Source organism: Rattus norvegicus, chromosome 19 (assembly GCF_036323735.1).
Source record: "Rattus norvegicus strain BN/NHsdMcwi chromosome 19, GRCr8, whole genome shotgun sequence".
NCBI lineage: Eukaryota > Metazoa > Chordata > Mammalia > Rodentia > Muridae > Rattus > Rattus norvegicus.
This window is the reverse complement of record NC_086037.1, coordinates 10,353,475-10,604,015: the sequence shown is the minus strand read 5'-3', so window position 1 is coordinate 10,604,015 and position 250,541 is coordinate 10,353,475. Positions and strand designations below refer to the sequence as shown.

The following is a 250,541-nucleotide window of genomic DNA, read 5'->3' as shown; positions in this document are numbered from 1 at the left end:
AAAGCTGATTCTGCCCTGAAGGCAGTCCTTACGCCTGGGCAACTAGAGGCAAAGACTGCCAGAAACCAAGCTCAGAGTCTCGTCTCACATGAGTTCTCTGGTGTTCTCTGGATGTGAGAGATGAGGCTGTGGTGGCAGAAATCCAAAGCGGGCTAGCCTGGAGTTCTTTTGGGCACCCACTAAGCAGAGATTCTGATTCAGTGCTCTGGTCACAAGGGATTAGGCAGGGCTCTATCTGGTTGACAAGAAATGGACCTAAAAGTCTCTACCAGAGGAAACAAATTCTGGGGCTGCCTTCGTATATTACAGGGTAATGGTCCCTAATGCTTCTGGAGTCTGCAGTGTTAGACGGGACTTTTCAAGTATCAATTCCTCATCAGAATGTGTCTATGATAAGGTCCCATGCCAGTGGTCCTCACCCCCTGCTAAATTCCTTTCTCAGTCTGCACCTAAGCCCTCATGCAAATTCCCTGTGACGAAGCACCCACTGACACGCTTCAAAGATAGCCCTGCATGACATGCAGGCAGCACCCAGAAAAGGACAGCTACTGGCACCCTATCCTCTCTCGCCCTCTCCCCACCACCCCCTATCATTCCAGAGAGATGGCGGTGGTATGTGTATGTATAGGGAGCTCTTTCTTGTGGGCATAACTTTAGGTAATGGAAGAGATAGCCAGAGCTGCCAGTGTATACTGATCAGACCTTGTTCATAATTACACTGCAGTGTATACTAATTACATTGTGGCATATGCCAATTCTGTACATGCTGGTCATGGGCTGAGGCTGGTGGTTTAGCTGGTTGGGCAAAGACACTGAAGAAACATGATTGAGAAGCTGGCGACAGGAGCTGTGGAAAGAAGCATGTATATCTGAACAGGCAGATATACCTTGGTATATGTCCTATGTAAATTCTCACTAAGGAAGAAGTGAGCTCCACAGAAAGACTTCTAGAAAGTGGACAGCGGGACTTATTTGTGGATACCAGCCAGCCTCCTTCCCTCACCCCTCCTCCACCGTTGTCCTACTTGCTCATGAACAAAGTATCAGGGTGACGGGGATGGAGGTCTTGCCTAGATTCAATAACATGAACTCTTCTACTAATGGTGAACCTACTCACGGCCACCACCGAGCGTTCAGTCTGCCGGTCACAAGATTGGTTATCAAGGCCTTTGTTTCTGCGTGTGGAGAGCGTTCTTCTCTCTGCGTGGCGTTTCCTGTCCATGCTGTACTGTCTTCAAGGTATCCTATGCAGCATCACTTCTGATAAGGGCCTCCTCATCAGCACATGCAGGGGGCAGTGGGTCGACACTCAGTGGGATTTGCTGCCTTATCCTGTTCACCACACTGGACCAAATAGTGTTCACTAAAACATACCCACACAGAGTCTGTGAAGGTGACCTATTCGGAAATGGAGCATAAACAGAGACAATCTAAGATGAAGTCATACTAGACAGCCTTCTAGGAGCCGGAAAATCTGTACACTGAGGGAGGACCGTCTTATGAAGACAAAGACTAGACTTACACTGCCAAGTATCACCGGTGCCATCAGAAGCCAGAAGAAGCAAGAAGTAATCTTCCATGGAGATTTCAAGCATGAAACGATTTCAGGCTATTTCACACTCGTCCCCTAAACTGTGAGGACAAGTGCCTATGTCGTATGGCAATGGCTCGTGATTGTTATGGAAGGCTGAAGAAACAGCCTGTATTCGGAATTAGCTGTGGAACGGCCTTCTGAGGACTCAGTTACAGCACCACCATGTGGCAATGCCTTGCAAAATGGGGACAGCATCCACTAAGGGATTGTTGTGTATGCAATCAGCCAGGATTGAGAGTGGCTCTGTCTTCCTAGTGAAACCTTTGCACCTTGACCCAACATCTAGAGGGCATAGGTCATGTGGAGTATATAAGATTCCTAGGACTCCCAAAGAACCTCAAAACCCAAACCAGTTGGCCTAAAGACATCCTTGAATTCGGGAGGCTTGGGGTCCGAAGGTGCTCCTAACTCGGGGTTCCGATGGAAAATCCATTCTGGACTTAGCAACCCAGTGCTCTCTGGCTAAGTAGCTATACCATTCCCCTTTCTAGCCGCACCGTCACCTGGCCCAATCCCTTCTTTCTGTGCCTCTGTACCTTCATATTGCCTTATAAGGATACCAACCATTGAATTTAAAATGGAAAATGCCGCATTTCCATAAAAGCACATTCTGAGGTTCTGGATGGACACAGATTGGTGGCTGATAGGTTCAGAGTCTGTTTTCCTCCTAATTTTCATGGTGAAAACGATCTCCAAATTCATATACTGATGGTCTTCCAGGGCAACGCCTTTGGGAAGTAGAATTAGCTGCGGTCATGAGAGTGGGGCTTTCTTGATGGGGTTCGTGGCTTTCGGGAGTAGACCTCAGTTTATAGCTCCCCAGTTCTGCCCATGTGAGGGTCCTCCTGATCAGGTGCTGGCACCTTGACATCGAGACCCCTCACTTGCTGAACTGTGAGCTACAAATCTCTCTGTTCTGCACAAACTCTCAGGCTGTAGCATTCCGTTATAGCAACAGAAACAGCCCACCACAGGAGCAATCTAATTAATCACAACAGAGAGTGGTTAACCTGAATGCCAAGCGGGACATGGCCTGGCTGCTTGGGGACCCCTGTGCCTCTGCAGTGACAAGAAGGAAGCTACCCCATTGACTGGAGTAGTCGATTCTGGTGATTGAGAGGGAGTTGGGCTGCTTGGCAGAAGTAGAAGGGAAGGTGAGATGCAGAAGCCATGTTTCAGTGCTGTCTCCCTTCCAAAGGGGCCATTGCATCTCAGTTCAGGCAGGACTGAGAAAGAAGTACCGGACCCCCTCAACAGTGAGTGAAGCCCCGATGGCCACGGTGCTCCTGCAGCACAATGGAAGGTGGAGGACAGAGATGAAAGTGCAGTCATGGGACCGGCTTCCTGTGAGCAACGCCGTTGCCAAGTGTACACCTTGTTTTGTTGTGAATAGCTGGTGGCAACTTGTGGGCAACACATCCACGTCTCTCTGTTCCCCTCCCGCTCCTACCCTTTATCATTTAACATAAGATACTAATTAATACTTGTGATTTATGTCCCGGAATCTAAGCTCCAGGGAACGAAGCAGCCGTTTCCAGGGACTTCGAGTGTCCTTCTGTGAAGAAGGTCTGTGTGTTTCCTCTGCGTAAGGAATAACTGTGGTTCTGATGGAAGCAGGATTCCCTCCCGCCCTGCCCCGGGAGGTTAAGGATGGCCTAAGCAGATGTGCATGGGTGTCCAGGTGACATAAGAGAACTGCACTGCTCCAACCCAGCCTGGCTAGCCCAGGTCTCCAAACACATAAACAGTGTGTTCTGGCTTGTACGCATAGAGTTCTTAGTGCCTTTGAATCAAGGGTGCCCACCCTCCCCAATCTGGGAAGGCCCATTCAATTAACTCATGGACGTGAGGTCTCCTCAGAGAAATTAGGCTGCAGCCTTAGCTCCTTCCTGAGGTCCCTTCATGGTAGACCTGCCCAGCCATGAGCACAAAAGCCCATGACAACAATGCGCACACATCCCAACTGCTTCCGCTTCTCTGGCAGTACCTGGACTGCTTGCTACAGAGTCTCAACTCCTTGTCCCTGTATGTCATGTTGGCCAACATGGGTTGCCTGGTAGGCTGGGACACTTGTTACATCAGGGGCTCTTCTGTTCCTTGCGTCTGAGAACAAAGTGTGTGTGTGTGTGTGTGTGTGTGTGTGTGTGTGTGTGTGTGTGTATGGGGGGGGTGTCTCCAGCAAAGACTGAGATTTCCCCATCTTGGTTGGAGTCTATAGGAAGAGACAGGCCTCAACCCAAAAGATTTAAGTGAATCAGAAGATTTAAATGGTGAAGAGACCTGGGGTATCAGGTTGGGCAGATGTTTCCACCTATTGTCTTGACTGGAGAGGAGGCATGCCAATCAGCCCGTGACAAGACAGCTAAGAAATTCAACTTACCAGCAGGATGTACGTTAGGAGGTTCAGACTACAGCTGCTTGGCTCTGTTGTCCCCAGGCCTATGGTGAGATGGAGCAGAATGACAGAGTCCAGTGAGCAGGGAGCAAGTTGGGGGAGGAAGAGAGTGGGAAAGGGGGTATTACTAGGAGGAAGGGAGGAGGGACGAATGAAGAGGTGGTGAGAGGGAGGGAGGAAGGCATAAGAGAAAAAGAAGAGAGAAGACTAAGAAAGATACCAAGGATAAAATATATCCAAACATCAAAGGGCTCACTGCTCTGGGACCAGCTTCCTCCAAGTAAGCCCACTCCTAAAGTTCACATCACCTTCCGGTAGCCTAGTAAGCTATGAATCAACCCACCGGTGGATTAGACCACCAGTAAGGACAGTGTCTGCATGATTCAGTTACTTCCCAAAGGCCCAACCTCTAAACACTGGGCACCAAGCCTTCAGTCTGGACCTTTGGTGAGGCACTTGGGAACCAATACATGAAGGTGTGTGTACCCGAGGCCAGAGGTGCTTACCGATATCAAGGTATGGAAGCCACAGCCAGAGCATAAGCATGTGCATGGTGTCGGCGGCCCTCGGGAGTCAGCGTTGGTAAACCCACGTGGGGTTCGCATCCTGGTAAGTCAGTAAAGATTGCACAAGGGTGTAAGAAGCTGTAGGATGTGGAAGGAAGAGGAATTGTGACTTAGTGAAGAGACGTTAGTGATTTGGTGGGGAGAAAGGGGAAACTAGACAGAGGTCCAGAAAGGCCCTAAGGAGACTGAGCAGATTGAAAAGCTGAAAATGCCCTGGGGCAGGAGACAGCTTGGCATGACACACATCTTGCATAATAGCATGTTCTTGAGGCTGAGCCAAAAGAAGTGATAGGAGATGAGATCCAGAAATGGACAGAACAGCTCATGTGAGACACTGTCCACTGTGGGCTGGAGAGGCGGCTCAGTGGTTAAGAGCACTGGCTGCTCTTCCAAAGGTCCTGAGTTCAATTCCCAGCAACCACAGGGTGGCTCACAACCATCTGTGATGCGATCCGACGCCCTCTTCTGGTGTCTGAAGACAGCTACAGTGCACTCATGCAAATAAATAAATCTTAAAAGTAGCTAAGGCAGGCTGGGACCCTTGAAAGAAGAGTGACTCGTGAAGTTTGATGGTGGAAGGAGCCCTGGAGATCACATGTGTGGATCCCGGACATTAAAACAAGAAGCTGTAAAATAGAAGTTGCCGTGGAGACCCCAAGATGCTTGAGATAGCAGAGCCATGGGTTATCTGCTGGGGAGAGATGCTACCAGGGAACGGAACCAGCCGAGGAGAAAGAAGTTTGTTGCAGTCAACAGAGATGAAAACGGAGCTGGAGTTCTGAAGACGGCTTTGACAGACCTGGAGATGCAGAGTTTGGAGTTTGCCCAGCTGGTTTCCTGTCTTGTTTTGGGGGTTACAGTTAAGTGATTGGATGAATCTCAGAAGAGACTTTGAACTTTGGACTTTTAACATTATTGAGACTGCTACAGACTGGGGGCTTTTGAAGTTGGACTAAATGTATTTTGCATTATGCTATGTTTAGGTATAACCCCACCCCCTCGCCCTAGACTTATGTTTGAATAAGCCTATGGGGGCCAGGGAGTGGAATGTGACGGTTTGTATATGCTAGGCTCAGGGAGTGGCACTTTCGTGGTATGGCGTAGGTGTGGCCTTGTGGGTGTGATCTCCTAGCTGACTGGAGCCAGTATCCTGCCAGCAGCCTTCAGAGGAAGATGTAGAACTCTCAGCTCCTCCTGCACCACACCTGTCTGGATGCTGCCATGTTCCTGCCTTGATGATAATGGACTGAACCTTGAAACCCATAAGCCAGCCCCAATTAAATGTTGTCCCTATAAAGAAAGAAAAGAAAAGAAGGAAGAGGGAAGATAAGCCAAGTGTGTGCAGTGACTGGTTAAAACACTTCTGCCACTTCCTCCTTCCACGGGTGGGTAGACAATGACAATCCCATAGATTGTATCAGCCAGCACCATAGCTCTTATGAGCATTCTTGTGTTTGCTTTTAAAAGAAAAACTTGAAAAATAATGTGTGTGTAAGGGGGGAGGCGGTGTTGTGAGCTTCCCGGTATGGGTGCTGGGAATCAAACTCAGGTCCTCTACAAGAGCAGGACACACACTTAACTGCTGAGCTGCCTCTCCAGCTGTTTCTCCTGTGTTCTTAATAGTCACCGAAGACCGCATCTCCTAGCACAGCTCCCTTATAGGCAGACAAAGGAGGTGCAAGATCAGACTTGCTGCATCCTCACGGAGGAGGGTACAGCAAAGCTACTCAGAGCCAGCTCATGGAGGGGGAGCAGACAAGGGGACAGCGGAGTGTGCTGACCAAATCTGATGGGCAGCATTGGGAACAGGGGCACTGTGACACACCTTGTACTAGTGGCAGAAGACAGTGGGAAGGCGGAGGGTTGTTCTGATGACAACTGGCTGGCTGGGACTGGCCTGGGATTGTTCCCATGGAAGGACAGAAGAGTTGACACAAGAGGGCCTGTTTGTATCCAGCAGGATGCCTAAGGGCAATCACATCACTTCCAACTCTTGCTTCCGCACAGATTGACGGTCTCTACATGAGACACCAGCTCTGCCAATACTGAGTTCCCAGGGCTCCAAGGAAGCCACGTGTGCCTTCTAAAGGTCTCCCTGGTGGCAGGGCAAGCCAGATGAAAGACAAGTTTGTTTACTGTGTTATTTTCTTAAGGTATTAAGTAAATGTATTCTTCATTTAAAGCAAGGACATACAGTTCTCCCTTTAGAATTCATTTAACTAAAAGAGCAAGTGAAACTTTTTCAAAAAACTAAGCAAACAGGAGCCAGTTGCATAAGCAGAAAAGGCAACTATCTGGGTGGTGGTTCCCTCAAGACTGACTGACAGGAGACACTTACTACCCCTTAAGATCTCTGTGGACACCATGATTATATGATGTGAATTCTAAAATGTGTGTACTGGGGTGTGTGCTATGGGACTGCATGTGTACTAATGGTGAGCGTGCCTCACAACCAGATTTCTCTGGGTGTCTGTATGTAGTTGGCATGTGAATATCTGCACATGAACATACTGTACACACAGGTGCACTAGGCTTCCTGCATACAAATGTCTGTCTGGGAAGGTATGTAGGCGGAGTGTATCAGGTGTGTCTATCATGGGTGGCTGCTGTTAACAGAGCTATGGAGGTAGCAAGTGGAGTAATTTTCTCCCAACATTCAGCATTATGGTAAGGGCTTTGGCTTGGCTGGAAACCAAGATGGTCAGCCACCAGTCACCAGAGGACAGCATATGTCTGGGTAGAAGCTGATTCAGCCAGTCCCAACTGTCCCATTTGCTTGGGTCTTTGGTGGGTAAGATCAGCTCTAAGCCTGACGCCAGGAGCCTTAGCATCTCTATGCCTCGTCTCCATTTCTCCTGACCTCCTTCAGCCTTATCCAGACCCCTGGCTGAACTTTCTGGAAGGCCCAGGGTTCAGAAAAAAACAAACTGGCTGTTCTAGGGTGGGTTAGGACCTTGAGGCAACTTTGGATCCTTTGGAATGCCAGGAAGGGTGGCCCTGGCCGGGCAGCTTGGATTCCTGAAGTGCAAATGCCAAGGAGCAGGGCTGGCTTAGCCCTTCTGTCTCCTCCACAGTTTGGGCTCTGTTGGGAGGTCCTGCACTGAGCACTATGGAGCTATCTGCCATTCCTTCTCAGACCCTGGGCCTGATCAGAACATTGCTAAGCCTTGGCCCTGGCTTGTGGTGTGGAATGTGGGGATTCATAGTAGGGACCATGCATCCACAGAAACACCCCAGATCATTTTGGTGGTGGCTGCAGTGATCAACGGGGAGCTCTGGTCCTCAAGTTTGCAGTTTACTGAACTTCTGCTCTGTGATGAACTAACTTTCCATGTTGGGCAGGTCATCTCCTGGAGGCCCTCAAGGCCTCACTGGAGCACAGACACTGGTTATCAAGTGCTTCTTCTAACCAGGGAGAACAGGGCAGAGATCTGTGGACTAGGCACTGTGCACGGTCCTCCCCTCTACCCACACAATAGCCTGTCTCGTCACTCTCTGTAGAGAGAATCTCTTATAGGCTTCACCTGTCAATAAAAAGGCGATAGCCAATGAGCTGAGGCAAGAAATAGGAGGTGAGACACCTGGCCGGGAGAGAGAGAATTCTGGGAAATTGGATGAGCGAGATTCCCTTGGGGAACACTGAGGAGATGGACGTAGCCAGCCACACAGCTAAACTCGGGTTAGAATAAGGGATATGTTCTCCCCAGAGTGCTGAGGAGACAGATGTAAGAAGAAAAGGAGAGGAAACCAGCCACGTAGCTGAACTCAGGTTAGAATAAAAGGGAAAAGAAATTAATAGCTGATCGGAGAACAAGCCAAAGCTATGTTATTAATAAATAATTAGTCACAGAGTCACTATTTATGGGAGTTAAGTGGCCAGGAGGGAAAACTAGATTTTACAATCCCTTTGAAAGAAAGACCCCGAGGTTTCGAGAAATTCCTTAGCTGTCAAGTATGCATCTTTTATGTGGCTAAAGCTGGGCTCCCACAAGACTCCGTGTCATCTGGTAATTCTGCCGTTTCTTTAGAGAGCCTTCAAGCTCATTACCTACTGTACCTTCACTCAAATGTGAAGAACTCGGCAGTCCTGTGGGTCTCAAGGGTGACAATAGCCCCACCCCAGTCTTTCAACTTAATAATTTAATGTCTGTCCTTCCAGAACATTCTCTATAGAGCAACATACACACACCCGGGGGCTGAACTATCTGGTTTATAGAAATGAGACTATGTCTTTACCCATGGCAGCCCAGAGTCAATAACCCGCAAACAAAAGACTGAGCTTGATTCCCAGAACTAATGTAAAACAAACAAACAAACAAACAAACAAACAGTCAAGACAAAGAACAAACCCAGGAACGACTGCTACTTGCCTGTAATCCCAACACTCAGAAGGCAGAGGCAAGAGGATCCTAGGGACTTGATGACTATTGAGTGAGTTCCAGGCTAGTGAGAGATCTTATCTCAAATAGTGGGGAGTGGGGAGGGGGGAGCCACCCCAGAGGTTGTCCCTCGGCCTCCACATACATATGCATACATGTGCATGTGTGCCTGCACACACAGGAACACTCATAAAGTTGCAGTCATGCTGACATGTTAGGTGAGGTTGCCCCCTCCCTGATGCCTGCTCTTTCTCCTCCCTGATGCTCACTCTTGCTCCTCCCTAATGCTCACTCTTGCTCCTCCCTAATGCTCACTCTTGTTCCTCCCTAATGCTCACTCTTGCTCCTCCCTGATGTTCACTCTTGCTCCTCCCTGATGCTCACTCTTGCTCCTCCCTGATGCTCACTCTTGCTCCTCCCTGATGCTCACTCTTGCTCCTCCCTGATGTTCACTCTTGCTCCTCCCTGATGCTCACTCTTGCTCCTCCCTGATGCTCACTCTTGCTCCTCCCTGATACTCACTCTTGCTCCTCCCTGATGTTCACTCTTGCTCCTCCCTGATGCTCACTCTTGCTCCTCCCTGATGCTTGCTCTTGCTCCTCCCTGATGCTCACTCTTGCTCCTCCCTGATGCTCACTCTTGCTCTTCCCTGATGCCTGCTCTTCCTCCTCCCTAATGCTCACTCTTGCTCCTCCCTGATGCTTACTCTTGCTCCTCCCTGATGCTCACTCTTGCTCCTCCCTGATGCTCACTCTTGCTCCTCCCTGATGCTCACTCTTGCTCCTCCCTGATGCTCACTCTTGCTCCTCCCTGATGCTTGCTCTTGCTCCTCCCTGATGCTTGCTCTTGCTCCTCCCTGATGTTCACTCTTGCTCCTCCCTGATGCTCACTCTTGCTCCTCCCTGATGCTCACTCTTGCTCCTCCCTGATGCTCACTCTTGCTCCTCCCTGATGCTTACTCTTGCTCCTCCCTGATGCTTACTCTTGCTCCTCCCTGATGCTCACTCTTGCTCCTCCCTGATGCTTGCTCTTGCTCCTCCCTGATGCTTGCTCTTGCTCCTCCCTGATGCTCACTCTTGCTCTTCCCTGATGCCTGCTCTTCCGCCTCCCTAATGCTCACTCTTGCTCCTCCCTGATGCTTACTCTTGCTCCTCCCTGATGCTCACTCTTGCTCCTCCCTGATGCTCACTCTTGCTCCTCCCTGATGCTCACTCTTGCTCCTCCCTGATGCTCACTCTTGCTCCTCCCTGATGCTCACTCTTGCTCCTCCCTGATGCCTGCTCTCCTCCCTGACACCCATATTACTAGCTTTCTTTTTCAAATTTATTTATTTTTAAATATTTATTTATATGAGTATACTGTCGCTGTCTGCAGACACACCAGAAGAGGGCATCGGATCCCAGTACAGACAGTTGTGAGCCGCCATGTGGTTGCTGGGAATTGAACTCAGGACCTCTGGAAGAGCAGTCAGTGCTCTTAACTACTGAGCCATCTCTCCAGCCCTCAAACTTATTTTTATTTCTTTATGTGTGGGTGTATGGAAGCACTTGGAGGTCAGAGGACAACCTTAGGTGTCATCTTAAGGAAGACCTTCTACCTCAAGGTCTCACCAAGCTCTGACTGGCCCAGAACTCACTGTGTAGACCAGGCTGGCCTTGAGGTCAAAGAAATCTGCTTGCTTCTACCGTTCAAGTGCTAGGGCTAAAGACAGTCACCACCACACCCGGTTCCGCAGTTTTTGAGACAGTCTTTTATCGGCCTGAAGTGTACCAATCAAAAGGCAGGGAGGGCAATCTTCTTGCTGGACAGATAACGAAACTGAGACTCACAGTGGCCACGCGGACGCTGTCATCGGTGCTGCTCCTCTCCCTTTCTCCAGTTTCAGACACTCATGGGGACTGTGCTGGGGAGAACGTGCCGCTATGTGGTCAACAGACACTTTGCTAGTGGTCACAGTCTTAGGGGTTTCTAGAAAGATCTCTCAGAGCAGTGGGGAGTTATCATTCAGCAACAATCACATGACCACCTAGGTCTAAGAGGTAGAAACAGGACCTCCATTGAATAAATGTGCAGAGGTGCTAAAGGCTTGCACACACACCCTATCAGATAAATTTGTTTTGGAGTGGAAAGACTGTTAGATGAGTTGATCTCTTTTTTAAAAAGAAGATTTATTAGTTTTAAATATGCGTGTGTGTGTGTGTGTGTGTCTAAGCATGTACAAGTGTGTTTCTATATGTCTAGGTATGAGCATGTGTTTGTGTTCACAGAAACTAGAGGTATTGGATTCCTTGGAGGGGATTTACATGTAGTTATGAGTAGATAGATAGATAGATAGATAGATAGATAGATAGATAGATAGATAGATACATAGATACATAGATACTTAGATAGATACATAGATATATAGATACATACATAGATACATAGATAGATACATAGACAGACAGGGTTTTGTGTTCCCTGACTGGTCCTAAACTTGTTATGCAACACACAAATAACCTTGACCTTCTAATCTCTAATCTTTCTGACTCCACCACACAGGTGACAAGCACGTGCCACCACACCTGCTCTTACGCAGTCCTGGGAATCAAACCCAGGTCCCTGAACTTGCTAGGCAAACATTCCACCATCTGAGCTACATTCCCAGGCTTCCATTCGTATTTTTTTTAAATATTTTATTTATTTAATGTATATGAGTAGCTGTCTTGAGATACACCAGGATCTGTTACAGATGGTTGTGAGCCACCATGTGGTTGCTGGGAATTGAACTCAGGACCTCTGGAAGAGCAGTCAGTGCTCTTAACCCCTGAGCCATCTCTCCAGCCCCCGTATTTTTAAAATAATATGATATATGTAAGAATTTTCAGAACCACTGGAACTCTTCCAAGGGGTACAATGCTGTGTCAAGTGACTGTCAAAGGACGTGGCCAGGGTGGGCTCTGACTATGGGAAACAGGCTGCAGTAGCTGAGGTCTGGGCACACCCAGCCTCCACTGAGGTTGGCAACTCCCACGATTATCCCAGAGCATAAGTGGGGCAGAGTTTAAGTGGGCAGGCAGACACTGAACCCGGGATCCCTGGCACATGTCCCGTGGAGTATGCACTCTGGAGCTCCAACTTCCACATTATGTTCCACTGGTGACAGAACTCCTTTGCCTCACAGGGCTTTTGGGGACTTCCAGGACAGTCAGCATGAGCCCGAGTGTGATATAGAGATAGAGACAGACAGACAGATGATATAGAGACAGATGATAGATACATAGATAGATTATATAGAGATAGATTTATAGACAGACAGACAGACAGACAGACAATCTTGTTCCTTGTCTGGTTATCTGGATCTAAGGACATAGAGACTTCATAACCCTAGTGATTCAGAAATCCAGAAAAGTTTGATTCCAAGAACTGTAACAGCAAGGAGATCTTGAGAGGGAAGCAGCATGGGAGCCTAAGGTATGCTCTAGCCCTCAGAGATGGGTAATGGGGGTTTTCAAAACTCTTACAGATGTAGACCCAAGACCTGAATGTGTAAAAGAGGCTGCCCCTAATTGCTCTGTGGCCTGTGCCAGCTCCCCTCCCTCTCCGGGCCTTATCTTCATCCTCAAGACAATAACGGTGTAAGGGACAGAGCTCAGTGCTCTCACTGGGGCACCCCAAAGTGCAGGCTGTGCAGGCAGCTGGGAAGGTGGTGTTGTGGGACTGAGGTACGTTTGAATGCTTCAGAGAGCCACAGTCAGGCTATCAGAGGTCTTTGCCTTTCAGAATACAATGGAGAGATTGGTATTCCGGTCCCTACCAGCCAAGACGCTCATCTGCCCCTTCGACATACAGCAGCAAACCCCCAGCTTAGGTCACTGTGGTCAGCAGGAAGCCGTTACCAACAGTCACTGTATTTTGACTTCTCTGTTTGTGGAAAACGAGAGATAAAGTTTAGCCGTGCTTATTTAAGGAGGGAGATACATTCAAGGAAGTGTACAATAGGAGGGTGCAGGCGATTTTGAGGGCCAATGAACATAGTGTGGGGCACTCTGATCATGTTTCCAACGCTGACCCCAGGAGGACGTGTTGGACAGGAAGGAGGTAGATCCTTGGGGACAGAAAACAAAAACAAAAAACAAAAACAACAGCAGCAACAACAAAAACCTGCTTCCCCAAAGAACCTCATGGGGGCTGGGAAATAGGAGCCCAGGCTGTCCAGCCAGGCCACCAGCCATGACTGTGGAGAGTCATGCTAGCTGTCACATTCCCCAGCCTGGCCCTGCCATGGAGCACCAATGCCTGCTCCAGCAGAACCATGTGAGAGGCAAGCATTGTGTGCTGCATCACCACCAAGTCTGCCGTTCTGGTGTGTAAGTACCCGCCTGTCTGCCCGGCTAGGCTTTCTTCAAGGACCTCTGCTGTGGTCAGAAGCTGCTACTGGAGCAGGTCTGCAGATCTTGGCAGCTTCGGGGGGCAAGAGCTGTGACAGTAGGGTGAGGGGCAGGGATCCCCTTTCTCCTCTGACTGCACATTCAAAGTTCATCGTTCCCTGCTAGATTTCGAATAGCCAAATGCATGGTTTGCTCAAGACCTTAGTCCATCTGTAATTCAGAAAACCTGGGGGGAATCAGGTTAGGGACGAAGGTGGTGATTATGTATCCTTGGCTATGGAGGCCAACCTCTGTCCAGTCAGGCATCAGTCGCCAACTGCTGTGTGACCTTAGCCTTCCTGCTCCCTCTGGGGGGTTAGCCTGACAAAGATATGGGGAGAGTACTTTGCATTATCCATACAGAACATTCCATATTAATCGTATTGGGAGCTAGGGGTCTGGGTACAGCTGAGGTTCATTGCAGCTGGAGCTCTGGGCTGCCATTTTGACTGGAATCACAAAGTTTCTAAGTGTCGGAAGTTATAGCCTGGAGTGTGAGCAGGATCTAGAGAAGAGGTTCTGAGTTTCCTGAGGACTGCCCCCTCACTCCCTCCCAGAGGCCTGATCCCTGCTGGGAGGCCTCATCCTAGAGAGCCTGAACAGTGGTTCAGGGTGGGCTGGTTGAAGGTGAGGCTTACCCAGCCCACAATCCCTCACTTAACGCTCCATCCAGTGAACCAGGAGACAGCCAAGGTCATCCAGACAGCCTTCCAGAGAAACACCTACCCAGACATCAAGGGTGAAAGGGCCATGATGCTCTTTGGCCATGTCAAGTAGGGTTTGCACAAGTGAGTGTCAGGGCCGAGGCTGAAGGGGAAGACCTTGGGACATACCATGGCCCCAGGGAGAAGGAACGGCAGAACTGAGGCACAGGACCTGACTGAAATGCTTCGCTCTGCTTCCAGTCTGTCCAAGTGTAAGTGACCCTGGAGTAACTTTCGTGTACCCTCTGAAGCAGCCACAGAAAGAGTCAGGCCTTTGAGGATCCCTTTTCTCTGTTCTAGGAAGATGAAGCAAAGAGAGGCCGTGTGCCGAGATTTCTCAACCAAATGGTTCTCCTGACTTTATTGGGATTATGGTCAGGATCAAGAGCAGGCCACGGGCCTCAGGACTTATAAGGTGTATTTTATTTTTTCATGATTGCGTCTCCCTAAAGGCCCACCTAAACAAATAAGAAAGGAAAGATTGAGGAGGCAAGGGTACTTGGGGGGTCATACAGTGAGGTTGGCACATCTGAGCTGTAAGTTCAGCTTCCGGGACCCAACTTTCTGTGTCTAAGACCCAAACCCAGGGAAGACACTGTTCTTGGACCTTTTTAAAAAAACAAACAAATAAACAATAAAACCAGCATCCTCTTCCCCAGATCCTTAAAACAGACCTGAGACAGTGTGACCAGCTGATTGTTGGAAAGGGAACCTGTCCCTCTTTACAGCCACTACCGTGCTGCACAGTGCTGGAAGCCACTCTGAGGACAGCCACAGATGGGGTGAGAGAAACATGTGTGGTCTCTGTGTGGCCTTGAGTGACAATTTCTCCCTCTGTATAATGAAAATAATGACATACTGATCCTACGTCACAACAGGCCAGAGGCTATAAAAGTGTCTTGGAAAGTGACTTTGTCAGGTGGGGCGTTGCTCAACTTTTTTTTTTTTTTTTTTGTTCTTTTTTTCGGAGCTGGGGACGAACCCAGGGCCTTGCGCTTGCTAGGTAAGCGCTCTACCACTGAGCTAAATCCCCAGCCCCGCTCAACTTTAATCCCAGCACCTGTGAGGCAGAAACAGGAGGATCTTCATGAGTTAAAGAGCAGTCTGGGGGTTGGGGATTTAGCTCAGTGGTAGAGCACTTGCCTAGGAAGTGTAAGGCCCTGGGTTCGGTCCCCAGCTCCGAAAAAAAAAGAACCAAAAAAAAAAAAAAAAAAAAAAAGAGCAGCCTGGTCTATACATACCAGGACAGCCTCCTTAGTCCTCCCAGTTCTTCTCTGCCCTGCCCTCTGGTCCTTTTTCTCAGACTCCCCCTGAGGCCCTTCTCTGACCACACGCAGGTCTTTCTCAGGTTCACCCAAAGCCTGGCTCCTCTCTATGTTCAGGGTGCTTCCAGGCCCGCTGAGGCCACCTTCCAAGCAGAGCTCCTCACTCCTCCCATCAATCACCTCTAAGAAGTGTCTGTGTTCATTTCCGGTTTGCCATCAAATGGAGAGATTTGGGTGAGTTTAAGCAGCGCATGCTTGTTATAGTTGTAGGACAAATGTCACTAGGATGCATTCAAGGTGCTGGCAGGGGACTCTTCTGAAGCCATTGGGGACAGGAGGTCCCCTACCTTGTGCACTTTCTAGAGGCAGGTGAAGACTTCTGACCCCTGTATCTCTGAGACTAGCAAGGCTGTATCTCTGCCCATTTACCCTGGTCACGTGTCTCCACTTGCTTTCTTTTGCCACTGTCCAACATTGGGCTTGTGATGAACTTACATCCACCCAGGTGACTTAGTTCCCTCCACCCCCACATACTATAATGTCCCACACCTTCATGGTCTCTTCTTTGGGTAGGAGGTGAACATTTCGAGTGGAGATGGCCACTGGCCAAGTACCTGAATTCCCACATGGCTGGTTGGCTCTCTCTCCTGCAGCTATCCTACCGCATCCTGGCGGCCCTCTGTCTCCTTTCCTCTGCATCCGAGCCCGCACAACTCTTAGGGTCCTGCCCCATGTCTCTTTTCCCAGTCATTGGCCACAGGCATCATTATGGATCAATCAAAAACCAACAGGGGACAGGGACCTTTAGCGTTTGGACACGCAGATTCCCGATTGAATCAAAGCGTTAGAACTGATCTCCAGCACTGGCCATGTGCATGGAAGGTAAAGAAAGATGTGTCGGGGCTGGGGATTTAGCTCAGTGGTAGAGCGCTTACCTAAGAAGCGCAAGGCCCTGGGTTCGGTCCCCAGCTCCGAAAAAAAGAACCAAAAAAAAAAAAAAAAAAAAAAAAAAAAAAAGAAAGAAAAAAAAGAAAGAAAGATGTGTCAGGAAGTGGGCGCTCCAGGAAAAGTCTAAGGTAGCAATGTGGTTAATGATTGGGTCCCGGGCATTCCCAGGTTCAGTCATCTCAGCTGGGACATGAGAGGGACAATATCTACTTCCTGAGATCTCTGAGGAATAATTCTGAATAATTCTGAGGGCAGAGCTCAGCATACAATAGGTACTCTATGCATGTACATGACCGCTCAGAGGTTTACCATGATGCTTGGTCCTCTCAGGCCTGGGTGGGTAAACAGATGTCCATAAACTTTGCTCCTTCACCTTGAAGCTGGTCCTGAAGGGACAGGTTACTGACTGGAAGGCTCTAGTAGGCTTTAGCTTGGCAAACATGACATAGGAAACTCTTGGATCCCACTCCAGCCCCCACCCCCACCCCAGCTCCATTCCTCTCCCTTCCTAAAGCCAGTCTCCAAGGTCTATTTTCTTATTTGGCCACAGACTTCATTCCTGAGACAAAACACCAAAGTCCAAAAATCAAAATTCATTATTTGGCTAACATGTCCAATCAGAATTTACTAACTCATCCTAGTGCAGACGCCCCCTTTTCTTCTTAAAATCCCACTCCTGCAAAAATCCACTTGCTTCATTGCTGCTGCTATTACTGCTTCTTTCTTTCTGCCTTTACAGGCCCTACACCCCACTTGCCCCTCCAAGGTAATAAATGTCCTTTATGCTGAGAATTTCTTCTCTGGGTGTGTCCTGTTCTGATTTCAAGGCCAGGTGTCCTGCCTTACAAGAGTCATGGAAGGCTTCCTTCTCTCTGGGCTCTTCCTTTCCTGTACTCCTTCCTTCCCAGTGGAGCCATCCAGACACAGCTGGACAGAGTTGCCAGCTGCCTCTGCCCTGTCCTCCTTGCATGGCTGATAAACAGCTTGAGCCCTCTACTCCAGGTCTGCAAGGAAAGCAACATCATCTCCAACATCATGGCTGACTTTGTCAGTAGAAGCGAGCGCTTGCGAGTTCTGTCTTCATGGTTTATTGTGTAACATTGAGGCAGCCACTCCCCTGTGTGGCTTTTGCTGACTTGAGAGTCATTTCCTCTTAGACACACAGTTGTAGAAGTTGACCTTGGGCAAGACATCAGACCTCTGAACCTTGGTTTCCTTGTTGGTAATCAGGAGGTGACAAAGCACCTTACTTACGCCTAAGGCACGGCTGTAAGTGTGTCTCAGGTAGCTAGTCATTACTTAGGCACTATTTTTCTTACTTATCTCTTTAACTTGCAGTGCTAAATATGGAGCCCAGATCCTTGTGCACGTTGAGCCAGCGCTCTCCCCCTGAGCTCCAAGCTTGGCCAGAGGTTTCTATTCTAATGTGAGTGATTTTGAGAACTATGTAACTCATTTTTGAATCTCTTATCTCTGCCCCTTCAGTGTCACCACCCCATTACAGCCCTCATTATTTAGTTGCTTTTAAATCTTACCTTGTCCTTTCTTTACGTTGTTCTCAAGTCATTGGTTGCTCACCCTCTCGACTGGTTGTTTTGGCTAGCCACCTCCAGGGGTGGCCTCCCTGTGTGGCTGTCATTCTTCTTTACTTCTGAAGTCTTCTCTGGTGGAATTTGGATCTTCTGTGGAAAGGTTCTGCTCCCCAGATTAACTAAATTTTCTAAGAAGAGGGTTTTGCATTTACTTGTGGCTGGGATAGTGAGACAGTCAGTGGCTGGGTGTGTTTTTGTGTTAAACATTCAGCTGGGGAAGCCCTGTACCATGTTGAACTCATTTATAAATACATCCTTCAGTCCTTGTGTTCACAGATTGTTTCTTGCTCACTTTAACATTGCTGCTATTGTTACTGCCCTTGTTCAGGGACGGGGCGTCCTTCACCCTATAGCTAATGCTAGCCTCAGATTCTATACATAGCCCAGGCTGCTCTTCAAACTGTGGGATTGCCAGTGTACACCATCATACCTGGGTCTGTCATCTATATCCCCCAACCCATCCCAAATCTCCTTGTGGCGTCCTGTGGTGAGGGTAGTTTTCAGTATGCTTTCCCCAGACAGGAAATGTCTTAGTTTCAGCTGTATACCTCCCTGGTTTCAGGGAACATCAAAGCACAGAGATGTGCGCCTCAGTGCCACATCCTCTCTAGTTTCTCAGAGGCTTGCTGCATTCAGTTTCACTTCTCAGCTGCTCAACAGACCCTAGCATTGTCCATTTCTTTGTTTTTAAGGCACTCATTGGCTGAGCGGTGCAGGTAGGAGAAGCTGCTGATCCAGTCCCACAGCTGTAGGTCCTGCAGCTGGGCCTAGTTGCCGTGTCACCTACATTCCTTGTGTGGCCTAGCTGACGTGTCACCTACATTCCTTGTGTAGGCTAAGCTCTGCCCACAGGGCCTTGGCTCACTCTGTTCTCTCCACCCGAAGTCTTCCCCCACCCTCTTCCCTATCTGACTCTTTTCCATCGATAGGTTAGACCTCTCCCACCTCCTAATCTATATCAGATCCCCTGCTAAGACTCTTGTGCTCTAGCCTAGTCTCTCTCTCCTTTCACATACTCTTTGGTTACAGTTGTGCATTTTGTTTGGGGGATTCTCTAACGGATGCTGAGTTTTGCTGGCAGAGACCATGTGGATTCTGCTGAATTCAGCTTCTGGACATAGTTGAAGTTAGCGACGTTCCACAAATACCATTAGAAACAACAGCAGGCTGTCAAAATCTCTGTCTCTGTCTGTCTGTCTCTGTTTCTGTTTCCGTCTCTGTCTGCCTCTCTGTCTACCACTCTCTGTCTCTCCCTGTCTCTCTCTGTCTCTCTGTCTCTGTGTCTCTCTGTCTCTGTCCCTGTCTCTGTCTGTCTCTGTCTCTCTGTCTCTCTTTGTCTCTCTGTCTCTCTCTTTGTCTCTGTTTCTCTGTCTCTCTCCTCTCTCTGTCTCTGTCTGTCTCTGTCTCTCTGTCTCTCTTTGTCTCTCTGTCTCTCTCTTTGTCTCTGTTTCTCTGTCTCTCTCCTCTCTGTCTCTGTCTCTCTCTGTCTCTCTGTCTCTGTCTCTGTCTCTGTCTCTCTGTCTCTGTCTCTCTCTCTCTCTCTGATGTGCCCATGCATGTGTGCATGTGTGTACGTGTGCATGTGTGTGTATTCATTTTTGTAGCCCTGGCTGTCCTGGAACTCGCTCTGTAGACCAGAATGGCCTTGAATGCAGAGACCTGCCTGCCTCTGCCTCCAAAGATTAAATGGTGTGGGAAGGATGGGTGCCACCGTGCACGGCTAAAACAATCCCTCTCCTCTTACACCACCTCTGCTGGGCCACCACAGAGTAGCACCAGCTCTCGGCTCTGCATGCAGGAGACCTCAGTTATTCCCACTTTTGTCACCCCAATTTCATAGACCAGGAAGTGAGACCCACAAAGCTAAGTGAATGTGTCCCTTCCATACCCCCAGAGATGGGCAGGAAAGCAACCGTTTTGCTGTCCCCCACACAAATGACAAAGCTGAGGGCCTGAAGGGGTAAGACTCTTAAATTCTTTATATGTTTATTTATTTTATGCATATAAGTGTTTTGCTTGCATGTTTGTATGTGCGACATATGTGTGCCTGATACCCATGGAGTTCAGGAAAGGGAGTCAAATCCCCTGAAACTGGAATTACAGACTATTGTAAACCACCATGCGGATGACAGGAATCAAGCTAGGGGCCTCTGGAAAGCCGGTACTCCTAACTGCTGAGCCGTCTCTTCAGCCCAAGCCCTAACTTCTGGCTGCACCACTGTTAAGTTAGTATTGGGTCACAGCCCAGAGCCTGAGCTGTAAACTGCTTCAAACTGCCTCCAAACTGCTTCTTACCCACCCAGGACTCTAGCCAGCCTGATCCCACCCATACCTGAGGGCAGTGGCCCTAGTCCTTCCAATGGCCTCACATGATCCCTGTCTCTCCACAGCTGTTGAGTGACTTCCTCAGCAGCCCAGGCTGGGTCACTGTCTACTCCTGAGGAGGCCTATAATCTCCTGCCAGAACAAGGTGTTGTGGTCGGTTCTCCTGCAGGGATGGAATTTCTCTTCCCACAAAGGGATGGGCAAGATCACCTTTGAAGAGGTAAGATGGGTACAGCTTTGGGGTACCAGAGGCTGTTGGGGTCTACCTGTTCTTTTCATCCCCTCTGCTGAGATTCACTGTTTCCTACCCATGGCTCCTGACCATTAAAATCATGGGATGTGATTCAGGAGACGGCCCACAGGATGCCCCAGCTTTGCTAATATCAGTGGAGCACAGGGACATATTTACCATTTATGTCCATGACACTGACCAAGACCCTCTGCCTCTGCCCACATCTACCATTTAGAGTCCCACTTTCCCCACACTGAGGGTTTTAGGAAAGCACATGTGCTGGACGTGTCACTGAGAATCCCACGTAGGGTCTGGGATGGCGCCTGCGATCAAGCGCACATTGACATCTCCTGTGTCAGTAGCCACATAAAGTGAGGCCATATTGGGTACCAAACGCCCTCTGGGTGGCTAGGTTTCATCAACTTAGAAACAGGAGCTAGTGTAGTTGTAAATAAGAAAGCGAGGGTCAGTCTGGCCTCCAAGGCCTTCAGGGTCTCCTTGATATTGTTTAATACAGTAAACTCTAAAGACAGTAGGCATGATGTCTGTGTCTATAATCTCAGTGTTGGGAGGCTAGGGAGGAGAATTGTAAGGTAAAAGGAAAGCAATCCTGGGCTAACTGACGGGATCCTGACTGAAAAAAACAAAAAAACAAAAAAACAAAAAAACAAAAAACCACACTCTTCCAAATCCTAAAGGCAAAAGTAATAAAAACCTGTCCTAGAAATGCTGACATTTGAAGGAGACAGTGCAGGGCCCAGTGGGCCTGGGGCCCAGGGCCACAGCCCCACCTCTCTGTGGAGCCTGGAATGGGCTTCCTTCTGGGAGTTCCCTTAAAAACAACAGCAAATCAACTCCTTAGTTTTACATGTTGTGATGATGCGTGGTGGTGGTGGTGGTGGTGGTGGTGGTGATGATGATGATGATGATATGGTGGTGATGATGATGATATGGTGGTGATGGTGGTGGTGATGGTGATGATGGTGATGGTGATGATGATGGTAATAATGATGGTGATGACGTTTTTTTGAGATAGGGTTTTTCTGTATAGCACTGGCTGTCCTGGAATTTGCTCTTTAGACCAAGTTGTCCTCATATTTGCAAAGAACCACCTGCCTCTGCCACCCAAGTGCTGGGCTTAAAGGTGTGTGTAATTTCTTAAAATTATTTTTATCAGGTCAGAGAGATAACTCAATTCAATTCCTGCGAGCCACATGGTGCAAGGAGAAAAGGATTTCCTGTAAGTTGTCCTCTGACCTGCACTCGTGCACACAGCATGCATGTGGATGGACACACACACACACACACACACACACACACACACACACACACACACACCATGTCCCACATCTGGAGGTCAGAGAACAACTCTTAGAGTTAATTCTTTTTCTACCATGGGGATCCCAGGGATTGAACTCAGGCGGTCAGGCTTGGAGAGAGATTCCTTTACACACTGATCCATCTTGCCAGCCCCAACTCCTTAATTTTTTTTCTAATAACTTTAGATTTGAATAAAAGTTGCAAAGACAGGACGAAATGCTCCACACCCACCATCCCGGTTTGTACGATATTAATCTTTCCACAAACAAGCTGTGTTTGTTATAAAGAACAGATCGCCACTGCTGAGCTCTTAGTGACTCCAGAGTTCATCTGAAAGTCACTCATTTTCCCCACCGATCTCCTTTTCTGCCAAGATCCAGACCATGGGACTTTCAGACATTTGAAAAGTCCTCAGGCTTTTGTCTTGTTCTGTTTTCTTAACCTTATTGTGTTTTTAAAAACCTGGGAAGTTCCTAGTATTTTATAGAAAAAAATATTCAGGGATGCTTGTTAATGCCAGGGGGCAGGGAGCATCTGTAAGGACAGGGGCCACTTCAGTGTCTTTCAGGAAGTGGGTAGGAGACAGTTACTGGGCTCAACTCCAAATAAAGTTTGGCCAAGCAGAAATTGGTACCTAAAGGGTAAGGGCAGGGAGTTGGGGAAGAGCCTGTTAGAACTGACCCAACGGTGTCCTTGCTGAAGGTGGCCAGCGTGGTTAGATATCACCCTCATAGGAGCAAGTGGAGGATGAGTCACCCTGGTCAGATAGGAGGGTGGGTGGCCTTATAGTGAGCATAAACGATGGTTCTAGAAGTTTTCCCTCAGTGACAGGTTCCAGTCCATCACTGAGGGAAGTCAAGGCAGGGGCTTGAGGCAGAAACCATGGAGGGATGTTGCTTACTAAGTAACTCAGGTTTGTGCTTAGGTAACCGTCTTATACAGCCCAGGAAATGGTGCTGCCCACACTGTGCTGTATGTATCACAACTTATACCATTTAACAATCAAGACATCCCCCTTACAGATATGCCCACCAGCTAATCTGATCTAAGCCATTCCTGGTTGAGATTTCTCTCAGAAAACTCTAGACCGTGTCAACCAGACAGCCACCCTGAAGTGTTTGGCAGCTACTAGGAAGCGGCTCTCTCCTGGTGTCTCAGGAGCGTAGCCTGCCTCTGTCTCCTGCAGGGCTTCCTGCCGCTGCAGATTGAATTGGTTTCCCGGAACTAGTGGACTTCCTGCAGAGCCCGCCATAGAAAGCTTTCAGAATAAAGGCCAGTGGAGCTGGATCCAAGGTGTGACCCCCAACTCACAGTGAAACAAGAGCATTGGAAGTGGGGCTCAGAGCGGGAGCCAAGAGATGGGGACCGACTTCCTGGTTCTCTGATTCCTGCTGCCATAAAACCTCTGTCCAAGATCTCAGAGTGTACTTCTTAGGAAGAGGACAAAGTGGACAGAGCGTGGGAGGAACACATCTCGCCCTTCCTGTCTACGTGTTGAACAAATCCATGGCATTGCCCCTCTGGAAGGTATCCTATTTGCAACCCCCAGGCCCCCTCCCCCAAAGTTAGATCTCGGCCACCTGCCGAAGCCTCTGTGGACATCCTCTAGCAACTGCCTTTCTAGCTCACAGGGTGCATGTGCAACCAACCGAGACCCCTGATTCAGCAGGAAGCTGTGAGAGACACCAAGAGGCCAAGACATATATAACACATCCATAAGTGTCCTTAGGAATAAGGCATATACTCTAATCTGGATGCAGAGTAGAAAAGGCAACATGCTAGGGGCTGTGAGTAGTTCAGAGGCTGGGTGAGCGTCACAGCGACATCCTGGGGTACCATCGAAGCAGCAGAGATCCCCTACCTGAGATGTCATCTGCTGCCCTAGGTCCAATTCTCCCCCAGGGTAGCCAGGCCTGTTGTGCAACCAGCCCAGACTGGTGAGAGGGAAGCTCAGCCAGGCGGGTGGTTGCAGGCAGGATCTTGGCCAGCAGTGAGTGTGCAAAGAACACACACGCGGGACAGCTTTGGAGAACTGGTTTAACTTACTAGGAAGCACAGGCTATTTAAACCTTTGCAAGGGGGTGGGTAGGGGTTTTCAGGATGAATGTACATCATTGGCAGGGACCAGGGTGCTGGGGATGCCTCATTTGCATGAGGAGGAAGTCTAGGAATTCTATTGTACTCTATTGTAGCCAGCAGAGGGTGGCTTGGATCTCTTTTTGAGTTTGATCCTTCTGTTGAATAATGTTAATGTGAGTAAAGACCAACTTGGAGGCAGGGACAAGCTGGTAAGAGATGTGTAGGTTGGCTATGTGGTACGGCATAAATGTAAGGGTAGAGCTTTCCTACAACTTCCATTCATCATCATTCATCCCAGGGATCGCCGATGGAAAGCTAAAAAATGAGTGTTAAGGTTGGTGAACATGGTGCCATGACTGGTGGCTTCAATTTGGCATCTCCGATATCTGCAACCTCTCTCTATAGAGAGGTCTCCTGGAGATGGTCACCTGTGTCATGGTGTCATGGTAAGGAAAGAAGAGAAAAGGGCTGGGGATGGAATTGGTGTGTTGAGGAATCTCAATCCTGGTCCAGCATCCTTCAAGTGGGCAGTCCTGGGTTCCTGTGATTTTGATGTGTCCGTTATAAGTCTCCCTGGCTAAGAATCTCCAGTGGTGGGTATTGGGAAGGTTGGGAAGAGGCTGGGCAGAGGTAGAATAAGAATAAAAAAAAAAAAAACCAGCCATAAGAACAGAGGACAGGGAAGCCTGTGGAGGTCACGTGGCCTAGATGGCTGCCACTAGGTCGTAAATGTCCTTTCAGGAGATCTTGTTGGTAGTTCTGCATTCTCTACACTGTCACGGTCTTCAGACACACCAGAAAAGGGCATCAGATCCCATTACAGATGGTTGTGAGCCACCCTGAGGTTGCTGGGGTTTGAACTCAGGACCTCTGGAAGAGCAGTCAGTGCTCTTAACCACTGAGCCATCTCTCCAGCCCACCTCCTCAGTTCTTGATCTGTCAGATGGTGGGCCATCTTTTTCAGTGGGGTGGTGTCCGACATTTCTGCCTGGAACCCAAATGGGCCTTGACTGGTCCTGTGGGAAGACACAAGCAAAAAGCCCTTCCCAGCTGTAAGGAGGGGGTTTGGTCCCTCCCAAATCCTGTCCAAGGGATAGCATCATCACACTCGCTGAGAGACGTTGGGTGAGTGCCAATGGAGGGAGATGGGAGAGTGTTTGGAGCTCTTGTAAGTATTAATTATATTTAGGGTAGTCAGAGCCATCATTAATTGTATATTGGGGGTAGGCATCTGCTTTTTGTCTTATAAGTTGGGCTTTATTTAGGGTTTGATGTGTTCTTTCTATCATTCCTAGGCCTTAGGAGTTATAAGGAATCCCTGTGTGGTGAGCAATTCCCATTGCAAGCAAAAGGTTTCGAATTGGGAGCTCGTAAAGGTAGGACCAGTATCAGTTTTTATCTGCTGATGGCTAAGGTGGAGAAGCACATGGAGAATTAACTTTTTTGAGTTTTCTCCTGTTTGGGCTATAGTCCATATGAAATTTAGGTATGTGTCAGCAGAAACAAAGACAAATTTTGGACAGCTGAATTGAGGAATGTGGGTGGCATCAACTTTCCAGAGGGCATTGGATTTGTTAGTGCCCATCGTTTGTAAGGCTGGGTAAGGGATACACAAGAGGAGCATGTTTTTATTATCCTCTGAAGCTGAGCAAGGGGGATGTAGGGAAAGCAGACATGAAGCCCTTTTATATATGTGTGTGTGTGTGTGTGTGTGTGTGTGTGTGTGTGTGTGTGTGTGTGTACTGAATTAACCTGCTTGTTCAACAGAGGTTCTGAACACTCTGATCAGTGAGGGCATTGATATCAGACCGGGCAGGGGATTGTGAGATCCGACATGCTGGATGTAGAAGGAAGTGGCCTTTTCCTGTAAGAGAATAGAAACATGGGTGAGCAGAGGTAATAGTGGGTTGGTGTCAGGTTTGACAAAGGATCTGGATAACCCAGGAAGCAGATTAATGGTGTATTCACTGTCTGAGAAAATATTAAAGAGCCCATTGACTTCTTTATGGCTAAATAGATAGCATATAGTTCCTTATATCGGGGTGGGGTAGCAGGTCAGCCCTCTGTATCGAATAGTGGGGAGTCCTTTCCTGGGGGAGCATCATATTACTGCTGCAGCTCCCCGTTCCCCTCCATCAGTAAGTATTGAGGGGGCTCCAGTGAGTGGTTCCTTTGCAAAGATCTGGGGGGAGAGGGGACAGCCACCACAACAGAGGGAAGCCCATCTTTCATTATGTAATGGTTATCAATTTGTCCTGGGAGTTCTATTAGGCTAATAGTCAAGCAGGAGTGACTTCTGAATAGCCATTGACTATCGGAAAGAGAGAAAGGGGTGACAGGGATACTGAGCTCTTCTCCTAAGGTTTGCGGGGTGCGATCCTTGACATTTCTAATCGTAAGAGTGAGTGTATCTATCTCACTTACAATTCTAGGTGCACTGCCCGCTGGTGTGGGTGGAGCCATTCTGGCCCTCCCGGGGCTGATGTGGGGCTCCTGTAAGTGTAGGGGAGAAATTAAAGATAAGAAGGTATACTGTATGGGCACCGTCAGGTCATATCTTTTAGGGCCACATTGACAAAATTTAGAGCTTGGTTGTCTCAGAGGAGTGTTCACGGGGAGGAGGGGCTTTTATTTCCTTTTAAGAGGTCAAGGAGAGGCTAGAGAGTGCTTGTGGGAAGGGGAGCCAGGGTCAAAGCCAGTTAAGGTTTCCCAAAACAACTTTGGAGGGAGGTGAAAGATTTGGAGGAAGGAAAGGGTTAGTTTAAGGGGGCGTATTGAAATGAGGGAAATTTCCATTCCCAAGAATTCAATGGATGGAATGAGCTGTATTTTGTGAGAATCTATTTTGAATCCTAGAGAAGACAGGCAAGGTACTAATTGATCCTTAAGTGGGTGGGGCAAAGTGGAAGACTCTTTCCACACCAGAACGGTATGGGGGAGACTCAGGATTTATAACTGGTCTAAGTAAGGTTTCAATGGAGTAACCATGGCCTCTTGGCAGAGGATGGGACTGTTAGCCATCCCCTAAGGAAGAACTGTCCATTCATACTGTAAGGCCAGCTCAGAATTGTTGACGGGGCTTCCTGAAAACACAAAGCAGAGGAATAGGAAGAGAGCAGCTTTGGTACCTGTTGCCACCAGAGGAACATTGGCGGGCGTGGCCGAGACACGGGGCAGCCCTTTGAGGAGATCCCTAGATTCACATGGTTTCATCAATTGCCCTTAAATCTTCAAACAGTCTCCATTATCCCTGAGCTCCTTTTTATAGGTGTGCCATGGACTTTGGGAAGGTCAAATATGTTGGAGCAGAAGCTGCTCTTTTGCTAGTTGTGTGAGGGTTTCAAGTTTCTCTCTTGATCTCTAAGGGCCACTGTTCAATGCCGACAGGCTTGTTAGAAAGCCAGTCAAGGGTAGGAGTATTAAATTTAACAGTGGACCTTAAAACTGGGAGTGATTCGTAGGAGGGTTAATAAGGCTTTGGGGGAGTAAAATTCTCCTTATGGGTACAATCATCTGTCCTGATGTGATTCCTTTCTGGTTGGCTAGCAAGCGCCACTTCTAGGGTCTCTAAGTTATCTCTCCTCAGAAGATAGATGGGTAGTGATATTAACTATTAGAGGGTGTAGACTGGTAGCTCCAGCTCGGTCTTCCCATCTGCAGGCCTCCTTAGTGATGAACACAGCGGGGCAGCCTCCTATTCCTGGAAGCTGAGGCCCAGGGATTGGTTGCCAATGGTGTGGGATCTCTTGTTGTCTCAAAATCATCTTGTCTGCCCCAGCTATCGATAAAGCATCTGAATGGCTTGCCATCTGTTTTTATGACGATTTTGGGGTGGAAGCCTTCTAAAGTGCTGGACACCCACACAGTCTCTACGGGAGCGGTGGAGTCCTGTAGAGTGCAGGGTTGGTGGGTGGGTGGCAGGGAGAGGGGCGGGCGGGGCTAAGGGTTTGTGGGGGCACTTTTCTCAGAGGGATTGTAGGGGGGTGGTAGGATATATGACTCTAATTTTCTGTTTTGTGGGCTGTAAGACCTGGAACAGGGCCATCTTTGGACCCTGATCCAGACTCACCTGACTGGGGAAATGCAGCATCCTCAGGAGGTCCTACGCATTGGTAGACCGCAGCCATTTGGTCAGGAAATATGGAGAGAGAGTTTTTCACTTCTTGGGTGTCTCTGCATCTGGGTGAGGTAACTGACTTTAGTCTATGAGTCAGGGATGTGAAGATCATCTGTGGCCATATGTGCTGCCATTTCAAGGACTTCCCTCCCAAAATGAGGAGGCCTGCCTTTTGGTGAGTTTTACTCCACTGGACTTTTTTTTTAAGGGCAAATATCGCCCCAATCTGAGGTTTCTTTTGATGTGATGAGGTATTTCCCAAGATTGAAAAAATAAAGTTTTGAAACACGGAGGTCAGCGAGGAACTTTGCCAGGAGCCACACAATACCTGGGAGGATTCTGCAAAGACCCAATCGTAGCTTTCCTGGAGTTGTGAGCGTTCCAGTGGCCACCCTAGTGGTGTTTACAGGTCACTGTGACCAGTTTTACCAACAGCCAAGCAGGCTGTTGGGGGTCCAAACAGAGGTTTAGGGGTCTTTTACCAAGGCCAAGGAGTCACCCTGGCCAGAAGACGTCAGTTGCCCTGTTAACGTGTGTGTGGACCCAACACAACCATACAGACTGAACACAAAGGAGAAAAGGATAGACCATCAGCCCTCAGTGTGAGAAAGTTTAGGGCCTTGGAGGTCATGGGGTGGCACAGGAAACCTCCATGTTTCCCACTTATACCAGTGTAACTTTAGATATTTTTTCAAAACCTGCTTTTAATAATGGTCATTACATTCTCCCTTCTAGCCTATCACCCACCAGCAGTAGTAGAAAAGGTTATTGGGATACAGGCGAAGTGGACCTGTTTAGAAATGGTTCACTGGAGCAAACCCCATCTGCGTCGTTAGGAAATCAGCGGTTCAGTTTGTGGGTCAGCTGCAGCAGCTCAGTTCACGAGTAGACCCAATACACCAGCCGTCCAGTTCCGTAGAGTTGGGATAGCAAACACAGAATCAGCAGTGGTGGCAAGACCTAGCAGAGATAGCCAGGAAGGCCTCAGGCTGAATTGGCGTGTGTCAGCAGGAGGAACTGAGGCCAGCAGGAACACCAGGAGAAGTTCTCTGCTGCATCATTGAAGCCTGGAGGCCAAGAAGTGTTTGTTGTAAAACTAGTTCTATTCGCAAGCCCCTCTCATAGTCCGCTGAGTTCTATTTATACTCTTACCAAACATCGTGTGTCCTCCATGGGTCTTGCCTCACCATGCGAGTCTGAGCTAGCAAAACGCGACATGAGTTTGTCTCAGGTGGCATCACTCTGTCAATTGGCCAAGTCTGCAGAAGCAGCAAGAAGCCACAGCATACCATCAAATGTTTTTTGGTGCATTTCTCTCTATGGAGCCACAGTAAATGGATCCCAGCTATGCAACGAAAGGCAGACCAATACATTCATGTCCTTAGCGTAGAATCCTTTACCCTATTGCATGCTTGAGAACTTTCATTGTGTTTGCTTTAGCAAAACGCCCCCTCACCCGTGTCTGCTTCAGTAAAATGTTCCTTCATGAGTCTTCTTAGCCAAACATCCTTCTACCTGTGTTTGCTTCAGGAAAGCAGTGTTTGCCCCCAGCAAAACATCATCTGAGGGGTTGGGGATTTAGCTCAGTGGTAAAGCGCTTGCCTAGGAAGCGCAAGGCCCTGGGTTCGATCCCAAGCTCCGAAAAAAAGAACAAAAAAAAAATCATCTGACATAGTGGCTTTCCAAAGAACCCTTAAATTTCCAGTTCACACCAGAGGACCTGAAACAACTAGGTTGGGCACCAGCTGCCGCCCTGTGTCTGCTTCTTCCCTCCCCCTGACCAAGCCAGGCCAGCTGATCAATCTGGCTGGAGGGAGGGAAGCTCCCTCAAGCAGGTGGATGCAGGCAGGAACTTGGGTGGCAGTGAGTGCCGCCCAAGGGCAAAAAAACGCATCCCTGAGAACAGCTTCAGAGAACTGGTTCAGTTCATTGGGGGTTGGGGGGTGGGGGAAACAAAATCTATTTAAACCATTGTGGGGTAAGGGCTATCAGAGTGAGTGTACCTGGCTAGCAGCTACTGTGATCTCTAGTGAGACAAAGGTTGTGGGCACAGGACTATGTGAACTGGGACAAACAGGCCAGGAACAGTGGGAGAGTGATCCTACTCCTAGCGATCTCCGAACAAGATTTCCAGGGTTTGGTGAAATCTAAATTCCTGGCTCTGAGTTACTTTGATGAACAGAAGGCTTTCGTACCAAGGAAGATCACCATCGGGGTGGAACACACATCTTTTGGTGGCCAGTGGTAGAGGGGCCACTTAAGCCACATTTGAAAGGCTGAGAGGGAATTAATTAAGTAGCCATGAGAAAAGGTGCTAGAGCCAGTGGTGGCCTGTGTAGGGTCCGGAAACATTCACTGACTCCCTGATTTGGTGACACAGTCATTTGTCATTCACTCACCTCATTATTCTCATTGTGCTGATTTCTCTGCAGAAGCCTAGATACCATCTCTAGGTTTCTGGGTACATCCCACCCTGAGAACAACCACGCCCTGTTCAGGCAAGAGCATCTCCAGTCCTGGTCTCTTCCTCACCCAAGCATGAGCATTGACAACCCTTCGTTCCCCACCCTGAAATCTCCCATCCCATCCTCTGACCAGCTTCCTTGCCTGAGTCCAAATGGAGCGTCTGACTCACCCGCTGTCCCAGGTGATTCCCAACGGCAGGGTCAGGGAGGCAGGAATGAGGTGGACGGGACAGTCTGAGGTGGGTAGGGAGCATAAGGGCCTTGTGGAGGTCTGGTTTCTCACAGAAGAGAAGAATGGGGTCTCCGAATAGACAAGTCAATTCAACTTTAATGCAGAAAGGAAGGTCCCATCAACTGACTTCAGGCTTCCTCATCCTCCCCATCCCTAGACTCCAGTGCAAAGGCTACTTCCAGTCCCGGAAGCTTTTGTCCGGGTGCGGGCCACTACGCCGGCCCAGTGGGATGGTTTGTTCTCACACCTCTCAGAACACACACTGCAGCAGTATTGAGAAACGGAGCCTTGAGAAGCAAGTGGGATTTCTGTTTTTTGGTTGTTGTTTGGTTTTTTTTTTTTTTTCCCCAGACATGTGAGCTCCTGATCAATCAGGAATGTATTAGTGACTCCCCGAGCAGACTGTTATAAAGCCAGGCCACCCCTTGACTTCTCCCCTTTCCACCTGTGCCCTCTCGCCTGTTTTTACTGGGAGTTGTAAGCAGTGAGATATCTTCTCTGATAACATGCTCGTAAGACTTTCCAGCCTCTAGAACAGGCTATTACATGTACTGTGAGACAAGTAAAGTTGCCTTTAAAAAAAAATGCATGTACAGCCAGGTGGTGGTGGCACATGCCTTTAAGCCCAGCACTTGGGAGGTAAAGACAGGCAGATCTTTGAGTTCGAGGCCAGCCTGGTTTATGGAGCGAGTTCCAGGATGGCCAGGACTATACAGAGAAACCCTGACTTGATAAAACAAACAAAAATGCATGTATGCATGCATTTATGAATATATGTGTGTGTGTGCACATGTGTATGTGTATGTGCATGTGTGTGCATGTGTGATGGTGTATGCGTATGTGTGTGTGCATGTGTGTATGTACATGTGTGTGTGCACGTATGTGTGTGTGCATGTGTGTGCATGTGTGTGTGTCTATATGTGTGTATGTGTGTGTATGTGTGAGTGCGTGTGTGTGCATGTGTGTGTGCATGTGTGTGTCTATATGTGTGTATGTGTGTGTATGTGTGAGTGCGTGTGTGTGCATGTGTGTGTGCGTGTGTGTGTGGATGTGTATGTGCATGTGTGTGTGTCTATATGTGTGTGTATGTATGTGTGTATGTGTGTGAATGTGTGTGTGCATTGTGTGTGTGCATGTGCGTGTGTGTGCATGTGTGTGCATGTGTGTGTGTTTATATGTGTGTGTATGTATGTGTGTGTGTGCATGTATGTGTGTATATATGTGTGTGTGTATGTGTATGTGTGTGTCTTTGTGCCTGCTTGGAGAGGTCAGAGGATAAACTCACTTGTCCACTGTCTACCTCTTCTAAGACCAGGACTCTCAGTGGCCTGGATCTCACCAAGTAAGCTATACTGGCCAGCGAGCTCTCTGTTCCCTTTTCACAGTCTGAGCTCCCCTATCCCTGCTGTCTTCTGCCTTTGGATCTCAGAGCATGAGTCTGATACTGGAAGCAGCCAGGAGTGTGGGGAGGGTTCTTGAAAGGCTCCCTGCAAAAATGTTTATTAGGGGCTGGAGAGATGGTTCAACAGTTAAGAGCATTTGCTCTTGCATAGGACCAAGGTTTGGCTCTAAGCACCTGCGTGGTAGCTCATAACTGCACCTAACTCCAGTTCCAGGAGGTCCAATGCCATCTTCTGTCCCTGAGGGCATCAGGTATGCACGTAGAATACACACAAAGAGGCAAAGCACTCATACATAAAATAAAAATAAATCTTAAAAAAAAAAAACAAGAATTCGCCAGCCCCAGATCTCTAATGGGAATTCCAGGCTCTGTGATTGCATCAAGGGCAGCAACACTGGTTAGAGGCTAAAGTGAGGGGCTGGAGAGATGGCTCAGCGGTTAAGAGCACTGACTGCTCTTCCAGAGATCCTGAATTCAAGTCCCGGCAACTAAATGGTGGCTCACAACCATCTGTAATGGGATCTGATGCCCTCTTCTGGTGTGTCTGAAGAGAGCTACAGTGAACGCATAAAAATAATAAATAAATCTTTTTTTTAAAAAAGAAGCTACAGTGGACCAAAACTTCCCCATTAAGGAGGATCTAAAGTCCAAGGCCTTCCCTTAATGCTACAAAGCAAACGCAGGGGAGTTTGCCATCCAGGCAGCCTCTATACCATGTCCAGAAACTCTTACGTCACTAAGGACATTCTGAGAAGTCCTTTAGAGTGTCACCCTTGAAACCCCCACACCCTGGCTGGGACCTTGGAATGCATCCTTATACCATAATGGGAAGCAGGTGCATCTCCCAGTATCCTTGTCTGTCATTGTAGAGCAGGTCTCCAGGTCTGTTCTGGGGAGCACTTACGGGTCACCCAAAGGTGCCCAGAGAGCATGTAGCAGGCAGGATCAATGGCAGCCCAGAGAGCAGAGACTTGTTACAATGGAACAGAAAGACCCTCTCTCAAACCTACTCCTTGCTGTTACCCCCACCCCCCACTCCAGAGGCTCTGCATTGGGTTGACCTCTAAGGACCAGGACGGCCTTGGCCCAGCCCAGACGCTGGCAGAACTGATTAGAATCCATTGCCTGGATGCTGTGCCTCTGCTCTTTCCAGACAGTAAACATTGCTTCCTCTAGCCAGGGCCCCAAGGAGTACATCTTCTCACCTGGCTGCTGGTCCCCAGGGTGAATTAGGGCTAGGCTTTAGGTAAAGGGAATTTAAGGGCCCTTTCTACCTCCTTGGGTTTGGGGATCCACCTGGCTTACAGTCACCTAATATTTTTATCTGTAAATGTAGAGTAAAAGGTCCGAGCCTACCAACCCCTGAGCTTGAAATCCCACCAATCCCTGGGCTTGACTTGAAATCGCCACCACCGAGACTGTATACACACACACACACACACACACACACACACACACACACACACACACACACACACACACATTTCCTGTTCAGTTCCCTGCTGCTTCTTACCTGAGCAATGGCAGATAGCCTCTTGTATGAGGTTTGTTACACAGTGGGACTTTGGTATTCCTTGGCTCCTAACGGCCAGGATATCTTTCCCTTAAGCTGCAACAGTTGCACGGGGGTGGGGGGGCATGCTCCCCCTCAGAGAATAGCTGTAACAATTCCATTGGAGAAGTCTTTCACTTCAAAGCTGTAACACAGTAAATCCCTAGTAAACTGTACTCTATCCAGGCCTGGGTCTGTTCACCTCTCTTCAATCATCTGCCACCTTAGGCCAGTTCTGACACACAGGGACCCAGCTCTGCAAAGTGGATAACCAGGCAAGCCACCAGAGAATAACCCTGTATGCTTTAGCCAAAGGAACCTGGTATTCATGATATTCAGACCATTGTTTGAACTGTTGTGAAAAGTCTTTCCCTGGGCAGATGTGGACAGCTTCTATACGCTCCTCCTAAAGTCCTAATTATAAACCGAACTCTTGTTTCCCCACAGTTCTCCCTGGGGAACCAGTGAGTTTATTGTACTTTCTAACTTACAGAGCACAGTGGCCCCAAAGCAGCTGCAATGGAAAGTCTCCACCCAGCATAGATGATGGCTTCCCCATTGCTGTATAGACGGAGTCTTCTCCTCTAGTCCTCCCCAGCTTATATACTCTTGCCCCTTCTAGAGACCTCATGCAACTAGGGTAGAATTGCACACAAGTCACTGGGAGGAGTGACCAGAAACTCAGGAGAGGGTCTCATGACCCTCCTGTCTATTCTTCTAATCTTATGAGCTCATAGGATACCTTATAACACAGATTGAACACAGGGTAACTCTGGGAAAATGGTTCTGCCAGAATCCTTACTGGCACGCCTGTTGCTATAACAGCAGGAATGGTACTGGGTTTAAGATCCCGTGTTTCTCATTGCCAGGTGACCTTGACATCGCTGGATCTCATTTCTTCTTTCGTCTAACGAGATGTTAACCTCTGTTTGGCCCCTTCGTGGGGCTGTGTGGGTTTAAGTACATCTAAATATGGCCCGTGCTTGTCTCTCTGGGTGGTGGCTACTTTCTGTGTTCACTGACATCCCTCTGTCAGCACGGAAGGGTGTAGGTCCAGCAACATGTAATGGTTGGGGGACTGTGAACTGAGCCTTAATGTTGGGCTGTAACTGTTCTCATACAAACAGCTGATGGCCCACCATGTACCCCAGGCTGGGGCTCCACCATCTGACAACAGGAAGCAGAGGCTGGCTAAAACCAAGACATTTATTTGTTAGAGGTGAACCAGGTAGGGATGGGAAAGCTAAGAGTCACACATAAGTAATCAGTGCAAAATAATAATTCCCTCCCTACTCTTTCCTGTCAAGAACTTTCTAGATTCCCCACTTGATTCTGGGAGGGAGGAGGATAGAGGGTCACAGGAATTCGAGACCCAAAGAAGGGAACTAACAGAAGGGCTTCTTAAGGGTTTCGGGCGCAAACCACATCTGTTCTAATTTCTGGTCTTCTATTCTTATGAAGGAATGGGAAGGTGCTACCTTTGTGGCCCTCAGGACAGATGCCAGAGCCAAAACTCAAGAGAATCATCTAGGGCAGTGTTTCTCAATCTATGGGTCACAATCTCTTGGGAGTCCAGTGATTTTTATTATGATTCATAATAGTAGCAAAATTATAGTTTCGAAGTAGCAACGGAAATAATTTTGTGGTTGGGGGTCTGCACAACATGAGGCTGCAGTATTAAAGGGTTCCACCATTAGGAAGGTTGAGAACCACTGGTCTAAGGCGATGTGGCCAGCACTTAAGAGGAGAATTTGAGCCTGAGGTTTTGGGGTCACGGGTGTGCTCCTGAGCCTACACTTCAATGCTAGTGCGTTGTCCTCGTCTCCTCCATTTCTCCCCCAGAGCATTCTGGGAGAGTTGCTTCACTGTGGGATGTCCTGGAAACCATCCTCCTGAGGAGGAGCCTGGCCTCCTGTTCTGGGACAAGGACAAGAGGCAGGGCAGGCTGTAGAACTTGGAACAGAGACAGGAACTTTCCAGGGCTGAGTCTGGCTCTTCTGCCAACCTCTTTCCATCCTCCCTGTCTCTGCGCCCAGCGTTCTTCTGTAGCCTAGGCAACCCTTGATCCCTCTGGCAGAGACACATCTGGAGACCGTGCCTTTCCAGGTCAGGTCTCAGGTGACAGCGGCTGTCGCGCACTGGAAGTCGGCAGTCAGGACCCTGGACCCAACTCCACTAAGTTTTGCTCAGCGGCTCCTCCTGCCTCCATCCAATATGTCCTCCGGGAAGTGTAGAAAGAAGGGTTGTGCGGGTCCGACGGCGCTCCGGCCCCACCCACCGCCTCGCAGATGCCCACCTTACCCTGTCTTGGTAGTAGGCAGAGAGGCAAGTCCTGCTGCGAGCTCCAAGCCGAGGCGGGTTCCGGGCACCCTTCTTGGGCGCCCTGGGGCTGGCACTTTGAATCCACGTGATTTCTCGGCAGCGGCAGCAGGTTCTATGAATTGGCGAACAGCGCTCTGTGGCCACTTTCAGTTTCGCACAGAGCGCGGTGGAGCCAGAGCTAAGCCCGTGAATTCCCTGCTCAGGTAGGGGCGCGGAGGGAGATTACGGGTTCGGATCTGCGCCTTGAGAGAGGAGGGGGGTGCCAGAGGCCAGGTGGATAGACAAATGGACCGAGGGGCTGGTGGGCACTGGTGGCTTAGCAAAATGCAGTCGGACACTCTGTATAGTTTGGGGACCACAGAATGTGGCAAATTGGGGAGTGACTCAGTTTGGGGAATTTTATATATGTCTGTGAGCCCCTCTCCTGGTACCACATTAGTCATTCCCTGGAGCCATACTTTCTTGCTCTTTTTTTTTCTTCTTTCTTTCTAACTTCCTTTGCTTTAATAGTAACCCAGAGTCACTGTTTGTTAAAAAAATTCCGAATTTTCAGGCAAACAACAACAAAACAAACAAACAAAACCCCTCTTTCACTAGCTGGTAGTAGTAGAAAGAATAGAGTTTGGCTGAACCTTAGCACCTTGCTGATCTATAGAAGGACGCTGTCATTTTCTAACAGTTGTCATTTTCTAACTCAAGTCGGTGGCTTCTGAGTATCAACTTTTTTTTTTATAGCATTGGCAATAGCCCCCCCCTTTTTTTTCCGGAGCTGGGGACCAAACCCAGGGCCTTGCTAGGCAAGCGCTCTACCACTGAGCTAAATCCCCAACCCCTCAACTTTTTTTTGTTGAAACAAATACCAGGTGTTAAACAGTATACAAAAAGACAGGGATCTTTAAAAAAAAAATCCAGAATATTGTGTTTTAAAAGAAAACGCTATTTCTTTAGTGTTGTCCATCACCTGTACTTCTATTGGTCATTGAAACAAGGATAAGTCTGGGCAGCCTTTTGTCCCTGGCCTGCCACAATGCTATGTGGGGTTCAAACCATTTTTTCATTCAGAAATAATGAGCTGGGAGTTGTGGGAGGTTCCTGGAGAGCTCTGGGTCTTCAGTACTATTGGTATGGATTGTTGGGGTTCCTCTGAAAAGGCGGGGTGCGGTGGGGGCTTCATACAGAAAAGGTATTTCGAAAAGTTGACCTTCATGATTGGGAAAAGGGTCAGAGAATGGCCAAAGATGGGTGTAGCTGGGCCATACCTGGAGCTTTCTCTTTCTGAGTCACTTTCTTGCAAGGAAAAAGAAACCCGGAAACCTACCGGCTTCCCTCTGGGGTGCAGCTCAGAGACAGGGCAGACCCTGCGTTGAGTACTCAGCGCCATAAAAATAAGGCACCGGGCCTGAGCTCCCACCAGAAAACAGCGTGGGCGAGAGCCGGTGGCTTGAAGTTCATAAGGCCCCCTGCCGTGTACATCCCACAGACCAGCTGCCCAGAAATTGTGCCTTGCTTGTCCTGTCTCCAGGACCAGCACCCACCTGTCCTGGAGTGGGGACCTCCTGGCACTCTCAGCACTGTGCACTGTGACCACAAGTTAGCGATTTCATCTCTTGGAAGCTTGTTCCCCCATCTATAGTGTAGACATAATGGATAGTTCAAAATGGATCTCGCAAATTGATTGAGACCAAACAGAAGTAGTGCTTGGTCACAAGAGTGAGGAGCCTGGGTATGCCGAAGTTTAGGGAATGCCGTAGTCTGCTTAGTCCTGCCTGCCCAGAAACCACAGGTCCACCTATCTCAGAAGCTGAGCATGCTCAGACCTAGTAAGCGCCTGAGTGGGAAAGCCTACTTAGACCGGTTCCTGGACCAGCCGGAGAGCCGCAGTACCTGGTCTATGTCCATGTGCCCCAGCACACCTCTCTTTCTCTCCCCTCTGGGAAGAACCCAACAAAACTCTGTAGATTCTTTCCTCCCATTTGTTGAGCTGTGTGTTGGGTCTCCTAAAGAAGACATTGCCACTGCCTCTGAATGCGTCCTTATTTGGACATTGGGTGGCTGCAGACTCTTAAGATGAGGTTGTAGGGTGGGCCCTGTAAGACTTCCGCCCCCTAATAGAGGCAATCAGCAGGTTAAAACAGATACCTCAGGGAAGGCAGCCATCTTGGGGAGGCAGAGACTGCAGCTTCAAGCTGAGAGTCAAAATTCCCAGGAACCAAACCACCCCAAATGGAAAGAGGAAGGTCCCTTTTCTTGTACCCTCAGAGAAGGCAGACTGCAGAGAATAAAAAAGCCATGGCTGCCAGCACTTGTTGGAATTTTCTTTTTTTAACTCATCTGATAACGTCATCCCAGCATCCCTCCTCTAGCACCAGCAGAGAATAGGGGCAAAGGAAGTTTAAACACTTAAATTTTAGGGGAGGATGTGGCTTAGGGGGCAAGAGCTCTGCCTAGCTCGCAGAAGATTCTTGGTTCTGTCCTTACTACAGGAGACAAGCAAAAACCTCTTTGTAGGTGTTCTCAAGACGCAGAACATCGCCTGTGTTCACCAAATATGTTTCTGTGAGTGTAGTTGATAGCCTAAACCTTTTTTTTCCGCTGGAATTAATTCTGCCGAAGAAACATGATTTGGAAGCAAAACAGAATAAATCCTGCCGCCTGCCGGCACAGGAGGTTCAGAGAGCAGGACCCCAGGCCTTTACAAAACCCGCGGGGAGTCCTGTGTAAAATCAGGCGGAAGCTGGAAGCAGGTGCCACTTATAGGACTCTGTCATGGTAGCTCCCATTTCTGGGTCCCTGAGGTGGGTAGAGTTGGCATGACCCCCATTCTTCTCTTTAGGAGAGCCCTGCGTCTTCCGTTCTGTGGACCTCGGAGATGCAGGTAGGGGGCTCTGTGATTCTGGTCACCCATGACTACAGATTCACCGTCTCAAATCATAGCATAGGCCTGCCCATTCCTCCAGACAGAGGTTTCTCACTCTCCCTGATGACAGCACACCAGGTGCTCCTCCTAACTCCTCCCAGGGGACTCTTCTCCAGGGGGGCGTTGGCCACCCTCTGTCTACTCACCTATGACTTTCACTGAAGGGTAATTACAAGGAGCTGATAGGCAGAGGCCCTCTAGCACTAACTCGGCCTTTCCATGTGTTTGTTACCATATTTTAATGAGCTCGGATATGATTAAATGTTTTCTCGTATTAAACTAAATAATATGTATGATGTTAACACCAGAGCCCAGGCATGGTCCGCACACCCAGGACTTAGGTGGCTGAGGCAACAAGAGGTGGAACAGCCTGACCTATGTAGTGAGACCCCATCTCCAGCATTTTTTGAATAAATAACTTAATTAACCGATACGTGCCAATAATAAAAATCTAGTCACTCAGATGCTATCTGTGAAGACAACCAGCATCACTGGGTTCCCGTGTCTTATTCCAGTGTCTAATTCAGCCTTTACAGACAAGGGTATCCAGTGTTTTCACCTACACAGTCAGTTTCAGCCTAATAAACTTTAGATCATATACATATATACACATACAAATATACAGATATACATATGTGCTTCCTTGACCTTATACACGCATATACATATGTGTATTCCCTCTCTCACGATGAGAGTGTACTGCATAGCACATGGATAGGTTTCTCTTTTCATTCAATGCAATAAATAATCTTTGTTTTCTCTTTTTTTCTCTCTCTATATTTATTATTTTGGTGCTGGGGTTCAAACATGGGGCTTGGGTATGTGCTTTTCCACTAAATCATGTCTTCAGCCCTCTTTATGGCTGTATACTCTGTGCATAGAAAGACCTATTTATGCAAGTATATCCTGTACTTTGACCATATGTGTGTGTGTGTTTGTGTGTGTGTGTGTAAATAATATATGTATTTTTTTTTCTGGAGCTGAGGACTTAACCCAGGGCCTTGTGCTTGCTAGGCAAGTGCTCTACCACTGAGCTAAATCCCCAACCCCCTAATATATGTATTTTATGCACCTATAGAACAATGTATTATTTTGTGCGTCTGTATAAAATCCAGGATCCACAAATGAAAGAAACACACTCAATGCTTGTTTTTCTGAGTCTGTCTGGTAATCGCTATCTGTGTCTATTTTCTTGTAAACATTATTTTTTTTATAGATGAACAGAATACCATTTGTGTGTGTGTGTGTGTGTGTGTGTGTGTGTGTGGACATGGGTGTGAGCGTGGGCGTGGCGTGTGGTGTGTGTGTATGTGTGTGTGTTTGTGTGTGTGTGTGTGTGTGGACATGGGTGTGAGCATGGGCGTGGGTGTGGCATGTGGTGTGTGGTGTATGTGTATGTGTGTGTGTTTGTGTGTCTATGCCATGTTTTCTTTATCTACTCCTCTCTTGGCAGTCACCCAGGCTGATCACACAACTTGGCTATTGTGAGTGGTGCTGCAATATCATGGGCAAATAGGCAAGGACCTGCACGTGTCTCTGGGTGCTTTGCTTGGAGTCCTTCAGCTGTGTAGGAAGTGGTGCAGCTGGATCATATTCTGTTTTTAACTTTATTTTTTAAGTACCTCTGTATTAATGTCTATGCTGGCTAAAATAATCTACAGTCCCAGTGAGTATACAGGCACACACACGCATACACGCAGACACACACAACAATATGTGTGTGTCTACATGTGTGTGTGTAATTTCCTATTCTTGAATCCTCAACAGGGTTTGTTGTTTCCAGAATCACAGTCATTCTGACTGGGTGAGATGGCATTCATTGTTTTTCAATTCGCATCCTCCTGATCACTTAGGAATTGAAACTTTTTATTTATTTATTCATTTTGTGTGTCTACTGGTCCTTTGTAGCTCAGTCTGTGGGGACCGTCTGCTCATTTCATTGGCCAATTTACTGACTGTGTTTGGGTTTCTAGTGTTTAGTTGTTTGAGTTCTTTATATAGTCTAGCTTTTTTTTTTTTTTTTTGGTTCTTTTTTTCAGAGCTGGGGACCGAACCCAGGGCCTTGCGCTTCCTAGGCAAGCGCTCTACCACTGAGCTAAATCCCCAACCCCTATAGTCTAGCTTTTGATCAGCTGTCACACGTATAGGTGCAGCAGCTTGTCCCCTCTTCTGTCAGTCGTCTATGTCTTCAGTGGCTCACAAGTCTTTACCTTGTATGAGCCCATCTTTCAGTTCCTAGGATTGTTTCCCGTGCTCTCTGAATCCTTTTTGGAAAGGCTTTGTCTAAACCTGAAATGTTTGGCTTGTGTTTTCCTCTGGTGATTTCAGAGTTCACGTCTTACATTAGAGACTTTGATCCATTTTTAATTGATTTTTTTGTGCAAGGGAAGATATAACTATCTAGTCTCATTCTTCTCTGTGTGGATATCTAGCACCATTTGTTCAAGACTGTTTTTATTCCAACATATGTTTAGCGTATTGTCTTAGTCAGGGTTTGTATTCCGTCATGACCAAGAAGCAAGTTGGGGAGGAAAGGGTTTATTCAGCTTACACTTCCACATTGCTGTTCATCACCAAATGGAGTCAGGACTAGAACTCAAGCAGGTCAGGAAGCAGGAGCTAATGCAGAGGCCATGGGGGGTGTTACTTACTGGCTTGCTTCCCCTGGCTTGCTGAGCTTGCTCTCTTATAGAACCCAGGATCACTAGCCCAGGGACAGCACCACCCACAATGGGCCCTCCCCACCTTGATCACTAATTGAGAAAATGCCTTACAGCTGAGTCTCATGGAGGCATTTCATCAAGGGAGGCTCCTTTTTTGTGATAACTCCAGCTTGTGTCAACTTGGCACACAAAACCAGCCAGAATTGAAAACCAGACAGCTGCTGTCAGGGTTGTGTGGGTTTGTTTCTTGGTCCTCCATATCACTCACTGATGTCTGTATTGCAGAAACATGCTGGTCTTGTCACTCTGACTCCATATTATATATTAAGTCAGGTACATGACACCGCTAGCTTGTCCCTTTTGCTCAAGGGGACTGCTTTGGCATCTTTTGAGATCTTTGCTTTGGGAATTTTCTGTACTTCTAAAATTTTTACAAATTTTTAGTTCTGTGAACTATGTTAGTGGAATTTTGATGAGGATTGCATTGAATCTATAGACTAATTCTCTGTAATACATCAATTTTCCTGTATTAATTCTACCAATCCATGAGAGTAGGAAGTCTTCCCATACCATAATACCTTTGATTTCTTTGTGTGGTGTTTTAAAATTACACTGATAAGTGTAGAAGTCTCGATCCCACTGTCTCAATTAGATTTATTCGAAAGTTTTATTTTTAAAGCGATTACGCATGGGATACTTTTTTAAATGTCCTTCTCAGCATGTTCATTATTGGATACAAAGTCTGCTCACTTCTGTGCCCTTTGCACCCTGCCTCTTTGCCCAGCACTTGTCTGATCTAAGAACTTTCCTATGCATTCGGGAGGGACTCTGTATGATATTCAAATTGGGATTATTTTCTTTCTTTTTTTTTTTTTTTTTTTGGTTCTTTTTTTCGGAGCTGGGGACCGAACCCAGGGCCTTGCGCTTCCTAGGTAAGTGCTCTACCACTGAGCTAAATCCCCAGCCCCGATTATTTTCTTTCTTATTTGCGTTCTTTTCCTCCTTTCTTTCTCTTGCCTTGTTGTTTTTCCTCAGACTTCTAGTACTATGTAGATTAGGAGAAAGTAGACACTCTTACCCTGTCCCTGATTTTAGCAGAAATATTTTGAATTTCTCATATAATGTTGACTATAGGTTTGTCATATAGTTTTATAAATTTGTATATATATTATGCTGAGATGTGTTCCTTCTATTCCTAATTTTTTCATAGTTTTTTTTTAATCACGAAGAGATAGATGTTGGATCTGTCAAAGGCTTTTTCTGTATCAATGGATGTGATCCTGCAATTTTGGTTGTTGAGACTGGGGGTGCATTAAATGTATTGACTGTATTTGTCGACTCACCACTGCATACTTAAGTAAAGACAACTTGATGGTGACGAATGTGCTTTTTTGTGATACTGACTTCGGTTTGCTAGCATTTGTTGAGAATTTTTATACCTATGCTCATTAGAGAGATTAGCCCCTAATTTTATTTTATTTTCTCTCTATCTCTTCTTTCTTTTCTTCCTTCCTTCCTTCCTTCCTTCTTTCCTTCGTGTCCCAGTGAGTTTCATTAGGGCGGGTTACAGGAGCATGTGTGAGTCTTTGTATACAGCAGTCACTCACCAGTGACTAAAATGTCTTCCCCAGTCTCATCTGCCATTAACTCAGGGAGGGGTGTGGCCCCATCAGCACCACTCCTCCACCTGCTGCTTCCTCTGATGCTTACATCTTTTCCACCTCTTCTTTCACAATCCTGCCTAAGCCTCCAAGTGCACACATAGATGTCCCAACTAAGGCTGGGCACCCAACAGCTGTTAATTTTATTCATTGTTTTTGGCCAGTGAGTCTTTGCAGCCACCACTGACCAAAGCTGACAGCAGCATTAATTGTGATTATTAATAACCATTAATCTGACTATGGGCTTTCATCAGGACTTTTGCATTCTTTCCCCAGCTTCTGCAATGTTTGATTTCCTTGATTTCTCATGCTCTTGGCTGCGTCTCCTCCTCTTCCTCCTCTGTCTTGTCCATGATTCACAAACTTGGTTTTTAAATACTGAAAGGCCCGGGGAAGTCTGCATTTGGGAGAAAGACTGGTTATAGCCTTCTCATAAGTGGCACGTGGATCGTTTGAGAGAGCGTTTGAGAGAGGAGAAGAAGGGAACAGTGACCCATGGTGACTGGAGGATGACAGGGGCAAAGCAAACGGCAAAGACGAGAAAGGGGAGGGGAGGGACGAGGAGAAGCATTGTTCAATGTTTGCTTTTGTGCTTCTACTGCGTGGATTTTTTGCATGTAATTTTACCAAGGAGTAGCACTCCTGGGCCATGGCTGGCAGTGTCACCACTCCTCCCCACAGTCCAGAGCCTCGAAGTGAGGCCACAGCGTCCTCTGAGTGGTGGTGCAGTGGGTGACATAGTGTCCCAGCTCATTTCCATCTCAGAAAAGGCAGATCCACCCTCAGACATCCAGGCATAGATGTGGTTGCAGTGAACATTCGCCAGCAGCCAGACCTCTCCTCGGTCTACTCACAGGATTGTTTCCTCTGAGCTGGTTCTGAAGGACTTCTCAAGGGAGAGGTTGGCCTTTGTCTTTAAAATGTTTGAAACTATGTTGCTAAATTCTGAACATTGTGTCAATGGATTGCTGCTGCGAGCAGCCCAGAGGCAGCCCTGTTCCCCGCTACCCATCTCACAGGCAGAAGGATGGAGCCATCCCCATCCCCATCAGCATTAGTGATCTCAGGGTCTTGTGTGAGCAAAGGAACCACTTGCTGTTTTGCATCCTCTCACTGAGGTGGACAGGTCAGTTTCTACGTAAGGACCTACCAAGAAGATGTTTGCAGAGCGAGCATAGGAGGTTTCGGGACCGTGCTTTGGGCTAGATCGAATCATAAAGCAAGAAAGTTGTTCTCTTTTCGGTTCTCGTGTCTCATGTCCTGATGAGTCATGGAGAAACTTCTCAGCCAGGGGTCTATGTAGCTCTGCTTTCAGAAGGATTAGCCCAGTCACAAGGGCAGTCCTTCCTTAGGTCAGGGCTGAGATCAGCAAACCCCCCACCCCCACCCCCACCCCCACCCCCACCGCCACCCCCACCCCCAGTTCAATAGCCTCATATCCTAGAAGGGTAGGTTGTGTGGAGCATCCTGCTACTTATTTCTGCAACTCATAGAACTTTCCAAATGATTGAGACTCTGCCTGGAAGCAGACAGTATTGTAAATCTGTTGAAGCGATCGTTTAGTTTTAAGGGAAGGGAATTTGTTGATGGCAGCATTGTGCTTACATTCGGGTGCAGCCTGGGGTTTGTCCTTCTTACGATGCTGGCGGTCGAGCCAGAGGCTGGTCAGCATGCCCGCAGATGGCATACTCCGTGTGTTTTCATACAGCATGGCTCGTTTGGGGGACATTCTCAAGATAAAGCTGTGTCCACCCGTAAGTATTGTCACTTTCACATTGGTACTGCCACAGCATGAGAAAGACTTTATTGTAGATGTCTGGGCTGTCCAAACATGGCTGCCGGGCTCTCCTTAGCCCAGAATCAGGTGCCCGAGTATACTTGGACTACTTCAACCAAGTTCCATAGCCCAGGTGGCTTATATGCCGCAAGAATGTACCACTGTCCAAGAGGCTAGAGCCTAAAGTCAGGATGCCAACATGGAGTCCCTCTTTTGGGCTGCAGACTGCCAGCCTTTTTTTTTTTTTTTTTTGTATGTATGCTTGTATGATGGAGGGAGTGCCATAGAGCATGCTGGGCACTTCAATCGGGAACAAATCCTATCTGCCAGACTCACTCTTGTGAAACTAATTGCCTCCCCCAAAGCCACCCCAAACCACTGGGGGCAGGGTTTCAACACAGAACTTGGGGGACGACATAAATACTGCATGCACAGCCCTGTGCACTGCAGCCATTTGGCACTGTCCTGCTCTCTGCCAGGTTGAACGGTGTGGTCCAAGAATGGACATGTTTAAGACTTAGAAGTCACAGTGTGCCCTGATGTTAAAAGCAACTGTGCAAATAAACCTGCACCTGGGTGTGTATCCCTCTTTCTCGAACATCTGAAACTTCCCCTGTTCCCTGCCTAGCCTCCCACAGCGGGGCTGGACTCCTCTGGTCAAGCTGACTTCCCCACCCAAAGGAAGCTGAGGAGGGGATTTCCAAACTCCAGTTTCATTTTCGTTTGTGTGGGACATTCTGGGTACTACCTGCAGGATAGAACTGGACAGAGCCACTCGTGAGATCCTGAGGTGTGAGGGAACAGCAGAGAGGCTAAGGTAGACATGGTCCTTACTGATACCCTTGGGGCCCTTACGTGATCATAGATGTCCAAAGGCCTTCTAGTCACTAGGGCCTTTGGGATCTCATGGAAGGGCAGCATAACCAGGACGTGGCTTTCTGGAGGAACAGTGCCAGATACAGGGACAAAGGGCCAATCTCCTCCCACCAGGAGTAGAGAACTGGTATCTTTGTGGTCAGACATGGTGATTTCCCAGGTGTGTAAGTGGAGCAGCTGCTCCAGAACCTTCCAGAAAAGCCAGTGACTGAACTCCACCCTCAATGATGGTTCACCGGACTTGGTAAAGGACACCCTGCCCCCGAGTAGGGCAAATGTGCAGCCAAGTTCTGATCTAACCAGGAGGTTACAGTACACAGAGACATGTGAGGGGCCTCTCGGGTTACCAGCTACTGCTTCTGAATGACGGACGCAGGAACCCAGGACTGAGCAGTAGAGACCAGGCCTCCCTGACTATCTGTTGTTCCAGCCAGGCTGGAGTCAGGACCCTGGTCCCAAAGAGGGGCTCATCTGGATTCCCTAGGGGCCTTGGGTGGGAATTGTCGAGTGCTGAGCTGGGACCCGACTCTGGCTTTTGTGATAGAAATGTGATGTTGCAGCTCAGGCCTAGGGTGAGGCAGAACCTCTCTCTCTCTCTCTCTCTCTCTCTCTCTCTCTCTCTCTCTCTCTCTCTCTCTCATTGACAACCACCACCAGAGGGTTTTACAGTGAGGATTGTGGCTCAGACTACCTGAGAGGCTCTCTTCTCTGAGGGATGGGGCTTCTCCTTACCTCATCTGTAAAGCACTGTGATCATATGGTTTAACCACAGGATCTTTTGGTTAGTTGGTTGATTTTGGTGTTTTGGTTTTATTCATATGGTGTATTATGAAGTTTGAGTTGTTCTCTGCCTCCCTCCTTTCCCCCCTCCCTTCCTCCTTCCCCCTCCCTCTTCCTCCCTTCCTTCTTTACCTCCCTCCCTCCGGCCTTCCCTCCTTCCCTTCCTATCTCTTTCCTTTCCTCTCAACCCTTAAAGACTGAATCCAAGGCCTTGTACATACTAGGCAAGCGCTGGATGGCAGCTACATCTCCAGCCCTGGCACCGAGCTCAGTTTTTGCCTCAGTCTGCTTGCCTGGCTCATGGTAGCTTTTCTAAAGGGAACCGTATGCAAACCTCATCATCACCCTACCAAACGGAATGCCACACCAAATGCACAGATCAAAGATGCTTCTTACCTGCTCCTCTTGCTTCCATGAACAAGGGGGAAAGGATTTCTGGGTTTCTGGCACACACACACACACACACACACACACACACACACACACACACACCAGGCACCCTTCACCACAGGGACCATGAAGGGAGGGAGAGCCTTGGACACCAGACCTGGCCCCATCTTGCCAAGAGTGCCTCCCCCTCTTAGGACCTCAGTTTTCCACCTGTGCACCTGACAGCCAGGACACTTCCAACCTTGTCTCTTTGATTCTCCAGAGCCCAAACAGCTTTAGCCATCCTAATGAAGGCAGAAATCCCAGGTTCTCTGCCTTTTCACTCTTTGTAGGCTGGGCTTGGTGTAGAGGGTTCTAAGGCTGGCCTCTGGCTTCCTAGACATGTAAGGACTTGTCTGCCCAATCTTGAGAAAGTAACATCAGCAACTCTTATTCCCCTGAGGACTTTCAGTCCAAGTGACTGCAGGTGTGACTAGAGGTAGCTTTCTGACTACCCCAGGTCCACATTCGTCTGGATTCCTAAGGTTAGCATTTGAGGGGCTTTTATTTTTGTCCTCCTTCTCACTGCCTGTTTGTGTGTCCTCTTTCCAGCAGGCACCACAGGGTCAGGGGTTTTCAACTTGACCTTTTAAAGAGCACCCCTAGCACAATAAAGGAAACACCCTTAATCAAGTGCAAGTACAAGCTTCTGTGTTTCCCACCCCACAGCTCAAGCCTGGGGCGAGAAAGAAAGAAAGAGGGTGATGCACACCGTACCCTTTCACGTCCCTCCCTTCCTTCCTCAAACCCAGCCCGGGACTGGGGTGGGTGACACAGGGGAATTACAATGCTAGCTAGCAGTGAGAATCATTAGCATGGGCAGCTAGCTACCCGTCTCACGGATACCAAGTCAGATTTGACATGCTTCACAGCAACCCGTCCTGGGGCCTGGAGTTCTGACTCAGTGGTAGATAACACTGCCTATGCCTGCCATATCCTTTCCACTGGGCTCCTGACTTCTGTGTTTGTCTCCAAAAGATGACGCCTAGCTGATGGTTCACCTCACTAGAGGTGCCTGACCTCTGCCTTCCCTTAATGAGGCCAGCCTGGAAACTGTGACTGACAGAGCCTGTGTCACCTGGAAAGGCCAGTTTTCCACATATTCATGTAAAGCCAGGCTTTCTCCCAGACCACTCTTTTACATAGCTTCTGTAGCTGCCCTATCCCGGTTGCCTGACCCTCTCAATAAACAACTTTCGTAAGGCTCTGTCTTGGGTTCTGCTCCTAGGAATCTGACCTAGAGTACTTTGTGGATGATGGCCTTGAGATTCCAAGAGGCTGAGTAACACATGAAGTCTCACAGCGGGCACCCAGCAGGCAGGAGTCCAGGTCAGTATCAAATGATCAAATTGTATACTACAACATGTATAATCAAAATTATAATCGAAAGATCGTTTTTTTTTTTTGTTTTTTGTTTTTTTATATCTGTAAGAAATAGCAAGTACCAGCACTCGGAAACTGTAAAGAGAAAAAAGCACAATAAAGTAAATTGCTTTAAACGGGAAGACTTGAAATGATTCTGACTTCCAGGAACAGGGTGTGGGGCACAGGCTTATGACCTCAGCTTAGGAAACTGAGGCAGGAAGATCTTGGATGTGAGGGTAGCCTGCAGTGGGTGCCAGTAATTGATCCTGGGTCCCCCAGAAGCGTACCCAGTGCTCTTAAGCACTGAACCACCTCTCCAGTCCCACAATGAGAAACATTTTAAAGTTATCAAGTTGGGTTTTCTTGCAAGCCGACTTATAACCCAAGTACTCGAGAGGCTAAGGCAAGAGAGTCGTGAGTTCAAGGAGATCCTGGCTCAAAAGTAAACTTTAAGAGGCTGACATGGCGGACTGGAAACCAGGCAGGGTGGCGCAGACATTCAGGTGAGGAATGGCGGTGCCAAGTGTAAGCAAAGGTCATGACGAAATGTACTTGGATAATTAAGCCACAAGGGCTGTGAGGCCTGGAAGCTTGCTGCTACCCTTTCCTGAACTGGAGAGAGGGGCGGGCTGGTGTAGAAGGGTGAGCGTGAGCTTAGTTTGGGACCTGGAAATATTGAAACCCTTACAAGGTATCCAAATGAATCTGAGGATTCTGTCTCTTTGCTGGCACAACTCCAGTGGTGATTCCATAACGCAGCTATTTTTTTTGTACAGTGTTTCAATAAATACAGAGATGCAACTGCCTCTGTGGTGTGTAGACTTAGCATCCATTGCATATGTGTGTGGGAGCACTATCACCTCCATACCCATACCACAGTTGCTGCATCACTCTGCACTCCCACCAGCAGTGCATTCTGCATCCCTGTTTCTGCTTGCTCTGTTGCCTGTTTCCCCAACAACAGCCAATAGAATTTCACTGTAGGTTTTCCTTCATTTGGTTATTCAAGACAGAGGTTTTTTGTGTAGCTCTGGCTGTCTTGGACCTAGCTCTGTAGACCAGGCTGGCCTTTAACTCAAAGATCTGCCTGCCCCATCCCCCACCCCGAATCCTGAGTTTAAAGGTAATTTTAACTAGCATGTCTCTGCTGGTGAAGGATGCGAAACAATGTTTCACATCCTTATAAGTCATCTGCACTTCATCTTTTCGTCAAAGGACATACAACAGAGACTCAAAACAAATTATCTTGATGAGAAATAAATAAATAATTTCTCATTTATTTATCTTATTTATGGACGTCGAGAATTAAAACAGGTAATCCCAAAGGGTGTTTGTCTGGCGTTCAGCCAGTATTCGCCATATTGTCATAGAATAAAGTATTTTCTCAATCGGTTTGAATTGCTTCTTGGCTTAAATATTCATTCCCAGTTGGGGCAAATCCCTATCTTCATTTTTGCTTCCATATTCCCACTTTAGGGCTTCAAAGGGGAATTTCATTTTTTATGAGCATCCACCCTGTGTTTGCATCATGAGCTTTCTTTATGCATTGAAGACCCTGATGTCTTAGTTTTTGTTTCCACGTGTTGTTTTGTTGGGTTTTTTTGTTTTGTTTTGTTTTGTTTTGGTTCTTTTTTTCGGAGCTGGGGACCGAACCCAGGGCCTTGCGCTTCCTAGGTAAGCGCTCTACCACTGAGCTAAATCCCCAGCCCCATTTTGTTGTTTTTTAAACAGTCTCACTATCTAGCCTTGGCTGTCCTGGAACTCACTCCGTAGATCAGGCCGTACTCAGACTCATAGAGATTTGCCTGCCTCTTCCTCCTGAGTCCTGGGATTAAAAGTGTGCTCCACCACTCCTGACTGATATTCTGGTTTTTTAATGTTGATGATTATGTGATTTTTAAAATCGAGCTGCACATAATAAAACAGGAGGGGGCTGTAAGAATGGCTCAGTAGCTAAGATCCCTTACTGCTCTTTTCAGAGGACTTGGGTTTGGTTCCCAGTGCCCAGATGGTGGCTCACAACTCCCACTTCAGGGGGATCTGATGCCCCTTCTGATCTCCATGGCCTCCTGCATGCATGTGGTACATGGACATACATTAAGGCACACAACCATACACATAAAGTTAAATAAACAAAATAAAAGAAAATTAATGGTACAAAGTGTCCAAAAGATGGTGTACACCTGGGAACTGAAGGCAAGATCTGGGGTTCAAGGTCACCCTCAACTACCCAGAGTGTTAGAGGCCAGCCTGTGCTACATGAGACCCTGTACAGCGCTGTCATTCAGGCTCCGCCTCCACACCCTGCCCCATAAAAGTATGACAGGCTGGAGATCCCAGCAGGTGGATCCAGAGAGAGAAGGGGAATCCAAACTGGAGCAGAAGAGAGCTCAGTTGACAGTGAGTACAGGAGACAGCTTCAATGAGACAGCTCATTTAATGATGGGAACTGAGTGTCTATCATTGGCCAGGGCCAGGGTGCTAGGGATGCCTCATTTGCATAAGAAGGCATTGCAGGTGGTACCACACATTCTCAGGGCCTGCACTCCTCCCTTCCCTGGCCCTACACAATGTAATAAAGACTCTCCTTCCTCTGTGGTCCTCAGGATCCATCCCCAGATATAATTTGTTACTAATTTTTGGTATAGCCTTCAAGACTCCATTTACACACACACACACACACACACACACACACACACACACACACACGTATTAAAAAATACAGTTGTTCGGTCCCCAGCTCCGAAAAAAAGAAAAAAAAATACAGTTGTTACTGAGTGGTGATGATGCATGCCTTTATTCCAAGCACACAGAAGGCAGAGGCAGGTGGATCTCTGAGTTCAAGGCCAGCCTGGTCTACAGAACAAGTTTTAGGATAGCCAGAACTACATAGAGAAACCCCAAGAAACAAAACAAAACAAACCAAAATACAGTTGTGCAACCTGTAGTCTGAGCACTTGGGAGGCAAGAATGGGTTATGAGTTCAAAGCTTACCAGGCAACACGAATTATTTAGGGAGATCCTATTTCAAGTCAACCAGTCAATTGTCAAAGAATTTTTTTTCTTCCAAAAATTTAAATTAAGTGTAATTACATTATTTTCCCTTCTGTCCTCTTGTCAATCTCAAGCCACCCCAGCCCCACTTGCTTCCTCTTAAATTTATGACCTCAATGGAAGTTGTGGTACACATACCTTTAATCCCAGCATTTGGCAGGCAAAGGCAGGTAGATCTCTGTGAATCTGAGGCTAGCCTGGTCTCCATAGCTGTTTTAATTTAGGGTTTTCATTGCTGTGAAGAAGAGACACCATGACCAAGGCAACTCTTATAAAGGACAACATTTAATTGTGGCTGGCTTACAGGATCAGAAGTTCAGTCCGTTATCATCAAGGCAGGAGCATGGCAGTGTCCAGGCAGGCATGGCGCTAAAGGAGCTGAGAGTTCCACACCTTGATCTGAAGACAGTCCAAAAGGAAACTGGCTTGTCAATGACGGGGGTGCGGAGGGTACCTGGAAGAGAATGGGGGACAAGAGACGTGAAGAAGGACGCCAGGACAAGAGTCTGATCAAGGCGACAATTTTATTTTTCCCCAAGGCTGAATTTATACCATAACATGGGTAACAGAGGGAGGGGGGACGTAAGAAACCTTTACGCAGGCCAAGGACACAGTATTTGTGTGGTCAGGGAATCGGCTGATGTTGACAGGATGTCAGAAAGGTCACAGGTTTGTCATATCTATTAGTCAGCAGGATGTTGGTTTTTCAGAAAGGTTACAGGTCATCACATTGGGTATCTTAATGTCAGACGTTATCATATGATTATTCATCTTGACCACCACATTTGTATTAGTCTTCTGCAGCTGGCTGGGGATTTTCCATGAGCCCAGTCATACTTAACGCTAACCATAATAATAACATCAATAATGGAGGGCTTCAAGGGCATCGCTCCCAACACTGGCTCTTCTAGGCATTGAGGAAGAGGGTCTCAGAGCCTACCCCCATAGTGACACACTTCCTGCAACAAGACCACACCTCCTAATAGCACCACTCTCTGGGCCAAGCATATTCAAATCACCACATTAGCCAAGGAGGATACATAGAAAGACAGTGACTCAAAAAAAAAAAAAAAGAAAGAAAGAAAGAAAGAAAGAAAGAAAGAAAAAGAAAGGAAAAGAAAAGAAAAGAAAAAGAAATCCATGTCCTTTAATTTTTTTGGTTTTTTGGTTTTTTGGTTTTTTGGTTTTTTGGTTTTTCCGGAGCTGAGGACCGAACCCAGGGCCTTGTGCTTGCTAGGCAAGCGCTCTACCACTGAGCTAAATCCCCAACCCCTCCTCTTTTCCTTTAATTATTATTGTTACACATATATGCATGAGTACATAAATACAACCTGTTTATTTAGTGTTACTTGTATGTATATGATTTCAGAGCTGATCATCTGGGATTGGGTAACTAGTTGCAGGGTTCATCCCCAATTCTCCCTGTCTTAGTTAGGGTTTTATTGCTGTGAAGAGACCCATGACCACAGCAACTCTTATAAAGGAAAACCCTGGCTTGAGCATTTGAAACCAGTATTGATCACTCTAACAGGCCCACACCTGCTCCAACAAGGTCACACCTCCTAATAGTGCCGCTCCCTATGACTCTATGGGGGTCACTTCTATTCAAACAACCACATTCCTCTCTGTCCTTCGTGGGCTTGTAGCCATATCATAAACGCAAAACTGCATTCAGTCCAACTTAAAAAGTCCCCATAGTCTGTCAGAGTCTCAACAGGTAAGTCTAAAGTTCAAAGTCTCTTCTGAGACTCACGGCATTCTCTTAACTTTAATCCCCCATAAAATTAAAGTCAAAGAGCAGATCACAGAGTTCTAACATACAACGGCACAGAATACACACAGCCATTCCACAGGGGAAAAAAGTGAGGAAATCCTGAACGAAAGCAAGACTGAAAACCAGCCGGGCAGACTCCAAGCTCTCTGCATCTCCATGTCTGATGTCAAAACACCCCTCAGCTCTCCAACTCCTTTCATCACTGTTGATGGCAACACACTTCCCTCTTGGGCTCGTTCTACCCTGATAGCAGCTTTCCTTGGCAGGCACCACAGAGCTCTGGCATCTTCCACATTTTGGGGTCTCCAAGGCAATCCATGCTTCACGGCTTCGTGCAGTGACCTCTCTAGGCCTCCATGCAGGGACACCCTTGCCCTCCATAGCTTCCCTTAGTCTAGAGGGTCATTCTGTAACCCCTTTCTTGTATCCTTGATGTGGCCCAAGCTGCCAGGTTCTGCTGTATGCTTGGGCTGGAACATGGCTTCCTCATTCAAACACATCTTCACCAGCTTTCTGCTTTTTGATGGTTTCCTTCACTGCTTATGCTTGGATGTCCTGGGACTCAATCTGTAGACCAGGCTGGCCTCCAATTCAAAATCTGCCTGCCGTTACAAACAGCCCTAAGCTTTTTAAAAATTCCTTTCACAGTTGGAAGCTTCGCTGGGTATGGTCTTGCCCTGAGGTCACCACTCCCTGTATTCCCTTTAGCATCCGGCATTTCTTTAATCTCCTGAGTAGAGGACTTATTTCCATTTCACTTCCTGGTACCTCTTTTCTCCTCAGACTGTACATTTCAATGTTGTCCTTGCTCAGCTTACTCCTTTTCATTATAGATCTCCATAAGCGTGGCCACTAATAACCAAGCAACACAGCCAATACTCGGCTGTCTGGAAATCTCCTCGCCAAACCTGCTAATCCATCACTTTCAATATAACTAACGTTCTTCTCCTCTGAAACCTCTTGAGCTGGGCACTCGCTGTTCAAATCATGATCAGCACCACTGCCTCCTATACCTCATTAAGTCCCGCTTGAAACACTCACCTGCTTTTCTAATCCAAAGTCCACATTCCTTCTAACAAAAGTATGGTCGGGTGGATCATACCAATGCTACAGTCCCTCGTCCCGACTTCTGTCTTAGTTGGGGTTTTATTGCTAGGAAAAGACACCATGACCATGGCAACTCTTACAAAGGAAAGTATTTAACTGAGGCTGGCTTTCAGTTCAAAAGTTTAGCCCATGATCATCATGGCAGGCAAACATGGTGTTAGAGAGATAGCTGAGAGTTTGACATCCGGATCCACAGGTAGCAAGAAGAGAAAGTGACACTGGGCTTGGCTTGAGTAATTGAAATCTCAAAGTCCACCTCCCGTGACACACATCCTCCAACAAGGCCACAACTACTAATAGCACCTCTCCCGGAAAGACTATGGGAGCCATTTTCATTCAAACTATGACAGTCTGTCTCTCAGCATTTCCTAATTGCCTGCAGGTGTCTATGGGTAAGTTCCCTGAGATTTCCCCTTTCATGCAGCCCCTCTATTGGTGTTGTAACTTGTTCAGGTCTTGTTTAATAGCCACACTATTGAGGTATCATGGGCGTAGCTTCCCTGTCATTTCTAGAAGACAGTCTCAGCAGACTTTCCGGTCCTCTGTCTCTTACAATCTTTCTTCCCCTCTTAGCTACTGACCTATTTATTACTGCAAAGAGGCACCAAGACCAAGGAAACTCTTATAAAAGAAAGCACTCTGAGATGGAAACTTGTGGGTTCTTTGGAAAGTCAGTTATGTCAAAGAATGTTTTGCTGACGTAGACACAGGTGAAAGGATATTTCACTGGGGCAGACCCTTGAAGGGACATTCATTGCTGAAGCACACACAGGTGGAAAGGATGTTTTGCTAAAGCAAGTACCTGAAAGGACTCAAGGATTCTTCACTAATGAGATGCATGTATTGTTTGCCTTGCAATGCATGGCTGAGCTGTTTGTTGTGACTCCGTAGAAAGAAAAGCACCGAAACAACTTCTGGTGGTGCTCTGTCGCCACTTCTGTGGACTCAGGCCGATTGGCAGAGTAATGTCAGCTGATACAAACTCCCATAGAATTTGCTAAGACAGACTCAGGTGCCCAGGCAAGACACATGGTGAGGTTAGACCCTTGGAGGACACGTGACGTTTGGAGGGAGTATAAATAGGACTCAGTAGACAGTGATAGGGTCTTGCTTACATAGCTAGCTCTATAATACTTTTTGGTCTTGTGTCTTCACTGAGAGAGACACAGCTGAGAACTTCTCCTGGTGTCCCTGCTGGTCCTGGTCCTCCTGCTGACTCGTGCTGATTCAGCTGAGGCCTGGCTGTTTCTTCTAGGTCATGTCACCACTGCTGATTCATATTTGCTCTCCCAATATTACCAAACCGGACTGCTGGTACATTCATAAAGAGTTTGCAAGTGGATCGAGCTGCCACCCCTGTGAACTGAACTGCTGATTTCCTGACAACACAGATGAGATTTGCTCCAAAGAACCATTTCTAAACAGGTCCACTTCCCCCATATCCTAATAACCTTTCTTTCCCACTACCTCTAGCAGTTGGTGGGCTAGAAGGGAGGCTAACATGTTTAAGAACCCATATTAAAAGAAGGACAATAAAAATTTAAAACTACAGTATTTAATTGGTGGGAGAGGGGCTTGCTAATAGATTTTGAAGATTAATTCATAATCATCAGGGTGAGGAGCAGACAAGCATGGTGCCGGTGCTGGCACTGGAACTGAAAGCTTTACATTCTGATCTGCAGGGAGAGATAATGAGGCAGAGGCAGAGGCAGAGGCAGAGGCAGAGGCAGGGGCAGAGGCAGGGGCAGGGGCAGGGGCAGGGGCAGGGGCAGGGGCAGGGGCAGGGGCAGGGGCAGGGGCAGGGGGAGGGGCAGGGGGAGGGGGAGAGAGAGAGAGAGAGAGAGAGAGAGAGAGAGAGAGAGAGAGAGAGAGAGAGAGAGAGAAACAGTCAGGCAGGCAAGCAGGCTGGGCTTGGCATGAGCTTTTTTTTTTTTTTTTTTTTTTTTTTTTAAGAACCATCTTTTATTGGGGGAGGGGTCATCAATCCTTCTTGGCCGCCGCCTTCCGCATGGCTGCCAGCACGTTGCTCAGCTCCTCCCTCTTTCTCTTGGCGCGGATGTGCGTGCCCACCCTCTTCTTGATAAACTTGAGTGCTCACTTGTCCTTGGACACCTTGAGCAGCTCCATGGCACGCCGCTCGTAGGGCGCGAAGCCGCACACCTCCCGGATCATATCTCGCACGAACTTGGTGTGCTTGGTGAGGCGCCCGCGGCGGCGGCTGTGTCTCGGCTTGCTGACGTTTTTCGTCACTTTGTGGCCTTTGTTGAGGCCCACGGCCATGGGGTAGCGCAGGGCCATGGCTGCAGCTTTCCGATGGCGGCCGGACCGGCATGAGCTTTTGAAACTCCAAAGCCCACCCTCAATGACACAATGCTCCAACAAGACTGTGCCTTATAATCCTTTCCAAACAGTTCCACTAACTAGTGACCAAGCATTCAAACACAAATATACAAGATGGGAAGCATTCTCATTCAAACCCCTGCATTCTTCTTTCACAATGTTCTCAGAACCTTAGGTGTGAGAGTTGTGTTATAGATGTATCAATTAGGTCTGGGGACCACACAGTCAGTTGTTCTATACATTTTGAACAGTCGTGTAATGATCACTATCTGCTGCAAAGATAACTTGTCTCTTTGATTGCCAGGGAAAGCTACATTCATCTATGGGTATACGGATATGTACTTAGAATGCAGTTAGAAATTACTCTGGCTTAGTAGAGCATCAGTACTGAAGTCTATGAGGTCAAAGCTTTTTAAAATTTATGTTTCTTTAGTAGCATGCCTGGAATACTGTCCATATCACGACTCATCTAGCCATTGTCTTTCTAGTAGCTGCATCCTATGTGTGCATCAATTCACCTCCTGTTGATGAGCGCGCGTGCACGTGCACACACACACACTTGCCCTAAGCTGCGGTAGCAAGAGATCAATCATCATTGTGTTTTATACTGGAATTCTGACAACCTGCATTCCAATCCCTTGAGTTTGGGCAAGCAAACTATTTAGCCCCTCTCTCTCCCTGCTCCCAGCTGAATGACACATTGTAAACATCTACCTTGAAGGCCAGCTCTTGAGCATTTCCTGTCTCTGTCCCCGAGAGTCCTGTTACTATGTGCCAAGGATACTTCAAACATTTTACAGAACAGCTTGGAGGCCCTTACCCTAAATACACATAAGGTCACTAACCGTGTTTTACTTTTTTATGTCACATATGCTACCGTATCTCACAGTGATCAGTGCCACAAAGCAGATGCTAAGTGGAAGGGCCTTTGGCTTATCTTCATTGCTGGATTCCTATTGTGGTTTGGATTCCTTCCTAAGCTAACCTGGAGACTAATGTAGCTCATTCATTTCGGAGGTGATCCTATGGGGACACACACTGTGAGGACAGAAAGTGGAGACAGGAGAGGCCAGGCATCCCAGGGGTGCATCACTTAGTAAGTACTGTGGGTCACGGGAGCCTGCCTAATGAGGAAGGAGTCGGATGTTTACACATCTACTCTCAGCGTCCCTTGGCTAAGGAGACAAATTAAGTCCTTGGCCTCCAGCCGAAGCATGTGTGTAGGTAGTCAGAAGTGAGCCAAGGAGGAGCTTTTATGACATCTTCCAAAAAAATGAAGAAGAAGAAGAAGAAGAAGAAGAAGAGGAAGAAGAAGAAGAAGAAGAAGAAGAAGAAGAAGAAGAAGAAGAAAAGAAGAAGAAGAAGAAGAAGAAGAAGAAGAAGAAGAAGAAGAAGAAGAAGAAGAAGAAGAAGAAGAAGAAAAAGAAGAAAAAGAAGAAGAAGAAGAAGAAAAGAAACCACAAGACTCACCCATCAATAGAGGACAGGAAAGTTTATTTCTCAGCCATTCGGGGAATATCAATAACTCCAGGGATCTGTGGCCATGTGACTTGGGGAGCACAGTAATTTACATATAATGACGCTTTGCTGAGCTTTTCTCTGGAGTACTCTTAATGCTCTCCTATCCATTAATATAAAGCACACATGTATTTGTCTTCCCCCTAAACCCTGTCATTGTGTGTTGTTTGCCATGTTTTCTGTGCAGTTGTAGTCTTTCCATGTTTTATTAGAACCATTGCTATACCAGAAAGATCAGCTGTCTCTCATATATAACACCTTTTCCAGTGTGTGGTTTTCATTTTATCATTGTCCTCCCCCCCCAAAAAAAATAGAAAAATTAGTGGATGGTAAGGAATGTTTTATTATAACACATTTGTTCATGTACATTGTTTCCAGTACATTTATTGAGGTGTGGAGCATCTAAGAATGAAAATGAACAATCCGGTCTGAACAGCCAGGGACCAGTTGGGTGTGGGCAGTGTTTTCATAGCTCTTGGGTCTAGACCTAGGAATGGCATAAGCGGCTTTTTGATAAACTTCCAAACTGGTTTCCGAAGTAGTTGTATCATTCCTGCCAGCTGTATAAGAGGGTTCCAGTTCCTCCAAATCCCTATCAACAGAGTCCATCTGTTTCCTTACAGCCAGTCTATATGGATATGAAATGCTATGTTTCCAGGATTTTAAGTTTCAAGCAATTTTAAAACTGTTTGCTTATTAGAGAGAGAGCATGCCATGAGAAAGATAGTGTGTGTGTGTGTGTGTGTGTGTGTGTGTGTGTGTGTGCGCGCACACACGTGTTTGATGTAAGAGTGTGGGTGCCATGTGGAGATCAGAGGACAACTTTGTAGGGTCACTTCTGTCCTTCCAGCTTTACATGGATTCTGGGAATCAACCCAAGGTTCGTGGCAAGCACCTTTGCATGCTGATCCATCTCTCCAGCCCTATGCAAAAATTAAAAAAAAAAACTCACTTAACTAAAAATAATTATTTAGGGGCTAGCAATGGCTCAGTGTTTAAAAACACTTGCTGCTCTTATAAAGGGTTTGAGTTAACTTTCCAAATCTCATGCCAGGGAATCTGATGCCCTCTTCTGACCTCCGAGAGTACCTCATAGACATGTGCATGTGCCCGTGCACAACACATAATTGCACACCACATACATACACAAATAAAAAGCAAAATAAAAGTTTAATAATAGTTCTTTAACTGGTGTGTTGGGAAATTCCATTGATTAGCTAATTTTATGTAATTGGAAGCTCATTTGGGTTCTATTCCATTCCTTTTGCTTGTTTTGTTTTTGTTTTTGTTTTCTATTTTAACCCAAGTTCCATACAGTGTTGGACACTCTATACTTTGGCTATATTTGGGAGCTTTCTCCACGTGCTAACATGTTGATAAAATTGCCTTCTGTCTTTCTGTCTTGTGTGTTCCTCTGGATTGAGCCCAGGATCCTGTGCTTGCTAAATCCATGCATACTCACTGTACACCAAGCTGCAGCCTGAGCCCTAATTCTCTGATTCTAACTGAGAATGGCTCACACTGTACTTACTATTCGCACCCTATTGCCACACATCCTGTTTGTTTGCTCATTTCTCCAAATGCCCATTCTCATCTCATCTCTGGGGTGTTTGGGTCCGTGGCAATGCCTTCTGCCTGGTTTTTTTTCTCCCTTCTACTTTCTGTGGTCACAAGCAGGTGTGTCTTAGTCACTTCAAACTGTTGTAACAGAATATCACAGTCTGGGCGTCACAGTCTCGGAAGCTGGAAAGCCCCAGATCTGGGTGCCAGTGCATCCAGGGAAGGTTCAGAGCAGCTTGCTATGTTTTCATGGGGGTAGAAAGAGACAGTGACTTCCTGTATCTTCTTATAGATACATTTGTGCCACCTTGAAGATCTACCTCACAACTCCGTTACTCCATTAAGTAGAAACATCTCTGAATCTCCTGGTGCTACACTTGCACTGTGGAGAACATTAACTTTGTATCACAGTAAGGTAGACTACCTCTCCGGCTTTACCCTACCCTTCTTCCTTTAGACTGGGTCTTATGTAGCCCAGGCTGACCTTGAACTCACTCTGTAACTGAAGATATTCTTGACTCTTCTGCTGTCATCTTGGAAGTGCTAGGATTATACACCACACACGCATCCCCTGCACTTTTTTGCTGATTAAAAACTTGAAAGTAAAGCTTTAAACTAACTATTAAGAAAGATGGCTTCGAATGTTGACCTCCTGGGGACTTTGTGGGAGAAGACAGAAGCTGGCATTTGTGGTGAGAATTTTGCCACTTTTGGGCAACTGAATGTGCTGGATCCTACTGTGGAATTATGACGCCCAGGCTCTTAGTTAAAGGAGGTAGGGGGCGTTCATCCTGTGTTCCTAGTTGGGCAGGATGGCAGCAGGATGGCTGGGCAGTGCCAACTCCAGGAACATATAGAACTTAGTTGGGAAGAACTCGAATGATGTTGGAAGATGAAGGACCTTTGCAGGTTAAGTGTCGTCTGAGTCAGGGACGGAGTCCTGGACACAGCATGGTTCCTCTTGGGTTTGGAAGAGGGGGAGAACACTCTGTTTTCTCTCCCTTTAGGACCTGAACTACAGAAACATCCTATAAACTAAGGGTCAGAAGACAAGGAACAGACACCCAGGAGACCCCGTATATGGGTATACCAGGCCATCTATCATGATCCAAGAAGCCAGGTAAGTGGGTTTTCCTCCCTCTCTCTTTTCCTTTTCTCTCCCATCTATTCCTTCCCTCTCATCCTGTGGCCAAGACTCCCAACCCCACTTCCCTGTGTCCCTGGTCAGCTGTACCCTTTTGTGCTATAGATGGAAACCAAGAGTGGACAAGGGATTCTGTTCTGTAGCTGGCATTTGCTAGTTTGTAGGTTCCTTTCTCTCTTCTGTCCTTTCCCACCCCTTTAATTCTTCCCTTTCAACCCCCTATCCCTAGACGGGAGAGAAGAGAGGATAGAGGGAAAGGGGGCGGTGTTATCATTAGACTACTTCCTGTTGATTAGGGGCATTGAGTTCCTTGGGGCAAGTTTGTTCTTCACCACCTCCTCCTCTCCCTCCCCTTCCCTCTCCTCCTCCCCCTCCCTCCTCCTCCTCCACTACTACTACTTCTTCTCCTCCTTCTCCTCCTCCTCCTCCTTCTCCTCTTTCTTCTTCCTCCCCCTCTTCCCCTCCCCTCCCCCCCTCCTCTTCCTCCTCCTCCTCTTCTTCCTCCTCCTCTCCCTCTCCCTCCCCCTCCTCCCCCTCTCCCCCTCTTCCCCCTCTTCTTGTTTCCTTTCTGCACAGAGCTACTTAACAAACTGCAACCAACAGCAGCCCTCCCTCTCAGGGCCCTGGCATTTATAAATCCTCTGAAGTCTCCAAATTCCCAATGTCACACACTCATACAAACTGTCTGCAGCTGGCAAAACCACGCCCCTGCCAAAGCGTGAGGTAATCATAGTCAGTTGCTGGGGAGCAGCCCCATATCCCACAGAATGATTACATATTAAACAAAAACGTATTCTGGGTTTTTTTGTTTTTGTTTTTGTGTGTGTGGGTTTTTTGAATATTTTTTATTTACATTTCAAATGTTATTCCCTTTCCCAGTTTCCTGACCATAAGCCCCCTATCCCATTCCCCTCCCCTTCTTCTATAGGGTGTTCCCCCTCCCCAACCACCCCCATTCCCACCTCCCACTCTGCACGGGGGGGGGAGTGGGGGGGTGTCCAGCCTTGGCAGGACCATGGGCTTCTCCTCCCATTGCTGCCCAACAAGGCCATCCTCTGCTTTTTACAAAAACTAAAATTACAAAATTCTTACGACAGAATTCTTCTAGTCCTAGCTCCTGGAGTGCCAAAGATCTGGGCAGGGCTGACAGATACATAGTTTACAGGTTCAGTCCCTGAGAACTACAGCCTTAGAAGCCAGAGACTTAGAGGTCTACATATCGGAGTAGAGGCTTTGGCTTTGCGCTTGGTTACTGGGTGCTAAGCAGCTTATGTAGCCCTTAGCCCTCTGCAGCAGCTGGGGGCAGATATGGTTGGTGTCCTCTCTGAACGTGTGAAACGCCTGGCTTTTACTAGTGTAAATCACTCTAGCCCTTGAGTATCCAGATACAACAACCTTGCCCTGGGCCACCATTCAGCATGAGAATGAAGGCATAGACTATCTCCAGGAGCTTCAGGCTTTGAATCTACCTATCTAAAATGGCTTGTTCTTACCTTTGAGTCAGCAGGGAGACACTATCTCACGCTGCCTTGGTGCTCAATGGAAGGCTTCTCTGGAGTGATCCTTTCTTGCCTACTGTGGTTATCCTCATTGGTAGAGAGGCCTGGGCTGGTGACACGGAAGCCAGGTGGCGGTGGAGGTGACGGCAGCTGCAGCCTTGGAGGAAGCAGTGGCTGCAGCAGGAGAGGCAGGAACACTGCTGAAGAGTTCCAGATGGAGGCTAGGGACAGAGATAGTGGAGAGCAGAGGCAGCAGAGATGACAAAGGACTGCAGAAGCAGCTGAAGCAGGGCCTCCTGGAGCAGGAGCCAGGCCTCTTACAACTGGCGGGCTCAACTGTCCTCCAGGCGGCTATGAAGTTTTCAAGCAACCATAATGGCAATCCTGTTGGTTGCCAAGAGAAGGGTGGCTCAGTGGTCAGGTTCCCACACAAAGCAATCAGGCACAAGGAAGGGTCTCACGGTCGAGGCTCCCCATACACTTAGCTTATTTGAAAGTAAACATGAAGTCCAAACGTTGACACTCCTTTTCCCCTCCTTTTTCAATTAATTTTTTTCATATAATCTGATCAGGTCCCGGGTTTAGATCCGAGCACCACATCAGATGGCTCAGAACTGCTTTGGAACTCCAGCTCCAGAGAGCCCAATGACCTCTTCTAGCCTGTGCAGGTGTCCACACACATGTGGTACACAGTCACACAGACCGCACATACGCATAAACAAAAAATAAAACTAAATCTTTAGAAAGAGACTAGCAGAGAAAGAGAGAGAGAGAGAGAGAGAGAGAGAGAGAGAGAGAGAGAGAGAGAGAGAGCAGATGTTTTGTGTTAGTTAAGACTTCAGTCCAGGGGTTGGAGATTTAGCTCAGTGGTAGAGCGCTTGCCTAGCAAGCGCAAGGCCCTGGGTTCGGTCCCCAGCTCCGAAAAAAAGAAGAAGAAAAAAAAAAAGACCTCAGTTCATTATAAGCAGAAATCCTTAAATGCATTTCAAACCAAATAGAAAAGTATTTCTCAGTCATATAATAGTAAGGTACAGTCATACATTCCAGGGAAGATAAGCGGCTTTACCCACACATTTCTCTTCACCGGCTTCTACCTCATGACCCAACATAGCTGCCCAAGGGCTAGCCATCCTGTTAACATTCTGGTTAACCAGGAAGAAGCAAAGGAAGGCAGATAACATTTTACCTGCATCTCACGGGCCAATCCCCACACAATGAGGCTGCATCTACCTGGGGATCAGGTCTATTCTGGGCGATCAGGGAAGAGTTGGGAGTTACAGTACTAACAGAGGAAGAAAGGACAGTATTAGGGGATGGCTAGATGACTTTGCCATGAAATTAACCCAGCCTGAAAGCAGCACCCGTGGTCCATGAGACCAGCATCCTTAGAGACCTGTGTACTTTGATGAGCTGAGAGTGAATTCTGCTTAGCCAGGGTATAGTTAAGGATTGGAAGCGGGTCCGTCTCTGAAGTTGATCATGAGCAGATGACATCAGCACACTGTGGAGAGGCCAAGTTATTTTTCTGTTGCTGTAATGGATGCACTGACAACAAAGAAAGGAGTCTTCTGTCCCACAGCTCACGGGTGGAGCCCATCACCTGGGAAGCCAATGTGGCCGAGGCTTGACGTTGCCGGTTACATTGAATCCATTGTCAGGAAGCAGAGTGTGATAGATGCTACGGCCCAGATCTCTTCCGTCACCTCATGTGGTCCAGGGAATTGTGCTATCCACAGCCAAAATGGACCTTTCCGCATCCATTATGCAGGGCAGGCAATCCTCTGCAAGTTCAGCCAGAGGCTCCTCTCCCCGATGATTCTAGATTCAGCTGGGTTGACAGCTAACATCACATAAATCCTCACAGGCCACTCACTCCAGCCCGCCTGCCCCCTACTCACCTACTCCCAGTTCATCTGCCTCCGTTCCTCTCCACAGGGCCAGCTTCTGATGGACGCCGAGAGCTATCGGCTGGGCAATGAGAACCTATGGGCCTGGCTGGTGGAGCTGCTGAGCAAAAAACCAGAATGGCTGAGTGCCAAGGTCAGGTTCTTCCTCCCTACCCTGGACCCGGACTGCAGCAATGAGGCCCCCATCTCTGAGGTCACTCACCATCAGCTCAACAGGCTGTTTGCCCAAGGCCCGGCCACCTGGGAGTCTTTCATCTACACTCTGTGCATCGAGCTTGAAGTGCCTCTAAGCTTGGAGGTACCACTGCTGAGCATCTGGGGCCAAAAGGATGGTAAGGGCTCACACGGGAGGTTCAGGGCTTGCCAGCACAGCCTTGTGCTCTGACGAGCTTCAGAACCCTCAGCGATGCATCCGGTCACACAGAGAGGACATAGGAGAGCCATACGTTCCCAAGCCTTTGGTGGCCAAAAGGCTTCCTTCTGCAGGGCAGCCAGAAGACCTCCGGGCCTCTGATAATAAGCAGGAAAGTTTGGCTGCTCCATTCAGCACTCCCTTGAGCACAGCGCTGAGGAGAAGCACATGATACTTAGACAGAAACCATGAGCTCAACCAGTGTAGAGGTGGGAGGAACACACTTATACATACATGAGCAGACAGCACACACATGCATGTGGGCACATGTTCACACAGACAAGTATCCTTACTGACATGTGCACTTGTATACACCACACACACACACACACACACACACACACACACACACACACACACTTCTGCCCATTGCTGTCTGCAGAGTGTTCCACCCGCTTCCCTAGCAGATGACTGGGTGTCAGTTTCACAGTTTTACAGACACCGCTCAGAGCTACCCATGCACCCAATATCCACAAGACACTGTATCCCGTATCGCCAATGGTATATGTCCTGTTCTACCTTACAGAATTCTCTAAGCAGCTAGGAGCGTGTGAGGAGAGCCATCCTGGACCTGAGCTGCACCATGGTAAGATTTGGGGGTAGGGCTTGGTGTGTCAGCTGAACTGCTCAGTCTGCACCTTAGTCTAGGGGTGGCCACTATGTCTACTCTACACGTGGGCCAAGCCCCGTTTCACCCCTCTATGTGACGTCCAAGGCTTGCCCCACTGCCTTAAAGCCAGGGAATATAATTTGGAGCCCCAAAAGAGACTATGACTGGTCTCACCCCTCCAGATCCCTTGTCAGATGTCACCTAGGGAGCCTTCTTGTGCCTCTGTCCCCATTTCATGGAATTGCAAGAAGGCAGGTATCATGCCGTGATTTTGATGTAGATTGCCGTCAACTTGATAATCAGAAGCTTCAGTCTCATAGAACCTGTGCCTTCCCTAATGGTGCTTAAAATGCCCTGCCGTGGGCTTCCTTAGAGCCTGGATCTTCCAATTGAAATTATAGGAATAGCCTTCCACGACCTCATACTTCTCTGCTTGGGCCCCCACTTTCTCCCTCATGCCTTCACTTTTTCCTCCAGGTGTCAAGCGTCCTTTTCAGAGCTACGGGTCCTCACCCCGCAGGAAGCACAGCAGGAAGCAGCAGCTCGGTGAGTAGGAACCCCAGTGTAGGACTGGGCTGCCCTGAGGTTGATCACAGATCCTGGGCCTTGCCCCTGGTTGAAAAGACCCAGTGGCTTGTTTTCCAAGCCTCCAAGAGAGAAAGACCATAGGTCCTGAATGAGCAGAGGAGGAGAGGGAATATTTCAAGGGCAGATTTGTCATCTGGGCTCTTCCAAACTGTCCTCAAGGTTGTGGGAGCACCGGGGTGGTAACCAATGTGGCCTCAGACCCAGGTCTCGGGGCATGTTGGGGGTGAGAGAGGATGGCGGGGATGAAGGTGTCTTGGAGAACCTCCAGGCTGGAGGCCCATAGAGACACAGGGCACTGAGGCTAGGCTGTGGGGAAGAAGAGAGGGGAAACAGCCTTTATCTTCCACCAGTGGTTTAGAATAGTCTACCAACCATGGGCATAACCCAAAGAGTCACATCTGTACAAAACAGGCCATTACCTCAGTCCTTTCTCAGGGAGGGGTCAGAGCTGAGTCTTTCCAATGACCTAGGAAGGAAGAAATATAACATTTGTCATAGTGTAAGCCCAGTTCCCGTGGTTTGATTGACTGGTCCAAAGCCTGTGATTTGTTGGCGCCTCCTCTCAAGGGAAGGATGCCTTTGCCCTCTTAAAACCGATTCCCATAGATGTTGCAAAGCAAGCCTCTGCCCCAGCTTACTGAAAACTACATCACTTGTATTGCCCTGGAAGAGAGAGGTGTGACCCAAGGGCCCATCCCCACCTCCCTGGGTAAGAGGCTGCTACGGGGGCCTCGACTGCTATGCAACCAGTTCCTATGGGTATATGCACAGCCTAAGACTCTCCATTGTGACCTTAACACTTGTTCCCATGCACACATAGCTGGGGACTAAAGACAGCAGTGGCCTGATCCTGGGGTTCCAGGACATATATCAAGTGTGAGAACTTCTATTCTCATGTCCTTCCTGTGTCCCTTGCAGAGTTGGTCAAGAAGTACCTGAAGCTCCTGAGGACCTCTGCCCAACAGTGCCATGGCGGCCAATGCCCAGGAGCATGGAATGCTCGTGACTCCCCACAGACCTACATCCCCCCAATTGTTCAGTGGAGTGGGACTTCAGCACCCTTGGATGCTCAAGAGGGAGCCAGGATAGGAGGAGACCCTGAAGCAGCAGACAGCACCGATGTGAGCATCCATGATCTCTTCAACTTCAAGGCCCACAAGGGACCTCGAGTGACAGTAGTTCTGGGAAAGGCCGGGATGGGTAAGACCACCCTGGCACATCGGCTCCACTGGAGGTGGGCTCACGGTCAGCTGGACCGCTTCCAGGCCGTGTTCCTTTTGGAGTTCCGCCAGCTCAACATGATCACACAGTTGCTGACACTGCCCCAGCTCCTCTTTGATCTGTACTTGAGTCCAGAGTCAGACGATGCGGATGCCGTTTGGCAGTACCTGGAAGAGAATGCCCACCAAATCCTACTGATCTTTGACGGGTTGGATGAGGCTCTCCACACTGATTCCGTGGGTACTGACAATGCGGGCTCGGCCCTCACCCTCTTTTCTGAGCTCTGCCACGGGGACCTCCTACCAGGCTGCTGGGTGATGACTACCTCTCGTCCTGGGAAACTGCCTTCCTGCGTGCCCACAGAGGCAGCCATGGTGTACATGTGGGGCTTTGATGGGCTGCGGGTGGAGAAGTATGTCACCCACTTCTTCAGTGACCTTCTCTCTCAGGAACTGGCCTTGAAAGAAATGAGAGCCAATGAACGCCTCCGGGGTATGTGTGCAATACCCGCGTTGTGCAGAGTCGCCTGCTTCTGCCTTCGCTGCAGTCTGCTTTCTGGAAGTTCCCCAGGGCAGTCCTCAGCCCTCCTGCCCACCATAACCCAGTTGTACCTGCAGATGGTGAAAACTTTTAGCTCCAGTGGGACTCTGTCAGCCACATCCTTGTTGGGCCTTGGAAACGTGGCCCTTAGGGGACTGGTCACTGGGAAGGTCATCTTCTCTGTGGAAGACATCCCTCCCCAACTGATGGCCTTGGGAGCTGTCCACAGCCTCCTGACCTCCTTCTGTATCCGTACGCGCTCTGGGCATAAAGAAATAGGCTATGCTTTTGTACACCTCAACCTGCAGGAGTTCTTTGCCGCTCTGTATCTGATGGCCAGTGACACAGTGGACAAAGACACACTCATCAACTATGTCACCCTCAATTCCCACTGGGTGCTGAGGACCAAAGCTAAACCAGGCCTCTCAGACCATCTCCCCACCTTCCTGGCAGGCCTGGCCTCCCACACCTGCCACACATTCCTTTGTCACCTGGCTCAGCAAGACGAAGCCTGGGTGGGCTCCAGGCAGGCCACTGTCATCCAGGTGCTAAGGAAGTTGGCCAGCCGAAAGCTCACAGGGCCAAAGATGGTAGAATTGTATCACTATGTGGCTGAGACCCAGGATCTGGAGCTGGCGAGGTTCGTTGCTCAAAGCCTTCCTTTCGATCTCTCCTTCCACAATTTCCCTCTGACCCGTGCAGACCTGGCTAGCCTGGCCAACATTTTGGAGCACAGGGATGGCCCCATTCACCTGGATTTTGATGGCTGCCCACTGGAGCCCCACTGCCCAGAGGCTCTGGTTGGATGTGGGCAGGTGGAGAATCTCAGGTGAGTCAAGTCAGAAAAGAGGTTGGGAAGGCTGGGGAGAGCACTGTGCTTTGGGAGAGCGGGAGGTCAAGCAGACTGGCAGAAAGACTGGATTCAAGTCTTGACTTTCAGAAAAGAACGTCCTATCCTCATTTGGTGTGCAATATACTGTGCCTTGATCAGGCCCTTGGCATCCAGTTGTACCCTTTGTCTCTTGCCTGTGGCTTCTTGACTCTCATATCTCCCTGGCAATCAGGGACTGGAATGTTGGATATGTGCTGTGCTGCTCAAGGCTGTCTGACCTTGCACAAGTTATGTATTACTTCCCTGAAGGGTATTTCTCCATGCCTACAATGAGTTCACAAGTTAGGAGAGCATTGGGAGAATGTGGTAGAATGATGGATTCTCAACATGGCATCTGGTCCAGAGCCAAGGCTCTATATATCTATCAGATGAAGAAAGCAGAACTACGTGGTTCCAGTGATAAACCTTCCCAGATGCAGTCATGGGGGGAGTCCTGTTGGAGCATGTGTTTACGGAATAGACGAGTCAGGTGGTTCAAGTTGATAGCTAGCTCTATCTTATGCGGTCTTCTTTCCCCCAGCATCCTCACAGGCACCCTAGACACAGGATCAAGGCTAACTCATGTGCGCCCCCTATGTCAGGGAAGAAGGAATATATTTAAAGGTCACCATAGAAGTAGGACACATCCCTTCCAGTCAAATTGCATCACTGAGAACAGAACCACAAGCCACTCTGTGTGTCACTTCTGCCTGGGAAACTACTTCCTGCTATCACTCTTTCTCTTGTTCTTTTCCTGCAAATCAACACCAGGTTTTATTTCCAAGCATATTATATGTGTGAATAGACTGAAAACACATTAGACATTTCAGTATATAATATTAACATTGTAACAAGGCAGCCCAGGGGGGCTGGAGAGATGGCTCAGTGGTTAGGAGCACTGACTGCTCTTCCAGAGGTCCTGAGTTTAATTCCCAGCAACCACATGGTGGCTCACAGCCATCTGTAATGAGATCTGATGCCCTCTTCTGGTGTGCATGAAGACAGCTACAGTGTACTGATATATAATAAATAAATATTAAAAAACAAAACAAAGCAGCCCGCCTGCTAAGATACATTTTATTACTTAAAATCTTTTAATACCAACCATATCTGAAACACTGAACACAATAAAAAAAAGGCGAACAACATGGAAAACAAAATAATCAAGTAAAAAAAAAAGAAGCGGGGTTGGGGATTTAGCTCAGCGGCAGAGCACTTGCCTAGCAAGCGCAAGGCCCTGGGTTCGGTCCCCAGCTCCGAAAAAAAAAAGAAAAAAGAAAAAAAGAAGCAAATCCCCCTTTCCCAGTTAAAAAAGCACACCAGATAACATTTTTTTTTAAAAGAGAGAGGTTAAGGAAAGGGGATAATCTTGGTTTTGAACTGATATAAAGTTGAATGTTTTTAGATCAATTTTGTGAGGTGAAGTGTCCCTCTGCTAAAGTTTCAGCCCACTTTGATAATTAGCTCTTTGCTGTTGTCGCTGTTTCTAAGCGGAGTTTCTCGAGTTTGGGGAGATGGCTCAGTTTGGGGAGGGCTTGCTGTAAAACAACAGGACGTGAGTTCAAGTCCCCAACACCCATGTGAAAGCTGAGTTTCGGGATTCATGAGTGACTTCCCCCCAAAAAGTAATTGATAAAGACCACCAACTTCTCTGGCTGCCACAGCACACACGAGTGATGAACATGCACACTGCATGTTTGCTTGCCATGATTTACGTTAGGCGTGACTGTTTCTCTACGGGTGTGGACAATTGATTTGGCAGACAATGAAACCAATGCTTTAAGCTCTACTTCTTGCTACTCCAACAACCCCAGCTATGATGACTCACGCTACAGTGGTGCCCATTTGTCCCCGTGGACCCCGCCATTGTTGCACTGCCAGTCACCAAGCTCTGCCCGTCAGTGACCCATTTTGCTTCTCTCCTGCAGCTTTAAAAGCAGAAAATGTGGGGATGCCTTTGCAGAAGCCCTGTGCAGGAGCTTGCCTACTATGGGGAGCCTGAAGATGCTGGGGTGAGCCAAGGCTTGCAAGCAAGATATGTAGCTGAGGGTGTCTGGAACACTCTTCCCTGCTTTGTCCTGTGTATACAGATCCCTAGCCAGCCCTCTTCTCCATCCCCATTCCTCTCCACCATCTTTGCTTTCCTTGTAGGTTAACAGGAAGTAAGATTACAGCCCAAGGCATCAGCCACCTGATACAGGCTTTGCCCCTCTGTTCCCAGCTGGAGGAGGTCAGGTGGGTGATCTACAGGAAGACTTCCTTGCCTAGAAGTATCACTTTCCAGGGCTTAGGACACCCCTGGAGCCTGTATATTCCATAAGGGACCAAAACAGAGGGAGACATCAGTCCAAGAGTGAGATGGATTAAATCCAAAAGAACACCTCTCAGACTCCAGCAGGGTGCATATTTGGGGCCACCTTGGAGGATCATGAGTTTGGGGCTCCCTGCCCTTCTTCTGTGAGCCTGGGAAAAGGAGGGATGCAGTGGTTAGGCAGAAGGCGGGTACTGTGGTAAGATGCAGAACTTCGCGTTCCTGCACTTGGCTATACACTTGCAAAAAAAGGACCCGCTTGCCCAGGTCAAGGATGTGTCATACACATATCCACAGATGGGCTTATGTGTGGCGTACACAGGCAGGCTTAGGTGCACCACACACTGGCTGAGCACATCTGCACAGTACACTTCTTGCTTGCGTCTAGAATTGATTGCTCCAGGAAAAGGTGGAACGGCCTTTTTAAAAAAATACTTTAGGGGTTGGGGATTTAGCTCAGTGGCAGAGCGCTTGCCTAGGAAGCGCAAGGCCCTGGGTTCGGTCCCCAGCTCCGAAAAAAAGAACCAAAAAATAAATAAATAAATAAATACTTTAATTTTTTTCCTTTTTTCACTTTTTCAGGTTATAATGTAATTACATCATTTATCCCTTCCATTTCCTCCATCTAAGCCCTCCCACATACCCCTCCTTGATCTCTTTCAGATTCATGGCCTCTTTTTCCACTAGTTGTTATTGTATATACATATATATTGTGTATATATATATATATATGTATTTGTATTTGTATATTCCCAAATATAACCCACTCTCTCTGTACTTGTTGCTTGTTCCCGTGGCTGACCATTTGCTATGGGATAACAAATTGATATGGGTTCCCATGTCTGACCAATTGATATGGGATAGCCAATTGATATGGGGTAACCAATTGATATGGGTTCCCATGGCTGACCATTTGCTATGGGATAACAAATTGATATGGGATAGCCAATTGATATGGGATAACCAATTGATATGGGGTAACCAATTGATATGCTCTTCCCTGAAGATATCTTTTTCCTCCCGTTCTTGACATCCCTCAGTTGCCCATGATTCTTTGTGTGGGGCTGAGGTATCATGGGCTTTAACATGCCTGTCGACGCTGTCCTTGTTAAGCTCATGTTTAGGCAGTCATGTTGGTGAAAGTTTATGAGTGTAGCTTCTGATGTTACTAGGAGACACAGTCTTAGCGAAATCTTCGATCTTCTGTAGTCTTACATAGCTCCTTCCTGGGATTCAGAAAGGGAACCCCTGAATCCAAGCAGGCTCACCTTGGAAGGAGGATACAGCACTTGGAGAATGGAACACGGGCTGGCCAGTCCCTGGTGTTCCCTCTACTGGGTGCCTTCGGGCAGTGATCACTCTGGTTGGAAAGGTTTAAACCATGGCTCTTGTCAAAACTGTCTTTCTTGAGTGGCCTTAATCTTGGTCCCCATTACCCCGTTTATTTATTTATTTATTTATTTGATTTCGATTTCCCTGTTGCTCTCAATCATTCTCACACTGTTTATCCATCTGTCCCTCCATGTGGGATCCAGGTAGGGACAGAGAGATCAGAGAGGTTGTCTTGACCTCTGGTGAGCTGTGGCAGGAGCTAAGACTGGAAGTAGAGTCTTTAGCCTCCCAGAAATACCTCACTCAGCCCCTGGAACCTTGGTGAACTCACGGCTCAGGCACATTGTACACCTAAGCCCAGGGAGCAGACCTCATTTCGTTAGGCTGTCACCCAAGACCTAGGGTTTCCAAGTGCCCATCCCTACAACTGAGGGATTGGGCCTTGGTCTCCCGGCAGTTTGCATGACAACCAGCTCAAGGACCCAGAGGTGCTGAGTCTTGTGGACTTGATCCCTTGCCTGCGGAAGCTCCAGAAGCTTGAGTAAGTGTTCTTACTGCAACCCCTACCCCGCCCCCCAAGTCACACCTTCCTTCATAGCCCACATCAAGGGCATCCACCCTTGACACTCTGCCACAATTATGCAGCCTGAGCCAAAACAGCTTCTGCATGTCAACCCTTCTGTCCTCGGTGAAGGCGGCCATCACATGCCCCACTGTCAGGAAGCTGCAGGTCAGGTGAGCAGATCTTCAAGGTCTTGGGGAGGGGAGTGCAGGATGGGAAAGGAGGGGGTCGCTAGCTCACAAGATCTGTGCGTGCATGCCACACAATCAGCTTACTTCACCACCAGGATCTTTCTCAGGTCTGGTGCACACTAATAGTAACTGGGTAGAAAGTTGAATGGATTGATGGGGTGGACAAACCGCGGAGCTCGGGCATGGCCAAATGAATCGGAGGCGTGTGTCGCTCTCCATGGTTCTGAAAACAAACCAAACCGTCAACCTTACAAAAGCAGGCTCGCTTCAATGGAAGAGGGTTTGTGGCCATGCCGAGCACTCTCCATTTCTCCTGGTCCCCCTATCAGTTCGGAAATAAGCTTTCCCTAAATGACTGTGACGGGGTTGGGTGGCAGCTGGGGAGAGTGGGGTGATGTGCTGTCTTCCAGTTCCTGGTTATCAAGGCTTTGTGTCTCACTCTCTAGGGAATCAGAACTCATCTTTTTTCTGTCCCCGGTCCCAGAGACAGCAACACAGCAGTCAGGGTAAGTAGCCAGAGAGGCATGTGGCCGCAGCTAGTCCTGAGAGAGGATCTAGGCTGAGAGGTGAGAGGCTAGCAAGAAGTGCAGTGGGAAGATTCTCCCTGCTCCTGTGTGCATTCCTGCTCAGGGCTAGCAAAGTGTCTCCCCTTCCTCCCATGTGTCTGTAGCATACCTGACCCCTGGCTTGGGAAGCATCCCCAGGGTCACAGAGTGAGCCAGGCCTGTAGGGAGGATAGGAAGATACTATGCAAAGAGGCTGAAAAATTCTTCAAACTGAAAAAAAGATATATAAATATATATATTTATATATATTTTTATCTATATATAGATAAATGTAGATATATATAGAGAGAGATGTAGATATATATAGATATATATAGATAAATGTAGATATATATAGAGAGATGTAGATATATATAGATAAATGTATATATATATATATATATATATATATATAGAGAGAGAGAGAGAGAGAGAGAGAGAGAGAGAGAAATGATGGCTGCCTTGGTCAACGACACTCCCCCCGCCCCCCGTAGATGCCTAAAGCACGGATACCCATTATGATCGTTACCGGTTCCTGTGACTATTTAAATGAAGTGACTTTCAGTCCGTCCGTTGCATCTACGACCTTTCCAGGGCTGTGCAGTGGCCACAGGTGGCTCCTGTGGCAGATGACACAGTGAAACTTCTGTCATTGCTAAAGGTCCCATTAGACCTGGGATTCTCAATCTTGCTAACGCTGTGACCCTTTAATTCAGTTCCTCGTGCTGCGGTGACCCCAAACTGTAAAATGGTATCGCCGCTACTTCATAACCGTAATTTTGCTACTGTTATAAACTGTGATGTAAATATCTATCTGATAGGCAGGATCTCTGATACGTGACACCTCCCCCAGGGGTCATGACCCACAGGCTAAGAACCACTGTGTCAGACAGTTCCCATCTATAAGCTTATGGCAATTGGCTCATGGTGTAGCCTGAGCTTCTCTACAGTTCCTGGCACTCTCTTTACCTCTTGGGAGAGTGGAATTTGCCTGTGGAAGGCAGCACATGCTCCCTGTCACATCGAAGAGATGTTATCATAATGTCCTTAGGAAATCAAAACTCAAGAGTCTGATGGGTTAAATGGAGGGAAACTGCAAAGCCACACATGGGGGAACCCATATTTGAATAAGGCTCCCTTAGACCTCAAACCCTTTGCTCCTGCTGCTTTGCCTAGGTCAGCCCAAGCGCCTTCCAGCACTCTTTAGCATTAACTCACCGTGAGGGTGCTGTACGATCATCAGCCCTAGGGGCCAAGGGAAGAGGAGGTATCCTGAGCTCAGATAACCTGTTCTTTTTCAGAGCATCAGACGCACAGGGCGAAGATAGCCCGAAGGAAGGACAGAGTCGAAACCTGCAACTCAGGTACCTCAGGAAAGGATAAGGGAGGTAGGGCCCTTTCCCAAGAGAGGAAGAGCAGCCAGGAAGGAATACAGGGGAAGCAGATGGAGGGACAGGGAAAGGCCATTGCATAAGCCACTATATCAACAATAGCTCCAGCTGAACTGACCCATGCTATACATGCGGGGTACTGTATTTAAAGGTCTGTGTCTGGGACCTCCTGGGAACCCTTGTAGGGACGTGGTTAACGACACTTATTTCTCTAGTTTGGTAGAAGATACTGAGTTCTAGATTAAGTGCCTTGAATAGGTTCGCTCCACTACTTTAGAGGTATGCAGATCCCAGAGCTGTTCCCTAAGGGTGCCCCTGACTCATAACCAGAAGGACCATGATCTTCTCCTCCTGATACCCCTCCCCCCATTCCTATCCCAGGCTTCAGAAATGTCAGCTGAGAGTCCATGATGCAAAAGCCCTTGTGGAGCTCTTCCAGAAAGGCCCCCGGCTGGAGGAAGTAGAGTGAGTACCCCGATAAGTGGGAATCCCGGGACAGGAGCAGGCAGGGAGGCTGGGCAGGGAGACAATAGTCCCCTGTCCTGTATCAGGGGCTCAGCCAGAAGCTGTCAGGCATGTGTCTTACCATCTCCTCTCTGTGATGGAATTACACTTTATAGAGAAGAAAATGAAGGCACAGAGTTCAAATTTTCTCATGATCAAACAGGAAGGAAGGGTCTGGCCTGAGGGTCCCAGCCCATCCTTGTGAATTCTGCCACTACCTCATGGCCGTCAGTAGAGCAGGATTCCTCCTGCACTTGGGTGACCCATTCTCTACAGGGTAAAGGAGTTCTCATAATGCCTGTCTCCTGAGCACGACTTAAGATCTGGTGTGGTCATTGCCTAGTGATAGGAAGAGAACCCCACCAAGACAGTCCTAGGAAGTCCTCCAAGGGATCTAAAGACAGGATGGTGGGGTGGGAGGCAGAAGCAGGGAGATCCCTGAATTCAAGGCCAGTGGGGTCTATAGAGAAAATTCTAGGATTGCCCGGGCAACACAGAGAAACCTTGTCTCTAAAATCCAGAGAGGGGTGTGTGAGGTATTTAGGGGTGGGTTGTTCCCATCTCGGGCTGTGGTCCATGGAGTGAGGGTTGCCTGGGCACTTATCTATTGGTTCATTACCTCGTTTCATCGGAAGACTAAGGGACAAGATTAAAATGTATGGGCCAGCAAGATGGCTCAGCAGGTACATGCCCTTGCTGTCAAGCCTGGCCATCTGAGTTCAATCTCCAGGGCCCGCACCACGGAAAGAGTGAATCAATTTCTAAACTCCTACAGGCTGTCCGACCTCCATGAGCAGCTGCCCTTCACTGCAGAAAAGAATAAAATAAATGCAATATTTTTTTTAATGATTAAAGGGTCTGGAGAGATGGCTTATAGTGGCTGATTGCTTGCTGCCCTTTCAGGGGACCTGATTTCAGTTTCCAGAACCCACATTGGGCTGTTGTAACTGCCTATAACTTCAAATCCAAAGAATTCAGAGCCTTCTGGCATCCACAGGGACCCATACATCACACACACACACACACACACACACACACACACACACACACACACACACACACACCAGAATGTTAAAACACACAGATGAAGGCATGAGATATTTCTAACCCCCTTGCCACAACTGAACCTGCCCTCTCCCTGATGACCTCACTTGCAACACGACCCCAGCTCGCCTAATTAGATAAATAAAACCCTCCCAGCTCTCTGCTCACCCCTCCTGCCTGTCCAACTTCATCTCAAGCCTGGCGCATCTCCAGTGCCTTCATCTGCTTCCTTTGTTAGAACCGGTCATCTCTCACCTGGTGACCCATTAGCTTCTGCTTCACTGTTTTCCCGGGCCCCCGCCGTGGCCTTCTCTTCCTGGCAGAATAGACAGTGTTTCACCATCGCCTGCACCCATCAGTCCCTCCCTCTGTTCAGGGTAAAGCTCAAATCCTGTGGGACCCAGAAGCCTTCCTCAACCTCCCCAGCCCCTTTCCAGCCCCCACCCCCAACCCCTGCTGCCCTCACTCAATTTCCAGCCTAAATGCACTGGCTCCCTCTGGAGGCTAGTATGTGCTATCCCTCGAGGTCTTTGGCTGTGCTATTCCCACTACTAGGGACAATCTTCCCAAATCTCTCCCCATACACATACCTATGGAACTCCTGGGATTTACAGCAAGTAGTTAAAAAAAAGTGTCAAGAAAGCCTATCAGATATCCTGGAATTAGGGAAGTGATCACAGGAAGCAATTACGCGTGTTGCAGAATACGCGAATGGTCAAAGGGGATCCTTTGAGGCAGGCTGTCTGGGTTCAGATCCAAGCCTATTCTTGAGCAGATCCCTTAAGGACTCTGTGCCCCAATATGCTCAGTAGTGAGATGAAGACACATTAGCCACTGCTTCGTAGACCGTGGGTATGAAGTGTGTCACAAGTGGAGGAGTACCAAGGTCATTGCCACAGGTGGGACTGGCAGCCTACCCCCTTTAGTTATTATAAAGTTCGTTCATGAGAACGGTGGTCTGAGTAAAGCCGGGGCTGGGAGGGGCACTGCGAGAGTGTCTCCACGGTGCCTCTGTCTTAGTCTTTCAGGGAACCATCTGAAGGATGAAGGCTGTCGACTGGTGACAAAGGCTGTTTCACAACTTCACATTGCCCAGAAACTGGAGTGAGTTGTACGTCCCACTGTTGGGTAACAAGAGGAACCAGGAAGAGTCCCATCTTGTCCCTGCCACCCCCTGCTTTCCATGTCCACAGTCAGCAGTAGTAGCAGCATCTACCCAGCTTCCTCTCTCTCCAGCTAAGTTGGCATGTCCACTATACCTTGCTCTTACCTCTGCCCTGAACCACCAGCTGTCTCACCTTCTAAGTCCATGCACACGGACAGCATGTCCATGGCACATCTGGCTCACAAGCCAGGTTGTCCTTGCAACAAGTCTGGCAGGCTGGAGCCTGGCACTGGGCAAGAGCTGAGGTACTGACTGGTTGGGTATGGTGCCGCCAGGTCAAGGCATTAGGGAACAACACAGTATGCTTGGTTGAGGTGTAGGCATAAGTTGTCAGAGTGGTGACCCGAGAAATCAGGGTGTACAGTGGTGCAGAGCTGGGGCAGAGATGGTTGGGTTGTATTGGGGTCTTAGGGTCCTATTTGGGTAAGGAGTAGTGAGGTTTGGGAAAAGTGGTTTGGGCTTCAGCTTCATGTGTGTCACTCCATAACTTTAAAAACCCTGGGAAAGCGATAGAATGTCTCTGGGCCTCAGTTTCTCCACTTGTAAAATGGAGTTAAATGAAACCAGGCATGTCTGAAACCCATATACAGAGCCTACTACGCCAGTCCTCCATGTTACTCCATAGACCACAAAACTGAAGCTCAGAGAGGGGAGAACCCAGGAGCAGAGACTGTGTGTTAAGCCAGAAAACTTGATTCCTTGAGTGTGTGTGTGTGTGTGTGTGTGTGTGTATGTGTGTGTGTGTGTGTGTGTGTGTGTGTGTGTGTGTGTGGTGGTGGTGGTGGTGGTGGTGGGAGGGTCATACATCCCTTGGCTCACATGGCCAGAACTCTGAGGGACTCTGCTTGGGGACCCATAACACCTAACAACTTTTAAGTCACAATGAGGAGCAGGAGCTGTCTGCCCACTGACACTGCCTCTCTCTCTCTCTCCTCTCCACAGCCTCAGCGACAATGGCCTCTCTCAGACTGGGGTGACCTATCTGTTGAAGGCCGTGAGCACGTGTGGGACCCTGGAAGAGCTGCACATCAGGTGGGAGCCTCAACAGAACTCGGTCACTTCACTTTGGCCCTGAGCCCCAGAGCTCAGGGTCATCTCCACACTTTCTGAAGCTCCCCGTATTATTTCTGGCTTCATGCCTTAAGGACCCCCAGAAGATGCTGCTATGGGCCTGCAAAGCTGGCACTGTGGGTCTCTTCTGGAGAACAGCCCGGGGCTGGTGAAGCCCAGCTGGGAAGGGCAGTAACAGAAACTGAGAGAGCAACTCTCTAGTTCCTTGCCCCATTTGGTACAAACTATGCAGTGCCCTGTGTGTCCCTAGCTCCTATGAGCCCTCTTCTTTTCAACTTCCTTCAGTTCCCTCCCAGCTTCTCCTGAGTACTCTCTCCAGGTGACTTGTGACCTCCTGTCCCCCGGTCCCTCCTCAGTTCTATCTCTTTTACTATGAGGAGCTGAGGACAGATGTGAATGAATTTCAGTGCTTTCCTGAAAGCCTCATTCTTGGTTCTCAGCTGCATGGAGGGACTGCCTCATGCACCCCTCAAAGGACTGGAGGGAGACCAGATTCCCTCACGAGGTAGACTGGGGACCTCGTTCGCCACGATCATTGAGATGTGCAGCATGTCATGGGAGACAGCACCCGTATCCCAAAGTGCTGCAAGCCTTGGAGGAAACCCCCACCCCCACCCCACCCAGGGAAGGCAGAGAGGGCAGGCTGTAGACGAGAACAGGAAGAACCTGAAGCCTCTGTAGCAGCTCTCTCACACCTCGAAGCCTCAGAGGAAGTCATAAGAAGGGGCTTAGCGGAGCTGTTGAGATGGCTCAGAGGATAAGAGCACTGACTGCTCTTCCAGAGGTCCTGAGTTCAATTCCCAGCAACCACATGGTGGCTCACAACCATCTGTAATGAGATCCGATGCCCTCTTCCGGTGTGTCTGAAGACAGTGACAGTGTTCTCACATAAAATAAATAAATCTTAAAAAAAAAAAAAAAAGGAGGAGGAGGAGGAGGGGCTTAGCTTGGGCAAGAATGATGCCTTAGTGCTCCCGCTAACCTCCTTCCCTTGCCCCTCTCTTGTCCATAGCCTGCTAACCAACACCGTGGTACTCACATTTGCCCAGGAGCTGAGGGATCAGGAGGGGAGCTTCAAGAGGTAAGGACCCAGTACATACATACCCCTCTGGGAATGAAGATGTGCCTTCCCTGACCCGGGGAGACCGCAATAGGGAATCACAAAGCAGGGCTATCTATGTATCTCAGATAGTAGAGTGTTTGTGCAATCGTGCATGAAACCCTGGGCTCAGTTCCCTGCACTGTGCAAGTCAAACATGGTGTCACCTAAGATACATGAGATCCTGTCTGAAACACTGAACAAGAATTCACGAAGGATCAGGCAGTAGGACATGGGTCTGATGAAGAAGAAGCAGAAGGCAGGCTCCTGGGACCCCTGTGAGGTAGGATCTGGGTGATATGCCAGGCCAGGCTGGGATGGCTAGACAGTAATTATCATTGGGAGCTTGAGGTTTTAGCCTAAATATTGAGAGTAGTCAGTCTGTCCTGGAACTCTGATGTGGACAGAACTCTTATCTTCCTTTGGCACAAAGACCATTCAAAGGGGTGTGTGCCTCTCTCCTTCAAGGGACTTCCAGCACATGGTCAGAGGCTTAGCTCTGTGCCTTGTGTGTCTATCCACAGGTCACTGCATATCGCATAGGGTCTGAACTCTGAACGTTGGTAGGAAGAGATCTCTCATTTCTACGATTCCCTGTGATGATGACAGTGATATAAAATGGTGACCGTAGGGTTTGGGGATTTAGCTCAGTGGTAGAGCGCTTGCCTAGGAAGTGCAAGGCCCTGGGTTCGGTTCCCAGCTTCGAAAAAAAGAACCCCCAAAAAAATGGTGACCATAACCAGGGTGAATTGAGCACTGGGTGAATTGAGCACTCACACTCTGTGTGCAGCTAGCTAGCACTAGACCGAGACAACTCACATGTGCCAAATTAGTTCCAGAGAAAGGCCAGTCCCAGTCACGTGCCAGACTAGAGTCTCACTGACCCTGGCTAAGCACAGATTGAAAAGTGGACAATGAGTTTGGGGATGGACCCTGGAGTCAGAGGCAAGATATGTTCAGTCTGGCTTTGCTATGTGTTCCTCTAGGGGGGCACAACTTACCGGCTTCATGTCTCCTGTGACCTCTGAGTTGTCCCAGAGATCTCGAAGGATAAGGTATGATGGCCATCTCCTTCCTTGTCCCCAAGCCTCAAGCCTGTCTCAAAGGCTTCCCAGAGGACACCACAACCTGCTGTCTCAAGGAATTATAGCTGTCAACTTCTCGTTCCCCGCATAGCCCATCCCTCCATCACCTCCTACTGTCTAGGCAGCCCCATCCTGTAACCTGCACCCTGGACTGGAGAGACTCTGCACAGAGGAAAGAGGGGCCATAGGCCTCGGATCCCCAGTTCTGGGCATCAGCCTGGACTCCCCTCAGCTCTGCATCTTCCCATCACACTGTCTTCCTCTTGCCTGCCTGCCTGTCTGTCTATCTGTCTGTCTGTCCCTCTGCTTGCCTATCTCATTCAGAGTTTGTTTCTTTCTCCAAGGTCCCCAGTTTCATCTCTCCTGTCTTTGCTTTTTGTCTCTGTCTGTCTCTGTTACTGTCACTGTGTCTCTCTGTCTCTCCCTATGTCCACCTCTCACTATCCCTGTTAGCGTCTCTATCTATCTCTGTCTCTGTTTCTACCTGTCTGTCTCTACTGCTGTCTCCATTTATTTCTGTCTCGCTCCCTCTCATCCCAGCCCTGTGCCTCTCTGCTATTTTGGCCATGCCGTGTGTCTCAATGTCATGGACCAGAATCCCACCCTTCTGCCCACTAGGGACAGCTTCCCTCTGGGCACAGTGTCTGGTGGGCACTGCAGAGCTGTGGGTCTTGCCCCTTACAGGCTGACACACTGTGGCTTCCTGGCCGAGCACACAGAGAAGCTCTGTGAGGCATTGAGAGTCAGCTGCCAGAGCCACCCCCTGGATCATCTCGAGTGAGTATTTGGTTTCGGAAAGGCAGCAGTGGGCACAGTCGAGGGAGTTTGTGGATAGAATGCAGCTGTCCTGCTTTCCTTTGGAGAGTCTGATTCTCAGCTCTCTTTTCCATTCATGTCAGAGACCCTGCAGAGACCTGGGGGGACAGTGACTTTCTTTCCAAGTATGCACCCCACACTGGTACCCATGTGTTTGGCACAGAGATGTGACCTAGTGCTTGGACTGGGTTCCTGGTCCCAGGAACCAAGTGACCACACCGCTACCATAGCAGAACCTCCAGCCTCCACTGACCTTTGCTCCTTCCTTTCCAGCCTGTCAGACAACTTTTTGAAGGACAAAGGAGTGATCCTACTAACCCAGCTCCTCCCAAGACTGGGTCCCCTGAAGTCCTTGAAGTAAGCACCTAACAGCCGTGCAAGGCCTCTGGGCTCCCACCAGCGAGAGGGGTTGTTCTGGGTCATCTTCTGGGTACAGTGAAGATGTAGCCAGGAGGTGCAGATGAGCCCTCTTCCCACAGGCAAATGTTCAACAAGGGCTCACCCTGGCTTGACTAAACACTGATTTATTTCAAAGAGCTCAGGGCTCCGCCTTTTGCTTCGGGCCTTCTCCAGGCGCTTCCTGTGTCTCCATGGAGAAGAGACAGCTCTCCTCCAGCTTCCTTTTAGGAGTCCCCCCACCCCACCTCCACCATTTTTAACTTACCCTGAGTTCCACCATTCCCTTGTCAAGTGGAGTAGTAGAGTTTAGGGTTCCAGTCTTAGCTCCCTCACCAACACAGCCTGTCGCCTTGAGCAGGTTCCAACCTGACTAGCTCATCTCTGCGGCTGTGCAGCGAAGTTGGAGGGTTTTGTGGTGGTCGGTCACCTGGGGGTTCCCTGGGGTCTGCCATCTGCCCTCAGAGACACTGGCCCTGTGCTCTGACATTCAGAGGGCAGGTCTGAGTCCCTTCACCCTTGTCACTGTGTGGCCTCCAGCCTCAGCAGGAATGACTTCTCCATGGATGCCGTGTTTAGCTTGGTCCTGTGCATGTCTTCCCTGCAGTGGCTGTTCCACCTAGAAGTCAGGTGAGTGGCTGCTCTGTCCCCCACCCTTTCCCTGCTCCCATAAGCTCCTGCGGAGGCCTCATTTGTACAGGTCACTTCGGGTCATCCTCAAGGTCTTAGATGGTACCAGGTGCAGTGAACATGTGCTAGGAGTTCATGGAATGAATGAGTGAGTGAGTGAGTAAGTGAATGAATGAATGAATGAATGAATGAGTAAGTGAATGAATGAATGAGTGAAATTTGTGGCTCCATGGTCCCAGGAACAATCAAATTTCTCCAAATTCTCCTCGGGACAAACATCTTTCCACTCTCCCTTACTCTCCAGGAAGTCCTTAGATACTCCTGAGCAAGCTAGGAGGAGTTGACTGGTGGCCTTTGGGACTCAGGGACTGGCCAAACTGGCATCTCCAGAATTTATGAAGCTGGAAAGGAACCAGCCAACCCACAGCCCTGGATCAACCCCCATGCGGGAAGCCTGTAGTTTTAGGAACATTCTGCCCCTCTCATCCTTCCCTGAGAATCCTAAGAATAGAGGTGTGGCGGCAGGTGGCCAATGCTGGTCCTTAGCTTTATAGGGTCCTTATGTCCTTATTTGGACAGAGCATCGAAGTCCGCCTCCTCTCCCGGTTCACCACCAGAGGGCGCTGAAATAATGGTTCAAGAGCCCTGCAACCATGACTAACCGTGGCTGTCACTGATCCACTGTTAATATATTCTCTGGGTGGCAGGCTATCTCCTGGTCCCTAAGCCCTTCTGGGGAGGGGACCCTTGGCCTCTTCTCAACCAGCTTTCTCCTCTTCCGCTTTTAGCCTTGAGAGTGACTGCATCTTCCTTCGAGGAGCTGGGACCAGCAGGTGAGGAGAGATTTGGACAGTCGAGCTAGCCTGTGGCTTTGATTTCTGTTTCCTATGGATGCACAGTCTCCACCCTGACAAACATCCTGGTGCCCAAGAATGATCGCAATGTCTGGCGAGGTCTCTGGGGCAGCCTCGCCTTCTAGGCTGTAACCCCTACAAAACCAGGCTAAGCCCAACTTAGCACTTCACGGGTGCTTCCAGCTGCCCCCTGGTGGCAACAGGTGTCATTGCCTCGAACCCTGGAGGTTGTCCTCACAGCTGGGCTTAAGGCAGTGACCTCACCACAGCTAATGGACAAGCAATCGGAAGCCAGGCTAGCCTCGGGCTAGATGCTCTTGGTTCCCCAACTTAAGAGCTCTGTGGGATCTAAGGGCAAAAGAATTGAGAAAACAGGGAGGCAGAAATATGGTTTTGTCAAGTTGGTGGACGGGGAGGCACTCTATTCTGTCTCCAGTCACCTGGTTGGGGGCTGCCCTGGACAGATGTGAATTGTTGATTTTCCTCACCTCAGCTTCCCTTTCATGGATCTCAGTTCCTCCACCTGAGCAGTAAGGGTCCTGGCTGGGATCAAATCTCCAGATCCCTTCCAGATGTGGAAGTCCTGAGGGCAGGGAGCCCCCATGGGTGTGCCTCAAGTTTTCTTTTTGTTATGCTTTCCCCCTCCCCCTGCCCAAGGGATGCACTAGCTGGTGGACCAGAATTCCCAGCTGGAGCCCAGTTACTGGAGTTAAGTCAGCGGTGTACCTCCAGGAGTTTCTGGTACTGTATCCCACTTTTGTTTAGGGGTTAGGGATTGGACAGAGCTAGTGGCTCGGGGCTATAAATTAAGACAGAGGGAAGAGTTTGAAAGATGGGAAAAGAAAGAGGCCAGGGTACAGAAGGCAGCACTGGGGGGCTGCTGGGTCCTTTGGATCACCTCAGTGGGGCTAAGGCCTGACACTCTCCTAAGAGAAGATTGTTGTGTCTCGGAAATACACTGGAAACCCAGCTATCCCAGCTCTGGCTTGCGGGCTGCTTTGGAGACTTTCATTTCCAGAAAGAGGTTCACCTGCCCAGCCATCCGTAACTCCTGTAACAGGGGGTCTGACACCCTATTCCATAAGCATCAGACATACACTTGGTGCATGTGTGCAAAACACATTCTATAAGTTAAAAGGATGAGACGCTCAGAGGGTGGTGAAGGATTGTGACAGCGAGAGTGGAAGTCAGAAGGTGATAAGTGATCCAGGTGAAGGAAGATGGGGCCTGGACTCAGGAAGAGGCAGTGGGTGGAGAGGATTCACCACACAGAGCAGTTTTAATGTAGATATCATAATGGTGGTCACAGGAGAGCTTGGGGAGGGGACTGTACTCTGCAGGGCATAGGAGAGGCGCCTAAGGCCTGCAGGTCTGAGGAGAACATCTGTTAGAAGGAGAAGGGTATCCTAGGACAACAGGGTCCACTCTGATTCCCCATCCTCTAACCCCTCTCAGCCTTCAGGAGTGTCAGCTGGAATCCCTGAACCTTGCCTACCTCTGTGACGCTCTGGAGAAGTGCCCTGGGCCTCTGGAAATCCAGTAAGTAATAAGACAAAACCCTAAGTGCACAGTGTGTGTGGCTGTGTAGAAAACTGGGTGAGGGCTCATAAGGGAGACTTGATAAATTGTTCCCAGCCTTCTCCCACCAGACCAATCATCCCAACTCTGGGACTTACAAGACCCATCAGTGGACAGTCAGGCCATCTCCCAGGAGCCTAAGTACTGGACCACATGACTCTCCCTCATCCTGCCTCTATGGCAAATCTCATCACCTTTGAACCCCTTGTCCCTGAAGTACCTCACATCAGAACAACCAGACCTGTGACCATAATCAGGAGTTACCTCAGCCACATGGAAGCTGGCCGAGTCCCTGTACCTCAGTTTCCACTTCTGCAAGCAGACAGTGAGCATTTCCTTGGGAGTCAGTGTTGAGATTCTTATACAAGAATAACCTTTTAGAAACTGCAGGCTGGAGCCCCCTTGCTAAGAAAACCCTTCCTCCCACCAAATCATGGTGTCATTTGTCACAGCCTTGTCCACTTCTTGGGTATTGTATGCTCTGTTTTTACTTTCTGGTTGTGTATCCAAGATGCTCGGGACTGGAAGAGTTTTGAATTTTCTTCAGATTTTGGAATGTTTGCATATGCAGAATGAGATACCTTGGAAAAGGAGATCAGGTCTAAACACAACATTCATTAGTTTTGTGTAAGCCCTGTGAAAGCAATATCCAGTTTCTATAATGGGCCTGCACTTGGGGCTGGGACCTGTCAGGACTGGAATTTTCCACTTTCACTGTGACATCAGTGCTCAGACTATTTCAGACTTTGGATTTCGGCTTTTCTGATTAGCGCTGTTCTGCCTAAGGCTACAGTCCTAGGCCAGGTGCAGCCTATGTCAGCAATCCTAAACCGGGCACAGCCTATGTCTGCAGTCCCAGGCCAGGTGCAGCCTATGTCTGCAGTCCCAGGCCAGGTGCAGCCTATGTCTGCAGTCCCAGGCCAGGTGCAGCCTATGTCTGCAGTCCCAGGCCAGGTGCAGCCTATGTCTGCAGTCCTAAGCCAGGTGCAGCCTATGTCTGCAATCCTAGACCAGGTGCAGCCTGTAGAATCACCTGCATTGAACCTGCTTTCCCAAGTTGCAACAATCTCATGTTCTGACTTCTGGCTCCGTCTCAAATCAATTTCAGACCATTGGGCAAGCTAATCCATGTAGACCCCAATGTGTGTTTCCTATGCATTTCTCCATACCAAACACACCCAGAAGGAGGGACTTGCATTGTTTGGCAGGATTGGATCTGGCCGTGAGAGATCTCCCTGCATCTAATTACTCTTCAGTGACAGTGTGGCTTTCCCTCGGGGTCAGATTGTGTGAGTCCAGTTCATTAAGAGCATTGTATCACATTTATTCATTCATTGTTTGGGGGTGGGAGAGATTGTGTGTGCCCTTATGTGCAGTGTGTGTTCGGAGGCTAGAGGAGAAGTTTCACAAGTCATTTCTCAGGGATTGAATTCAGGTTGTCGGGCTTGGTGGCAAGTGTCTTTGCCCTCTGGGCCACCTCGCCAGTCCTCAGTTCATTTTTAAAAGCTTATTCTGCTCATTTTGTATGCACGTTATGGTGCTTACTCTCAGAACTCAGTGGAACTCCGGGTGATCAGCTCTTGCCTTCCTCCATGTAGGTCCCAGGGAGCAGCTCCCATCCACCAGTCCCTAACTGATTCTTTTTTTAAACAAATTCCTTTAGAATAGTTTTTTACAATGTTTCAAAAAAAGCTACATAGTGTGTTTGTTACAGCATTCCAGCGAAGAGGGCACCTGTGGCCAACCGCTGTTGGCTCAGGCTTTATGCACTTTCCACTGAGATGGAACTCTGCAGTCTGGACGGCAGTCTGCATCCCCATTGTATTCTGCTTCTCGGCCTCCTCTTTCCCCCAAGAGCTTCCTGTCCTTTCTCTGTTTTTCCGTGTCCTCCTTGGTTTGCTGGTCCCCAGCTAGGTGTTTTGTAATCCATCATCTGGTTGAGTTTGGTTTTGGTTGAGTTTTTTTGTCTCCAGGTTGAGCTAGGGTGTGGACTTGGAAGAAGCTCCATCAGGCCAACTGCCTCCTCCTGTCACGTTATGGCTGCATGCTGTCAGGCTTGACTTTGACTACCTGCCCAAGGCTATGTCTGTCCCACTTTCTCGCTGTGAGGTTGCTTTGTCCCATCAACAGCTATCTTGTTCTAGAGACTTCTGGCATACACAAAATGGAAAGACTGGAGGGTCTTAGGAGTGATAGTTCATAACTCACACCCCACCCCTTTCCCCATACACCACAGCTCACAGCTGAGTACAGTGGCACTCGCTGCCTGCAGTGCCAGCACAGGCTGGGGTATCAGGAGTGTAAGGCCAGAGTGGGCCACACAGCTGGTTCCAGACCAGTTGGGGGTTACACGTCCACACCCTGCCTCAAAAGCAGAACACAAAAATTTGTGTGCACACGCATGTATGTACACATGCACAAACACACACACACACATATACTCAGTTATTTTAAAGTCGTCTCCAGATATTTTATAATTTTATTTGTAAATATTTTTAGTATGAAAAGTTTTAAATACTCTTTTATATTTATTTATCCAATTTTTTTTTTAAAGACAAAGTTCCACCGAGTGGCTCTGGAACTCACTTTGTAGACCAGGCTGGCCTTGAAGTCACAGAGATCCACCTACCTCTGCCTCACCGGAGCTGGATTTAAAGGCCTGCCCCGCTATCCCCTGCGTTTTTATTCTTTTTTTTAAAGCTTTATTTTTAAGATTTATTTATTTATTACATATGAGTACACTGTAGCTGACTTCAGACACACCAGGAGAGGGCGTCAGATCCCATTACAGATGGTTGTGAGCCACCATGTGGTTGCTGGGATTTGAACTCAGGACCTCTGGAAGAGCAGTCAGTGCTCTTAATCATTGAACCATCTCTCTGGCCTGTGTTTTTATTCTTAATGTAACCACAAAAATATTATTGAACCACAAATATTAACAATAAAGGCCTAGAATCATCCTAAACGGCGTTCAGTATTCGTGGCTCTGCCTGAGGTGTTTTTGCAGTGCTCACGTTTCCAGGGTTTTGCACCTTGGCCATCTGCAGCAGGGTACTGCAAGCCCATCTAGATATGTGCAGACAGGCTGTCCCAGGCACTCCTGTGTCATCATAGCAATGCATTCCAGCACTGTCTACCTGTTAGGCACCCACTGAATACAAGGCTGGAGGTTGCACAGGGTTTGCAGCTGCAGATGCTCCACAGGATCCACAAGAAAGACAGGCAAAGCTGGGGGTTTTTAGCACAAGTGGTATCTCAGGGTCCCTTCACCCCCAGCATTGATTGTCCTGGGATGTGCTTGGAGGTCAGAAAAGGTGATCGATTTCCTTCTGCATACCCTTCCTACCTACTGGAGACCTGTAATAAGTCAAAATGTGGCTTACATCCATTGCTTTAAAAAAATCTGAGGAGACCCAGAGGCCATGGTACTATGGGCTTGGGATGTCGGGAACATGGGAAGGTGCTGTGGAAAGACACTCAGTGAAAGGTACCACTCAAGACCCTGCCCTGAATCCTGGCCATGCAGGGCTGGAAAGAGCTAGTCTGAGCCCCTCTACTCCTTACCCACATCAGTGTACCCCACCCTCTCCTCCCCGCCAATGAATGAGTACAGCAGGGCTGAGGCCAGCAGCCTTCCAGCACAAAGGGAAAGGAACAGTGAAGGCAGGAGGGGACCCCAGCCCAAAGGGCCCTGGGGACAGGAAGTGACTCCAGACCCTCAGTGGAAGGTGAATATGATTCTCTAGATATTTGGGACACACAGCGGCCCAAGGGCAGGTGTTAGGACTGTCCCCTGTTGTGTCACATTGTCTGCACCTGCGATCAGTGACTGGTGGGTTTGGATGGGCCACAGAAATGGGGGATGGCGGTTCTCGGGCTCCACCTGCTTTATCCCTGCTGGTGTGGAGATGGCTGATGACCCTCTATTCACAATCCTGCCAGTCCATGGAGTTTGTAGAGAGAGTGTCCTACAGCCCCTTGGAAATCCAAAGTGTCCAGCAGCTTGGTAAGGACACACAGAATAAAAACAATTTCATTTGCTCCATCCAATGTTTCCAAGACGCATCTGGCTTGACCCAGTCTTCACAGGGATGCTGTTGGCCACACACCTCATCTCATCTCCCAAAGTCTCTGGCGTCGAAGCCATGCTGTCCATTTTCTAGAAGGTTCCCCCACCTCATCAAATCCTTTGTTTCACAGATTGTCCTGCAAGTCCCTGAACGATGACAGCCTGAAGACCCTGCTGCAGCGCCTGCCCCAGATACCTCAGCTCAGCCAGCTGCGGTAAGTCAGGGTTTCCAGTCCTGCTGCCGAGCTAACCACATCCCCCAGGCTGTATGTGACAGGGCTTTGTCTTCCTCTTCTCCCCTCTCCCGCCATGGCATCAGTTCACCTCACACATCCGAGACTCAGGTATTCAACGTCACCCGAATTTGTTGTCTCCTCCGGATCTGTTTTGCGTTCTGACGACAGGGTCGTATGTCAGCTCTTGCTCCGGGTTGGGACTCAAGGCGTGCACTCAGAAGCTCATGAAGGATGGGAGGAGTGTGGCCAACAGTCCGTCACGATTTTGTTGCCTACGGAAAGGTCACCTGCTCCTACGAAGGGCCCAAGCAGATGTAGGCCATGTGTATGTCACATGCCATGTTTTTAAAGGTCACCCTCTAACTCTGTCAAAGGGGAGGAATTTAAGCAGCATCCGTCAAAGTATTTAAAACTCTGTTTTCTAATTTCAGTGCAGACTGGTTAGAATTTAAAAAGGATTTACTTTAAATATGCTTTCTAGCAGAGGGGGGGTTGGGAAGAAACATCCACAGCTGAGATGGAAAAATACAACAGGAAATTAAATTGTAGCATTAATAGCGGCACCCAGAGCTCCTCAGCCGAGCTCTGGACATGCACAAGGCTGCTTACATTGCCTCTGGGTGCTTGCTTTTCTTCTGATCCTCCGGTTGGTGGGGAGGGGAGCACGCAGATGTGAAATGGCTGGAGATAGGATAGTCACACAAACCACAGCTCTAAGCCTCACAGCATCAGCTGCGATTCCACTTTGGTGCTTGGATCCCTGCTGAGCCTCATCCTCAATGCTGCTGCCCAGGCACCAGCTGGGGTGCTATAGACATGGGAGCCGAAAGCAGACCACCAGGTCCTGGAGTTCTCGGTGTTTGCCTCACAGTACAATGAGCCAAGCAAAAGACACAGTGACGTGGAATGATGCAGCCAGGTGGCGTCAGGTGGAACCCAAGTCCTTGGGGAGGCTGAAGCAAGAGGATCTCCAGTCCTTGGTTAGCCAGGGCAGGGCTACAGAGTGAAGTCTTGCCTCGAAAACAAAACAAAAGCAAAAACCAAACAGTACATGGATGTTTCTTGTATAACAAGTTTTTCTCTGAGTGGTAAATGACTGGGACTATGACGAAAATGATGATAGACATGATCAAAGAAAGCCAGAGATCCAGAGGGACAACAGGGATAATCTGCCTTTGTGAGCTTGTACAGGGCAGGGAGCTACATTCTAGGCAGTGGCAACAGTGTGTCCGCAGCCTTGATGGGTTACAAGAGCAGCCTCAACACTCGGGACATGAGAGGCGGTGGCTGGCAGGAAGGAGACAAGATGGAGGGAGATGTCAGGGCTGGTCACATAGAACCCGGCAGCCACAGAGAGGGTTTGGTTTTCACTCCCAGGAATTTAGAAGACAGTACATATGAACTGTATGAATTTTCAAAAGCTAAGATTGACTGCTAAGTAGAAACTAAGGGATATGAGAAGCAATGGGAAGAGAAGAGCTGGGCCGCAGGCAAGGTGAACCCACAGCCAGGTCTTCAAGGCTGAAGTTTGCAGCTGGTTACCCCCTTGGGGTGTCACTAGGGTGCCTGTCTCTCTGTCCTTCCCTCACTTCCTGCTGCTCACGGTCTCTGTAGTAAGAATACAGGTGATCAAACAGACTAGTGAGACTAGCAATATTGGCGAGTTCTGGCTTTAATGGAGAGACTCTGCCTTAAAGAATACTGTGGTGGGGGAGAGATCAAGGCAGATTCTTGATAGCAGCCTTAGGAGGATGCACTCTCTCTCTCTCTCTCTCTCTCTCTCTGTGTGTGTGTGTGTGTGTGTGTCTGTGTGTGTGTGTCTGTGTGTGTGTATGTGTGTGTGTGTGCGTGTGAGTGTGTGTCTGTCTGTCTGTCCCTCTGTGTGTGTGTCTGTCTGTCTGTCTGTCTCTCTCTCTCTCTCTCTCTCTCTCTCTCTCTCTCTCTCACACACACACACACACACACACACACACACACACACACCTGCCTCCACACATAAGAACCTGCACACACACGAGAACATGCCACGTACACATGCAAGACTCTCACACACAGAAAACAGAAGAAATTAATGTAAGGGGCTGAAGATGCTCAGTGGCTAAGAGAGCTTCCTGCCCTTGCAGAGGACCCAAGCTTGGCTACCAGTACCCACATAAAGTGTCTCACAGCCATATATGACTCCAGCTCCAGAGATCCAATACCTTCTTCTGGATTCTTTGGGTACCCTGCCTCCAAACACCCCAGTGACATCACTCACACAGGCATATACCCACACAGACATAGAAATACAAATAAATCTTTTTAAAAAATTTTAAACTGTGGCAGCAATCATAAGCATGCCAGGCAGGGCACCTGGTACAGAAGAAAGAATACCAACCACAATTAGTCCCATTCGCTCCATAAGAAGCCTGGAACTTGGAGGCTCTAAGACTTACTCAAGGTCACCATAGCTAGCAAACGGAACTGGGACTCAGACCCCAGTCAGTCAGCTACTGCCCCAACCCCTGTTTGCTTCTTTTGAGTCCCTCCTGTGTTCCTTATTATCTTGTTGAGGTGGCAGTCAAGACAAATGCCTCTTCCCACCCCTCCAGCCTACCTAGTTCTTGGCCAGTGACCCTGCTCGGCCCCACCCTGTTTCTTCACAGGCTGACACACACAGTCCTGTCTTCAAGAAGTCCCTTCCTGCTGGCTGACATCTTCAACCTGTGCCCATGGGTTCAGAAGGTCAATCTCAGGTGGGTATCGTGTCGGGAGCTCCAGGGCTAGTCTTGGAGGATGGAGCCTGGTATTTGGTGGGTGTGAAAGGTCAGAAGTCCCCAAGTCGAAGTCTGGAGGCACCCTGGGGCAATGGCCAAGGGTGAGTGAGTGTTTACTGTCACCACAGGTCCCTAAGCCATGCTGTTCTGCACTTTAACTCCAATGAGGAACATGAGGCTGTGTGCTGTGGGTAAGTCCTCTGAACCATCCTAGATATCCATGGGGATCAGGGACAAGCAGACCTGCCTCCTGGGGTCAGAGCAGAGTACAGATACCCGCTGCCAAATGTAAGACGGTTCCTCCAACAAGGAGACTCAAAGGCTCAGAGAGGGCTAGGCTGGGCCCAGGGGCTAACAGAAAGTCTATGTCCAAATAGACAAGAATTCAGGGCTAGATCTACAGAAAGGGCTTCACAACCTGCCCACCAATCCAGCTGTCCAGACCCAGGGCCACCGGGGCCTGCGGCCTTGAGCAAGCTGTGTGCCCTTTGACCTCTGGCTTCCTCAGGTAGAGTAGGGAGCTGAGGAACAGCAGAATATCAGCAAAGCTGTACAAACCAACATGTATGTCACCAGGCATCTACAGACGTGAGTTACCCTGCCCTGCTGACCCTGGTAGTACTTAAGGTGACAGAGACTGAGGCACTGAAGGGTGGGAGGGCAGCCTTTGGATGCAGAGGCTCTAGCTCTCCAACACATCCCTTTGGGCCAGCACGTTCTTTGCTGTGAAATGACAGCCAGGGAATAGCTGGCACTTGATGGGCACTGGTGTGATCAGAGAGTGGGCTTGCGCTCAGCCTGCTGCCGCTTCAAACCCAGAGGCAGACACACTCTTCCTGCAAAGGGTTAAATGACAAATAACGAGGCCACATGTGATGGCACGTGCCCATATCCCTATCATTCAGGATGCTGAGGCAAGAGGACCATGAGGATTATGAGTTCAAGCCCAGCTCCAGCTACATAGTTGATGTCTTTTAAAAAGAATTTTTTTTTAAAGTTAAGAAGAGTAATAATGGGGTTGGGATTCAGCTCAGTGGTAGAGCGCTTGCCTAGCAAGCGCAAGGCCCTGGGTTCAGTCTCCAGCTCTGAAAAAAAAAAAAGAAAGAAAAGAAAAGAAAAAATAAAAAAAGAAGAAGAATGGTTTTTGAAAAGTCAGCTGGCAATTTTATTAACTCTCTGACTTCAGGTTTTTGGGGGAGGGCTCAGGCCTTTTTTTGGCAGTGGTGGGGTTAAGATTGCTGGCTATCGAGGGCCCTTTCATTTAACTAATTATGAGAATTCACTGTAGGCCTTAAAAACAGTCAACTGTGACTTTACATGTCACACTTCTCAGTCTGAGCTGTTTTTTTTTTCTTTTAATTGGGGGAGAGGCAGTGACTAAAATGAACTAGAGGTCGTGAACTTGTGTCTGAAGCTCCTAACCTTGATCTGGAGTTTCTGATCTGTTAGGTTTGGTAGCGGACTCAAGATTCACATCCCAAGTTCCCAAGGGATTTTGATGCGACTGGTTAGGGACCACACTGAGAATCACCCTTCCCAAAGGGAATACATAGGCACCAAAAGGGGGCCTACAGGGAACAGGAGCTATGGGTGTCCCATGTTTTCAAACGTCCTCTGGAGCTCAGAGGCCACACCCAGGAAAAGCTGGGGTAGAGTGGTTTGAGGATCTGAATGCTTCCTCTCTTGTCCCCAACCTGACCATGCAGGTTCCCAGGATGCAGCCTCAAACAGGAGCATATGGAAACACTATGTTGTGCACTGAGCAAGTGCAAAGCCATCAGCCAGCTTGAGTAAGTTGGAAGGGAGGAGGGGGAAAGGGAGGCAGAGGGGGAGGAGAGGGGGAGTGGAACACACCTGGATGGGGCTGCACAGGTACAAGAACATGAGGGTCCGTGTGAGCAGGCCCTCTCGTGTGCCCCACCTCAGCTCAGGATCATTTGTCGGGGGCAGGTGGGACTCTGGGTTTCATCCCTAAGTCTCCCCATGTGTCTTTTCTTCTACTCACTCCCTCCGTGGCCAAGTTAGTTTCTTTTCTCATCATGGTGTGACCACCAAACACCTCACCAAAGCAACTTAAGGAAGGAAGGAGCTTATTTTGACTCATGGGTGTTTCGGTTGCTTGGTTGCTTGGTTGATTGCTTGGTTGCTTGGTTGCTTGGTTGCTTGGTTGGTTGGTTGCTTGGTTGCTTGGTTGTTTGGTTGGTTGCTTGGTTGGTTGCTTGGTTGCTTGGTTGCTTGCTTGGTTGCTTGCTTGGTTGGTTGTTTGGTTGGTTGCTTGGTTGGTTGCTTGGTTGGTTGGTTGGTTGCTTGGTTGGTTGCTTGGTTGGTTGCTTGGTTGGTTGCTTGGTTGGTTGCTTGGTTGCTTGGTTGCTTGGTTGCTTGCTTGGTTGGTTGGTTGCTTGGTTGGTTGCTTGCTTGGTTGCTTGCTTGGTTGCTTGGTTGCTTGCTTGGTTGGTTGGTTGGTTGGTTGGTTGCTTAGTTGGTTGCTTGCTTGCTTGCTTGCTTGGTTGGTTGCTTGCTTGGTTGCTTGGTTGTTTGGTTGGTTGCTTGGTTGCTTCATTGCTTGGTTGGTTGGTTGGTTGGTTGGTTGGTTGGTTGCTTGCTTGCTTGCTTGCTTGCTTGCTTAGTTGGTTGCTTGGTTGCTTGGTTGGTTGGTTGGTTGGTTGGTTGGTTGCTTGCTTGCTTGGTTGCTTGGTTGGTTGCTTGGTTGCTTGGTTGCTTGCTTGGTTGCTTGGTTGCTTGCTTGGTTGCTTGCTTGCTTGCTTGCTTGCTTGCTTGGTTGCTTGCTTGGTTGCTTGGTTGCTTGGTTGCTTGGTTGGTTGCTTGGTTGGTCGGATGGTTGGTTGGTTCAGTTTTTAAGATGGACTCTGATGAAGTCCAGATTGATCTCAAACTTCCTGTGGAGTCAAGGATGACGGTGAGTTTGGATCCATTTACCACTACCTCTAGGGTGCCAGGATTCCAAGTGGGCACCGCTCCACCTAACCTAAGCTCATGGTTTGAGAGAGACGTAGTCTGCCATTGTGGAGAAGGCACAGTGGTATGGTAGGAGCATGAAAACTTCTCTCCTCAGCTAAACCTCTCTGGAAATGCCATTACAGACATGCCCCCAGGGTGTGACCCTTAGATGATTCCAAATGCAGCCAGGTTGCCAATGACGACTGAACATCACACGCTGTAACTTGGACCTTCAGAGAGGGTGCCAGGGGCCCCTCAGCCATTTACTGTGTTTGTCCAGTACATCCACACACTGCAGGCAGATTTTGGAGGGCAAGGTGGCTAATGAGAGGACTGCATGGCTAAGCTGAAGAACTTGAAGCTAGCCAGGGCACGGACTTGTGGAGTGCATGCCTATGGCTTGGGGGGGGGGCCCAATAGGACAGCTCCCGTTCCCTAGCAGGAGAAACGATAGCAGTGAACACCTGTGGAGGTTCCCCATACCTCAGAAGCCTAGGTATTATGATTGACAGATGAGAAACACAGAGTACAGAGAGTTCAAGACCCTTCCCAGCATCACAAGCTACCCCAGCACTTACGGTTAATGTCTAACCTTAGAACCATTGGGAAATAAAGGAGTCTTCTATACATACATACATACATACATACATACATACATACATACATACACACATACATACATGCTACATAATTTTAATTTCTGTCGAGGCCAGTTATGTGACCTTAGTACTTTGGAGCTGAGACAGGAGGATTTCAGGTTCCAAGCCAGCCTGGGTTCCTTATCGAGTTCATCACATATCAAGACCCTATCACAAACCAAAACAAACAAATTTAGTGAAGACATTGCCTGGAGGGGATGTGGCTGGTGTGAACCAACATGTTTTAAGAAAGATAAATGTTGGGCTGGAGAGATGGCTCAGCAGAGCACCCGACTGCTCTTCCAGAGGTCATGAGTTCAATTCCCAGCAACCACATGGTGGCTCACAACCATCTGTAAAGAGATCCGATGCCCTCTTCTGGTGTGTCTGAAGACAGCTACAGTGTACTTATATATAATAAATAAATAAATAAATCTTTTAAAAAAATTTAAAAAAAAAGAAAAGAAAGATAAATGTTTTCTGGTAAAGGGAAACTTGTCTTGTTTTAAAGGTCATTTGAGAACTGGAGGTGTAGCTCGGTGGTAGAGCACAGTATGCTCTGGTGTGTGCAAAGCCTGGGATTCAAACTCCAGGACCACAGAAATCAAATGCAGGTCATTGTATTAATTGGCTCTGTGGAACAAAGCAATTAAAAAAGAGATCCATCAATTTTCCTCCCGGATATGTGTGTATGCGCATGCATACGTGTGCACCTCACACGTGTGGATATCCACAGAAGCCAGAAGGAAGATGTTGCATCTCCTGGAGCTGGAGTTATGGGTGATTGGGCCCTCCTATGTGGGTGCTGTGAAAACAGCAAGCACTTTTAACTGCTGAACCATCTCTCTAGCCTCTACAAAGCAATTTTTAAAATAAAAGTCTCCTGAAAATTCCCAAGAAACAAGGAGGTATAGAGCCTGAGAGATGGCTCAAGGGGTTAAGAGCTCTTGCTGCTCTTGCAGAGAACAGCAGGCTCTGTTTCCAGCATCCACACGGCAGCTGTCAATTGGCTGGAACCCCAGTTCAGAGAGTCTGGCCCCTATGTCAACACTGGGCATACATGTAGTAGACATACACGGATGTAAGCAAACACCCATACACATGACATAGAAATCTTTATTAAATGTCAGAAATGTAGACGGGAAATCAGATGATCGGGACACGGTGGCTACATTTCTGAAGTCGAGGCTGAGCCCAGGGATGCTGTCAGGAGTGAAAGTAGGGGTGAAATTCAAGTATAGTTTCTAACATCAGATTCCTAAATCACAGGAGGAAATCTTAGGTAATTGCATCCTCCAAACATTTGTCCCCTTTCCTGGATCATTGTGGGTTCTGGCTGGCATCAGCTGTGGGCAGAGGAAAGCTCATTAGTATTTCTCTAACTCCTAAAAGCTGCTAGAGGAGCCTGAGTCCTGTGAGTGGCACAGATAATTTAGGGGGTGATGAGGACACAGTAAACACTGTGATGCTGGTGGGGGGACCAGCGGGGACTGCAGAGCTCTGTTGGTGATGCTTGTAGTGGTGAAACATTGGTAGTGTGGTGGTGGGCGTGGTCACTTGGAGCGATGAGGCTGCTCCTGGTGGTGGGCGTGGTCACGCAGAATGAGGAGGAGGCTCCTGGTGGTGGGCGTGGTCACACAGAATGAGGAGGAGGCTCCTGGTGGTGGGCGTGGTCACGCAGAATGAAGAGGCGGCTCCTGGTGGTGGGCGTGGTCACGCAGAATGAGGAGGAGGCTCCTGGTGGTGGGCGTGGTCACGCAGAGTGATGATGCTTCTGGTGGTGGGCGTGGTCGCACAGAATTATAAGGATGCTCCTGGTGGTGGGGTGCTGTGGATGCCATGGTGATGACAAGCAGCAGTGACAGTCGATTTAGTGGCCACAGGGACTTCCAGGAGCAGACAGAGCTATAGCCTGTTCCACCGACACTGTTTCTTACTTCTTACAGCCTCACAGACAACCTGCTGGATGACAGTGGGCTCAGGTGCCTTCTGGGGTACCTGCCACAGCTGCCTATCTCTGGGTGGCTTGAGTAAGTGAGCATCCCTGAGACAGTCAGGGGGTCCCTCTTCAACAAAAGCATGAGTGGGTCTCTTTAGAGAACATCTCAGGGGAACCTGACAAGAGCCAATGCTGGGAAGGGGTGGCTCTTATCCCTGACAATGTCCTGCCTCATCCCCATCCGGGGCAGACGCTCAAGTTAGGACTTGTGGTAGAGCCGATCTGCCCTCCCACCATGTCCCCTCACCAAGCTAGCTCAAGACTGGGAGCAACATCCCATCCCCACCAAGTGATGCGGGGCTTCAGCAGCCAGCTCCTAGTTGGTCCTACTCCTGAAACCCCTCTAACTCCGTCTACGGGGCACAAGTCTGCAAAGTATCTTTAAGGGAGGACTCTCAGGAGCACATCTGCTCTCCCTGCATCTCCTCACCAGTCTGTTGCTGGACAACTGAACTTGGTACTCTGGGAGTTCCCAATCCAGCTAGGGCGGGAGTTGCCTAAGCAGGTCCCTCAGTGTCCCACCCCAGCCACAGGAACTGCAGGCTCAGTGAGGACGGCTAAGGACTCAGAGCCATATACCTTCCCTGTATAGGATACCCTTCTCTCTCTCTCTCTCTCTCTCTCTCTCTCTCTCTCTCTCTCTCTCTCTCTCTCCCTCCCTCCCTCCCTCCCTCCCTCCCTCCCTCCCTTCCTCTCCATCCTCCTGCCCCTCCCCCTCTCCCCCTCTTCACCTCCCTCCCCTCCCCCAATTCGGCTTCCATGTCAACATCTGGAGAATGGGTACTTGGACATTGAAATGGGAGGGGGAGGCAAAAGGAAGACTCTGCTGAGCCTTGCCTTACTTCTTTCCCAGCCTCAGTCACAACAGTATCTCTCAGGAAGGGGTCCTGTATCTGCTGGAGACTCTGCCTTCCTACCCTCATATCCAAGAGGTCTCTGTGAGGTAGGCTGCTGACCACTGACTGGCGGTAGGCTATATGACCCCCATATTGTAGCTTTATACTGTGTGATTTTGAGTCCATCCCTAATGGGTACCACCAGAGTGGAGAGGGCCAGGTATATAGAACCTTTTCCTCAAAGAATGAGGATGACAAAGACCCGGCCAGCTCCCTGTGGTCTCAATCCTGTCTCTTCTGCATGGCCCTGGCCCCAGTGCCCTGGGTGCCCAGAGTGCTAGCTTGATACCTCCCTCCCCCTTTTTCTCACAGTCTGGGCACTAAGCAGATCTTCCGAATGCACTTCTCCAAAGAAGAAGGAACTGGAACAATACTGAGGTAATCCTGGGTGAGCAGGAAAAAGGCAGGGATTCTGATCTGTGAGGAACCCCTGGCTTCTTCCCTGGGTCTCTCCTCAGATGGCCTGCTTCTGACATACAACCCTGGTTTGGTCTCCAGTTGAGCTCTGATGTCCCCATTCCATTCCCAACACCACACAAACTACATTATACCATATTATACCATACACCCAGCACACACATGTACTAAACACACAAAATGTACATACCCTACTCATACTATCCCACATATCCCACAGGCTATACAAACAAAATATATGCTACCCACTTATACTCTCATACACATCCATGTACAACACACATGCGCACGTGCACACGCGTACATGCACATGCATACATGCACAGCCTTTCCTCTCCATCCACCAGCATGCCCTGCCTGCTGAGGCCTCCCTTTGCTGCTTACAGTGGGCCCTGAGCCTGGCATCCTCTTCTCTTGCTGTTTCCCAGAGAAAATTCCCCCAACCCTTTATGTGGCAGCCCCTCCTGGATGCCAGTGAGGTGCCAGCAGCCCTGATACCAGAGTGAACCTCTTTGAGGTCCTGCAGTCCCTTTTCAGGGATAATGACCCAGCTCACCTGTAGACTGGACCATAGGGCCACAGCCAATGCCTAGGCTCACCCTCCACACAAGGGCCCTGAACTATCCCATTAGTCCTAGAGTCAGGCTGACTCTGCCAAAGCCAGCGTTTCCTCCCCAGAGAAAACCCAGCAGCTGTGTGCTGGGGCCAATCAGTGGCTGCTTGCAATGTATCGTAAGGACTAAATGAAATTTGCAGCAGGCAGGCACCCTGTACCTGGAGGCCAGCATTGTGCTGGTGGAGCCATGCTCCATAAACAACAGACTCATAGTTCCTAAGGCCAGAGCCAATACCGGTCAGGCCCCAACCTAAGCTTGTGTCCTCTGGGAGCCTGAGAGGATAGGCCAGTAGGCCAAGCCTCCTCAGACGATGCTTTCTGCCCTTAGGTTATGTGAATGCAGCTTCAGCACAGAACAAGTATCCAGATTGACTTCCAACCTGAGTCACCAACAGTTGACAGAGCTCTGGTGAGTGACAGGCCCAGCCCTTGGAATAATGATAGGCAGGACATCCTGCCTGCCTGAGCCATACCAACCACTGATCTCTATCCCCAGGCTGACCAAGTGTGGCTTGGACCCGCCACAGCTGACCACGCTCCTGAACCTGGTGAATCGGCCAGCAGGGTTGTTGGACCTCAGGTACCCGCCTGTGCTTGGGAGGGGAGTGGGGTTATTGAAGAAGATGGGGTCCTCTCAGTCACTGCCTGGCCATTTCCTGTGTTCAGGAGCCCAGTTCTCTGCCCCAGAGCCGTGTCAGGCACAAGAAAACTGCCACGAGGAGAGGGAGGCTGTGTTTTGGGGTTTAGAAAAAAGCAACTGTGCTTTGTGTGTTGCTCCATTAGTAGAGCGCATGTCTATCATTTATGAAGCTCTGGGTTTCATCCCTAACACCATAGAAGAAATAATAATTAAAATCAATTAAAAATAATCAGAGAGAATTCTGAAGGATAACTAATGGAAGATAAAAATAACATTAAAAAAGAAGTCTTACATGTTCACCGTAATTTAAAAGCATTCAGAAAGAGAACATCCTTAAAAAAGGAGAGAGAATAATCTTTTAAAATGCACATTCCATCTCCTGCGTTCGATAATTGCCCATTTTCTTCCATGTTTACTCCACATTTGTTGGGCTAAAGTACTTTAAAGTAAAATACAGAAGACCTCATAAAAATATCACTTCTAAACATCTTACTGTGAATCCCATTAAAAGTAAGGGCTGGGAGGTAGCCCAGTCAGTGAAATGCTTGCCTTGCCTCACAAAGACCCAAGTTCCAGTCCTAGAACTGAAACTCGATGAAAGAAAAGAGGGGTATAAACACAATATTAAAGAGATGGAGATGGGAGTTCCCTGGGGGCTCCCCAGCCAGCCAGCCCAGCCTACTTGGCAAGCTCCAGGGCAATGAGACCCTGACTTGGAAAACACAATGGATGGTCCTGAGGAACAGCATCTGAGGTTGGCCTCTGGCCTCTGCGTGTGGTATGCACGTGTGCACACACTGTCACCCACACACAAACAGGCACCCACTGGGGTATTAACTACTTTTTTGGGACTGTGATAAACCAGCATGACCAGAGGCATCTTAAGAGAGAGTTTATTTGGCTTACAGTTCCAGAAGAATAAAAGCCCCTCATGGTGGGGACACATGGCAGCAACCAGCAGACAGGGCAGCTCCAGGAAGCTGAGATATCGTGAGCACAAAGCAGAGGAAGAGACTTGGAAGTGGGGTGAGGCTATGAACTCTCACAGCCTACATCCAATGACAGTCTCCAATAAGGCCACACCTCCTAATCCTTCCCAAACAGTGACAGCTGGGAACCAAGTGTTCAAATGCCTGACCCTATGTAGGACACTTCATATTTAAGTCACCACGATATAGGACCATAAACACACATTTGCACATAAAGAAGTAAGGATTATGGTTCAGTCAGGACACCTGCGGAGTCTACTGGCCACCCTTAGGACCATGGGTTCCCTGGTTTAATATGAGATTCTCACGTGGTACTTAAGTGTAAGCTGGAGGGTTCAGGTCCACACCGGCTCTTGGGCATCCCTGGCTATGGACTGTGACTGCCCATCACAGTTAGAGCTGTGCCTCTTCACTCCCTTATGTGCCCTGGAGCTAATCACCAACTTTTCCAAAGTGGAAACTTGGTCAAGAGGCTCCATGAGATAAGCTAACAGCTTTGTACCCCAAAAATCTGGCTTCATGAGCACCACTGCCTATCGCTAGTCAGCTATTCTCACTTTGTAAGATTTAAGAAATAACATTTTTGTTGTTTGCTTGTTTGTTTGTTTTTAAAGACAAGTTTCTCCATATAGCCTTGGCTAGCTGTCCTGGAACTCACTCTGTAGATCAGACTGCCCTTGAACTCAGAGATCTACCTGCTTCTACCTCCCAAATGCCGGGATTAAAGGTGTTCGACACCCCTTGCCTGGCAGAAATGACATTTCTTAAAATTATAATATAATCAGTTACAAGTATTATCATGAGCCTGAAATTCCTGCACTCAAGAAACAGATGATCAAGAGAGGAAGGAAAGCCTTGGCTACCTAGAATGTTTGAAGCCAGCCTGGTCTACATGAGAGCCTGTCTAATTAATTAATTAAATAGTGAAATAACAAAAAAAAAATCAACCATCGTAACAGTTAAGTGAGTGTACAGCTCAGCAGTATTAAAGACTTTCACCCTGTTGTGTAACCAGTCTTCATCTTGCAAAACTGAAGTTCTGTCTTCAATGCAGTTCCTCATGTTCTGCTTACCCCAGCCTGGGGCACGAACTGTCTGTGAACTGGACTCCTTCAGTTACCTCCTGTCAGTAGAATCACGCTGGCCTTAGCCTTTAGTGACTGCCGTCAATCACGTGGCGTGTCTTCAAGGTTCCCCCCCCCTTTTTTCGCAGACGTGAGAACCTCCTACTTGAGCTGACTAGTAGCCCTGCATGTGGGTACCCCACAGTTTACTCATCCATCTGATTGTGGGCTTGGGACACGTTCACCTCTCAGCCAGGTGCTGTGAACGTGGGTATGCAAATATGACTTCGTGTTCCTGCATTCAAATCTTTCCTCAATTGCCCAGATAATACCTTAAAATAAAACTCTCCATACCTAAAAGTAACATTTTAAAAATTGGCAGAAAGGGAAGTCCCACACCCGAGGATCCCGGCCCGCAGCAGCTCTCTGCTCCCAAACCCCGTGGGAGAGAGACCTCACCGCCTGGTCAGGTGGGCACTCCTGAGGCTGCAGAGCGGAGGAGACCACCAACACTGCCCACCCCTGCCCACATCCCTGGCCCAAGAGGCAACTGTATAAGGCCTCTGGGCTTCCGTGGGGGAGGGCCCAGGAGCGGCAGGACCCCTGCACCTGAGACACCGCCGGAACCTGAAGGAAACAGACCAGATAAACTGTTCTCTGCACCCAAATCCCGTGGGAGGGAGAGCTGAACCTTCAGAGAGGCGGGCGAGCCTGGGAGGCCAGAAGAGACTGCACTCTGCGCACGTCCAGACGCCAGAGGAAAACACCAAACGCCATCTGGAACCCTGGTGCACGGAGGCTCCCAGAAAGAGCAGCGCAGATCTTCCCAGTTGCTGCCGCCACGGAGAGGACTTAGGCAGTACCCCACGAGCAAACTTGAGCCTTGGAACCACAGGTAGGACCAACTTTTCCCCTGCAAGAAACCTGCCTGGTGAACTCAAGACACAGGCCCACAGGAACAGCTGAAGACCGGTAGAGAGGAAAAACTACACGCCCGAAAGCAGAACACTCTGTCCCCATAACTGGCTGAAAGAAAACAGGAAAACAGGTCTACAGCACTCCTGACACACAGGCTTACAGGACAGTCTAGCCACTGTCAGAAATAGCAGAACAAAGTAACACTAGAGATAATCTGATGGCGAGAGGCAAGCGCAGGAACCCAAGCAACAGAAACCAAGACTACATGGCATCATCGGAGCCCAATTCTCCCACCAAAATAAACATGGAATATCCAAACACACCAGAAAAGCAAGATCTAGTTTCAAAATCGTATTTGATCATGATGCTGGAGGACTTCAAGAAAGACGTGGAGAACTCCCTTAGAGAACAAGTAGAAGCCTACAGAGAGGAATTGCAAAAATGCCTGAAAGAATTCCAGGAAAACATAAATAAACAAGTAGAAACCCATAGAGAGGAGACACAAAAATCCCTGAAAGAATTCCAGGAAAACACAATCAAACAGTTGAAGGAATTAAAAATGGAAATAGAAGCAATCAAGAAAGAACACATGGAAACAACCCTGGACATAGAAAATCAAAAGAAAAGACAAGGAGCTGTAGATACAAGCTTCACCAACAGAATACAAGAGATGGAAGAGAGAATCTCGGCAGCAGAAGATTCCATAGAAATCATTGACTCAACTGTCAAAGATAATGTAAAGCAGAAAAAGCTACTGGTCCAAAACATACAGGAAATCCAGGACTCAATGAGAAGATCAAACCTAAGGATAATAGGTATAGAAGAGAGTGAAGACTCCCAGCTCAAAGGACCAGTAAATATCTTCAACAAAATCATAGAAGAAAACTTCCCTAACCTAAAAAAAGAGATACCCATAGGCATACAACAAGCCTACAGAACTCCAAATAGATTGGACCAGAAAAGAAACACCTCCCGTCACATAATAGTCAAAACACCAAACGCACAAAATAAAGAAAGAATATTAAAAGCAGTAAGGGAAAAAGGTCAAGTAACATATAAAAGCAGACCTATCAGAATCACACCAGACTTTTCGCCAGACACTATGAAGGCCAGAAGATCCTGGACAGATGTCATACAGACCCTAAGAGAACACAAATGCCAACCCAGGTTACTGTATCCTGCAAAACTCTCAATTAACATAGATGGAGAAACCAAGATATTCCATGACAAAACCAAATTTACACAATATCTTTCTACAAATCCAGCACTACAAAGGATAATAAAGGGTAAAGCCCAACATAAGGAGGCAAGCTATACCCTAGAAGAAGCAAGAAACTAATCGTCTTGGCAACAAAACAAAGAGAAGAAAAGCACACAAACATAACCTCACATCCAAATATGAATATAACAGGAAGCAATAATCACTATTCCTTAATATCTCTCAACATCAATGGCCTCAACTCCCCAATAAAGAGACATAGATTAACAAACTGGATACGCAATGAGGACCCTGCATTCTGCTGCCTACAGGAAACACACCTCAGAGACAAAGACAGACACTACCTCAGAGTGAAAGGCTGGAAAACAACTTTCCAAGCAAATGGTCAGAAGAAGCAAGCTGGAGTAGCCATTCTAATATCAAATAAAATCAATTTTCAATTAAAAGTCATCAAAAAAGATAAGGAAGGACACTTCATATTCATCAAAGGAAAAATCCACCAAGATGAACTCTCAATCCTCATCTTCGGTTGGTTTATATACAAGTGTGCAATTTCTAGGCTTGAAAGTAAAATGATGCTATCTGGTGCTGGATAGAGGAGCCTTATTTTTTATTATGGCAGCTTGCTATTTTTGTAACATGGTGATTTGGTTGAACACAATAAAGTACAGTAGTAACTGAAAAAAAAAAAAAAAGAAAGAAATCTTAGCTAAAAAAAAAAAAAAATGGCAGAAAGTCCAGACTAGCATAACAACAATGCAACTGAATCGTAAAGCAGGAATGTTTTAAAGAAATTCATTTGTGCGTTTTATACAAAGTTTAGAAAATGAGTCAGGAGGTGGAGGCTCACGCCTTTAATCCCAGCAGGAGGCAGAGGCAGGCAGGTCTCTGAGTTTGAGGCCAGCCTGATCTACAGAGTAAGTTCTAGGACAACCCGGGCCACACCAAGAAACTCTGTCTGGGGAAAAAACAAACAACATAAAACAAAGCTTACGAAATGTAGAAAACCAAAATCTAGAGCTGGAGAGATAGCTCCATGATTAAGAGCACTGGCCGCTCTTCCAGAGAACTTGGGTTCAATTCCCACATGGCAGCTCACGACTGTCTGAAACTGCAGTTCCTGGGGACCTGACACCCTGACAGATATTTGTGTCAGCAAATCCCCACCTTTCTCCTTTTTTTTTTTTTTAAGTTTTCCTTTTTTAAAATATAACATTGGAATTACAGTTTAGGTATGGTTTGGTTTTCTAATCTTTACCAACCATACAGTTACTTGTGTTAGAGCTGAAAAATACTATTTCAGAACATATTCTTGGGCTGGGGAGATGGCTCAGTGGGTAAAGCACGTGGTTTGCAAGCATGATGGCCTGGATTTAGATCTCTAGAACTGTGTAAAGCTTGTTTGCATAGTGTGTGTCTGCCTATACACACACACACACACACACACACACACACACACACACACACACACAGAGGATCCTCCAGGTTTGTCCTGTCACAACTCCTCCCCTAGATATAATAAGTCGATGCTCACCCCAGAGGTCTTTGTCCACACCCCTTCCATGACAGGTTGGAAGAGCCCTGGGTGGGCTATGCCGGCTTACCAGCTCTAATGGAAGTCTGTGCCCAGGCCTCAGGATGTCTCACTGAGTTAAGGTAAGTCCTGGGAAGAGCCCCTAGAAATTCACCTTTCTATGACCATGGCAACCATCCCTTGCCCTCAACCCCCTAGACACTGTTGTCTTGTCCTGTGGATCAATATGCCCAGCTGGCAAAGAGTGCTGGGCAAGCCTGAAGAGCTATACACATTTGTAGAGTCTTGTGCAGAAGGCAGGCCACAATACCAAAGGAAAGTAACTATGAGTTCAAGGTCCAGATATGCTGGGGGTCCGTGCTGGTTACCCAGAAGCGGCCCCTTGGTACAGTTAACATGCCCTATAGATTACAATGGTGGGGGTAGTTAGGAGCACTATACAGATATATCACCCTGGCACTTCCTGGCTCTTGGTGCTGCCTCCCATTTTTGAAGTGTCATTGCCTTGTTTGAAGCAAGAAGATCCATTGGGCCATGATCCAGGTCAGAGAGCAGGCAGACGCAGGTCAAGACAAGCTGTCACACATCTCCCCCATCTCTTCTCCCCTCAGCATCTCTGAGAGCCAAGAGAAGCTGTGGCTCCAGCTGGAATTTCCTCGCCAAGAAGATCATTCTGAGGCCATGGCCCTCAGGTAGGACCCAGCATCGGGGAGCCATAAGGGCGTGGCTGGTGGCACTGCTTGGACCAGTATTCCTCATGCACATGCTCAGTATCTTTTGTGCTCAGCATCTTTTGATGTTTGGTCTTTCTACATCCTGGGAGGTCTTCTCCTTCTTTCTCCATCCCCCAACTCCAACTCAATAGCTCCACTTAAAAATGGATTTGTTTATTTCATGTATATGAATACACTATAGCTGTCTTCAGACACACCAGAAGAGGGCATCAGATCCCATTACTGGTGATTGTGAGCCACCATGCAGTTGCCGGGAATTGAACTCAGGACCTCTGGAAGGGCAGCCAATACTCGTAACCACTGAGGCATCTCTCCAGCCTACCTTTCAATTCTTCAAACACCACCTTGCCCCCTCTGACCTCAGACTCTCTGCACGGCTCTTCATTCTCCCAAGAATCTCATCTCCTTGCCTGGTTTCTTCCTGTCTTGTCTGGTTAGACATTTCCATACTTCAAGTCTCAGCTTGAATGTCCCGTTTCGTCTGGGACCCCTGACAGCCAAAGACTTGGCCAAGTCTCCCTACTTTCTAGTTTCCGTTCTCATAGATGGCCAGATTTAGGACACTTCAATACAAACGTCACACTTTTTGGACATTGAAATGTCACCTCTTTTGAGCAGACACAGCTCGGCATGCATACATTCTAGGGAACAGAGCATGACTGGTTCTCAGGCCCAGCTTACCTCCTTGTGCGCCTGCACATTCTCAAACAGTCAGCAATCTCCCTGGGCGTGCCAGCTGCCCACCTGGACCATTCTTCCCAGTGGACCTTGTTTTTTTTTTTTTTTTTTTTTGGTTTTTTTTTTTTTTTTTTTTTTTTTTTCCCAGTGGACCTTGTAACTGGGTGGTAAACTCAGACTTTCCTTAACCACCATGTGGTTTTTTTTTTAATGCCTTGAGCATGAAAGTGGGGACAGGACTTCCATCATGGGCCAGGTCCTGCAGCTACTCTCTCTGCCTCCAGGTTGGCTCACTGTGACCTGGGCACCGACCACGGCCTTCTCATGAGACAGTTGGTGGAGACGTGTGCCAGACTGCAGCAGCTGAGGTGGGCACTGTCAACGCCAATGGTGGCTTCTAGTGGTTACCCTAGTGTCTTCTCTGAGCCACACTCTTACTTCCCTGGGGTGGAACTCATACTTGAGCCAAGGGCCAGAGACTCAGGGATACCCAGGGAAGCTCGTAGAGGGATGCTTTCTCATGGTGACCCCGGGGGTGTGTCCAGCATACAGCCTTCTGGAACACTCTTGGCCCTTTTCAGCTTGTCTCAGGTTAGCTTCAGTGACGATGATGGCACCAGATCCAGGCTGCTGCAGAACATCCTGATATCAAGCTGTGAGCTGAAGAGCTTCAGGTATGTGGACTTGCACTTTCATGGAGGGAGGCTCCTGTCTTAGTTAGGGTTTCCATCGCTGTGAGGAGACACCATGACCTTGATCCTCAGGCAGCAGAAGGAGACCGAGTGCCACTGTGGGCATAGCTTGAACATATGAGAAACTCAGGAGCCCACTCCCACAGTGACACACTTTCTCCAAGAAGACCACACCTCCTAATAGTGCAACTCCCTATGGGTCAAGCATTCAAACATAGGCGTTAGTCTATAGGGGCCATTCCTATTCAAACAACCATAGCCCCCTTGCCTGCCTGTTCCACCCGCTCTCTAGCTCCCCGCCCAGAGAATGCTGGTCCTACGACTCCTCAGATGCTGGTCCCACAACTGTGCTCAGGTCCCGTGTTCCTAGAGATGATGCTAAGGTCCTAAATGTGACCTTAGGAACAGAACCACACAACTAAAAATATCCTTTCTCTACACTCCGTTCTGTTTCCTTCTGGAATAATTGCAAACAAAAAGTTGCTAAGCACTTAAAGGCTGAGACAGGAAGATCTGGAGTTCAAGGCTAACCTAGCTACATGAGAAGTTGGAGACCAGCATTGAAATCTTGTCACACACACACACACACACACACACACACACACACACACACACACACACACACACACACACTGTGTCCTTGAACTCCTGCCTGTAATGCTCTGCCCTCCTCAGTGTTGGAATGATATGCATGAGCCTCCAGGGATTGAATTCAAGACCTTGAACAAAGTAGGCAAGCTTTCTGCCAATCGAGACAAACCCAGCCCTGAACACCATAATCTCAATGACAGCTTACACTCTAAGCTTCTCGTCATCCCATTAGTAGCTCTCGCTGACTTTGTGGCTTTCCCCTACATGTTCTGGACCCAGTGCAGGGGGAAAAGGTGCACTCAATGTCAGTTGTCTCTCAGTAGCGTGTTTGACCTGGAGCACCCTCCAGCCTCCTGTGTCTAGACAGCCTCTGGGGTCTACAGGCAGGAATCTCCTTAAGCTTGCATCTGCCTAGCTTTAGAGTCTGCATTTATGATAGGAATACCACCCAGTCCATTCTGTAGTCCTCCTTACCTTCCGTCGAAGACACACAATGCTCGTACCCATTACTACAGATGCTAATTGTGTCACCTGGTAGAGGTGGTGTCTAGCAAGTTCCCTCCCTTGCAAAAGTACTCTTTTGGGGACGGACACACGTCTTATAGGGAGATCACTTCAGATTGCCACTATCCAGTTCTTCATGATTTCGTCCACAAATTCTAGCATCCACTAGTAAATATTGCCCCAGTTGATTACCAGAGCAAAGACTGCAAACTGGAGCTTTTTTTTTTTTTGTTTTTTTGTCGGACTAGGTTTGATTTTGAGACAGGGTCTCAATATGTAACCCAGGCTAGCCTTGAACTCTACATCCTCCTGTCCTAGCCTTGACTGCTGGGATTACTAGAATGAACCACAATGCCCAATGCAAATGGGGTTTTCTGACATCTAATGCGACTGATTCCACCTAGGAATCCTCATCGGGTAAGATGGCTCAGTGGATAAGGGTGCTTGCTGCCAACCTTGAGGATCTGAGTTTAGCCTCCTGGGAGCCACATGGAGGCAGAAGAGACCCCTGAAAGTTGTCCTCTGACCTCCATATACACACACCGTGAAATGTGCTTATATACACACAGACGCACTTATATGCTAAAATAAATAAATGAAATCAGAATTTTCAAGTAATGGAGAAACTTGGCATCCCTCCCTTGGAACCCCTCCCATACTCAGTTTTCCCTACTTTCACTTAATACATCTTTATAAATAAATACAATTTTTAAGTGGAAGGAATTATTTTAAAAAGAAGAAAGAGGAAAAAAAAAACCTCATGAACTTGGACAGGGTGTGGTGGTTCGTGACTTTAATTTCAGCACTCGGAGGCAGAGGCAGGCTGATCCTTGTGAGTTAGAGGCCAGTCTGCTCAACATAGCGAGCTCAAGACAGACAGAACTACAATGAGATAAGCCTGTCTCAAAAAAGCGAACAAACAAAACCCCTTAGGAGCTGTCAGACTGACTTCAGCAGGATGAGAACTCTGCAAACTGCACCAGCCAGCTACCATGGCCTCCAACTGTGACTAAGGAGGGTTGGGGGACAGCCCCAGCTTCTGCCTCCAGCTACATCCTGACTTAAATAGTCCAGGATGGAGCAATTTGTGGAGGACAAGCATCCCCTAACCACCGTCTCCAAGAGCCATTCCCAGCCTCTGCCATCAGTTTCAGACCCCCTGAGGCTCTTCCTGACCTGCCGCCCTTTGGTTCCCAATAGGCTGACCTTCAGCAACGTGAGCACAGAGAGCCCCGCCCACCTGGCATCTGGTCTGGAACACTGCCACCATCTGGAAGAGCTGGAGTAAGTTGGGATGGCCGACCAAGGAGTGGCTGAGAGGACAGCTGAGCCTCTGGTGAGGTACAGAGGCCCTTGAACCTGTCTCTGTCCTCCCTGGCCAAGCCTAGCCACATCAGAAGGTTGAATGATGTGTTTCTTGTCTTGACTTTACCCTTGACCTGCAGAGTGTCTTTGGCTGGATGTTTCTTCCTCCTTCACTTGGTGGCTTGGAACTGCACATCTGTCGAAGTGGGACTTGACTCTGCCCCAGTTGATAAATGTCAGGGTGCAGAAATCACAAAGAGACAGGATAATCACTGTGTGTTCGTGTCCTGAATCTTCTCTATGGCCTTCACTGGCATCCTTCTTATCTGACCCAGCTGTGACCGCCACCCCTCTTGCAGGGACCTTAGAGGGCCTTTGGAGTCAGGAATGCTCCTGGGGTGGGCAGAAAGCCTGGCCTATTATCTGCAACCCAATCAGCCTCCCCAGGGCCAAGGGGCAAGGGACCGGTAGGGCAGAGTCTCTCTAGGGCACTTGCCTGAATGGAACCTTCTGCTTGGTCCCTACAGCTTCTCTAACAACAGCCTCTGTAAGGAGGACACAGAGCTACTGATAGGAGCCCTTCAGAGAACCTGCAGACTGAAGAGGCTGCAGTAAGTGAGGGGAAGGTAGTGAGGAGGAGGGAGGGAGGAGGGAAGAGGGGGAGGGGGAGGGGGAGGAGAGGCATATGGTAATGGGAGAGAAGTGAATGGGAAACATATGGAAAGAGGAGTGAGTGGAAGTTCATGAAAAGGGGGAGGAGAAGGGAGGTTCATGGGGAAGGGAATGAGTAGGGGGTCATACAGAAGGGTCGAGCATGCCTAGAAGTTCTTGCATTTCTCTCCCTCTTTCCCTCCCTCTGCATACACCTTCAAGTCTCTGGAACACACACACACACACACACACACACACACACACACACACACACACACACACACACACACTTTCACCTCACTGCCTAGCTGAGTGTCATCAGGATGCTTGGTCTCTGGAAACATCATAATCCCCAACCCAAAGCAGCCAAGATTTGGTTGGGCTTTTTTTTTTTTAAGAATCTATAAGGCAGCTTAACTTCTGGTATGGCTGGTTCCAGGGACCAGCTATTGGTCTGTGTTCTCCCATCCAGCACCCTCTGCAGCTTTCTCTACTCTAATTTACTGGAAAGGGAGCCCCTTTGTCACTGTGGTCAGCTGGAGACTTAGGAAGTGAGCTGGGTCACATGGTCAAATGCCCCGCCCCTGAATTCTCAGTTGACTCATTGGCTAGGTGAGGTCAAAGGCCTGCCTGTCCTTGGGATTTAGATGGCATTTAAGGATACAAACTCTAGGCAGGACCCCCTCCTGTGCTCCTGGCTTCTGCAGTTTTTTTTCCTTCTCCTAGCATTCTGTATGCGTGTGTGTGTGTGTGTGTGTGTGTGTGTGTGTGTGTGTGTGTGTGTGTATGTTCTTTTTTTTTTTTTTTTTTTTGGTTCTTTTTTTTTCCGGAGCTGGGGACCGAACCCAGGGCCTTGCGCTTCCTAGGTAAGTGCTCTACCACTGAGCTAAATCCCCAGCTCCATGTGTATGTTCTTATTTGCCAGGGTGAGCACACAGAGATCAGAGGGTAACTTTTGGGAGTGGCGCTTTCACTCCATTAAATGGGATTCAGGAATCAAATTCAGATCCTTAGGCTTGGCATGGAGCATCTTTATCTATGGAGCCCTCTTGCCAGCCACAGTTGTTTCTTAGTAACTCTCTACTTTTACTCTCCTAGTAATTTGCAATCATCAAATTCATAGAGATGCCAGAAACAGCCCAGCCCAAAAAATAGTCCCATGCTGCACAGACACAGCTCACGCATGTTTTTGGAGCCCATGTAACTGCATCTTTCTGCTTTAAACCTTTTTCTCTGATGGCCCAGAAAACACCCTGGCTATAAAGGGCTCTATAATTTCAAAAATATGTAACAAAGGTGAGATCCCCTGGAGATGACGCTTCTTCAGAAAACTTCCCAGTCAGTCTGTGAGCCATTTTCCAGATTTTTCTCCACGTACATGCTCACTCAGTGAGTGGTAGCCCATAGCAGTGACATGCTCCTAGTCTGTCCCTCTTAGCTCATCTACAGGAGAACCGTGAGGGCTGGAGGGAGACATTAGGAAACCTTGGACCATGCAGAACCCTCCCATCTTTCCGTGGGCCTACTGCTCGGGTTTTCCCTGGGTACTCACTGCTCACTCAGACTTCTAGAATCTTCCCAAAGTTTTATATGAGCAGTTAAAGACTCAGTGAGGCCATTCATTGGCTTATCTGTGTGGCCCCCAGGCCTTGGCCAGGGCTAGGGGTTGGTGGTTCTACAGAGTGGATCATCCTGCCTGTCATGCTCGGTCTTGAGTCCCAGACACTCAGGCTGCTCCTTACCACATTCTTCTTCATTGTCTGAAAGAAGGGGATGGGTCCTCAATGTACAGAAGCCAGACCTGTCAGTACCATGTCTTCTGCCACTAGCAGCTCTCCTCAAACCCAGCCAGCTCCTTCCAGCTGTCTTCACCCCCTTCTCAGGTTAGAGAGGAGGACCCTGCTCAGAGCCGGCCCTTCAGGTGGATGGGCTCTTGCTAGGCTGCTGGTGGCCTTTGCTGGCTGAGGCTGTGTCATTTCAGCACTGACTATGTGTCCTTAAGAATCGTATCCCTAGGAAACCGAGGCGGTTGGCCAAGTCCTGCTGCCACATTGCCATGCTGGCTTGGGCACACGCTTCGCCTCTCTAGGCTAAGTCTTCTTTCTGAGCTCTGATTTCCTGGGATTATGAGGATTAAATGAAATACTGCTTGGTGAGTGCTGTGAGCAGGGGCTGGCTACATTCACTTGGTAGAAGCCCTGGCTAATTACTGTCATTTGTTTCTCTTCAGTGCTCAGGCTAGGGACCTTGGGATCACCAACCAGTGGATAGGACCCTGGAAAGGGGTCCTGAAGTTCTATTTCTTTAGGTTCTTTTTCTGCTGCTGCTGCTTTCTCTTATGACCCTGAGTCAGTTCCCTTCCCCTCTGAGCCTCAGTGTTCCTTATCTGTAGAATGGACATGGCAGTGCACCCACGTTTCAAGATGGCCTCATCCCAGTCTTTGGCCCCTGTTTATGTGATCTCTGTTACTGCTTATCACCAGTCTAAGCATGTGATTAAGAACACAGAACCAGGGGCTGGGGATTTAGCTCAGTGGTAGAACGCTTACCTAGGAAGCGCAAGGCCCTGGGTTCAGTCCCCAGCTCCGAAAAAAAGAACCAAAAAAAAAAAAAAAAAAAAACACAGAACCACTGGCCGTTCGACTCAATAGTCCATGCACAATTTATGGGTACCATTTGCTTTTCGCACATGACATTGGAGGGCCGTGATTATGCTCAGGATAGAGGCCTCACGAGTCTGTCTAGACAGGGCCTCAGTCTGCACCCAGGCATGCAAATTTCATCTGGCCTCTTCTCTCTAGCCTCAGTCATTTGCCACTGGAAACCTCCTCTCTGGACTTGCTTGTTCAAGGATTAAGCAACATGACCCTGCTGCAGGACCTTTGGTGAGTAATCAGCCACCCATGGGGAAAAGAGAGAGCATCGCTGGTCATCTCTGTTGTTGGGATACCATCCAGAGAAACATTGGGCACCTCCACTGGAACCTGTGATTTCTCCCTCTGGGGACATCCCTGTCCCCTTTCAAGCTGGTGCCTGTTGTTCTTGACTCCTAGTACCACCAGCTTCCTGGATACAACAGTGACGTAACAGGGTAGGGTTGGAACCCCCTAGAAACCCTTCGTGTGCATAGAATTCTCTGTAGATTTGTGTTAAAATGATAATTAGGACTGTACAAGTCCAGATACCCAGATCCTATGTTTCCAGTGAGCACCACAGTGGAGGTGGTTTTGAGGGCCAGAGACCGAACTTTGTGAAGTGAGGGAGGGGCTGGACTTAATCTCACCTGTGATCTTACCTCCTGCCTACTTGACAAGAGAATGATGCCACACTCTCTTATGATGTGGTTTACCCCGAACACTAAATATTGTGACTAGAACAAATTCCAGTGGTGCCACAGGCATTTGGTTCTGTCAGAGGCCCAGCCTGACCCTGGCAGGGCCTGTGGTTTACACACTGGGGGGGGCATGGCACACAGAATCCAAAGTCAAGAGGCTTCAAGGAAGCTTACCACAAGAAGGGAAACTGTACCTTTGGGCAGTTTAGTTTACTTTTAGTTTAGCTTGGCTCTTGCCTCTCGTGTAGGCAAGACCATTCCAGGAGCAGAAAAGGAAGGCAGCAGTGATGATAATGAGGATGATGGTAGTGGTGATGGTGATGGTGGTGATGGTGGTGATGGTGGTGATGGTGGTGATGGTGATGATGGTGGTGGTGGTGATGGTGGTGATGGTGGTGATGGTGGTGATGGTGGTGATGGTGGTGGTGGTGATGGTGGTGATGGTGGTGATGGTGATGGTGGTGATGGTGGTGATGGTGGTGATGGTAATGGTGATGATGTAGAAAGCCCCCTATTTCAGTTCAGATGCCTTAACTGGGGAACCCGCTTGCCATCCCACCAGACTTTAACCAGGAGAAGTGTATGTAGGCTAGGTGAGATGGGAGATGGGAGACAGGCTAATAGTTCTTCATCTTTGCTTTTCTCCCCAAGTTTGAAGCACAGCCAGATTGGAGACATGGGCACTCAGCACTTAGCTGCCATCTTGCCAAGGCTGCCAGGTCTCAGGAAACTAGAGTGAGTCTCAACCCCACTGAGAAGAGCCTGCAGAGACGCTATCATGTTTCTGGGGAACCCTGGCCCCTTTCCCAGGCCAGTACTGGTGAAGGGAAGGCTCTCCCAGTCTTGATGCCCAGAACTTGTGATCTCCTATGCCCTGTTCTCTGGGTCTTTGTCCTCCATCAGGAGGGAGGTGTGGCTGCATCTCTTATGCAAATGTGGGGGATGAGGGAAGAAAGAGGGTCCAATAAGCTCCCCTTCCATAGCCTCTCAGGGAACAGGATTGGCCCGGCTGGGGGAATGCAGCTGGTCAAGTCTCTCACCCATTTCAAGAACTTGGAGGAGATCATGTGAGTATCCAGATGGGATTCCCCCAGCCCTCTTGCTCCTTCAGAACTGGGCAGAGTGGGATCCTGAGCAGGTGGGCCATGCTCAGCACTCTATCCTATCCTCTTCCAGACTGGGCAACAACACTCTGGGGGATCCCACAGCCCTGGAGCTGGCTCAGAGATTTCCCCCACAACTCAGGGTCCTGTGGTGAGTGTCCCCCTGACAACTTAGCATACAGAGCAGCAGAGAGGGGACCCAGGAGAAGTGGGATCCAAGCCAGCCATGGGTAGAGCAGCTTAGCCTGAGATTGGCATGGCCCACACCCCGCTGCTGCTTCACAGTCCCCAGATTAAGCTTAGTGTTGACCCTACCCCGTTGTCTCTGGGAGCCTCCGGCCAAGTTTCCACCCCTTCGGAACCTCATGTGTAAAAGAGGTCACCAACCCAAGTTGTCCTGCTTGAGAACAGGAATGAGTTCGAATGGTGTTTGAATGAAATGTCAGTGAAAGGTCATGTGCAAAAGCTACAAGGATCATGGCTCCGTCTTCTGCAAGTCAAGTTTGTGGCTTCCTGAGCCCCGTGCAGCCCTGGGTCTGGGTTTCTTGTGTGTACCATATTCTAGAAAGAGAGCTAAAACAAAAAACGGTGTGAAAAGCTCGACTCCCCAGTAGATGAAGAAGCCAAGCCTTGCACTTAGTGTCTCAGACCCATAAGTCAGGGACCTTGGCATCTACTGGGTTCTTTGTGGGCTGGCACAGGGTCAAAGGTTGGTTAAGGTTGCTGCTCTGGTCTGCGGCACAATTTCAAGAGTGTGAGGCTTAAGGAAGGCTCCCAAGCCCCAGAACTGGCCCCAGGCTCCTCTTACCTTGCTCTTTCAACAGCCTGACATCCAGCCATCTGGGTCCAGAGGGGGCCCTGTGCCTGGCCCAGGCCCTGGAGCAATGCCCACACATAGAAGAGGTCAGGTGAGGTGGGGTCCTTCCTGGGCTGAGGGACAGGTTGGAAGGGTCTGGGGCAGTTCTGACTGCTGTCTATCCTGCCCCATAGCTTGGCAGAGAATAACCTAGCTGGAGGTGTCCCACATTTCTCCAAGAGGCTCCCACTGCTTAAACAAATCAAGTAAGTGGCCTTCCCTGATTGCCTGGGGCCCTGGAGATAGAACTCTCTTCCAGGGATGCCTTGTTCCCAGGAGCGTCTCTGAAGAGATGGTACTGAGGGATGGGGGAAAGATAATTTTTAAGACCTGCCCCCTGGCCTTGGCCAGGTCACTCTGGTCCCTTCTGCTTTCATTATGGGGAAAGGGTACCTGACAGTTATGACCCCTGTCTCAGAGGACCACCCCTATTCCATCCCAGCCTGGTGTCCTGCAAGATTGAAGACCAAGCTGCCAAGCACCTTGCCACCAACCTCACGCTCTGCCCAGCCCTGGAAAAACTCTTGTGAGTTCTGGGGTGGGCCCTGGGTTGAGCAGAAAGGATGCCTGGGGCACCTGGCCCTGCCTACCGTGAGCTACTGCTGCCCCAGCCTCTCTGCCAATCTTCCCTTCTGGAGATGGGAAGCCCTTTCCTGCCTTATAATCTTATCCCATGGATTCCACGGAGACAGGGCAGAGCCAGTTTATCTGTGGGATGGGAAGGAAGATGGGCCACTTGGTCTGCAAAGGATTTTTGTCTTAGACCCTCCCTCTGAGGGGCTTATGGAACCTCTACCTGTAACTAGTTGTTCTAATGCAGAAGGCAGAAGCCAGTAGAAGCCACCCCTTACTGGCTGCGAGCCCTTTGGCCATCCCACTGCCTCAGACCTCACTGTCAAATCGTTAAACCTGACTGCTGGGGCTTGAGGCCCTGGGCATAGAGAAGAAGAAAATTCTAACTCCCCAAAGTACAGAGCACAGAGTGCAAGAGGATTTCTAGATTTTCGTCCTAAATAGTCTGGGGAGTTCTGTTTCTTTTCTGCCTTGGGGATAAAACCCAGAGCCTCAGATATGTCAGGCGAGTATTAGGCTATTGAACAAAACCCTCAGTCTTCAAGGTTCTTAATCCCCCTCCTTATGCCACAGGTCAGCACTGGCTGATCTTGAACCCTCCCTTTAGAACCAGCAAGCAGTGGCCCTCCCTTTTGAACCTTGGGGGAACAGAGCAAAGCACTGAGTACCCTAGGATGGATGGGCGCTGTATTCGCTCTCTTCATCGCTTCCCCTATGGAGTCCTTCACGTGGAGATTCCACGAACAGTAGAGACATACGCTTCCGTTGAAGATTAATTTCTCAAAGCAAAAACAATGTTGGGGGAGGCTTTTTAACTATGACACACGTTGTCACATGGAAATTAGACATTGTGCAAGGTGTTTTCTTGGTGTACATTGCGTCCTATTGTGGTTTCTGGGGAACACGGTGCTCAGGGATAGGGTGGGGGTGGATAGAGAGGAAAGAACCACCCGAACCCTGAGAATTCTCCAGGGGTAGGTACTCAAGCATCTGGCTGGGTAACATCTCTTGTACGTGGTACTGCTGGCACCTAGGGCTTCCTACTGCTCTCCTTTGACTCAGTGCCCTCCCACCTCTGAGCTTGCCCCTCCTCCACCTTGCAGGCTGTCCTGGAATCACCTTGGTGATGAGATGGCTGCTGAGTTGGCCCAGGTCCTGCCACAGATGGGGCAGCTGAAGAGAGTAGAGTATGACTATACCCTTGGGTGGGTGGGTGGGTGGGTGGGGTGTGCAGAAGTGACCCTCATCCTGAACAAGCCCAGAGGTCACTGCAATATTCCTGCCTCCTGGAAATCTGCCCAGTGTCTTGGAACACTGTCCCAAGCTGGTCCCAAGCCCCTGCCAAGCTTAGTTCGTCCCATGCTCGAGCCCTTTAGACTTTCTAGTGTTCCCACCAGGGGTCAGAGTTCTCTGCTCCATGCTGGTCATATGGGGAAGAGGTGGCCTTGTTTTGCCCGGGATGGGACATGGAGAAGGAATACCCCCACCCCCACCTCAAGCCTCACGCTTGCCTCTGTTTTCCTCTCCCTCGGCTACTGTCCACTGCGAAGCTTGGAGAAGAACCAGATCACAGCATGTGGAGCCCAACTCCTGGCTCAAGGGCTGGTCCATGGATCCTGCGTCCCAGTCATCCGGTAATGAAGGGCTGGGCCTTGTAGTGGAAGGCCACCCAGACCCCTCAATCTAAAGCAACCTCTTATGGGGAAAGGCAGAGCCTGGGTTGAGGGTTACCCAGAGGGACTTGGACTACTCCATCAGGAATTTGGCAGCCCGCAGACCTGGATCAAATCCCAGTTATAACATTCGCCGACTGCGTTAACTTTGCATCTGTAACTTTGTCTCTGAACCTCAACTTCCTTGTCTGTATGTACCTGGGAGGGTGGTGCAGACCTAAGGGACTGCATAGGGCAGAGTCTGGGACAGAGCTAGCTGACTCTCAGTGGGGAGGGGGTGTCATACCGAGATCGCTATACTGGCATGTCACCTTAACTGGGTGACATGATGTCTGCTTTAGGCCATGATCTCGGAGTCCTGTAGGTAGGTTAGGAACAGAGACAAGAGGATGAGGGAACAACTCTAGAGGTCCATCTCTTTGCCCACAGCCTCTGGAACAACCCTATTCCTGCCTGTGTGGCCCAGAGTCTGCAGAGCCAGGAACCCAGGCTGGACTTCTCCTTCTTTGAGCAGCAGCCCCAGACTCTTTGAGGAACCTGATGGACCTCTCAAGACAACCACGTCACCCACCAGGAGAGGGGGCTCAGAAGAACATCAATTGGGACAGCATCCTATGAATGCCCCAGGAGAGAAGAGCACATTTTTCCTGTCACAATCCTTAGGAGGCACATTCTTAGGGACTGAGAGCTTTGTATGACCAAAAGAGGATCATATATCATATATCATACATGACATGTGTTACCAAATGGGACATGGACATTATGAGAGCACTATGATGTCATATATACAGGAAAGGCTATGTATGGTGCACTCTGACCTCTCAACATGGGAAGGTTATACTCAAAATAGGTCAAATACAGTATTACCTGGAACTTCTGGCATGACACCTGGTCAGAACCCCTTAGCACTGTAATTAGCAGTGCACATGATCAGGAATCCACCTATGACATGATGTCCATATCACATGACACTCAGCTTGCCAGGGGACCACAGACAAGTCCAAGACCTAATTTATTACTAGTTAAAAAAAAAACATGAAGTTAAGCTAATGGTACAGGCTATGCTACATGAACAACCTTTTAGCTGTTCGGGAAGCTGAGGCAGAAGGATTGTATGTTCAAGGCTAGCCTGGGTAATTTAGTAAGATTCTGTCTCAAAAGGTCAGAAAGGGCTGGGGATATGGCCCCGTGTTAGAGTGCTTCCTAGCATGTGTGAAGCCCTAACCTCAATGCTCATACCACTTTTAAAAAGTATTTAGAAGCCATTTCTGGAGGTCCTTTTGTCTTGTGCTAGGAGGGGGTTAAGTATTGAGTGGCCCAATGGTCAGGGGTCTGGGATTCGCTAAGGACTCAGCATGAAGTCCTCTCCTGCCAGAGCCTTAATTCTCCTTTCTGCTAATTGGGTTCTGAGGAATTCCAGCCCGGGCTTAAGAGCTAACCTGACCTAGGGCAGTTCATACTCACCTCTTCTTTCCCGGCTTAAGGGACAAAGTCAAGCCAAGGGTTTAGGGATAGGCACTTCCAGAAGAGTAGACAAGGCTACTAGGTCTACCCTACCCACTACCTCAGCAGGATTCAGAAACCACTTGAACCACGATGTTTTGTTTTGTGACTTCCAAAAAGGGGGAGGATAGGCTCACTACATTCCGTGTCAAACAATCAATAAAGTGTATCTGGTGTCTGATAAGTTTCCTGCTTCTCTGAGGTGAGAAGTGTACCACCTGAGCGCTGGAAAACTGTGGAGATGGACGGAAGTGAACTATCGAGGACAAAGGATTAAAGTTCCCGGCCCGAGTGATCGCAGGCCTAGTGACTCACCTGTCGTACAAGGCTGCTGTCAAAACTCAGGTGGTGGGGTTGGGGATTTAGCTCAGTGGTAGAGCGCTTGCCTAGCAAGTGCAAGGCCCTGGGTTCAGTCCTCAGCTCAAAAAAACACAACAACAACAACAACAAACAAACAAAAAAAAAACAAAAAACACAAAAACAAAAACAAAAACAAAAAAAAAAACCCAAAAGCCTCGGGTGATAGAAACGGCTTTGCTCGACTTACATAATACTTAAAACTCTCTTACGAAATGATCAGTATTTTTAATTTGGGAGCGTGTACATAAAAATCCCGACTCTGGCTTCCCCTGGAGCTACCTCAAAGCCAGGCATGGTAGCATATTCGTATAACCCCAGCTTCAGAACTTGGGCCATTTAGGGAGGAGAATGAAAGTTCAAGGTCTCTCTGTGACATTTCAAATTCCAGCCCGGCCTGGTCTATGAGAGACTCTATAGGGCGGGGTTAGAGGGAGCTAATTGAGCCCTCCCACTTGGTGGAACAAAGCTACTCTGATGGGGCCACACAGATGTGACCTTTAGCTGGGGCACACATCTCTCAGGCTGCTACAGTCCCTCCCCTATCGTCCTGACACCACATCAACTACCTTCCTTTGCTTTTTGCCTGCAAAAGGAGTGTGGCACATTTTGAACATGGCTGTGAATGTGACTTGGCCCCTTGCTATGTGCACCCATTCACACACACACACAAACACACACACACACACACACACACACACACACGTACAAGTTAACTGGTGAGAAAGAATAAGTTCTGATTATATTTTAATCTCCCTTTATCTTTCAGGGTTGAGTGTCATAAAGAGTGCAGAGATGGCCCAAGTGTCAGAATGACACCTCCTCCTCCTACCACCACATTGTGAAAAGCCAGGAGAATAGGGTGCAGTAATGGCCAGTGCCACTAGAGGGCAGGTTGGCCCACCAGTGATTTCCCAATAGACCTCACTAGGGAGGCCATCAATGGCTAGGTGCTTGGCATGTCAAAGCATACTTGTGGCTCACCAGGATGACTTGGCCCTGACCTTTTTTTGGCCCTCTGCATAGTCTCCAACATCCTGCTAAGCATGAGGAGAAAGTCCTCTAGCCAAGCGCCAAGCACCTAGCCATTGTACCAGGACACTCTTATCAGGTCAGAATAGGGGCACACTTGGTGCTATCCATTGTGAACACGGCCAGGAAGTTAGCAGGTAGAGGATCCAAGAGGTTTACCAAGAAATTCTGGGTCCAGTTCTGTTTCCCTTTTCTGGGAAATTGCCAGGTCCGCTAGCAGGAGTTGTTCTGACTCTTGTCTGACCCAGACTGAAGACAGAAATTAAAGTTAAATTTCAAAAAGAACCAAGCATGTCCACCAGACGTGCCAGACCTAGTGACACGCACAAAGTAGTCCCCGAGGACAAGGAGCCCAGAACACAGAGACAGCCTTTCCTTTGTAGCCCAGTGTTTTTTCATTAGGTTTTCTCTAACTCTGCCTAAGTTCTAAATGCTAAGAAACGAGTGACCCCAAAACACACCACAGGCTGACTGGCAATTCAGAGCTGGCTAGACCCACCTCAAGTCGGTGTGCCAATTCCTTGTTCTTTTCCTTGAGAAACTTCCTTTCCTACCGCCTACCTGCCTGGGAACCTTGACGGGTTCTCACCTAAATAAAGCAAGTTGGGCCCAGTGTCATGGATGGCTTCCTCCGGGAGTAGACTCTGTTTAAAAATATGGAGAGAATCAAATGAAATCCAGTCACTGGCAGGCCAATGTGAGAGCCTTCTTCTGTAGGAGAGCCTTCTCGGTGGTATGGTGGTAAGGATGTGGTCTGGCCTGGGAGCACCTAAGTCCTCCTGCAGGGTGGGAGACGTTCTTTGTTACTTGTTCATCTCTCCTAGGGGGTCGCAGAGGACACCAGTGTCCATCTTCCTGAAGGGAACTGTAATTGTTTCTATCTTAGACCCGAAGCCTCTCTCCACTGCTTTGTCCCTTCTGTCCCCCGGCACACACGTCTGCTGGAAGTCACTCTTCCGAGCCACCTTGGGGAATTGATAAAGAAGATCCCTGTAGGGCTGGAGAGATGGCTCAGCGGTTAAGAGCATCCGACTGCTCTTCCAGAGGTCCTGAGTTCAATTCCCAGCAACCACATGGTGGCTCACAACCATCTGTAAAGAGATCTGATGCCCTCTTCTGGTGTGTCTGAAGACAGCTACAGTGTACTTATATATAATAAATGAATAAATAAATCTTTAAAAAAAAAAAAGAAGCTCCCTATAAATGTCCAGTTATGAAAGCCTCTGTGTGCCATGCCTGTGAGGGCTCCACTTCGGCAAGCCTGAGCCTCCCGAGATTGGCATTCTGCATTTCTAAGGAGCTGAAAGAGAACCTGGGGGTTCTCCTAGGCCAGGGTTTGAAGTAGCCTACAGGTCTGGGTGTCCTGAAGACACCCCCCACATCCTCCCCCGGCCAAGTGAAACGTTCATGCATCCAGACAAAGAAGACCACATTCAGAGTTTACAGGAAAAACCACTCGGTGGTCAGCATGCTGATGATCACCGGGCGACTTAGGTCCCATGGATTGGTCACCAGTGGGTGGCCAGCCATCATCGACAGTGAAAGGAAGCCTTCCTTTGGTTATGGCCACACCACCCTGAACACTCCTGATCCCACAGGGCTTGAGGAAGCTTTCCCTGTGAAGGGCAGCCCAGCTGTGGTCTGAACCCAGTCAAAAACTGCCTTCACTGAGCCCGCATGATCTCGGACCCATGAGACAAGCTTTGGGGCACTGGCACACACATGATAATCCTAACTCCCTCTGTCCCTTCCCCTCACACACACCTGAGGCCAGCCACGTCCTGGCAGCTGTATGCTCCGGATATCTTTGGCTTACAAACACAGGGAAGGGCACAGGCCACCGGGGTTACTCTGAGCAGTTTGGCCAGGCAACCAGCACCAGGGGGATGAACCCCAGAAGCATGTGCTGAGTTACATGTGCCCCACATGGGCCTTTTAAGGGGTTCAGGCTTTCAACTGTACAGAAAATTCTCTAGATTCTCAAGACACGGGAAGGTTCACTTTCACTGCCTGGTCTTACATCTGGCATTCAGTGCATGACACTAACCTGGGACGAACACTTGACCTGTGTCTCCTGACCTCTGCCCCTGGCTTCCAGGCAGCTTCATGAAGCTATGACTATGATGGTTTATATGTGCTCGGCCCAGGGAATGGCACTTTTTGGAGGTATGGCCCTGTTGGAATAGGCGTGTCACTGTGGGTGTGAGCTTTAAGACCCTCATCCTAGCTGCCTGGAAGCCAGTCTCTCACTAGCAGCCTTCAGATGAAGATGTAGAACTCTCAGCTCTGCCTGCACCATGCCTGTCTGGACGCTGCCATGCTCCTGCCTTGATGATAATGGACTGAACCTCTGAACCTGTAAACCAATTAAATATTGTCCTTTATAAGAGTCGCCTTGGTCATGGTGTCTGTTCACAGCAGTGAAGCCCTAAGACAATAGCCAACATGTCTGATGCTTGCCCTTTAAAGTACCTACATCCTCTAGGTTTATGTAGAGTTACACAACTGTTAGTCAACTCCTCATCACTGTGATGAAACACTTCAGCCCTGAAAAGGAGGATTTCCTCTGAGTTGTAGTTTGGGCTCACGGTATGGAGGGCTCCGTTGCTACTGGACATTCAAAAAGGCAGAATATCACACCTCATGATGTTGAAGGAACAGAGAGGCGGTGGTGAAGTCCTTGTACAAAGGGAGATGACACCCTCAGGGGCGTGATCGGGTGACCTTCCTCTGACCAGGTCACAGCTCCTAAAGTTCCCAGCACTTCCCAACAGTGAAAATGATTTACAGAGTAAAACTTCAACACATGAGCCTTTCAGGACATTCTAGACCCAAATCATAACTGCATTCTAATTTTGAAACCTTTTTTCCCCATCCCTCCAAGAAACCCTGTATCGAAGAGAACCACATCCATTTTCCCTCCCAGGCCTCTGTGGCTGCATCTCTCCTGGACATTTCTAAAAATGGAATTATTCAATAAGCCTTTTATGACGGGCTGCCTTTGAGACCATCCCTACTTTAATGTGCCAGTACTTTCTCTGGGTGAGTAATATTCCACTGTGTGGATTGTGCACGGGACTTTCCCTTACAAACAGTTGATTTTGGCTCTAGTGAACTATGTGGCAAGAATGTTTGTTAAATTACAAACATTCATGCTCAACTTTTTTTTTTTTTTTGGTTCTTTTTTTCGGAGCTGGGGACCGCATGCTCAACTTTTTGCACGAATATACGTCTTCATTTCTCTTGGGTAGGTACCAGGAATGGAATTGCTGTGACACCTGATCTTAGTACTCCGCCCTCCCCATCAGGACCTAGCAACATCTTTCCCTGGACCCTCTAAACGCTTTAATTCTGGGTTCTTAGAAGAGTGCTGGTCAGGTCCCATGGCTGAGTTGGGTCTCTATGCTAATTGCCTTTCATCCTGAACTTATTCATCTACTTGTCTACCTGGCATTGCTCCCCAGTCTGGAAAAGACTATGCGGTCCCCATTTTCTACCTCCGCTCTAAGAGGAGCCACAGGTTGCTTTGTCCCAGAGCTGAGCAGAGGGCATGGAGGACTTTCTGTGCAAGAAGACCGAGGAGAATCTAGAGAAAGGCAGAAAGCTCCGGGGACAGGCAGGCAGAGAGAACAAAGCTCTGTGCCCTGGGGCTGCTTAGTGGGGGCCCTTCTAAGGCTGCAAAGTGCCAGTGACTCAGACGTGGGGGGGAGCGCGTAGCTACTGCAAGAGTCTCACGCATTAACCCTTATCTGTCTGGAATAGAAAACCTACAACCCAAGCGCAAGGCTTTACTGCTCAGTCCCACAATTCCCCCAGTCCGTGCACACCAGGGCCCAGGGCTTTAACTATGCTTATAAGATCTCTGGACAGCCAACCTCCAACCCACTCCCAACAGTATCTCGTTAAAAGAGCTTCGGCCCTGATGTCCAGTGGTTAACTCGATCGGAGGGTACAAAATACCACTGAGTGACCACCAGCTGCCCAGCGACAAAATAAGCCCTTAAGAACTGGTGCCTCTTCTGGGTCAAAAACGGGATGCACAGAGTGGGAGGCCTCAGCTCCGCAGAACTGCTCTCCCGTTGATCCCAAACCCCACTCTGAACGGCTTTAGCTCATCGTCTTTGTCACGGGAATATGTGTCATCTTCCCTGTCTCAGGCGACAAGAAAACGCTATTGAAAGAAATAAAAAATATATTTTTAATAGTACAATAAGAGGAAGAAAACACTGCGGTTCTTGTGCCGCTCCAACAGCCGGAAGCAAGTACTGGGCGTCTCCCCGAGGGCTCAGTGCCCAGCCCTGCCCGCTTTGGGGCGAAAGCCACGGGCGGCGCCTCGGGGTCTAGCGGGCCAGGAGATCGCACCCCTGGGTCCTCGCGTCTACAGCCGGAGCACAACGCACAGAGCTCGGCGGTGCCTGACGCCCAGAGCGGCGGGCCAGGTGCTGGGTGCGAATCCACGGCGTCGCACAGAGTGGCAGCCTGCTGTGTCCAGGTCCTCGCGGGCCACCAGCCGGGAGTCGGACAGGCTCCCGCGCAGCCCGGAGAGCCGCCCCTCCAGGAAGCGCCCGCCTCGCTCCCGCTTCCCGCCCACATCCTCCCTCGACTGGAGGGAGGAGCCGGTGCTGCAGCCGCGGCCCGAGGAGGGCCAGCCCCAGCCCGGGCGAGCGCAGGAGTGGGTACGGCCGCGCGGGTAGCGCCCTGTCCCTGTCCCGCGTCGCCGCCCGACCGACAGCACAGCGCGCGGGGATGCCCCGGCGACCCGGAGCACGCTGAGGCTTGGGGAAGCGCGGTGAGTGGGGTCCGCGGCGACGGTGGGCCGGGCACTGAGCGCGCCCAAGTTCGGCCTGGGGCTTCGAGGGGAGCGGGTTCTGAGGGAGGGACTCCAACGTCCCTGGCCACCGCCCCCCGCAGCACGCCCCGGAGGACTCAGCTCCTACCCGGCCACGCGGGGGCGCCCGTCTGCGGGGGGCTGCTGGATGGGCAGCTTCGGGGACACCGGCTAGCTATTTGGGAGACCCTCTTCCACCGTTAGGTGTCTGGAGGGCCACCGAGAGCTGGCGACCGCAGCCGTCAGCACAATTGCTTGGAGGAGAGTGCGCCCTTTGACCCCACCCTGACCCGGACCTGGCCCTGCTTGGTATCAGCCCTAGGGTCGACTCCCTGCTCCAATGTGGGAGAAGAGATGGGGAAGAGTGCTGAGCGGCTTTCCAGAAGTCGGAGTGTGTTTGCAAACTAGTTTTTGCGCAAAAGCTGTCTGGCACCTGTGTGTTTCAAGGGGTGGAGGAGGAAGTGAGAAGCCCTTTTTTCCCATCCCTGTAAGCGATGCTCCTGGGAAAAATAAAGGAGACTAATGCTCCTCTTTCCTTCTCTTCCCCTCTCCTCCCGAATCCTGTCTTTGGTACAGATGGCTAGTCTTTGGATAAGAGGCTACCTCAAAAGGAGGCTGAGAGTGCCCAAGGTCACAGGTGCAATAGCAACCGGGAGCTCGGGAGCTCGGTGGCCATTCAAAGGGTCTGCCTTGTACTCTGATTCTTCCTGCCCTATAAGTATTCTGGGGGAAGGGGAAAGGGAAAGGCCTTTGAGGATTAGCCCAGATGCCCTTTGCTTTGTCTGACCATAGACCTCCATCATGTAGGGGTGTGGAGCTGTCACTCCGAGATGGGAAGGGGTATTATACTGCCCCTCTCAGAGACGGGAGAGAGTATTAATATTGTCCCTGGAGGCATCTACAGCTTCTGTGGTTGGAGGCCTTGTTACCAGGCAGACTTTCTGCTGAGAAGTTCCTACTCCAGGGTTAGAGTCCTGCCTTCCTACCTGTGGACAGTCCCTCCTTCTGCCTTTTAAACAGCCAAAGTCTTCCAGAATATAGCTCCCTCACCACGGGCTTAGAAGGGACTTGGTGTGTCGAAGTGGGAGGAGCTGGTCATCCAGCCATCTTGGTAGGGAAGCTGCTGTCCAGGAGAGACAATATAAGGTCCCTAATGGATGCTCGAGGATTGAGTCAGGGTCAGAGGTGCCACCTAGCTCCTAGTCCTATGTTCTTTGGCCTCTGGTCCCCTGGCTGCAACTTCTCTTTTGAGGTCAAAAACACTGCTTTTTGAATTGGATGAGAGCCCTTCTCCCGCAGGAAGGGAGGCATTTTGGTTGGGTTGTCATTTCTAATGGCCTATGGACAGCTCCAAGATGGGAGTCATGAGAGACCTGGCCTTGAACACCTTTCTGTGACCAGAAGTAGTATGGTGGCCTCAACTTTGCATTTCCGGTTTCTATAAAGTGGGATGGTCTCCAGGGCCTCCTGGAAACTGACCAGACACAAACACTAAAGCACGAGTTTATTGCACCCTGGCAGGGGGCCCAGTGAACTCCTGGGCTGTCCTTAGGTGGTGATGAGCCCTTGGAGTGGGAGAGTTCATCAGATGCATTTCTACACATGCACACACATGCGCGCGCACACACACACACACACACACACACACACACACACACACACACACACACCCTTTGGCTCTGGGTGTTTTTCCATTTGTGAAATGAAGGCAGACTGCGATGGCAGCCCATTTGCAGAGCCGTGGGGAGGCCAGGACACAGGACAGGTATTCTTACAAGTGGGGAACTCTTCATGAGGGTCTGTGATTGCCTTTCAAGCCCTCCCCCAATGCTGTGAGCATTAAAAATCCGAGGGGACCACGTGAAGAAGAGGACCAAAATGGAGCCTCGGTTTATCTGTATCATAGTGAGGTGTGCACTCTCTGTCCCCTTCTCGTTCTAGGTAATTGTGTGTTTCCTTAAAGGTAGTTGTGAGGATCCGTTTAGATGACAAAGGGCTTGTGTGTCAGCACTGTGACTGGTGCGGGCGGCATTTGGGAACAGCTGTCATCCCATTGTTCCTGGGAATATTAGTACACTTGATTCGCATGACTGCATTCAACATTCCTTCTGGGATATTTTTCTTTTTTCCTCTTCTTCTTCTTTTTTTTTTTTTTTTTTTTTTGGCCCTTGAGAGATGAGTCCTGGAATCTGGATATTGGTACTTCTGAGCTGTTCTAGGGCCAGAGGGGCCTGGGTAGGAAGGTTTGTTCTACGGTGCATCCTGTGTAGGTGACCATCGCCCCGACCTGGAGCTGACTTCACTGGGCTCTGAGGCTTGCATAGAAGACAAAAAGCACTCTCTAGTAATTGTGTTCCTGTCAGGGGGCAGGGTTTCTTTACCTGCTGGGACTTCCTAAATGTTCCTTCCATCCCGTCTTCTGCCCTTGCCGAGACCTGCCAGACAGGCCGGGGCTGCAGAAGTGGGTGCAGAACACCTCTAGAAGCACTGGGCTTCAGAGAGGTCCGTGTGGTCTCTGTAAAAGCATGAGGTACCATCTAGGTAGGGCAAGCTGGTGATGGTGACCATCCAATCATGGTCCACCCGTTGCTGTCCAGGAGAGACAATTTAAGGTTCCCAAGGCTTGAGGACTGAGCTGGGACTAGAGGTGCCCTCTGTGTCCTTTGCTCTTGATTGCTTCCTGAATCTGGCTCCCGTGGAGGTCAAAGAAATTACTGGTTAGTGTGTTAGAGTACCGTCTACTTACCACCCGCAGCCACATCTTTGTCACCTGGTATCTGAGAGGAAGAGACAGGAGGGAGGAGACATCCCCATCCCTCTGCTTTACTGTGTTTTTCCCTGGGTGTTTTTCCATCTGAAGTCGTCATACTTGAACAGTATCTGGAACATAGAAGGTGCCCAGTAAACGCTGTGTGAAGAATGGAAGTCTACCCTTCATCCCAAATGAGGTCCCGAGTGTCAGGTGACAACCTGGAAGGATTGTGAGCTTACCACCTCTGGTCCCTGGAGGGACACTGGTTTCATTATGCTGGGTGCCAGGAAGGAGTGTGGAAAGGTGTGTGTCAGAACAGGGCGGGATTTCCTGGCACAAAAAGCTGGAGGTTATAGGTAGCCACTGTTACTCCTTGCTGCCGTTGCCTTCCCACAGAGGACTGAGAAATACTGGGAAGTGTTATCCATTCCCCACCTAACCTAGATGTTTCTTAATCTCTCTGACCTCAGTTTATCCACCTACTCACTCCTTCCTTCTTTCCCTCCTTCCTTCCTTCCTTCCTTCCTTCCTTCTCTCCTTCCTTCTTTCCTATAATTGGTTGGTTAATTGACCGTGTGTGTGCTGGGATAGAACTTCAAGCATGATCAGTCAACTGCTCTACCACTGAACTCTAGCTCCAGCCTCTCGTCTCTGACCTCAGTTTCTTCATCTCAGAAATGGGCAAGCTAAAAACTGTTTAGCTAGAAGTGTTCCAAGCAGGCCATCTGGGTTAGGGAAAGCCACATGCTAGTGGTGTAACTGTGGTCCAGGCAGGCTCTGCCCCTGGGCTGGAGAGCTTAGGAAGGACAGAGAGGTATGTATCTACAGCCACACCCCCAAGTCTCGAAGGAGGCTCGGCCATGCCTTATTACTTCACAGTCAGAGAAACAGATAGAAGAGAAAGATCCTCACATCACGAGGCAGTGCCTAGTTGCCCCATGGTACTCCCCTGGTGGGTGTGAACACAATACTGGGGGAGCAGAGGTTGAGCCCAATCTCTGACCACAAGGTCACCAAACCCTCAACTCTCCATTAGTTAGGGGCCTCATTCTGACCAGACTCACTCCTGAGGTCCCCTAAGTGCTCAGAGCTCTCGGCAACACAGAGAACTCCGCGTCCATCCCTCAGCTTCCAAGGAGGCAGGAGAGAGGCATGGTACCCAAGCCTACTCTGCAGATGAAGTGCAGAGACCTAGAAAGGAGGAGGGAGTGGTGAGAAGGACCTAACATGAACAGCTACCTGCTGGACCACTTGGCCGGTCCCGGTAGGATCACTGGGAAGACCCTAGGTGTCTGAGCTGCACAGGGAACCAGAGTTTGGGTGGATGTTAACCAGCCTCCTTCCCAGTATGGCCTGGCAGAAACCGAGGGTCCCAGGAGAGCATCAGAGCCAACCCACTGCCACAGCCTCCTCGCCTGGCTGTCTATTTCTATATTTATCCCCATAATGGCCTGGTTGCCTGGCAGAGTGTGGTGTCTTTTAAGCACAGTGCCCGGTGCCATATCTGAAGTAGAGAGTGGATTATGTGCAGAGTTCCACGACCTCATCGCTTTGTCCAGAGTGAGTGGCTGCTTGCTCCTGGGGCTGCATGCCACTTGGCAGGAACCACACAGCCACCGAGACGCCCGGGGAAGGCCCCGGGAGTAGGAGTCTTGACTCTGAATCCCTCCTTTCCTAACAAGCAGGGATATTGAAGTAGTAGGACCGAGGTCGGGATTCTTATATGGCTGGAAGGTGAAGCAAGGTGCACCCTTTTAGCCCAGAGTGTCTAAGAACTCGTTATTCCAAAATCCCAGAGTTTAGCTAAGTGTGGTAGGGCATATTTTTGATCCCAGCTTTCAAGAGGGTCTCTGGAGCTGCAGATCAGCCTGATCTACGTATCAAGGTTAGAACACCCAGAGTCTAAAAACAGACAGACAGACAGACAGACAGACTGACAGACAAAACCCCAACAGCCCACAGGGCCAGAGAAATGTCTCAGAGATTAAGAGCACTTTTGCTCTTGCAGAGAACCTGGGTTCAGTTCCCAGTATCTTACAACCATCCATATTCTAGTTCTAGGGGATCTGATACCTTATCTAGCTAGCCACTGTGGGCAACACACACACACACACACACATACACACACACACAGACACACATGCACACACACACACATACACACAGACACATATGCACACACACACATACACACAGACACACATGCACACACACATACACACAGACGCACACACACACAGACGCACATGCACACACACACACATACACACAGACACACATGCACACACACACATACATACACACAGACACACATGCACACACACATACATACACACAGACGCACACACACACATACACACAGACACACACAGACACACAGACACACATGCACACACACACACAGATGCATACACACACGCACACATGGTGCACAAATATACATGTAGGCAAAACATGTGTATACATAAAAGAAATAATTTTTTTTTTGGTTCTTTTTTTCGGAGCTGGGGACCGAACCCAGGGCCTTGCGCTTCCTAGGTAAGCGCTCTACCACTGAGCTAAATCCCCAGCCCCAAAAGAAATAATTTTTAAAAGTCCAATAATCCCCAGGCCCAGGAACTTTGTGGATCTGCGATCCTAGGCTTCCATAATACCTTCTCCCTCCTTCAACCGTGTCCTTTCACTTGCTCAGCTCCCCTCCTGTCCACACCCATGTTGGGAATAACAGAAAGAGAGGCTGGCTGTGGTGGCACATGCCTGTATTCCCAGCCAGCACTCAAGAGCCTGGGGCAGGAGGAGTATTAAATATTGTACTGTGAGTTCACAGTCAGCCTGGTTTATATAGCAAGACCCTGTCTCAAAATCAAAATGGCTGAGCACGGGGCTTGGCATCACAGTGCACAGGGCCCTCCACCCAATCCCCAGCAGTTCAAAAAAGAAAGAGAATCGCCCCCAACATAGGGTACCATGGCAGAGCTGTGCATCTGGGATAACAGCAGCTGGGTCCAGCGATGGGAACACGCAGCCCCACTCCTGGTGTCCCTTCTCATCTGCTTTATGCTGCCTGCGGCCTGTCACCATTGTCATCCCTTTCAACGGTGTAGGCTTCTTTTGTCCACACTTAACCTCACGTAAGGAGTCCAGTAGGGAGAGCATATCCTCCTTCATGCTGACACATGAACTGCTGATCTTGGATCAGGGTAGCAACACAGACAGTGCCGCCGTGGCTGTCGTCCCGTGGGTCCTTTGGTGGACGTCCGTGTCGGGAGTTAGCTTGCAGGCCCTGCCAGATGTTTCTCCTGAAGGGTTTGCACCAGATCCCACTGCCTCTGGCAAACTGTAGGAGTTCTGGTCACTCTGCATTCTCGGCAGCACGAGACCTGTCAGCTTTCTGCAATTTTGACCGTCATAAGGATCGGGATGGGCCTGGTACACGGTGATACTGCGCTTGGTTCTACTGAGCTGAACGGGAAGAGTAAAAGGTGTCAGGTGGAGGACGAGAAAGTGGGGACTCACAGAAAAGCATTATTGGAACCTCATGTAGTGAAGACATGAGGTGAGGGAGGGGACCATGGGAGCCCTACCAGGGTGACTAGGTGTTGTCCTGAGAGGGAAAGGGAGCCTCCCTCCAAGAGACTTTTACCATTGTGAAACAGAGTTTTCAGTGTGTCCCGACATTCCCATGGGTAAGAAAGCAGATGTAGGGGCTGGGGAGGTGGTTCCGTCAGTACAGTGCTTGCAATGCCCTAGGGCCTGAGTTCAGTTGCTAGAACCCTAGCTGGAAAGACAGGTGAATCCATCCTTGGGACTCAGCAGTCAGGTTCCGGGCCAGTAAGAAACCTCAAGGAATAGCATCCGAGGTTGTCCTCTTGCCTGTATGTATGTGTGCACTTGTACACACACACACACACACACACACACACACACACACGCACGCACGCACGCGCACACACACACACGAGAGGGAGGGGGAAGGATGGAGAGAGGGAGAAGGAGAGAAAGATTCAACAGGGTCCCATCAGTCTGGAAAGTGGATCCTTTCTAAGACCCAGAGAGTGATATCAAGAGCAGTTATCAGGAGCCAGAAGGCAGGAACCGTTTAGGCAGGAACCGTCATCCAATCTCCATTGACAGTGGATGTGGGTGGGGTTCACATGGTCACAGGGCCTCGAGCAGGGATGTTCAGAAGGTAAAGCTCACTATGCACTCAGAATGGAATTGGGCCTTGTAGTGACTCCTCTATTTCAAATCTGTCTCTGTTGGGGTGGCTATGTCCACGTTCCCCTTCCCTTGGAGCTGACAGGCAGGGGTATCCTGGTGCTCCCACACTTGAGAAGTCAGTACCCCATCTCCTGCCCCTCAAAGCTCAAGGTTGCTCGGATGGCTTTACTGTCTCTGTGAACTTGGCTGGCCTATAGTGACCAGTTGTTTAGCCAAATACCAGTCTAGATGTTTCTGTGAAGGTATGCTTAAGATGCGATTAACATTTAAATCGGGCTTTGGGCAAAGCGGATTAGCACCTGGGCCCCATCCAGTTGATGGATGGCCAGAGACTGAGTTTCCTTTAAGATGAGGTCTTGGACCTTAGGAGCACAACATATTTAAAAAACAAAACAAAACAAAACAAACGAACAAAAAAAAAAACTTTCCTATTTCCAGCCCATGGTGTCCCCCCAACTTCAGGCTTACCCCTGTTGTGGTCCGATGAACTGATTCTTTAAAATCAGCCTCTTGTTGTATAGATGCAGACAAGCTACCATCTCCATGTCTCTGGAGGGTCCTGACGATGCGCTTGCCCTCTGAGTTCCTGCGCCTTGGCATCTGGGATTGCATCTGGTCAGTGGGATGACAATGCCCTCGAGACCCATCCCAAGACTCCGAGGGAACCTTGAGGACTTAGCAGCCCTAGGGGCCAGCAGGCAAGGAGTGAGCGACTGGTTAGTTGAGGGTTCTAGTTAGTAGAAAATTACTATCTAAACCAGGAGTGGCAGGGCTTATATGGAAACCAAGCATCACGGCTGCTTAACTAGGCCACGTGCAGGCCAAGGTAGAGCTATCCCCAAGGCGTTGTCCCAGCCTCAGGTGCCTGCCTCCTTGCTCCCATCCTGCCGCAGGAGGGCAGTTTCCAGATCACTCTAGGGAGCATGTTTGAAACCGCACCTGCCTGCCAAACCCGTGGTTTGTGTGTGCTTGGCCTCCTCCGCCTTGCCTGCGGGCCTGTTCATACAGGGTTGTTGGGTGTCTCCCTAGGGCTTCTGATGGAGCAGGTCTGGGTGGGGCCAGATAGTACACTGCTAGTGCTTTCTGGGAACCATGCTAGGAGCAGGGAAGCCCCAAGCTAAGAGCTACAGTCCTTAGAAGGTGGCGCCCACCAGGTCCTGTGGCTTCTGTCACCCTTAGGGTGTCAAAGCCAGAGAGTTCGCCGGAAACCTCCAGGACTATCACCAAATTCTCCAGTGTCTAATCAACTCCCTGGCCCCATCCTCCACTCTTGGCCTAACTGACAGGGTACACTGTGCCCACAGCAGACGAGGGTAACAGAGAACCGTGCGTTCCAACCAGTTTTAGTCCCTTGCCCTTTTCCTTTGGCTGCACATCACCTGGTTTTTGTTTTTGTTGGTTTATTTGTTTGTTTGGTCCTTTGACTCCACCCCAGAGATTAGGAACCGCTCTAATAGCAAATATCTTAATCCTCCGAGCAGCCCAGGAACATACCTTGCTGCCTTCTTTTTTGCAGAGGGCAAAACTGAACGAGAGAGATTAAGTAAGTCATAATCCTGAGGTCACACAGCGGAGAAATGGCAGAACCAGAGGCTCACAGGCAGGATACTACGCCCAGGGTCAATGCATTTAACTGCTACTCCATACTGGTCAGAGGCCCAAAAATGTCTGGGTGACTGTCATTAGCAAGGCTTTGCAACACTTTGCTCCTTAGAGGTTGCATTGAAAACAGAATTTTTTTTTCTTTTTTATCTTCCAAATACCACACATTGTTGTGGAGGTCAGCGGACAAGCTCAAGTGTCATCCCCTTTCTACCTGTTGTTTGTCGCTGTGTATACCAGGCTAGCTGGCCCGTCAGCTTCTGGAGAGACTCCAGTCTCCGCCTACCATCTCACCATAGAAGCACTGGGCTTGTAGTCACGCACTGCCACAACTTGCCTTTATAGGGTTCTGGGGATTCAAACTCAAGTCCCCATGCTTGTGTGGTAAGCCCTTTCCCTACTCAGCCATCTCTGCAACCTCAGGCATGTTGTTTTGACAGTACCTGTGGCATCCTACTAGGAGTGTTTTTGGTAGGCCCACAGGGCCTCCTGTCCCTAGAGCCTCACGGCTGAGAATCTTGGGCCTGAGCAGCAGCTGATGGGCCCCTTTAGATCTCTCCTTGTCTGCCTTCCACTCTTGCCTCTGTCTGGATCCCCTGCAACCCATTGTCTCCTGAGCCTGCCTCACTTGGCGTCTCCTGTAACCACCACCTCAGAGTCGGGATCCCTGCATCGGATTTAGCTGCAGAGGTCCCTCAACCACATAAAGCACCTATGCCCTGTCAATGGGCTTGGGCTCCATCTGTCCCTTACCCCGTCTTGGGCCTCTGCTTGGATCTTCTTGTATCCCTGTGTGTGTGTGTCTCTCTCTGATCTTTCAGAGGCTGTGAGAGCCAAGGCTGAAGAGGTAGCTTTAGCTTTTGAGAGATACAGAGGAGCAGCCAGCCGCTGGGCTCCTGACTCCTGGTCCATTTACTGTGCTCACTGGGTGTTCAGAGTACACAGACCTGCATTCATGCTGGGGGGCAGGTGTCGGTGCCAGAGCCTCCCTTGAGAACTACATCACGGGAGCTTATGGGGGAATGTGTAAAAGAGTTCTACATTTAAGTTGCGATCACTTAAAGAAATGGTGGGGTGTGGAGACGGATCACATTGGCTTACGTGATTGTGGCAGACCTCCGAGAACGCTGACAACGGGGACCTTGCGAGAGAAGAAAAGTGTTTTCAGCGAATGGAACCACAAGTGCTGAAGGGGAGGTGGGCTTACTTGAAATCGGACTGGAAGCCAGTGAAGCTTGGCTGAGAACGTGGGAGAACGGCATGGAAGCCATCAACTCGGCCTGACTTCCTCAACCTGGGGTGATGCAAGGACTTGCGATCCGGAAGGGTCACATCCGGAAGATTCTGTGGTGGCACTTGACTTACATGACCGTTGTCCCTCTGACTGCACAGGGGAAAGTTACTGAGGTACTTCGGAAGAGATTTCACAGCAGCTTGCCTGGCTATGGCGGGGGGAGTGGAGGCAGGAGGCCAGGAGTGGGAAGAGGCTGTTCCATGGGCCCTGAGAGAGGGAGGGCAGGGAGTCATTGGCCATGAATGACTAGAGTTCCGACCAGAACCACAATTCTCTAGATATGTAGCTCAGTTCTGATGTCGCCGGAGTCCACTCTTCTCTCAAGGGCAAGACGCATGGTCTGGGTGGGTCTATACGTTTTAGACACAGTCTCACTGTATATAGCCCAGTCTGAGCTTGAACTCATGACCCTCTTGCTTCTGCTTCCTGAGTGCTGTGCCACCATGAGCTGCTCTACCACACTCACTACCTTGTTACTGCGATCCTAGGATATATAAGGAATGTTTGTTGAATGAATATGTGACCACTGACAGGTCATTGCCAAGTCCTGCCTTCCGTTTGCCTCAATTAGCTCTCCCAGAAATGGACCTACTGGTTTTGGATCCCTAACTCCAAGCTCTTTCTCAGGGGCCTGTGCCCACACCTGTACTAAGAATCCTATCATCCTTGGGAGAGGCTCTCGCTGCTTGCACCCCCTCCTCCAGCTCCAAACCCCAAATTACCTGCAGATGGTGCTGTCCTGGAGCTTTTCCATCTTGCCCAATGCTCACACAGACCCAACCCCCTCCTTAATGACACCTTGCTGCCTTCTACTGAGGGAGGGGAGGGGGCTGGCCCAACCAGGCTGTGGTTTCTTTTTCCATTGCGTCAGGCCTCAGGGTCTAGATCCCTGCCCTGTTGCTGGGCTGGCACCAAGGGCCACTCCGATCCCGGCCTGTTTCAACCTCAGACACCATGTGCTCCCCATTTCGGGGATCCAGAAGCTTCCTGCCCGAGGGTGAGTTGGAGATGGGAGCCCTGCCCCTGGTTGGGGAGGAGTCCACTTCCCCGCCCACCATTCACAGAGCTGTTTTTCTTCAGCTGGCGCTGGAGCTGACCCAGGTGGATTTGTCCTAGGCTTCGCTGGACCAGGCCCCTCATGGCCTTGCCCTTGGCTAGTTAGAGGTGGGATGCTAGTTCAGTCACAAAGGCAAGATTCTGGGTATGTGGACGAGCTGATGACGACCATGAAGATGTGTCCTCAGAGTGGTCATGTGAGCTTGGGCCTTTGTTCATCGGGGGCGGGGTGTTGAGTAGTGTGTTCATGTAGCCAGATCTGTGTGTGCGCTACACCAGAAAGTGTACCTGACCCCTTCCATATGAGAACAGAACTCTGGGCTATAGGGGTCCATGCCTAGGCAATAAATCTGTTGTAGAGGGGCCAGTGTTGCAAATAGGAAGTAGGTGAAGCCCACATGTCAGTGATGGGGGAGTATGTGGATAAGGTGATGCCAGAGGAGCTGAAGACCTGGGTTCTGGGTCCTTGTTAAAATGGGGACTGGGGCAAGCCTATGGGCACAGGCTTAATATCCCATCTACTTGGGAAACTGAGGCAGGGATAGCAAGTTCAAGGCCTGCTGGGCTATAGAGTGGGATCAAGGCTAGTCTGCGTAGCATAGTAAGATCCTGTCTCAAAAAAAATATATATATATATATATTAATATATAAAGAAGAAAACATTTGAGTATGTACTTTTAGTAGCACTTTTAGCTTGCATATAGTGGGCCCCAATTTCAAACCCCTATCACTACAAAATTACACACACGCGTGCGCGCGCGCACACACACACACACACACACACACACATACACACACACACGTACGTAATGGGCTTGTCCTTGGTTCCTCTGCCCGGCAGCCTTAGGTCTAAGCCTGTCTCTTGGTCCCATGCTCTCTGGTCTGATGGGTTCCCAGGCTGTCCCTTCTTTGCCCAGTATTCTTCCTCAGGTGAGGTCTGCATTGGCTTGGGCATTGAGAGATAGCCCCTCAAGCAGCCCCTGCTGCTTCCCGAAGGGTGGCCCCGGACAGTGCTTGTCCACTTTCTCTTCCTGCATTCCCTGTATGTAAAGTCGGGTGATGATCTTGCCCATGCCCACCCCGGGTAGAACAGGGGCCCCTATGGACACCTTGGATGCCCATTGGCCAGCTGAAGCTTTGCTTTTCGCTGCCTAAACCACATCCATGGCTCCTCAGCCCTTTGTGCAGAAACTGATTTTAACCAACGAGAATAAATCCTGCCAGGAAATTGCAGTGCTGTCCTGATGCTTTGGGAACTGTGATTGTAATGAGGTTCTAGGGACAGCCAGTAGGAGGGGGAAGCTAAGACTGGCTTCTTCACTCTCCATATCCCCTCCCTGCCAGGAGGTCCCTGGGACCACAGTGCCTACTGTGTCCTATTTGCAGAGTCCCTTAGGAAGCTGCACTGGGGAGGGGCTTCGGTCTGGGGAGTAGAGCTCTGTGGAGTGGTCTTTCCTGGTCTGCTGTGGGACAGCAGCTGCTGCTCCTTAGCGTAACAGCTGTTGCAGACAGAGAGAGCTTTTGAGAAGCCAGGAAGCCAAACATGGTGATACACGTCATGCTAGCATGCAGCAGACAGAAACAAAGACTATAAATTCAAGGACAGCCTGGGCTACATAATGAGATCCTACCTCAAGCAAGGGAGGTGGGGGGTGATGGCTAAGTGGGCAGAGTTGCCAGTAGAACTAACAACCTTTGCTCATCCCTGGGCTTCTCTCCTTCCAGGAAGGAAGGAGCTGATTTCCAAATTGTCCTCTGACAAGGACGTTCACCCACACCCCTGACAACAAACAAACATATAGATACCAACATTTTAAAGGACTAGGAGACGGCCCATGTGCAAGCATGAAGACCAGAGTTCAGATCCCTTAACAGCCATGTAAAAGACCTGGTGATGTACATATGTAATCCCAGGGCTGTGTGGCATGGGGGTTGGGGGTGGGGAAGAACAAGCAGATCTCTGAGCCCGGCTGGCCAGCCAGTATAGCCAGATAGGTGAGTTCCAGCTTCAACAAGAGACCCTGTTGGGATCAGGTGGAGATGCCTGGGAAGTGGCCCAGCGGGTAAGGGATGCTTGGTCTGCAAGTGTGAGGATGTGAGGACTTGAGTCTGAAGTTGCGGAGTCTATGTAAAAGGTCAGGCGTGACCGTGGGTGCCTATAACTCTGACGTCCAGGGGGCAGAGACGAGAGGAGTCCCAGTGCTCACTGGCCATCCAGCTTAGCCAAAATGATGAACTTGAGAGAGATCTTATCCCCAGGGAGTAAGAGATAAGACAGAGCAGCAGAGGAAGACACCTGGCATCTTGTTCTAGCCGATATGGGCACTGGAGCATGCACCCCCACATTCTTGTGCACAGCACAGCACACACAGCAAAGGGGAGAGCGATTGAGGAAGACACCTAGTGTCAACCTCTGGTCTTCCCAAATGTACATGCAAGTGAATACACACACACACACACACACACACACACACACACACACACACACACACACACACACACACACAGGGCAAACGAGATTATACCAACCCTGCTTCTGACTTGCCTCACTGCCCATAGAGAGCTAGACTTATACAGTCCCTGTCACTGTGTTTGAACTAAACCAAACTGGAGGCTCGTAGTCTCTCTAGCCCCAGAGATGACACCAGAACTGGGATGTGCTCAGTAACCCATGCGCTCAGGAGAAGCTACTGGCAGGTCTCCCACAAGACTGAGGTGGGAATCCTATCATACTCTAAGGCGCAGGGGTATAAGCACCCCCTCCCCCGCAACCTAGGGAAGATACAAATCAGGAACTCATTGAACAGTGAGGGGACCGAATATTAGTGTCGCTTTTACGAGGTGTTTGGGAACTAGGCACATCACCCATGTCAGCGCACACGCATTTGTGATCTCAGAGAACCAAGGTGGGACGTTGTGTTGGCAGATAGGAAGTCAAGGGTGCCTGGGAGGTTAGTTCTGTGCTGACGACTAGGATCAACCCTGGCCGATATAGTTGTTCATTTACTGGTGCACACGCCCTTCACATGGGCTCTGAAGGCTACTTTATTCCAGCTGTGGGCCTGGGATGGTGGGAGGAATATAACAGGCGGTGAACAAGGTCCAGTTTTCAATAGGTTACCAGAAGTTCACTTCCTAGTGGCCAAAAAAACAAAAAAACCCAAGCCGTCATAGGCAGCACTGATGCTAACCCATGCTTTGCTCAGGAGAAGCCTTGGTTTTCTGGCACCAGCCACGTAGGATACCCTTGTCTACTATGATGCCCCGTGGCTGCTACATGGGCAACACAGGGGCCTGTGTATGGCTCATGGGTAAAGACAGAAGGCAGAGGAGAGGCACCAAAGTGGACCATACCTCTCAGAGATTCTGTATTCCTTCAAAGTCTCTTGTCTTCTCCCTCTAACAAGCCTTCGCCCATTGCTCTCTCACGCACACACCGTCTGCCATCTTACCACCTACTTCTTCTTTGTTTTATTTTGAAATGGAGTCTTGCCCAATCTAGGTTAACCATGCATTCAGCCTCCTGCATGCTGGGATTACAGGCTTATACCGGTGTACCCAGTCTCTACTCAGTTATTGAAGGTCAAGTAGTAAGCCCTCCCTGTGGTGAGGTAGCCTGTGAAGAGTATCTGTCCCTTTCTGACGCTCAATCCTGTCCTCCAGACTGCCAGGAACTGTTGCTGCTGCCACCACCAACCCCCATGGCCTACATTCCGGATGGGGGCCCTCCCACTGCAGGGGGCATCCCCTTGGGTTCTCAGTGCTGTGTGTGCAAAGTGGAGCTGTCAGTGAGTGGCCAGAACCTGCTGGACCGGGACGTCACCTCCAAGTCTGACCCTTTCTGTGTCCTCTTTATAGAGGACAACGGCAGGTGGATGGAGGTGAGGCTAGACACCAGTGTCTATGATGGGCAAGGCCTGGCTGGGCTGTGGACATGCTCTTCTTGGATCTAGGGAATGCCAGGGTCCATGGGACGAGGGCTGGTGGTGGAAGATCACTTAGAAAACTGGCACCATTTTTTACAATTAAACCTTTTTTTTAGATGTATTTAAAGTATTACTTAAACCAGGCATGGTAGTATATATCTGTAATTCCAACACTGAGGCAGGAGGATCAATCACAAGTTCCACGTCCGTCCCTGTTATGTAATTAAGAAGTCCCTGTCTCAAAAAAAAATACATAGAAAAATAAAATAATTACTGTAAAATATATTTTTGGCGGGGTGTGGTGGTATGGTGACACACACCTTTAAAACCAACACAAAGACAGGTGGATCTTTGTGAGTTCCAGGCTAGCCAAGGCTACATACTGAGAACCTGTCTAGAAAATGAAACAAAACAGAAAACACTATATATAGCTAAATAGCTAGACTTCTGTCTAAATTAAACCCACACATACGTAATTATCATATTTATTATGGTCTAATAGTTTATGTGGCTCTAGTCAGGCGAGGCTTCTATCATTTTGCACAGACTTGCTTCCTGTAAGTGACCTTTCTGTTTGGTTTCTGGCAATCACTCTGTAGGCCAGAAGCAAAGAGAAATAAGTTGTTTAGTCTTGGGCCCCAGTGGTGGACTCAGGCCCAGCAATGCTACCCCTGCTATGTGACCTCAGGTGAACTGCTGCCCGTTTCTGGGCCTGTCTCTTTAGTAAATAAGGGCTTTTATTTTTCCCTTACCTAGAGTGGGAAACTTCCCACTGGGAACTTCTGAGCTGCAAGTCTGGCCTGAGGGTTGGGAAGGGCTGCAGTTCAGGGAGGTTACCAAGAAACTTGAATTTCTCGTGCCAGCAGCCTTCAAAACTTGCTTTGATTCCTTACAGAGGAAGCTATGTTTGCTGTTTATCAAATTCAGAATAACTTGAGGAAGACGACCTAGAGAACTAGGCCTGCCTACCAAGGAGAATACCTGTTCACAGTTCAGTGTCCCATCTTCCAGATCCTTATACCTGCATGAGTATTTCCCAAAACATGTATTAGCGGTTTCATTTTAATGTAGCAGGAGATAATCTAGAACTCCTAGCCCTTCCTCCTTCCTCCTAAGTCCTGGGATGACAGGTTTGCAACCCCTCTGGCCTGTTTTTCAATTAAATATTGAGCCAGACAGTGGTAGGCGCTCACCGCACATGCTCCAGTTTACAAGAGTTTTCACAGATGTTGGCTTCTTGTGATGAAAACCCCTTGTTTTAAAGGAGCTGGGATTGCTGGCCAGTTTACAGAGGGGAAAGTGGGCCTGGAGTCTCGCGGGCTTCTGTATTACATCCAGGATGTTGCTGGTACAGCCAACAGAGGGAGATGAGACAGTAAACCAACCCAGAAGTCCAGGGACAGACCAGGCCTGTAGTTACCGTTCAATCCCCTCTGCTATGTCTCCAGAACCATGCTCCTCAGGGAGTGATATCTCCCCGATTTATGACACGCCCCCCCATCTCTGCTACCCCCGGATTGTGCATATAGGCTAAAAATAATCCAGGTCAAGACCTCTTCCGATCCCGCTGTTCCTCCTGCCCTTGGAAGCCCGGGTGGAAGGAAAAACCAACCCAGCCCAGTTCTCAAAATAGCTTGTCACTCAGGGTTCTGTTATGTGTGAGGTGGTTCCATGAACCCACAATACCCAGCCCTGTCCCCACCCAGGCTTTGGTGCCCAAAGCAGGTGGGCATGCTAGACTGGACAGGTCCAGAATTCTATACAAGATACCGTCGCCTCCACTACCCAGGCCCTTGACTTTACCCGGCTCTGCCTCCTCTCTGTTTCCTCTTAGCAGTGCATACAGTGCAATTTTGAGAAAAGGGTTTTCTTAAGTAAAAAAAATAGGAAAGCCACACAGTCACAGGCTTTCATTTTACAGAGGTAAAAGTAGGCCCAGATGGAGAGAGGATTTGTCCTCTGTCACATCCCTGTCTCGGATGTGGTCTGAGCTCCTACTCTAGTCCCTGGGAATGGGGAGGGTTTATAGAGTCAGAACTGGGCTCCAATCTTGCGCCCGCCTCCCTCTGACCTAACATTTCTGATCTTCAGTGTTCTTACCTGTGAACCGAGGCTCATGGGATGTGAGAGCTGGTGGGAGGTACACGGAGGTAGTGAGGTGGTAGGAAGATTGCCAGCAGCTACCCATCGAGGGAACCTGGCCACCACAACTCTCCCCACCTCCCCCCATGACCGTGTCCCTCTACCAGTTCGACAGAACAGAAACAGCCATCAACAACCTCAACCCGGCCTTCTCTAAGAAGTTTGTGCTGGACTACCACTTCGAGGAGGTGCAGAAGCTCAAGTTCGCTCTGTTTGACCAGGACAAGTCCAGTGCACAGTTGGATGAGCATGACTTCCTGGGCCAGTTCTCCTGCAGCCTTGGCACGGTGAGCCTGGGGCTCCCAAGTAGAGAGGGGTACACAGGAGCCTCATAGACAACCTCTGCTCTTGGGGTCAGGCGGGCATCAGTCATGATTTCCTATCCCCTACTTTCCCTAGCTGATCCTCCTGGGGCTCCCCATCTGCCACACAGACACCCCCCCCCCCCGCCCAGGAGCCAACAGGTCCCAGAGGTGTCGTAGCCCAGTGAGTTTGGCACCAGACAGAACGCTCCCACTGAAGGGACAACCAAACCCAGTGCCGGCTACCTGCTACCACAGAAAAGTGGGGACAGTGTGATTCATGGTGCTGTCACCACAGCCCTGTTGTTGACCTATCCCCAAGAGCCCCTGCTGCCTCCCTGAGCACTGTTCTCTGTCTCTCCCACTCCAGATTGTCTCCAGCAAGAAGATCACTAGGCCTCTGCTGCTGATGAATGACAAGCCTGCAGGGAAGGGCTTAATCACGGTACCAGATCCCCCCCCCCAGCCTTTCACATCCCTTTCCTGTCTCTCCCACCCTCCCCCCATCAATGGACTGCTTCTCCAGCAGATAATCACCAGCTTTGTTGGGAGTAAAAAGGCCCAACTTACAACTTAGCAACAGGTCTCTTAGCAACGGGCTCCTGGCTCTACAGATGATGTACTGGGGGGCTGTCTGGCTGGGGGACTGTCGGAAGGCCCTGCACGATGCAGCACGGGGTCAGGGGCCTCCTTATCATTGTGGGGAGGGGTGTTCAGAGCCCCCACACATCCCCCCCCACCAATACTAGCCCCTGCAGCTTCTCCCCTGGAGAGCAGTTCTCAAGCACACGATGCATACCATGGGATGTCTTGGCACAATGATTCCGCCAACTGTAATGGTTCCCCCTGCACCTTGCAGTGAATCCAGCGAAGTGCAGGTTCTTCCTGTGGATAGGCAATTTGGTCCTCAGAGGCCTAGAAGGCAGGGCAAACCCCATCTCGTAGATGAGAGAAATTGAGCAAAAAGATTGCCCGTAGAACCTGGGATGCGCTGCTGAGGGCTCCTCATACTTCTGTGCACTCTCGCCTTCTTCCATGGCTCCCCACTGCCTTGTGGTCTCTCCTTCAAGCTACGAGGACCTGCTTTGCTTCCCTGCCTCCAAATTCTACCCTTTCTCCTCATGCCCCAAGTTCTGGGAAGCCAAGTCTATAGCACGCCTCAAATAGCCGAGATGATTCCCCGGGCTGTTGCTGCAGCCTAGCAGATACCTCCTAGCAGCACCCCACCTCCGTCAGAGTTCACGGTCAACTCTCAGGGCAGCCTCCTTACCCTTAGACTGATGCCGGCAGGGCAACCCCAGGAATGTCAGTAGTCCTACTCTAAGCTCAGGTTCCTTCTTCTGGGACAAGGGACAGTAGGCACATCCTGTCGTCTAGGTGAAGAAGAAGGAGAGAGAAATGAGTCTAGGGCCTTGGCCTGTTGTACGGGTGACAGAAGGCTGGCCAGTCTCCTCAGGTTAAGCCCATCTTAGAGGCAGGGCCCTGAGTCCATCTGTGGGGAGAGGCCCCTGCGGGCTTTTGGCAGTTGTGTTGAGGTCTGAGGGCCGTGGTTATGGGGAAGTCATGACGGATGACTAGTGGGAGGCCCCCGTCCTTCCCTGGACTTCAGTTCACTCAGCTGTGTGCACCTGGCTTCTTGGCAGTTAAGAACTCTCAGGTTGGAGAGAGAGTTTGAGGAAGCCTATACGCCCTGGTGCAGAACCTCTTCCTTTGGCTCATGACTGCCACCCCTGCCTAACCCCCATGTCACCTCCCCCTGTGTCCTACATCCCCTCTCCTGAGCCACTGGACTCACTTTCTGATTCCTCACCACCGGTCTGATCATGATCCCATCTCCCAGAGAATGGAAACAGAGGTTTAGAAGTCAACAGGCTGGTCTTGGTTCTCACGGCACTCCCTTTCTCTTTCACCCTGCACCTAGCCCTGGAGGATTTGGTCCTGGAAGGGTGGGGAAGGGAAGGAGCAGACCCCCCTCCCCCATCCCCACCCCTTCTCTCACAGCTACAACCTTTCAGATCGCAGCCCAAGAGCTGTCAGACAACCGGGTCATCACACTGAGCCTGGCCGGCCGGAAGCTGGATAAGAAGGTAAGCCAGGCAGGGAGGGAGGGCTTCCATGAACAACAGTGTTTCCCCGGCCCAGGGCCCTGGGGCCTGGCCTCTTTGACTCCACCATTTTCATTTCCCATGGGGGTCAGGCTAAGCACTGAACCACTCAAGTCAGACCTTCTCCTACTCTTGTAGGGAGAGTGCCCTGCCACTTAGAGGGAGGCAGATTGTGAAAGGAAACCCTCTTGTGGCCCCCTTCTCTCCCAGGGCTCTGCTGTGATCCTCTAGAGTCCTCCTCCCATCCCCCTTTGGCCTCCTGGTTAGCTCACCCTCTTGCTCTCCTCAGCTTTATCAATTTTCTCATTTTCAAGTGTTGAGCATGGGAGTCACCATACCCGGTGCCCAGGTTAAGCCAGGCATCCTCCAGTCTCAGGCCCATTGAGACTGGGACCCTCTCTTCTCTCCACCTGGGACCCTCTACAGTGTCACCGTGTCCTTCCCACATTCTAAGGTTGTCCTTCTACAACCCTCTCCTGGAAACAGTGGCAGTGCCCTCCAGTTGCCTGTGGTCACCCACGCATGTGTGGTCCCATACGTCCTTACTTGACTCTATCTGTCCCCTTCACTTCCGTGTAATCTCTTTAGATGCCTTTTTTTTTTTTTAATGTACACAAAATGAATTTCTAGAGGCCACCGTGCCCTCTGGTGACTGGCGTCATAGTTTAATTCATTCATGATGTTTGTAGGCGTCCGCAATGCTGTGGGAGATCATTGGAGAACGGCTTCCATAGTCAGCTCTCTTCCTCCCACCACGTGGGTTCTGGAAGGGCAGGTTCAAGTTCTAGGCCTTGATGGCAAAGACCCTTACCTGCCAAGCCATACCATTGGCCTGGATCGCACTTTTAGGCTTGTGGTCTCGTTCAAAAGCCCTTGGACCTGGGCTTACTAAAGGCATGGTGTTCTTGGAGCTGCCTGCTGCCGCTGCTGCTGCTGCTGCTGCTGCTGTACCCAAGGCTCGGGGTCTCTAGAGCACAGGAACCTTGCCTTGCTATGGGGCTTTCCTCGTTTCTCAGTTGGAAACACCAGGCCTCTGGCTGAACCTCGAGGAGGCTTAGGGGAAAAGAAGGGACGGACTTGTTGCACAGTACCTCCCACTAACCGTGAATCAGGGATGTGGCTGGGCTACACTCCAGCTCCCCTGAATCTGGGAGAGCCAGGCCCTCTCACACACGTCGTGCCTCCCCCCAGGACCTCTTTGGGAAATCAGACCCGTTCCTTGAGTTTTATAAGCCGGGAGATGACGGCAAGTGGATGTTGGTCCACAGGACTGAGGTAGGTAAAAGGGGCCTTGGGTTCCCATGACTCTGGTCAATCAAGCTTCCCCCGGGGGCGGGGTGACTCTTCTCTAATGGATCTGTGAGCACACTGCTCCTCCTTGCCCCTCAGGTGATTAAGTACACCCTGGATCCTGTATGGAAACCATTCACTGTACCGTTGGTATCCTTGTGTGATGGTGACCTGGAGAAGCCCATCCAGGTTAGTGATTCAAAGGCTGTGTTCCCCACCCAGCTTGTCCCACCTCCTAGTCCACCCCAGTGAGGCTCCTGGTATACCTGTTTGAAGCTCCTCTTGCTGAGAAGAGCCTTGTAAGAGGAAGCCTAGAGCTTCCTAGATTTGAGGAGGAAGCCCTAGATTTGAGGCCTGAATTCGAGGCCTGACCCTCAGGACTCATACAGGATCCTCACCTCCCTACAAGGATTGCTGGGTAGGATTACAGTGGGGCCTGGCCTGGCCAGAGGAGGAATGGATGGCCAGTGGATAGTAACCAGCATGGCCTCCACCCTTGGGTGGCTTCATTTTGCTTTCCTAGCAGTCCTGGAAGGCGTCTGCCAGAGGCAGCCCCAAGGTGAGACAGATCAGACCATGGGAGGGAATGCCTTACACAACAGACATGAAGTGTGTTCAAGTGCTAACAGGCTGAGAGCACCTTCTGGGGACAGCTGTGGGGTGACCATGCTGAACCTGTCCCAGGTTATGTGCTACGACTATGACAATAATGGAGGTCATGACTTCATCGGCGAGTTCCAGACCTCTGTGTTGCAGATGAGCGAGGCTCGGGATGGTGTCCCGGTAAGATAAACATATGTGCCATTACCCCGGGGTCTCAGCAGTGACTATAAAGAAATCCAGGACTTTGGACCAAGCAGACAGGCACTCAATCACACCTCTCCTGCTTGCATGACCTTGAGCAAGATGATCCTCCCTGAGCCTCAGTTTTTCCTTCTGTTTATCGGGTGTTCGGGGTATGGATGAAGTCAGAGCCTGGGCACCTGGAAAGTGGTCTCAAGGTGGCCACCTAGGGGACCCCTCTGGAGGAGGCATCTACCCCTGGGTCTAGGCTGTGGAGGGGACTCTGGGGTCCTGGGAGGATGGCATCTTAAGACACCCCAGCTGAGCCTCTCTTCCTTGCCATGGCATCAGCTGGAGATGGAGTGCATCAATCCCAAGAAGCAGAGGAAGAAGAAAAGCTACAAGAACTCGGGCATCATTATTCTGAGATCATGCAAGGTGAGCAGAGGGTGCTCCTGGGGACTGCACAGAGGCCTCAGTCTCCTTGTCTGTAGAATGGGTGTCTTAAGAAGAGTGTGTAACAGCAGTCTCCAATCTCCTCCCTGTGCGGGAGGATTACAGTGAGATGATTTCCCAGGTGATTTTCTAGGCGGGGAACTTAGAGAACAACTTCCCTCTGCCCTGCAGGCTTACACTGTACACTGGGCACTTGGGGCAGTGGCCATGGGACTGAGCACCCTGGCTTCTGACATCAGTGAGGAACAAGGCAGCTATGGCTTCCCTGCAGAAATGAAACTGCCACCAAGGCTCAGAACACTGTGGCCAGGCCACAGTGTTGTCTTTTTTTCCAGTCTGGCCTGATTTCTTTCGTTGTTATTGTTGACAGGTTTCTCTTGTGTAGCCCTGGCTGTCCTGGAACTCGCTCTGTAGACTAGGCTGCCCTTGAAAACTCAGAGATCTGCCTGTCTCTGCCTCCCAAGTGCTGGGATTAAAGGCATGTGACACCACTACCTGGTTCGGTCTGGCCAGAATTTTAAGATGATCTATCTGCCTGTGCTGGCCATGAACTTGTCATCTTCCCAAGTACAGGGATGACAGGCCTCGGAGAGGGATTACCCCTTTAAAAATTTGCTTTGATTACATTTATCTGGGAGGAATCCATAATGTCACTGATTCGGAAAGACCAACATACTTTGCTGAGAGGAGACTGAGGCCTTGATGGCAGCCATGCTGCCTCCCAGCTTTGTAAACCTGCTCTGGAGGCCTTGGATGGGCGCCTTCACTCTGTCTTAGCAAGGGAGGCAGTGAGGGTTCAGGGAGGTGGCTGCCCAGATGAAGACCCGACCGTCATCCATTGGATGACTAATTGACGAGGGTGACCAGCTCTGTGAAGCTGGTCCTTGCCTAGAGTGGCCCTCATGCTCCGTGTTCCTCATCCACTCATGGCTTCTGCCTGAGAGTTTTGGAGTCTGTTGTGCTAAGATCAGACCCCCTTGGCTTCCTCCCGGGGAGCGCCAGCTCCTACAGGGACATTCATAGCCCCAGTAAGGACCCACTGACTCACCGTTTCTTCCAGATACACCGAAACTACTCATTCCTGGATTATATTCTGGGAGGCTGCCAGCTCATGTTCACCGTAAGGCCCCTCCCCATCACCAGCCTGTCCAGGGTCTTCCCCCAGGGCTCAGGCCTCTGCCACAGCAGCAGGGACTTGTGCTAAACCCTAGCAAAAACTTCCTTGGGGCAAGGGGTGGAACTGGCCTCAGAGGCAAGGGCATAGGGAGTTTGTCCTGGTGGGTGGCTGAGTCAGGATTGGCTGGGACCTGAGCAGGGCTACACAGGGCCTCCCACTCTACAGAGAAGAAAGGTCAGTTCCTCCCACTGGCCATGAGGGTTCAGTTCTCCACTTGCTCTCCTTCCGTTCACTGTAGCCATGCCTCTGTTCCTGGCACTTCTTTGTCCCCCTGAGGGCCACCTTTTCAGAGACCCTCCCTTGGGGCTTTCCACACCCGGCATTCATTGTCTTGTCTGGAAAGCATCTTAGGAATTTTCCTCCCATCTGCCTTTGTCCCTCCCCTAGACCGAAGTGTCTTGAACTTGAACACTCTGTATTTTGTTTCAGTCATTATCTTGGCTGTCCGGCCTGGGAAATGAGTAGACCCTGGGAAATGTGTCCACTAGACCCTCCTATTCCCCCGAGGCTATGCCGGGGTCGGTGACCACACTGCTTGGTCGCTTTTCTCCTTCTGCAGGTTGGAATAGACTTCACAGCCTCCAACGGGAATCCCCTCGACCCTTCTTCTCTCCATTATATCAACCCCATGGGCACCAATGAATATTTGTCAGCCATCTGGGCAGTGGGACAGATCATTCAGGACTATGACAGGTACACATGGAGGTGACTCTGAAGGTCAGCTGGTGTCCCTTCACAGAGGGAAGCTCAGCTTTGTCGAGCTAGAAGGGTCCCAGGGATCTGCAAACCTCGGGATGGTGAGCGAGTGGCATTCAGTTATTGCCCCTTCCGTTCCCCATGGGAGAGATTGCCAACCGACTCTGTAGTCTTACCTGCCAAGCTCCAGTTCAAACTGGAATCTTTCTACACATGATGTACCTACCAAACATCCAACCGTCCAGTGAGAAAGGGAGTTAGGATGGAGATGAAAGTTGGTGGCTACAATTCGGCCTCTGCTCTCACAGCTAGGGAGACAGGCTGGGGTGAGACTTAATAATGTGTCTGGTCAGCACTTGGGAAGCAGAGGCAGGCAGATCTCTGTGAGTTCAAGGCCAAATTGTTCTACAAAGTGAGCTTAGGGCTATGTAGTGAGGCCCTGTTTTGTTTTGTTAAGAATGTATCTGAAGGGGGTTGGGGATTTAGCTCAGTGGTAGAGCGCTTACCTAGAAAGCGCAAGGCCCTGGGTTTGGTCCTCAGCTCCAAAAAATAGAAAGAAAAAAAAAAAAAAAAGAATGTATCTGAATATACACAGACGAGGACAGAGCCTTCATGGCCCAGTTTCAGGGGATCAAGGGCCTCAGGGATGGTCGTGCTTCCAGGCATTAAGAGACCCACAGCATGCAGAGCAAGGAAGGCTTCATAGTCAGGCAGAAGACCCCGATATCCACCAGGGCACCCTAGCCCTTCACTGGAGTTCAGGTTCAGCAAAACCCCAGTGAGCTCAGGACGCCATGTTGGAGACACTGTCTCCTGCCCATCCCCTTCAACTGGTCACCCTGCTCTGTCCTGGACCCTGGTGGCTTGTCTTCCACAGTGGCCAGAGTCTCTGATATAAATGTTGTATGAGTTAACAAATAAGACATTGTTCTTCTAGAAGAAATCACTGGGATTTGGAGATACCTGTTTACATATGAGGTCGAAGTCAAGGGAGCATTAAAGAGGCATCATGGGGTCTCAGGGACCCATCAGTGGCCCACGGAAAGAAGTAGCCATTTTGTTTGGACCTTGGAGGATGACTATACGTTTGTTAGGGAAAGCAGATTTGGGGAAGGCTATTTCAAATGGAATATGATGGTTGAGGTTGAGATAAAGTATCCTGTATGTTTGAGGAACAAAGAGGCCAGGGTTAGGGGCTGGGGATTTAGCTCAGTGGTAGAGCGCTTACCTAGGAAGCACAAGGCCCTGGGTTCGGTCCCCAGCTCCGAAAAAAAAGAACCAAAAAAAAAAAAAAAAAAAAAAAAAAAAAAAAAGAGGCCAGGGTTGGGGGTGGACATGAGGAACAGGAAAAAGAGGAACCTAGGCTCCGGGGCTGTGATGAAGGCAGGTCCTGGTTAAGATTTTAGGAGTGTGGAGCTGGGGATTTAGCTCAGTGGTAGAGCGCTTACCTAGGAAGCGCGAGGCCCTGGGTTCGGTCCCCAGCTCCGAAAAAAAGAACAAAAAAAAAAAAAAAAAAAAAGATTTTAGGAGTGTTTTTTCCCCAAGTGTGATCAGGAAGTTTGGAGCCTGGAACTAGTCCCATTTCATTTCACTGTGACTTAATGACCAGGGTCTTGGTTTGAGAAGGACCTACAGCAGTGGTTCTCAGCCTTCCTGATGCTTTGCCCCTTTAATAGAGTTCCTCAGCTGTATCAAATGACCCCCCAGCCATAAAAGGATATTTTCGTTCCTTCATAACTAATTTTACTACTATTATGAATTATAATGTAGATGTCCTTGGAGATAGATGTTTGCCAAAGGGGTCAAAGCCCACAGGTTGAAAACTGCTGATCTGTAGGGCGCTTCCAGGCCTACTGGTCAAAATCAAGCAAGTGTCTGCCCTAGGTACAGATGTATCCAGCTGTGGTCAGTTGCCACCCAGAACTGGGCTTAGACTTGAGTTTAGTGGGGAATAATTCTAGAGGGGTGAATTTTTGCCCTCTGTCCCTGGGTAGTGCATAAGATGGGAGAGTGCGGCGTGAGCTCTGTGTGTGTGTGTGTGTGTGTGTGTGTGTGTGTGTATGTGTGTGTATGTGGTGTGTGTATGTGTGTGTGTGCGTGTGTATGTGTGTGTGTGTGGTGTGTGTGTGGTGTGTGTGTGTATGTGTGTATGTGTGTGTATGTGTGTGTGTGGTGTGTGTGTATGTGTGTGTATGTGGTGTGTGTATGTGTGTGTGTGTGTATGTGTGTGTGTGTGTATGTGTGTGTGTGTATGTGTGTGTGTGTATGTGTGTGTGGTGTGTGTGGTGTGTGTGTGTGTGTGTGTGTGGTGTGTGTGTGTGTATGTGTGTGTATGTGGTGTGTGTGTGTGTGGTGTGTGTGTGTATGTGTGTGTATGTGGTGTGTGTGTGTGTGGTGTGTGTGTGTATGTGTGTGTATGTGTGTGTGTGTGTGGTGTGTGTGTGGTGTGTGTATGTGTGTGTGTGTGTGTGTGTGTGTGTGTGTGTGTGTGTGTGTGTGTGTGTTGGGGGTTGATGGTACTCAAATATTTCACATGTTCTTTTTCAGTGATAAGATGTTTCCTGCTCTGGGGTTTGGGGCCCAGTTACCCCCGGACTGGAAGGTGAGTATAACAGACTCTACCTCCTTTGGTTGAGGTGGGATTGGGGCTGGGACAGAATCAGAGGTTGGGGGAGCTCCAGGGTTCTGTCTTACTCCTGTACCTCCGTGAGTGAGACCAGGAGACAAGCAGAGGACGGTCTGGGACTCAGAGCACAGGGGCAGACCCCTGCTACAGGGCCAGGGTCCACCTCAGGATGAGATGGAGAGGTGAGGCACCCAGAGATGGCCAGGGATGCAGGACTGAGTCGGGGGGGGGGGGCGGCGGCGCAGGAGAGTGGATCAGGGAGCAGTCACAGTGTGGAGATCAGGAGAAGAGAGCTCGCTGGCTCCTGGGTGCTTTGCACAAACCTCCACCTGATTGCCAGCTTCATTACAGTCTTACCACAAGCTGCAGAGGTTAGCCATAGTTCCCCTTTCACTGTGGAGAAGGCCGGCAAAGGAGGTTCAGGGAGGATAGAGTGCCCAGTGTTCTAAGTCACAGGGGAGGGAGAAGAGCTGCTCAGCCTCCCTGACTCCAGTGGATGGGTGCAATGGGAGACCTGTTTGGACATGGGGTAGACAACAGAGACAAAATACTGGACAGGAGGAGGGCTAGGGGCAGGTAGGTTTCAGATGCTGGGAAGGAAACAGGGGAGGGGAAAGGAACCATAGATGTCCACAGAGTGACGTTAATGGAGGGCAGGTAAGGACATCCCCTATGTCAGGAGGAAATCCTGGGTGCCCTCGCCTGGGAAGCCAATGAGAACGCAGGCCACAGAGTTGGGGAGTTTCTGTGGCCAGAGCCATAGAACACCATCTCATTTTACAGATGAAACAGTCAAGGCTCAGGACTGAAATGTGACTTGCCTGAGGTCACCTTCACCCTAGGGGCCTGGGCTCCAGGAGGGCAGACAGACTCTAGGATCAGGTCCAAATTTGTTGCTTCCTAGAGGAGGAGTCAGTGGGGATGGCATGTCCCATTCAGCCAGTCCCCACTCTGGTCCAACCCTGTTGCGCCGCACACTTCTGGAATTAGCATGGCCTCACATCCTCTTAGCTTATTTCAGTGCTCATCTTAAGCATCAGAATAGCCCTGGGTCTGACACATGACCAGTGGATATCCTGGCCCTGCACAGTGTGAGGTAGGATGCTGTGGGACCCAGACTGGGCCTCTGGGCAAACACAGATGCCACAGGGAGGCGGGCAGGGTGAGCCAGTGGCCAGGCCCAGCAAGAGCTTGTTGCTAGGACACCAGCCAGCTTCCAAAGAACTCAGCTGAATGAGATGTTTTCTTGAGCAAAAGCCATGGAAATGTCACAGGGCAACTCTGGGGGTGCTGGGGCTTGGCCAGGCTAAGCACCCAGTGGTGTTAAAGCAGCATGCTGTAATGAGGCTAGACAAGCATAGATGTTCTGTCCCCTCTCCTGCACTGCCAGAGTATACCAGGCCTGGCCCTCCCAGCCCTTTTTTCGGTCATTCTGCTACCTTAGCCCTGTCCGGTGAGCCTGACTTCCTCTCTTCCTTTCCACCTCAGGGCCTTTGTATGTGGCCAGCACCCAGACAGTTGACTTCCCCCTGGTTCATTGGCTCTTTGCCCTGCCCTGGCTCTGTCCTCACAGCTCCCAGTGATTTACTTGTTCTCTCTGTGAGGAGCACTCGGTTCTCTCCTGTTGTGCTAGGGTCTGGCATACAGTGGGTATAAAGTCCTTGTTTGTGAAAGGGTCACTTGTATTTGGGATCAAACCTAGTAACTCAGCAGCTTTTTAAAAAGTATATATATATTTATTTTTAATTATGTGGGGGGAAGGGAGAAAAGGAGGGGGAGGGAGGGAGAGAGAAGGAAGGGGGGGAGGGAGGGAGAAAGAGAGAGAGGAGAGGGAGAGAGGAGAGAGAGAGGAGAGAGGAGAGAGAGAGGAGAGAGGATATGAGACTGCAGGTGCTGCCAGAGGCCAGAGGCATTAGTTCGTCTGCAGCTGGAGTTACAGGTAATTGTGAGCTACCAGATGTAGATGCTGGGAACGAGACCCAAGTCTTCTGCAAGAGCAGTGTATGCTCTTTATCACTAAGCCCTCTCTCCAGCCCCAGACTAGGAGCTAGGACTCATGGCAGGGATGCCAGGCCCTTGGGGATGCACACAGCTTGCATGTGACCCACTCAGCCCCATCCTATGGTCTGATCCCTAGGCTAGCAGTGAGTGGTAATTAGCCAATCCCAGTAAGCTGAGGGGTGTGAGGTAGACTTCGGTCTAGCACCTTGCCTGGTGCTAAGATTGGGAAAGCCTTCAAGGCCCAGGCAAGTGGCTCCCAGGACGCAGAGAGGGAAACAGGGGCATTCCTAGTGTTCTAGAGCCCCACTGTCCCTGGGCCATCTCTGTTCCATTTAGGAGATCTCTTGGCAAGGAAGGTATGGATGCACCCCCTACTCCCAGAGGACAGTGGACTGGCTTATAAGGTCTCCATTTGTTGTGAAGTTAGGGAGGCAGAAGTGGGATCAATAACCCTAGATGTGGTGAAGTGAGAGTGACACCTCAGAGGGGGCTGGCTTTGGGGTGGGGCAGGATGCTGCCTCTCAGCTTGCCTTCTGATTTCTAGGTGTCCCATGAGTTCGCTATCAACTTCAACCCCACTAATCCTTTCTGCTCAGGTGAGTGTGGTCCCAGCCTGGAGAACAGCAGGCAGAGGGAGGGTGGGGGATGGGATTCCAGTTCCCATCCTTTCTATTCCATTCCTGTCATGCTTATTTAGAGGGACAGGTGAGGACTGTGGAGTGTGGAGTCATACAGTCCTGGGCCCAATGTTAACCGCTGCCTGTTCCTGGCTGTGAAGCCTTGTAGAAGTGACTGCACCTCTCTGAGCCTTTACCTGCCCCACGGAGGTGTGGTACCTGCTTAGCTCATTTTCCTGGGTGAATGAGGACATAGATGAGAATTAGGGGAACAGGTGGCAGAAACGCTGTGTAGACCAGGAAGGCAGCATTACACAGCTGCTCTCGTTCCCTGTTTGCCCCTCTCAGAAGAGCCTTGATGGCCAAAGATGAACAGCGGCCTGGCAGGGAGGGGCAAGAAAGAGGAGGGAAGTGACTGCAGGACCCACCCCTTCTGTACCTCAAGACATTTCAGAAGCTGAGAGGAGGAGAGAGGATGCTGAAGGGAACGAGAAGGACATCCGTTCCCTTCTGAGGGCTCCTGAGGCTGGGCCAGGATGAACTCCACAGAGAAGGAAGTCTCTCATGTCACTGCAGGGCTGTCATGATTTGGGCACAGAGGACATCTCCTGGCCATAAGTGAGATCCTGTGCTCCGTGGGCTCTGGTTTAGCACAGATCCTCCAGGACGTGTCTAAATTCAGATTGGTCCACGTCAGCCCAAGCCCAGGAGCCGTCTGGCCAGGAGCATAAGGTTGTAGAGCGTTGGCTGGTCATGACAGCAGGTATTTCCAGTGCACCTGGTATGGAAGGAGCTGTGCAAGCCCCACCATCCTCACTAGCAATGGTGGGGCATTCTGGGAGAACATGAAGTAGATGCTTTGTCAGCAGCAGGATGGGGCAGAGTGTTCTGCTGACCCAGGATGTCTTCTGCAGGCGTGGATGGCATCGCCCAGGCGTACTCAGCCTGTCTGCCCCACATTCGCTTCTATGGCCCCACAAACTTCTCCCCTATCGTCAACCACGTGGCCCGGTTTGCAGCCCAGGCCACAGAGCAGCAGACAGCGACGGTAAGTAGGCAGCAAGGGTGTGTGCATGCTGGGATGAAACCAGCAGTGGGTAGCGCTCTGCCCAACAGGAGGGAAATCAGAGTGGGGTGTGTGCTTATCTTCCTGCCAGTGTGGGGCTAGAGAGGGAGATATTTGACTTCCCCTCGTTCCCTTTCCTGTCCAAGTGAGGTGCAAGCCTCTATAGGGTGCTGTCTATCAGGTTCTGAGGAGGCAGGATAAGCCCAGTGTGATGAGCCTTGCTTCCTGGAGCCCTACTCCAGACAGAAGTGTCATTGGTGCTTTGCAGGAAGTGAGACTTATGACCCCAGTCTTCTGGGGGGGGGGCGCTGGCCACTGTCTGACCCCAGTGGGCTTAGGAGCTGGCCCCCTTTGGAATACTTTGGTCTAAAGCCTTACAGGGCCTTAGGTCTAAAGGCCCGGCCTCGGGCTCTGTAGTAAGACTGTGGTGTGGGGTGTCTATGATGTGGCAGGTGACCAGCCTGGGCATCTACAGTGCTGTTCATCCCAGCACTTCCAGCAGGGCTATTGCCAGGGCTTCCTCCTGGACTTTTCCTCAGACTGCACGGTGACTCACTGGCCCTGCAAGACCATCTCTGTGGCCCTATTCTGACTGTGCCCTTCTTGCCTCTGTTACAAGTTAGCAGCCTCTTGGCCACATGGTCCAGGGCTTTCTGTACTCAGCTTACTATAGACTGTTAGCCTGGCACAGTACTTGGTGGATGACAGGAACACGGTGCTCTATGAATAGATGGGGTTAGGTCAGTGAGACCATGTCACTGCCTATCCCAAAGGGAAGGCTCTGCACCATGAATAAGGGGACCACTGTGGGCTTGTTCAGAGGAGGGAGGTGCCTGTCACTGGGGAAGCAGAGGCTGATGTCCCTGAAGTAGCAGCAGAGAGAAAAGGAAGGGGAGGGAATGAGAAAGGAGAGGGCCTAGGGCTGGTGCTGGGAAGGTCCAGGTCTGTCCTAATTGTCTTGACGGCAGAGAAGGAGCCCGCTGTAGTCACGTGCTTGACATCTCTTTATGTGTGCCCAGAGAAGATCAGCGTGTCCAGCTTGTGTCATGAGGGAACGTGCCTGACTGCCTGAGGAGGTTAGCATTTGATAATCCTGTTGTACCCACCCCCAAAGGCCTTGGAGGACAGACAGTGGAGTTCAGGGCACCGTGTCCCTGGAAATTAGGAAGAATACTGAGGTACGGTCAGCCGGGAAGGGGCTGTGCTGTGCAGTAAAGTAAATGACCCCTGACTGAAGCAGCTGAGAACTCAGGTTCCTGCTTTCCTTTAAGCCCATTTCCTCCAGTGCAGTGGGAACACTGACCCCCATGTTGATGCAAAATGGGATGGACAGAATGGATAGAAACTCTGGTGCGTGAGGCCGGGCAGGGATAGTTTTGTTGTTCTCTGGTTCCTGAGGTTGCTGAGATTCGATAGCTTGGGTAGGGCCGAGTAAAAGGGCAGCCTTCAGCTTCACTGCCCATTGAAAGAATACCAAGTTCAGTGCCAGCAAAGTTGTTGGCTGCATGAATCCTTGAAAATAGGCCCGATTTCCCACTCAGGAGAAACCGTCTGGGCAGGGACATGAGCACATTCTAGCAGTGTGCCAGGCCCCTGTCTCATGCTGTACCTGCTGCCAGCCAGGGGTCAACTAGGCAGGAAGTGGGGTCTGGAAACAAGTGCCTTCATGACTGGGGAACTCCTGATTTGCAGCGGCCTTGTCCACCCCCCGTCCCTTTACCAGTAAGGAGAACCTCACCTTCGTTCTGAGCAAAAGGACTTGAGACCTGGGCCCAGACACCGTTTGAGACCCTTCTGGGATCAACCCTGGTAGATTTGGTTTTACTTGCAACTCTAAGCCACCTCTGGCTTCCCAGCCTAAGCTATTACCTCCGAGGCCTTGGACTTCAGCTGTGAGAGTAGAGCCTGGGGTCTCGGCCACCGCTTCCACTCCGAGATCCAGGAGTAGATACAGACTTTTCTACCACATACCCTGACCCTCTCCACCAGAGGAGGCGAGTGGAGCTGCGGGGTGGCTCAACCTCAAGCTGAAAGGACCTGGTTCGAGCCCCATCTCCCCCACTCCCTGGTTGTGTTACTAGAACAGGTAGTTTAACACTCTGAATTTTGGTTTTTCTCCCCTGTACAACAGCATTCCCATCTCTGAGTGCTGCAGAGAGTCACCCAAATGGGCGCGTGCGCTGTTCAGTCTAGAGCCTGGCACGTAAGACAGGTCGGTTGTAGGGACAGGCACGGACATCTCTCAGGCTAGCATCTGGTAGCGCTGTGCCCAGGGAGACCCGCAGCCGATAGAAGTAATTGGGGGATTAACCAATGCTTCTGGTTGGCCATGTTTTGGTGTTGGGGGATGTAATGTGGCTTTGCCTTCCACATCCCCTCACGTATGCACACAGAGCACACACCCACGTACAGGACACAGAGAGCAGGCAGTGGTGTCTCTAGCACCTTCCATTCATTATTTCTTCCTCGGGCCTTTTCTGAGCCTTTCTGGGCAGCCCCAAGGACACTTGGATGAGTGAGATTCAGCTTTTAGGGGAGTTAGCTGGGAGGCCGATGCAGGAATGTCTGCCTGTGATGGTTACAGTCCAGGATTGCACAGGTGGCACCTAAGCGACAGTGGGCACAAGGAAGGGGTGGTGCTTAGAAGGGGATATCCAGGCTTACACTTGAGAGATTCTTAAGAGTGGGGGGTGGGTCTTGGTGTGTGGGTATAACTGATAGAGTCGTGTGTAAGGAGATTGTGACGGAGTTGGCGAGACTCAGAAAGCTCACTATCTCCCACAGGACCTTGAGAGCCGTCAGACACTCTAGGTTTCCTCCCGAAGGTAGTGGGAAGCCACCGGAGGTGGGGGTAGGGGTGGGGTAACAAGCAGGTTTGAGTGACCTGATGACCTGAAAGTGGCCTTGCTGGAGTACAAGTAGCAAGCCCCATCTCAGCCCTCAGCAGCCAGCTTTTCAGAAATTACCCGGAGGTGAGTGCAGCTTCCCCACGCTGCCTAAACCGTGGGGTCAGGCCAGTTTCTTCCAGTCATTCGTGCCGTGGGAGGTGTAGCTGTGCAGTCCTAGCCCCGTGAGGCAGGCCTGGAATTGGCAAGAGATGCTCTGCTCTTTGAAAAAGCTGGGACTTGGTTCCTGAGACCTAGATGGAGAGCCAAGCCCCTGACCTGCAATGTGGGCTGGGCTGTCAGGAGCACCTAGGGTGTAGGGAAGGTGTGTGCGGAGGGACAGCACAGTAGGGACACCAGGGCTTCGGAGTCCCTTTCCACCCTCCGCTCTTGCCCTCCACAGCCCTTCTGATTTGCTCTGGGGGCTCTGGGTGTAGTGGTGGATCTTCGAAGCTTTGGTTTTTGACGGCCATGGCTTTGAGCAAGCTGGCTGTGGCACCCAGGAGTGAGGGCTATAGCTAGGGCTCTGGACTTTGCCTAGACCACTATTCTGTTCGTTCAGACTCACTCCAGGTTAACGGGTGACAAGGGAGCTTTTCCTGCCAGGCTCACAGCGACCAGCCACCCATGCAGTGGGTGGCAGAGGACAGCATGGCACTTTGTAGTCAGGCAGATTTGGGCACGAACCTAGAACCTGCCAGTTACCTGTTACGGGACCTTAGCAGGTTGTGAAAGCTCTCTGAGCCATCGGATGGCCTCTAAGCCAGACTGGCAGTTAGGTTGTCTGCTAAAGGTCTTCTGTTTTCAGGCACCCCTTTGTCCTTCCCGCTCCACCTGCAGCCTTGCAGGGACCCAGGCTCTGTATTTCTGCATTCACATCCCCCCGGAAGGAAGGCAGCAGGCTACAACAAGGAAGGACGACCACAGGGAGGTGGGGGCACATGTCTGAGCTGAATGGAGCTTGCAGACAAGCGCTACCTTTGACTGAGCAGCCAATTAAATCTTTCCTCAGTGTCAGGCTTCTTCCTGCCCTTCTCTCTGCCAGCCGAAGTCCCAGGAATATTGCCCCGAACTGCCGGGTGGGTGGAGTTAATGTGGATAAAAGCTGGCTAGGGAAGGGTCTGGATGGATTGGTAAAACCAGGGCTAGGGGCTGCCAGCAGCAGCTCTCTACCGCTGGGTTCAGGCTCCATCTCCATGGCAACAAGTATCCCCAGCCAGGGGATTGGTCTCTTAAAGGCACAGCATTAGAGCTGGGGTGTGGAGGGTGAAGCCAGTGTTTGCACAAGCCCACCATATCTTGACCTGACCTTGTACTTTGGAACAGAAGAGGATGGGGTATTCTGGAGGCTGGGTTTGTATTGTCCACAAGCTGCACAGTCTTGACCGTGGAGAAGGTAGCTTCAGGCCCACCAGGGTCACAAAGGTGGCCTTCCCTTAGCTTCATGACATCCCTTTGGCAACTAGTGGTCAGAGGACAGAATTAGAAGGCGGACACCCCCAATGGTAAATCAGCACAAGGTTCCTGTGTTTATCTTGTGGATAGGACAGAACACTGGATTCTTCTGAACAGGGCCACAGTAGGTCAGGACAGCCCTGGGGTGAAAGTAAAGGGCTGGCCACCTCTGGATTGCCCTGACGGTTTCCTGTCAGTCACCTCCCTTCTCCACATCAAGTCATCCGGTGTGCACTTTATCCTTAGGCAGCTCATGTTCATTATTCAATGCATTTTACCTGAAATAATTCCTAAAGAAAAGCATCTTGCTAATGAAAGTTTGGTGTCATTTGTCATAAATAGAGGGTAACAGGGAGACACAGGGCAGTGGTGTTAGGCTCTATCTGCAGCCTATGAACTTCCTACCTTCTGTTGATGAGGGGGGTCAGTGAAAGCTGGAGACCTGATACCAGTCTACACCAAAGCTGCCTCCTAGGCAGGGTGACCACTGACTACCTACCTACTCCTGCCCTAAGTGTGACAGCCCTGCAGCCTAGCCATGACCGGGATCCACCTCAGAAGTGACGGACCACGTGACCTGAGCTTAGCCCCTGCAGGTGTCTCCTTCCATGCCAAGTATGGAGCTAACAGTGAACGAGTATTCCTGCCCACAAAGACAGGGGAGGTAGGCCAGCCGTAGAGGCTGTAGGCTAGACTGTGTTGCTGTGCAAGCCTGGGCTTGTCAGGCGGCTGGCACGTCAGCTCTGAGCTTAGTAACTCTCAGTTTAAAGGTGATGAAACAGAAACTCGGCAGATTAAGTCTTAGTGGCCAAAGCTGTGCTCACAGTAACTGGCAGAGCCCGGGGCCCAGCTTCAGAACGGGCCAGTCAGAGATGTCCAAGGTGTGGGCAGTTTGCCTTGAGGATTTGGAGGGGAGGGGAGGGGCGAGGCTGCTCTCACACTCATCACTTGCCTCACTCTTCCCTTACAGCAGTACTTCATCCTCCTCATCATCACTGACGGGGTCATCAGTGACATGGAGGAGACACGGCACGCCGTAGTGCAGGCCTCCAAGCTGCCCATGTCCATTATCATTGTGGGTGTGGGCAATGCTGACTTTGCAGCCATGGAGTTTCTAGATGGGGACAACCGTAGACTGCGCTCACATACAGGCGAGGAGGCAGCCCGGGACATTGTGCAGTTCGTGCCCTTCCGAGAGTTCCGCAATGTGAGTGTGGGCCCTGGTGGGGAGGGGGAGAGTGGCTGCAGGGTCTCCAGCAGAGCTCACTGGTCCCTCTCAGATTCCTCCCCCTGTACTGTGAGCTTCTGAGGGCCCACGGTGAGTTAGGCGCTGTCACCTTGCCCAAGATAAGGCCACTGTGACACTGTCACCACTTCTTTCCACAAGTCAAAGGAACCCAGGAGTGGGGGCTAATCCAGATTATGGCTCTAGGTAGTGTCCTGGGTTAAGATTACCCAGAACACTGAGGCAGGCTGAGGTGGGAGAACTGAAGCTTCCTGCCCTTTCCTCTACCCTTACTCTGCAGATGGGAAAACAAAAGCCGAGAAACCCTCCTGTTAGCCTGGCTTTCTTCCCCCAAATGTGGGGATGATATGATATACAGTGGTGGCCAGCCTCTTCCTGAAAGTGTCTCTGGCCTTGCTGAGTGAACTTTGAGCAGCTGGCCAGGGTTAGCAGAATGACCATGAGATGCTCTGTCTCTTGGATGGATCCAGGACTTTTGGGTGGCATCTGTGTAAGGCCAGCCTAGGTTCTGACTCCTGTGGGATCAGTAACACATTGCCCAGCCTTAGGAAGGCTATGAGTTTCCTGAGCCTCAGTTCCCTCAGCTAAAGCCTATGGGTTCGTCAGGCTTAAATCCTGGGATCCAGCCTTGGCAAATGGTGGCCCAGTGCCCACCACGTCTCTGCCTAGGATGGTTTTGTCCCGCTTTTTGGCTTCCTAGAACAAATGTGGGGCATTCGTTGGTCATCTGTTGCTATATGGGACAGTGACTTGACACTTTCCTGAGGCTGGCTGCATTCACTGATGCTTCTCACAGACTGACTGTTGGTCAGGAAAAGCCTCAGGTTGAGGAAGCTAAAACACCACTTCTTCCCCCCCAAATTCATCCCCTAAGGTCTTTTCCCCATCCCGAGAAGTGACAAGGAAGTCACTGCTAGTGGTGGGATTAGCATTCGGGCTGAGCTGAGGCCCACTCATTTCAGAGGGCCCTGGCCCTCAAGCCCTGTTATCACAGCTCTGGGATGGTGAATCTCTCACCTGCTCATTGATCCTCCTCCTCTTTCCTGTTTCTCCCCACCTGGATCCATCCCACAGGCAGCCAAAGAAACGCTGGCTAAAGCGGTGCTTGCAGAGCTTCCTCAGCAGGTAGTGCAGTATTTCAAGCATAAAAACCTGCCCCCCACCAACTCGGAGCCTGCCTGAGCGCGGGACCAGCCACAGCATGCCAGCTGAGCCCCCAGCCTCCCCAGGAACATGCACGTTCACCCTGCTTCCTCGTGGGTGGCCTTTTTTTTTTTTTTAAACCAGTCCACATTTTTATTTTTTACAACTGGACCTCCACCCCAACTTCCCCAGCCCATATGGGCTCCCTTTGTCAGAGTCAATGATGATGCTTCCAGGACAAAACAACTCCCTCACCCCGCCCTCCTGCCACTCTAAGTATTGAATGTACTTTGTATAATTTTAGTGGAATTATTGTTATCAAAGAGAATAAAATTTTTACAATCGTAACCGGCTTTTTCTAAGTAACTAGCTGCAAGAAGGAATGTATCCCTACTGTGTACTTTGTATGGTGGTCTGCTGTTTTTATACTGTGACTATGTTCTACTTGTCAAACTCAGGGTAATAAAGGAGTTTCAGATGTTGCCTGTCAAGCTCCTTCCTTAGTGAGGGTCAATGGGCACTCACTGATTTGGAAAAGAAAACCATTAGGAAGACCCTCATCCCCGCCCCCTTTTTGAAGGGTCAGTGTGATCACTTCCTCATGGGGACATGCATTCCCTGTCGCCAGCAGTGATTCCCGTGACACTGGCGCAGGACACAGCATCCAGAAGTGCCCACTTTCTCCCCCGGATGTAGTAGGCAATGTCTTCGGTGTCAGGACCCTAAACGAGGTCATGTCTGTTCCTGCTGCATGTTCCTCTTAGCACACACCTCCTCTTCATGAGACTGGCCCCAGACCTCCTCCTCAGTCCTTCTCCTCCACACCCGTACTCTATTGATGAGGAGTTCTCAGTCTTCTGACAAGCAGACATGCAACTGGAACAGTGAACATTTCTACTTTGTACCACGTGTCTAGCTCCCTGCACCAGCATCGAACCTTCCACAGCCCTCCCATGATCTTGCAGAAACAGGGAAACACAGCAGGCCTACTAAACAGACAGAAGGCAGATGGGAGTGTGGTGGACCACTGTGCATGCATATCCTACCACCCTCAGCATCTCCGAGGGGCTTTTCCACTCAAGCTGCTAATGACCTTACCCTGTTCTGTGGACACTAAGCCTTCTCTGCCTTCTCCTCCAGGGCAGTCCTTCCTAGATGCTGGAGTTGGTCAGCACTGGGCAGATCCCAATCTCAGGAGCCACAGTGTATGTGGTAGAAATGAGGAGCACACTTCTGTGGCCACCAAATGCTTTTGTTTTTTGAGACAAGATCTCAGTATATAGCTCTGGCTGCCCTAGAACTCACCATGTAGACCAGGCTGGCCTTGAACTCACAAAGATCATCCTATTTCTATCTTCTGGTAGCTAAGACTAAAGATGTATGTTACCACATCCAGCCACTAACCGGTTTAGCCAACAAGGGAGTCTAGCGGATATATCCAGGTAGGTGACTGTGTAGTGTTGGAGTCAGTCTCAAACACACACACACACACACACACACACACACACACACACACACACACACACACACACACACAGAGAGAGAGAGAGAGAGAGAGAGAGAGAGAGAGAGAGAGAGAGTGTGCAAGAAAGACAGCCTTTAGGCATAAATACAAATCTGATTCTGTCATATAGCAGGGCAGCCCAGGCGAGTCACTGGGCCTCTGGGAATTTGGGGTTCCTCTATAGAATGTATAGAAGGGCTGGCTTCAGAGTGCTTTTTCAGAATGAAAAACAAATCCACTAAAACAATTCAGCATGTCCCCCAGCTGCTTGATCTGTACAGAGCAGGCCTCAGTGGTGTCACAGAAACAAGAGAAGCCGGTCTCCCATGAGGCCTTTCTGTGTCTCTTCTGCTGCTGGGGCCAGGACCGTTAATGCTATTCCGACTCCCTCTGAAACTACTCCCCCAGCAGGTAGGGGAACAATGCCAGCCCCTGACAGTCATTAGGGCTGACTGTGATGCCAGTTGAGCATCACGCACCGAGTACTTGTATTCCATTGGCTGCCAGGAGTCCAAGTAACTGTTCACTACCACTGAGCTCTCCTTCCTTTCCTGGAGGGGCCTAAGATAACAGCTGAGTCACATACCCACGGCAAGGACATTTGAGCCAAAGAATCCGGAGTGTGTAAGCAATTAACATTTAGCTAACTGGAGCTAAGGCAGAAGCTGGCGGAGTGGACAACCAGATCTGACCCTTCCAACATGTCCGTGTTCTAGTTACAAGTGGGGATGCCAGCACTGTACAAATCTGTGTGCAGCGTATTAATACACTCTAGATACCCGACCAGACCTGGGAGGCTTCTAATCTAGATGGTTTACATATGACCATAGCAAGTTGGTATTTTTCGTGTTTCCTAGGTGAAGGGCCTTGTCTGGCTGTCATGAGATCACTACGGCATATCTATGCAGGGTGGACAGATGCAGTTCTCAAGGGGCTGGTTCAGGCAAACCAAGCTTTTTCCTTAAGTGAGGAGCTGGCCAAAAGGGAAGCAAAACAAAACAAAAAGAGGGGAGGGGCTCTAACAAGGTACCTTACTGAGTAGTGGGTGCTCGTGCATGAGAATCTTTCTCTCTGCTGGGTCCTGAGACCTCTGTGCAAGGCAGGAAGTCAGCTACCTGTCTAGGTCCAGTCATATCAGCCTCCCAGCTTTTTATAGAGAAATAGGTGACCTGAATTTCAGGTCTCTTTCCTCCCCACCCATGTGAATGGCTTCAGGTAGACAAATGTCAGGAAGAGACAGGAAGGGCATGGGCAATACTAATACAACTCAAGACAGTTCACTGTCTCCCAGGTAGAGCTGGCAACAGATCGCTGGGGCTTTCCCCAAGAGGTCTCAGAATCCCAGGAATTCTGCCACCCAAGATAATGTACAAGGTTCAAAGAAACAAGTCTAGTAATGCAGGCAGGAGCACGTCTGGTGGGACTGGTCCATAGACCCTCCTCAGAGGTCAATGTCTGCAGATGCTCAAGAGCTGTCTGTGGAATGCTGTCTGCACAGAGCCTACTCATGCATCTCCCTAGACTTTCAGTCATTCCTAGCTTACTCAACTTACAACAATTTACGATGTCTGGACCGTGATATGCTACAAGTTGTTGTACTCAGTGTTATTTGTAGGGAATAAGAAAAGTCTATATACGGTCAGTACAGAGAGAATCTTTCCTTCAAGTATTTTTGGTCCCTGATTAATCTGACTCCCCCGGAGAGACCTGCCAAGGTACACAAATGACTGTGTTCTGAGGGTCAAGGTGGGATTTTCTTCTATCTCTCTCTGCTCATTCTGTTCTTCTGTGGGAGGAAACCATAGCTGCTTCCCTTGGTTGGCCTGCTTTGCCATGGAAGTGGTGCTTCGATTACAGGCCCCTACACCATGGAGGCACAATGAACTCTGGTAAAAAGGCCACCAGAAGGACCAAAAGTGACATCGCGGTTGGGTGCAGCGGCACTCACCAGTGATCCTAGCATTCAGGAAGCTGAAGTGAAAGGATGGTGAATTTGTAAGCCAGCTTGGGCTACACACTGCTCCGCAATCAGCTTCAAGTGATGAGAGGGCTGTAAGCTCATGTGGCACAGGGCAAGAGCTAGCTTGACAGGGCTAAAAACTAAAGTTAATGGACAGTTTTAAACCCTGCAACCCTGCCGTCTTCTTTTCAACATCAGGAGGCCATGAGGTAGACCAGTTGGTCTGAAAAGTCAAGCTATGTGATGCTGATGACTTTGATGTCTTGGTCTGCCTCCTGAAATGGCTCAGGGTTGCTCTGGATACAGGAACGAGCTTCGAGAATGACAGCACAGTCGTAGGAACAATGATACAAAGAGGCAGAAGGTGCTTGCAGTTTTACCTAAATGTCTTGTTCGTCAGGAGGGAGCTGACAGGCCTGCACTGACAGTCAGAAAAGATTAGTACTGGGAGGCTCTGCAAAGGATGCTCACAGGCATCGACGATGGTGGAGGAAAACCACCATCTGCTGGTAGGCACCAGTGTCAATACACTGGAAGGGGAAAGGAAGGGCTGGATGAGATCCAGGGCCCTCTCTGCCCACGTTAAAACTGAGGAGCTTCCTCTGCCTGCCAGTATTTCAGTGCCAACACATTCAGTGTCTCGCTCGTCTCACACCCATAGGAAGGGAAAAAACAATGGATGCTGAGACCAGCGAGAAGAGAACCTCTCAGGCTCATTCTGAAGCAGGACACACAGACCTTTCTCCTAACCCCTAAGCCCTGCATACCTATTCCCTTCTTATCTCCCTTCCGCCCTCCCTCTGTCCTTCCCTCCCTCCCTCTATGAGACAAAAAAAGGCAAGAGCCTGCTGCTTTTGGCTGCTCATAGCCCAGGAACTGGTGTGTGTGTGTGTGTGTGTGTGTGTGTGTGTGTGTGTGTGTGTGTGTGTGTGTGTGTGTGTGTGTGTATGTGTGTGTGTGTGTGTGTAGGAGTGGGGGAAGGCACACTGGATAGAGGAAAGGTAGTGAGCAGCACCTTAGACTGGCTGGAAATAGCTTAGGTCAAAAGCTGCAGTGTATGTGCAAACAGCAGTGCTTTGGTGGATTAGAGTACAGCCGTAACGTGCAGGCAGGATGTCCCACTGGTTTGCAGTCTGAGGATTCCAGAAACTGCCAGGCATTAGTCATCTCTTTAACACAGCTATCAGCAGTTACAGTTTCTGGCTATGATTCAGTAAGTTTGCTTTTCTAACATTCAGAATCAAACTAAATCTTTTATTTCAAAAACAAAATCAAAACAATTTCTCAGGGAGAGAAGGTGGGCAGAAGATGGACACGTCCTCATTATCAGCTCCCTCCTACCTCCTCAGGCTGGATGGAGAGGGGAGAACATGGAAGAGCGTCACCTCAAGGGCTGTAGTTGGCTCTCAGCCTTGTGGGTGTGGCCTGCAATCTTTACTGAAGTCACCACAACACCCAGGAAGGGTTAGTCCCAGGGGAGAGAGCTCCATGCCACCAGCTAGTCGGCCCCTTTCTCTATGCCCACACACAACATGGCAGAACCAGACCGCCCATTCATCTATAACAGAAGATGAAGCTAATGAAGCCCTTCCTGTGCTGCTAGGTGAGGAGATAAACGAGACAGCAACAGGACACACGGAGTCCTTGCGAGCAGCTGTGCCTGTCCTTACCGTCAGTGACATTTCTGAGACAGCCTGAACCCCAACTCCTCATACCAACGGGACAGGTTTGTTCATCTGCACTCGAGTATAAAGAGAAATCAAACCAAGTGTGAGCCACAAATGGACTGTGACACATTTCTGAGTTAGGTTAAAATGTCACATGGACACAGGAAGCAAGTGAGTAAGTTTTTTGAGGGCGGTGATGCCGAGGCAGAACTGGCATCCAACCCTCTGAGGAGATGCTCCCTGTGGTACTGTCAGGAGCTAGGGTGCCTCAAGGAAGGTGTTGGTTCGGAAGATGGAGGAGACGATCTTCCCTGTAGCGTTGATGGTGCCTTCGCTGTCTGAACTGGATTCGGAGTCACTGCTCCCAGAGTAGGCACCCAAGCCAGGAAGGATACCAATGCACACAGCAGCAGACGGGCAGTGGAGGGAGGGGGCTCCACTCAGAGAAGAGCTTCCCAGAGACATGCAGCTCGGGGCCTCTGCAAAAGGAGGACAGAAGTTAGCCATCACCGTTCCTAATGCTAAAAGATCATCCCCAGCCTGGACATACAGGACAAAGCCTAAAAAGAACAAAAGCAAAACCATGAAAAACTGATGTGAGCAGGGGAGTCTTGCTTTTTTACTGTAGTCTTCATCCCCTTTCTAAATAATTATATATATATAAAACATATTGCTTTTAAAAGGGCAAATATAAAAACTCACAGAGCATTCTGGCCACTGCAATCAGAGCGGAGCCGTCCTGCCCATCTCTCTCACCCCCTCAGTGTCTCTCCAATAGAGGAAGAGCAGAGCCGACCTGCCCATCTCTCTCATCCCTCAGTGTCTCTCCAATAAAGGAAGAGCGCCACAGAAGCCCTGGCACCTGCTGAGGGACAGGGTGACCACTCCATAGAGGACCCTTGAGAGGTGACCTCCCAACCACCACCACCATGGGACATACTGGATACGGCACAAAGTAGGCCATAATCTGATGGGAGTTAATGTCATTCTACAGTTTCCTTGCAAATGGCTGATTTGGGGGGAGGTGGGCAATGGTAAAAACCTGACGGTTTTAATATTTGAGGCATGACGAGAAGTTGTACAATTCACTCCTCGAGTGCTTGTCGTGTTAATATGCACCACACAGAATGCTTTCTGAAGCGGAGAATAAAGAGTCGAGTTCAGAGCTAGGAGGGCTGGAGCCTATGGGAGGATGGCACTGAGTACAGAGCTGCCACAGGAGCTGGGGCCACTGTGACCCTGAGTCGCTTATGTCAAAGGACCAGAGCCTCCAATTATCTAGGAAGTTTCCAGAGAGAAAAGACTGCAACTCTGACAAATTTCATTCCAAAAGCAGTTAACAGCCAGAGAACAAAGCGCTGCCCTCTAAGCTCACCATTTGGGAGATATTTCCTGCCAACTCCTGCCTTTGCCGGACCACATTGTCATATCAACTCAGCACAGAAAATTATGACTAGTGAAATGTTCTTGGAATGCAGGCAGATGGAGAGCGAACACAGGCCACCTTGTACATTTGCTGGCTCTGCACAAGCTAATTTTCAGTGGAGAAGCTGAATTTCTGTCAGGGTCGAGGCTTCCTTCAGGAGGACCAAGGCTTTCCTTCTCCTGCAGAGGGCAAGACTGAAGCAAGCTTCAAGTATAGCCAGTTTCTTCTAGGGTCTCTCCTTCTAGCAAAGGAGGGTATTTCTTGGCTAGCATGCAGGGACAAGAATGCAGGGACAGGAAGAAGGCACTTAGAATGACATATGAAACTGCGTCTACATGTGTTAAATAGGTTTGGATGGACACATATGAATTATGCAATGGTGTTTCTCTGTGGAAATGAAAGAGGGTGGAGGAAGCTGATGATCCTTTTTAAAGGTACAACTACCATCCCTGGAACTGAGGAGAAACAATTTAAAAACCATCCATGATTTGTTTGAGAAAGGAATAAATGAAAGCCCTGTTTTATAGATGACAACTGAGCTGAATTCGATCCTCAACCCCACAGGTACGACTAAAAGCAAACTCTTGAATTCCTCATTCCAGCCCGAGAACACTCCCCTTTACCTACAATTTCATGCTACCTAATATAGAGGCAGATTTCACCACATAAGAAGTCACCACCTTCAAGAAAAATAAGACTCCTGAATTCCATTAGGCTCATTGCAATTCAACCATCAGCAGAAGCGGGGCATTCTGTCTGCCACAGGAGAAATCAAGAAACTTGACATTTGGCAAGACAGAGAAAAACCTTTTGTGAGCAGAGGTCATCTGACCAGGGCTTATAAGCACTCCTGGGAGGACTCAATTGTTATGTATCAATGCTACTGGTTTGTAACACACTACCTTTGTACAGCAGCTGACATATTCACGGTAGAAATTCCTGCTTAGTATAAAACAGTTTGGCACTAAGCTAAGGCACGCTTGCTTAAAGAGAAATAATGCATCCCTTTACACGAGATGCATTCTTCCTACAGTTCTCATCCATCATGGGTAGAATGAAGGGGCTGCACCCACCTTGAGCCTTGTCATCTGGGTCGGGGTCTGGTTTCAGTCTTTTCACACTATTGCCACTCTCTGAGCTGTAACAGAAAACATGGTGATTTGAGTTATGTTGATTCTTAGGGATCAACACAGAGAATCAGGGCACCAGAAGCATTTATGAGAGTCTGGGGTAGTCTCAAGGAGCTGGGATGATTGAAATGAAAAGCCTTCATTTCACTTCGTAACCTCTTTTCAAATACAACATCTGCTAGAAAGAGAACTTACCCTCCAAACGAACCCAAGGCCACAGCACGCACACTGCCTTTCTGTCTTCTTGATGGATTTCAAGAGCATTTACACTTTTCACAATGACAAAAATATAAGTTTTTAAACGAAATATTTTTGATAACATCCAGAGAAACCAAAAAGATTTTCACTAAAACAGTATCTCAGGAACACATTTCAATGGAGAAAGACCTTACAGCAGAGGAAAAGCCGGTGCTGTGAGTCTAAACAGCTATCTCATCGCATGGGCCAGTCTAATTTGTGGCATGAACACAATAGGTCCTGTGGCCACTGTACTACATAGAAGAGAGCAAATGTAGCACAAGATCCACAGTCCCTCTGTGCGGGGACTTGTGCCGGGAGAGTGGAGTGTGTGTCAGGAGAGTGAGTGGAGAGTGAGTGGAGAGTGAGTGTGAGTGGAGAGTGAGTGTGAGTGGAGAGTGAGTGGAGAGTGAGTGGAGAGTGAGTGGAGTGTGAGTGGAGTGTGAGTGGAGAGTGAGTGTGAGTGGAGAGTGAGTGGAGAGTGAGTGTGAGTGGAGAGTGAGTGGAGAGAGTGGAGAGTGAGTGGAGTGTGAGTGGAGAGTGAGTGGAGAGTGAGTGTGAGTGGAGAGTGAGTGGAGAGTGAGTGGAGTGAGTGGAGAGTGAGTGGAGAGTGGAGAGTGAGTGGAGTGTGAGTGGAGTGTGAGTGGAGAGTGGAGTGTGAGTGGAGAGTGAGTGGAGAGTGAGTGTGAGTGGAGTGTGAGTGGAGAGTGAGTGTGAGTGGAGAGTGAGTGGAGAGTGAGTGTGAGTGGAGAGTGAGTGGAGAGTGAGTGGAGAGTGAGTGGAGTGTGAGTGGAGAGTGAGTGGAGTGTGAGTGGAGAGTGAGTGTGAGTGGAGAGTGGAGTGTGAGTGGAGAGTGAGTGGAGTGTGAGTGGAGAGAGTGGAGAGTGAGTGGAGAGTGAGTGTGAGTGGAGAGTGAGTGGAGTGTGAGTGGAGTGTGAGTGTGAGTGGAGAGTGGAGTGTGAGTGGAGAGTGAGTGGAGAGTGAGTGTGAGTGGAGAGTGAGTGTGAGTGGAGTGTGAGTGGAGTGTGAGTGGAGAGTGAGTGTGAGTGGAGAGTGAGTGGAGAGTGAGTGTGAGTGGAGTGTGCGGGAAGAGTGTGCCCACAGTTTCTCAATAGTAGGCAAGTGTTTTAGCATACAACTGCAGCCTTGGCTCAAGGTCATCTGTTTACATAATTTTTAAGGAAATAAAATAGCTGTTTAGTTTTGCTGAGTATGCCTGCCTATTAAATTTCAAGACCTATCACTAAAAGAATAGAAACAAAGTATATATAATAGAAAGAAAAACAGCTTTTTAAGGTCATTTTCACTTTTTTTCTCAAAAGCAAGAATATAATTTTTTTTTTTTAAAGTAAAACGGATTCTGAGGATGTAGTTCAGTCATTAAGACAGTGGCCAAGGGGTTGGGGATTTGGCTCAGTGGTAGAGCGCTTGCCTAGCAAGCACAAGGCCCTGGGTTCGGTCCCCAGCTCCGGAAAAAAAAAAAAAACAAAACAGTGGCCAATACCTGGGGAAAGCTGTGGGTTCAATCCCCCAAAATAGCATAAACCAGGCATGGGGACACACCCTGCAATAATCCCAGTACATAGGTGGAGAAGGGGGATCGGAAGTCCAAGGTCATGAGTGGCTGCACAGTGAGTTGGAGACCAGACTAGAATACATCCACCCTGCTCTATAAATAAATAAGTAAACAAGGAGCAAAATAAGAAGACAGTGTGAAGATGGTAGAAAATATATTTTAAAATCTAGGGGCTGGGGATTTAGCTCAGTGGTAGAGCGCTTACCTAGGAAGCCCAAGGCCCTGGGTTCGGTCCCCAGCTCCGGAAAAAAAGAACCAAAAAAAAAAAAAATCTAAATATAGACCACAGTAAATAAATACATTTTAAAGCCGTCATTTAAAGGTATTCATTTGAAAATATAACCCCTCCCACCAAAAAACCTTAATACCCAGGAAGATTATAAGTGGAAGCATGAATAAAAAGAGGATCAGGGCAGCTAGGCATGGTGGTGCACTTGGAAGGCAGAGGCAGGTGGATCTCTGTGAGTTTGAGGCCAGCCTCATCTACAGAGTGGAGTTCTAAGACAGCCAGGGCTACACAGAGAAACCCTGTCTTAAAAGACAAAAGGAGAAAGAGAGAGAGAGAGAGAGAGAGAGAGAGAGAGAGAGAGAGAGAGAGAGAGATCTCGAAGAGATCGAGGCAAATACTAGCATGGACAGGCTGGGGTGCTGGGATGACTATTCTTCATAGTCAACGTAACTACATCTGGAATAAGCAAAAGCCCTGGTGTCTCAGTCATTGTTCTTTTGTTGTGCAGAAACGCCATGACCAAAGCAATTCTTAGAGGAAGCATTTAGCTGGGCCTGGCTCACAGTTTCAGAGTTTAGCGCAGTATCACCATGGTGAGGAACAGCAGTACAGCACTACAGCAGTAGCTGAGCCTCATCCTGACTCATGGGCAGAGAGAGTCAGACCCAAAACAGATTCTCCTCAAAGTCCCTTAGAACTCAGCTCCAGGAACAAGTGACACAGTCTAAAGCCCTGCCAAGGAACCAGGATTGCCAAAAGTAGTCTGGTCTACATAGCAAGATCCAGGCCAGCCAGGTCTACACTGTGAGATTCCACCTTTAAAATAAAAATCATGATATACAAATCACAAGACCACAACACAATTAAGGTAGGAGTAGTCAGGAAAAACTAAGTACTGTACTTCATAGCCTCTACGATGCCAGGATTATAAGGTGTGTGTGTGTGTGCGTGTGTGTGTGTGTGTGTGTGTGTGTGTGTGTGTGTGTGTGTGTGAATTTTAGAACCAAGTGGAGTATGGACAATTTACCTCAATATTGAAAACTTAAAATACACCTCAGTATTATTGCTGAGGTGAAGAAGAAATCCCACTGGATTCTAAATACACAGTGGGAAATATAAAACTGTCCTCCATGAGAGCTGACAGCAGTAAGCAGTGCTGAGCCTCTAACTGAGAAGGCTGCAGACGAACGAGCGTGGCACCCACAGGAATCTCTAACAATAAAACAAGAATCACTTGAAAAAGACAGGAAACAGGTTTTGTTTTGATGTTTCATACACACTCTGGAGACTGCAGATTTTCACGGGGAATCTGAATTGTCCATGCAACTTTAACAACGAGGACTCCCACACTTAACATTCACTACGCCAGAGTTGGTGCGATGCCTCGGGGTCCACACTAGTCACAAATGCTCACGTTATTTTAATAAACCCCGCAGGAAAGCTCACAAAGTCCTGCCCCAAGAGGCTAATGTGTAACCTTGCTTCAAAACAACATTAAGTGATATACTTTGAAAACCCACAAGAGACTCTATACAGATCACCAAATAAGCTAACAGAGCCTTTCCTAAATATGATATAAAGACTAATATAGAGACAGTTGAAATAACCGTTCACCCATACCTAAGAGGTAATTGCCCACCTGGAGAGCTCATCAAAGCGGCCCAGGTCTGATTCTTGAGAGCCAGTGGACTTTGGGATGTAAGCCAGTGGAGGCTTACACCGGCTGTTTAAAGAGTCACGGTTTGCTAAGGTTCCTTCTCCGACGACCAACGCCCCCTGCCGCTGCTGTACCACAATGACATTTTACATGTGCTCAGTGTTCCCAGGGACATGTGCAGCAGATGTGCAGAGGATGTGCCAAACCACGAGACTGCATCAATACTCTCTATTCAAAACATGTGGCTGGCTGCCAAAACACCATATTGATTTTCCTAATAGACTGCACTTTACATCATTTTGCCCACGGTCTGGTTGGTCAAGCTGATTCAATCACTTTGGTGCCATTTCAGGATTTGAAAAGGGACAAGCAAACATGACAAAGAACTTATCAGAGTCTGCAGCAGTGCTACCCCCACATCAGGTCTCTAACCCGTCACAGCTGCCATATTCTCTCGAGGCCTCTGTAGCAGCTGTTCTCTGGGCGGTCTTCTCCCTTGTCCTCCATCAGAGTCCATTGCTGTACGCTGTCAACATCGTTTAAGCCCTTCTCTAACTTCCAGGAAGCACTCGTCCATCTGTGCCCCTCCCCCATGCTTGTTACCCCCCCCACCACAGCAATCCTGAGGCGTTTACTGCCTCATTTGCCTAGAGATACAAAAACTCAACACTGAACTCTTGCTTGCTTTATTACTGTACAACTGTGGACAAAAGTTCCTCATCTCTCCAGCTGTCTTTCCTTCTGTAAAACGGGTCATAGTAAACGATACTCTGTGGAACTGGTGAGAGCAATCTCCATTAGAGGGAATCTAACCTCCTGCAGGTGCTCAGTGAAGAGGAGGTGCAAGTCAGCTGAAAGAGGGATCCAATCAGGCTAGGGTCAGAGGCTACCGGGACACTAAATCTGGCAGGGGCAGGAAGGCGAGCGCACTGGAGCATTGTCACGGTATCACGCTGAATAACCATTTGCTCTGGGCACCACTGCAAGTGGCATTTCAGACCATGTAGCCAGAGGGAGAGTTTCACCGTGTGTGCACTCTCACTGACCTCTTATGCTTCACAGCTCCTGCCAACAGCTTTGCCTGGGAGAACTTGCTCCTGGTTTCTATGGGTTTCACAGCCAGCTTCTTCTCTACTTCCTTATTTTCTGCAGAAATTCCAACCTTGTTGAGATTACTGTGAGTTACAGGTTAAGGGTCAGATTAACCAAAAGGAAGAAATGCTACAGAGCAAAAGTAAATCCAGAGAACAACATATATAATCCACAGGTCCCTTGGCAGAACTTAAATGTGAGATCTTCCGACTTCGTTTCCTAAGCAGTTGGGATATAGACCTAAACCCTCAGATCCTGTGTCTGTGCATGTGGATATGTGAGTGTATCACTGTGCGTGTGTGTATCTCTGTGTGAAGGTCAGGCTTTAGTAATTTCCTACCTCAAACTCATCAATGTGCCCAACCCTGCTTATGCTTTTGAAAATGACCTCTGAGCTCCTGTGCTGTCTTTGGGAGTCTTCATTTACAGTCTTCTTACTGGAGTACTCTGATGTACTGCACCGGCAAGACAAGCTGGTTCTTATGGTTCTCATCTGAATGTCACCAACAGTCGTAGGACATTCTGCAAAGCCTGACTTCACCTTTGAAAGGTAAGACTTATTTCTAAGGAAGTCATACATAACTTCTCAATTTCCTTTATATTCCTTAAGACCTTTGTTGTGTGGCTGCCAAGATGGTTCAGGGAGTAAAGGCATTTGCCACAGTGCTTGAGTTCAATCACCAGAACACACATGGTAGATAGAAGGGGGAACAGACTCCTGTAAATTATCCCTAACTTTCCACATGCATTCTCTCTCTCTCTCTCTCTCTCTCTCTCTCACACACACACACACACACACACACACACACACACACACACGGAGGGAGGGAGGGAGGGGGGAGGGGGAGGGGGAAGGGAAAAGGGAAGGAGGCGGGGGAGGAGAGAGACCAAGACAGACACACACACAGAGAGACAGAGAGAGAACAGACAGACAGGTTTGACCTGTTGGTACAGGCCTATATTCCAGATACTTAAAGAGGGTTAAGTTCTACTCTGGGTTATAGAGTGGTCAAGTTGGCCTAAAGTTAAAAGAGCATGCCTCACAATAAAAAAGTAGAAAAAGGGCTAGGACATAGCTCAGTGGTAGAGAGGTTGCCTAGCATAGGTAAGGTCCTAGGCTCACTCCTCAGTACCACAAAAGGCAGAAAATCCCTAAGCAGGGCACTTGTCACATCATGGTCCTCACCAGCTCACAAGACTGGTCACTCCCTGCTGTTCTCTCCTCTTGCGTATGTTCTTTCCATTTTATTTTAGGCTCTTCCTCACAACGTACTAAACAGGTAAATACATGACAGGGTGCAAATTAAAATGCAGCAGTGCCTTACTGGACAACAGTGACATCTAGTGCCCAAGACATCCAAGAAACAGCCTTTGAAAGATGAGAAACAGGCATTACCTCACCACACACACCAGGCTAGGTGGCAAATGCCCTACACACTGAGCCATCTTGCCAGTCCTCAATCTTCATTTTCTTTTTTTTTTGGTTCTTTTTTTCGGAGCTGGGGACCGAACCCAGGGCCTTGCGCTTCCTAGGTAAGCGCTCTACCACTGAGCTAAATCCCCAGCCCCCAATCTTCATTTTCTTAAAATTACATTTAGGTACACACAACGGGAGATGGGACAGACATTTCCAGCAAGTACACAGAGGTGGGAAGACAACTGGCAGGAGTCAGCTCCTATTTCTACTACACAGGTCCCAGGGACCGAATTCAGGCCATCAGGGTTCAATTGTTGGGTCATCTTGTCAGCCCTAAACTCTCCTTTTTATTGGGGTGGGGGTGTGGGGTTGAAACTAGAGACAATTTTCCTAGTAAAAAAAATGTCAAAGTCATTAGTACATCACAGTCCCTACCTATAACTTTGTCACTAAGGCACAGAGCTCAAAAAAGGAAGAACAACAGAAAGAAACCTACTCAATATTAAATACTAAAATGGGAAAATGAGCATACCACAACAGGCATGGATTTCTAATAACAAGACACAAATGAAGAAAGAAAACACTTTAACTTGTCATTTCTTTAAAGCAGAGAAAAGGGAACGTGCTGCAGGCCTAACAGCCTGAGTGTCCCTGGGCTCCACACGGCAGAAAGAGAACCCACTCCAACAAGCGTCCTCTGACCCACCTCCACATGTATGCTAGGACCTACTCCTCAGAGCACAGGCAGAGGTTCAGAAAGTCTAAGTTTACGGTGAAACCGAGGGGCAACTCTGCATCCATTCTCAGCCTCAGAAGGAGTTGAATGCCACCAGCAGAAGCAAGGCTGGCAGCCAATACTCATGCCTCCAGCTCTGGCTGACATTACGCCCCAGAGCACCTGCTCACACTGCTCCCCCCATACTGTTGTATACGCTCTGCAGGAAAATACTAGCTAGTACAAATATAAAATCCTCCCATCAAACCAGGCAAAGTGGCAGACACCTTTAATCTAAGCTCTGGGGAGGCAGGGGCAGGTGGACCTCTGTTCCTGAGTCTAGCCTTGTCTACATAATAAATTCCAAGCCAGCCCGGGATGCACACCGACTCTGTCCTACCATCAGTAATCAATTCACTGATGAAGGATGTTCAAACAGAACAGTGAGTTTACTTAACTTACAAGCTTGAAATATCCAATAAGCTTCCCTGCAGAAGGATAAAACTTAGAATGGATTACTAATAGGATTACTAATAGATCCTGTGGGCTATATACTCATTTATTTATATATCTTTTAAGAATTTACTATATTCCAGGCACTGGGGGAAACAATCAGTCATTCTGGTTGTTACAGAACTGATTTTACATTCCAGCAGTAAAGAGATAAAATGAGCCAAAGCAAACAAATGCAAGTGTGCCTTATTTCAAACAAAGTTATGGGGCTTGGGTAGCTCAGTAGTAGAGCATGTGCTTGGAATGTAGGAATGCCCAGAGAACACCAAGCAACACCACTTGGTGCTACCCGGATGTAGTGGTACAGCGACCAGGAGCTGCAACCACACAGAGTGCTTAAGGAAGGAGTACAGAGCGGAGTCAGAAGCCATGAAACGCTAGCCTTGGGAAATCTGAGGGAAGAACATTTCAGGTCAAGGAAACCAGGAATTTGAGGCCTTGCAGTAGAATCCATTTAGTGATGTGTGAGGAACCTAATGGCCAGAGGCTAGAGTAGAGTGAACATCAGAAGAGTGGCCACAGAACCCAGGCGCTTTACTACGTCATGCAGAGCCCTGCAGAGCCTGACTAAAGAGTGCTGACTTGAGCAGGCATGCTAGTGCCCATCTTTAGTCCCAGCACTCAGAGGCAGAGTCAGTTGGGTCTCTGATTTCAAGGCCAGCCTGGTATACAAAGTGAGTTCTAGTCTAGAGAGGGCTATATGGTGAGATCCCTCTCAAAGAGAGGTCTACTTTAGACTAACTGCCACAGGGGAAAATCACTGGAGTGCTTCAAATAGTAAAAGTTACACGATGCCATTTACAGTTTACAATTCTGCCCAAAGAATAGATGGTTGGGGCAAAGAGAAATGGAAACCCAGTAGTAATAACCCTAGCAACACAGAAGAAAGTCCAGAGTGATGAGAAAGACAGCGAGATTTAGAGAGGTTTGGAGCTCCCTTTGTAAGTACTTTTGGCTAAGGCAGAGGAGAGGAGACAGGGAAGATCAGGAAAAGACTCTAATGGAGGGAAACTTGATTAGGACCAACATGGCAGAAATGATGATGATTTCATCAGCTAAGTAAGACGTGGAGGTGCCTACTAAGACATTCAAAGGCATGTGGTATTCATATGTAATCACAGTTTTGAGTCAACCTAGTCTATGAAGCAAGACTATCTCAGGAAAAGGGGAAAAAAGTTCTACAAGTAGATGTTTCCAACATGGTAATATTAAGTCAAACGACCTTCCTTGTTCCCTGAGCCCACCACAGGGATAGTTCTCAGTATATGGGAGGACTGTCTAATCTTGCTAAACACAGAAGAAAAAGCGGAGTGTTTCTGAACATGCCTTTAGGTCTGGGGAGATGGCTCAATTAGTAAAAGCACTGTCTGGGTTATGAGGACCTAAGTTCCAATCCTGAGCATATAAGTAAAAACCAGGCATGATAGAGACAGGCATATCCTAGGAGTTTGCTGCCCAGGCAGCTTAGCTAGCATAGCGGGGCTCAGGTTCCTAGAGTCCTATCCAAGGGACTAAAGCAGGAAGTGAAGAGCAGGCTACTGGATGAGATTATCTTTGACTTCAGAAAGAGTGCACTGTGTGCACATGCATGTAAAAGATCAGAAACATTACCTTTTAAATCTCAGGAGCTAATGTCTCCCCAGGGAGACTGGCTACATTGCCCATCTAAGTCTAATTCAACAAGGCAAGAATACCCCACTACTGACTATGAGAATTTATGCCTAGTTAATCCTGAAAAATGTGGCATTCTGATTACAACAGATATGCACATGCAACATACCCCACCAGCCACAGCCAGTCAGTCACTCAGAGCCATTTCTCTCTGAGCACAAAGGATATTCTGTACTCCTTCAGCTCCTCCAGCTCTTCTTCTCGTCGCTGCTTCTCTATCAGCTCCTGCTGCCGAGAAACCTCGTCGAGGAAGTTGGTCTCATCTTCATCTAACCCTCTTACCATGTTTTCTGGGGAAAAAAGCGAACAAGGAGCACTGAGGAGACTGAGGGAGCACCGGGGAGACTGAGGGAGCACTGAGGAGACTGAGGGAGCACCGAGGAGACTGAGGGAGCACCGGGGAGACTGAGGGAGCACTGAGGAGACTGAGGGAGCACTGAGGCAGTCTTCTTTGGCTTTTCCCTCCCTACATGTTTAATCTGTGTGTGGTAGGTGTACACATGCACCAGGGCACTCACATAAAGGCTAAGGGACAGCCCTTCAGAGTCGATTCTCTCCTAACAGTGGGATCTGGGGATCAACTCAGGCTGTCAGCTTGCACGACAAGCACTGGTTGGTACTGCTGGCCCTTTTCCTTTTTAAACAAGCAGCATCTTCTTTAGGCAATTACAAGAAAGAATTGTTAAACACCATGGCTTTTTAATAAATAGCATGACATCAAGTCAAAGCACTTCTCCCCTTACTAGAAATTAGCACAGCATTCAAATGATATCTTAAGTCCTAAGTAAAAAGGAAGGCAGAAGATGGTCTTTTTTCCCACTGAATTGAGCTCCTGGGGGCTGGATAATCAAAATAGTCTATTACTAGTAACAAAGATGGTTTCATGGGGCCAAAGTACATCAAAAGGTCCAGTGAGTCCCTCAAATGTCAATTTCCTGAAGCTTACTGAATTTGAACTGCTCCTCATACTCCTGCTGCTTCCTGTCTTTCTGTTCCTGCAGCCGTTCGTACAGAGACCGGGGGTCATACGCCTCCTCTGGACATTCTGAAAGGAAGACAGGATAAAGGGGACACAGAATTTAGGTTGTTTCATATTATTTTGGAATCACAAAGAGTTGGAAAAATAGTTAAGTCTCTATAAATCTGAAGGTGAAAACCACACAAAGTCTAGTTTCCCTTTGCACCTCAGACAGAAGGGAGCAGGCAGTTTTTCAAAGACAACTATTAATGTCAAGTTACTAACTGGAGGAACAGTTAGTTCAAACCTATTAGCAGCAGCTCAGTTCAAACTGCCCCTCACCTGTAACAAGCAAGCAACTAGCAGAACCTCCTGGAAGACGCTGTGGTGGGGAAGGAGGGCAAATATGGAGTACTGGTTCTGCTGTGGAGAATTCACAAAGCTTACTTCACCCTGTGAGTCTGGTTTCTAAACTCTAGTGAGGTCAATTACCACCTTCTTGGCAGGGTTTTGTGAAGATTAAAGAGTTAAATGAGGGGTGGAGAGTTGGTTCAGTGGTTAAGGACACTGGCTGCTCTTCCAGAGGATCTGGGTTCAATTCCCAACACCTACATGGCAGCTCACAACTGTCTGTAACTCCAGTTCTAGGGCATCTGACACCCTCACACAGATACACATGCAGACAAAACACTAATACATATAAAAACAAACAAATTATTTTTAAAAAATAGGGTAAATGAATGATGTCCAACTCTAGGTCTATCTATATACCTTCTGGGTCCTCTGGTTTTCGAACTTTCTCCCATTCTTCTTGCCTCCTTTTGCGCCGCTCATCTAGTTCTGCCTCAGACACAAACCTCTTTTTGATGACAAGGTTACCATCATCCCCTCCATCCATAATGGAATAGTCTACAGAAAAAAAATTCAAAGGAGAACTACAATTAAAATTCTTTTTTTTTTTTTTTTTTTTTGTTCTTTTTTTCGGAGCTGGGGACTGAACCCAGGGCCTTGTGCTTCCTAGGCAAGCGCTCTACCACTGAGCTAAATCCCCAGCCCCAACAATTAAAATTCTTAAGAGCAGGGAGGAGGTGTAGTTTGGTTGGTATAATGCGTGGCTAGCATGCTCGAGGCCCTGGGTTCGAGCCTCAGCACCACACACTTGGGGTGTGATGGTGCCCATCTATGCTCCAGCACTTGAGGCATGGAGACTATCCTGGCTTAACAGGCAGAGCACGTCCTCGCTATCCACAGTCACTGAGATTCACAGCATGTCGCACTGAAGGTTCCAGTTGCTATCTCAAGAGCAGGATACAGCCTTGATTTACCTGTTCCTGCTTCCAAAGCAGACTCTAATGGGGACTCTCAGGTTCTCAGGGTGCTTTAGCAGTCCAGTCCAGTCTGTAAAGGGGGAGGTGGCAGATCTAGGAAAACAAAACACGGGTGTAAAGAGTGGAAGCACGAAAGCCAGGCCCTCCTAACCTTCACCCAATGCTCTCCATAGTAAACAGCTGCTGCCATTGGTCCTGCCTGTCCTCTCTGTGAAGCAGTGACCTTTCTTATTCCTACAAGCCCCTAATACATACGCTGACATATAAGACACCAAACTTCCTTTCTGCTTTTTCTTCAACTCAGAGAAGCAGGAAGAAGGAAAGAGATGGGAATGTCTTATTCCTCTTAAAAGTCAGCAGTTTGGAGCCGGGGGTGCAGCTTAGCACTTGCCTGGCATGTGCAAACCTTGGGATGCTGGCTTTTTAAATGTTTTTCTGTCCAAGTGGATTAAAGACCTCCACATAAAACCAGGTACACTCAAACTAAAAGAAGAAAAAGTGGGGAAGAGCCTCAAACACATGGGCACTGGGGAAAGTTTCCTGAACAAAACACCAATGGCTTATGCTCTAAGATCAAGAATCAACAAATGGGACCTCATAAAACTGCAAAGCTTCTGTAAGGCAAAGGACCCGGTCATTAGGACAAAATGGCAACCAACAGATTGGGAAAAGATCTTTACCAATCCTACATCTGATAGAGGGCTAATATCCAATATATACAAAGAACTCAAGAAGTTACACTCCAGAGAGCCAAATAACCCTATTAAAAATGGGGTACAGAGCTAAACAAAGAATTCTCAGCTGAGGAATATTGAATGGCTGAGAAGCACCTAAAGAAATGTTCAACATCCTTAGTCATCAGGGAAATGTAAATCAAAACAACCCTGAGATTCCACCTCACACAGGTCAGAATGCCTAAGATCAAAAACTCAGAGGATAGCAGATGCTGGCGAGGATGTGGAGAAAAAAGAACACTCCTCCACTGTTGGTGGGATTGCAGACTGGTACAACCATTCTGGAAATCAGTCTGGAGATTCCTCAGAAAATTGGACATAGTACTACCTGAGGACCCAGCTATACCTCTCTTGGGCACATACCCAAACGATGCCCCAACATATAACAAAGACACATGCTCCACCATGTTCATAGCAACCTTATTTATAATAGCCAGAAGCTGGAAAAAACCCAGATCCCCTTCAACAGAGGAATGGATACAGAAAATGTGGTACATCTACACAATGGAGTAATACTCAGGAATAAAAAACAATGACTTCATGAAATTCATAGGCAAATGGATGGAACTAGAAAATATCTTCCTGAGTGAGGTCACAAAAAACCACACATGGTATGCACTCACTGATAAGTGAGTATTAGCCCAAAAGCTCAAATTACCCAAGATACAATTCACAGACCATATGAAGCTCAAGAAAAAGGATGACCAAAGTACGAATGCTTCAATCCTTAAAAGGGGGAACAAAAATATCCATAGGAGGGGATATGGAGACAAAGTTTGGGGCAGAGACTGAAGGATTGGTCATTCAGAGCCTGCCTCACCTAGGGATCCAGCCCACATATATACACCCACCAAAATTAGACAATATTGATGAAGCCAAGAAGTGCATGCTGCCAGGAGCCTGATATAGCTGTCTCCTGAGAGGCACAGCCAGAGCATGACAAATACAGAGGCAAATACTAGCAGCAAACCACTGAACTGAGAACGGGGTCCCTGTTGGAGGAATTAGAGGGTCTTGCAACTCCGTAAGAACAATACCAACCAACCAGAGCTCCCAGGGACTAAACCACTATACAGGGACTGACCCATGGCTCCAGCTGCATATGTAGCAGAGGATGGTCTTGTTGGGCACCAATGGAAAGAGAAGCCCTTGGTTCTGCCAAGGCTGGACCCCCTGCTTAGGGGAATGTGAGGGCGGGGAAGGCGGGAAGAGGAGGTGGTTGGGGAGAGGGAACATTCTTATAGAAGAAGGGGAGGGGGATGAGATAGGAGACTCATGGAAACCAGGAAAGGGAATAACATTTGAAATGTAAATTAAAAGAAATCCCATTAAAAAAAGGGAAAAAAAGGGAAAAATGTTTTTCTGAAGAATTACAATTAATCATCTACTCAGACATGTTTTGTGTTCAATATATTACTACCTACCACAGCACAAACGAAACACGTTTGACAACCTAAAATAATAGTTCATAAAAAACTAAGTCCGGGGCTAAAGAGATGGCTCAGTGATTAAAAGCTCTGACTTCTTTCCTAGTTCAATTCCTAGTCCCTACATTTTGGCTTAAAACTGTAATTCTAGGGGTTGGGGATTTAGCTCAGTGGTAGAGCGCTTGCCTAGGAAGCGCAAGGCCCTGGGTTCGGTCCCCAGCTCCAAAAAAAAGAACCAAAAAAAACCCAAAAAAACAAAAAAACCCAAAAAACCTGTAATTCTAGTCCCAGGGTATGATACAACACCTTCACATATTACCATATGTATGCCACAGACATATATGTAAGCAAAAATACCCTTACACATTAAATAAATTTTAAAAAATGAAGTCTGTCGCCTCACAAAGCAGCTAAGGGCTTAGTGTAGCGCTCCTGGCATGTGCTACATACTTTCTGTATGTCATCATTGCATGTCATCAAGTTCCTCTGCACACACAGCCGATGAGGAAGGCTTGTCACAGACGATGCTGACACCGGGCTCAGTCACTGCTCAAGGCACATCAGCTCAAGGCCAAGTCTGACATCTAATTCATATTCTCAGACAGGCGTGGTGGCACATGACTGTAGTCCCAGTGCTCATGAAGCCTGAGGCAGGAGGATCGTAAGTACAAGATGAACCTAGAATACACAGCAAGTTCAAGGCCAGCCTGCACTATACGATACCTTGTCTCCAAAATCACATTTTTACTCACTTCGCCTTACTCCTCCTCCTCCTCCTCAGAAACCACATACTCTCAGTTAAAACAAAGACATGGCTGGACATGATAACCAATCCCTGTAATCTCAGCCCTCAGAAAGTTAGGGCAGAAAAGTGGGCTAGAGGCCAATCTGTGTCACACAGTGAGACCTTACTTCAAAAAACTAAGGGCTGGTGTCTTACTTTTTTATTGCTGTGAAAACACAGCATGAATGAAACAACCGATAGAAGAAGAAAGGTTTTAATTTGGGGCTCTGGGTTCCAGAGGGTTAGAGCCCATTACCACCAGGGTGAGGAGCATGGCAACAGGCACGCATGGTGTTGAGGCAGTAGCTCAGAGATCATACATCTTGATCCAAAAACCCAAGACAGAGAGGGAGATGACTGGGAATGCAGATGGCTTTAAACCTCAAAGCTGACCTCCAGTGACACACCTCCTCCAATCAGGCCTTATCTCCTAATCCTTCCCAAACAGTTCTAGCAGCTGGGGACCAAGTGTTCACATACATGAGCCTACAGAGACCATTCTCTTTCAAACCACCTCGCTGGGAATGTAGCTACGTGTACTAGGCTCTGGGTTCATCCCTCAGACTGGGGAGAGACACATGTGAGAAGAAGGGCACATCAATTTTAGCTATATTTTCTATACCAAACTCCAGCACCAAGAATGCAATGTTTCTGTTTAGTAAAGATAAACATGGAACCAGGGCATGAAGCCCATTCAGATCAGAAGAATCATCTCTGCCTGCGGTTGAGGTTTAGTTCCATATGAAAAACAAGTGCTGTGACAATTACTAGAAAGGAAACTAAGGCACGATGCCTCCAGCCAGATACTCAGGACAGAAGCGGGATTACCTTGTCTCTGTGACCTTGCAAAATTCCTCAAGTTCTCTGGAACAATTTCTTAAGAAACGAGAGCCAACGGCTTATGAAACGTCCCCAGCAGAGAATGTGAACTCTGCAGGCACTGGGTAGATGGAAGTCACACTGCACCCTTGCTCTCCCCTTTCTACCATTTGCTGTAAGTCTCCCTTCCACCTGTACTGACTGTCTACTTTCCTCCCCTACTCCTATTTCCTAGGAAATAACTCACACAGGACAGATCCTCACAGCCGCCACTGGCATCTGAACCCACCACACACACCACAACCAGAATCAGCAATTCCTATTCAGACCTTCAAGATGGGCCAGTGCACTCCCTTCCCAGGTAGCCAGCTCCCTCCCCACCTTAAAGTTCATGCTCTGAAATTTCTGTTCCTATGAATTCCACACATAAGCTTTGAGATGATAAAAGGTGACTCTCTTTCAACATGACAATGCTTTAATTACAGGAAGGTAACTGCTACTCTTAACTCGCTGCTTTTCCGAGGAAAACATCCAGTATTTTAATCCTACAAGATGGAGATAAATGTGCTTCAAAGCAGTGGAACTTGCCTGGCCTGGTGGCACACGTAAACCTGTAATCCTAGCAAGCCTGTAATCCTAGCCTAGGAGCAGAAACAGGAAGATTTAAGAGTTCAAGGCCACCCTTGAACACCTGAGACATACCTCAAAAAGCAGGGCAGCAAATGCCTCCAAGAGTAACCGTGTGTGCTGCCAAGCCTGACGACCTGAGTTTAATTCCCAGAATCCACATGGTGGAAGGAAAAATGGACTCCAACAAGCTGGAGTAGTGATGAATGAATAGCCAAATTCTGAGTATTCTGTATAATATCCAGACAATATCAGATCTTTGGAGAATTACAATCTTCTTTTGGTCAATAGCTAGAGCCATATAGGTTGGTATGGCGGCTCACACCTGCAATCCCAGCACTAGGGAGGCTGACGCCAGCTTGAGATTTATATATATATAGTGCTTAACCTTACACATCCTTCATATAAGGCTGCTCAATTTCAGTCAATCTATAGCAGGTGTCCTCTGTTGTGCTCTTCTTAAGGTGTGCACAGGCAATGATAAAGACTCTAAAGTTCAGAATTTGGCTCTGCCAGGATGAGAACTTGGTATGACCGCACTAGTATTTATTCTTCTGAGTCTTGACATCCTTATCCCTAGATCACTCACCAAAGGTGGCCAAAACAGCCCTGTACAACATCAAGCCATTCATCAAAGCACTTGGTATTGTGTTTGGCCCATTTAAACTGCTCTGAAAGGCTTCCCATTCCCATAAAGAACAATGTAAGCTCTGAGCCGGTACAGTGGTAAAAGGGACTGTACACTCAAGGAATGGGAAGAAATCAGTCAAATAGGACCTATTACGTGGGAAAGAGACATCAAATTAAGAAGTTAGAAAACATGAAAAACTTTAATTCTCTCCACATGTGAGTTGGAAATTCTACTATTTATCCAACACTGGGCTAGACTTTATGAAGTACACAAAAGAAGTAAGGTCAGTACTCTTGTTCTTAACCCAGATCATATGTACATAGTAAACCTCTAAAGTGAACAGCACAGGCAGAATTAGATACTGTAGGGCAAACATGTGGATAGATGGTTTCCCAGGCTCAAGACTTGGGCGTGCACCTAGATTTCTTTTCCTTCTTTATACTTTCATATTCCACTTGTCGCCTAGTTCTGTTGACTCTACCTCTTAATGTCTCTCTAATCTACCCCCTTTTGTGGGAAGTGCCCCCTTTCTAATTCTTTTTTTTTGGGGGGGGGTTTCATGTTGCATACTTCAAAAGTATTCCATAGGTATTTTTCTATTCTAGCTTCCATTCAAATCATTCTTCCCATTATCAATCTAATGGAGTTTCTAAAGGTAAACCTGCCTGTTACTGTCCTACATAAAGTGCCAGTACACACACACACACACACACACACACACACACACACACACACACACACACCAGTACAAACTAGAACAAAAATCAAATACCTCTTGTATGTAAAATTACCTTGTGGTTGAAAGGTGCTTCTGTCAGAGTAAAGTCCACAGTGATTTGTGTGATCCCATCAACTGCCTCACCACCCACCTTCTTCCTAATCTAACTTTTAACAACCCTCCACGTGGCCCTGGACAACCACACTGCACATCTCCCAACCTGCTCTGCCCCTCTGCAGGCTTTGTTGCCTCTGCCATGCTCCGTTTTCAAACGTCATGAGACCTTCTCTGCTTAGACGCAGAATGAAGACCCTACCTTCGAGAAGCGTCCTATGTCCCTCTAGAGTAGCAGTTGTGTATGTCTTTCCTGTGCTCCCGTTACATACCTGTGAAACTGCAGACAGCACCCACTGACTATGCTTTGCCACCGCTGAATGTCCCAGCGGCTCTCCCCACACTGCCTAGCAGCACAGTGTGGAGCACAGGTCCAGTGTATAATATTTACTAAATAAACCAACCGCCAGGAGCAGCTAAAGAATCTGAGCAGGGAAAATATTCAATGAATATTCCCAAACACTGTCCAATGTTAAATTAGGCAACAGTGGCCATTACAAGGATTTACTGTAGCTTCAGTGTCTCAAAGAATTCTTGTTCAAACATCAGTTATGTTTGGGTAACAGGATAAAGAACCAAAATTGAAACAACTTTCTTTGTTACACAATTTAAACCATCTTTTGAAAACCAATTCTTGCTGGCTTCCTTTAACTCAGTGGTTCTCAACCTGTGGGTCGTGACCCTGTTTAACAAACCTTTATCTCCAAAAATACTTATAATTCATAACAAAAATAGAAATGAAGTAACAACAGAAATATTTTTATGGTTGGGGGTCACCACAACATGAGGAATTGTATCAGAGGCCCACAGCATTAGGAAGGTTGGAAATGGATGCACCTTGCTTTGGCCCCCAGGCTCAGTGTGTGAAAGAATTTGCTGTGTAAGCCTGACAACCTGAACTTGCTTCCTGGAATTCTGGTGGAAAGAAAACCAACTCCTGGAGTCTTCCTGTGATCTGCAGACGTGTGCAGTGACTCCTGCACCTTGTACTCACCTCCCCCGCCCCCTCTCCCACACACAATTGACAACATTTAATGTCTTTTTTAAACTTCCATTAAGAAGTAGACCTTTTTCTTCAGAGTCCACACTAGCCACTTACTCTGCAGAATGGAAGTGCTCCAGACCCACAATGTACTCACCCTCATCTAAACTAAGGACTTAGACTACATTGACTCTGAATTCCTACTGCTTAGCCAAATTTTCACAAGTCTGAACGTTCCCTTCTGTTCACTGCAATAAACAAAGATAAAATACAAACAGACAAAAAGCCCAGGGAGCTCTAACTATCAAGATTAACATAGGACTACAGATGATTTATAGTGGAAGGTTCATTTTGTCCTTCCGGTGTTCAATCCTAGGAAGGTTAAATAAACCAGGCATGGCGGCACATACCTTCAGTACCAGCATGCCCTCAGGAGGCAGGGGCAGGGGCAGGGGCAGGGGCAGGGGCAGGGGCAGGGGCAGGGGCAGGGGCAGGGGCAGGGGCAGGGGCAGGGGCAGGGGCAGGGGCAGAGGCAGAGGCAGAGGCAGAGGCAGAGGCAGAAGAATCCCTGAGTTCTCAGTTAGCCTTTGTCTGCATGATGGATGAATTCTAGGATACCGAAGGCTACAGTTAGACCTTGTGAGGGTGGAGGAGAAGAGACAGACTAAAGTCAGCTTTTCTGTCCTTGCCTAGCTTTTATTTTTCAAGGAAACTGAAAAATGAGTCCAACTATAAAACCAAATACTCTTTTTTCCCAGTGCTGATGGACAAGAGCACAAAGGCTGAACTGCATTCTCAGTCCAACACTTTTTTTTTTTAAAAAAAAGAAACATTCAATGTTCTTCAATATGAATTTTGTAGAAAACGAAAATCGGGGTTGGGGATTTAGCTCAGTGGTAGAGCACTTACCTAGCAAGCGCAAGGCCCTGGGTTTGGTCCTCAGCTGGGGGGGGGGGGGGGGGAGAAAAAGAAAACAAAAATCTAAACTTAAACAAGTTTCAAGGATTGAAAAGTTTGAGGCCAACTTGGCTTTTATATAGTAAGACTTCTGTCTCCAAAAAGAGCTATGGCTTACAAATTTAACAGCCTAAAAACCAAAGATCTTTTGCTTCAAGCAGGGAAACTTGCTACATACTGCAGTATTGTGTTTCTACTGGAGTCAGTATTTCCTTTCCAGGCTGGGGAGACAAAACAAGTGGCGTCTTATAGCATATTCTGCAAGTCCTAAAAGTGCACAACTTACAAAGTAATCCTAGAACTGATAACTTAGTCCATGTAACTAGTGCCGTGATACAAATTAATGATATCTGTTTTCCTCCGGAATTGAATCTTGTGATAGCAGACTAAGTTTACATCTGGCTGGCCACCATCCCCTTCTAAAATTAGACCCTATGTGTAGAAATACACTCAAGGAATAAGATTTCAGTGTTATAAGCTTTAAGCCGGCCCATTTTCTTTCATCAGTTGACTGCTTTCCAATATGTTTACCCTGATGTGTAAGTCTTCCTGTACTTCAAATAGAAGGGACAGGGGGATGACTCAGTGGTTGAGAACATTTGCTATGCAGTCTTGAGGACCACAGTTTGGATCCCAGCTTTCAAGGAACGAGCCACAAGTCAGGCACACTCTGTAACTCACACTCTTGAGAGGCCAGCTGCAACTTGTTGGCTCGCAACGAACCAATCTGCAAAAACCTAAGGTCCAGGTTCCGAGGGAGGAAAAGCGGGGTGACGACTGACTCCGCCTCAAAGGTATAGGCAAGAGAGTAACAGATGATATACCCAGCGTCCTCTTGTGCCCCCCATGTTCATGGATAGACACGTATAAAGGTGCATGAACCCCCACCACCCCAACCCCCCTGTGTATGCACACATGCACACACCTAGATTTGCTGGATAGTCCGATTAAACCTCCCAGAAGACTACTTTCTGGCCAGAAGACACTGCTGCTAAGCGATGATAATTTAGATCAAGTCAACTTTTCCTACGTCATAAAACTTCTTTAGAGAATGACAATTACCTAATAAAGAACTCTGTTAATACTTATCACTGGATAAAGCAATCAGTAAGAAAAGTAACATTAATCTTCTAACACTGATTACAACGTAAGCATCTTAATCTATAATTAAGGTTTGTCTTTTTTTTCCTTTCTTGCAATGTCTGCAACCAAACTTATCCCTAGTTCCCACAGGCTGGGGACACAGGGCCCATGAGCAGCAGAGCTTGCTGTCGCAGTCATTTGGGCCAGCTCCCATCATGAGAGGATAGGAACTGAATTTGACTTGACTGCAGAAGGTTTGTCTTATAAAAAACAGTCTGTAATAAATTTGAGGCATCAAAGAAACATGCAATTATATGTCAAGTATTTAATGGGTTTACACACACGTACACACACGCACACAAAATCTTTCCACAGCACATGGTATCGATCTCTTCCTATATGCACCTAATTCATCTTCTTACACTAAAGGAAAAGGACACTAACTTACACCTCCGCTCCTGTAGCTCAGCTCTAGTTCACACTTAACCTCTCAGAATAGACACAGCCCTCGATGTGTGTGAGTCTAATTTAGTTGTATTTTGCTACATGCTGTGACAGATAAGCGCAAAGTAACTTCACCTGGAACTCAGCCCCTCAAAACTGGGAGGAAGACACAAGAAAAATTAAAAAATTTCAACATTAGTATTCAACATGGTACCTCTCTGAGAAATGTTCAAGAATAGCTTTGATTCTAAACTATGTTGCCATATGGGTTGCCTTTAGAACCAACCCGCACACCAAATCCTAGCCCGTCTTCTGAACTCCCATCCTTCCATGGCTCAGCAGTACAGCAGACTGAAAGTAGAACTGGGCTGTGTGGTGCCAGTTGTTTAAAAGTTGTTTTATGTTTTGCTTTGTGTTCTGAGACAGAGTCTCACTAGGTAACCTTGGCGAACTGGAAGATGAAACACCAGGCTGGTGTCGAACTCAGAGACCCACTTGCCTCTGCCTCCAGAGTGCTGGGATTAAAGATGTATACCACCAAGCCCAGCATAAGCACTGAGTTCTTCTAGGACGACTAGACTGAGGCATCAGGGAAGCCTAGTTCTTATACTTTCTGTGACAGTGAATGGTGAAAACATTAGAAATTCTATGTAAAAATATCATCTTTCACTTAAAAGCATAGAAAAATCACAAATTTCCCATTCCGGTATCAGAATCCAGGGGTGAGAGGCTTTTGCCTCTGGAGAAAACAAACTAAATATTAAAACCTGTCCTCTGCTGCTATGTTTAAACAGCTGGAAATGCAGTGGTGGTCGTAGTAGTAGCAGCAGCAATAGTAACAGTAACAGTAGTAGTAGTAGTAATAATAATAATAATCATAATCATAATAGCTGAAAGATGGCTCAGTGGATAAAAATCTTTACCAAGGGGCTGGAGAGATGGCTCAGCGGTTAAGAACACTGACTGCTCTTCCAGAGGTCCTGAGTTCAAATCCCAGCAACCACATGGTGGCTCACAACCATCTGTAATGAGATCTGATGCCCTCTTCTGGTGTGTCTGAAGACAGCTGCAGTGTACTTATATATAATAAATAAATCTTTAAAAAAAAGAATAAGGTTATAAATATTAAAAAAAAAAGGGCTGGAGAGATGGCTCAGTGGTTAAGAGCACCAACTGCTCTTCCTAAGGTCCTGAGTTCAAATCCCAGCAACCACATGGTGGCTCACAACCATCTGTAATGAGATCCGATGCCCTCTTCTGGTGCGTCTGAGGACAGCTACAGTGTACTCATATACAATAAATAAATCTTTTAAAAAAAAAATGTTTACCAAATACCAGTGCTCCTTTCTGGAGGTGGGAGGCAGACAACAGGAAAATCCCCAGAAACTTATGGGTCTGCTAGCCAGACATATGCAATAGTGAACAACTAAAGACTCTGTTTCAAACAAGGAGAGATGGTGCAGAAGTTAAGAGAGCTTGCTGCATTTCCAGAGGCTAAGTTCAGTTCCAGGTACAATACAGGCACACAATTGCCTCTACCTCTAGCACCCGGGATCTGGTACCCTTATGGCTTCCTTATGCACCTGTACACACACACACACACACACACACACACACACACACACACACAAAAATCTAAAATAAATCTTAAAAGGACAAAAAAGGTAGGACCATAACTTAAGTTGTCCTCTGATACATTTAATATTGCACATAAATCTGCACATATACATATACAAATATGTACATACACATTTCAAAGGCATCACATACAAAAGTAACTAAATAATTGTTAAAACAAAAAGCCAAAAAGATAGTAATCTAGAAGGTGACAACCAGAAATTAAGCCCATGACTCAAGTACATTATTTCATCCTGAGGACTTCCCTGACCTGAACAATTGACTCTAGCAGTACTATGATGAGGCAACAGAAAAACCAAGAGCAGCCCACAGGGTGTGCTCATAATCCTTCCTCCCCATCATAAACTGGTACCCAAGAACTATACCTTGAAAGGGAAGGGAGATAAGAAAACCTTGGGAATAATGGATAAGAAAAACAAATCTATGGGAATTAAATACATGGATCACACAACAAATATACTTACAATGTTTAAAATAAAAATCAAGCCTTGAAATTAACAGCAAAAAATATAAAACTTTTTTTAAAGTTATAAAAGTAAACAAGGGGCTGAAGAGATGGCTCAGTGGTTAAGTGCACTTACTGCTCTTCCAGAGGTCCTGAGTTCAAATCCCACATGGTGGCTCACAACCATCTATAATGGGATTTGATAGCTCTCTTTTGGTGTGTCTGAAGACAGCTACAGAGTACTCATATAAATAAAAGGGCTGAAGAGATGAATTATTGGTTAAGAGCACTTACTGCTCTTCTGGAGGTCCTGAGTTCAAATCCCACACGGTGGCTCATAACCATCTGTAATAAGATCTGATGCCCTCTTCTGAAGGAAAGCTACAATGTACTTTTATCTTTAGAAAAAAGTAAACAAAAACTTCAGGAATAAGACCTGCAATAATTGAATTTAAGATGTCAGTGTTTAGGAGGAGACACAGTGGAGCACACCTTTATTCCCAAAACTGGGGAGGCAGAGGCAGGCGGATCTCTATGAGTTCCAGGTCAGCCTGGTTTATATAGCCAGTTCCAGGAGAGCCAGGGCTAAATAGAGAGATCCTGTCTCAAAAAACAAACACCTCCCCACCAAAGATGACTGTTTAATAAAAGAGTTGGAATAGAAGAGAATCAATGAACAAAACTGCCCAGTCTGCAAAGAGGCAGAGCCAAAAAAAATCTTAGGAATCTAAGGTTCTAGAACACCTTAGGCTACATAGCAAGACCCTGCCTCAAAAAAAAAAAAAAAAAAAAAAAAAAAAAAAAAAAAAAGCAAGCAAACAAAAACAGCTGGAGACAGAGTGAAAATGAAAATGTAAAATGTGTGTGGAAGCAGTCAAATGTATCAATATATGTTACTAGAATTTTCCAAAATGAATCACTATTCCAACGTCAAAAGGCTAATTAATATTGTCATATGTAGTGTACACCTGTAATTTGAACACCTGAGAGAAACAAAACAAAACAGGTGCTTAAGGTTCCTTTTCCATACACATCAAACCCAAGGCCAGACTGGCTACAAGAGACTGTCTGAAAACAACAATCAAAAAATTCAAATACCAAGACAACTGAAAAAAAACAAAAAACAACTCATGAGTTAGAGCATCATAACTGAAACTGCGAAACAAAGGTGAAACACTCACGTTCAAGAACGAAGACGTCAAAAAGGCGAACACATTGAAACGGATTAATCCTGCTGCCATACAAGCTTATTACACTATATCCAAGTTCACAGTTGAATCATGCTGCTAAATTACTTCACCGTCAAAGTATGGGTGGCTTTCAGTTTCTGCAGTTGAAGACTGTCTCTAAGCAAACGTTTGGTCACAATGAAGAATGAAACCAGGTAAATGGCCTTCGCATAATTCTTCCTTTTTAAAAACCAGAAAGAATTTCCTCTTAAAGGTATTAAGACTTCGACTTCAAAGATAATTGGGCCATCCGACTTTTCAGATTCATAGCTCATCTTAGGCTCCAACAGAAACAAAGGAGCTGCCTTTATTTCAACTCAGTTCCTTCTGTCGTAGAAAGCTCTACAGATTGCTTTCAAATATTTCAGAAGCCAGTTTGGCTTGTAAGTTATTCTGCTTTCTTTTCTAGCAGTCTTGCTATGGAAGCTGACATCCATCCCCTACACACACACACACACACCCCGCCTCTGTGGTCCTAGGATTACAAGTCACTACACTGAGCTCCACCAAACTATTTTATGTCTCTGGGGACGCATCAATAAATCAATTAACCCACGAAACTTGCCTCACAGCTTGACACTCAAGAAATCGCTGTAAATCCTAAACAGGCTCATATTAGACTTTGTGGGTTCCACTTTAGACATAACAATCAGACTACCTGAAGGATGCAGCACAGGGTTTGCATTTTAAAACTAAGGGCCACAGATCTTGTGGTCCTCCAAGAAGCACTCCCACGAACAATAGTTCTCCCTTTTCCCCTCTGCGTGGATTGGCATTGAGGGCACCAACTCTCAAGACATTTCAACCACCGGTCGTGTTCTAATAAAACAGGTACACAGCCTTGCTTCCTATTAGAAGAGAATGAGCGAGGCACTGCAACTGGGAAACTTGTGATGTACCCATCCTGCAACTACGCTCCGGGATTCAACGAGTTTCAATCGGGCATTCCACGTTTTCTAAGGCGAGAGGAGCTGTTCCTAGTGGAACAGAAGCAGCAGCTCACTTTAGGCCTGATGGCTCCAAGCTAACAGAACAGTGCTGAAAGAAGACAAGAGGCCCGGCAGTTCTGGCGCGTTAAGAAAGTGTCGGAACCTCCCACCACGACCAACACGCCATCTCGCAGACTCCCGCGGTTCCGCTCGGGGTGGGCACCGCGAACTCCCAAGCCGGGCGACTCAGGACACCGGGCACTAGCAAGGACCAAGGACTGAAGACAAACCTGGGCCCTAATCCTAACTCTGGCTGTAGTTCACCCTCTCCTCGGCCGAGAAGCCTGGTTTCGCCTCCCGGCGCGGACCCAGGCCACACTCACCTACCAGAGCGCGGGAGGCGGGCCTCCCTCACCTCCGCGGCGCCTAACGCAAACCGTCGCCGCCTAGGCCACTCGCTCTTAAAAAAATAGAAAAGAAACCAAGAAAGAACAACGGCTTAAAGGAGGCAAACAGACTTTGCTTTTGTATTCCTTTTGACCCTTCGGGGCTTCCTGTTCCTTACAGCCACAACACATTTGCACCCCGCTTCCGGCGGCATCGTCCAATCAACAGCTCTCTCCCTCCCCGAGCGCCTCGTGGAAATCCGGTGCTTCGAGACCGTATGGAGAGATCTGATTGGGCCGTTCACCCTTCGGCAAAAGGATTAACCAGTTCATTCCAGGGTGGCGGGCAGAACCGCGAGATCACGTGACACGAGCCTTGAACGATGATTGGCTGTCTGAGAGAGAGGGCTTGCCACCGAGGAAGGGGCGTTTCCTAGGGGACTGAGGGAGGGCCCGGGCGGTGCGAAGCGGGGGTGGGCCCTGCGCGTAATGGCAGTGCCGTGTCCTCGCGTCCATCTTTACCGCTCTCTTGGACCTGTCACAAAGGAGTCGCGCCGCTGTCGCTGTCCCCTCCCTCCGGTGGGCCCCGGAGCTAGTGAAAGTCAGTGCCATAGCCCGACCGTGCTGCTCTGGGAAGCCCCTTGGGGACGTGGCCGGGGAGGGTGCTTGAGGGCTAGCGACGCCTGTGAGGGAAGAGAACAGCCGCTGGAGCCTGGGTCGGAGAGACTGGACTGGGGCCGTGGCCGTCTCCGGGCAGTGGTCTTGGAGAGGGTGGCGTTGGTCAGAGCCTGGGAAGCAGCCGGAACGCTCTCCTCCGAGGCCCGCGCTGGAGGCGCCTGAAAGCGGTTCCTGGAAGAGGGTGTTCCCCTTTAGGGGATCTTGACTGAAGGAGGTCCTGGGGTCACCCTCCTGAGGAGACTGCGGCTAAGGTGAGAAGCAGGTACCCCCTGGGGAGGCTCCTGGCGTGGAGGGATGCCCGTTCGGGCTCCCGGAACCGAAAGAAGGGGTCGAGGGGCGCACGCCGTGGGCAGGGATTCCTTTTGGGGAGTTTGCGTTTCACTGGGAAGCAGACTTCCCCTGGGATGGTCTGGTGGTGCCTTGGGGTGGAGAGTTCTTCGCCTTGGAGAGAGGCTGGAGGTGAGGGCCAGACCTAGCGGATTCTTCTACTCTCCAGGCCTGAGCTAAATATTAAGTAAAAACCCTTGGGGAGGGGAGCTTTCTGGTCAGTCCTTTCTACTGGAAAGCCCGAGGGATAGTAGGCGGGAACGGGAATAGTCAGGGTTCTTCCCTCACTCTGGAGTCTGACCAGGTGTCCCAGAGTAAGGATTCTGCTGCCTCTGGCCTTCGCGCCACAGTAGGACATGGGAGTCATCCCACCAGCAGCACCCCCTGTGAGCCTCTAAATCGGCATTACTTCCTGCCCGCTATTTGCCTCACTTTCCCTATTCTTACAGAAGGGGACCTAGTTAGAGCGGCTGGGCTGAAAACTCTTGAGATTCTGTCTTGTGTCGATGATGTCTGAGTGAAGTTTCATCCCCTGGAGTGATGTACTTTGAACTTTTTAAAGTTGGCAGTGTCTGTTACTGCCTGAGTAGAGTCATGCAGTCTCCCAGGCTCCTTCCTCACTTACCCATCTGCTTGTCCTTCCGTAGTTGAAGTGACTTGACATCTTAGAGTTTGTTCTGTAAAATAATCAACACTGTGTGTGAAAGTAAGGTAGTGTAATGGATTGAGAAATAAAGTATTTTCTAATCTGTAAAATTGTTTGATGTAAGAGATTAGCATAAATGCAGGTGTTGATTACCTGTAGAGCCCTGAGAACCATATATTACTGAGTGAAATGTTAGTCTAAACCCTGCCTGCTTCCTTGACATGAGGAGGTTTCCAGTTTTTGTTTACAGAGTTTTAATTTGCTTTCCACTTCTAATAGTGCTGGTAGGAGTTAGCACTTTCTTCAGGAAGTTTTTCTTGCAGTAATTTGTTCTCAATATTGTAGGCTTACTTTTTCTTGTATGTGTTCCTTGGCCTTTGACTGGCTACAGGTACTGAAAGCTAGGCAGCATCCCTCAATTGTAATTTGTAAGTGAGCCTGTAGTTTTTTTCTTTTCATGAATTCTGCCTTGTGCTACCTCCAGAGTATAGGCACTTTTCATTTTTCATTTTATGTAGAGTTTGCATTTCTTTGGATGATAACTTGCTGTGTAGATCCCTGTTATTACAGGGCTACAATAATAAAATAACCTCAGTCAGTATGTTATCGTCAATAACTTTTGGTTCGTGACACTCGTTAGAGCTGATGTCCCAAAATTTTAGGTATTGTGTGTGTGTGTCTGTCTGTCTGTCTGTCTGTCTGTCTGTGTTTGAAGTAGGGTTTTTGCTGTTGTCTTTTTAAAGTAGGCATTTTTTTGAAGTTGACATGAATTTCCTGTTTTTTAATCTTATGTTTCCTGATTGTTTGTTGGTCTTTTGTTTTATTTTCTGTGGTGGCTTTGTGAGCTTCTTGATGTCCCAGGATACATGGTGCCCAGGGCTTCTGTTTAATATCTTTGTAAGTTCTGCTTTTTGCTGTTTTCATGAGCCCTTCATTTTTTTTTTTTATTCTAGATTCAGTATTTTTAAGCTATTGACCATAGAAAGTATCCCAGCATGGTCTATGTATGTTCTTATGCTTTGTCAGCAAAATAACTTCTTTTAGTAAGCATTAAGGGGAACTTGATACTTACAAATGCTTAGCATTATATATAAGTGTGTTGTTTTTCTGTACTGAATAGAGGAGAAACAACTCTCTCAGTTCTGAAGGATAGTTAGGAAGTTTAGTAACAGAAACTGTGTTTCTAAAGTGAATTTACAACAATCTGTTTAAACTCAGAGTTGAAACTAGTATTCAGGATTATAAAATATTTTTCCTAATGAAATAACCACTCTCACTTCCTTTGAGATAGGATTGTACTATATATTCCTAAGCACACCTGAAACCTGTGGTCCTCTTTCTTGCCTCAGCTTCCTAAATGGTCGGGCTGTAGGTGTGTACTATACCCAGGTTTGGTTTTTGGTTTTTGGGTTTTGTTTTGTTTTGTTTTGTTTTTAGACAAGGTCTCCTTATATAACTCTGGCTGGCCTGGAACTCAGATCACCTGCCTCTGCCTCCAGAGTGCTGGAATTAAAGGTGTATTCCACTATGTCCAGTGAAGTAGATGTTATGATTGAGAATTACCTTGAAAGTTTTATAATACAACTTTTTAATACTGTAAAATCTGTGGAGCTTAAAAAATTAAGAATTGTATAAAATCTTTTCTGCAAAACAAGTTTTAAAAGGATTTTAATATTTTAATTATGTGTATGTAGGAAAGGGACTATGGCAAATGTGTGCAGGTGCCTTCTGAAGCTAGAGATGGTGATCCTTGGAGCTGGAGTCTTAGGGTTGTGAGCTTAGTTAGTGCTAGGAACAGAGCTTGGGTGTTCTTTACCACTGAGCCATTTCTCCAGTCCTATTAGGAATTTTTGAAGATGGGAATCTCCGTTACAAAACACTAAATGGAGATTTTTTTTTCTGTATTTTAGGGTCAGATCCTTGTACAATGTATTTCTCATGGGTCCTAAGTGTAAAGGGGGAAGACAGTAGACTCCACAAATGACCAACTGAACCAGTAATCAATTCCCCCTCCTCCTCCTCCTCCTCCTCCCCCCTCCTTTTCCTCCTCCTTCCCTTCAAGCTTTTGGCATTTTTAAGGCATTTGCCATTGAGTTGGATGGATTTTTTTTTTCCTGGTATCTAAACTTAAAAACTGAAAAACAGAATAGTCAGGAAGTAATGAATGCCAAAACCTGGCCCACAGCCCTTAGGAAACTTTTATAACTTTTAGTTGGATAAAAGAACGAATATTTTCTCCTCAAGTTGGAGTTACAAGCACTGATGAGCTGCCTACCATGGGTGCTGGATCCTCTGCAAGAGCAGGGTGCCCTCTGCCGCTGAGCCACCTCTCCAGATTGCTTACCTGCCTTTTTTTGTCTGAGTTTTTGAGAACTAGAAAATATTTAAATAGAAAGAAATCGGTGTACTCCTCGAATTTGGTAAGGAATTACCTCTGCATGTGACTCTATATTACTGCTTGAAATTACAGTATCCAGGCATCATTTTATGGGTCCTGTACACTTCAATTAGAAAGTCTGAAATTTCTTCCTCAGCAAGTGTATTATCACTCTGTAGTTTATGTTTCAGAGCTGGTTTTTTCTTACTTCTACCTCCTAAAGAATTAAGTTTCCTTTCCTTTGTTCACTGAATGCAGTATTCTCAGAATATGAGTCCTACTCCACCCTCCTCATGGGAAACACAACTCTTTATTCAGTTCTTATTGCTCCATCATCATTCATAGTTACAGATGCAGATGTATTACATATTAATAACTTTCCAACTTAATTTTTAAGGCTTAAAATATTGTATTTGTTGCCTCAGACCAAAGCAATTAGGATTTACTGCAACTGACAGGGGATTGATTCAGTGGGCAAACGTATAGACACGTGAGGATCTGAGTTCAAGTGTAAAACCATGTATAGTGAATCTTAGAGGGAGATGGGAGGCAAAATTGGTAGGGTCTTCAGAAGTTGTCTGGTCTAATATACAGTGAGAGAAAGACTGCTTCAAACTAGATGGGAGGCCAGGACCAATGCCTAAGGTTGTCCTGGCCTTCAACCACATATTTTGTGGCACTTATGGCTTATGCCTGTCATCACATATGATCATGAACACTCACAGATATATTGTAGTCTCTAGTACCTTTTTTCCCTCAGGCGGTCTGTCCTGAGACACTTGGCACCAGTGCAAACCTTCCCTGTCAGGTACAGTGTGGACCTGCAGGATTCAGAAAAGGTTTAGTTGGGGTGGGGGTGTCCAGTACAGCATGCAAACTGCCCGAAAACAGCTTGGTTTTCCATTGCAATTGGTGTTCGTTGTTTTTGTTACACTTACTGTTTAGCCTTAGCTTTATCAATTTAATTTTTAAACTTTCCGTTAACCTTGGTTTTTTTGTTTTGTTTTGTTTTACTTTGTGTTTTGCTTTTTTGAGACAGGGTTTCTCTGTGTAATCCTGTCTATCCTCTGTAGACCATTCTGGCCTCTCTAACTCACAAAGATCCACCTGCTTCTGCCTCCTGGGTGCTGGAATTAAAGGTTTGCACCACCACCTCCTGGCATGATTTTCAATTTCTGAATTTTTAAAAATTTATTTTTGTTCTCTGTGTATGCATGATGTGAACATGTGTGAGACCAGAGAATGGCTTTGTTTTCTCCTTTCACCCTTCCATGGATTCCAGGGATTGAACTCAGGTGGCCAGACTTGTGTGGAAGAGCGCCTTACCCACTGAGCCATCTTACTGGCCCTGCACGCCCCAGACTTGAGCCGGTGTTGCAATGCAGTTGCTAGTGCTAATTTACAGTCTTCTAAGAACATGCCCATACAGAGATCAGTGTGATCAGGGTCCTTTTCTATGAGAAAGCGCTGGGGCTCACAGCCTCCTCTAGAGGCTCATGTTTTAGCCATAGACTTTGTTAGGGAGTTAAGTGTATTGTCTACTTCTGTCCTTCATCCCTAACCCCAGCAAGGAGCCAAGAGCACAGGGACATTTTTTCATCTTTGTTCAGCACCTGGTATATATTTACTGAATGGTGCCATCACAATTTTTAAACATTTTTCTTCTGTTTTGTAAATATTTTAACTTTCTAGTTTTATATATTTTAGAATAAATTCACCTAGGTATTTATGACCCCACCTGTTAGAGCTGCTGGGTATACAACTGCATGTACAAGCCGATGTTTTAGATGCCATTTTAAACAGGGATTGTTAAGAACAATTTGCCATTTGGGCCACTTATGTTTCCTTTCCTTGATAGCATAGAGTTTTTTCAGTAGAAAGTTACTTTCCTTAAAACTTATGTGTATTTGGATAATACTGCACCATGCTGCCTGTTATTGGGCCTGCTGGGGGTGGGTAAGCAAGAATATTTCATTTGTTTTCCTTCCCTCTTCTGCAGCCATCATTAGCACTTACGGACTCAGTTCTTTCTTAGAATTTCCTTTTTGGGTGTAAGGCAGATTTTTTTTCATCCTTAAGACTTCATTGAAGGATATTTACAGTTTGATTGTTTCTTCATTTCTATTATTCTGAAAATTCCTTGCTCTAGTCAAGACCTAAATTTTATTTTAATTATTTCTTATATATATTTTTGCCTCTACACACACACATATAGATGAGCATTTGTTTGCACATGCATGTGAATGACCAGAAGTTGTCATTGTCATTCCTCAATTGCTTAAGGCAGGGTCTCTCACTGAACACAGAGTGCATCTGTTCAGCTAGTCTATCTGACCAGCTTGCTGTGGGAATCCCATCTTCCTCTAAAGTGCTGGGATCTATTGTCGGTGTCTGCCATTTGTGCCCAGCATTTATGTGTGATAAGGATCCAAACTCCCGTCTTCATCCTTTCACAAACACTTTACCCACAGAGCCATCTTCCCAGTCACAGGTTTTTTTATGGTTGTCGTTGTTGTTGGATTTTTTTTTTCGGGGGGAGGGGTTTGGTTTTTCAAGACAGAGTTTTTTTGTGTAACCCTGGCTGTCCTGGACCAGCTGGGTCTTGAACTCAGATCTGCCTATCTCTGCCTCTTGGCTACTGGACTTAAAGGTGTGCACCACTATGCCCAGCACTAGTTTTACTTTTGATTCATGTTTCGAACTCTGAAAGGTTTTGTGTTTTCTCCTTTGTCTGGTCAGGATTGTGTTCTATCAATCTTGCTGTCATAGTCTCACCTACTTCTTGCTATAAGTTTTTGACACCAATGTTACTGCTATTGGATTAGAAAATTTTAACATTTTAGGTGAAAAATTTTCCAGGTGCTCTTTCAGTTCGGAGAGATGACCTAATTTTTTCCAAAGATGTTCTTTCTTAAACCAACCTCAGCACATAAGAGGAGAATCATCCTGTCCTAGCCACTTGAAGGTTACAGTCTACAGGATAATAGTCTCCTGTGTAACCTAAGCCTCAAATGCTCAGCCCTACTGCTGACAGAATTTTGGACACTTAAATCATGTAAAAAAAAATACCTTATCAAGGTGGCCTTTTCTCTTGGGTGTAAAGTAATATTCCAGTCAAATACAATCAGCTTTTGATATGCAAGGGAGATTGGCTCCTCAGGTCTCATAGATACCAGAATTTATAGATGCTCAGCTCCCTTATATAAGATGGCATAATATTTGCATAGAACCTGCATGCTCCTCCTCTGTTCTTGAAGCCATCTCTACATTACTTACAATACCCAGTAAAGCATAAATACTACATAAGTAGTTAATAGTGTATTGTTTATGGAGTAATAACCCAAGAACAGCCTATACGTGTTTAGCACATTTGATGGTTAGTTTTAATTGTCAATTTGACACAATCTAGAACCACTCCAGTGTCAGTGAGGGCTTGTCCAGATCAAACAGGTCAGTGGACATGGCTGTGGGGCTTGGGAGAAAGTGAGCTGATCATGGATTTATACATCCATTGCTGTGTGTTCCTAACGTGATATGACTAATTCCTTCAAGATCCTAGCTCTGTGACGTCCTTGCTGTGATGGACTAGCCTGAACTGTGAGCTGAAATCAATTTTTTCTCCCCCAGTTTGCTTTTGCTGGGGTATTTTTTTTTTCTTTCACCTATACTTAGTGGACCCTAATGTATGCAGGACCCATAAAGATGGAGGGCCATTTCAGGTGTTACCTTTTCTCCTCCAACAAAGTAGCAAATGCTTTAGACCTTAAAATAAGTAATTAAAAATATCTGTAGGAGGTTTGGAGAAATAGCTCAGTGGTTAAGAGCATCGGCCATTCTTTCAGAGGACCTGGGTTCAGTTCCCAGCACCTACATGGTGGCTCGCAGCCATCTGGAACACTCTTCTTCTGGCCTCTGGTACAGACACTTGCAGGCAAAACTCTCATACACATAAAACAAAACAATGCAAAACAAACAAAAACTTTAGGTACCTGCTATGTCAGCCTGGCATGTATGCTGTCAAAATATATCTGTACTTATTACATTCTTATTACTTAGTTTTCCTTCATCTAACCTCAATAATTAATAAAGAAATCGTGCTTTTTAGAAATCCTGCGGAATATTTTCAAAAACTTATTTCTGGGTAATGTTTTCCATATTTTTTTCTTCCTCTGTGGTTACTGCAAGTACCCTGTTGGAAATGTACCCTGCCTTGACAGAGTTTGAAGACACTGATATATGTATTTGACAAAACTCTGCATTTAGATACTTAAGGTTTGCATGATGTATACATTTATCTTCTAAAATACATTGAAGTCTAACTAGTGATAGTGTACTGAGTTATTGGGGGCAGTGGTTACTCTAAAGTATACGGTTAACTTCAGAATACATTTTTCACAATGTAGATGGCTAGGTGAGTATATAGTGATGGACAAATTTGTAATAAAGAAAATACAAAATGTGAATTGCAGAGGAAATGGCATATGTATAGATTATATATGGATACTCACTATTTATAGTGAACTATTTCTTTTGTTATATGCTTGAAAGTTTTCATCATAACATGTTGGTTGAGAACAATAAAAGATGATACCAGAAGTTACTGTTTGAGGCACACTGTATTGAGAGAAAATCCAGAAACGTTTTCTAATGAGAGAGAAATCACTGAAACACTATACAGTTTGACCTTGTGTGCTGTTTGGTTTAGCCTTGAGGGCTGAAGGGCTAGAAAACATCCTATATCGTTACAAGATAGTGTTACAAACTGTTTTGGAATGATGTGGTAAAAGTTCACTATAGTTGGTATTTTGGGCCTGATGACTCGTTTTCTGTCTTCATTTAACCAGCTTCTCCATTCCCAACAGCATAATCCTGAAGTCTTCTCAGGGAAAAGGAAGTTCTTACTATCAGTGATGTGCTTAGTAACGAAATGCAAGCAAATAGATGAATCACTTTTCCTGAACCCTTTGTTAGAGAGGGTTAGACCAGCTGGCTAAACCTCTGTGGTGAGATTTAAGGGTAGAGGCTTGTGTGTGTGTGTGTGTGTGTGTGTGTGTGTGTGTGTGTGTGTGTGTTTTTTTTTTACTGGCAGTGAGACAGTGCATAGCCGACTCTCATTAATTTAACATGAAACTTACAGAGATCTGCTAAGTTTGTTGGCTTCTCTTTTTTTCTTTTTTTCTCATAAGAATTTTGAAAACTTCAAATGTACAAATATAATAAAAATGTTTTACTTCAAAGATATGTATTTGCAAGTGCTATATTGTCTTATCAACTTGCAGCAAAATGGTAATTAATAGCGATTGTTTAAATCATTGCCATTAAGATGGTGAGAAAGGTCTACTAAGCATTGGTATATAGTAATAAGAGTTCTCTTTGATTCAGTTGAGGCTTGCCCCAGTTACAGATATAATAGTTTGTTTATGTTTGGTCTTAAAATTGATTTCATGAGATAATGGTGAGAAGACAATTTTGACATCTATAGGCATTAAAAACGTATTGTCTTTGCATAATCTCTAGTATTCAACTCTGGATAATAGTACCCATAAGCAGGCTACATTTAATTAAGGGCATATTTAATGGAAAATGCTATATGGAACTATTTTTTATTGTTTTTCATCAATTAAAATGTTTGATTATGAAATTTTCATACATGCAGATTTGAGCCCTCCCTTACTGCCACAATTTTTCTAGTTATGACAGTTTTCTAATGACTATTTTGACTATTGTCTCCAAACATTCAAAACAATTTATCTTTCTGGAAAAGAATATTGACACCATGTAGCATTTTAGTTTATTGGATAATTCATTCAAAAGATGGCAGGAGTCACTAAGAGTGATTTCCAGACTTGGCTGCCATCAGAAGCACCTAGGGAGCTTTTAAGTAGTCACAGGCATAGGCCACATCCTGGAAAGGATTCTGACTCTCTGGAGTTATTATGAGGTAAGAATCGTTCCTTCTTCCTTCTTGTAAAGTGTATCCATGGTCAGATTCCTTGGAGTGAGTGCCAGTGAGTATAACAGAGCTGAGACTTGTACCCAGGTCTGATTGTGATGTCCATGAACTGTGTTTGTGCTGTAGGTGGCCTCTGGTGGCCTGTGTAAAATATGTAGCTGAGGGTACTTTCTTGAAACAGTGGTCTTTGGAGAGAGAACACATTTTCTTTAAAGGCAAAACAAAGTTGTTTGAAGTGTAATTGTTTAGCCTTAGAAGCCGAGCAATAAGTAGTCACAGCTTCTTTCCTATAAAAATATGTCATGAGTAGCTCCCATTCCTAAGAAAGAAGCTAAGCATTTGTAATAGTGAAGGAATCTGAAGGAGTTTATACTTTGCATATGCATGTTCCATGGCTTTAAGCCTAAAGAATATGGCCATTTAACGAGTTGTTTAAAGCTAACTGCTCTTCCTTTTCTCTTTGTATGTTTCATGAATGGTCCTCTGTGTAACACTTGATGGGTCCTACCACCTACCTCACACCTGGTCATCACAGTGTTTTGTTAAGAAGTCTCTAGCTGGGTATAGTGGTGTTTACCTTTAATTCTAGCATTTGGGAGGCAGAGGCAGGAGGATCTCTGTCAGTTTGAGACCAGCCTGAGTTCTAGAACAGCCAAAATTACATAGTGAAACCTGCTTTGAAAAAATAAACAAAACGAAAGAAAGAAAAGTATCTCTAGTGTTAAAATCATTGAAAACTTTTAAAAAGTCCATTTCACTAGGCTTCGAGTATTATGCTCATGGTCAAAGCTACTTGGGAGACTGAGGCAGGAGGATCGCTTGAGCCAGGGATTCAATGCCAAATTGTATGTGGACATCTTAGTGAGATTAGTAAAAAAGAAACTTTTTAAAAAGCCCTACACTGCCTACCCCACCCCAACCCCAGAAAACATATCCTGTCTAGCAAACTCACAGTGAACATCTTTTTCTGGGTTATTCAAGGAAATAGCTTTTTTTGGGAGATATTGACCCAAAGTATACATGACTTCAAATTCAGACATGGAAAAGAAAAACAAACACCTTTAATTTTCCCCTTCTCACTTCAAACGTAGTCAGGTTTTAAAGATACCTGCATGTATGGGATATCTTCTAATCACTTTGAAATTACAAAAAATATTGAAATTTTTAAAAGTTTACATTAAGAAAATAATCTGCATTTGTGCAAGCTTAGGAAAATAATTTAGGTAGAATGAATTCCAAGATTTAAGACTCAACAAGTTGCCTTCATCATAGACACTAAAGATTTAGTTGTTATGTTATACGTGTTTACTCGCATGAGTTGTGTGCACAGTGTTATTCACAGGAACCCTTGGAAACCAAGTTCAATGGAACTGGAGTTGCAAGTGGTAATGAGCAGCTGTGTGGGTGCTGGAAACCAAACATGACTCTCCTGTGAGAGCAATAGGAGCTCTTACCAGTCAGCCCATCTCTCCTGTCCCTTAATATTGTTCCTTGTAAATTATGCTAGATAACTTTATATCTGATGCCATTAAACTGTAATTTTTATAATTGTTCTGCCTCCTTCGGGTCTTTGTTTCCTGGGACTTAAGCTTACTTTGACATTCTGAGATCATTTTAAAGTTATTTTTAGTGCCAGACTGTCCCTTGCTTAGGTATGGCTTCCCCCACTTAATGTTTCTGTAAACTGAAGCCGTTGTTTGTATCTTCATTCTGCTTCCCATACTGATGATGTATAAAGACTCTGTGTATACTGCAGAAGTTACTAAGCTTGGTATCTTACCCTAGTGACCCCAGCATTCAGGAGGCACATGAAAGAGGATTGCTGTGAGCCCAGGCCAGCCCAAGCTGCAGGCTGAGTTTAAACTAGTCTGGGCCACAGAGATGCTGTCTCAAAATAAAATAAAATAAGCCAAAGAATAGTATTCGTGGCCTCAGATAAAAGGAAAAACTAATTTCTGAGTGCCTAATAATTGGTGTAGAAACAAACAGATGTGTAACAAAAGTTATTGGACAAGAAAAGCCAAACATAATGTGCACTCAATCTTACATATTTAAGAGTCTTGCTATATGATCCACAATGGCCTTTAAAAACTCATAGTCCTCCTGTTTCAGCCTCCTGAGTGCTATAATTTGCAGGTATGTGCTACTAGACCTAGTTTAGAACATGCGTTCTTAAATATCACTTGTTTTTTTTTTTTCAGAAATCAGCATGGTTTATAAAACTATATCTATAAATATTGATATTTATAAAATATCTAACATAGATATATTTACATATTATGTGTATATTAGATTTATAAATATGCCTTTTATATGTGTTATATATTTACAGATATATATTTTATATTATATTTATATAAAATATATAAATATATAAACAAAATTATAAACTGTGTGAAATTATTTCTTGTTTCTTTCTCTGTTCTTTTAAGCACAGAAAACTCTTGATTATCTAGTCTCTGGAGGAGGAATTGTCCCCTGGCCTTCAGAGTAATAGGAATGTTATGCAACTTTTTCTAGGTTTAGTATGTGTTTTATGTTAAAAATCTATTTCCAGCTGAGTCCTTATGTCATGTTCTTACCTATATATTCAGTTACATTCTTTTAAAGTACAAGCTTCAAATCTTAAAGGCAGCCTCAGCCTCAGCCTCAGCCTCAGCCTCAGCCTCAGCCTCAGCCTCAGCCTCAGCCTCAGCCTCAGCCTCAGCCTCAGCCTCACTGGTTTGAGGAAAACAATCTGAGGGCAGATGGTATCTCTATTCCCGTACCTCCATTCTGTGGGGTACTTTGTGAAATTATGTACACCTGTGTGTGTGTGTGTGTGTGTGTGTGTGTGTGTGTGTTTATGTTACATGTATAACATTTGCACGTTGCCTGCCCTAGATTTTTTTTTAACCTCTAATAAAATTGCCCTCAAACCTTAAAGAAAAAAATTCTCATCTCTCTTTCTTTCTCTTTTTTTAATTTTGTTTTTGTTTTTATTTTTCCTGAAATAGGATTTCTCTGTGTAGTCCTGGCTGTTCTGGAACTTGCTCTGTAGACCAGGCTGGCCTCAAACTCAGAGATCTGCCTACCTTGGCTTCCTGAGTCTTGGGATTAAAGGGGTGTTCCACTACACTCAGCCTTTTGTTGGGGTTTTTATTTTGTTTGTTCTTACTTTTAGCTACCATCCTTTTTTCTGTCTCCTACTTCCAAGTCTTTTATTCCAGAACCTAATCACATGTTCTCAGATCAAGGAAGAGCTGTTTCTATCATTTATGATGGTAAGCACATTGGATGGGACGAAACTAGCCATCCATGGACTCACTGAGTGCAGGGACTGTGCCTTCCCTGTTTCTATTCTAGTCCCAGCCCTGGTGCCTGGCAAAAAGTGCTTAGAGTGTTTTCAGGCAAAGGTAATCAGTATATTTTATTCTTAACTTTGTAACAACAGACTAATCATTGTGAAGAATGTAACTTCATCATGAATTCACAATTTTCTAAACAGTCTTGCTTATGTAATAGAAAAATTTTGTCTACAACCACTTGCATGATTTCTATAAATATTCTGTGTGTGTGTGTGTGTGTGTGTGTGTGTGTGTGTGTGTGTGTGTGTGTTACATGTGCATATTCCCTCTGTCTTAGTCAGGGTTTCTATTCCTGCACAAACATCATGACCAAGAAGCAAGTTGGGGAGGAAAGGGTTTATTCAGCTCACACTTCCACATTGCTGTTCATCACCAAAGGAAGTCAGGACTGGAACTCAAGCAGGTCAGGGAGCAGGAGCTGATGCAGAGGCCATGGAGGGATGGAGGCTTGCTTACCTTGCTTTTTTTATTTTCATTTTTTAAAAGATTTATTTTGTTTATATGAGTACACTGTAGCTGTTTTCAGACAAACCAGAGAGGCTATCTGATCTCCATTACACATGGTTGTGAGCCACCATGTCAACGCTGGGAATTGAACTCAGAACCTCTTAACTGATGAGCCATCTCTCCAGCCCCTCAGCTTGCTTTCTTATAGAACCCAAGACTACAGATGGCACCAGCACACATTGGGCCCTCCCACCCTTGATCACTAATTGAGAAAATGCCTTACAACTGGATCTCAAGAAGGCATCTCCAGGGAGGCTCCTCTCACTGTGATAACTCCAGCTTGTGTCAAGTTGACACACAAAACCAGCCAGTACACCCTCTGTGGGTATATAGAGGCCAGAGCAGAATATGGGATGTCTTTCTTTATTGTTCTCTGTTTTACTTTCTTGAGATAGAATCTTTTACTGAACCAGAAGCTGGTCTGGTTCCTTGGGATCTACCAGGTCCTGGCTCCCACTGGTGGGTTACAAGCACATACTGCCCTGACCAGTCTTTTATGTGGGTGCTGGAGATTTTAACTTGGGGCTTACCCACTGAGCCATTTCCCTAGCCTTGACTTCTCTAAATTCTTGAGTGATCCTCCTTTAAAAATCAGTATAGTTTCCATCATTTAAGAGAAACATTCTTTTATTATTAGACAGCAGCTATGATATTAGTATCATAACTTTTTCAACAACAGACATCTGTAATTAGGTATTTTATTTGAAACATATTAAGTTGTCCCATATGTTTAAATAAAGGACATGATTCATTTTAATCACAGAAGGAACCTTTGAAAATGTTCCACAAATTTTTCAAATGTTTTTTGTAGAGATAAGAACTACATACATATTTTTTAAACATTGATTAGAACTCCTGTGGCTTATAAGGATGTGGCTTAACATAGTGTAGTGCCTGGTAAAAAGGGGTTATTGGTATTGGTAAGATGGCTTAGTAGTAGGTGAAGCACTTTCTGTGTAAGTCTGGTGACCTGGATTCAGTGCCCGAGACCCACATGCTAGAAGACAGTTAACTTCTGAACATTTTCCTGTGGCCTTCTTATGATTCCGTGGCATGGACTTTTTCACACCCATGCACATACCGAACAATCATTTTTTTAAATCTAACAGTAACTGGTCTTGTTATTTCTGTAATCCACAGATATCTTTACATTGGGAACCTATAAGAATATCCAAAGGTGACTCTTCATTATAATGCGAATGCCATTGAAACCACACTAGCACAGTTTGAGCAATTGACTGGGCAAGATCCTCTGTTAATTTCCCTTCTCTTTCCCTCTCTTGCAGAGCTGCCAGTGTATGGCCAGCATTCCCAGTGGTTAATAATGTTGGAAACGAGCTGCTTGACCTTCTCCAGCCTTCAGTTGTTAAGAATGAATAGAGTGCAAGTTCAACTCCACATTATGAAGACAGTACTCGGAAAATTGAAAACTATCTAAATGATTGTCTTTGGTTGGGCTGTGTTCTTAGCAAGCAGAAGCCTTGGTCAGGGTCTGCTATTGACTCTTGAGGAGCACATAGCCCACCTATTGGGGACTACAGGTGCCACTACTACTATGGGTAATTCTTGCATCTGCCGAGATGACAGTGGAGCAGAAGACAGTGTTGACACCCACCAGCAACAGGCTGAGAACAGTACAGTCCCTACTGCGGACAGTAGGAGCCAACTTCGGGACCCTGTTCGGCCTCCAAGGAGAGGCCGAGGACCTCATGAGCCAAGGAGAAAGAAACAAAATGTGGATGGGTTAGTGTTGGACACACTGGCGGTAATACGGACTCTTGTAGATAAGTAAGTATCTGACTTACTATCGCCTCCAGTGTCATGGAAAGTGTCCTGCCAGGAACCACCACTTTTGGACTCCTTCCATTGATTTAGGATATATTTTCTAAGCCTTGTGCTAATAGGCCAAGAGAGAATACTTATTTCTCCTCTGATGGCAGAGTAAACAAGGTTTGATGTTTTTACTTGCTATCATCTACTCCTGTCTGGAAAGGTTTGAACATTTCTGTACAGAAAACTCGATTTACTTTTCTGATTGAAAGTATGATCTTTCAATCAGGAGGGAGTACAGTACCTATGGAGTGAGTCTGTATTACTTAAGTAGAAAATAAGGAAATGTTTTCTTGAAAATTACTATGTTTGCCTATTTGTTCTGCTGACCATATACTCAAGATGAGTAGTCTTACCAAGACTGTGGCCACATGCAACTTGTGTAGGCTGTTAAGGACAATGGGCAACAAGAGTTTAACCCCTCTATTCTACTATTTCTTATTAAGTCTCTTAGATCCATTTGGGGAAATTATAAGATGAAATGAGGCACACCTGGGCCTATGTTCTCTTTTTCCTGCTTTGTCTAAAAGCAAAATCTCAATTTGAATGACAGCGAAGTTAAAGGGCATTGTTCAGACTGAAAAGAGTTCAGTTTAAGGTAATTTAATAAGTGCATACATTTTAGACCATTTTGGACCTAGATTAAAATTCTGGCCCATTACTAATTTTATGACATTCAGCAAGGTACTTTTCCAATCCTTTTTTAATAAGAATTTTTATTCTTGTGTAATTTGTGTAAATGGTCTAGTATAATGCTTTATATAAAAAAGAAAGAAAGAAAAGGAAACGCTCATTTCATAAAATTAAGTTCTTTTTACTTTATGCCCTGATAGAAAATTTATAGGTATTTAATATTCACATTAATAAAAGTACAGTTTTATTTAGTTATTTAAAACTTGTAAGAAAAGAACTCCTGTATACCAAAAATATACAAACAAAATCTTAGAGCTGGATTAGCCGCTTTTGTACAATACTGAAGTATTTGTTGATCTCCAAGAATAATAATTTGGGGGTTTAGTGATATTTCCCAGTGGCTAGAGTACTTGCCTGATATCCATGTAGCTCTCTCTCAGGTCCAACCTCCAGTAACACACCAGTTTTGTTACTTCCAGTAACTAAAGAAGAATCTTTCTTTAAAAAGTTATCCTTCATCCTACAGAATTAGAATGGGAAATTATCCTTTCCAAATAAGGAAGTAAACCGCAACATTAAGCACATTGAAAAAATACGTGGAAAGTAGATTTTGCTGTATTTTAAAGGCAAGTGTCTAAGGTTATAAAAGCAAGGTGGAAAGAAGCCTTAGTTCCAAGTTCCAAGCAAATACTACAAATCGTAAGCATCCTTGTTAATTAAGCTTGTGATTCACATAAGAGAGGCAAGGGCACCAGGTAGTGTATTGGTGTTGCACACCTTTAATCCTAGCACTCAGGAGACAGAGGCAGGTGGTTCTCTGTGAACTCAAGGCTGGCCTGGTCTACAGAGTTCAGGACAGCTTGGGCTATACAGAGAAAACAGATGGGGGTAGGGGGAGTCAAGAGCTGTATGTTTGAACAAGGTAGCTAGTAACAAGCTAGAACAAGGTATGTAGTAACAAGGTAACTTTTACTTAAACCTGACTCCATGGAATGATAATTCGAAAAATAAAACACACACACACACACACATATATACATATATATACATATATATATATACATATATATACATATATATATACATATATATATATATATATATATATATATATATATAATAAAAGATGACAAAACAGAATTGGGACAGTTCATAAACATGGATATGTAACTTGTTTTTGTCTCACTTCAGAGGCTTGAATCTAGGGCCTGTGGATATTAGACATGTACCCTACCATTGAACTAATCACCACTGCTTTTTGTATTTGTTAGTGTTAAGTTACCCTTGCTGACCTTGACCTTAGTATATAGCCCGAGCAAACCCTGAACTTGCAGTCTTTTTGTTTTAGCCTCCAGAGTAGCTGGGATTACAAGGGTGACCCAGCTTTATGGTTTAATTTTATTATATTTTATTCTTTTTCTATTAATGTATGATGTGTGAATGTATGTGAGTGTATGCACATGAAGTCATGTGTGTGAGTGCCCGTATATGCTTGCTATAGATATGGGTGAGGTGGTCAGAGGACAACTGTAGCTCTTTGTCCTTACCTTCTCCCTTGTTTGAGACCTGTCTCTTGCAGTTCTCTCTGCCAGCACCAGGTTAGCTGGCCTGCAGACTCGAGGATGTCTATCTCTGCCTTTCGTCTCACTGAGAAGCTGGGGGATTGCAGACTTGCATTATTGCACCAGACTTTTATGTGGGTTCTGGGGAATCAAATTCAGGTCCTCACACTTCTGCTTTAACCACAGAGCCATTTCCCCAGTCCTGTGGCTTGATTTCAGAAGATACTAAAGGATAATTTATAACTTAGAAAGTTCTCGAGATTGTTAAGATGAAATAAGACAGAACTGTGAAGGACAGGACAAAGGGAATTACAGATGCGAACGTGGCAGTTACCAAGTAGTCCTCGTTGTCTTCTCTCCTTGCTCACTCCAGAAGGAAAGTGATGATACAAGAAGGCAGCAGGTCCCCAGGGCCATAGAGAGGGGCTAGGGAACAGTTTTTTATGCTGTTGGTTTCTAGTTCTCTACAACTCCATTTCCAAATAAATTGCCTAACTGCAGCATGCTTTTATTTATACCCAACTTTCTTGTTGTTGTGGCTATCTAATTTTAATCCTTTGTATTTTGTTCTTCAGTTCTGAAAATTTCTCAGCCATTATTTTTTTGAATATTTTTGTTATTCAGTATTTGGTATTGGAGTCCTTCAGTATTTTCCCCAATATGAATATTCCCCCTGCTCCCTTTTTGAGAGAGGGTCTTGGCTATGTAGGTTAAGCTGACATCAAATTGAGGATTTTCCTCCTGCCTCAGCCTCCTGAATGCCAGAGGACAGGCATGTAAAAACCACACAAGTCTGCCATTGCTCCCATCTAATTCATTCAGTTTCTCTTTATGGCATATTTAGATTCTTTTTGTTTTTTAGTTTGTTTATTTGTTGTTTTTTCATATTTGCTTCTTGGCTTTTGTTTGGCTCTTTTGTTTTCATGTCTTTTTGTTTTGGTTTTTGTTTGTTCAAGTCAGGGTTTCTCTGTGTTGCCCTGGCTGTCTTGGAACTCTTTCTGTAGATTAAGCTGGCCTTGAACTCAGAGACCTGCCAGCCTCTACTTCCCAAGTGCTAGGATTAAAGGCATGCACTGCCACCACCTCCCAGTTCATGTCCTTCTTATAGGTATTCCTGCAAATATATTTATTTTAAAGTTCTCTTATTTACATATTTTGAGTAGTGACTTATGTTGTTAGTGACCTCAATATTAGTTATTTTTACATGTTTGGAATTTTTTTCAGACTTCTCTTTTGCCTCTCTTTTCTGAGACAAGGTCTCACAGTGTAGGCCAGACCGGCCACAGTCAGATCTTCCTGCCTCAGCCTCTTAAACTGAGCATTTACAGGCATATGTCATCGTATGGCTGCAGATGCCTTCTGAGTTTTCCCTCACTTTTGTATATGCCTTTGTGTTGTGCATATTCAGAGAGGCTAGCATGCTCTCCCCCAACCTCCAGGTAAACCTTATTGAAATTCTGTAAAGAGCTAAGGCCTGAAGCACAAACTTGGTTTTGCCAATTTTTAAGTAGGTCACTGGAGACTTGTACTTTATTTATCCCACTTATAGCTCAGATTGTCATCTTTCTTTCTTTTAAATATTTACTTATTTTGTTTTATGTGGATGGGTATTTTGCATGCAAGCACAGAGTGTGTACCACATCCATGCCTGGTGTGATGGATCCCTGGAACTGGAGTTACAGACAGTTATGAGCTATCATGTGGGTCCTGGGAATTGAACCCGGGTCCTCTAAAGGAGCAGCTTCTTAACAGAAGAGTCATCTCTCCTGCTCCTGTCATCTAATTTTCTTAACTCTTTTTTTTTTTTTTTGAGAGGGATCTATTACCCAGATGTACTTTGTGCAATTTCCTCACCCTTCCATAGATGAAGCATTTCTGTCCTATTACTAGCAGAGCATCCTCAGTCCTCCATCCAGTTCCCAACCTACAGCTCAGTAATCCTCGGCTTGCTTTCTGTCTGCCATCAGAAATGTCTGCTCTGTCTTTGCTTCTTGGGGCATTTACCTTGTTTGAGCAAAGAGATGTCTTTGTAATCTTTATGTACCCCCTCTTCTTTGTTGTCTCTGTTACATTCTATTATTTTCCTCCTCCTTAATTTTATTTTCTGCATCACCCACCATATCAGTATATAATCAGTCATTCGACTGTTCCAGTTTCAAGCTTTTGTTTGCTTGCATCTGTATTGATAGAATATCTGTAAACAAAAGTTTGGGGGTGGATTTTAAAATGTACATAATTATACAAACTTTTTAAATATCTTTCTTAAAGTATTATGTTTGAGGCCATATGTAAATCAAAACTGCTTCTGGCTGCTACAGAGAATTGCTTTTTATGCTTGAAAGTCTTGAAAATACCATGTTTTGTCATATTTTCATATGGTAATAGCTGCTTAAGCAAACACAGAATTTTCTTATTGTGAATAGCCTATGATAAATAACAAGAATGTGCCCTGATTGTAGACACATGCAAAAGTCTCTCTAAAGATGTTAGGTCTGTGCATACTTGACCGTATTGTTGGCACATCATTCTTTGGGCATGTATACAATAGTTATATTGTTTTTAATTCTTTTTCTTTTTTTTTTAAGTTTTTGAGACAGGAGCTTCTGTCTCTATTTGTAACCCAGGCTGGCTTTTAACTCAGGATCTTTCTGTTTCAGTCTCCTGAATACTGAGATTACAGGAATGTGCCACCATGTTCCACCTAAAACGTGTGTGTGTGTGTGTGTGTGTGTGTGTGTGTGTGTGAGAGAGAGTGAGTGTGTGTGAGTGAGTGTGTGTGTGTGTGTGAGTGAGAGAGAGAGTGAGTGTGTGTGAGTGAGTGTGTGTGAGTGTGTGTGTGAGTGAGTGTGTGAGTGAGTGTGTGTGAGTGTGTGTGCGTGTGAGGGTGTGTGTGTGTGTGAGTGTGTGTGAGTGTGTGTGAGTGTGTGTGTGTGAGAGAGAGATGTGTGAGTATGGGTACTTCTGGGACATGATGTACTTGTAGAAGTCCGAGAATAGCTTTGGGAGTCTCCTTCTGCTGTAAGATTTGAGGGTGGAACTCAGGTCAGCAAGTTTGCTCAGCAGACACCTTTAGCCTTTGAGCAATCTCACTGGTCCTAAAACATCCTTTAAGTGATAACTAACCCATCTTGTGAGTGGGCGCGGGAGCATGCCAGCAGTGAGCACCTAGTGAGCATCGGAGATGAGCTAGTGCTCCCACATCTCAGTTACTCCCAGGATTAAATGAAGCAAAGCAATGGTTTTTATGTTTGTTTGCTTGTTTTTTCCATGGTAGGAAAACAGAAATCTGGGGCTGTAGCGATGGCCTAGTGGGTTAACTGCTCGCTGCTCAACATGAAGACCATTACCTGTCAAGCTGAGCATCCTGAGTTCTGAACCCCAGCACCATGTAAAAGCAGGTGCATCTGTAGTCTAGCACTGGGGAGAGCAGACAGATGACTCCGAGTGTTCACTGGCCATCCAGTGTAGCAGCAGTGGTGGGCTCCATGTTCCGTGAAAAACAGTGCCTCAGAGATTAAGGTGGAGAATGATAGAGGAAGACATTGGCCTTTGCCGCACACTTGACTGCACAGAAAGGAAACAGAAATCCATAACTTATAAACAAAAAGTGAATCCTTAAGCAATTTGAAATACCACTGTTTGGTAGACAACAGCAGCAAGCTGTCCTGAAACACCACTTTAGCATTCCTGGGTGCCGGTGTGAAAACCCAGTAACATTTAATTGCTTTCTAGAGGAGTTATTAAGTAATTCCTTTTGCTACATTTTGTATTCTATTACCATTTTATGAAGTTTAAACAAATAGTGATAATTTTTCAGAATCCGTTTTTTAAGTGCAGTGTATCTGTAGGCACTCAATTCCTAAGTCATCTCCCATCCTACCGCCCTCTTAAGGTTAAGTGTGAGGGAGATGCTGTCGGCTTTCCTGTCACGTGTCAGCTGGCCCCGGGCCTTGAGAAATAAAGCTGAGAACTCTAGTCCCCAGTTTTAGTTCTGTGCGCTCACCTTGGGTCACAGAGTGGGTCCTGTGTGTCCCTGTCTGCTCACGTGGCTTGGGAGCTGTCACAGTTACTGGAGGAGCACATAGGGCATATATTCTTACAGTTGCAGCCGTGGTTCTCTCTTCCATCTCTTTAACATTCACTCGCGTTGATTTCTTCTCTTTCTGCTCCATCCTTCCAGTTTGACTTTTATTTGGAATTACCATTTACCTAAGGTTAATGTCTTGAATGTTTGTTTTTCAGTGATCAGGAACCTCCTTATTCAATGATTACATTACATGAAATGGCAGAAACAGGTATTTTAATTTTTTTAACTTTTAATACTTCATGATGAATTAATAACAATGAAAAATGCATAGCCACCCTTTTAAAGATAAAAGATCTCAAAAATGCCCATATGTAACAGAAAATCCTGGCTGTATGGAAATTTCCTGTACAAGTGTAATAGGTACCATATATCACATCCTCAGTGTAGAACGGCATGTCTCAGTGATGGTTGTATCTCATTTGAAATTAGGAGGTAAGATTCATTTTACTGATGGGTCTTTTGACTGTGCTTGTCCTTGAATGGGGAGGACAATTGTTCGTCTTAACATCCTACATAAGTATCCTTCTAAAATAGAGCTAAGTGCTGACTTTGCTTAAGTCCTCTACAACAAAACTGTTTTAATCATAATCTAAGAATCAAGGCCATAGATTAAATTTTCTCCCTCGAGTCACCAGACACCTGGAATAGAGTTCTGGCTACATCGTATGACTAGAGCTTTATGACTCTATCCATGTCAGCCTCTAGTTTCTTAAAGCCATGGCATAAAATAAAGTGTTTTTAATCCTTTTGTATGTTTTCATGTTGCCAAAGTAGCGATTCCATTACATAATCTTCTTGGTTTGCTCTTAGATGAAGGATGGTTGGATGTTGTCCAGTCTTTAATTAGAGTTATTCCATTGGAAGATCCACTGGGACCAGCTGTTATAACCTTGTTACTAGACGAATGTCCATTGCCCACTAAAGTAAGTTAAACTGATCTTTACAGAGCTGTCATGAACGTCATCTGTGCACAGGAAGAATAATCACTGAAGCATTTGATACACTCTGTGTATTTGAGATCTGCTTTATTGAGTAGTAGCATGAACATCTTTATTACTAATGAAGTGTCATCACCTCTGTCAGTAGGTTTTAGTTTAACATTTTTAATGTTTAAAGTAGAGTCATTTGTATTTGCAAGGACAGTCTTCACTTGAAAACTAGAAGAAAATGAGCAGATTTCTATCTGAGTAACTTCCTTATAACAAAGGTTTTCTATTACGAGGAAAAGTGCTGTGCTGAAAGCCCTTGAGTCTCACTCAAGCATTTAGAAGTTTGCATAGCCTCGCTTATACTCTAACTGATCACAGATATTAAACTTTCACGGCTTTGCCCTCTACCCTCACCAGGCAGGCTGCTTCCATGCACATGCTCTGCTCTGCTCTGCTCTGCTCTGCTCTGCTCTGCTCTGCTCTGCTCTGCTCTGTTTGAGACAGGGTCTCATTTTGCAGCCTTCACAGTTGTACAACTTATTTTGTAGACCAGGCTGACCTCAGAAATCTGGCTGAGTGCTGGGATTAAAAACACATACTATCATGTCCATACATACTCTTTTAAATGTGGATTCTGATAACTTTTATTTGTATGTTGAAGTTTCAAATACTCTATAACAGAGAAATACCGTTAGCCTAGTTTTTATCAGCATGGGCATTACCTGACTTAATCATCTTTGATTTGCCTCAGAAATTGATGGGATTCGTTCTTGCTTGATACAGCTTCTTGTAAGCCAAGCATGGTAGTACATGCCTATAATCCCAGCACTCAGCAGGTAGAAGCAGGAACACCAGGAGTCTGTAGCAAGCCTTGGTGCTTTGGTTACATAGCAACTTTAAGGCAGCCTAGACTACATGTAACCCTGTCTTAAAAGAAAAAATCGTATAGTGGCTTATGCCTACAATCTCAGCATTTGGAAAGCTGACGTAGAGGATTGTATAAGCTCAGGACCACCACGGACTGTATGCCAACCTGGGCTAGACTGAGGCCTTGACTTGGGGGGGGGGTAACTTTTTATTTCAGCATCATTAGGTCATAATATATTTTGGTTTATCTTTTAGGGTTTGTTGTTTTAAGTCAGGGTCTCACTATGTGTCTTTGATTTCTTTTTGAGACAGGGTTTTGGTGTATACCATAACCTTGTGTAACCCAGTTTAGCTTTGAGCTTACAATCTTCATGCCTCAGCCTCCTGAGTCCAGAAATTTTAGCTATGTTCTACCATAACCAAGTTACTGTGCTTAATCTTTGAAATTTGAATGGGTTTAATCTGGTTAATGATTCAAGTATGTATGTATGTATGTATGTATGTATGTATGTATGTATTAAAATGACTTGATGTTACATACAGCACTCTGGAGGCTGAGGCAGGAGGATTGCTACAAGTTCAAGGCCAACCTGGGCTACATAGTGAGTTCCAGGATAGCCGTGGTATATATGGCTATATGTGTGGCTATATATCCCAAGACTCCACCTCAAAAAACAAAAGTATGAAATATGTATTGACTATAACTGGTACATTTTGGATGAAATGAAATCTGGCACTGAGAAAACTTAAGGTTAATCAGATATTTCCCATTAATTAATGATATCATTATTAATGAAATAATTTTATAGGATCATTCTAAGCTCATTGAATACCTTTTTGTAGCCTTGTTTCCAGGAATTCTCTTGGGAAAATAACCTGCAGAATATGTATTCATCAAATTTATTTGCAACTTTTTTTATAGGATGCACTCCAGAAATTGACCGAAATTCTTAATTTAAATGGAGAGGTAGCGTGCCAGGACTCAGGTCACCCTGCCAAACACAGGAACACATCTGCAGTCCTGGGCTGTTTGGCTGAGAAACTAGCAGGTAACTCTAGCACATACTTGTTTGACACTGAGACGTCTGCATGCAGACCACTGACCAGACCTCTTAGAGCAGAAAGAAGGAAAGAAGCTGAATAGAGTGGCCAAGCCTATAACCACAGCACTGTAGGACAAGAGGTTAAGAGTTCAAGGCCGCGCCACCCCCACCCCCTTCCCCCGCCTGCGTAGTAAGCATATTAGAGACCAACCAGAACTGTGGGATACCCTTTTTCAAAACAAACAAAAAAGGAATGAACAGAAATGGACTAAAAGGAAGAAAATTACTCAACGACTCAGTTAAGTGTGATCTAATTTAGCTTTGTTGATTTTTCAGAGAAAATTAAGATAAATTTGTTGTATTGATTTGCTTAAAAGACAGGGAAAAGGCTAAATTTAGAATAACAATTATTATATGCATTTCTAATGAAGAATATTGTCCACTTCAGGAATAGTAACAGCAAATTACATGGGAATATCTCAGCCGTTACTTTATATAATGGATTCAAAATCAGAATACATGGGCACTGGTCCAGACTGTTACGGCTCCCCAAGAGCCCTGGACCTTGTTAGTCTCAGTTGCTAAGCTGTGAAACAGTGATGGTAGTAGGAACAACCTGAGAGAGGAGGCCTGAGTACTGTGTATCAGAGAATGGAACTTAAGCCAAACAATTTGGTTGTCATTAGTTACCAATTTAAAATAGCCTGACGCTTTTAATCATGTCCCGTGTTTGCTGTGTTTGTTTAGGTCCTGCAAGCATAGGTTTACTTAGCCCAGGAATACTGGAATATTTGCTACAGTGTCTGGTAAGTAAGACAGCAAAGCCGATTATTCTCAGTAATACAGAATTGTACGTTCTCCTCAGATTACTAGAGAGTCCCTGATGCAGAGGATAGGACCAGTTTTAAACTTCAGGTGTTTCCTGGGTGTTTATTTAACACAGACAAAAAGAAAATACACACACATACACACACACACACCCTGAGGTGGGGGAGGGAGTAAGAATTTGAGTTGCTCTAGTTTTAAATTTAGTCATAAGATAGCTGCTAGGACTTTTGGACTTTTGGGGTGTCCTTACAGTCTACCAAATAATAATGGAGAACACCCCAGCATGCTCTCGAATGTGAGATTGCGCGCAAGCGCGCGCGCACACACACACACACACACACACACACACACACACACACACACACACACACGCAGTGGAAACAAAATTATAGCATTCCAACAGCAGACCAAGTTTCCAATATATATGAAACTATACTCACCCACCTTTCTCTTTCCTGCTACCACAATTAAAACTGTCATTGGTAGACTGTTTTAATTGTGAACAGTCTACCATGAAGTCTGTGGTTTGTTGAAGCTGTCCTCCTATCACTCACAGCACGTGACTGCAATTTTGATTAGCCTGTGTTTTCTAGGTTATTTTTTGCAAGCCTAGTAAGAATTGGCCTTTTGAAAAACTCTAGTCTAAACTGGGTGGTGGTGACACACACCTTTAATTCCAGCACTTAGAAGGCAGAAGCTAGTGGGTCTCTGAGTTCAAGACCAGCCTGGTCTACACAGCCTGTAACTCCAGAGTGAGTTCTAGGATAGCCAGAGCTATACAGAGAAATCCTGTCTTAAAAAACAAACAAACAAAAACTCCAAATAGTTTATTTACAAATAAATTAGTCTACACAATAACCCTCACAGTGTTCTGAGTGAGCACTAGTAGATACAAAGTATAGGACAGTCATTTACCATCACTGAGTTCTATAGGTTAAAGGAATAGAACCATTCAAACAACAGTTAACTTCTACTTTATGACAGGATGTGATCAAGAGCAAAATGACTTCCTCCAGGCTGAGTGCTCTTAGAGTTTAGAGAAGATGAAGAGGGGTGGGGGTGGGGTGATTGGGTGACACAGGGCCTGTGGTAATCATGAAAGACAGACTTCCTGATGAAGGTGGGGCTTACTTAGCTAGCTCATGACACAAGGTTAAGATTAGGAACTCACAGTGAGTTTCTTGGCTAAGGCAGCATAGATAGAAGCCTGGTAACAGAGTTACCTGATCAGATAATGCAGTGTTCACAGATAGGAGGACAGGAGCAGGGAAACCCAGATGGAAAGTTTTGAGGCTGGAAAAGCAGGCAGGAGGGTTAAGGATGTGGCAAGAATAAAAATGCTGAAGAGGCTTTATAGCAGGGAGAACAGAGATTTTATGAGCTTTGCTGAACTTAGGCAGGCACCACAGAAGTGCATGGAATACCCGGGTTCCGGAACTCTCTAGAGGCTCCCAATATAGCTAGGAGAAAGCAAGAATGTGAGAAGGAAAGATACTAAACATGTAGGCCTTTCTTTAATTGGGAACACATAGGCTGTAACTCATATATAAGTCAAGAGCACTTGTCATTCTCTTGTCATAACGAGCTCCTGTAGAATTTCCTGCAGGAACTAGATTAAAACTAAGATGTTGCTGGTCATGGCAGCATCTGATTTTAATCCTGGCTCTGGGAGGCAGAGGCAGGCAGATCTCTATGAGTTTCAGGCCAGCCTGGTCTATGCAGCAAGTCCAGGACAACCAGAGCTACATAGTAGACCCTGTCTCAAAAACACAAACAAAAGCTAAGATGTTCATTGATGATGTCATTATTTATAAATCTGGAGCTGCTATTTCTTTTGAGGGTTCTAAAGGTCATTTTTAGATAAAATTCTAGTTTTATTTTTGGCTTGATTTAATGAATGTAAGTATCAATGGTATTTTAGTTAACAAAGCCCTAATACAAGGAGACACTGCTGAAATATCCATATCTACCAACTAATAACTTTAAAACATAGATTAAGAGACTCTTATCTTGATTCTCCATTAGCCAAATGGCCAACTGAGAGTTTGAATAAGGGCAGCTTTTCTGCTGTTCCAAATATATAGACTGCTATGTATTAAATAGAACATGAAATTGATTCCTTACTGCCTCTGCAGGGGGTGACTTGTTTTTATCTTTTGTTGTCTTTCAGAAGTTACAGTCCCATCCCACAGTCATGCTTTTTGCACTGATTGCACTGGAAAAGTTTGCCCAGACAAGTAGGTATAGTGGCTTCTTACACTAATGATCCTTGTTGGTTATAGAAGAGTGAGCCTGCACTTTGAACTCCATCAAATGTACACACATTCTGATTTTAAGACCAGCAAAGTATATCAAGAACAAAACCAGAGACTGTTCTCAGCTAAGATTCCAAGCATGGTGATTATCATGACTTTTATAACTGAAACTTTAGTGATGGGGTTGGAGAGAGAGAAGGCTTAGCAGTTAGGAGCACTTGCTGTGCAATCATGAAGACCTGAGTCTCCCAGCACTTAGTAAGAAGCCAGGCATCCCACGCATACCTGTAACCTCAGCTCTGCGGCAGACAAAGACAGAGGATTGCTCAGGCCAGTCAAGAAAATGCAGGCCCCCAGTTCAAGGAGTGACCCTGCCAAAGGAATTGTAGACTGATAGACGAGGACACACAGTGCCCTCTTCTGGCTTCCATGCATGACTCACATGTGTACATATATCCACACAGGCATAAACACGCACATCAACCACATGCACACACAATTCTACAGCATAATGGAGTGATGTGATGAGTTTAGAGAGATGAGTAAGAGCACTTGATGCTCTTCTAGATGGAGTGTAGTTCCTAGCACCAACATTGTCGGGCACCTCACAACCACCTGTAACTCCAGCTCCAGGGATCTGACACCCTCTTCTGGCCTCTACAGATACTCAGACACACATGGCACACGTATACATAGACTTACATGCATGCACATAAATACAAACTCTTAAGCTGGACGTTATGATGCTTGCCTTTAATCCCACGACTCAGGATGTAAAGGCTCTCTAAGCTTGAGGCCAGCTTGGTCTATATAGTGAGTTTCAGGACAGCCAGAGCTACATAGACTGTGTCTCAAAAACAGAACAAAATAATAATAATAAATGAATAAATCTTTAAAAAATCATGTTGAGATTGCCAGAAAGTAGCTACAGTTTTTTGGCTATGTTATCCCTAGAAGGAAGCATTGGTAGAAATTTAATCCACAAATTCTGTTGTCTCCCTCACTCCACACCACCACTAATCTACTCAGCACATCCTCATCCTCCTCTTTCATTGTTATTTAAATATTTCATCTTTCCAAACAGGTGAGAACAAATTGACTATCTCTGAATCCAGTATTAGTGACCGACTGGTCACATTGGAGCTGTGGGCTGATGATCCTGATTATCTGAAACGTCAGGTTGGCTTCTGTGCCCAGTGGAGCTTAGACAATCTCTGTAAGTGGGGGTTGTCCTTATTGAAAATGGTTCTACTTCTATATATAATATTTTTATTTTATTTATGTTGAGTTGGGGAGGGGGTGTATACACATATAGAGGTTAGAGAACAAATTTCAGGAGTTGGTTCTCTTTTCCTACCATGTGGGTTCCAGGTCATCAGACAAGTAGTATCCTCACCTGCTGAGCCATCTCACCAGCCAAAATCTGTTTACATTTCTAAGTCTCTGTCTTCAGTAGGATAATAAGCTTCTCTGTACCCTAATAGAAACGTGTCCTAGGCACCTTTCACATGAGAGTTAACTGGAATGCTTCTACTTTTGGCATTCTCAGGGCCGTAGACCTTTAACTGTGTAGCTCTGTCTACGACCTTTCTGACACACACTTTCCGTGCTGCCCTCCAGCCTGGTTCCGTTAGCTCCAGCTCTGGCCTGCTCGTTCCTGTACTTCTCTGCCTTCTCTTTTTATGTGTGTTCACGTGGTGTTTTATTGTCACGTTACAAAGTGTCTGACATAGTAGGCAACCTAATGGGGAGAATGACTTATTCTGGTTCATAGTTTCAGAGGTCTCGGTGGCAGGAAAGAAGAAGAAATAGCCCAGTCAGGGAGACAAGGAAACACAAAGGACAGAATACCTATTTTTTTTTTATTTAATTTAATTTTTAGTGCTAGGGATAGAGTCTACAACCTTGCTCGTGCTAGGAAACATTTTACCACTGGCTTGTAGTCCCAGCCCATTTTCCTTCTTTGTCCTCTCCTCTTTACCTCAAATGCTCTTTAACCCCAAATTAATTTTTACTTAGACTGTGGCAGGTATTTTTAACCTTTTTCTCCTCCAAAGGCTATTAGAATACAAAGCACATTGCTCTGTCATTGCCTCTCTCTATGGCTAGCACTGTGCTTACACAGTTGAACACATGACATCTAATTCTAACGTGGAATACAGCCTAGATAGTGCTAGCTAAAGAGTAATTTTGAGTAAATGCAATTTGGAAGCTAGGCGTGATGACCCATGTCTGTAATTTCAGCATTTGAGAGGCAAGGGCAAGGACAGGAGTTCAGGGTCATCCTCAGCAAGCAACACAGTAGGTTTAAACCAAGCCATACTCAATCCTGGCTCAAAAACAAAGCCAGCTAATGGTCTGGGCGTGGCGGTTCACAGTTTTAATCCAGTAGAGGAAGATGGGAGAAGACGGACCTCGTCAGTCCGAGAATGGCCTGGTCTGCATGGCGAATTGTGGGCCAGTCGGGGCTACAAAGTGAGACCTGCAATTTGGATTTTGCTTTTCAAACTATAATGGGAACAGGGACTAGAAACAGCACACTCAAAATGCTGCCCTTTTTGGCATTTGCTTAGTCCGTGTAACAGCAAAGCTCAGATGCGAGGCCCTGCCAGTTTTTCATTCCTTGACAAGTATGGCAGCTAGAGATGATGGTAGTTTTTTCCCTTTTTCCCAAACCATTACAGCCTGCCCTAGAAAACATGACCACTGTTTCTTTTGCAGTTTTAAAAGAAGGTAGACAACTAACCTACGAGAAAGTGGACTTGAATAACATTAGGGCCATGCTGAACAGCAATGATGTCAGCGAGTACTTGAAGATCTCACCTCACGGCTTGGAGGTAAAGCGTCACAGACCTTCCGAGGGCTAAAACCACTGTGTTCCCACCTTTCATGCCCTGCTTCAGAACAAAAGCAATGTCTAAGGGAATAGGCAGAAACTTTCCTTATCCCTGAAGAATGATTAGAGGTGAAAGTGTTAGGGATGGAGAATGCCTCCTGATGTTATTCAGTCTTCCCTCCCATGTGTTAATGGCTTCTGCTGTAGCACAGTGGTGCTTGTTGGCGAGTTTACTCATGTTTGGATTGTTGGTTTGTAGCTCGCTATTGCTAACTAAATGTTCTACTACTGAGTTATAGTCCTAGCTAAGTATATCCATCTGTTTTTAAACCTTAAAAACCCCTTTATCTTATGTATATGGATGTTTTGCCTGCATGTATGTCTGTGTACCATTTGCTTGCCTGGTGCCTGAGGAGGCCAGAGGAAAACATCAGATGCCCTGGATCTGGAGTTATAGGAGTTTGTGAACCACCATGTTGTTGCTAGGAATCAAACCTGTGTCCTCTGGAAAAGTAGCCAGCGCTCTTGACTGCTGAGACAGCTCTCTAGCTCTAATCTGTTTTTAACCTTTGCCATTTTATTTAACTAAAAGAACAAAGACAGGTGTTTTACAAGGAAGCCACTCCTTTTGTGAGTGCCTATGTGGCCAACTGTTGTAGACCTGGTGCTGTTCTCTCTCAGGTTGAGTATTGCCAGCTTTATAATCCAGGTTGGTGGAAATACATAGATGCACATACAGGGGAGTACACAGGTCTCAGCATTTGAGGATTGAAGTAGAGCTGGAGCCATGATGTCAAACGTATGTGGAGGCGCCATACGTAGGTACTCCGTCTACCTTTTCCACCTTCATCTGATGAAGGCGATGTCCACGCATGTGTAAACATTCTGACCTCAAAGCAAGCTCTCTTAACTAAGAAACAAAGCTAGGAGCTTTGACTACTTACAGTTACAGCCATCATGAAATCCTATACTGAAATAATAATAGGGTTGTCTCATTCAGCTTTATGCTTTTATAAATCAATGGAGATGGACAGTGGTCTCCCACCAGGAGCATAAATAAGGAAAACTCCATCCATCCTTCCCTATGGCAGTTACTTGGTGGTCTTCAGGCCCTAATGGATTGATTTGTACTCCTTGGTTCTGCCAGGCTCGCTGTGATGCCTCCTCCTTTGAGAGTGTGCGCTGCACTTTTTGTGTGGACACTGGGGTGTGGTACTACGAAGTAACAGTGGTCACTTCTGGTGTCATGCAGATTGGCTGGGCTACTCGAGACAGCAAGTTTCTGAACCACGTGAGTACCTGGGATCATTCAAAGGAAGCAGCAGCAGCTTGCTTCTGGTGGGTGGGTTACAGAGACGCAGTCAGATGTGCTTATATTTCACATGGGTTTGCTCAATAACTAGGTAGTGCCAGATTCCTGACAGGGACACACTGTATTGTTTCAATGGGAAACAAGTGGAAAAGCCCCTCAGCCTCTGGGTTTTCCCCTTGAATTTTAGGTGCATCTTAATTCCCTACCTAGAGGTTTGTCTTTATAGCTTTCCTGTAGTCCTGACCATATCTGGGACCCAGTTATCACTTTGTGACAACAGACGATTTTTTTTTTTTATTTGCTTGTTTGTTTGTTTTTTGAGCAGGGTTTCTTTCTCAGTATAGCCCTAGATGTCCTGATCCATAGATCAGGATGGCTTCGAATTGAGAGATCCACCTGCCTCTGCCTTCCGAGTGCAAGGTGTGCACTGCCACTGCCAGGCTGGCAACAGGTGATTTTTACCTTGAGATAAGCTTTGGAATCCTTGAAGGGGTCCAGAAAGATTACAGAAAGTTAAGAATGTTTTCTGCTCATCCCAGAGGACCTGAATTCAGTTCTTACTATCCACATAAGGCTGCTAACAATCACTTGTAACTTCAGCTCTGGGAGATCCGATAACCCTTTCTTGCCTCAGTGGTACACACACACATTTCACACACATACAAGACACATAAATAAAAATTTACATGCATCTTTAAAAAGGAGCCTTGTACAAATTCTCTTTCCATGACATTAGCTATTGACTCATTTCACTCATTTGACTTTTACCTTATAAGTAATAGGCACATTTACTTTCAATATTTATCTCTTGTTATAGAAAGTACTGAAGTAAAGGGAAGTCTGGGATACCACTGAGTGTGGGAGTGTAACAGATCCTTCGTTCAGACAGTTTACCTTTTGGAGATAAAGTCTTGCTAACCTAGATCATTATATGGCCCAAACCTCAAACTCATGGTGTTCCTCCTACTCCAGCCTCCTAAGTACAGGAATTATAGTATAGGCCTGTATCACCACACCTGTGCAGACATAGCTTTTAACACCTAAACTATTGCCTTTCTTCTGTTAGTCAAATTATAAGATATTTGAGCTTCCTTCTTTGAGGAAACACACGATGGCAGTGATGCGAGTGCAGTATGAAGGGCCACAGTCCTCGGCAGGCCTAGCCAGCTTCCTCAAAGGATTTGGCAACGAAGGTTTAGTCATGGTTGAGGCCTTGGGGCTTTTTGAGGTAAAGCTAAAGACAAAGAGTGAATCCCCATCAGCAGGTTGGGCTTGGTCAAGAACATTAGTGTCCAATCTCTAGAAGAGACCTGCCTGTTCTCCCCACCCATCAAGGAATCTGACTTTTCCTGGGCACATCTGGAAAGGAGAAGGTTCTAAAGATCTTGCCAGTGCAGAAGCAGACTTGGATTGGATAGTGGACCAGGTTCAAGGCTTCTGTCACTGTTGGGGACTACACAGGCATGTGGCTCTTGGTGTTAAGTGCTTTAACAGGTAGCCACTGCCATCTGAGGGGCCATCAACTTAGTTAGCCAAGCATTCTGTCATGCCTGTGTGGAGAAGCTACTGTGGGAACAAAATTGACAAGCTCCACATCATCCCAGGTAAGGTGATAGGCTACTGTGGCTCAGTACTGATGTCTCATCTGGGGCAGAGGCACTGACATTATCTCTGTTTCTATGCCAAGGCCACCTTTGATGCTCTCTCCAAGACCTCTGGAAAGAGACTGTGTTCACCAAGTCTCCTTATCAGGAATTCACTGACCATCTTGTGAAAACCCATACCAGAGTGTCCATTCAGAGGACCCAATGTTCAGCTCTGGCTACCACATAGGGTTTTTATACCAGCAAAATAAAGTGAATTAAGTCTGAAAAAAAAGCCATTTGAAATCAATTAAGCTTTGTCCAGGAATTTTTTTTTTAAACTCCTAGACTAGAAAGAGAATAGTTGTAAGAAGAGGGCTAATGGGCAAGGCATGGCAAGTCTCTTCTAGGGATTGAACATTTTCATTCTTGACCTTGCCCAACCTACTGATGGGGATTCACTCCTTGTCTTTAGTTTACTTCCAAAAGCCCTGTGGCCTCAACCATGACTAAACCATCTATAATTCCATTTCCATGGATCCCTCCTCTGGTCTCCAAAGGCACCTGGAGTGCAGGCTGTCACATATATAACATATACCTATAATTCCAGAGGCAGAGGCAGGAGGATTACCATCTGTCCAACACAAAGTTGATCTAGATAGTGAATTCTAGGCCAGCCAGAGCTAGGTAGCAAAACAGTTTCAAAAAATAAATTACAGATGTTTAAGGATATGTTTAACCTGAGTTAAATACAATGATATATATATATATATATATATATATATATATATATATATATATATCTCGTATTCCAATAATATGTATGCTTTTAGATAGGCATTAAAGAAAAGTACATGAGGTCACAATGCTGACCCCTGTATTCCCAGCACTGTAGAGGCTGAGGCCACAGAGTGAGAGAAAGCCTAACTCAATGTGAGAAGGAGGAGGAAACTAGGGTATTTACTAAAGGCACTAGTGGATAGCTCATATTCCTTACAGTGTCACAGCATCCCTCCTTAAGATGAGCCTGAGTCACAGAAAGAAAAGGAATGACTTAGAATCTCGTTGGGGACTTCTTGACTTTAAAATGGCAAAAACATACTGTGAGGCAAAAACATACTGTGAGGCAATGTTAGACTCTAGAAAAACAAAGTGAAACACTAGTGTTTGGAGATGCTGCTCTCTCTAGAATGCAGCCAACACTGTTGCCACAAATAGGCCCTATCCATCCCTCTGGGATAGTGGGGGACTCTGATGGGAGGGGCCTGTCAGAGCCTAGTGAGTCTTAGTTCACTTGCAGCACAGGACACTATCTTCCCAGTATGCTGAATAATAGAAAGGTTTGAGGATGTTGTGCATCAGGAAAAAAAAAAAAAAAGAACTTTCTACTGCATGAGGAAAGGATTCAAACTACCCTATCAGTGGCAAACTATAATAGACTTCTTTTAATAACCGTTTTTATTGCTATAATTTAGTTGACTAAGAAACAGGAAATTTAAGAATACCAGAATATCAATCTAGTGATCCTATTCTCTTGGCAATGCAACATTGCAATGAAAGCTAATGTTAATCCTACTGGAAATGTTTTTAAGTTAAAAGAAGGCATAAATACATCTAAATTTAAGATATAAGCGCAAAGTTCATCCCTGCTAGTCAGGCTTCTACTTCTTAGCTCTACAGAAATTGATCTGTGATTAAAATTGAATTCAGTTTCCTCTTGTGCTATAGTTTCACCCAGAGGATCTTGGGAGGTAATGACGGACCTCCCTGACTAGCTAGCAGTCTTCTAGAAAGATAGATGGGACCAGCAAGATGGCTCAGCAGTGAAAGGCATTTGCCGCCAGGCCCGAAGGACTTGATTTCAATCCTGGTACTCACTTGATAGAAAGTGAGAACCAGGAATTATCCTCTGACTTCCATAAGCACCATTTCCTTCCTTCCCTCCCTTCTTCTCCCCCCCCCCCCACCTTTAAAAAAGTAAGTAAAGATAATGAAAAATTGTTGCCTTTGCTTGTGATTGTTTTGGGGTTTATTTTGTTACAGGTGAGTTTTTGAAGCTGAGGTCTGAGTCTGGGAAGGGTTGGTAAGGTGTTGTTTGTAGCAGGCTCCTGAAATTCGCTGCAAAACAATTAGGTCAAGGTCACTTACCTTTTTCTGAGTACTGGGACTAAAGGTCTACCACGCCTGGCTATTTAACTTTTAAATGGTGTCTGCATAGTACACGGGAAGGACTAATTCTACAGAACTGTCACCTTGGAATTCAATATATTAGAATTAAGGAATTTGTTAAAATTTTCTCCAATCCGTATCCTGACTGTACTGTTTATTACATAGAACAAATGGGCCATTAGGAGCTAAGATTTGTCTTTAACCAAGTCTTCATTCCTTTTAACTCTGTTCTTCACCATTGGTGCATAAAGATAGCAGGTGTTTGACTTCTTCTATCTCCTCCTCCTTCTCCTCCTCTTCTTCTTCTTCTTCCTCCTCCTCCTCCTCTTCCTCCTCTTCTTCTTCCTCCTCCTCTTCCTCCTCCTCCTCCTCTTCCATACTTCTATTTCTAACTTTTTCTTTCCTTAAAAAACTATTATGTTGGCGAGAGAGCTGGGTCAGTTGTTAGAAGCACTTGCTGCTCTTCCAGAGGCCCAGAGTTTGGTTCCTAGCACCCATGTTGGATGGCCTGTAACCAGCTATAGCTCCAGATGCAGGGATCTGAGGCCTCTTTCTGGCCTCTACAGATACCCACACATATATACACAAAAATAAAGTGAATCTTTTAAAAATACATATTTTCATTATAATTAATTTATTTTGTTAGACAGGAGTAGTTTGCATGCTCCTTGATATGCATGAAGGTTGGAGGGCAGCTTGTGGGAGTCAGTTCTCTCCTCTCACCATTTGGGTCCCAGAGATCAAATTCAGGTCTTCAGGCTTGGCAACCTGTGCCTTTACGCACTGAGCCTTCTCCCTGTCCCTGTTTATTTATCTATGGACAGACACTGAAAATAAGATTTTGCTCACTCTTTTTATTCATTAAGACCAGGGTCTCATGTGCCTTGAACCCTTCTAGACCTGCCCCTGCCTCCTGAGTGCTGGGATTAGCTGTGCTTGGCTCCCCTTCGCCCTTGTATGTTAATAATTCTAGACAACAATGAAAAGTATCAAGTGAAAAAGGAGAAACGGTTGAGAGCCTGTAGAATACTCCCAATTGCTCTGTTCTCAAAGTAGTTCTGAGCTAAGTGTCCATTCTTAAAATCTGAGGGTGTTGGCATCTTGAAGCCCACACATGCAGGAAAGGCATTGACCTGGCCACTGGGAAATGGCGGGGCTAGAGATCTTGGAAGTTTAAGTCCAAACTGAAGTCTGCTTTTCTTAGGACTAGTCTACAGAGAAGCAGACTAACCTTCAAGAGTGCGTTTCCTTTTTCAGGAAGGACACCAGCTCCATGGTGCTAATAAGAACTAAATGAACTGACGAGAGTGAAAATGCCTGCAACAAAGGAAGCACTTGGCACATGGTTTTGGCAGTGCTAGTATCTGTTTACCTGGAACTAGGCTTCCGTACTGAATTTTCTCTATCTTCCAAGCACCATAGGCTTTCCCTTATCCAAAAAAGCTTAGACCTAATAGGTCTCCCAGATTAGAATAGGTAGAGTCTTAATTTTGTGGGCCTTGTCTCTCTCTAGGAAGGCTATGGTATTGGCGACGATGAGTACTCCTGTGCCTATGATGGCTGCCGGCAGCTGATTTGGTACAATGCCAGAAGTAAGCCTCACGTGCACCCGTGCTGGAAGGAAGGTATTCATTCTTCTCCATTTAAACTTGTCACCTGGGTTAGGACAGCGAGTTACTAGCAGGTACTTATGACATAAGGTAGGCTTCAATAACATAAGGTACCTTAATAGGAGACTTAGTATCAATGTCACCGCCACGATTGTGAATGCTACTCCCTGATAAGCCCTTCTGAAGTAAAGTATTTGAGAATACAAAGTCCTTGGGGACTGGAGGGAAGGCTCAGTGATTAAGAACATATGTGCTGCTTTTCTAGAGGTCCTGATGTCTGTTTCCAGCACCCATGTTAGGTGGCTCACAATTGCCTATAACTTCATCTCCAGGGGAACCAAATACCTTCTAGCATCCATGGGCATTTACACTCATGTATAAAACACATATACTTCTGTTTTAGTCAGTGTTTTATTGCTATGAAGAGACATCATGATCATGACAATTCTTATAAAGGAAAGCATTTAATTGGGGCTGGCTTACAGGTTCTGAGGTTTATCATTGTTGTCATGGTGGGGAGCATGGTGGCACACAGGCAAGCATGGTACTGAGGAATAGCTAAGAGTTACACATCTGAGAGGCAGCAGAGAGAGTGGCACTGGGCCTCAAGCCCCACCCCCAATGACACTTCCTACACTTGCTTCTGTTTCCCAAGTGCTGAGATTAAAGGTGCGTGCCACTATGCTGGCTTCTTAAAAGCTGTCTTTTTTTCTTTTTAATCAAAATTTAAGAAAATATATCTGGTGGACTAGAGAGATGGTTCAGCAATTAAGAGCAATGGCTCCTTTTCCAGAGGTTCTGAGTTCAATTCCCAGCAACCACATGGTGGCTCACAACCACCGTGAGTCTGAAGACAGTGGGAGTGTATCCATATACATAAAATAAATAAATAAATCTTTTTTTAAAAAGGAAAATATATCTGAATATTTATTATTTTACAATTTGAAAAATAGAAAAGTGCAAAGCAATTTTAATCCTACACACACACATACACACAGATTTTAGTTAGGGTTTTTCTATTGCTGTGATAGAACACTATGACCAAAATCAACTTGGGGAGGAGAAGGTTTATTTCATCATCTACTTCCAACTGACAGTCCATCACTTAGGAAACCGGAGGCAGAAACTAAAGCAGAAGCTATGGAGGAATGCTGTTTACTGACTTGCTCAATTTGCTTTCTTATACACCTTCAATGGGCTGAGCCCTCCCTCATCAAAGAAAATGTCCTACAGACTGGCCTGTAGGGGTGGATGAGGGCTCTTTTCCCTATTGTGGGTCTTTTTCCCAGATAATTTCCAGTTTATATCAAGTTGACAGAAAATAAACCAACTAGGACACACACACATACACAATACAAATGTGTGTATTATATGTGTGTGTATAAGTAAATATATATAAACATATATAAATGTGTGTGGGTGTTTTGCATATAAGTATGTCTGTATACTTCATGTATATCCAGTGGCCATGGAGGACAGAACAGAAGTGGAGTTAACAGGTGGTTTGTGAGCAATCATGTGATTGCTGGGTTTCAAACTCAGGTCTTCTGGAAGAGCCCTCAGTGCTCTTCACCACTGAGCCAACTCTCCAACCCTAGAGATGTTTTTAAGTTCTTAAATTGGTGCGTACGTATTTCCCATTGTTATGCCTCATCTCCTGAACAAGTCTCTAGGTAATGAAAAATGACGGCACTGGGGCTGGAGATGTAGCTCAGGTGAAAGAGTGCTGTGTGCATGTGCGAGGCCCTAGGCTCAGTCCCTAACACTGAGTAATCTGGATACAGTGATAAACCTGGTAACCCAGTGACTCATGAAGTAAAGGTGGGAAGATCAAAAGTTGAGCTACATACCAAATTCAGCTAGAGCTACAGACACTGCCTCAAAAAAAAAAAAAAAAAAAAAAATAGAACAACCACCAAACATGATTGGCTCAGGGTATAGTAGGATATGTACCTATAACCCTACCATTCAGGCGGCTGAATCAGGAGGATTTCGTGTTTGAGACCAACATGGGCTCCACAGCCCATGTGAGGCTAGGTAAGGCTACATAAATACCTGTCTCAGAAAATTAAAAAACAGAGTAAAATAACTTAATGCTTTTCAATATTTCATTATAAACAAGAACAAAAAATGAAGTCTCATTTTAGAAAATCAGTGAGAATGTGTACTTTAAAACAAAGGCAGGTGTTATCTGGGGGTGTAAATCTTGCCGAGAAGCAGATCAGCACAATTTTCTTTCTTAGCGTGTACACTTTTTTTTAACATTCTAGCATTTAAATTGGGATACATCTAATACAATTGCTATCTTGTCGTGGTTTAAGTGGAAGCTTTTTTCACTTTAATGAAACATGAAAATACTGCTATGGAAATGTCAGATAAGCTGCACAGGAAGCAAAGATAAGCGTGTTGAATATGGGGTGCAAGACACAGACTTAGTGCAGGCATTGAGGCCCTTCCAGGATGGGGCAGCACAAGCCTAACAGTGTTTGGTTTATCTTCTAGGAGACACAGTGGGGTTTCTGTTAGACTTGAATGAAAAGCAAATGATCTTCTTTTTAAATGGCAACCAGCTGCCTCCTGAGAAGCAAGTCTTTTCATCCACCGTGTAAGTAGCTCCCCAGTGGAGGCTCTGTGAATCCATGGGATGTACTCTCCTCAAGGACAAAACCAAAACAGCTTTATCTAAGCAAGTATGAAAAATTGGTTTCTTTCAATTAATTAGAGCTCCATTTGATCTCACCTCATGCCCAAGAGTTTGATATAACAAAAAAATTGATATTACACAGAAAGATAAAGGTGCGGGCTTCCCTGACTCAGACCTGTGTAGGTTAATAAACTGAGTCTGTCTCCCTCCCTTTCAACAGTGGCCCAGGCTCACTAACTTTCTCAGATGCCTCTTATGTGACTTGGTGTTATAAGCTCTGCTGACCCCTGCTCATTTTTTATCTGTAGATCGGGATTTTTTGCTGCAGCTAGTTTCATGTCATATCAACAATGTGAGTTCAACTTTGGAGCAAGACCATTCAAATACCCACCGTCTATGAAATTTAGCACTTTTAATGATTACGCCTTCCTAACAGCTGAAGAAAAGATCATTTTGCCAAGGTAAGAGTCTGCTCAGCTCCCTCCAGACTGTCACATGCATCTCATGAAAATTAAAACAACTTATGGGAGTTGGTTTTTTTTTTTTTTAGCATTGAACAAACGATTTTAAACTGCAAACTTTGACTTTCTGGGAAGTATAAATTAGTGAAACAGATCCCAGAAATATACAAACTAATGATTATCGTAAAATTATTTGAAAAATATTAAGACGGCCTGGCAAAAGCAGGTCGTTTCATGAGATCTCTATCAAATCGTGTCTCATTATTAATTAAAGCAGCTGATATTAATCTGGGTCAAACAACTCTTTGACAATGGTCACCTAAGGCCATCGGAAAACAGACATTTACATAATTCATAACAGTAGCTAGATTACAGTTATGAAGTAGCAACAGATAATTTTAATGGTTGGGAGTCACCACAACATGAGGAACTGCATCAAACGGTTACAAGAGTAAGACCACTAATTAGAAGTGTCAGGACCGGGGTTGGGGATTTAGCTCAGTGGTAGAGCGCTTGCCTAGGAAGCGCAAGGCCCTGGGTTCGGTCCCCAGCTCCGAAAAAAAGAACCAAAAAAAAAAAAAAAAAGAAGTGTCAGGACCCAGAGAAGAAGCATGTCTATAGTCCTTTATGAGTTAAATAATATTAATGTAAAACTCAGAAAGGAGATAGTGTGGTGGCACCTTCTTATAATCCCAGTGCTGGGAAGCAGTGGTAGTAGACTCTCTAGAGTTTGAGGCTACCCTGGTCTAAGAGAGAACCTGTCTCAAAGTAAAAGATAGATAGATAGATAGATAGATAGATAGATAGATAGATAGATAGATAGATAGATAGATAGATAGATAGATAGAACCTGTCTCAAAGTAAAAGATAGATAGACAGACAGACAGACAGACAGACAGACATAAATAAAATAACAAAAATCAGGAAAAAATATGGCATATTTATACACACAAATGCAAACTAACTTTGCTTGAATCTATATAAAAATCCTTAATATTGGAAAATCAGTAAATTGTTAACAGACTTGATTTCTTAACTGCAACTCCTTTTGGATTTAAACTGCATAGCAAACATGCTACCACTGTTCTACAGCCATTAACACAAGGGAACACATCTCAGGTGAAACCTCATTGCCCTTACTTGGCAGAAACTGAGACTGGCACTGCCTCCCTGCTTGTTTCCTTATAAGATGACTGTAGTCTGTTCCTTCAGTGAGGGAAAATCCAGCTGTTCCCGTGATTATTGATTGTTGAAGCCTGTTATATATTGTGAGCCAAAGTTTATCAATTTTTTTGGTTCGGTTTGTCTTTTTCGTTTGGTTTTTGAGATGGAATTTCTCTGTGTAACAGCCCTGGCTGTCCTGGAACTTGCTCTGTAGTCCATGCTGACCTCAAACTCAGAGATGCACCTGCTGGGTCTCCTGAGTGCTGGGATTAAGATGTGAGCCACCATTGCCCAGCCAGAGTTTATCACTGTGTTAGCAGGGCAGCTGCCTGAGCCAGTATGAGGCGCAGGATTTGTATTACGATTGTTACACCAAGAAGATCGTCCCTCAACAGTTGAGGAGACCCTGCTGGCCAGGACATAGTTTGTGTTGAGCCATATGTCATACCTGTAAATGCAGCTATAATGCACTAATAGCCTGGCTTCTGTTTTGAAGCAAAATATAGATCTGTAAGCTGCCCTTTTCCTCCACCTTCCACCCTGTCTCAGTGAGTGGGCACTTTCAGATGAACTAGAACGTGTGACGGTAAGAGCAGCAGAGCCCTGGCAATAGTCTTAAGAAGATAAAGGCCGTTTTCATTGTGTTTGGGCATCTGAGGTTTGTTCCTCAGAGTTTCTATGCGTTTTGTCTTGGTACTTGACAGAGATTGTGAACTCTAGTTGCTCTTGGTGAAAGCATGAGATGTCACACTTCAGTCCTTTGTTTATCCGGTCTGCTTTTCCTGGGATGAGGCTCATAAATCACCTGAAGGCACACTGATCTGTGGATGAGTCCCCTGCATCTTCAGAGTTACGCCTCCCAGAGTGGGGTAGGAAGTTAACCTTTATGGCCAACGTGGTGACTGGCTGTTCACTTTTCCTATTCAGAGTTTGTCCTGCTTTGAACAAGAACAACAGATTACATGTTAGGCCAGTTTTGTTCTGAATCTATACTTTTTTGTCTCTGAAATACACCAAGTTTTTGACACACATACAGAACTATAATCTGAGCTACTACAGAGGCTGAAGCAGGAGGGCTGCAACTTACCGGAATTGTGTTGTTTATGTTATGTTAATTCTCTTCACTGTTTATTTTTAACCTCTTTATTGTGTTAAATTCAAATACATACAAAAATGTAAGAGAATGCACAGTGAAGTACTTACATCCTTACTACAGTAGTCAGCCACAGTGTACTGACTATCCTGTGGCCTTCCCTCATCCATCTGTTACCAACAAATATCCATCCCAGTCTCCATTGCTGCTGCCTAGCGTGGTCTCCGCAGACAACAAGGCTCCTCTCCTCCTCCTTGACACACACACGCACATACACACACACACTCACACACTCACACAGGCACACATGCACACACACACACACACACACCCACTCACACACGCGCACGCTCACACACGCACACACGCTCACGCACACACACTCACTCACACACTCACACAAACACACCCACTCACACGCACACACTCACAGGCACAGACACGCACGCGCACACTCAGGTGTTCGCACGCACACACATGCACACACGCACACATGTACACACACGCATACAGGCACTCACACACGCACACACACACATGCACGCGCACACACACATGCGCACGCACAGAGCACAGACACACACATACAGACACACACACACACTTACACACCCACACGCACACACACACACACACTTCTTTTCCTCTTTCCAAGTTTATTTTTCACCATGGCATTCCTCAGCATTTAACAACCATTTTTAGTCTGTCTCCCCCATTGCCACTTGAGAACAGAGGCTCTATAAGAGCAGATACTTTCCTGGTTTGGTTTGGTTTGGTTTGGTCTATTTCCCTTTCTTTCTGTTTGTGGTTTCCCCTTCTTTTAACTCTGTCAGCTCTAGAGCCCAAGCTGCCCAAGACTCTTGGAGGTTCCTCTACCCTAGCTTCCCAAATGCTGATTCTAGCTATGTGGCACCATGCCTAGCTAAGGGCACTTACTTGGTCTCCTGTTCACTGCTAAATTACCAGGGCTTGGGGCAATGCCAGGCACACAGCAGCCTGTAAGTGAATTTTAGGAGAGCAGTTCTGCCTGTCTGCTTTCCTGTCCATGCTGAGTGGAAGAATAATGGAAGAGTTCAGACCTGTGGTGTCTAAACTTGCAGGGAGTCTACATGTCATAAACCCCTTTACCTTATGTGGTGTGTGAGTGTTTTCCCTGGGAAAGGCTTGTACTTTTCACCAAATTCTCAGCATATGTGACTTAAATAGTTGCTGGTAAACGAACACTGGATTAGAACCAAAGGATCTGAATTTGATTTCTGTTTATTAAGTTCTTATATAAATGATCTCATTGAACTTTATTTTTATTTTATTTGTCAATAAAATGGCAGTCCAGACTCCCTCACTGCTAAAGCTGAGAACTTACTGAACGAAGGTTGTGGAGTGTGTTTTCCCCATTAGGGACTTTTGAAAGCTCTCATGGCCCCACTGCTAACTGACTCCTTATTGACAAAGTCAATGTTACATTGCTTCGCTCAGGCACCGGCGCCTCGCTCTGCTGAAGCAAGTCAGTATCCGAGAGAACTGCTGTTCACTCTGTTGTGACGAGGTGGCGGACACACAGCTGAAGCCCTGTGGACACAGGTCAGACGCTCCCCGTGTTGGTCACCTTCCACACATGGCGTTCATCCTGCTCTTGAGTTACCTCTGGGGGATTAGCAGGTCTAGAGCTATTCATCAGGGCGTTAGATTATTACAGCTGGAGTGAGCTGAATGGAGAACTAAGTTGCCAAGTATTTATTGCTTTCCAGAAAATACCTGCAGTAGAACAAGCTGTTTCATATGAAAAGCTTAGGGTTTTTTATTTACTTTTTTTTCTTTTTCGCTTTTTTGCTTTTTTGTTTACTCAAATAAACACACATACACAAGTAGATTTGGGGGGCGGAGTTTGAGACAGGGTTTCTCTGTGTAGCCCTGGCTGTCCTGGAACTCTCTCTATGCATAAGGCTGGCCTCAAACTTACAAAGATCCACCTGTGTCTGCCTCCTGAGTGCTGAAATTAAAGATGTGCACTACCACACCCGGTTTATATTTTTTATATAAACCAGGCTTATTAAATGTGAAAGACTCAGTGCTGTTCGTGAGCATCTCGGGAAGTCACTTTGAAGTTACCTTCCTCACCTTCCTTTTAGATTCCTAAAGATTAAAAAGGTGGAGCTTCCATACCATCTGACCACATTTCAGCCTGTGAAAGGAACGTAGTGGAGGACATACTAGATCCTGTAGGACGATGTCTAAGCATCACCATAGCAGCCAATAAGCGGAGAAAGCCATCCTAACTAACATTAGACAGGAGGGTAAACAGTGTGGCAGCCTTGGCCTGACTCATGCTGACAGTATGATAGCAACACTCAGGCTGGCAACACAAGCTGCCTGTATCCATCTATCCCAGCACTGTGTACTGTGGTTTTTGGCATTTCTTTAGTCGCCTTATTGCCCAGGGGTCTTGACCGCAATTTGCCAACACAGGAGTGATTCAGCCTAGATCTTTGACCCAGGGTCTTCTGAAATGGGTTAGAAATGCAGGCAGTAGGTCTCCTTTTGCCTTAGTTATGGCAGCTTCTCTCCTAGAGCCCAGAACCCAGCTTAAACACTTTTGCAGTTTAGTTATCAGGGCCTTATAGACTAATAAAACATTAAAGGTCTTATACTTTCATACAGTTTCCATCTTTAATAGTAGGATCTGATCTTTTTCAACTTTGAGCCCTTTGGCCCTTCTGATGGCCTTAATCACATTTAAGGACTAATTGATGATGTGTAAAGACTTAGAAGTAATTATCCTATGTGAACAAAATTTCTGAAATATCCAAAACAAAGCTGGAAAGAAAATCAGAAGAATTACAAGAGTATAGTACAATTCAGTTAGATGGTATAAAGGCTGCACCCTTTCAGTAGTCAGGAATGTAAAGAAGTTAGAGTTAGTTTTAAGGGTGATGATGAGGGAGGGAAATGAGGATAAAATGAATGACAAGACCCGACCTTTAGACTGACCGAGATGACCATTCATTCCTCTTGTCAAAGCAAATGGTGATGAAGTCTGCCTTTGCCTCCCTCCCTAAGGCACTAAGTCCAGATACTTTTACTGGTGAATCTTTAACATTTTTCAAGGGGAAAGTAGTTCAAATTTATCTAAGAGTTTCTAGATCACAAGCAAAATAAGCCCACAGCACTATTATAAAATCTGCATAGTAAACACACTAACAGCTGAAAAGCAAAAACAAAAATGCTAAGAAGACTTCTTTTGTTTCATTTTGGGTCTTTGTTGACATGGGGTCTCACTCTGAGGCCTACTGGTCTGGAACCTGCTCTGTAGACCAGGCTGGTCTTACACTCAAAAGAGCTCCACCAGCTTCTGCCTCTCGGGTCCTCGGATTAAAGGCGGGAAACACTGCCCCTGGCTCTAAGTCCACTTTAACTTATGACTGTGTCTACAGCAGCAGTAGCGAGAGGCTACAGTGACGTCCTGCAGGACAAGGGCTAGGTTCCCAGCACTCACCTTTAATCCTACCCAGCTACTTGGGAGGCAGAGGCAGGTGGATCTCTTGAGTTCAAGGCCAGCTTTCTAGTCTGCACAGTGAAATAGTCCAAATAAATAAATAACATAAAAATTTCCTTAATGATATTTAAAAATATTACATTTGAGCTAAATGCTAACATCTTTTTAATTATCTTTGGGCAGTTCAGGAATAGAAGCCAGACCCACACAGGCTAGGCAAGTGCTGTACCACTGAAATGTATCTAATGCTTTTGTTTCTTTTTTCTTTTATAATTTTTGGTTTTGGTTTTGGTTTTAAGATTTATTTATTTATCTGAGTACACTGTAACTGTCTTCAGACACACCAGAAGAGGGTATCAGATGGTTGTGAGCCACCATGTGGTTGCTGGGAATTGAATTCAGAACCTCTGGAAGAGCTGTCAGTGCTCTTAACCTCTGAGCCAGCTCTCCAGCCCATAACTTTTTTTGAGATGAGGTGTTGCTGTAGAGCCCAAGCTCAGCTTCACGAGTGCTGAAGCGTTGTAGGTCTGAGCACACACTCTAATTAGCATCTTATTAATAGTGGTGTGCTAGAAACATTCTAAGATGGCAGGGGACAAGACAGAAATGCTTGCTGCTGCCACTGCTTGATTTACAACGTGAACAAAAGTCAGCACCTCTTCTTGCTATGTGCATAAATACCAATCTATTGTTAGATTTGTCTGAAAATCCTCTTCTTAGTGGCTTAAAAACCAAGCAGAAGCATATGAATGCATGCCAAGGGGGCTGGGGATTTAGCTCAGTGGTAGAGCACTTGCCTAGCAAGCGGAAGGCCCTGGGTTCAGTCCCCAGCTCCGGAAAAAAGAAAAGAAAAAAAAAGTAAACGAATGCATGCCAAGGAGTATGTCATGCTTCTAGTAAAACTCTAGGAGGCCTGGAGAGATGGCGGGCAGTTAAGAGCACTGGTGGCTCTTCCAGATGACCCTGGTTGGACTTCCAGCACCCACATGGATGCTCAAAACCATATTAATAGCTGCCCAGCGCCCTCTTCTGGCCTCTGCAGGCACTGCGTGTGGTATGCGTATGCAAGATAAAACAGTCATAACACATAATATTTCAAAAACTGAAATGTAATATATAGTGAAGGCCGGACACATCTGTGAGATATGATGTATTTGGTAAATATCTCTAGGATAAATGACAAGTTGATAGAGGAAAAATAGTATACATTCCTGAACATATAAACATACATATACATGTGTATATACATGTGTGTTTATACAAATGTGTGTATAATGCGTACTATAGATTTTAATAAGCAACTTCTTTAGCCTACAGAGGAGGGGGATTGAAGATAAAAAAATAGGAAGAGAAGTTTAATTTTTCTTTAATTTTTTCTAAACCATGTATATTTACCCTTTCCCCAGTAGACTTGTTAACCTTTTGGATTTAGCTAACAGGTAGAGTTTGGCATTAATTTAACTGGCATTTATATCTTTTTCCTCAGTGACCTGTGCATGGATTGTGCCTTGCAACTGGAGACCTGCCCATTGTGTCGTAAAGAAATAGTGTCTAGAATCAGACAGATTTCTCATATTTCATGACACATGTGAAGAGAGATCATGGACCTATTTCTACTCAATTCCAGCCAATGTTGAAAAGAAAAGGAAAAAAAAAACCACAAACATCTCTAACCAGTTGTACGCACATTGAAACTTATAGCCATGGCCAGGTTTTATGCTAAAATCGGTAGTTTATCAAAGACAAATTCTCTTAGTCTAATCCAACTTGCCATCCCTGAATTCCTTCTGAGGCCAAGGAAGGCTGGGCCTGTGGTACGTCCACGAAAGCTAACAGGTGGCAAGGGTCTCCTGAACACTGCAACCCCGCCGGAATTCTTCATGTTGGTTCATTTGATTAGCACAAGGGGTTTTGTGTCTTAGTGTACAGTTTTTATTTTGGGGTGAAGTCATTTTGGAGAAGTAGTTGACAGCGTGACTGGGTTAAGTATCATCGGTCAGAGAACCCCGTGTGTGAAGCATGGATATTGCACTGCAAGACTTGAATCTGTAAACGTAGCGTCGCACAGACCACACAGGTCCTTACTACAAACAGCACGAAGACCCTGACGGACGGTGCACAGACTGTAGGGAAAGAACAACAACAAACCCAATTTTTTTTTTTTTATATTTCAGTGATTCCAAAGAACATTCTAGTTTTTTTAAACTACAGAAAATTGGTGGTATTTTCACATTCATGGTGTTTCTATCCAGTTTCAGTACCCACATTTTGTGAGGAAAAAATGTTTTACCAATGCAGAAGGAACTCTTAAACCAATTACAATGTTAGACTGGAGAAAATTGGTAGTGTATCTTTGAGGTACCATCAAATCAGGTGTTTTGTTTTGTTTTGTTTTGTTTTTTAAAAATTTTTAATCAGTATTGTTTTGGGAAGTGATATACTTTGAAACTCTTGAATTACTCTCTAGAAGACAGTCTGAGAACACCTATCCTGTTGTTTTAAATAAATACATGTTTTTGAATAGCAAGTTCAATCATGAATTGTTGACTCTGTCTTCATCAAAAGTGTTTTATATCCCTCTCAGGGTCTCTGGTGAAGGCCTTCAAGAGTCCACTTTTTTCTCACAGAAAAAAAAAAAAAAGGAAGGTAGAATTGTAAATTTTTAAGACTTATTTCATAATGGTGTACCTCAGCAACTGCCTTTCAATTTATGCCAAGTCCTTACTTACTGAGTTTATACTTGAACAGTAGATGTCTTCTGATTTTACAGTGTTTTTAACTCACTGCACATCCTTTTTCCTTCCTTTCCCTCTTTCTTGTTTGTGGTTCATTAAACCCGTCCACTACAGAGGCGATCTCCTTCCTGGCTGTATGTGTTGGGGTGCTGGGGTTTCTTTGTGTCTCTCTGGTCTTCCATAAATCCCCCCCAAATATATATATATATAAGTATATATACAGATATAGTTATGTGTTCTTTCAGCTTGTGGCGAATGCAGTAATTTGCATTGAAGAATAAAATATCTGTTGCATTTTTTACTGTTAAGAGTTCACAGCTCTCATTGGTGTCCTCTACTGAAGCTCCTACTTCTAGGGGTAGGAGAAAATCAAGTAGAAGAAGCAAGGAAGAAAAGTCAGAAGGCTGAGACTGGGAGATTTACGTGAATGAATTTTTGGCCAGCCTAGGTTACTACATAGTAAATTCCAGAACAGTCAGGGCTATATAGCAGCTCAGTGGTAGATTACTGTCTGGCATGCTGTTCAAGGCCCTGTGCTCCTTTCCTAGCACCTCAAAGAAAAAGAAAATTGAGTTTAACTAGGCATGGTGTGTAACAACGAATTAGCTATACCACTTTGTGCCCGACAGGCCACATGCACACAAAGACACACACACACACACACACACACACACACACACACACACACACACACAATTGATTTTTGATATGCCCTGACCAGTTCAGAGGTTGAGCAGTTCTAATCCTCTGCCCAGCTAGCATACATTTCCCTCCAGTACTCCTGGCTCAACACCTTCTAAATCTACGTTTTATCTTTGTTGCCCTGTTACCTTCTGGGCAGCCCCTCCCACAGGGAGGCTTCCCCTTTCCACCTACATTTTGGATGGATTTTCTAATGCAGTTCTAAATCTGATCTGTCTCCCTTTGGATGGATTTTCTTCTGCGGTTCTAAACCTGATCTGTCTCCCTTTGAGACATGGTGATCTCTCTCCTTCCTTTCTCCCAGTTTCTAGCTTACACATATTTAAAGGTCATGCCTCAGTCTACCTGCAGCCATTGGCCATTGGTTTACTCCTTATTGATCTATCAATTGGGGACAAGGACCTTCAGCTTTTGAACATAGAGATTTCCAAGTTCGGGGGCAAATTAATTCCTAACATTAGAACCAATCCCCAACATCAGTGCACGCCTTTGTCCCAGCACCAGGAAGGTAGACAGGCCAATCATAGAGCTCCAAGCTACCCAGAACTACAAAGAGGCCTTGTTTAATTGCAGATCTTCACTGAGCTGCTGTAGTAGCACTGGCACCTGCCTGTGTGACGTGTCATATTACCAGCAGGAAGAAGCACGTAATTTCTATGTACTGTGTCGATTTTGCTAATGCCATGAAGAAGAAGAAGATGCTGCTGTGAGCATAAGCATATAGTAATGGGGAGAATTAGAACTACTATAGATGTCTGCCTAGTGTATGGGTGGGAGTTGTCAGAAGAAGACTAAAGGTTGTACCAGGAGGAAGGGACTGAGAGAGGTTTCTAGTACTGGGTGTCTAGGTGGGCATAGAGCATTGTAGACAGAGGTCCTCACTAAGGAAAAAAACTGGTGCAGTGAAGACGGGACATGGGGAGAGGAGCTTGCTCTGCTTCTGGAGGTCAGGGAATGCTCATGAAACCCAGGTAAGGTGCTCGTATTTTCTCCTAAATACAATAGAAAAAGGCAAGAGCATGTTCGTGAACCTTGGAAGTGCCTAGATAGTGTTCTTACAGGATGACTCTGCCCTCTATTTGGAGAATAAAAGAATAGCTCGGGAACAGGAGCTAAAGGACTGCAGGAGAGTGCCAGCTTTCTAGAACTCTCCCCTTGAGCTTTGTTCTTAAGGTGACCTGCTTTCCATCTTTTTAACTCTGAGACTATCAAACAGCTTCAATAGAGAACTCATTACAACATTCAGTGTGGAAGCAAATTCATCGTGAAGCTGCTTTAAAAGGAAGCACACTGCATGTAGAGAGAGTGGCAGGCCGCATGGAGACGGAGTGGAACCACTCTGGCCTAAATATCACTGCTTTACGAGAAAACCCAGACTCCTTTTTTTACTGTCAATGCATTGCTATCAGAGAGGGGAAAAAATCCATTACAGCACTTCCCCAGTGATTTGTTAGGGAAAATTTAGAGTTTCAGCCAGAAAAATAATAAATTGGGGTTTTGGCTTGGATTGGTTTTGGTTGGTTGGTTGGTTAGTTGGTTGGTTTTTTAGTGTTTTGAGGCTGGGTTTCTCTATGTGGCCCTGGCTGTCCTTGAACTCACTTTGTAGAGTAGGCTGGCCTTGAACTCAGAGACCTGCTTATATCTGCCTCCCAAATGCTGGGATTAAAGGCATGAGCCACCATCACTGCCTAACTTTTAAAATATCTTTTTCTTTTTTAATTACTATTTATGTGCCTTGGTGTTTTTCCCGCGTATGTCTGTGTGAGGGTATCAGATGCCCTGGGACTGGAGTTAAAGACTGCTGTGAGCCACTATGTGAGTGCTGGGAATTAAACCGGGGTCCTCTGGAAGATCAACCAATTTGCTGAGCCATCTCTCCTGCTATCTTTTTTTCTTTTCCTTTTTTGTCTGTTTTTTTCTTTTTTCTTTCTTTCTTTCTTGACATCTTTTGAATAATGTAAAGCAAGAAAAAATCCTGATGCCATATGCAATTCCAGGAAATGATTATTGAGCCACAGACCACAGACACAGGAGTAACTATCACAGTAAGAAATTATTTTTATGATTTTAACCATGTTGAGTTTGTATCCCTTGAAAACCAGCGAAAACCAAGGCTAGTCACTCTTCATCTTGTACAATTGCTCATTCACTTAGGAAATTATGTGTTTCTTTTGTTATTTTTGGTTTTGAGGCAGGGTCTCACTGAAGCTCCTATTGGCCTGTCCTGGAACTGGCTATGTAGACCAGGATGGCATGAACTCACAGAGATCCCTCTTCCCCAGTGTTAGAATTAAAGCTATGGACCACCACACTGGACAGGAATAGTTTTTTGGGTTTTGTTTGTTTAGTTTTGGTTTTTTGTTTGTCAAAGTCTCACTGTGTATCTGTAGCTGTCCTAAAACTCAATATGCAGACCAGGCTGGTCTCAAACTCATGAGATTTGCCCACCTATGCCCCAAGTGCTGAGACTAACGGCGTTTGCCATTCAGCCCAGCAGAAATAGTTTTAAGTAGCTAGTTATAGTGGTTTGTGCCTATAATCCCAGCATTCTGGGGGCAGATTTGTACGTTTGAGAACAGCCGGGTTACATTGTGGCTTCCAGGCTCACCTTAGTTACAAAGTTCGAAATCCTGTCCCCAGAAATGAAAGATGGGCTGGAGAGATGGGTCAGCAATAAAAAGCCATGGCGGTTCTCCCAGAGGACTCAGCTTTGATCACCAGCACCCACATGGTGTCTCACAACCATCTGTAGCTCCAGTTCCAAGCTATCCAGTGCCCTCTGCTGGTCTCCTCAGGCAACAGGCATGCATGTGACGCAGAGGCATACATGCAAGCGAAGCTACTATACTGTACTTGCAGAATAAATCTCTTAAGTTGTTTTTTCCAATGAACAAAGTGCTGACAAGATACTCATTCAGTAGGCAAAGGTATTTGCCACTAAGTCTAGTGACCTAAGTTTGATCCCTGGTATCCATATTGCAGAAAGAGAAAACCAATTCCTGGGAGCTGTCCTGATCCTTATGCACTGTGCACTGCCATGTGCATGTAAACACATACCAGAAAATGTAATACTTTTTACATTTAAAGGGGAAAAAGCAAGGATTTTTGTTTGCTGTTGGTTTATCTTTAGACAAAGTCTCACTGTTTAACCCTGGCAGGCTTTGAACTCGAGATACTCCTGCCTCTACCTCCCCGGTGCTGAAATTGAAGGATGTGCCCCCTACCCAGCATTTTTCCTTTTTAAAGAAGGGGGTGTTGGCTTCCAGAGCTAGAGCTGCCTGATAAGGGTGCTGGGGACTGAACCCAAGAAGAGCATGAAGCATTTAACTATGAGCCATTTCTCCAGCTTCTTTTCTCCCCCCAGCTCTTATTTTATATGTAGAGAGTTTTACCTGAGGGTTCTGCTTATCTCTTGCAATATTATGGGAATGTGCTAGTTTTTATTGTGTTTTGTTTTGTTTTTTTGCCAGGGAGTCTCATAGTCCTGGCTGGTCTAGAACTCCCTTTGTAGACCAGACTGACCTCAAACATATCTACCTGCCTCTTCCTCTCAAGGGCATGCAGAGGAACTGACGCCTTTCCCCAAGCCACCTCACCCCACACCATATTCCTCACTAACTCCCAGCCAGGATCCACCACTAAGTTGCCACCCACCTGAGCTCTGTGAAAGGCTTCTCAAGCTCCATTGCAACCAACTGGAAAAAAGACATTGTCCTTGCCAAGACCTCCCCAAAATGCAGATTAATAAGTAAATGTTTTAGTTCACTAGGTTTCTCAGGAGAGAAGGGGTTGCAAATAGCAATAGGTAACTAATGGAGACAAAAATGTTCCTTTTCTGCTTGGATCCATGATTTAGAGTCAGCAGGCAGTTCGTGTATGTACTAAGAAGTAAATGGGATATAGAAAAAGGGCCTAACAGCATCTTCACTGTCCACCCTGAGCTGTCTGATGTGCTCAATGGAACAATTTTTAGATGCTTATTCTAGTTTGCTTATCAGAGCTGTGACAAAATACTGATCAAAATCAACTGAGGAAAAGAAGGGGTTTGGTTTGCCTCCATTTCCATGCTATAGTCTGTCACTGAGGTGAGGAAAGCTGGAATAGGATCCTGGAGGCAGGAACTGATGCAGATAAAGAAATGCCATTTACTGGCTTGTTCTCAATAGCTTGCTGAGCTTCCTTATATAGATCCTGCGCCTGCCCAGATGATGTACCACCTACAGAAGACTGGGCCCTCCTGCATCAATCATCAAATAATCCACATTCAAAACCAGGAAGTGATGGCACATGCCTTTAATCCAAGCACTTGGAAGGCAGAGGCAAGTGGGTCTGAGTTCAAGGCCAACTTGATCTACAGAGTGAGTTCCACAACAGCCAGGGCAGCACAGAGAAATCCTGTCTCGAAAAAAGACACACTATCAACTGAGGTCCCTTCTTTCCAGGTCACTCACGTTAACAAAAACCAACCAGCATACTTGTCTTCACTTGACACTGACCAGAATATTCTGATCTTCCAGTGTCTTTGAAATCATCTTGGTTCCAGGTGCTGTTAAG

The 250,541-nt window shown here is 47.2% G+C and overlaps 4 protein-coding genes, 3 long non-coding RNA genes, 1 other non-coding gene and 1 pseudogene across 38 annotated transcripts; 3 read left to right on the top strand and 6 right to left on the bottom strand.

The window, feature by feature from the left end:
* The first annotated feature begins 16,792 nt into the window (after window positions 1-16,792).
* Nlrc5 (NLR family, CARD domain containing 5) lies at window positions 16,793-120,415 on the top strand. 11 transcript variants are annotated; one of them, XM_039098154.2, is made up of 52 exons: window positions 16,798-17,686; window positions 20,243-20,397; window positions 34,446-36,101; window positions 48,230-48,330; window positions 55,557-55,726; window positions 60,727-60,839; window positions 64,298-64,601; window positions 65,208-65,267; window positions 65,769-65,837; window positions 66,798-68,469; window positions 70,440-70,523; window positions 70,663-70,746; window positions 72,612-72,695; window positions 72,800-72,889; window positions 73,354-73,413; window positions 74,754-74,816; window positions 75,225-75,308; window positions 77,412-77,495; window positions 78,499-78,588; window positions 79,640-79,708; window positions 80,713-80,781; window positions 81,496-81,588; window positions 81,901-81,984; window positions 82,564-82,653; window positions 83,442-83,486; window positions 84,165-84,248; window positions 84,963-85,046; window positions 89,286-89,369; window positions 92,036-92,125; window positions 92,275-92,337; window positions 93,853-93,936; window positions 97,689-97,772; window positions 98,595-98,684; window positions 98,950-99,015; window positions 99,999-100,079; window positions 100,167-100,250; window positions 106,070-106,156; window positions 106,646-106,726; window positions 107,731-107,814; window positions 108,028-108,120; window positions 110,434-110,517; window positions 111,066-111,149; window positions 113,991-114,074; window positions 115,175-115,258; window positions 115,507-115,590; window positions 115,700-115,777; window positions 116,451-116,534; window positions 116,617-116,688; window positions 116,925-117,008; window positions 118,159-118,242; window positions 118,606-118,689; window positions 119,158-120,415. In XM_039098154.2, exons 7-52 carry the CDS (start codon window positions 64,310-64,312, stop codon window positions 119,258-119,260), a joined length of 5,514 nt encoding a protein of 1,837 aa, XP_038954082.1. In that variant the 5' UTR covers window positions 16,798-17,686; window positions 20,243-20,397; window positions 34,446-36,101; window positions 48,230-48,330; window positions 55,557-55,726; window positions 60,727-60,839; window positions 64,298-64,309; the 3' UTR covers window positions 119,261-120,415. The 11 variants fall into 11 exon arrangements, 10 of the variants coding, with proteins under 10 accessions (XP_038954082.1, XP_038954083.1, XP_038954078.1 ...); XM_039098155.2 differs by lacking the exon at window positions 34,446-36,101; XM_039098150.2 differs by lacking the exon at window positions 55,557-55,726.
* On the bottom strand, window positions 28,610-33,508 carry LOC134483688 (uncharacterized). The gene is made up of 2 exons (XR_010060567.1): window positions 29,078-33,508; window positions 28,610-28,992 (listed from the first exon to the last, which is right to left on the bottom strand). It is a non-coding gene; the product is annotated as an uncharacterized LOC134483688 (long non-coding RNA).
* On the bottom strand, window positions 56,248-56,650 carry LOC108348891 (60S ribosomal protein L36 pseudogene; annotated as a pseudogene).
* A 5,817-nt stretch (window positions 120,416-126,232) lies between the features above and the next one.
* On the top strand, window positions 126,233-163,771 carry Cpne2 (copine 2). 2 transcript variants are annotated; one of them, NM_001256466.2, is made up of 16 exons: window positions 126,233-126,409; window positions 141,037-141,254; window positions 143,549-143,728; window positions 144,114-144,188; window positions 145,759-145,830; window positions 147,040-147,123; window positions 147,238-147,327; window positions 147,823-147,921; window positions 148,273-148,359; window positions 149,438-149,497; window positions 150,114-150,247; window positions 152,798-152,852; window positions 155,422-155,473; window positions 156,409-156,542; window positions 161,871-162,107; window positions 163,221-163,771. In NM_001256466.2, exons 2-16 carry the CDS (start codon window positions 141,075-141,077, stop codon window positions 163,326-163,328), a joined length of 1,647 nt encoding a protein of 548 aa, NP_001243395.1. In that variant the 5' UTR covers window positions 126,233-126,409; window positions 141,037-141,074; the 3' UTR covers window positions 163,329-163,771. The 2 variants fall into 2 exon arrangements, 1 of the variants encoding a protein (NP_001243395.1); XR_010060019.1 differs by lacking the exons at window positions 126,233-126,409; window positions 163,221-163,771 and adding an exon at window positions 157,580-161,781 and having other exon boundaries at window positions 141,075-141,254; window positions 161,871-162,009.
* On the bottom strand, window positions 131,658-138,035 carry LOC134483689 (uncharacterized). Its single transcript, XR_010060569.1, has 2 exons — window positions 133,890-138,035; window positions 131,658-132,662 (listed from the first exon to the last, which is right to left on the bottom strand). It is a non-coding gene; the product is annotated as an uncharacterized LOC134483689 (long non-coding RNA).
* Window positions 141,209-150,120, bottom strand: LOC134483687 (uncharacterized). Of its 9 annotated transcripts, none has more exons than XR_010060564.1 (5): window positions 149,426-150,120; window positions 146,660-146,901; window positions 145,014-145,116; window positions 144,543-144,658; window positions 141,209-141,537 (listed from the first exon to the last, which is right to left on the bottom strand). It is a non-coding gene; the product is annotated as an uncharacterized LOC134483687 (long non-coding RNA). The 9 variants fall into 9 exon arrangements; XR_010060565.1 differs by having other exon boundaries at window positions 144,543-144,628; XR_010060563.1 differs by lacking the exon at window positions 141,209-141,537 and adding an exon at window positions 144,269-144,402.
* A 4,215-nt stretch (window positions 163,772-167,986) lies between the features above and the next one.
* Window positions 167,987-196,634, bottom strand: Psme3ip1 (proteasome activator subunit 3 interacting protein 1). Of its 11 annotated transcripts, XM_063277992.1 has the most exons (10): window positions 196,318-196,608; window positions 190,115-190,148; window positions 184,981-185,208; window positions 182,367-182,462; window positions 181,813-181,950; window positions 181,030-181,128; window positions 180,252-180,373; window positions 175,722-175,852; window positions 170,920-170,984; window positions 167,987-168,899 (listed from the first exon to the last, which is right to left on the bottom strand). In XM_063277992.1, the coding sequence occupies exons 5-10, from the start codon at window positions 181,937-181,939 to the stop codon at window positions 168,679-168,681; spliced, it is 765 nt and encodes a 254-aa protein (XP_063134062.1). In that variant the 5' UTR covers window positions 181,940-181,950; window positions 182,367-182,462; window positions 184,981-185,208; window positions 190,115-190,148; window positions 196,318-196,608; the 3' UTR covers window positions 167,987-168,678. The 11 variants fall into 11 exon arrangements, with proteins under 11 accessions (XP_063134062.1, XP_038953640.1, XP_063134061.1 ...); XM_039097712.2 differs by lacking the exon at window positions 190,115-190,148 and having other exon boundaries at window positions 196,314-196,608; XM_063277991.1 differs by lacking the exon at window positions 190,115-190,148.
* On the bottom strand, window positions 191,359-191,495 carry LOC120098678 (small nucleolar RNA SNORA5). Its single transcript, XR_005497102.1, has one exon. It is a non-coding gene; the product is annotated as a small nucleolar RNA SNORA5 (small nucleolar RNA).
* On the top strand, window positions 195,028-245,593 carry Rspry1 (ring finger and SPRY domain containing 1). Of its 2 annotated transcripts, none has more exons than XM_039097997.2 (15): window positions 195,028-195,156; window positions 211,438-211,939; window positions 218,419-218,471; window positions 219,074-219,186; window positions 220,982-221,108; window positions 221,850-221,908; window positions 224,101-224,167; window positions 225,270-225,401; window positions 226,907-227,022; window positions 228,169-228,312; window positions 233,599-233,710; window positions 236,198-236,300; window positions 236,648-236,800; window positions 240,534-240,638; window positions 244,037-245,593. In XM_039097997.2, exons 2-15 carry the CDS (start codon window positions 211,590-211,592, stop codon window positions 244,131-244,133), a joined length of 1,731 nt encoding a protein of 576 aa, XP_038953925.1. In that variant the 5' UTR covers window positions 195,028-195,156; window positions 211,438-211,589; the 3' UTR covers window positions 244,134-245,593.
* The last annotated feature ends 4,948 nt before the right edge of the window (window positions 245,594-250,541 follow it).

What these genes read in the sequence shown, in the direction of transcription:
- Nlrc5 (XM_039098152.2), top strand. Translation starts at nt 64,310, where the DNA reads ATGGACGCCGAGAGCTATCGGCTGGGCAATGAGAACCTATGGGCCTGG. An exon ending in TGTGAGCTGAAGAGCTTCAG is followed by an intron (nt 108,121 to 110,433) that starts GTATGTGGACTT and finishes GGTTCCCAATAG; the next exon opens with GCTGACCTTCAGCAACGTGA. An exon ending in CACCATCTGGAAGAGCTGGA is followed by an intron (nt 110,518 to 111,065) that starts GTAAGTTGGGAT and finishes TGGTCCCTACAG; the next exon opens with CTTCTCTAACAACAGCCTCT.
- Cpne2 (NM_001256466.2), top strand. Translation starts at nt 141,075, where the DNA reads ATGGCCTACATTCCGGATGGGGGCCCTCCCACTGCAGGGGGCATCCCC. An exon ending in TGTTGGTCCACAGGACTGAG is followed by an intron (nt 147,124 to 147,237) that starts GTAGGTAAAAGG and finishes CTTGCCCCTCAG; the next exon opens with GTGATTAAGTACACCCTGGA. An exon ending in CCTTCCGAGAGTTCCGCAAT is followed by an intron (nt 162,108 to 163,220) that starts GTGAGTGTGGGC and finishes TCCATCCCACAG; the next exon opens with GCAGCCAAAGAAACGCTGGC.
- Psme3ip1 (XM_039097714.2), bottom strand. Translation starts at nt 181,939, where the DNA reads ATGGATGGAGGGGATGATGGTAACCTTGTCATCAAAAAGAGGTTTGTG. An exon ending in AAAACCAGAGGACCCAGAAG is followed by an intron (nt 181,129 to 181,812) that starts GTATATAGATAG and finishes TCTTCCTTTCAG; the next exon opens with AATGTCCAGAGGAGGCGTAT. An exon ending in AGGAGCTGAAGGAGTACAGA is followed by an intron (nt 175,853 to 180,251) that starts ATATCCTTTGTG and finishes CCTGTAACTCAC; the next exon opens with AGTAATCTCAACAAGGTTGG.
- Rspry1 (XM_039097997.2), top strand. Translation starts at nt 211,590, where the DNA reads ATGATTGTCTTTGGTTGGGCTGTGTTCTTAGCAAGCAGAAGCCTTGGT. An exon ending in AATGTCCATTGCCCACTAAA is followed by an intron (nt 219,187 to 220,981) that starts GTAAGTTAAACT and finishes CTTTTTTTATAG; the next exon opens with GATGCACTCCAGAAATTGAC. An exon ending in ACAGCAAGTTTCTGAACCAC is followed by an intron (nt 228,313 to 233,598) that starts GTGAGTACCTGG and finishes GTCTCTCTCTAG; the next exon opens with GAAGGCTATGGTATTGGCGA.